At 40.9% G+C, this 260,174-nt stretch overlaps 16 protein-coding genes across 24 annotated transcripts; 4 read left to right on the top strand and 12 right to left on the bottom strand.

The window, feature by feature from the left end:
* Positions 1-2,782: 2,782 nt before the first annotated feature.
* abhd8b (abhydrolase domain containing 8b) lies at positions 2,783-6,530 on the bottom strand. The gene is made up of 4 exons (XM_070909393.1): positions 5,734-6,530; positions 4,526-4,696; positions 3,790-4,006; positions 2,783-3,067 (listed from the first exon to the last, which is right to left on the bottom strand). The coding sequence occupies exons 1-4, from the start codon at positions 6,528-6,530 to the stop codon at positions 2,783-2,785; spliced, it is 1,470 nt and encodes a 489-aa protein (XP_070765494.1).
* A 6,336-nt stretch (positions 6,531-12,866) lies between these two features.
* On the top strand, positions 12,867-16,481 carry dda1 (DET1 and DDB1 associated 1). The gene is made up of 5 exons (XM_070908887.1): positions 12,867-13,147; positions 13,795-13,875; positions 14,053-14,104; positions 14,221-14,282; positions 14,423-16,481. The coding sequence occupies exons 1-5, from the start codon at positions 13,139-13,141 to the stop codon at positions 14,525-14,527; spliced, it is 309 nt and encodes a 102-aa protein (XP_070764988.1). The 5' UTR covers positions 12,867-13,138; the 3' UTR covers positions 14,528-16,481.
* A 5,036-nt stretch (positions 16,482-21,517) lies between these two features.
* On the bottom strand, positions 21,518-58,620 carry ano8b (anoctamin 8b). The gene is made up of 20 exons (XM_070909218.1): positions 58,455-58,620; positions 36,538-36,648; positions 35,463-35,595; positions 31,341-31,479; positions 31,101-31,197; positions 30,732-30,848; positions 30,459-30,586; positions 30,185-30,346; positions 29,944-30,096; positions 29,502-29,628; positions 29,281-29,336; positions 29,084-29,158; positions 28,783-28,917; positions 26,221-26,465; positions 25,800-25,959; positions 25,287-25,673; positions 23,927-24,118; positions 23,481-23,612; positions 22,691-22,801; positions 21,518-22,258 (listed from the first exon to the last, which is right to left on the bottom strand). Exons 1-20 carry the CDS (start codon positions 58,618-58,620, stop codon positions 21,518-21,520), a joined length of 3,567 nt encoding a protein of 1,188 aa, XP_070765319.1.
* Positions 58,621-61,410: 2,790 nt separating this feature from the next.
* gtpbp3 (GTP binding protein 3, mitochondrial) lies at positions 61,411-76,114 on the top strand. Its single transcript, XM_070909174.1, has 11 exons — positions 61,411-61,469; positions 62,120-62,391; positions 63,089-63,175; positions 63,960-64,042; positions 65,118-65,237; positions 68,785-68,857; positions 69,784-69,927; positions 71,672-71,837; positions 73,413-73,543; positions 73,965-74,151; positions 74,495-76,114. Exons 1-11 carry the CDS (start codon positions 61,411-61,413, stop codon positions 74,724-74,726), a joined length of 1,554 nt encoding a protein of 517 aa, XP_070765275.1. The 3' UTR covers positions 74,727-76,114.
* A 2,767-nt stretch (positions 76,115-78,881) lies between these two features.
* Positions 78,882-85,032, bottom strand: plvapb (plasmalemma vesicle associated protein b). The gene is made up of 9 exons (XM_070909380.1): positions 84,844-85,032; positions 84,487-84,663; positions 83,715-83,808; positions 82,841-83,042; positions 82,541-82,760; positions 80,643-80,792; positions 80,297-80,425; positions 79,621-79,716; positions 78,882-79,259 (listed from the first exon to the last, which is right to left on the bottom strand). The coding sequence occupies exons 1-9, from the start codon at positions 85,030-85,032 to the stop codon at positions 79,251-79,253; spliced, it is 1,266 nt and encodes a 421-aa protein (XP_070765481.1). The 3' UTR covers positions 78,882-79,250.
* Positions 85,033-87,157: 2,125 nt separating this feature from the next.
* Positions 87,158-91,943, bottom strand: babam1 (BRISC and BRCA1 A complex member 1). 2 transcript variants are annotated; one of them, XM_070909039.1, is made up of 9 exons: positions 91,836-91,943; positions 90,748-91,199; positions 90,590-90,648; positions 90,388-90,508; positions 90,171-90,249; positions 90,027-90,051; positions 89,814-89,943; positions 89,568-89,654; positions 87,158-88,948 (listed from the first exon to the last, which is right to left on the bottom strand). In XM_070909039.1, the coding sequence occupies exons 2-9, from the start codon at positions 91,183-91,185 to the stop codon at positions 88,748-88,750; spliced, it is 1,140 nt and encodes a 379-aa protein (XP_070765140.1). In that variant the 5' UTR covers positions 91,186-91,199; positions 91,836-91,943; the 3' UTR covers positions 87,158-88,747. The 2 variants fall into 2 exon arrangements, with proteins under 2 accessions (XP_070765140.1, XP_070765141.1); XM_070909040.1 differs by lacking the exon at positions 90,027-90,051 and having other exon boundaries at positions 90,185-90,249.
* A 1,293-nt stretch (positions 91,944-93,236) lies between these two features.
* Positions 93,237-100,138, top strand: ushbp1 (Usher syndrome 1C binding protein 1). The gene is made up of 14 exons (XM_070908953.1): positions 93,237-93,242; positions 94,072-94,295; positions 94,436-94,572; positions 94,772-94,935; positions 95,203-95,391; positions 95,472-95,719; positions 96,175-96,315; positions 96,510-96,598; positions 96,737-96,872; positions 97,139-97,373; positions 98,276-98,434; positions 99,129-99,226; positions 99,687-99,809; positions 99,973-100,138. Exons 1-14 carry the CDS (start codon positions 93,237-93,239, stop codon positions 100,136-100,138), a joined length of 2,115 nt encoding a protein of 704 aa, XP_070765054.1.
* A 13,951-nt stretch (positions 100,139-114,089) lies between these two features.
* On the top strand, positions 114,090-123,049 carry nr2f6b (nuclear receptor subfamily 2, group F, member 6b). 2 transcript variants are annotated; one of them, XM_070908588.1, is made up of 6 exons: positions 114,090-114,244; positions 114,765-115,038; positions 115,982-116,076; positions 118,794-119,128; positions 119,682-119,928; positions 120,718-123,049. In XM_070908588.1, exons 2-6 carry the CDS (start codon positions 114,770-114,772, stop codon positions 120,990-120,992), a joined length of 1,221 nt encoding a protein of 406 aa, XP_070764689.1. In that variant the 5' UTR covers positions 114,090-114,244; positions 114,765-114,769; the 3' UTR covers positions 120,993-123,049. The 2 variants fall into 2 exon arrangements, with proteins under 2 accessions (XP_070764689.1, XP_070764690.1); XM_070908589.1 differs by having other exon boundaries at positions 114,215-115,038; positions 118,797-119,128.
* A 2,695-nt stretch (positions 123,050-125,744) lies between these two features.
* Positions 125,745-138,071, bottom strand: LOC139288010 (occludin). The gene is made up of 8 exons (XM_070909242.1): positions 137,484-138,071; positions 135,727-135,918; positions 134,762-134,929; positions 130,122-130,285; positions 127,852-128,070; positions 126,443-126,614; positions 126,042-126,083; positions 125,745-125,846 (listed from the first exon to the last, which is right to left on the bottom strand). Exons 1-8 carry the CDS (start codon positions 138,063-138,065, stop codon positions 125,745-125,747), a joined length of 1,641 nt encoding a protein of 546 aa, XP_070765343.1. The 5' UTR covers positions 138,066-138,071.
* Positions 138,072-144,204: 6,133 nt separating this feature from the next.
* mfsd12b (major facilitator superfamily domain containing 12b) lies at positions 144,205-149,740 on the bottom strand. Its single transcript, XM_070909326.1, has 9 exons — positions 149,470-149,740; positions 148,594-148,804; positions 148,022-148,154; positions 147,753-147,938; positions 146,913-147,005; positions 146,706-146,798; positions 146,388-146,561; positions 145,343-145,437; positions 144,205-144,340 (listed from the first exon to the last, which is right to left on the bottom strand). Exons 1-9 carry the CDS (start codon positions 149,738-149,740, stop codon positions 144,205-144,207), a joined length of 1,392 nt encoding a protein of 463 aa, XP_070765427.1.
* A 2,514-nt stretch (positions 149,741-152,254) lies between these two features.
* Positions 152,255-186,210, bottom strand: csnk1g2b (casein kinase 1, gamma 2b). 2 transcript variants are annotated; one of them, XM_070909511.1, is made up of 12 exons: positions 186,116-186,210; positions 182,163-182,947; positions 169,755-169,824; positions 161,025-161,173; positions 160,648-160,882; positions 159,891-159,976; positions 157,931-158,015; positions 157,682-157,830; positions 157,320-157,403; positions 155,883-155,984; positions 154,533-154,639; positions 152,255-153,402 (listed from the first exon to the last, which is right to left on the bottom strand). In XM_070909511.1, exons 2-12 carry the CDS (start codon positions 182,388-182,390, stop codon positions 153,348-153,350), a joined length of 1,350 nt encoding a protein of 449 aa, XP_070765612.1. In that variant the 5' UTR covers positions 182,391-182,947; positions 186,116-186,210; the 3' UTR covers positions 152,255-153,347. The 2 variants fall into 2 exon arrangements, with proteins under 2 accessions (XP_070765612.1, XP_070765613.1); XM_070909512.1 differs by lacking the exon at positions 155,883-155,984.
* Positions 186,211-188,158: 1,948 nt separating this feature from the next.
* Positions 188,159-190,373, bottom strand: dmbx2 (diencephalon/mesencephalon homeobox 2). The gene is made up of 3 exons (XM_070908954.1): positions 190,208-190,373; positions 189,249-189,424; positions 188,159-188,680 (listed from the first exon to the last, which is right to left on the bottom strand). The coding sequence occupies exons 1-3, from the start codon at positions 190,371-190,373 to the stop codon at positions 188,159-188,161; spliced, it is 864 nt and encodes a 287-aa protein (XP_070765055.1).
* An 8,791-nt stretch (positions 190,374-199,164) lies between these two features.
* rexo1 (REX1, RNA exonuclease 1 homolog) lies at positions 199,165-210,188 on the bottom strand. Its single transcript, XM_070909205.1, has 16 exons — positions 209,999-210,188; positions 206,750-208,647; positions 206,519-206,620; positions 205,554-205,764; positions 205,255-205,403; positions 204,951-205,088; positions 204,591-204,714; positions 204,322-204,447; positions 203,203-203,343; positions 202,993-203,106; positions 202,747-202,820; positions 201,900-202,010; positions 201,420-201,535; positions 201,160-201,298; positions 200,374-200,494; positions 199,165-199,253 (listed from the first exon to the last, which is right to left on the bottom strand). Exons 1-16 carry the CDS (start codon positions 210,186-210,188, stop codon positions 199,165-199,167), a joined length of 3,843 nt encoding a protein of 1,280 aa, XP_070765306.1.
* A 3,982-nt stretch (positions 210,189-214,170) lies between these two features.
* Positions 214,171-227,545, bottom strand: mknk2b (MAPK interacting serine/threonine kinase 2b). Of its 2 annotated transcripts, none has more exons than XM_070908744.1 (14): positions 227,449-227,545; positions 226,583-226,796; positions 225,969-226,059; positions 225,734-225,835; positions 225,504-225,601; positions 222,859-222,938; positions 222,586-222,659; positions 222,310-222,414; positions 221,969-222,024; positions 221,720-221,815; positions 217,914-218,108; positions 217,616-217,780; positions 217,478-217,512; positions 214,171-217,348 (listed from the first exon to the last, which is right to left on the bottom strand). In XM_070908744.1, exons 2-14 carry the CDS (start codon positions 226,631-226,633, stop codon positions 217,075-217,077), a joined length of 1,422 nt encoding a protein of 473 aa, XP_070764845.1. In that variant the 5' UTR covers positions 226,634-226,796; positions 227,449-227,545; the 3' UTR covers positions 214,171-217,074. The 2 variants fall into 2 exon arrangements, with proteins under 2 accessions (XP_070764845.1, XP_070764844.1); XM_070908743.1 differs by having other exon boundaries at positions 225,734-225,853.
* A 6,286-nt stretch (positions 227,546-233,831) lies between these two features.
* mob3a (MOB kinase activator 3A) lies at positions 233,832-238,837 on the bottom strand. Its single transcript, XM_070908710.1, has 4 exons — positions 238,658-238,837; positions 236,692-237,264; positions 235,050-235,252; positions 233,832-234,182 (listed from the first exon to the last, which is right to left on the bottom strand). The coding sequence occupies exons 2-4, from the start codon at positions 237,107-237,109 to the stop codon at positions 234,153-234,155; spliced, it is 651 nt and encodes a 216-aa protein (XP_070764811.1). The 5' UTR covers positions 237,110-237,264; positions 238,658-238,837; the 3' UTR covers positions 233,832-234,152.
* Positions 238,838-240,075: 1,238 nt separating this feature from the next.
* Positions 240,076-247,450, bottom strand: zap70 (zeta chain of T cell receptor associated protein kinase 70). 5 transcript variants are annotated; one of them, XM_070908596.1, is made up of 12 exons: positions 247,046-247,450; positions 244,969-245,129; positions 244,715-244,853; positions 244,537-244,618; positions 244,363-244,385; positions 244,242-244,281; positions 243,071-243,251; positions 242,753-242,959; positions 241,700-241,892; positions 240,930-241,070; positions 240,688-240,800; positions 240,076-240,585 (listed from the first exon to the last, which is right to left on the bottom strand). In XM_070908596.1, the coding sequence occupies exons 1-12, from the start codon at positions 247,448-247,450 to the stop codon at positions 240,468-240,470; spliced, it is 1,803 nt and encodes a 600-aa protein (XP_070764697.1). In that variant the 3' UTR covers positions 240,076-240,467. The 5 variants fall into 5 exon arrangements, with proteins under 5 accessions (XP_070764697.1, XP_070764696.1, XP_070764692.1 ...); XM_070908595.1 differs by having other exon boundaries at positions 243,071-243,266; XM_070908591.1 differs by having other exon boundaries at positions 243,071-243,275.
* Positions 247,451-260,174: the final 12,724 nt, after the last annotated feature.

Consider the following 260,174-nt stretch of genomic DNA (forward strand, 5'->3'; position numbering starts at 1 on the left):
CTCTGTTGGAATACACACATATTTCTGTTCACCAATCATAATTAAGCAATATTTAAATCAGAATCTGATGACAGCTGTGGGGCTTTTAGCCAAGCATTCCTCTCAACAAACACTGGTGCTCATCAAAAGATGTGACAGGTGGGGAAACAGTGCCCTAAAGTTCAAAAGGGAGGACTTTTGACCAAACGTTGCCAGTTTGATTGCACCAGTGGAGTGCTCTTGAGTAAGGCTCCCAGGTGTGTTTGTGTGTAACCGGGTGAATGTCAAGGAAGCTGTTTCTGAAAAAGAGGCTTCATGCCCACCAAACCCGTCCTAGCTAAAATAAAGGTTAAAACAAAAAGGCACAAAAGTCTCTGAAAAGGTACTTAAGTAAAGTTAAAAAACGAAATAATATAAGATAAAAGACAGAGGACTGACACAACTGTTGAAAAGTCACAGTCATTTACTTAAAATTAACAGTTTTAAATCAACAGTTTGTATAATTATTGTCAAAGGCAGTTACAGTTACAAAATTTAAGACACGCATATAAGCAAACCATCCATGTAATTTCTATGCCGCATGGAAATGATGAGCTTTTGTGAGCTCAAGTCTCAACACAAATCTGTCACATTTCTCTGATCAGAGATGCATCTGTAAGTGAATCAGTGAATTCTCTGCTACAGTTTCGGTTAAATCTCTAAATATCCATCACAAATAAAAGTACAATGTATAAAAACAATAATCTACATATAAAAACCATCAAATACTATTGAATCAGAGATAAAATCTGTGCTTCATTTACACGTTATACAAATCAAATTTCTGACCTTTCTATGTTAGAGGCTTAGAGAAGGTTTGTGAACGTTACAACGTGTCGACTAGTGTGAAGACATACACACATCATTGTAGACGTCAAAAAAGTGTCATAGAGGATTTAATAGCGTCTTAATGGCGGCTGTCTGTCCTGTGGAGTTACAGTACAGATGTTCACAATAAACACCTGTACTTAATAAACATTAAGAGTTAAATAGATGGAGCGTTAAGATACACTGATGCAGTCAATGTACTGCATGAGGACTTTAACTGTTGGCCTCTTATGTGTATACAGACTCAACAATACTTAGATACTTAGAGATGACTCAAAACACAGTTTTAGTACTAATATAATACTAATATATTAGCTTAACTTCTCCAGGAAAAAAACATTGCAGAATAGCATAGTTTTGGTGAGAAATAAATTCCTAAGCACAGACGGGCTGTTACCCTAAAAAATAAGAAATGGGTTTATGAAATAATTATAAAATGTTCAACAGCTGCACACGTTTTTTGTTTTTTTGCAGGAAATAGAGGAAGTATTAAAACAAATTCTTTCTAATACTGCACGGAAGTTGATAATACATTATGTCACCTGATTTTCAGTCACTTATTGGATTTCAGTTATCAAAGATGCTACAGTACCAGTACACGGCTACATTGCAAAAATGAATATTCTCAAATGGCTTAAAACATACTGTAGTGTGGTTCGGTTTGGGGTGAATTTCTGTTGACTATTAAATCTTAATCTTTCACACTTTGCTGATGTAGCTCAATACAAGCCTTCTTATTATTGATTAAACGTCTCATTATGTACATGTGATTTCTGCAAAATCTTTGGCTCATTCGGTCCACACAAGGTTATGATTAGTTGCTGAGCCTCGACTATTGCTAGATTAAGCAGGACACACTTGACTGAACACAAATGTACTTTCACTTCTTTTCTTATCAGTACTTCCTTCTTCACTAGTTCAGTTTCACAAGTCGCAACTCAATCACTCACAAAACACATTTTTTTCTGTTAAATACCAGACGCAGCTACTTAAAGTGAGTAAGGCTAGTTCTAAGCTTGTGAACCTCTAATACATTGTGCAAAAATAATATTCTGGCTCACCTCTTAGAGGTGCCGAAGAACAAAAACAAATGGCCAAAAAACTAAATGTACATCAAGAAGTGTGTGAGAAGTAAAAACTCTTACCTCTACAAGAGGTGAGGTTTGACATTTATCATTACGTGCAATGGAAAAATCTAGCTACAAAACATCCCACACACAGATAGCCGTTTCACAGCTGACTCAATGTGTTATGATTTGATACTAAACCTAAACACATCATAGGTTAACACATTAATTTACTAATTTACAGCTAGTTTCCATAAGGTTCAGGCTCTGCTGCTGCTTTACGTAGAGCAGCGTCACAGGTAGTCAACCAGTTTCATACAAACCATTTGTTTTGCTTTGCTTTTCCGTATTTTAGGAATGGCAAAAGTCAGACCAGGCAACCAAGTGTTACCCTTTCTAAAAATGTAGCTGTCAGTGTGGCAGGTGAAATTTTATCATTTTTGCCGCTTGACAGCTGTTCATTTTCACCCTCTCCCTCATGACTGTATGTTACTGTTTCGCCTCTCGCTCCGCCTACCCTGGCATCACCACCACCTTCCACTTCAAGGCACAGCTTTCTTTCCTGTTGTATACTGAGGATAGGAAGCTGTGAGCTGAAGAATGGACCTCCAGCATCCAGTAATGGAGCTCCTTTTACTTGGCCCTTCAGCTCAGCAGCTGACAGAACTGGAATCAAACTTGAATTCCCTGCATTGCGTCATACCTTCACTTGACCGACCTTTAGGTGGACCATTTCAGATAAACTGGCTCTTTTGGCTCAGCGTCAGGATCAACAGCTAAAACCAGCTCAGACTATCAGGACCCACAAAGTGCATGGCTAGCCATGATATAGTGTAACAACCACTGGAAGCTCCAGCTTTAATCTTCAGTCATTTCTTGGCCTTGCTGTCGGGCTTCTCGTCTGTGCCGCCGTTTGATGAGGTCTGCCTGGCAGTTGCAGGTCGGACCTTGGAAGGGTCAGATGTAGTCTTGGTGCTGTCAGATTGGGCTTTGGCTGTCTCTGGACGTGTTTTGGAGTCTTTCTTTGGCGGTGGAGGCGTTGCCGGCTCCCAGAGGAGGAACTCATGCAGAAGTGTGTTGACAGACTCAGGACACTCCATCATGACCATGTGACTGCCGTCCTCCAGGACCTTGAGAAAGGCCATTAGGAGGATCTGACGAAAAGTTAAAAGCAAAAAAAGAAGTTAGATTTTGGAATCATGAACAAAACACTGCCACTTTATATTTTGCATCAACTGCACAAACAAGCTGTAAACACAACACTGACATATCACCTTTTAAGTTGTTATATGGTGAACTTGTTAGAAAACATTTGCCTATCTCCACATCCAACAGACATCAGCATTTATTAAGAGTCGTGTTTCTGGCCACCTGGCGCCCAGTCGCTCTCCTTTTAACTCAGTTTGGTTTCCACCAATTCCTGAGGGAAATATCTGGCTCTTTAACAGCTGAATGCTCCACTATGTTCACCAGCTAGTTGCTAATTTTGGCTGTCTGCTGTTCGGTGCTGGAGCATACACTGGGTTTATCACAGCTTGTTTGCTGAAAACAGCTGCCTGCTGCATCTGAATACATTGATGAGAGTGATAAGAGGGATGTAAACAGGCCATGAAGACAAAAAAAACTGATCTAACAGACCCTCTGAGCTGAGGGGAACACAGTAGCACAGTAAGGTGATAATTGTCAATGAAGTTTCACGTTACACGTAGTCATGTGATCCAGTATTAATATAAAAATATTAATTATATCATAATTGATTTCCTTCCTACCAGAGAGCCGTTTTTCCATTCGTTTGATTATGGTACAAAAACTATGACACACTATGACAGCAGTGTCTTTGAATCCTGGGCTTTGGGGGTTGAAGAGGCCCACTCACCTCTGCCATGCGCTGGTCCTCTTCAACGGGGACAAACTTGTCATGCATGCCGTGAACCAGCAGGATGGGCACTGTGAGTTCAGCATGGTAGATCTCGTCCCCCTCAGGCCAGTACTGCCCACTCATCATGGCGCGCAGCACAAAGGACGACACGTTGAAGGCATTGTTGTCTTTCAGCAGCTGCTTCTCCTTGGCACCCTGCCGGGCAAAGCCTGCCCTGTAGGAGGCAGAGCAGAGGAGATTTACCTGAGTTACAAATGGCTTTAAAAACAAAAACAGGATTCTGATGACATTAAACTGTGGGTGAAATGAACATGCACAGTGCCACATGAATTAGCATAAATATCACACTTGACCGTAGCCAGCAACATAAATGTTTGTGTATCTCAGGTGGAACACTTCTTGTTCATTTGATTAAAGCTGCCAGGTAAATTTGGGAGGTTAAAGATCAGATCTTTGGACTGATGGACAGGACACAGTCATGCTGTCAGCCTCAGACCTCTCCTCGTTAGATGGGCGGTTAAATCTGGTATGTTTATCTTCTAGTATGCTCATTGTTTTTTGTTTCCACCAAATGTGACTATTTATTCTCATCAAACTAGTGAGTTATAAATTGAAAGCTTAATTTAATCTAACTGACCAGATCGTGCACATAAAACAACGTAGCAAATTGTGGACAAATCAACCAAAAACAACACTTTTGTCTCTGGTACTGTTGTGCTGCTGTGTGTCTTACTTGAGAAAGCTCCAGGCTAGCAGAGGGGAGAGGCAGTGAAGCACACAGGTGGGCAGGTTGAAGATGGAGCAGAGGCTGGGCTCCAGAGCTGTGGGACCACCCCCGTTGATCATCACCATCTTGTGAATCTGATCTGGATACTCGTGGGCCAGGAAGGTGCAGAACGACACACTAGGCAAGCGGAATAGAAGGCTGGTTACAGGACAGGCTGGAGGAATCAGGGTCACCATGCTGTTGTGGTAGTTGCCTTTTAGTTAGAATGTACACATCTGGAACGAGTGTTGGGATTGACGATTCTGGCATTTTAGCATGTAAGTATTTGGAGAGTTTAAAGCAAACACTTCAAGAAATCATTAAATCAAAGCACTGTAACACTATAATACTGAACAGCTGCAACAGTCTGTAACACATCTGTCAATTACTTTTATCACACACACACAAATTATCACATTAGTCAATAAAGTCTATACAATGACAGACAAATAGTGAATACCCATCACTATCTCCCAGAATTCCTTGTTTTGTCTGACCAACTGTCCAAAACCTAAAACAACACTATGTCACTTTTGTTAAATTAACCACTAAGACAATGGTAAATGCTAAAAACTAGTGTATCAGTAACACAGCAATGTCTGTCTAAAGTTTGCTAACACAAGCTAACATTAGCCACCATAAGGTACTGGCTATACCAGACCAAGTACAGTTGAATTTTATTGCTTATGAATTCAACTTTCCAGTTGTAAGGGGGACATTGCATAATTTCTTCTTTTAAACCTTAGTCTCACTTTAAGACAGTATATGTATCATCATATAAAACTGAAAAAAACAGCAAATGCAGAAACACTTGAGAAGCTGGAACCAGCAAATGTTTGTTATTTTTAGCTTATTAAATGAATGAAACAATTGTCAAAACTGCTGTCAGTCGACTAATTGACTAAAACAAGTAATTGTTTCAACATTGTATGTGAAACTGTACTTGATGTGTGTAATAATGTATGTAAATGAGAAACCCTGACATGCTCACATTGCATGTCGGGCTTCTCATACTTAAAATTATGGGCAACAAAACAGATACATATGCAGTTAAGTGTTTGCTTTCTCACTTGAATAGCGTGATATTTTAATGTCCTCCACATATCCTGAAGCCTTCTAAATCCTCTCATTCAATTCGATTGTGTGTTACATGCATATTGTGATCTTGAATTTACCCATAAGAATGTCCTATGAGAATATTCCTCTTGCGTGCATATCTCTTGAAGATAAGTCTCATATCCTCAGCCAGGGCATAGAAAGTGTATGCAGCAGCTATCTGTGGTGCTGAGCTGGCTCCGTGACCTGCCAGGTCTGCAGCGATCACCTCATAGCCCAGCCTGGAAAAGAAGTCCAACTGGCTTCCCCAGATGTCCAGTGAGCCTCCCACTCCGTGGATGAAGAACAGAGCCACGTCTGCGTGTGTTCCTTTACAGGCTGATATCTTTCTTTCACAGTCGATCACCACAGTGCGCTTGGGCTTCCGCCTGCGTTTCCTGGGTTGCTGCGACTGTTCAGTCTGTCCAGCAGCAGGTGCCTCTCCTCCTGCTCCTGTTTCAGATGGCCCGTCTTTTCCAGCTGTGATGGACTCAGACCTGGCCTCAGGGATGGTGACGGGCGGTGAGGAGTTACCACAGTCTGTGAGTTCAACCTCCACAATGCTGTTTGGTTCTGTCTCTCCGTTCTGGCAGTTTTTCAGCTCTGCACTCGCCCTGTCCCCCAAGTTCTCAATGAATAGCTGTCCATTACGATATACTGTGATCTTTCGTTTGCAGCTGACACTCCCACCCTGCCCAGTGGGTTCCTCTACCACCGGCCGGTCAGGGATGATATGTCGAACCCGCAGGACGCGGCCTGGTTTCACCTCCACAAACTCGTAGCCATCAGCTGGTTCTGAGGTTTCTACAGGAACCACAACGTTGGCCGACTTTGAGGTCAGGCAGCAGAGAAGACCCTCCATAAAGCTGGTCAGCATGGCTGCCAGTCTGCAGGGAATACATTCATTTAAAAACACACATAAATCAGCGCACACTTGCAAACAAGAATGAAACAAGGTTATAATTTATATGCCATAAATTATAAAAGGAACCATGTTTACAAGCAAGTACTCCAAGCTATATAGACTATAAGGATGGTAAAAACTACCAAATATCTTTAAGTGACGTCTAACACTCTATTAACTATATTAATCTACTCTATTTCTGGTTATTATTACTGTAACTTTGATTTGGGTTTGAATACATCAACACCCTCAACCCATTGACATCCTTCAGTGAGGAAGTGTATTTTTTGTCTGTTGGAGCCCCACTTAGATATATCTAAGGTATGTTACTATTGGACAATACTGGCTTATCACAAACATAAAAATATCGAGATGTAGTTATTTAATACTTGCGATGTTCGAATGGAATTATATCCAAAGAAATGTGTATATGTTACATGTATTTTAAACGTTAAAGCAAATTCAGATTAATGAGCGAAGACAACTAAGAGAACAATAAACATTTTAAACAAATGAACACTCTGTATACCATGAAGAGTTTGAGAAAGGTCGAGTTGAAAAAAACAGCAATATATATCATAATTCATATGTGTTTATTAATAGGCATAACTTTGTTGTAAGTCTTTGATAACACAACTGCTGAGATTTGTAACCTGGATCTCTACCTAAGTTGCACATTTATGTCTACAGTACTGTATGCACTTCTGGTAACGATATACTGAGTAATGTTCTTTTCAAAATAATGCTCTTACTCCAAAATATCAGTATAAGTATTTGCACAAAATCGTTCTTACATTCATTATCATTCTATCGCTGCATTATATCCTGCCATTTTTAACAAACATGTAATTATTTTTATTTATCTTTGGAACAACTTAAATCTCTACATCAAATGAACATCTGAGAACCTTAAATGCACCATTCAAAGAGGTAAACAAGTCATTGTACCTATACTATCTGGCATCTAATTACAACTCAAACCCTTGAGACTTTCTGACAGACGTAACTGAGCAGCATCTTCCCTCAGCGCAGACTTTGGGGGTATTAATAGACGGGGACAGTAATAGCTCCCTGGGTTAAAGCTGTCCGCCATGTGATCACTCTGCACCGGCACACACTGCCATACTGTCAGTCAGGTCCACAAAACAACCAGCGGTAAATAATGGTACTTTTTTTAGGCACAGTGAGTTTGCTTACTGGAGTTAGATTCTTGTTATTGAGCTCGTATAGAGAACAGACACACTTGAACACACATTGAAATGATCTGAGTCATGGCAGTCCGCACATGTTATGATGATGTGGAGAAATGGTAAATGTGCACATCAAAAGCGAAGAATTCAGTAATTACTCCATATTACTGTACAATCACCAACAACAATAAATTAGCTTTTAATGCTGATCATTTTGAAAAGGTGTGAACAATTTACTATGAGACAAGTATATATCCAAAGAATGGATGTGATTATGTATAATGCATATCTCAGTCTCATACACACTACAGGTACAGTACACAGTATGTTAGGTTGCCCGTTGATTATCAACCACGGTAACAGCATAGCAGCCAAACAGGGTCTGCAAGTCTCTCTGCTGGTGGCATTATCCTACCTTCCTGTTGCTCCCCTCCCTGCTAGAGGGGATTATACTCTCCTTAGACAGAGATATATCTCTGTGTAAGTCCACACAACACAATCTGTCCATCTCCTCGCTCGATGAAAACAGTGGCACTGTACGGCAACAGTTTTACCCTCTGTGTGATTTGTTTTCTATACTTGCAGCCCATCAGCTGCTGCTTTTCATCTGGGGATTATGTACACAATGTAATACAGCATTCCTGCTTTGCTGGCTTTTCTCATACCCTTTCTGCTTATACTTGCACATCCTTTATCCAAACAGCAGTGTTGTACAGTGCTGTGTGTGAACCGACTGGAGGAGGCTGAGCAGGCCATTTTTATATCACCAAGGGTGACACGTCCACTCTAATATTATTCTCACATCACAAAGCATCCATTCTCCAGACACAAGGTGTGACCTATGATATATGCAATTCTTTCTGCTCTGTAAACTCTTTTGTGACAGTCTGTTTCATAGTGTCCATTTACATTCAACACTGACACTAGAATACATGTATATTTTACATGTATATACCATGGACATACAAAAACCCTTTTCAACCCCTACAGACATAAACACCCCCATTGATCCACCATGCTCCCCTTTTAGATTACTCCCCCCATCCACCTAAGATATTAGAATCAACTTTAAACTGGACTGTTGTGGTGTTGTGTGGTACAGTTCTGTCCTGCCTCTTTTTCATTGCAGTCTTCTCATTGGAATCTAGTCTATATATTATTATTCAATGGCTACAGCATAGATGGTGTTAGCTAGGAAAAACTAGCGCCATCATAAGAAGTACTTGAGGGAAAACATCAGCGACTGGCGAATTACACTAAGACTCTTCAAAGTGCTAATAAAATCTGTCCAATTTGTCTCTTAATCGAGGCTGAAAGAATAGCTGGCATCGTGCATGATGCAAGTGCATGTTGATTCAATTCTCACTTGTACTGCATATCATACTTTATTCAGTTTGGTGAACACACAGATCATCTGTGATGGTAGTGATTAGGCCTCACCATTACAAAACAGACCACATTTGGTACAGCACTGGGCACTCCCTAGACAGAAGCCCACATGCTGTGGGCTTCTTTTAAGCAACACTTTGCAAAAAATTACACAAAATCACACCTGGGAGTATACCTGCCCAGTTCTAACACTGTCTCTTCTGTTGGCCACTGGAGCAGTCAGGTGTTAACTGTTTCATTATAGGGCAACTCTTGGCGGTAATGAGGGAAAGACAAAGGCTACTATTTCACTTTTACACCCCAATTATCAAGCTGGTCCAAGGATTGAACTGACCACCTCACAGTCACAATACTCCTTCCCTAACTGCTTGCTCAAAGCAAGCACTGTTTTCCCCAATAAAATCTTAGTGCTGCGTTTCATTATTATGAGTTTGCCACCCTTTGCTTGATGCCTTCCATTTGGACATTGTACTGTGTGATGAAGCACTGCAGTGAGTTTGATTCCTCTTGTAGTCAGTATTGTATGTGGCTTCTGTTGTCAGCGGCTGCAGGAGGCTGTTATATAATGATTCACGCAGGTCAGACACAATCACAGTGGGGACTGATGCCAAGAAAAGAGCAGTGACTGTCATGGGGATTAAAAACAACTACAGAAGGTTCACTGTTGATAGACACTGGCTTGTTAAATTATGTGCTAAATTCAGCGGACATTGAATCCTGATCATATTTCAGTTGCTTGTTGTTGTATGCTACAGTTTAAACAATGAATAGTGCTATTTCTCTGGGAGATGGACTTCTGCTTGGAAAGATAGTTTCAGCATGAAGTAACTGCATTATAGTACTGTGTATTACACACCTTAACACAAATATACCACCACTGTCGGCATGTTGCTTTGAATAAAGACAAATGGTCTAAACAGCTGATGAGAAACTCAATAACTTAAATGAAGTAAGTTTATTAATCAAAGAGCATTTACCCACAAGTTGATTAGAGCTCAACAATATGGAATTTATTCAAAAATAAACATGTTTTCAGTCATTTGTGCATTTTGTGCCAAATTCAGTTTTTCAAATTGGATGTAACGTGTTAGTGATATATTCAGCAAAAACGCCAAGCTTGCAGATTTATATAACAAGTCACAATTTGATACCATTTTGAGAAAAGAGACAAAACAACTGTTCACACAGGAAACAATATGAGCCCTTCATCGCATACGACGATAGCTTTGTTGTTGGTTTTGGTAGAATAAAACGTGTTTTGCTGGTGTTTTGGGTGAAGCTAATGGACCCCATCTATTCACTAATAACAATAAAGCGAAGTGAACAGGCTACTCGCTGCCGTCTGATGCAGCGAATGAGACAAGTGCCAGCATGTCTTTCCCCTTTAGTCTCCTCTACTGCTGAGTGGAATTTAATTTCATAATTTAATAACCCGTTTGTCTTCAACTGCGACGCAACTTGATATGCAGCGACCTATTTCGTGTCTGCTGCTAATAATCCACAGTGTAAAGTAGCTTTACAATAACAAAACAATATAAATAACAAAGTGAAAACTGAAAAATGTGGCAAGAAAGAAGCACGCTTACCTTTATATTTCCGATAACTCCGCGTGAAATATGATCAGATTGATGTGGCTTTCTTATGAAGCATCGAGGAGGTAGGAGAGCTATAATCTGTTGCAGCCAATCCAATAATCTAATTTATCTGGATTCTGTTGTCCTGTAGGTAGCCTCCACATGGCGGACAGTATCAGCACGTCTCTCTGTGGTTCTTCCATGCTGGGATATTGTGTGACGGCGCTTGGAGACGCACCGAAGATCAGCTGGGTGTCAGGGTGTGTTTAATCCATCATCTGTGGGTGCGATCGAACCACTGTAACCTCCTGGTTCAGTTTGTGGGTGTGAAGAGCTGCCCCCTGCTGCTATGTGACGCGCGACAATCACTGGATGTATTGTTGGGGGGGGGGGGGGGCTTCTGTGTTCAGTATAAAAAGTAAATAAATATATACAAGTTTTATTACCAATGGTGTAGTAAGAGTAGCCTAAGTGAATTTTAAATTAAATTATTTATAAAATACATATTTTATATATATATACTATATAAATCTAAGTGAACAGCAAATGTGAAAGCAACTTGTGCATGAACCTATAAATTACGACAGAAAGCTCTGGCTATCGTAACTGTTAACGTGAGATGGTGAATTAATCGATGCACTATTAAATCAATTATTCTATTGGCTTTCACAATGCAGTGGGTTGATGTGTAACACCTAATGAGCTGAGATGTGGCCGGAGTTTGTTGGGTGTAACACTTATAGTCGGTGCACAGAAAACTTCTCCATCAGGGCCACAACCAGCCTGAGGAGATCAAGTTAGCTACAATAAATCACTATCGTTGTTTTGTTAAATCTGTTAAGTCTGGTTAGATCTGGTATGTTGTGTGGTGTGTCCTCACTTTTATGCTTGAAAAAGTTCCTTTGACTGTTCGTTTACTAAGTTTGAAGCATTTTGCAAAGCTGGTTTTGAAAGGGTTATAACATGGGAAGGGTAATTAGTCATTATTTTGAATTCTAATATTCAAAATGTTGCCATATCTTTAAATAAAGCTCCTCAAGTTAACGTGGGAAAAACGTCCCGCAATAGCAAAGAATATTCCCTCCATCTTATCAGCATCCCATTCTCCGGCATCATGAGCTGGTACTGTGGCAGTTGCCAGGCTGTTGTTGCTAGGTAACTATTAGTGAGGAGTCCAGCAGGCAGGTGTCAGTGAGGTGAGAGAAGTCCACAGAAATCATGACCCATCAAACACACCCACTGAGCCAATTATAATGTAGGCTCCTACCAACTGTAACAAATTGAGGTTAATTCAAAGTTTGTCTTGACATACTAAGATGGTCATAAATCAGGATAGATTGATATTGATAATACTATTATATTGTGTTGTAGTGTGAGAGTGCTGAAAATAGATATACCTGGGTATCATTCATTCCAAAAAAGGGCAGAAGCATTGTTGTAGCTTTAAAACCATTTAAAGTAAAACCAAAAGCTTGAAACTGTAACAATACCTCTCAGTGACTGTCATGCCCCTCACAGGATGTCCATAGCCCATTTACAGATAAAGCATCTCTTGATGTAGTCAAAAAAACAGATGGCCTGCCAGCTAAGTGGTTAAAATACAGGTCAAAAGATACTCCAAATTGTATCCAACTCCAGTTTTGACATAATAGAGCAGAATGCATTCCATTGTTATGTTTGGTCTAATGTTTTTATACCTTTGGGTTTTATACCCTGGTCCTGAAAAAAATGATAGTTCATTCAGCTGTATTTTTTTGAGTTGGAATGACAAATACATAGAATAGAATAGAAGAAGCCTTGTTAACTTCTCCATGGGCTTCACTTTGTACAGATACAGATGAATACGTATAGAAAATATATGTACTTAGATTATGGATGTATTGAGGAGAACTAAATACTTTCCAAACTGTAGGGTCACTAGTTGGTGATGTCGCTTATAATGAAGCTCATCATATGGGAAAGCGAGACTGCCCAGTCAATGTTTTAGGGAGGGGCTAAAACATGTTTTGTTTAGTGATTGGCTCTCGGGTCAAGCTACTACCACGTGGGAGCAAGGGTGGGCCAATGGACGCCCTCGGGGGCGTGGCCAAGGAAGCGTCGCTACCATCCAGCCATCATGCTAGCTGAAGAACTTCTGTGTAACTAGCTTGGCTAACCCATGCAATGACAACTTGGGTTACTTTGTCTGAGTGTAGTATCGTTTTTTCGTGGACACTGTGATCTAGAATGGAAACAACAACGTGTAAGTGAAGGTCGTTGTTTTCTTTGCCAAGAGGACCCGAAAGGATAGCTGTCTCGGTTAACTAGCCAGTAAGCTAGCGCGGCTAACCGTCACATACTCACACTGCCTGCCATCACCACCAGCACAACAGACTCCAAGCCAAGTCGACAAGTCGGCGTTTAGACGTGTAAAATTTCTACCATTATCATGGAGAAGGTATGTATTCCACCTATGCTAGACTATTAATGTTAGCTTAAACTGCACTACTGTTCTCAGAGGGCAAATGGCAATACCGAGCGGGCTAACAGATAGCTGCTAGCCACACCTGCTTCTCCTGTTGGCATTCATTCACCAAGGCCAAGCCGGCATCGTTCAGTGCCCTGAGCTGCTCAGCTCTGACATGCTAATTTGAAACCACTTGCTGTACACTCTGCTGTACACTATCTGATATCATCACCTCCAGTTGGGAGGTTACTGGGGACGTTACAGGGACAGTAGCAGGCCCGTTAGCGTGCATGGGTTGTTAAGATGAGGGAACGCCCAGCACTGACTCAGTGACTGATATCCTGTGTCTTCAGTCGTTTGTCCTCATCTGTGTTTTTCGCTAACCTCCGCCTATCTAACATTTGTATTAGAGAACTCTTGACACCTACTCTGATGCCAACCAATAATTTGTACTGTTGTTATGAAATGCCACAGGTGAATCAGTCTGTTTGCCAAAAGTAGAATCTTTGTGGCGGGAAGGTAGACAGATGATTGAGGCTTTCAGTCTTCAGGGTCAGATAAAATCCAAGAAGAGAGAAAAGACATCCATTAAAGCCAGAGCTGCAGAGTATAATCATCACCTCACTCTCTTCCTACAGGCGGATTTCTTGAAAGGACTTCCTGTCTACAATAAGAGCAACTTCAGCAGGTTTCATGCAGACTCTGTTTGTAAAGCATCTGTAAGTCACTTCTGATAAATTAACAACATTAAATAACAATTGTCTCACATACAAGATACATCACATAGAATGTTTCAAACATGCTGCAATTGTTCGTCAAGTAAATTATACACAAAAAATGCATAAGTAGAATGCACAACTGTAATTTGTAATTTGTCTTTCTGTCCTATTTTACAGAATCGGAGGCCCTCTGTGTACCTTCCAACACGTGAATACCCCTCTGAACAGAGTAAGTACCAAACTCACAGCTAAGAGCTCAAGACTGTGGGAATCGCTTTGTGCAGACTGTGCTCTAAACGTTATACATAATTGGTCAGTAATATGCTGACTGTGTTTGCTCGACAGTTATTGTAACAGAGAAAACCAACATCCTCCTGCGTTACCTCCATCAGCAGTGGGACAAAAAGGTGAGCACGTGCAGTTGTGTGTATGTGCAACTCTGGCTCCACTCATTGGCAGTCATTTTTGAGTCTTTGGTAGCTGGATTAGTGTTAAAAAGAAATTGTGTGATTCTACTGACTGCTGTACAATCCTTTGTGTCACACAGAATGCAGCAAAGAAAAGGGAACAGGAACAAGGTGAGGGCGACAGCCCAGCACCCCCAAGGAAGATCGCCAGGACAGATAGCCAAGAGATGAATGAGGACTCATAAGTGTGTGTGTGTGTGTGTGTGTGTGTGTGTGTGTGTGTGTGTGTGAGTGTGAGAGAGAATGTGTGTGTGTTTGCATATACAGGGTATAGCCAATATAAACTAACAAAAACAAAAAGGTTAATCCCACCTGAATAAAGACTTCTGGCTATTATGCACTATGGCAGGATGCCTTTCTTGGCATGAAATTAGGGAAATTCTAGTCAACAAAGCAGCCATTTATGGTTTGAAGATTGTGTGCATGAAAATTATGTAACCATGAAAGATGTCAAAGTCACTGTTAGTCACAGACTTGTCAGGTAGGGAACTTTATTCTGGTATTTCTGTTATTTATGTTGGCTATTTCCTGTGTGGTTTAGTAAACGTGTATATGTTTGTATGCATGCTGAGCTGTGAGTGTGTATTGTGTGTTGTACTGTACTATATGTGTGAGGTGAATGAATAGTTGAAAAGGTGTCAAGAGTAGATTTAAGATCAGAGATGGACTTGACAGATAAAGTCAGACACTACCCTTAAAAACAGTCTCATAACTGGTACATGACTTGTGTAGCCTTCTGTCACCTTGAGAGACTGTCCTGATTTGTGCAAAGATAACATTTTGTTACTGTTTTAATTTTATTATAACTATTATTGTTTATGTATGGCGATGAGCTTCCTGCCAGCCACAGTGCCCACCCTCTCGGTTTCACTGCCCACTCTGCAACCACATGGGGGCATTGCGACATTTCTCCACACTGTTTGAATCAACAGAACCAAGAATGCACTGTGAAGAACAGCACAAAGTAGAAGCAACTCTTTCAGAATCCCCCTTGTGTTATGTGTGTTTATGGTGAATATGCATATCTCCATTCTATTCTGGGACTTGTGTTTGTAGGGTAAATGTTGTGTTGGTGTTTCTGAGAAAGATTTTTACATCTAGCACCACCTTCTGGCTAATTGAGGCTAGTGAAAATGGGAACTTCTCTGAGTTTTAGCTGTTATTTCATCAAAGGCTGTAAAAGAAAAAGAAGGAAAAGGTTGATCTTAAGTATGGAGTTGTAAATTGTAACATCGGATTTTCAGTTGCACAAGGCCAAAGCACAGATAGTGAAGAAAAATATGTATAGTGATGTCTGGAAAAGGGAAAAAGAATACATTATGATGCGTGTAAATAATTGCCAGTACCACAATTAGTTTATCCAATGGAGTATCTTTGTGTCTGCCTTTCTGTGAAATAATACATGCCCATGGATATGATACAAAATAATCCTTGTGAAAGCAAAGAGCCCCAGCGCCCAGTGGATGTTACTTTGCCTTGCATGTTGACAGCTGGGTATTATATTCCTGGAGCAGTTATGAAACGTAAGGGGTTTTGGGATTGTGGTGTTATCTTGTGTGACTGTGAAAGGTATTAGCCTATAGGCCTTACAACACGTCATCATGGTGCGGACCCTTTTGCTCCCCCAGCTCAGGGCCCGGGATAGCTGTACTGTTCGCCCTGTCTTTGTGACAGCCCTGGATGGTTTTGGTCTGAGAGCAGGCATAGATGAACACGGGGGTTTAAAGTGGTGTTATATTTTCAGCCATAGAGTGCACAATAAGCATGCACAGCAAAGTGCAGTCGCCATCCTGCCTTGTTCCTGAGATTCAGTTTGTATTGGTGTCATATACTGTACAACACTGAATAAAGCTTTTTTTTCTTTTTTAAGTATTCTTATCACTGCCCAGCAGTCACATCGAAGCCTCCTGTCCTTCCTGTCCTTCTTTCAGTTGATGCTGCAATGTGGGTTGACAGTGGTTTTGGTCAGTCATCTTCTTACCTACAGTGTAAATACCGTCTGTTTCTGAAGCGTAAGACCACATTATGCTTTTGCTCAGATAGACTGTTCTACAACACCCTAAGCCTTGCCCCATCTCATGTGTGTTAGTTCAGATATGTTCTTTTTAGCTTTGCTGAAATAAAACTGGATTGAAACTGGGTATTTGTCATGTGATACTTTTAATAGATGACTATAAGTTCAAGCTGTAACAATAACTGAGATATGACTATTAATAGCAATAACAGCTTTAATAATAACAGAAATATGACTAATAATAATTGTAGTGATGAGAGTCAAGCAAGCCCATGGTGGCAGCAGCCAGGCCTACCAGGACCACGATCCACAGGAACCTGCGAGACGAGGAAGATATAAAGATAGTAACATGCATTGGAGGGACAAGTTGGAGAGGGAGAGGAGGAAGGCTCAGTGCATCATGGGAAGTCCCCAAGCAGTCTAGGCTTATAGCAGCATAGGGCTGGTCCAGGCAGGCCTGAGCCAGCCCCTAACTGTAAGAGTTATCAAAAAGCAAAGTTTTAAGCCTACTCTTAAAAGTAGAGAGTGTGTCTGCCTCCCAGATCCAAACTGGGAGCCGATTCTGCAGGAGAGGAGCTTGATAGCTGAAGGCTCTGGCTCCCATTCTACTTTTGGAGACTCTAGGAACCACAAGCAACCCTGCATCCTGGGAGCGCAGTGCTCTAGTGGGGTAATAGCGTACTATGAGCTCTTTAAGATATGATGGTGCCTGACCAGAAAGAGCTTTGTAGGTGAGGAGAAGGATTTTAAACTCCATTCTGGATTTTACAGGGAGCCAGTGCAGGGAAGCTAATACAGGAGAAATATGATCTATTTTCCTGGTTCCTGTCAGCACACATGCCGCAGCATTCTGGATCAACTGGAGAGTCTTAAGGGACTTATTGGGACAGCCTGATAATAAGGAATTGCAATAATCCAGCCGAGACGTAACAAATGCATGGACTAGTAGCAATGTTACGTAGGTGAAAAAGGCAGTCCTTGACCATGGAGCTGACTTTCTTTGTTTTCTTCTTTTTTAGAGGGGCAATAGAACCGAGTGTGAGTCGCATTGAGCCTGCAGCAAAATCAACAAGATGATCAATTTGGGAGGGACTAAAGTTAGCATAGGAGTCCTCAGTTATATTGAGGCATTGAATTAAATGCCGATGGAATCACTTCCTTTTTCAGAACCAGGTCGAGGGTGTGATTAAAACAGTGAGTGGGTTTATGTACACTTGAATCCAATAATGAGACAAACGCAGTACCAAGACTATCATTATCAACGTCCACATGAATATCAAAATCACCTACAATAACTAATCTGGCTGTTTTAAGGACTAAAGCTAAAAACTGAGAATTCAGATAAGAATTCAGAGTACGGACCTGGAGCATGGTACACTATATTTCCAGGTTGGGAGTGAAAGACTAACAACAAGGCTTTCGAATGAGTTCTAATCCAGTTTAGGTCTAGAGTTGATCAACAGGCCTGAGTCAAAGATGGCTGCAACTCCACCTCCTCGGCCGGTGCCTCAAGGAATGTATTAATTATTAGTATTAGTATTAATATGACTGGGCAGAGTGGATTCATTCAGGCTAACATATTCTTCATGACACAGCCAGGTTTCTGTCAGAGTAAATCAATATGATTACCTGATATTAACTGTTTACTAATACAGCTTTAGATGACAGAGATCTGATGTTTACCAGTCCACACTTAATTTTCCTATTGTTTTGGACTATAGCAGTGGTGGTGTTTTTTTTTCATTTTTATTAGGTTTTTATTTATGACTCCTCTCTTGTTTACTTTTGATTGAATTAATTTAAGTGGTCGGGGGACAGACACAGTCTTTATGCTTTAAGGAGATTCTGATTCCCAATATTGAAATCAACATTTGTGAGTGAGGGGAAAAAGAATGTGGTCACAACACATGAAATGCATTTGAAATAGTTTTATTAACTATTTTTCAGGTCTTACAAAAATATGACAAAATAAATTAAAAGAAATAAATAATCCCATTTCCCAGTATTTCTCTTTAAAAGATTTCTTTTTTTTTGTACAGTGGTACATTGGAAGAGCATATGATGTTCAGTAAGTGAGGCTTCCATGAAGATGTCTTATCTTAGACTCTGAGGTTGGAGTCAGGTTTTAATGTAGCTGTGGTGAGAATCTCACCTGTTCACATCCACTCTTACGATCCAGAAGAAGACAGTACATTTACTAAACTCAGTCCTTTCCCACTGGTTTCACATTAGACTGATGGTGCTTGTAAAGTCTAGATAAGCCCCGAATCCTTTAAAGAACCGTTGTTGCTTTGATAGTGAATTACAGTCGGCTGCTGAGTCTCAGCTGTCTGAGCTGCTGTCGTTATGCGAGGGACGCCTGTGCCTGGCCCGAGAAAACAAGTGATGGTGCCTCTTGATGAAGCTTTCGATTGATACCCAAAACTGTTCGAGATCTGTTAATTTCCTTAAAGACCTTGTAATAACCACATGCAGAATTTGATGCTGTTGCCAAGAGTGCAAGAATGAAAGAAGTGATACGTTGGTTAATGCTATCCATTTCTATTCTATGAAGTTGTACTGTAAGTTTTCCCTGAATAAGGAGGAACTACATACGTGGAGACCCAAACTCCACTGTGACGCGCCATACCTTTGCCTTCTCGCTTTAGACACCTCTGCTTTGACACTGGCTTCTCATTTTCAATACAAACTTTCAAATGATGACAATGAACTCTATTGCATTATGGTGTCACTCATCCCTGAAATCCAAATGTCGCAAGAATAATGGTTTTGATGGGACTATGCTCAGCTACGCTACACCATCCTGACCTCTATCATAACAATGACCAGCCTGCGTGACTGATTTCTCTCAGCCTGGCACTTCTCATTTCACATTTATAAGGAACAATGACTTCCAAATATAAAAAAGAACATACTGTAGACTGACCGTAAAATTATTCTGTGACCACACAAACTGATGTCCTGTCTATTTCCTTATTGCATTTAATGTCAGTGAGATATTTTTGCCCGACTGCGGAAGTAGAGTTTTGTGTTTTCTTTAGGCATGTGACTGATAGGTGGACTATGAAGTTGTTACAGAGACATGAAAGCAGCCACAAAATATAAAAACCTGTTTGAAGCTCAATGTCATCATCACCCCTAGACTAGACAGATTCTGTAAACACAAAGCAGTAGATGAGATGAGATTATTGTTATCATTTTAATTGTGAGTAAGGGGGTGTCCCTCAGATTAAATATGAGACATAAATATGAGAGCTGACAGTGAAAATGGAGGGGACACAAAGAAAAGGTGCATAGAGCCTGGCTGTGGATAATGCAGCAGGATACGTGCTGCGGGTGGGGGCGTTAGTCTAGACTTGTAGTGATACAGGTCTGTCTCCTACAACTCAGTGTTATTGCCAAAATCCAAGGTGATGGTGTGGAAATGCATAGTAGTGTTTCTGTTTCCCAACCTACAGTGTGATGGCCTCTGAAACGTTTCTCAGTGTGTACCTTATCTAATGTCACCATTTTCCTTTCAGAGTGCTCTTACACGTCAGCCAGACACTTGAATTTCGCTGCCCCTGCTGTATACCGATGACTACACACTGACATTATGGGTAAATGGTCAATAGTGAATCAGAAGAAGCTGTTCAACAACACATTTTGTTATGCAAATACACTCTGGCACCACCCTCTGGAGACCCCACAGAAGTGAAATACCGTTTAATGGTAGATGATGGGCTTGCTTACTTGTGTTGATGTACATGAATTACAGAACATACAGCACATACATCTTGGGTTAACAGTATAATCCCCAAAAATACCGCTTTGGTTAAAAAAGGAAACTCCCATCATCAGCACTGCATTAAAGCACTGCAGCAAATGGTGCGTATAAAAAAAGACATGGAGCTCAACATAAATAAGAGCAACTACTGTTAAAAAAAAAAAAAAATGGAATATCTAGGATCTCCCGTGGTAGCTGAGAGCAGGGGCAGGTGGGAAGGTAGAATGTACTGTGTGAAAGGAGGAAATCAAAACAATCCAGCTTTTGCATAATGTCATGAGGCAGGCTGGTGTCAGTCCTCTCTCCTGCAGAGGGAGAGACCTTTCTATGCATGGCGTAGGGGTTTAGTGCAAATGTTACTTGTTTAACTCTACGCTCGTTTGCCAAGTCTGGTTAGAGTATGTGGAATGGAGCACCATCTGTGTTTACAAGGCGCTCTACAGGCTTGGATGGAGAACAGCACGCAACAGGCTTCCATGCTGCATTTTCTCAAAATTACCTTCGTCTATTTCTGCTTTTTTTCTTTTTTGCTTCTTCTTGTTTTTGTCTTCCACTTGCTCTCTTGGGGAAAAATACTTGTGTGTGACAGCTCGACTTACTAAGCTCCTGACTTCCTTTTCGAACAAATCTGCTACCGTCACAGGATGGGAAGAAGTGTACAAAGCTCAGACATCACCTCTGCTTTGAAAATAAAGCTGGTGATATATCAGGGATACTTATTAAGGGAAGGTTTGTGTGATGATTGATAAGAATATTTAAACACTGATTGATATTGCTTTTCCATTTTACCACTTCAATATAAAAGCGAAGGGCCCGAGAATTCCATAAAAATGAGACAATATCTAATGATCACTTGTGTGGCTAAAAACACTCTCAGTAGTCTTTGATGTACAATCTGTGATCCTTTCATACCACTGTATACTTTTTTTTTTTTTATCTGTTTCCTCCACAGCAGGCAGTTCTGTCTGAGTGGCCAACGAGATGCTTACAATTTATGACTAGAAGAAATCAAGAAACACAGCTCTCTGCTTTAAAGGCTTAAAAATATTAGAAACGCAGCTCATGCATTTCTTTATGTATTGCAGACAAGGAAGAATTTGTATGTTTGTGTGTGTAACGGAGTGTGTGTGTGTGTGTGTATCTGTGTGTTTTTATTCGTCATGATAGGAGGGCTTACATCTTTCTCATAAAGCCTGTTTTTTTGTCTCTCAGCAAAAAACCAAACCAAACCAAAAGTCGTCTCTCATCAGTTTCATCTTTTCCTCTCACTGCTTCGAGTACCTCTACACATAACCTGTGATAACACAGAAGGTAGGTCAGGCCTTTCCTCACAGTAAACACGTCACTTGTTCAGTTGAGATGCAACCAACGACAAGTTTGTTCTCTATGCAGCTACTAGACTTTAGAGCCGGCCGGGTCCAAGTCTGTTGAATGTCCGTTCTCCGACCCTTCCCCTCCAGGCGAGGGGATCTCGTCTGGAACGCCGTTCAAGTCAGACCTGGACGGCTGTCTTTCTGACGTCTGTGATGATGATCCTTCCCCGGATCTGGGCAGCTGAGCCCCGTTCACACACGTCCCCCCCTCAGATTTTCCAAAGTTAAACAGTTTCCCAGGGTTGAAGGCTTTGCTGGGTGACTGAGAACGCTCCTGAGAGCTGCTACCTGACGATGAAGATGATGATGATGTCGCCGTCGCTGTGGCGTTAGTGGCTGTGGTGGCAGCTGCAGAGGCCGCAGCACCTTCCTTCTTATTTTCAGGTGACTTGAGGAATTTGAAGCTCAGGAACCCGGGCAGCTTTGGCTCACTGCCAGTGGGCGACTGAGGGGAGCGGGCACCACTCGAGGAGAACTTACTCTGCAGTGGGATGATCTGCTTCAGCTTCATCACGTTATTGTTGGCCAACAGAGAGCTGGGCCTCTTGGGCTTGTCCGACCCGCTGCCCCCTCCTCCACCCCCGGTGCGTGATTTGCTGCTGTGACTTTTGTCGTGGTGGTGATCCCCAGAGGACTCGCCCTTGCTGTCGTCACGCTCCCTTTCCCTGCGGGCCATATGCTCCGCCTGCCTCTGCCTCTCCTCCTCCTCCCTCTTCCTCCTCTGCAGCTGCTGGTAATGCTGCTGCGCCTGCCGCTCATGCTTCTGCAGAGGAAGGGAAACATTCCCACAATGTATTTACTAGAATCAGCACTAACCCAGCTAACCATTAAAATACTGCAACGCTACCCATCTAACAAATCCCCTACTAAGAATCCTGCATTAGTGCTGCAGGGGCCACTACAACCTCATCTCTTTTCTATGTTCGACAAATTGTGTTTCTCCAAAGTATCATTGCTAAAATCCACCGGAAGTGATAAGCAACTCATCTCCAAAAAGAAAGCTGCAGTGCCGCAGTACAGCATGTTTGCAGCAGAAGGTTTGGCTCCTCTGATGGCTACTGGCTATGGATTTTTATTACATTACAGTACTCTGCACATAATGAAGTAGTCTTTGAAGGGCTTGTTCAAACTGCCTGAATAAGTCTTGAATGTGAACTTCATCCATGACAGATTTTTTTTGTTCTTATGCATTTACCTTAAAGGCCTCCCTGCGTTGATAATCCAGTTTAGCCATCTCCTCTCGGACCCATGTAGGAATGTCCGGGATGGCCACATGGATGACGTACTTCAGGAGGATGGCAAAGTGCTGCAGACAGACAAGCAGGTAGAAAGAGGTTTGGGTTGAAACAAAAAAATGTTTAAATGACAGATTCCTATCAGATATAGGGCATAATGCTTCAGAGTACTCTTCAAGGGTATGCTACTTGAACTAATCCTTGTACAACATCATTCGGGCCGTGAAATTCTCCTCCTGATGGGCCTGACTTCTTTATCAGGCCGAGACAGAGCTGCAGGCTGTTTACCTTTTTCCGAATATAGACAGGCACAGAGTGCAGAGCTAACATAACCAGTATCTAAAAATGTTACAAGTAAGAGGAGAAGCGTGAAGAGAGCTTCGGGAAGAGAGCTTCGATTCATCTGTTCTTGCTTTTCATAAAGACTGGCATGTTGGAACATCTCCTGGGTCACCAGATGATTGCAGCGTGTTCAAGTATCAGAGAATTAATTTGTGGCAAACATGTTTCTGTGTGTAAACATTTGTAGCATTTCATCAATCGATATATTCTGCCATACAGCCCTTCAAAGTCTCTGCATATAGAAACATTCACACAGCAGTAAACTTGTTTGCAGCCTAAATACCTGCCACATTTTCTGATTACCATACATTTTGTGCTGGGTCACAAAACGCTGGCGCCCTGAGAAAAAGTTTGACGAAGCACTGCTCTAAGCACTTCAGACAGACTAGCAGGAACGAGCTGTGGTACCTCGAGGATGACGATGGAGATGATGGCCATCTCAGGGCTGAGCCACGGGAAGAGACGCTGAAGCTGACCACACTGACCAATCAGGTAACAATTCACTATGATGGCAATCAGGCCCATGGCTTCCATCGCCCTCTGAGAAGGAGAGAAATAAAAAGGAAGGCTTAACTTTGCTGTTTCTTAACACTGACGTTGTGCTATACTTACATTTCAATTTAGCTCAGTTCAGTTATTCCAGCCAATTATTGAGAAATGATCAATTTAATGTGATTGCTATACAGTTACATTTACATGAACATCAATGTAGTTTACAACTTGAAAATGGATGTCAAGCCAGTGTTTGTTACATATGACAGTATTACTATAACTGTTTTAACTGTCCCTGTCTTTGGTGTGAATTCAGCACAGCAGAAAAACCTCGTGTTAACTTTCACAGAGCGTATTCTGACCTGCCACTGGCCGATGCTCTCCACTCTGATTCCAAAGGGCCTCTGCAGACCAGTGCAGAGCTTAAAGGCATCACTGCGGATCTCAATGATGTTGTTGATGAGAGCGCACATGGCAGCCAGAGGGAAGGCCGAGGAGAAGAGCACCACGTAGCCAAACTGGACAAACATCTCTTGGTAGTCCTGGAAGGTGTCCTGAGAGGGGCAAAGAGGACCATTAAACCACAGCCCTACCAAGTAAGTACAGGCTGAATGCTGCAGCTAGAAGATTTGGCAGCTAGAAGACAAGACTGCATTTCTGTAGACCAAATCAATGCGCAATGGTACCAAATAACATGGTATATGTTGTTAGCTTTGTTTAGCTGTCATATAGTAATTTATGACCTTTTAGAACATAAGCCAGTGTGGGGTGTCGCGTAACTGTGAAGGCTGAGGGCTTCATGTTGCAGTGCTACTCTATCACATGTATGAAACCTGACCTAAGTATGAGAAGAAGTGTTCCCCAGCTGGCAACATATATGAACAAGCAGTTTACCTACTATCATACAACATTATACAGTTATTTTCTATCTATTCTTAATAAAACTATTTCCACCTGTAAATGAGGAAAGGTTATGTTATGTGGGAGATTCTATGGAGGAACTCTTCACAATCTTAGTTTCATGGAAAACTTTAAAGAGAAATTTCAACCTGGGTGTTATTCTCATGTTTTTGTCCATTATGACTATTGGTTATGTTAAAAACTTCAGGTCATCCATTGTACAGATTTGGGAAACAAGGAGCATGAGTCACCTATAGTTTCTCAAATAACTTACATTTTACAGAAATCATGTCAAATACCTTTTTTGAATCTGACCATAATTAACCACAAAGTAGTCCTTGGTCCTGGAAATCCCCTTAGCTGTTGCCGTGAGCTTCCCAGAAAAGCGGATCTACTTCCTGGTCAACTTATCTACCGTATTCATACAGATTTTTTTGCTTTAAATTTAATTTGTGTGCATGCTAGAGAGGTAGTAGCTATTGTTTTTGAATTGCAAAAATAAAATGACATGATGGTACACATCGTCCAGTTTTTTTTACAATAAAAGGGTGCTCCAGTTGGATGATTGCTTTGCAAGCTCAAAGATGTGTGAGAGGATTTTGTTTAAGTTTTTTGGAACGCTGTGGAAACCTCCTTCCCCCAATCAACATCATCAACGTCTGAGTTTGTGCTTCCCAAACAGAAGTGATGAGTAAACTGTTACCTTAGCATGAGTTTATCTTTGAGGAATTTACCTTTAAATGTTTCAAACTATACAAATTGCCATCCTTTAAAACCCTGTTCAGAGTTTACAGAATACATTTAGTATACAGTCCTTCTTACAGCATAAGTCTGCATGCAGCTCTCCATCTCAGCCTGAGTGAGCGTGATGCTCTCTCTCTCTTCAGGGGGGTCAATCCATGATTCCCTTTTTGTCTTTGCCTCGGGTCTCTCTGCGCTCCTGCCTCTTCTTCTGTGTCGCAGCGATGTGCCGCTCTCAGACCCAGAGGGCAGCGTGGCGGCGCTGGCAGCAGCAGCGTTAATTCCCTCAGCCGCACCTGTCCCTCCTCCACCCGACTCCTTCACATCATGGATGCCATTATCATCGTCGTCGTCACACATTTCGAACACAGAGGCAGGGTCCATTCCTTTTTCCACCATAGTGGGGCTCCCCTCCTCCAGGAAACTGTTGTCCATGGGGGGGGCACTGCAGGCTGGCCTTCTGTCCACCTTAACAACAACAAAACAGATTAGCAACACCAAACTCTTACTACTAATAAAAGCTACTTAACTATATTTGCAAAACAACTTTCAACAACAACACCTCATAAATTGATGTTATATCACAGTTCATACCTTCTCTATGAAGCTGACTTTCCTCAGCTTCAAACCGCAGTCGATCAGACTTTCCTCCTCTGTCTCTCCTTCGCTGAACCTCCCGCTGTCAGCCTCGTCCCTCTCACCTCCCTCCTCTTCATCAGGCACCCCGCATCCGCCGTTCAAACACTTCTTTTCCCTGAGAGAAGTTGAAGGGACAGATAGACGTCAGACAAAATGTGTGTGTTAACCGCTCTGAGGTGTTCTGTCATTGTTCATCACACTGATCTTTTGAGAAAGTGTCAGTTTCTCTTAATGCATGAATGCAAATTCTTTCAGTTCAGGATTCATTTAAACTCTTTTTGACAACCCAATGTTAATGCTTGCAACCCTACATGTACATTTTAGTGTATGTTTACTGCATATATAATTGAATGAGAGTTCAAATAATGAGTTTGACCTTCTTTCTGCCCCCAACCCGGGCCTGGTACCCCTCAGTCCAGGTCCTGGCATGGCCTGGTCGGTCGGAGAGGCCTGGGCTTTTCCAGCTGCCAGCCGGGCGTATTTTAGCAGCACTGAGAGCAGCAGGTCCCACATAGCTCGCAGTGTGAGCTCGCCCAGTTTGTGGCGTTCGTACAGGTAAGGCTGCAGCACCTCCTTCACATTTTGAAGGAACTGGCGTATGATGAGCAGAGTGGCCAGCATCTGACAAGGACAGAGAGGAAAAGTCACAAAAAATTAGCTGCCACACTGAGTGAACATACTGTGAATATACAGTCCAACTAATCAGAGCACTTAAAGGTAACGCTTCTCTGGAAAAATGCAGCTTAGCACAGAAGAGAGAACATAATCACAGGTTGCGAAAGCAGTAGGATACACCCTCATGGGATAAATGCAGCAAATCAATCAAAACACAATTATGTATGCAGACTTTATCCACGAGGAAATCACATACAGCTGAACAGTTCCCTATACAGTACATTAAAACTGTAATCTGTCACTGATTAGGGTCCAGATGTGCAACAACTGGGAGCAGTGTAGCCGCAGTTTTCTGGACAATGTGATTCACTGTGGATGTGCCCTTTTAGACCACTGAAACAGCATTTCAAGGGCATATGATGCATTGAGGATAATGAGCGATGACCATGGACACTCAAGGCCTTTCAGTAATATTCATACCTTGCCGAACAAATGCAAATCACACACAGCAGGAAGTACAAATAAGCTTAACTTGAAGGATAATTCCGGTTTATTACAACTTGAGTCTATTTAGGTTTTGGGCTTACTATTTGTAAAAACAGTGTGTTCAACAAGATATGGGATCACAGCGACACCAAAAAAGAGCAGTCTGACAGTAACATAAGCAGTCAGTCACCTTCATCCAGGTTTTAAACAAACTCCCAGGATGGCAAAACTTAGTGTTTTTGGAAAAAAAAAAATTATTACCCAAACTGTAAACATCTGTCACAGTTTGCAGACTGACTTCTTACCTAGCATACTTACTTTTCCCAGCACAACGAGGGATTATTCCCACCCTCTCTGACTTTCAGTTTGACCTCCAAATAAAGTGGTTTAGTTAATTTGGTTAAACTGTCGATTGTCTGACTGCTCATGTCTCTTGCCCCATCGAGCTTTGTTGTAGTAATGTTGTAGCAATTACCTTGACAAGTAAAATATTGTCAAAACTATGAAACAGAGCCCATGTTGCAGTAAACCAGAATTATTCTGGTACATACACTCAAAACCGAGCAGTGAATATGTCTTCAGCCCTTCAATATACACCCGCAGGACAAACATACTAAGAACTGCAGCAAAGCTTACTATCCGTTATTGGCTTTAATCTAAAAGAAATCGTCAAATAATGCTGCTAGGTACGGCACAAAATGCAAACAATGAATTCCAGACGAGGACATGGACAGAATGTTATTTTCAGTCAATGATGGGAGACCTCGGAAATGGAGAAAAGGAGACACTGTTCCCACTGCTACCTACAGGAACGGTCAGCACAGATACGTCAGAGTCAGACACTGGCAGAATCAGGATGACAACACCAGATGGTTTTCATTTCAGACACTTGAAAGGACTAGACCAGTGTTTCTGCATGTTTAAGCCAGGTTTTCCCTACCTTTGGGACATGTGTTGGCTTCTATTTATATCACTACAGTATGAAAATTAACTGAGAAAAATCTCTATCTGCTTATATTTTTCAGTGTTATTTTACTGCGTTGTAATGCAGTTGCAAGTGGAATGATTGTTTTAGCAAAAAAGTCAATATACTGTGACAAATATTGGTAGACGCTGGGCTGTACTGGTTGGTGATCAAACATGGGAAAACTATAAAGTCAGGCGATGTTAACAGAGCTCTATGAGGTGGCACTCTGGCTGAGAGTGTAACAGAACAGAACAGAGTGAGAAATTGAGGTACGAGTGGTGAGAGTTGTATCGGAAAAACAATTCACACACAACTGCACGGAAGGAAAAGGCCAATAAAACTGACTCCACATCCCAATGCCAAAGAAAAAAAAAGGCAAAGTCACTTAACTATTGTAACTAGGCATGATGCTCATATATGCAGGTGAGGTGGCACAATGGAAGGAAGATGGATGGATGTGTTGTGAGGTTTCTATCAATCAGAAAATCATCATTAAAACAATCAAACATTATCTTCTGACCGCTACATTTTAGATACTCTACCACACTGAACAGCCCATCTATTGTGTCTGGTGAAAGCCACGTCTCCAAAATATGGAGTTTTTAAGACGCAAGCAAAACAGGATTATATTTGATGTGACGACATTTCAAAATTATGAATTGGGTTTCAAATCTTTAGGTTGTAGCAAGTAATGTGATGAATCAAAGAAAAGTTGCAAGGTTCTCACCAGACAAAAACAATCTTTTACAAAGCAGGTTGGTAGTTCAAGTTCATGTCGTGATCCGCACGGAGCATGCAAGGTTAAGACCGAGGTAGTCAAAAATGGACCTTTGACCTCTCGCCCAGACAGTGGATGTACAGGGATCATACTTTGGACCTGAGTAAAGCCCTGAAGAACCAGGGAACAGAGACCACAAGCATCTGGAACTTGAAGAAGAGGGAAGGCAGCACATTGACCCGGACCTGCCGCTGCAGACTCCTTAAGAGAGACAACACCAGCAGCATCTTCCACAGATGGACAAATGGATGGATGGTTATGGAAATCAATGCAGAGAGAGCAAAGTATTTAAGGATGAGGGCTTGCAACAACGACGCATGCTGGAGGCCAAATGAACTGAATTACTGATGCTAATGCGTGACAGAGAATTATTAGAGCTGGGATGTGGCTTACCTCTTTGAGCCGCTCCATGTCTTTGAGGTAGAATCCAATGTAAAAAAGGCTGAGATAAGAATTTACAAACTGAAACTGCAGGAGAAAAAAATGCCAAGTGTCATTAAGAAGAAAGTTGTGGGAAAAGGAATGTTTTTAAAAATAAGCTTCTAAATCACATAGGTAGTTTAAATATTACGTAATATGAAGCCACTCACAAGAACCATTTTGATGATGAGATTTTTCTCATAGGCACTCTGGAGTCTATAGTTTTCTGTGGGAGAATAACATAAATCATCTCTTATTGTACCGTCTGAAGCACTCATAAACATAATTATATCCGAATATAGAGATTACTAAAGATCCACCAAGAGCAATTTTATTGAGATTATCTTCTTTATAAGATTATTTTGGATACATCTGGAAACTTGACTCTCACCCATGTCATTGAGCCAGCAGGCAATTTTTCTGTACACCTCGTCACATGCAGTCACAGTGATAGCTAGCATGATTTTGGGGATGAAGCGAGCTAGTCGAGGCATTTCCTTGATCCCCATCACAAACTCCTGCAGAGACACAATCGTAGCTTTTTTACTCATCACCTCCAAGAAGAAAACATCCAGGGCGTGTATAAGCAGGTGTGTTCACTCTTGGACCAACATTTTGAAGGAGAAGGTATTTTCTCTTGCTTTATTCAAGTTCTACCCATATAACTTAGACCTTTAACAGGCCTTCTGCATCATCACATCAACCAATAAAAGAAACTTGTCTAGCTAAAGCTAAACCAGGACAGATGCAGGTCAGGAGATTTTTACCACTGAGACTATTATTACGTTTACACAAGCAGGACACATAAAAACGGATGCTGACAGCAAACTGACCTGCAGCTCGAAGCAGATGAGCATGACCAGGAAGACAAAGCAGAGACAGAGGATACAGATGGGCAGGCTGACCAGCCACCTGAACACACGCCTCCGCCACGGAGGATAGTAGAACTCCTCACATCCTGTTATGGGACTGCAGCGCTTGACTCCCTGCCGAGAGAGAGGGAAGAAGTATGAAAGGGCCTGAAAGAGAAGAGGAGAGGAAGATGAAAGGAGTCAGAGTTTTGGTTTCTCTCACCCGGAACTGAGGCCGTGGTTCCTCCAGGGACTCAGCAGGCGTGTCCAGTGTTCCCCACTTGTACGCCAGCTCAGCCCCCCTCCTCTTCCACCGCTCCAGAAACAGAGTGGCCCACACCACGTTGAACAGCGCAAACACCACACAGCAGATGTCACGGCTCGTCTGAAACATCACAAAACACAACGCGCAGATGTTTAAGGCTATGATCGGACAATGGTCATTGTTTTGGTTGCTGATTTAAGGTGTTTAAGGCTATGATAGCTTTACTCCTCACCTGATCTGACTCAGTGAGCATCCACAGCACAAATCCGATCACAGCAGGATATAACATAGAAGTGGTGTAAAATCCCAGCCAGGCAAAATACATGGCAATCTTCACCCCAAAGTAGTCACAGATATCGTCTGTAAAGACCAGTTAAAAATTACAAATTAGAGTAAAGTATGTGATTCACACTATGTCAAAAGTACTTTCTTATTCTTGTGGTTGTACTAGAGTGTTATTTATATGTTAGTGTGTCTCTGCGCATGAGTATTTTGTTCTACTGACCTAAGGGCTGTTTCTCACAAACAGCCTGGACCCAAGACTTCATCAGCTGACTGAGGATCCTCTGCTCATGGAGGGGAAATACTTGCTGGATCACACCCCGCGCACTCAGCTCCGGGACTGCAGAGAATAATAAAGCAAGATGAAATTACTGTACATTTCATTTCTTAGAGAGAGAAACATAGAAGAGTAGATATATAAAGACAAAACAAAATATACTACAGTACTATAAAATCCCTCACAATTGGCTTGTAATAATTTCAAACCCAAACCAACTGAGGGATTATTTCCACAGCCTGCCAAATAACTGCTTTCTGTTAAATTCAAATATCACATCATCAGTGTCTAGCAACACTGTACTGATAAACTTACTGATTGGCTGGCCCTCCAGGAAGTTGATATTATGAAGCACTTCCCCATGTTTGGCACGTAGATTGTCCAGCCAGTATTTAATGATGCTCTGCCTCTCCTGCAGCGAACAAGCGGAGGCGGGAGTAAATTCGGGTAATGCCTTGACAATATATTTACTGGCAACTGGGTGTGTATGTGTGTGTGTGTGTGTGTGTGTGTGTGTGTGTGTGTGTGTGCGTGTGTGTGTGCGCCGACACTGACCTGTGAAGTAAAGAAGCACAGCTCGCTCTCAATGTTCTCATAGATGTAGTCCTCCTCACAGGAGAAGCTTCTTGTTCCTCCGCCAAACTCAGGCTTCACTGATTTCCTCAGTCCCATCTCCTCAGCACCTCGCAACAAACTGCAGGACGACAAAGAGACACCTTGAACAAAAAGATCCAGCCTCTGAGAGTGTTACAGTTTTCATTGTGATGTTAGAGAGAGCAGTAGTGGTAGCAACAACACAGCAGCATCTGACTTATGGGTGATCTGATGATCTGAAAAACAACACTGGTTTTTCAGATCATCAGATCACCCATAAGTCAGATCGCCATGTTGCTGCTGTCAGTACAGAAGTTGGTATCTCTTCCTCTTCAACAATGGATTTTTCCCAATGCGACTGTTGAACACTGGTGCAAAATGGTCAACTTTTATTTTTGGCTCTGAGGGACTCGTACCTAAAACCTGACATTTGTTTTATGTTGACATTAATCAACAACATTTTAGATAATCGATTAATCTTTTAAGCCATTTAAAAAGCAAAAATGGCCAACATCCTCTAGTTCCAACTCCTCAAATGTGATGATTTGCTGCTTTTCTCTCTTTTATGACATTTTAATTGAAATCTTTTTAGCCGAACACATTTCTACAAAACGTTTCAGCAGCATAGAAAACATTTTACTATAAATTACCACAGTGCATATGACAGGTTTTCCATAGGCTTAACAAAACCAACAGCAAACAACAGAATTAGATGGACTGTCTTTCATAGTGTTAAAGCCATCTGAACTCTCCTCTAATGCCTTAACCTCATCACTCTCTCTCATCATCTCATTTCCCATCAGCCCCTCTCTTCCTCCCTCCTCCTCCTTTCTACAGCCACTCTGTCTCCTTTCTCTCTTCCCTCCTCTTCACCCTTTTATCTCCCAGAGTCCTTTCCTTTGTCTCTCCCTCCCCCTCTCCTCCTTTATCCCATCATCCCTTTCTCCTGTCCTTCTGCCCTTCCCAGAGGCTGTGTGCTACAATCGCAGTGATAATGCAGCACCACACCCTCTGTTCCCTCCTGGCGGACAGCTCACCTCTCTCTCTCTCACACGTACATGTATATAGTTTATACAGGAGCACAGCCTTGGTGGGCCCGTGACATCCATCTATCATGCAGCTCCGGGCACTTGGAGGAGCAGTACAGTGAAGTACGTTCAGCACTATGATGGATTACAGCAGAAATGTGAGGTGTAAGCTTCTGTATCACCGCTGAATGCTGCTTAGTGCGCAGCACCATCACAATAAAGGTCCTTGCCTGGGAAAAAGAAAGGCTGTATCTATTTAAGCCAACTGTTTAGTAATCTTAGCCAATAACTACAAGGCCTTTCAGAGGTGTGCGGCTCCTGCTGCTGCCAGGAATCTTAATGAGATCCCCCCCTTTCTTATTTAATCATAAACTTTATCGCCTTTTACACTCTCTCTCCCCAAATACAAGGATTCTCAATTTGGAGACACAGTCCAAGGGAATGTGTGGACAAAGCTAACATTCTAAAAGAGCAGAATACTGCTGAGTGAGAGCACTGCGCGTAAGGTTTATGCTAATTTAGCAAATATCCATCAGACGTAATGTAGAAACTCAGCAGAACAGGACGGCATACTGTAAATTGCCCCGTCAGAGCTGAGGAATGAGTAATGGATGGTATGTCAGCTAAGAAAAGAGGAGGAGGACATTTACTGTGTGTCACACTGCGTATGTTAATTTATAAAATTGTACCTTCTGCTATAGTTGATTTAAAAGCAATGCATGGAGCCTTTCGTAACACAAAATAACACACACACAACAGCACTGAACCTGTGACCCCAGCTGTTTTGAAGCTGATCTCATATCCAGAGTTTCTACACTGGCCACTTCTCTCTTTCAAAACAAACACATAAGAGACAGAGCAATTCCATTTAAGATGATGGGATAATATAAAGCAAGCCTAAATATGACAGCAAACACACCGGGAGCCCTCGCATAGCTAACAGAGGGGTAGAAAGGACAATTCTAGCCGGTTTAGTATGCAAAGGGATTGACTATTCAAGGTGAGTTCGAGAGGATGGAATACTTTCTGGGTTATCTTTTCTATCAAGTGAAATGTAGGTCAACCTATCTAGCAGCAGGTATGTATGTGTGTGCGTGGAGAGAGAGGAGAGTGTGCTTCGTGTCACACAGCAATCATTTTCCTTGAGCATTTCATCTAAAACCCACTGGCACACGTTCAGAAAGCACTCTCTCCATCCTCCTACCACATCACCCTTCCTCAGTCCTCCCCGTTTGTCTTTCTGCTTCGCTCCTTCTCTTTCTCTCTCGTTCTCTCTTTGCATCCGTCTCTATCTGTCTCTCTTTCTTCGTTCCTCTCGGCCATCTGTCTATTCCTGTTGCATTCATGGGTAAAAGGTTTGGTTGAGACTCTCAGGCCCGTTGCTGAATGCACAGTCAGCAGAGAGGACTCCACATTTGTCAAGAGGTGAAATGCAGTATGGAACAGCGAGTGCCACCCTCATCTCCTGGATTGTATTTCTCAGTATTTATACACCAAAGTCAATGCTGAGATTGAAATGACCCTGGGCTCATCCCCAGTTCCCCTGGGTATTTTTTCAAGAAGAGACTGTATCTGGGGGCAGTGTAATCAGAGCAAATATAATCCATACAGTTTAGCCTGACTCTAACATTCTGCAAAACTTTAAATAACCTGCAGCACAGCTTCTTTAATGATTCACCGTGTATGAGTTGAACTGCTGTGCCTACTATAGCTGCAGCTAAATATAATACCATAATAAAGCAGGGTACTATTTTACCCCAGCACAGAACAGCAGGGATATTTTAGTCTGTAACATCCCAACTCCAGTAGTAGCATTTAAAAATAACTAAACATCAAACTACTAGAGGAAGAAATTATTCATTTTCTGTCTCTGCTGAGAAAAGTTACTGCTGCAGCTTCTTGCCTGTATTCTGTCCAGGGTGACAGGGTGATTAATTCACACAGCTACGGTTAAAAACAGCAGTAACAGCACTACTGTACCTGTAACAGGTCCTGACAGCAAAGCAAAAATCACATAGTGGGTTGTTTTCAGATTTTATGTTTAGCAAGGTTAGTATATTGTTCAACTAAAGATAGAAGTGTTGAGTCATCAAAAGAAAGTATTGAAATTGTTTAATCAATTTGAAGGAATAGTTTGACCTTTTGGGAAATAACTTTATTTAATTTCTTGTCAAGAGTTAGATGAAAGGATTGATATACCACTCTCATATCTGTGCGCTAAATATGAAGGTACAGCCAGGAGAAGTTTAGCTTAGCTTAGCATAAAGCATATCATAAACTAGAAGCTAAACTGGAAGTTTTTGTATGGATTAAACAAACGAGATATAACATGTTATGTAGTGAGCCTTAGTTGCTGGTAGGCAGTTAGTTACATGCGGACAGAGCGAGGCTAGCCGTTTCCCTCTGTTTATAGTCTTTAAGCTAAGCTAAGCTAAGCGTCTACTGACTGTAGCTTCATGTTTCCCTTACGGACATGAGAGTGGTATCAATTTTCTCATCTAGCTCTCCGCAAGGCATACTGCCCAAACTGTTCCTTTATGAATATTAATGAATATATTAAATTCAAATAAGATTAAACACTTGAGAACAACTAATACATAACTTGGCTACCTAATGGTTACATTCTACATCACCATATCTTCAGAAAACTCTCTCAATTACAGTCCTATATAAAAAAAAAATTTCTGTTCCATACTCTCACATTTGTATTGCAAGTACATCCCTTGGTTGTCAAATAGAGGTGAAACGATTTATCGATTAATCGGTCGACAGGAAATTAACTGACACTAACACTTTTGATCTATTAATCACTGTTTTAAGTCATTTTGTTACTTGCTCTAGCTTCCCCAATGTAAGGATTTGTTGTTCACTGTTTTATGTCACTGTTAATTGAATATCTTTGGACTGTTGAATGGACAAAGCAGGACATCTGTTCTGGGACAATGATGAACATTTTCACTCTTTTATTAGTCAATTAATCGTGCTAGACAACATGTTAGACTAAATGCAAAACCCTTGCAAAAACGTGCTAACAATAGATGTAGAGAGTTCTTACTTTTCATATGTAGCGGTGACGAAGAATGCGTAGACTCGTGTGTGCTTGTGATGTCGTATTTGGATGATGAGCTCTGGGATTCCCAGCCGGATGTGGTTCAGTAGCCATAGCAACGTGTGGTCATCTGTAGTGTCTGTGGCAGGAAATGAAAAATAAAAATACATTTTCAATCATACCCACGCATCACTGTACACGAGAGTTGCCGAGCACTCCCACAGTCTTGTACTATTTATTCCTGAGCAACAGCTGGAGTGTGTCGTACTGACACACACTTGAGAATGACTCTTCTTCTCTGCTTTCTTAGCTGGTTAAGGCTATGGCTAAGAAAGTTAAGTGAGGTAGTATCATCAGCATTATAATAATGTTCCTCATCTTTATAATCAACAGTATATAACTGAGTCCTACTGCATCACATAATAGTTTACATTGTCTGCTGCTCAGTGGCCGGTTGGGATCCCTGTGCTCTTTAAGAGATACACAATCATCTAAAATTAATTTAAATGGGAGAAATCAAAGGAATAAAAGAGTATTGCTTTCTTTCTTGCCTGGAAAATGGGAAGGTAAATTTACAGTTTTACAAAACCCAAATTAGGAATGTATTTTATATTTTGTGAGGCTGCAGCATTAAAATAAAAAGGTGTTAAATTGCATAACACAAATGAGTGTGCTGTTTGAGGGTTAAAACTTGGTGTTATGGTTTAGTGGAGCTGACATGATTAGCCAATTAGACAGAACATTTTAAAAATGCCGAACATTTGCTGGTTCCAACTTCTCACATATGAGGATTTGCTGTTTCATGTCTCATATGATAGAAGACTGAATATCTTTAGGTTTTGAACTGTTGAATCTTCCAAGAGCCCATATTACTTTGGACTTTGTGTTTGGCCTTTTTTCAGCATTTTTCAATAATTGGCAGATTAATAGATAATCAAAATAACTGTTGGTTGCACATTGGTTTAGGTGACGTTAGGCATGTTGTTGGGATGGTTAAGGTTAATATTTGGGGTGCATTATGTCAAAGAGGGTGCTTACAAGTATAGAAATACAAACATGTGAGCCTGTGTGAGTGTCTGACCTGCAAATGTCATGAGGACATCACAGTTCTCTGTGGGCACCGTTTTCATCCAAGACTTATGAGACATGATGTGTCTCCCAGCCTGCAGCAGCCGCTTTCCAAACAACTTATCTGAGAGGGAGAGAGACAGACAGAGACAGACAGACAGAGAGTGAGACAGAGAGGGGGAGAGAGAGAGAGAGAGAGAGAGAGAGAGGGAGAGAGAGAGAGAGAGAGTCACCTTTTCAAAGTGAAACAGTGTAAGGAGCAATGACATTTCTAACATTTTTGGCAAAACCCTTACCCCTGCTGCCCCACCCCACACACACACACACACACACACAAACAGACAGACACAGACACACACACAGACACACACCGCCACGCACAAAGTCGTCCTTCTCAACGGGACAGATTTAAATGTCACGCCGCTTTGCCTCACAACATGAGATTGACAGAACTAATTCTGCCCTGCCAAGACCAGAGGCCACACATTGTCCACACTCTCTGAGTGTCTGTGTATGTATGTGACAATTCAATCAACTCAACACATGTGAGTGCAGCTATTTCTCAATGTTGTGGTATGTCCTGAGTCTCAGGGACAACCACATACAAGCCTTGAATAATAAAAATAAATAATAAAATGAATATACACACAGTACAGTGAATTTAGCTCCTGTGTAGAATTACTTTGTCTCTATTCCTGAAGTCAACAGCACAACAAAAATAGCTCTACTGTAGCCACACAGTAATGTCACATAACAAACACAGTCACCCTTAATGCAGCAGTCAGTAGGAAAATAATGCACTGCATATATTTCTTCTAGGGTGGATTCTGTTACGTCATGGAAAAATAGTTTTTGTGTCTGGGCCAAAATGAGCTTTATCTCCGCTCTGACACCTCATTCATCTGTCACTGATCCTGTAGAGTCTCAATACGTACTTCAGAAAGGCAGCAATGCCAATAGTTTAAACAGAACTAAGTGATTCTGTAACCAGTGTAACCTCTGACTGTGCTCAGCTGTCAGAGGACAGTTTGTGAAAATCATTTACGGGTCCTGAATAATAATGACAGCAGCCTGGAGAGAATGCCCGTCCCACAACAACCCAGTGATCGCTGAGGCATGGAGCGTCAGAGGAGCGCCTGGAAAGTAGGACACTTTCCAGAGATCACACACACAGGCACGTTTAGTATCATTCATCCAAGAATCAACTATTTGTTTATTTTTATGTAATTGAAAGCAGTAGAAAACTTTAGATCTCTACAAGTGGAAGCAAACAAGACCAAAATTTGAAAGCTACATATCATCTTACCATGAAGTTCATGTACATCCTGTAACTGGTTCACATATTGCTTACATGCTTACAAAAGAGAATGCACACACATGCACACTCACAAAAGGTCAAGGCCATGGCAGGCTGTAAATTTAACAATGACATCACCGCTACTAGCATGATGCTGTAAATCACACAGTATCTGTGTGTGGTCTGTGGATCCAATAAACACCTGTGCTGCTGAGTGTGTCCCTGTACTTCCTGGAACAGAGTGGTGACAGAGAGGGACACATAGCTTTGTTTTCCATGTTTACAGAACTGTACGTGCATAAGCACCAATATGCAACATAAAGCTGCTGCACAAACAAAGTCACTGTGCAATTTTCAACTAATCAATATACATAACCAAAGGAGCAAACGTGAAAAAGTGTAACTGAAAGAGGTCACTAGTCGTGACGAACCAACATATCGCCTAACTCTACAGTAGCCTTCAGCCCTGCGGAGCCTTTTAGTCTGTTTTGGATCAATGTTTTGGTTTTCTGGCCCGTGATCTTCAATCTCATTTCCAGCTACAGCAGGCAGCTGTTTTCAGCTGGACACTACCTGCTCAGCACCAAACAGAAGACAGACAAAGTTAGCGACTAGCTGGTGAACATAGTTGAGCATTTAGAATCTGAAGAGTGAGATTTTTTCCCTCAGGACTTTGTGGAGTACAAAAAACAGAGCTACAGTAAAAGGAGAGTGGATGTTGGCAAGAAACAAATTAATTCTTAAGGGCTGTGTCTGCTGAATGTGTAAATAGGCAACTATTTGCCAACACATTCACCAAAACAACTATTATGTGATGATATGTCAATGCTGTGTTTACAAAAAGTCAATTAAAGCAGCTTTAAATCTTGCCTTAAAATCCATTTTTGGAGATTTTTCTAATTGTTTTTTGTTGCTCAGGTGTTGCGTTCCTCCAGACTTAATAAAGACAATATTTTAGCATCTTCTTGTAGTCATTTTAATATATTGTATTATATATTATATTATATATTAATATTTGAACATTCCTCTATGTTCAAATATTGCAGTTTTGATCTCCTCATCTTGTTGCTCTTTTTGTTCTCTAACCCTAACCCTCTCTGGAAAGCATCATGGTTCTCACCTACAAAGTTCTAAATAAATAAAATAAAGCAAAAAAGAAATTAGAGCCATTGGAGACACAGACAGGATGACAACAAAATAAAAGTTTTACCCAGTAAATTTAAGGACTCGTCTACCTTTTCTTAAAATTCAACAACATACTTTGCTTAAGATGATATTTTCTGTCAAGATAAATCAAAACATGTTTGAGTTACAAACTTGTACCTGCAAACAGAACTTGACTTAGAGGTAGCATTACTACTTAAAGGATCCCTCTTCAGTACTTACAGAGAGGTTGTGACAACTTAATCTGGTTCCACACTGCTCTTCCCCTCTGAAGAACATTTTCAAACATCGCAACAGGCCGAACAGGAAACAGAGCGAGGTATTTCTGACTTTTTAATCTTGAGTGGTGCTCCTAGACACTGAAATCTGACTGGCCGCTCCACTGTGCTTTAGATGAGATGCTGCAGGCAGTGCTGCGACATGACAGCAATTCTAATGAGTCCTGTATTCATCACTGAGGGCAACACACACACACACACTTCAGGAACAGGCAGCAGATTGGTTTCAACACTTCCACAATGCCTCAATTTATGAGCTCCAATACTGAGCACATGTCCTGATGGTTCGCATGCATTTGTGTGTTTGTTACTTGGTTGAACATGAACAGTGATTGATCCGTTGCCCATCAAGGCTTCACTGCACAGATTAGGCCAGTCTGACAGGCTTGTGTCTGCATGTGTAAGAGTGTGTTTCTGCTCTACACAACACAAACCACTTCTCAGCCTCCCCGGGAAAGGTTGCTGTCACTTACAGTGAAGTAGTTTCCTCAAAGCAGCATACCTGAGACCAGCAGTTTTTGGCGGGGGGTGCCGAAAAAAAGTTCACTGCGGCGAAAAGATTGAACAAGTTGGGGTTGTGTTTCTTTCTGAATAGGAGTACGATATTCATTCTCTTTTAGCTCTGTTTTTGGTCTCCACCAATTCCTGAGGTACTTGCTAACTTTGTCTATCTGCCGTTTGGTTCCGGGCAAGCAGTTTTACAGAGCTTTCATGCTGAAAACAGCTTCCTGCTGCCGCTGAATGATGCTGATGAGAGAGAGAGACTGAACCAAAACAGTGACGTTGTGGGCCCGAAAACCAAAACAATGTGGAGCTGAGGGGAAGTGCAGTCAATACGAGCGACATCCATTGGCCACAGATATTTTGTAAATGCAGTGTAGGATGTATTTAATTGTGTTTAAATGGTTGGAGTTAAAGTTGAGTAGGAAGTTCAGAATGCTTAAAAATTGCACCCATATTTCTGAATATTGTAATTACAGCCCAGTTGGGTAATCTCTGTATATAATATACTGGCAATTACGATGAAAAGTGATCCCAAATGTCATTTATGTTGGCAGAAATTCTGATTTTGAAAGGCCCCTTTGGCCCTGTAAGAAAAACCAGGTCACTGTTGAGCAGGTTCGCCCAGGACTAGCAGTGACACAGATAAAGCCTGTATTACTCACGGCTGAGACGACTGTTCCAGGACTAACGCTTATCAGACAGCAGCCAGGCAGGCGCAACAAGCAGGGTGTCTTTCTGTGATCTGAGTTGCTCTCTGAAGCATTTCTGTGGGGTGTTTGTGTGTGTGTGTGTGTGTGTGTGTGTGTGTGTCTGCACAGGTATTTGTCTATGTGCATGTGTGTGAGCCTGAGATATAAAGTTCCTGATTAATAGGGTGTAAGTCAGTTATGAAACTCAGGCGAAGCAATAAAATGAAGGTCACAGACACTTGATGCAGTCTGACGCTGTCTTCGCCGGTTGTGTGAGTTTGTTTGATAGCTCTCTGGTCTTTCTGCCTGGCTGGAGCAGCTTTGGGTCAACTGGGCTCAATCTTTAAGCAGCTGGAGCAACAGGGGTTGAAAGAATACATATTTTAATTGGGAATGTTAATCAGGTCACTGTGTAAGCTGTGTATTTCAGGTTGAGGAGAGTAGACAGTCTGACTTGATATAACTGAAAACACGACCAGACCCACGGACCAACAAAGATGATTTATACATATTTTGTCAACTTATATGTAGGAATATGAAAGCATGTATGTCCAAAGCATCAGTTGTTTGAGGAATAACTTCAATATCAAAATTTAAAAAAGATCATTCCATTTGACTCTTCCATAAAGGAAAAATTATGATGCATTTACCTTGCTTTTCCTGTATTACACTCTATTATACAAAAACTAAACCACATCATATAAATATTTTGGGAAGGGGGAGAGGAGGAGGCCAAGGGGGAGCAGAATTATAGAAGACCTTAAAGAAAAGCGCAACTGTGACTAAATACAGCACTTTGTACTGCAAACCTACAGGACCTAAAACGTGATGTAGGATATTTGCAGACTACACATTTAGTGTATAATAGTATAAACTAGACTATTATCTATTTTCAAGCTCATAAATTCACATCACAGTCCTGAAGATACGGTATGGAGAAAGTCGACTGGTAACACAAGTAGCAGTATGGCGCTTAACAGAGAGAAAATCAGTTAAAGTGATAACCTGCAGCTTCATAATGTCAAACATCACTTTTCAACATTATAGAGGATTTCTTTTCCCAGGGAGGACCTTGAACAACACATAATATTAGCAGTAATAGGAAAATAACAGTAAGATATTAGAATGTATTATATGTATCTAGTTCTTTGTGAAATATTCTACATGAGAGAAACTCTGTTATGATACTGTTTGGATTCAGACTGGGCATAAAGTTATTTGTTCTACCAGGTATCCAATCATGAGACAGCTACATATTTGCTGAGTCACCACCAACGGTCTATAATTACAGGTGTAATCAGGTGATCACTTTACCTGATGAAAGCCTTTCTGAGTCACTGTACACACAGCATTAAAGTGAAACAAAAAAAAAAGCATTCACACTTTCACACAAAAGCAGTATGTGGGTAGAACAGCAAATGTGGAATTGATTTTTACTTCAACTTGGGTTCACGTCAGGTTAAAATAAACAAAATACTAAAACACTTTTCCATTGCTGCATGTCGTGGACCAGCTGTTAACAGTGGCACCTTAATGCCTACATGCAGTTGGCATCATTAGGAGACAAAATGTTCCCCTTTCCGGCCTGCAGTGCAGATTTACAGCACTGATATGATGCTGAGGATTTGCACTTTCAGATGCAACTCTAGAAGAAGATGCCTTTGCTAAATATGCCTGGCAAAAGTGTGTATTTGCTAGGGAGGCTGGAGAGTAGAGAATGAGTTATATCTTCTCAGCAGCGAGTCATTTTGAAGTTCGACTCCTACTTAGCAAATAGAGAGACAGATGGACAGACACAAACACACACATATAATATAATGCAGGCAGAGAGACTGACAGAACTCCCAACAGACATGGAGAGGGGATAGCAAGACAGGCAGAAAACATTTCCATTGTCACATCTACTGAGTGTGTGAATGAAACAAATGACCCTATTAGAACGATTACATCAGTAAGTGGGACAAAGAGCCTAATCAGGTTCAAACACCCAACAATTTCCTTAATTAGAATCATCTCCATCCCTGACTCTGTACGTCGCCATCCTGTACAGACAGCACAAGTCCACACCCAGCCACACTGGACCATAAGGCAACACTATTAACAAACAGTGCCCCTTCAAACCTGTTCCCAACTCCCCAAAGACACACAGACACACAGTAAAACACACACAGACATGCAGGCAGAAAAAAACATCACATATGCACACATATAGAGGTGCAACAACGACGTGCATACTGAGTCATCAAATCATGCAGCTGAAATGTCTGAAATAAATACCAAATCAGACCGTTCCACCTGTGAAGATTATGTGAATCAAGCCGTGGATTCTGCAACAGCAGCCTACATGTCTTGAGGGAAGAAAGCAAACCATAACCCACCTCTCCTCTTATCTGTCCCTTTCTCTTTCTCCCACCTCTCCCTCCCTCCTGCTTTCTCCAACTTCCAAACACTGACTCACTTTATTGCTTGTCGCAACGGCCGCCTCACTGCACCCTCCCAATGCAAGGTACACAGCCTGCATATATTTTGGCACCAAATCGACAAACACAAACACTCCCAATTCCACATTGCATCTTTCTCCTCCACTGGCAGCTGCACACACAGATGTGTTTTAGATGATATGAAAGCCCTCTCTTCCCGTTGCAGCAGAGCACCCCTCCTGTCCCTTTTTGCTTTCTTTCACCTCAGTCTGCTCCTCTCTTCCAAACCATGGACCTCTCAGTCTCTCTCTCTCTCTCTCCTCTCTATATCTTTTTGCAGCTACCATCACTGCCTCTTTCTCTCATCCAAATCCTCTTCTTCAGCCCCCCAGGGGCAGAATCTCTCAGTCCCTCCTTCTCTCCATGCTTTCTTTTTTATCTCTTTCTCCCTCAGCTCTCCTGCCTTTGCTCTCACTCAGGCTGTCTCAAGAGGTATTTGTCATCATCGTGTACATGGAGCTCTTATGGATGATGTCTTCAAACTAGGCAGAGGGAAAGGGGGGGGGGGCTTGACAGTGATACAAATAAACCTGGATTGACGAAGTGCAGATGCACTAACACAACAGTGTTTTTTGCTAAAGCTGAATTTCTGCCATCAGCAGTCGCTAATCACTCAGTTAATTAAAAGACTCATTCTGTAAGTTTCCTTTCTAGGACAACTAACAGCCAGTTAGGCTCAATATCAGCTGTGTTTTGCATTTTTGAAAAAGCATGTGATCAGAACTGGTTTCCTGTAGGTTTCAAAGCTGTATGGCCATCAACCTGCAATCAGGCCTGCTGCTAATTAACAAACTTCTCTCTCCAGCCATTAATAAATACTGCTGACATAGTCTTAGCATCACATGTATCCCAATTATAAACAGACACAGGGCAGCTCCAGTGTAGTAGTACAAAGGAAACTAAACTTTATTTTAAATTTAGAACAGTAAAAAAAAGAGAAACGAGACTAACAGCCACGTTAGCAGCTCTGTGAGGTTGTACTTATGGGATAGCAGTGCTTTGAGCAAAATGCTAACATGCTCACAATGACAAAGCTAACATGCTGATGTTTAGCAGGTATAATGTTTACCATGTTTATCATCTTAGTTTAAAGTGTTAGCATCCTACACATCTGCTAATTTATATCAGCACAACAGGAAGAACAGGAAAACCTTCCGATACTCTAACTTGAAGGCAATCACATATTATTCCAATGTGGCTACCCCCACTGCCAGCCACAAGTCATACCGGATGAATATCCTAAATGAACTTTTTTTTGTTGTGTTACATCTTTGTAGCGTTTCATGAACGAGTGCTCTTTTTAAATTAGCTGAATGAATTAGACTACAGAACCAGCGATGGTGGCTTTGCAGTCATGTTGTCAGTGGTTTGTTGACACTTGCACTAAAACACTAGTTCTAGTCGGCATATGGGCGACATCGTAGCTGTCAGAAAGTACTTATACTATATCTCTGACTCTGAATTACAAGTCGGAGGCTGGCATGAACGTTTTTTCCCGCTCAGATGCTCATAATTACGGTTTAATTAAGGTTATGAGGTGAACGAAGCATAAACACAAAGTACAGCTGAGGCTGATGGGAATGTCATTAGTTTTGCAGGTATTTGGTCATTAATGAAAGTACTACAGAAATCAAAAGTGTAATCTGTTTATGTCACGAGATGAAAAGCCAGGGGATCACCAATTTTTTTTTTTTTACAATTCATCAATTAGTCCTGAGGGGAACACAAATATCTGTACTAAATGTCATGGTAATCCATCCAATAGCAGTAGAGACATTTCACTAAAAAACAAAAATGTCAAACACATGGTGGCGAAAAGACGTCATCCTCTGGGGATCACGAATGGAAATCCACCTGTTGTTGAGATTATTTCAGTCTGGACCAAAGTGTGGGACCGAGCGACCAACATTGTCATACCTAAAGCCATGCTGCCAGAGTGGCTAAAAACATCTCTAGAGAGACCTGTTCTGAGATAAAAGAACATGTATATGATGTAGTTGAGATAAGTTTTTCTAAAGGAAGGAGATAAAAGATGTCTGTTCCACCTTTGTGACAAATGGTGGAAGTCAGGACTCTGGTTTCCTCATTAACAGGTGCAGGTAGGAAAATAGGGACTCGTCCTTGGCTTCAACATAACAATGACTACATGTGACACCGGAGCTGCCTGTGGCTGCGAGCCAAGAGAAGGACGAGGCAAGACCATGTCGCACGAAAAGAGCCACAGTGCTCACACAGCAGAGTAGTTGAAGTATCACTTTTCCTCATCCCATCGTCTTTCTCTCCTTTACATTTGCCCCTGCTCTCACTAAATCTGCATCCTTCATTTCCCACTGTCTCTCTCTCTTTCTGCCAAGTAGGCTAATCAGTGGTTCATTCTAGGTTAGCTGGTTAATTTGAATGAGCAACTTCAGTGAAGAAGCAAAGAAGCAGGATTTCAGCTGTCATATCTGTTATAAAGCTTGGGTTAAATGAGGAAACGGATGCAGTCTACTATTCAGTCAGGTAACAATCATGAACGAAAGCCAGTGTTGAATCCCTTTCATGCCCAGTCGATGCAGAGTACTCCTTCAGACAACCACAGACTGGTTATCTAACTGCCTGAATTGAGCATTGTCAAGGGGGGGATCACGAATTATGAATAAGCGAGTGGTGATGATGAATATAGTGGAGTGAATAGCAGCCTTTGTGGAGCAAACAGACCTCGTTGTTGAGTAGTGGGCAACTGCCAAAATGGAGGGAGGGTTTTCTTATTAACACACAGAACAAAAGGGACACGGCTTACACGCAACAACAATGCGAACACACGCAAGTGGTCATTTCTGTGTCATACGGAGCCGGTTAAGGGTCACTGCAGCACCATGGCATTTTTGGAACATAACGGGTTGGATGTTTGGATACAGCATGACCAAATACCTTGAAAAAATTTAAAGCAAGATGTAATTGATAAACATAGTCATATTCACAGAGAGTTGGATGTAAAGATCGATACCGCTCTCGTATCTGTCGGTTCAAAATGAAGCTGGTGCAGCTGGTCAGCTTAGCCTTGCTTAGCATAAAGACTAGAAACAGGGTGAAACAGCTAGTCTGGCTCCTTTTTCTTTGTACAGATTAAACAGACGAGATGAGACGAGATAAATTAGCTTTAGAGGTGTTGGTAGGTAGATTGAGAGCCATACTAGCCCTGTTACCAGTCTTTATACTAAGCTAAGCTGGATGTACAGTGCATCCGGAAAGTATTCACGGCGCTTCACTTTTTCCACATTTTGTTATGTTACACCCTTATTCCAAAATGGATTAAATTAATTTTTTTCCTCAAAATTCTACACACAACACCCCATAATTACAATGTGAAAAAAGTTTTTTTGAAATTTTTGCAAATTTATTAAAAATAAAAAACTAAGAAATCACATGTACATAAGTATTCACAGCCTTTGCAATGAAGCTCAAAATTGAGCTCAGGTGCATCCTGTTTCCACTGATCATCCTTGAGATGTTTCTGCCGCTTAATTGGAGTCCACCTGTGGTAAATTCAGTTGATTGGACATGATTTGGAAAGGCACACACCTGTCTATATAAGGTCCCACAGTTGACAGTGCATGTCAGAGCACAAACCAAGCATGAAGTCAAAGGAATTGTCTGTAGACCTCCGAGACAGGATTGTTTCGAGGCACAAATCTGGGGAAGGTTACAGAAAAATTTCTGCTGCTTTGAAGGTCCCAATGAGCACAGTGGCCTCCATCATCCGTAAGTGGAAGAAGTTCGGAACCACCAGGACTCTTCCTAGAGCTGGCCGGCCATCTAAACTGAGTAATCGGGGGAGAAGGGCCTTAGTCAGGGAGGTGACCAAGAACCCGATGGTCAGTCTGTCAGAGCTCCAGAGTTCCTCTGTGGAGAGAGGAGAACCTTCCAGAAGGACAACCATCTCTGCAGCAATCCACCAATCAGGCCTGTATGGTAGAGTGGCCAGACGGAAGCCACTCCTTAGTAAAAGGCACATAGCAGCCCGCCTGGAGTTTGCCAAAAGGCACCTGAAGGACTCTCAGACCATGAGAAACAAAATTCTCTGGTCTGATGAGACAAAGATTGAACTCTTTGGTGTGAATGCCAGGCGTCACGTTTGGAGGAAACCAGGCACCGCTCATCACCAGGCCAATACCATCCCTACAGTGAAGCATGGTGGTGGCAGCATCATGCTGTGGGGATGTTTTTCAGCGGCAGGAACTGGGAGACTAGTCAGGATAGAGGGAAAGATGAATGCAGCAAAGTACAGAGACATCCTGGATGAAAACCTGCTCCAGAGCGCTCTTGACCTCAGACTGGGGCGACGGTTTATCTTTCAGCAGGACAACGACCCTAAGCACACAGCCAAGATATCAAAGGAGTGGCTTCAGGACAACTCTGTGAATGTCCTTGAGTGGCCCAGCCAGAGCCCAGACTTGAATCCGATTGAACATCTCTGGAGAGATCTGAAAATGGCTGTGCACCGACGCTTCCCATCCAACCTGATGGAGCTTGAGAGGTGCTGCAAAGAGGAATGGGTGAAACTGCCCAAAGATAGGTGTGCCAAGCTTGTGGCATCATATTCAAAAAGACTTGAGGCTGTAATTGCTGCCAAAGGTGCATCAACAAAGTATTGAGCAAAGGCTGTGAATACTTATGTACATGTGATTTCTCAGGTTTTTTATTTTTAATAAATTTGCAAAAATCTCAAAAAAACGTTTTTCACGTTGTCATTATGGGGTGTTGTGTGTAGAATTTTGAGGAAAAAAATGAATTTAATCCATTTTGGTATAAGGCTGCAACATAACAAAATGTGGAAAAAGTGAAGCGCTGTGAATACTTTCCGGATGCACTGTACCTTCATTCTGAACACACAGGCATGAGGGTAGTATCGATCTTCTCATTTAACTCTCGGCAAGAGTAAAGTAAATACACAACATATTTCCCAAAATATGTTACTATTCCTTTAACTTGAAAGTTTTACCTAAAGCCAAGCAAAGCACTACAATGCAAATTTAATCACTATGACACAAACATTTTTCTTATTCAGAGCACACAAAGGGTCAAATGGAGGACCAAACAACTCAGGCATTCAGAGAAAACAGAGTCATACATTTTTAAGGAGCTTTAACAGAGGGCATTAGTGTCTAATGTGGGCCTGTTACTGTAAATCCGACCGACTGTACCAGACTCAACCTTTTGTCTTGGAAAGTTGAAGTCAGAACAATTTAGTGGAGGTTAATTGAATTATGGAAAGAAATATAGAAATGAGATTGCTTTGATAGAAAAAAAAAGGAGGGGATTCAGTTTGTGTCAGTGTCTCAGGAGGTCAATCATAATTATAATCTTCATAATCATTTGATAATCAGGCACTCCAATAAACATCAGGCAAACTGGGTATTTCTATTCAGAAATGATCCCGGGCACTATGGCAATAGAAGAAGAAAGGAGAATAGAAGAGTGAATTTAAGATACTGTAGCAGTGAGTCAGTCAGTCTAATGGCTGTGGACTAACCAATCTGTGATGGTAAAATATTCTATTCCTGGACAGGAAAGATGGGAGGGAGGCTCCGAGTCAGATCAATACCCAGAGGAACCTGTGATTATTGTACATTACTACACCATCCCTCCCATTTCCTTTCCCGCTCAATGACAAGTAGAAGAAGACATCTTTAATGACTTAGTCGGCTTTGATTTCTTGTGCCTTTCAAAAAAGGAGCTTGAGGAAGATCTGTGCCGCATTTTATCCTGATTTATTTAGCTGTGGAGTTTCTACATGTTAGGAAGGTCAGTAACACTATTATACATGTAACATCAAATCAAATGGGAATTAGATAGAAACAAATACATTTTTAAGCACACGTAGTACTGTATAAGCAGCATGGTTGTTTTATTAAAATGTATTAAAATGACTGGTTAATCTGAGTGCAGGATTGAGCAAATTCAACCCAACTGGAGAGACTAATTACTCTTCTCTTTGTGAATGGAGACAGTCAAACACAAAGAGCTTCACACAAACAACAGGCTGTTGACTCTAATGCTTCAATAAACACAAATCAGGAGCAAAGTGAAAAACTGGAGATTTTTCCCTCTCAAATCCAAATACGGATGTTATAGCAGTGGCAATGCAGTTTATTTTCCAAAGTCAGTTTCTTCAGACATCATCAGAAACACTGCACAATCGCAGCCTCCTCACAGCACTTTGCTAAGAGAAATGACAGGAGTAAAAGCTGCAGCAAGTGAGAATCATGATTCTCTGACCGTATGACAAAAAGATTTGCAGCCAACAGAACAGGCATGTTGCTGCAGATGACACATAGAGTATATGTTCTTTTATACGTGATGGTGTGGACTGCACAATAAACAAAAAGGCAAGGAGAAAAGAGAAAATAAAGGGGTAAAAGCAGAGGAAATACATGAGAAGGAAGCTCAATAGAAGCCCATACTTTACTGTTGTAGGCTTTCATCAGTCAACATTGACAATGTGCAAATACATGAGCTGGAACAGAATGTTCCCCTTTAGCCGTTGAAAGACTTTCACCACATTCAAATTCTTATTACAAGGTAGGGGTCCGAATCTGACTGGGCTTTTCAGACAAGGAACAAAAGATGCAAACCAAAACTAAACAAAAAGGAGAAGAGTGAGAACTACCTCAGTACATATTACACACTCCAACCTCTTCAACCCCACTGACCCCCACCCACCCTCAGTGGACGAGTCATGCTGAGCCGCCAAGCTTTGTTCAAACCAACAGAGCTTTATTTTAAATTCTAGTGGAGTTCCCAAAGCTCCCAAAAATACCACAGATGTCAGGCTGAATTATGGGAAATTGTATACAATGATGCACAAGACAACAAAAATATTTCCATTTGATGGAATGGTGCAGCTATAAAAACACTGAGTCTTGGGTCTAAATACTTAATTCAGTGTAAACATCAAGTGGCTTCAATGAAGAGCTGGAACAAGCTAACACAGAATATATATGAGATATTGTTAGTCAGTGTGGATTTAGGATTTTTTTTTCAACCTGAAAGCTACTTACGGGTAAATATAGAAGAAAAGTAAAAAGGAATTTAAAGGGGCTAATCAAAAGGTGTAACTTTAAGCTTTTAGCAGCATCACACAAAAATGTCTTTTTTTTTGTATTTTAAAGAAGCTATAATCAGTATTTTCATAATAACAATGTATGACGTGAAAACACTGTGACAATGTGAAAGGTGTCACTCACAGTGATGAAACAGCAGAGAATTATCACCTGAATCTGCTACTCCCCTCAGCTTTACAGAGCTTTATAGTGACTTTCAGCTCATTGTTTAGCTGTCCAGCCGCAACTTCACTGCTTTGGTAACCGTTTTCAGTGAAAGGGCTCTAAAAACTACCTGCTCAACACCAAACAGCAGAAGGACACAGTTAGCGACTAGCTGGTGAACATAGTGGGGCACTAAACAGCTAAAGAGGCAGATATTTCCCTCAAGAGATGGTAGAGACCAAAAACAAAGCTAAAAAACAGAACAGGGAATATTGGACATTTGCAAGGTGGCCAGAAACACGACTTCAAATGAATGATAATGTTGTCTGTAACTGCTGAATGTGCAGTTATTGCAGGTGTAGCCAGTTGTTGACACTGAATTTTCATAAACAAATCATAAACAAATAAGGCAGATCTCAAAAAAGCAGTATTAGTTTATTCAAGCAGTTTATTCAATTATAACTGAATAACTTTATACATTCTATATATTGTATTGGTTTTATGTGTCATTGATACTTGATGTTAAAGTTCAAACTATAGGATGCTTGGTCTGAGGCTCCACAGCTGTTTTTTTGAAGATAACAGGCAAAGTTAGACAAAGACAGTGCCTTGGTGACAGACGTTTCTTTTGGCAAGCATAAAAATGAACATTGTATGAAAAGTGATTCTCCTAAATGTGTCTTCAATGTCAACAAGGAGAACAGATTAAAAAGGAAGGCCAGAGAAGGGAAAATACTTAATTTTAAGAGAGATTTATTGAGGTGAAATCTCAGGGCAGAACCCTCTGCCAAGCTCTTATCTGTCATCTACAGCTGTGGGCTCTATGCTAATGTACAAGCAGAAAGTGTTGTTTTCCCCCTTTACAGAGTTACTCTCTCTAAACACTTCAATCGAAGATAAAGGGTTGAGGCTGATGAGCACTGATTCTGTTCCCCATCACTAAACAAGCTCCCTTCCTGCCCTACACCATTACCAAACAAGATAAAAACACAGAGCCATGCAGGGAAAGCTAAAAGAGAAAAGCGATGGAAGAGAGACTCCTGAGTTACGTAGTCATCACCAGAGGAAGGCCAAGTGCGTCGCCGCATTTCTGAGCATGCTTCAAACAGATTTTGCTGCTTTCTACGAAGGTTTAACTTTGACAATCTGCCTGCTAAAGAGGGTAATGAGTAGAAGACGAAATGCCAAACAAATGTAAAAGTACAGCGGCTAAACAAAACAAGTCACAGGAGGGTATTAAGAGGGAAACAAGACTGATAGAGAGGACGAAGACCTACATTACAGACTGAATGTGCTTTACAGTTCCCTTGCTTCTCATTGACTGGCTCTGTGCTAACACACGGATAATGTCTCTAGTTATTAGCTGGAGGAGAAAGAGCTTTTCTCCCCCATGTGTTGTACGTTACACTTTCATAGCCCTTTAGCCTTCTCTGGAGGCTGCAGATTGGCTAATGTGGAGCAATTCCCCCACAACCGAGGCTAAAAACAGCATTCTTCACCATGGTCGTTGTATTTCTCCTGGCTTTGCTTAGCAACTACCAAAAAAAAAAAAGAAGAAAGAAATCAAATCCAAAGAGGATAAAGGACAAGGTGACCGAATGCACTTCAGTCCTACTTTTTCCTTCAGGAATGTAATATCAGTTACACACAGGAGGAGGCTGGTTATTGACTCTGCTTTGATCACAGAGAATGGAGCCTAAACTCACTGATAAAGGTCTCTGCCACATACAAGGCAGGAGACAGGCAACACCAGCAGCACTCTCTCTGTGCTTGGAATGCATTAAGCTCTGCGAGTGTGCATTATCATTTTCTGCTTACAGTTTAATAATCTTCATGGCTATAAATGGAAAATTGTAAATTTCCAGAGAGCATGAATGGGGATTTAGAAGTTGGTTGGCTAGAGGCAAAGAGGCATTATGGGTGATATGATTAAGCCATTAAAAACTTGAGAATCTAGGGCAAGTGAATCACCACTGGCAAGACAGATGGTTTATCACAACTTGGACAAAACATACGCGCATCTAATGGCTCTGGATATAGGTATCTATACAGCAGTTACAGGGGGATGCCGTCCCCGGAAGGTGTTTGATGCAGGTGCAGGCAGTACATGTACGGGATCATCTCTACATTTGGAAACCCAGGCCAACAAGTAGGCAGGGTTAGGGGTGTGATCTGTCGCTAAGCGGATATAAATTCAATTGCGCGTGCTGCTCTCGGTTTGTTTAAGAAATATCTACTGTTTAAACACGTGATGGCTACTGTGAATCATATCAATCATCTCCAAGAATGTTCTTTCTCAAACATTTTCTGTCCCTCAAAATGGGCACAAATCTGGTAAATAAGGTAGCATCATCAGCCCTGTGCAACAAACAGACTTACCACACAGTGTGGAACTCATTGGACTCATTTTTATGTTAGGTAAAAACACACCAGGGATTGCTGTGACGCTAAAAACTGAGTCAATGGCCCACCGTGACTGATTGACTGTAACTGATAGCGGAAACACTGAATTTTGACATTGATGAAGAAACTGCATTTAATGTAGATCGGTCTCGTCATGGCCAATTCATGATCTGCTTAATAAGGTCATCATTACGATCGGTGCATCCCTAATCCTCACAGAAGATGAGGTGATGAATCTTTTGTTTCTTGCAACACAAAGATGAGTTTGGGAAGTTCACATGAGCAGATACAGCCACTATGCCTTTGAAATTGACCATGAAACGAGTACCAGCCATGCAAACTAACATCACCAACAGAAAATCTATTAAAATGACTACAGCATTAACAGTGTTTACATCATCTGACCAGCATCTACTTCACTGAAATGATCTAAATTTTAAGACAAGCTGCTCATAATAAATATGAAGCACATTCAAGAGCTGGCCACTTAATTTTTATAGTTAGCCTGATGGTCTGCTTAATTCTACCATGAAATGTCTTCACCCATCAAGAGCTGGTTCATCAAAGTGATCTGTCACTTGTGCGTTTGACCAGTCAGGTAAGGTTAATAAAGCTCCAACATTACTAGCAGCAAGGTCACCCCACACAGAGGCGACTTTCCTTGATCACTAACGCAGCTAATGTGCAGCTCAGCACTTACTCTAGAAATGGAGAGGAGAAGGAGAACAGGAAACATATCTCTGTGGAGGAATGAATAAGAATGAGACGGGCAAAGAGGCGCAGAGAGAGAGGCATTAAGTTCGGAGTCATTAGGCACAACACACTGCTGTCATTATATCATACTGCATTACATTCATCAGCCCCGTCATTTGTGAAGCTGTGGGAGGCCACAAAACCAGTGGCTCAGTCTGTCTGCTGCTGTGAAAACCAGTTCTCCTTTTTGGGAAGTTCACTGTGATGGTTTTTCCTCTCAACACTGCCCTGCCTTACACTGCTGTATTTAAAGCAACCTGTGTGACACTGAACCTGACTAAATCCGAGGTATTCCACTTGCTTAAGAGGAAGTGAGAGTGAGAGAGCAGAGCCCTGGCCAAGAGTCTATGGATAAGTGCAGATCCCTGCTTTATACATTTTTCTCATGCATTTTGCAGACTGTGAAGTGCATGTGTTAATGCCAAGCATCAAGGATGGAGCTAAGTTTACATAGGTGAAAATGGACCCCTCAGATCTCACCACTGCCTCAAAGAGTACCTTCACTATCAGATCAGGAACACAGGTGACAAAAGGGTTTTTGAGCTATCATTTTAGTCAAAGTCAAAGTCAAGCACATTTCGTACGATAGGCGTGCTTCAAAATAAACGGCAAAAATAGGCAAAGATCATACATGACAAAAACATATAAAGATAAGAAGGTATTACCCATATAAAAACATTATAAAATAAAAGTTTTATCCGTTAACCACACACTTCTAACTAACACAAAACTAAAAGCTTCCGAAAAGAGATGTTTTTAGTCTGCTTTTAAAAGAAGACAGTGTTGTAGCAGACATTAGTTCATGTGGTAGATAATTCCAGAGAGAAAGACCATAATGACTGAAGGCACCATAGGCTGATTTAGAATTGATTCTAGGTATAGTGAGGAGACCTGTACTTGATGATCTAAGGGATCCCTGGTGAGCATGTCAATGATGTAGGAAGAAGCTAAAACACTCATGGATTTAAAAACAATAAGAAGCATTTCAAAGTAATTTATTTGTTTTACTGGGATGATGTGTTCAAACCTTTTGGTTTTAGTTAATACTCTGGCTGCAGAATTCTGAATAAGCTGGAGTTTACATTACAGTAATCTAGTCGACTGGATATAAATGCATGAACCAGCTTTTCAGAATCTGACCGTGACACGAAGCATCTAACTTTACAAATATTTCTAAGATGATAAAAGGCAGTGTTGGAGATATTAGACGTGTGCTTCTGGAAGTTAAGATCAGCATCCAAAATCACACCCAAATTTTTGGCATGCTCACAAGGTTTTACCGACAGGGGAGTTAACAAAGAGTGAATCTGGTGCCTCAAAGCCTTGGGACCTACTAAAAGAATCTCTGTTTTGTCCTTATTTAGCTGTTTTCACTGGACTAAGGTAGTTGGCAAAACTGTGTGTTATCAGCAGCATGGGAGTGATATGAAATGTTGAATTGCTGAATGATGGACCTAAGTGGGAGCATCAGAGCAACAGCAGTGGACCAAGAATTGACCCTTAAGGGACTCCATATTGAATGTCGACTTCATCTGATTCAAAGGTACTGATAGAAACACAGAGAAAGATCTTCCAGTAAGATAAGAAGAAAGCCAGTTAAGAACTGTGCCTCTAAGGCCGAAACAGTGTTCAAGATACTGAAGAAGAATTATATATGTTGAAGGTCAACAAGCACCAGAATAGAAACTTTATGCTAATTTGAACATAATTAACACGTTTCTGTACTGTGGTTAATTCTAAAACCAGACTAGTAGACATCAAGCGAATTGTTATACGACAGATACATATCTAATTGTTGGTATGCAACCTTTTCAAGATTTTTTTCCCAGAAGTAGAAGGTTGGAGATTGGTCTGTAGTTGTAGTGTAACTTTTAGATCAATTTTCCTTGCTAAACCTGCTCACTTTGATATGTTTTATACAGTGAAACCTAATTCATATAGTGTAGCAGTTAAAAAACAGCAAAGATATAAAGTGTGATCATGATGCAGAATAATAATGTAATAGTGTGACAAACATTTGAATTCCTACATATTTTGAAATGGGCAATTAAGAAGTTGCTGGGAAGAATACCCATACATGTGGCTACAATACATTCCTTACTGAAGTATTTTGGACACTGTCCTGATGAAAGAAACGCAACAACACCATCAACACCATCTCATTAAGCCCCCAGTTTCAGCGAACAAGCACCACCTACTTCCTGAAGATAAAATACAAAATAAAAGTATAAAGGTCATTTGTAGTACAACAGAGTGCATTCAGCCTGCAACCCATTATCATCCCGTCTTTTTCCAAAGTGAGAATGAATCTCACTGTATATCCTAACAAATGTCCTACATCCTCAACCACTGAGGCTGATTGGGCAACCACAAATTACATGACCTGATTTCCATAACACAGGATCTTATCAACACTGGCCTCAGAGGGAACACAAACTAATTGGTGAGACTTTTACGTTGCTGTTTCTAATGATGGGCGCTTAATTAATCTTTGAAACGCGGGTTTGTGAGTTTCTAAGCTACAAAGGAAGATGGCTGAGAGGATCAAAGTCATTCCAGTCTACTGTGGAGGGATTAGGAAAAATGTGGTGGAAGCACGGAGACAATTGAGCATCCAAGCCTCCAGTGAGGAAAATCCTTCCAGGCTGCTTCCAAAATCTCAACCGGAGAAATCACCCTGACTTGCTGCTGGGCTAGCTGACTGACACTGACACGTGCGAGGGCGGTTATGTGATATCATGGTAATCCCACTGAAGTCCCCAAACCCAATCCTTCTCTCTCATGACCCGTGCGAGGAAATATACAGGCAAGAGAGGGCAGGAGGTTTCAAGAGGGCTAAACAGTCACTGCTCTCAACGTTTGTGATACACATCCCACCTTTGATACTTTTCAACAACAAGCTGTGATGTAGTATTGTTATTGTCTGAGATGCATGTGGTCTTGAGTTCAAGTTTAGACATTTTCATTCCCTAAAGCAGTAGTTCATGCATACACTGTAAGATGAAACATTTTCCAAAAAAACAAAAACAAGGAGGAGGCACTACTTGGATTTGACAGCAATTTAACACAAAGCAGGTGGTCCTGATGCTTTGGTCGACAAATTCTGTCCACAAAAAAGGGAATGGATCCATATTATCTTTTAAGTTCTTTTACTTGTATTAGATATGTACTGTTTCAAGAAAACCTGTATATGTCCATTGCTGTTATTTGTGACATTGTGTTCATTCATTGAATTATTACAGGTGTAACAAGGGAGCCAGATGTGGAAATGTGACAATTCTCACATGTGATTGAAGCTTGTACTTACATTATTCACTTGCCTGTGTGTAATTGTTTGACCCTGCAAGTCAATGTGCATTGGTCTTGTTTGTAATCATGTTGCCACTATAGTAAAGGCTTTTTAACTTTTGTACTTTACCAAAGCAGTGTGCCTTGATCTTTCGGGGGGGAATTCATTCCCTCTCCTGTGGACATAATATTCCCCAACTTAATGGTGGGCTAAAACACAGTTTCCCAAACCTATTCATGTCAAAGGAACCCAAGAAGAAACAATTATGTAGGGCTTGGTATAATCTGAGTTATCAGTACTGATACCAAAACAATGCCTTATCGATACCCTACTTTAATACTTTATACTTTACATTATTTTCTATAAAACATTGTCTTCCTTAAACAAATAAGTTTTAATGTCTAAACGCATGCAGCCATACAAGACCATTGCCCAAATAAAATTGGCAACTATTAACTACCAATTGGATCTATCTGATCAAAGAATACGGAAACAAGATTATGAATCTGACCAGGCATTCGATGCCAGCTTTCAGTATTTGGATGTTTACTATCTGCCTCTACCCTCACAGGTTTAGACTGCCACGTCCTTCTCTTTACCCCCAGCACTGCTTCTAGCTAATGAAGTAACTGTAAAATTGACAAAATCTTCACTCTTCTGACTCTCCAGTAACCCATTCAAGGACCCTCTCAAAAGGATGACATCAGGCTGCTCCTCCAGTCAGCAGCAACCTGCTCAGGTTACCTCGACCAAGTGTGGAAAGGAGTGCTCATCCGCTGACAGCCCACTGCTCCACTGCATCACTCTGCAGCAGTCCTCGCAGGAAAACAACCCTGGCTCGGCAGCTGAGGCTCTCTACCCAGGCTAATATTGTGGTCTGTTCCAAAAATAGCCTCACTTGCAATTCTCGCAACAAGACAACTATGATATGGCCTATTCAAATCCACTATCAGTGTCATGGAGTGTAAACAGAAAGCATGTTTGTTATGTGTGCTATGTTTCTAAAAACAAATGTAAATAATACTATAATTTTACACAGCACTGGGGTGTAAATCACACCACACATACAAAGGTAACACGTTATGGGAATATTATTGTAAGAAGGGCAGCCTTTATGGCTTAACTCTCATTAAAATGACAAAACATGCACCTGCCCTATCCAATAGCATGGCAACTGACACAGAAGCAATAATAAAGCAATATAAATAGACCGTAGCAGGCTGTAGTAGTCCAGTCAGGCTACAATAGTTTAGAAGTCCCTGGATGACATCATGAAGTTAATAAAGATTTGGTTACATGGAGGAAAGATGGGAAGATATCATAGATCTATTCAGAACTGAACTGAACCCCCTTTAATAAAAACAACTAGCAGCCAATCATAGCCCACTAAAGGTCTAGGGATGCTGTGGGGGGGGAAAAACTATAGCAGCAACTACAAGAACCCATAGGAATACTGTGGTCATAGGCTTGTCATGACAGGAGGTCGGCTGATACAGCCTACAATAACCGCCAATAAGGTCAAAACCAGACACTGCCAAAACGAAACCATTTGCATAAAGAGAGGATATAATACAATAGGCTAATTTTAAAAAGCCGCTGCAATAGGAACATGCAGTAGGCTACAAGTCAAAGCCAGTATTTATAGGCCTATAGTCTAATCAATTATTTTGGGACGCCCTCATGGAGACAAAAGAACGGTGCCGCGAGGTGTGCGATGGTGCGGTGCTCGTCTCGTTTCCCAACATCACGTTCACCTGTCCTCTCTTCCTCTAACCGCTGCCTAAACCGCATCGTCCGAAGCCAAAGAGCCACACTCGACTCACCCAGTACACCGGAGGAGGCTTGTGGCTGGGCAGCGCCCGGCTCCGGCCTCTCCGCGTCTCCCTGCTGCGCTCGGTGTCGGTGCCGGGAGCTCTCGGTGCCTTCGCCGGCGGTGGTCGCACCACTGGCGGCCGCCGCGACTGCAGCGCCTGTCCCCGCGTCGGGCATGCTCTCTATCAGCGAGGAGCGACGGATGATGAAGATATTCTCCAGGAAATTGTGCAATGGTATCGCATCTCAGGAGGAGGGCAAAGCATGGGTGTAGCGCGGCGGCCGGCGGGGGTCCGAGTGAAGGGTTAAATGAGTGTGAAAGTGAAGTGAAGGTTGTCGGTGTCGGTGCAGCGGCGGATCATCCTGGTGGTACTCTGAAGCAGGATGCGCGGCTAGATGGAGAGCGCTTCTCCGACGACTATAGAGGAGGGACAAAGAGAGGGAGGGAGGGGGGGGGGGGGGGGGGGCTGGGTGACACACACAAACACACCCACCCACCCACACACACACACGCACACACCTTACAACAATTCACTATAGTAGACTGGTGATTATTGTCCCAGACAAGTGGGCTAATTCCTTTATCAGAAATTAAAATGTGAGGTCACGTTTGGCAGCTATTACTACAAACTCACTTCATGCACAACCCTCTTTAGGACGTAAAAACCCTACAGAAATATTTTAAGAACATTGTAGCAGTATATTTTTCATACATGCATGTCCATGCAGTCTCGCCATCCTCCAGGAGACATTGATATTTATCGCCCTACAGTGACCTCTGCCAGCAGCCAAGCTTCAAATTGGTGCCAGAAAGAGAATCCGCTTGGCTACATTAAGGCAAAACCCAGACAAACAAAAAAAAGCATGGCATAGGCTACATTGATAACATTGCTCATGTGATCACCAAAATGCTGTACATTCCTGTGCTCTTTTAGAGATTTATGTGCCCACCCTTAATTTAAACACAATAATCATTTCAGCAGCGGGTCTCTCAGGCAGGTGGTCTCTGCAGTCCAGCAGGTAGACTGTTGCCCCTGTGCGAGTGTGAATGCACTACCCTGTCCTGGAAGATTAAATAGACTATGACTTATTTATAAATGCAAAAAATACCTTCATAGATTAAAATTTTAGTGACACTCAGGTCTAGGGACAAATAATGTCTCTTCACTTCAGTCCACCAGACACTCACATATACACACTGTGTATGCAGCAGCTGTATTATCTTCATTTTTATTGCTTAAACTGTTGCATTTCATCGTTATATCATCCAAATCAACAAACTATAATCATGAAGGCCTACTTACCAACCAAACCAAACTGTGTTGTCTTGTCTGCTCACAGTTGTCTTATGTCTTTTAAAATGTGCAAACAATAGTCGACCTATGCCAAAGCGAACCTACACCCAAACACATCCTTCAAAACAAACACTGATGGTGCAGGTGATCCTCTGCTGGTAAAATGTATGTTTCTGTCATAAGTGACCACAGTTATACAACCAGAGGAGGAGTGTGAGGTGTGTGCATGTGTGTAAGGAGGGTGGAGGTAATTTGTTCCTAACAAAGAGAATTTGATCATCTTTAGATCTATGGTCTGATTAACAGTCTTTTTGGTTAGAAGAGACAAAGATGTTTGTGTATTGATGGTGCTCAACAGCTGTGAGGTGGCAGCTGTCATGCTTTGTGCACACACAGAGCAGCCAATAAATTATTGAGATCCCAGATTAAAGATTGCTCCCCGGACCTCAGGCCATGCCTTTTCGGCATGTACATAATGTTTATGTGTAATATGTCTCCTTAGCCAGCCCTCCTGGATGCCGTGTTTCACTGTACAGCCATGCTGGCAGGCAGCTCTCCCGGTCGTATGGCTCGCAGCTCAGAAGCACCTCATCTTCGAGCAGAAATTCTGCTTACTCACCACCCTCTGGGCTGACAGCTTCAAGGAGCTGCAATGGGGCACACACAGACACAAGTGCACATAGCCTTTGCTCTGTGTTTATATTCTGTGATATGCATGATGTATGTAGCCCATGAAGGACTACAGACCACACCACAAACAATTTGTAGTATAAGACATAAAAGCTCATTTTACACCACACACAGCAAAACGATGAGTGATAAATTAACATGATGACCGAGTTATTAGAACATTTTTATATTATAGCATATCTGTTTTACCAGAGAGTCACTTGGCAGGATCTGTCATAGGGTTTTTCCCCGCCTGTCTAATTTGTTAACGATTTGATAATAAAATGAACAGATATACGACTGATGTTAAGGAAGAAACAGGCTGATTGCATTTTACAACCTGACTTATCTGCATCTCTCCATGAAATAACCACAAACAAATTAGACACTGACAGATATATAAACAAGCATACATGCATCCTTCAGCAGCTATGTACACGATGTATTATTGTGCAAATCAATCAGTTTTGTTTTTAGGTAAATCAATAAATAATTATAAAACATTTTTAATAATAAAAACTAAAATGTATATGTCACAATAATTATTAATAATTAGCGAACTATAATGAAGAGCCACTATAGCTACACGGACCGATTTTAATGGCGCACAGTGGGCGGGAATTACTGCAGATTGACAGGTCCTGAACAAACGGGACTCTATAACCTGCCGCTGTTGTGGAAAACGCGGACCAATCACAATCAACAGAGGGAGCCATCGTGGTAAATAAATGTAAACGGTGTAAAAGTGTTCCGGCATGAGTTTGTTAATGAAGCGTTCACAGAATATATGAACAGTTACTGTACGGATGGTGAACTGTCTCCGTTTACCAGCTAACGTTACATTCAGAGGTTACTCCGACATTAGCTTACAGTGGAATAAGGTAAACATCATGATTTTATCAAGGACACAGTATGCTAGGCAATGTCGGTCTCGAAAGTCAGCCACACGAGAAACAGCAAGTACATGAAACGTTTGGTATTAGCATAGCATCTTTCTATAATTATGCTGCCATCCATTTATCACGGGATATGGAGAGCTGCTGTCCACACGCTTAGGACAAGGTTTGTTACCAAACTTCAACTTCGGTTTGATACTGAAACTGTCCTCCTGAGTGAAATCTTGCTTTTTAAATTGTTTCCAAAATGATTTCATGTGGGCTGCTACAGTACACACTGTGGAGCCCCAAAACAGACAAAAGACAGTAAAAGATTATCAGATGAGTCAAACATATAGCTGATTACATCAATAAATAATACTGGTAGTTGAATAATTAAAATGGCGTAAAAAGAAATGTAACGTTTTTTAATTTCTTTTTACCACTAATCAGTTGATTAAATACATTAAAACATAATCTTTTTTTACTCTTTAATTTATAATTTAGTAGCTCATTTTACTTTTCAACTCCTTAGTTTTACACATTTCTTTGGTCTTGGCACACACTTAATAATTTATCTCTTCCCTATTTCCCCATGGAAGTATACATCTTTATATTTCTCTTTACACACTCATATTTGATTAAAAGTATTATTTGTTGACTTTTTCTGTTATATTTTTGACTTGTCTGATACTTTTATTACGTTTTGTCCGTTTTGAGGCTCCAGGATATACAGGTTTGTCTCTATATAATCCAGTGTATAGCATGCCTGTGTAAACAAACAGAAAAAAAACAACATGTTAGACTTAGTTACAGTGTTTATTTACTTATCTCCAGCAGAGGAACTCCACTTTGCAGATTCCTGTCCACCTGCGATGGAGTCCCAGTTGGACTGACAGATGCTGAGACCATCTTTGCATTATCGTCAGGTCATGGCAGGTGTGGGGTGGCGGTGGTACGAGCCAGTGGTCCAGCCTCAGCTACAGCTCTGAGGTGTATGGCCGGGCTCACACGCAGCCTGCCTCCTCCGCGCACTGCCCTGTTACGCAGCATCACAGACCCCCAATCCAAAGAAGTGCTGGACCGCGGACTTGTCTTCTGGTTCCCAGGTCTGTTCCCTTAGACCACACACACACACACACACACACACATTTTATTTCTTTCATTTCTCCTTCATGTGTCAGTGCCTCTATTGACCCAAAGGGGGCAGCAAGCTCATTTGCCATCTGTATCCTTTCAGGTCAATTACAATTTCCATTATTCCAATGTTTAGCCAACTTGATGTTCCATACAATTCTACATTTGGTAATGCCAACCCCCCCTAAATTTCTAGTTGTGTATAGTTTGCGTATGTTTATTCTGGGTTTCTTCCCATTCCACAGAAAGTCTCTAATTAACTTTTTAAACTGTTAAAAAAACCTGGAGGAATGTTGACTTGAACCATCATTGAAATAGAATTAAACTGAGGTGCAACTACCATTTTAATAATGCTTATCTTTCCCCATAAACCTAAATGTATTAGTTTCCGTCTGTCTCCATTTGTTTTAATCATATTGTATTAATGGTAACATATTCATTTGCATTATGCTGGTGAGATCTGTTTTCCCCCCAGATATAACACTCCTGTCTCTACCCATCTAAACTAGTAGTGAACTAATCGATACTACTCGATACTGGCAATAACAACCTGATATCTTTGAATATGTTTCAAATAAATCTAATGATTAATGAAGGTATTCCTGAGCATTTTGCTCTTTGTGCATATGTAAATGACTCAGACTGTGTTGTCGTCTCTCGTGTCATCAGCTCCGCACAGTTTCACAGGAGAGGACAGTGTGGAGTTCCACATCCATGGCGGTCCTGCTGTCATTACGGCTGTCTTACAGGCTCTAGGTAACATGCAGTCATTATGAATATGATACAGTGTTGTGCAGCTTGATATAATGCAGTGGACCCCCAAACATACAGTATGATATAGCATCACTGCAGGGTGTTTATGGTATGTGTGTCTTTGTAGTCTTCCCAAGCTGTAAGCCTCCATTAGAAAAGAAGAGTGAGTTATCGAGTCATGTGGCTGTCCATCACCATGACTTAAAAGGGGAAACTGGTGCATGCATTCCTATTTCTAAGATACTTATAAAATGCGTCTTGGCAAGCGTGGCAATCCTACTGTGACTGACAGGTATTATTTTTTACAGCAGTTCTCCCATTGGCCTTCCAGAGGGCAGTATTGTATAAATCAGAAGTGTTAATGAAAGCTTGTCACCAGTTAATGTAAAAATACTACTAATAGGAAAACATTGCAGTGCCCTACATGACATTGATGAATAATTCTTATTTTGTTAAACTAAATCGAAGGTAGTATTCATGTTGGCGAGATGATAACCAGCCAGTGCAATGTAAAACAGAATATTTTTCTCCAGTTAACAGATCACGACCTCCATTTGCCAAATGGTTTTGTTCTCACTGTTGTCTCCTCCTTTAACCTGCACCGCTGCCTGTCTGTTTTCATCCCAAGTGAACCCTGAGTGACACATTGACCCTGCGTTTGATCCTCCTCTGTTTGTGTGTGTGTTGTGTGCATGATGCATGCCCACCTCGTGCCTCACACATTTCTTCATGTTTGCATGCTGTGTGTGTGTGTGTGTGTGTGTGTGTGTTTGTGTGTGTTTTTCAGGAAGCGTGCCTGGCATGAGGCCTGCTGAAGCTGGGGAGTTCACGCGGAGAGCCTTTCAAGCAGGGAAACTGGGTTTAACGGAGGTAGGTCAAGAAGAGAGCGTGAAAAAACACACAGAGACAGATCTGTGCGGATTTGCATGCCAAGAGGGTAAATGTGGAATAAACAAGGTCAGAAATGAACAGGGATTTTAAGTTTATTTCCACTTTTACATATTTTACCCTTTGAACACTTCTTTCATTGGGTTGTCAAACATTTATGCATGAATGAAGCTACTGGGCTTCTCTAGATGGTGACGTTTATCACAATGTAACCAAGTATGCAGCCTCAAGCATTAACAAGGCACTGTTCTGGATATTCAGTTTAAGAGCTGCAACAATTAGTCGACTGAAAGAAAATGAATTACCAACTATTTTGATAATCAATTCATCCTTTCAGCAATGTTTCAAGCAACAATGTCAAACATAAGCTGGTTTCAGCTTCAGTAAGGATTGGCTGCTTTTCTTTGTCATTTATGACAGCAAATGAAGAGTCTTTGGGTTTTGGACTGTGGGTTGGACAAAAGAAGCAATTTGAAGATGTCACTTTGGGTTCTGGGAAATTGTGATGAGCATTTTTCACATTTTTTTAATCAGTTCATCCTGAAAATAATTTGCCAGTTGCAGCCCTATTTCCGTTTACAGTATATAAGGGTGAGTGTACCGTAAACTGAGTATTTATTTATCAATAGGCAATGCAAATGTGTTTTTATAATTCAATGAAGTGTGGAAATTTCCTCTTAAAGCTGTATCAAGGGAGCAAAAGTGCTTCCTTTGGTTAAAAAAAAAAGCTTATCCTAGTAGTGTGATAATGAGATAAGATATACTTTCATCCCCGCAAAGAATTTGTCTTGGACGTCAAAGCTGCAGCACCAAGAGCTTAAACGCGGTACAGCTGAAGCAGGGGACGGTGGCAGTACACTGTACATCTTACACACAGCATCCCATGATTATAAAACCATATCATTGATCATTGGTGTGTGTGTGTGGGGGGGGGGGGGGGGGGTTGAGTCATACAGTCAATCAGAATGAAAACTTTAGTGCAAGAAATAGAAATAGAAATGTAGATATTCTGATAAAGAAATGATGGCAACCATAACTTTTATAATGCTCCTTGAAGGTGGAGGGGCTCGGGGATCTGATCCACGCTGAGACCGAGGCTCAGAGGAGACAGGCTCTCAGGCAGATGTCAGGAGAGCTGGGACGCCTTTATCAGGACTGGAGCCACAAACTGAAACGGGTAGGTCGACCGGTAGTACAGACACTGGTGGTGTAGACAGCGGTTTCTCCCATAATAGGCAAGGTGACATACAAACAAATGTTTCCATCAGAACCGGAGCTGTGGTCTTAAAGGTGTAGGTTTAGTATGTGTGGCAAGACCTGAATGTGTATACGGTCTTTTATTACTTTTTGGATTCAGCTTTGTCTCCGATGCTACGAAAGTGAAGTTGACTTTTTCCTGCCTACCGTATATAATACAGAAATATACATTTCATTGATGTTTGATGTCATTTTTCCTCACTATTAACATTTAACTGGTATTGATCTGCGCTGTAGAAACCTGTGGGTGTAATGATCCTCAGTTTCTACACATTGATCAGTCAAGTCCAGCTGCTTTCTTTTTGGTCTTGACCTGAAGTGACATGTGAACAGGGGGCCTTTAGAAATTCCAAGTGAGAAACAATCTTCTATCTAATTCTGAGTTTGCTTGACAGCAGAAACAAACCAAATTCTCCCTGAAGAGACTTTGTCCATGTCCATGTCTGACATTTCTCCGAGAACAGTGTTTTGGAATGAACCTGTCCGTGCTGTGCTGTAGGTCAGGCCTCAGTGGTTTCACACCCAAACAATGCTTTCTGTTTCTTTTTTGGGTCTGTACAGCTGCTTTTCCAGCACACTGTTGATGGATTAACTTATGGGAATATGAGGCTTCCTGTTTTCATGTTGCTGTAGTACACGTAGTACATACTGAGAATCAAAATACTAATATCTGTAGGGCACATGTTTATCTCACATTGAAACCAGGATTGGGAAAAACAAAGAACAATGCAAATGAAATGGAATAAAATAACCTGTCTGTACTGTGCTGTAGGTGAGGCTTATTGGTTTTAGTTTTACTTCACGGAAGGGAAACCCACCCTGGAGTTAAGATAACATTAGTTAAGATAACCTTAACTTAGTTAAAGTTTTGCAGGTATATCGATTCATTACATTTGTATGTAGAAATATAATAAACCTAAAGATTAAGATATGATTTGGTGTGAAGTACATTACTCTGTTCAACCAATCTAACAATTAAACTCGATGGGGATGTAATTGATCTTATAATTAATAATATAATGTAATTGTAGAGCCCTTCCAGTAAACCTTAGAAATAGTATTTTTCCCAGCAGGTAAAAGCAAATCTTTCTACGACCATAATATCTGATTCACAGAACTACTGATCTACTGAAGCATCAAATTTCTTAATTTGTTAAGACGGTTCATATGTTGTCGTTGTTATTACTATTTATATGCGATGACTGAAGAGGCTGAAGGGATCAGGTTGGTGACCACAACATTTCCTCTCGTCCTCTCGAGACTGTTTAGAAAAGCTTTGTGAATACAAGTGTTCTGTGTGATCCTGCGCTGTTTTGGCACCAGAGCCGAGTCAGTGCTGCTGAGAGACATCTCTCTGAGCTGTTAATTTGGACTTTCCTGTGGAAAGCTGCTGGTGAGCATTCAATGGCACATCTCTGTTTTTCGTTTTTGATGTTGTAAGAACGTTTTTAAAAAGCACCTTTTGTACTTGTACTAAAATGTGCTGTTGTTCCGTCTTTACTCAAGTGACACCCATTTAATGTTTTTTTTCCATCTCACAACATCTGGCTTTGTGTTGTTTTGGATGGACTGTAGATGAATTATACCAAGCACAGCTGCTGTATGTCTGCCACTTAAGACAGGCACACAGTCAAGACATTGATATATTCTGTGCAGCAGTATTGTTTTTCTTATCTATACAGTATCCTGTACTGTAGACTGTATGTATAAATAAGGGTCAGAACGCTGAGTCAGTCTTGAAGTTGAGATAAATTAGAGTGGAGGAAGAATGGAACATACATTGCAAGATTTCTTTTGTGGCTCTTTTGCCTTCATTTGATAGCAGACAAGAAACAAGGGGAGAGAGAGGGGCATGACATGAAACAAAGGTTGCGGTTATGTGGTATGCACCTTAACCATTTGGCCATCAGGACGTTCCGTTCTGAAGTGCGTTTGAACGGTGATGCGACTGCTTATCTTAGGATTCATGATTTCCACCTCTACACATGGTTGTCCTGCACCACTTGATACATGAGCCAGCTGTCCAAAGAGTTTAAAAACCCAAATGCAATTGAACTTGAACTTTTCTGGGGGAGAAAATATACATCTGTATTTTGTGTTAACTTTCTGCACATCAGATGTTTTGGAAAGACTTTCAGATATTCAATACTTATTACCCTGATATGATGCCATATGTGTTCGTATGTCTGTCTTTTTTTACGTCTAATCCTGACAGAGGTGGGGTTTTCCTTTCACATCTTGTTGAGGCAGCTCAGAGCAGCAGGTCCCTGACCGCAGATGAACACTTCAACTTAATGGACGCAGGCCAAACCCTCCTCTACTGCGAAATGTTTTGGAGAATATAGACCAGCGAATTCAACACTTTGGCACGAGATCTGACCAAGCGGTCCAGGTGATCTCCCTTGAGAAACTCTGTTAAGCTGCTTGTCGGCAGCTTTCTTAGAGGGTTCCTAGAAGCAGTTCAAACGTGCCTTTATTTTGGACTCAGATTTCTGGGAATCCAGTTAATCAGAAGTATACCATCTGTATGATGCTAGGGGTCAAACGCTCGTTTGACACCCAAACAATGCAGTTTTTAAACCGTTGGCTTCCCACTTTTGTGAATGGATTAAAGTATGGGAATCTTGACACTTCCTGTTTTTGTGCAGCTATACTACTCGTGTTTATGTTCTGCAATGTCAATCAAGATACTGATCGGTGCTGTGGTGGAAACACTGAAGCTTTTCCCCCTCTGTATTCTAGATTCAGATGAATCTCTAAAATATGGCAATGACGTTAAGTAGCAATATGACTTTACTTTACTGCACCTGATTTAAGATCAGTCCTGGAAAAAAAAAAACTAGAGGACGCCATTTGAATTTTTAATGTTGATGTCAAATGTTCATATACATACACTGCATTTTGGACTATCGGTAGGAAAAAAACAGATGAGACTATTTTCTGACATTTTAAAGACTAAATAATTAAGCAAATAATCAACAGATAAAGAATGAAATAATTGTTAGTTGTAGCCTTAAATCAAAGTAGTTATACTACAACACCACACAAGAGAAACCTCCTATATGCCATGAGGAAAATACTGAAAACATTTTAAAACAAGTTTAAAAATGTGTGAGTGGTATTTACCTTTTTTTTTACTTGTTTGTTTAGTCATGTAAGAATTGTTGAGACACTTTTATTTTTTACTTTGGATAAATGCAGTAGACTGTACACAGCTATCACAGTAATATAACCATGTCAGCAGCTGCAGCACCAGCCAAGATGAACCGCTGGCTGTTCACTGTCACGCTCATTTTCTCACCTTTCTACATGAAAATAAACTTTACACTATGAATAGAAAATAATTAGCTTAAATGTTGAGACCCCCAACGATTGATTCTGATGTCTCAGGGGGTCTGAGGCCGCCTGTATTTCACACTGATTTCAGCCACTTCCCTTCTCTCCTCTCTGCTTTGTGTGTTGCACAGTGTCTGGCTCATGTTGAGGCCTTCATAGACTTCAGTGAGGATGAGCTAATTGAGGATGGAGTCTTAAACCAAGGTATGTATACACTTTGTCCTCTGTGCTGGAGAAAAATAACAGAACAGCCATCCCAGAGGGAGGTGAGGGGGGTCAGAGGGCTCTGTTTCTCTCTGAGGAGAGAGTAGTCCGGCTGGCTTTCCTGTTTGGATCTTCAACCGTAGTGTGAGTTTGCTGTACTGTAGGGAGAAGCCATAGACATCACACCGCTCAAAAGACAATTTCCTTTAGGAAGTGTGGAGAGACGGCCAGGGGGACAGTAGAGGCATTCGTCTTGGCTTCAAAGCCAATCTGCCATGTCGCTCACAGGAATAGTGCTGTCAGCACCACCGTACAGTCCAGCGGTTCTCTCTGTGCGCAGGTTTCCCATTCCCGCAGTGTATGTTAGGCTGAGTGTGTTTGTGTGTGTGTGTGTGTGCGTGCGCGAGGGATGTCCCCCCTGAGTCTGTCGCCTGCTGTCTGGCACTGGCAGAGCTCTTCAGAAGCCTTGGACACAATAAAGCCTGGGAACAATTGTTTGTTTTCTTTTGAGCACGGAATGTGGGCTCAGAGTGGCAAATAATAATCCACTCTTGTTTCCAAAAATAGAAAACCTGGCATAAAGACTTTCCATTGCCACCTGCAGACATACAGCAATGGCATGTTTTATGTTACATCTGAAGTTTTCTTATTAAGTCATGTTGAATGAATGAATGAATGAATGAATGTGATGAGTCAGGATTCTCAAGAAGTTTAAATTTGTCACTGTATTGTTGATGCATTGCATTGTCAGAAGCATTTTTCCGCTTTAGTCACATGCGGAAAGAGACCCATGACCCATTTTTCATCCAGACGACAGGTGTCAAACACTGGGAGACACATGTCGACCTTTTTCCTTCAAAGGAAATTCTTTTTGCAAGGCCACAAAACCTTCGTCACTTCCTGTTCCCTCCTCTGTCTTTATCCAGTGGACAGATCGGTGTGTCATCTACAGGCAGAGATGGAGCAACACCTAAAGGACGAGAGGCGGGGTGAGCGGCTACGCAGCGGAGTCCAGGTGGTCATCGCGGGGGCCACCAATGCAGGGAAAAGTAGCCTCCTAAACATGCTCTGTAAGAAAACTAAGCAAACCTGCACACACACACACACACACACACACACACGTCGTGAAGGGATTAAGATTAAAATATGACTAGCTATCTTCTAAATACAGACCTTACTGTTGAATCATACCGCTGTCAGCCATGGTTTGGGAGGGGAAGAAGGCAACATCTGTCATATAAACAGCGTGGACTCACAGTATTTTGTGAAATGTATATTATTCATTAAAATGCTAATTCTGCACTCAGTGCACAGGAAGTGTGAGGAAAATGTTTCCTTGACGAGACAGGATTTTATGAGGGAGACAAATCTAGAAACAAGCAGCAGTCTGACTTTGAAGTAAGGCAGTATGAAAGTAGATGATGTGGTTGGTGTTGTGAATTTCCATTTTTCTTTTATCTTGTATGAATGAAAATTCCAGCCAATAAGCTACTGATGGATCTTGCGGTGTGGTTGTTTGTTCAACTGCTATTTTATTGTCCCGTTATTGTCAGAGGAGCCAACTTTTTCATGTGAAAGGTCAAATAAATCTCTCCAATTTGTGTTACATATTATAATAATCTTTTCATAGTGGGGGATTGTAATCTAATAATCCCCACACCATCTGTGAATAGGAGATCCTGCTCTTGGCACACATGAATCACAATATTTTTCCTGATACAGACTTCATTGCCTCTGGTTGTGCTCGGGACGTCTCGTTCTGCAATAATTTGCAGAAATGTTGTTTATGGTTATAGTATGTTTGTTTAGGATATTGCATCCTTAAATGGTTTAGAATCCCTTTATATAAACGACCCGGAGAGGAGGCTTGGCAAGGTCTCCTCACAGCTTCCTATCAGAATAATAGGCGATCTATCAAACTTCAGATTAGATCCTGTTATCGTTTCCTCTTCTGATTAGTCTTCCCTGTGGCCTGGGCTCACACCATCAGCACAGATAAGTAATAATGAGCTGGCAGCAGTATTTGACGTGGCATACACAGGGATGGTCAGACCACGAAGTTCCTGAATAAAGAATAAAGAAAGGATGACTGTAAATATATATCCTCCATTGTGTTTGGACAGTGCAGAACTTTAGTAGGTATAGAATGAGACCGGTAAGTAAAGTGCAACTGATGTGTCAAAGTGTTGATATTATCGGCCAATAAACACAACATAATGGGGTAAAGAATAAACCAAATTACTTGTTTAAGATTAATGAGGATTAATTCTACAACTTAAAAGTCTGGTCACCATCAGCACCCCACAGCTAAAACCAAAGCCAACAAATTTATCCTTCGAACAAGTGTCTGTGTAGCCAAAGCCTGATATAGTTTGTTCTCTCTGCCATAGACCTCCCTTGTTGTTCAAATGCTGTTAAAAAAACACATTAAGCCACACTGTTCCTCTGGGTTACATATTCCTTCATTACGATGAGCCACTGTAGTATATTTTGAGTTGATCCCACATACACCGTCCTGCTGCTGTAAATACTCATTAGAGCACTAAATTTGTATTAATCCACAGCTGAAAATAGTCCCCAACCATTACACTATTTACTGCCCAGATGTATAAGGAAATGATTTATCCTTTTTTGGAAATGAAAGTATATATTCTATATACACATTTATTAAAATGTATGTCTTCAGTAGAAACAAATGGGCTTGGGGCCACAGACAGTGAAGGGAAGTTAGAAAGTTTTGGGGTCTTTTCATGTGATTTGTTGACAATAAGAAAAAATATAGAATATTGCATCCTTTAACCTTTTTGTATCCAGGCCAGAGACCTGCAGCCATTGTGTCTCCCATTGCTGGCACCACCAGGGACGTAGTAGAGACTGCACTGGACATCGGCGGATTCCCCATCCTCCTGAGTGACACAGCCGGCCTCAGGGACAGCCCAGACCTGGTGGAGAGAGAGGGGGTCCGCCGAGCTCGGGAAAGGTAGGGGAGGACGCCCTTTTATTTTATATTCAGTAATTTAGCTCTGTTTTTTCTGCTTTTAAAAAAAAATCTTTAGTAATCAACGCTGTTGTTTGTAACGTTTGGCTTCAGCTACTGGATATTAGTGCATGTCGAGTACACGTGTAGAAGTGCATTGCAGCAGATTGCTGCTTCAGCCGCTGTTCACGTGTGTATAATATAACACGGAACAAATTCACCAGGGGACCAATGGAATATGTCCTCGAAAACAAACAAGGGAAGAAATTAGTCATTGCTTTTCCCCTGTACATCATGCTATATTTTTGAAATGTCTACTGAACCTCCAGACTTAATATTACGGCTGAGCCATAGCTATAAATACATAGCACAAGCACTCTCAGGAGGTTGCATAAGTTGTATTTACCATTAAGACATTCTTCATTTGTGGTGTTGAGAATGGACGTACTGTATTTGGCCATTCACTAACAGCTGCTTCCACTGTTTACAACTGGGAAGAATAACAGTATTTGTAGCACTCGTCATCACTGCTTTATCATGTGCAAACAGGCAAACAAACAACCAGAAGAATGGACACATTGGCACATAATATTAAATCAGCTTTTATACACATGTTTTAAAAGAATGGGCCTAACAACACACCCCCACATTGTTTATGCATTGATTTATTGGAGATCATGAGATGATTATCAGTCTTTGTACTTTGTATTATAGTAGAAAAGGAGATACAGTAAATACAACAGCTCTAAAAGTAAAGCAATGCTTTTTATACATTTTTGTGTAAAACAAATACATTGTGTTGCTGACACATGTGACAGTTGACCTTCAGAAAATATTCTGTATAAAATATGACAATTTTCACACAAAAAAGACATGTTAATTGTTTCCCAGAGTACTTGTGTTCTTGGCAAAGCCTCAGACACAGCAATTATAGCAAGTATATTGAGGACATATATTTCATTAATATGTATGTATAAAATCAAGACTGTCTTAGGATTGTTTGGTGACAAATCTGATGAAAAACATCAATGAAACTCCAGATGAAGATGTGACTACAAAAATACAATCTTGACTGCAGACATTGTGTAATTCCTTTACTGTTTGTTTAAGTTATTTGGGCGACCTGGTGTCTCTGTAGGAAGGGTGGGCAGTTTGTGTTCAATAGGGAACTTTCTGTGCAGGGAGCAGGTCAGAGGCCCGTGACCTAGGTCACTACAGGAAGGACGTGGTAAGTACATGCATCCGCTGCTGCTGCTAACTCGCAGTGGGACCAAGTTGCAGGAGTGCACAGAGTATTAAAATCTGGTGGGAATGTAGTGCAGTTAGTTGGTTATAAACCAAGTTTTGGACAAATTAGATGAAAGGTCAGACAATTCATCCTGAGGGGGACATGAATGTCTGTACAAAATTAAATAGTAATCCATCCCAGCTCATAGCTGCAATATTGGCGTCCTCAGAGCCAGACCATTAGTGTGGCTAAAATCTGAATATTGCATATATTGTTCTTGACAAAATGCTGTTGTGATCATATGAATTATTCCAGGTCAAAAGTTGAGTCTGCACCTCTTTTTTTTTCAGAGTGGAGCAGGCAGATCTGACTCTGGTGGTTGTGGACTGTGCTCATCTCCCATCTGATGCACAGCAGGCAACAGCGTTCCTCCAGGGACACCTCAGGAGTGTCCTGCCCACCCAGGAGCAGCCTGACACAGGTATGATATCTAGGCCTCATCTGCACCTGCTTCACCTGGACTGTCAGTGACACACAGCTGTGTCAATTCACTTCAAGCTCAATAAGTATGCATTAGAGAACTTACTGTAAGTGGCAAAAATATGAGTCACATTCTTCCATCAAATAACTTTTTTAAGGGGAAATACATACGACTTGAAATTAAAATCTCAGTTATGTGTTTTTAGCTTGAGAATGCAGTTTATTGTGACACCAGTTACTGAGGAGTAATTCAAGTACTACTTACCCAAGGTAGAAATGAAGCAGTAATCGGAGTATACAGGCTAGAAAGAGAGTTTTAAGTCATAAAGATCAAATCAAATAGAAGTCTCTGTGCCTGAGGAAGTAATAGTTGAGTCATTGGTATTGATCAACATGTTTTCTTCCTTCCTTTCTTACCACAGTATTTCCTGCAGACAGGTTTCACCTGGTGCTGAATAAAACTGACCTGTTGCCTCAGGAGCAGAGGCAGATGCTGGACGGGGAGCTGAGACGGTTCCCGGGACTCCCTCCTGTTTGTCTGATCTCTTGCCACACTAATGAAGGACTGCAGGACTTCCTCACAGTGCTGCACAGCAGTGTCAAGACTCTGTGAGTTGTTTTGAATTTATATTGTTTTGTTGTGTCAGAGCTAAGACTACGCGTCTCATTTAAATGTTGTATCAGAAAGATAGATTTCTTCGGAGGAACCTGCGATGAATTTATACGAAACAAAACTTAGATCAGCATGTCACCAAAGTCAGAAACTTTCAAGTCCTACTCTAAGTGAAATGAAACCAAAATGCAGAATCTTTGTGCTGCAAAAAATTTTTTTCCCATATGTTAGCTTTTTGTGGTCTGCTTTTCACCCTCTCTAACCCAAAAATACAAAATAAAGCACAAAATAATGAGTTTGATAGCTGTAGTTTATTTTGTTCTCTAACTTCCTCTCTAGGTGTGGCGACCCTCTGTCTGGTGCCCCCACCCTGACCCAGGCCCGCCACAGGGCCCACCTGCAGCAGTGTTTTGCAGCCCTGGCTCAGTACCAGCGGTACCGCGACATCGACCTGGCCCTGGCAGCCGAGGGTGTCCGGTTGGCTCTCACCAGCCTGGGCCGGATCACTGGACGGGTCGGGGCAGAGGAGATCCTAGATATCATCTTCAAAGACTTCTGCATTGGAAAATAGTCGGATGAGTTGCAGCGAAAACATGAAATACATGTAATACAGGCCAGAGAGGAAGGCTGCGTTCTTGTTTGGTCCCAGAGTATCACTAAAGACGCGCCAAAAAGGGCACAGCCTCGGCATTGTTTAGGCTTCGAGGCACAGCAAAAAAAAAAAAATGAAATTCGTGTTCTTGGCTGCAGGATCTCTCTGCTCCCAAGACGCAGAAAGGTTTGTTTTCTCTTGAAGCTTTTTAATAGGCTGAAATAGTTTTAGCGTGATGACAGGTGCCTCAGAGGTCCCATATGCTGGACAAGTCTTTGGCCAGTCTTGAGTCGTAATTTAAAAATAGTTTTTGGAAGCCTTTGATGGGTGAATATTGGGCTCTTGGGTCGCCACATAACAGCCAAGATCATTTAGAATAAAGCCAGCCTCAGACCTCTGGCAGGTCATGGACAAGATCAAGTTTGGATGTTTACTTGTACCACAGGACAATGAAGATTTCTTTTTTTCTGGTGGGGTGAGCAGGTATCACTTCAGCTGAACCCCTTTGTGTGTGTGTGTGTGTGTGTGTGTGTGTGTGTGTGTGTGTGTGTGTGTGTGTGTGTGTGTGTGTGTGTGTGTGTGTGTGTGTGTGTGTGTGTTTCCACATGTTGTATATTCACACAGCAGCACCTGAAAGATAACTCAAAGTCCTTTCACGATTTTGATGAGAAATGTTATTACTCTAAATGTGTCATTTGTTGTAGAATACAGTAATGCAATGATGGGTCTTCTACGCATGCTTGTATGCATTAGATACAGGCAGGTTATTTCCTTGGCAAAAAATAACCTGTGATCAACTGTCCACATGACTATTTAAAATTTAGACAATTATTTCATTCACAATTAATACATGTCTTATGGGATGGGTGTGTAATAAATGGGATGATGTGTGTTTTGTAATTTATCTCATGAATCAAACAGAACAAATCTTAGAAATAGGGACAGATTGTCTTTAAACCTGATTAGTTTTATTTTACAACTAGGGGGCAGTGCATCAGGCTGTCAACAACACGTTAACATGTTAACATCTTATTGCGGTTATGACACATGGGTAAGTGTTAGCTGCCTGTTTACACATCCAACAGAGCAATATTAACATCGTGTTTCTGGCCACCGGACAAATGTAAATCCAATATTCTCTCTACTTTAGCTGCTTAATGTGCCACTACTGAATGTTCACCAGCTGGTCGCTACCTTCATCATCTGCTGTTGGTGCTGTGCAGGTAGCATAGAGAGAAATCAAGAAGCATAGAAAGTAAACCAAAACAGTAGAGTTGTGCGTCGTAAAGCCAAAACAATGAGCTGAAAGGCGATGAAATGCATTTCTCATATTACACATAGTCATTTGATCCTGCTGTTGATATTGATTAATGCAACTTTGAATTAAAAGATTTGTACATGTTATTACATGTTCAAAGATGCATCAGTTTGTTATTCTTAGCAGCATTTTTGTAAGACTTCAGTAAATGATTGCATGCACTTTCATGGTGTCACATACTACATTATGCACTTCACATTGAGTGCAAGTACTGCATGGGTTCTGACTAATTACATTGTAAATTCCATGTTTAGTTCAGCTACCAGCAACATAATAGACATACAGTATGTAAGGAAAGTCAGAGTGACCCAGCTCCCCTCTCTGCTCTGTGGGAAAGGGACGTTTTTCGAGGCGATGCTCTCTGTGGCCTTTGTTCCCCCGTCAATCTGGCCTCGATCAAATATTTATGTTTCCTTGTTGAACTCCTCACCCTTCTTCCCCAGTTGGTTTCTTCTCTCCCACTCTCTGACGACATTTGCCCTGCTGTACACCAGCATAACTCTGCCTTTCGCTCTGCCTTTTTGTCTCTCTCCACTCCGTCTCTGCTACCTGACCTTTCCTCTTTCCGCACTGTTCTGTCAGCCTTTTGGTCGTCTTTCATATTGTCCTTGATTAATTACAACACGGAGGGGCGTTAAGCTGGGACTTGCTGTCATACATATTAGAGACAGTACATTTTGGAGCCCGTTTCATCTTTGAAGTTGTGCCTGTGTGTGATAACCTTTGGATCATAATGTTTACCACAAATGTGTGATACAGTATTTGTCAATGTAATACCTGGGGGGGGGGGTTATATAACCAGAGCAATACACCACCACCATCACCAAAGTCTGTCTAGGTTTCATCCTCTAGAGAAGATGAATGTCTGCACAAGATAGAAATCTGTTGAATAGTTGTTGCGATATTTCAGTCTGGACCAAAGTGGTGAACAGACAGGCAGAGATTGTTGCTAGCGTGGTGAAAATAAGCTAAGTAAATATTACAGTGCAGTGAGAGATGTGAATAAATAGGATCAATTTTAACACAACTGGAAGCAGTGGCAAACAAAGGCATACAATATTAATGTTTTTTACCATAATAATCCTCAATTCATACCTTTAAGTGAATAAATTAATATATAAGATTAAATGAGACACAGATTAATGCTCATCACTCGTTCCATTCTTTTCTTCATTTTGGACTCGACTAACATTTGTGTTATGATCTGATTCACAGCTGATTAATGAGCGGTACTTTTAGCTTTCTGTCAGTCAGTTTCCTGTGGGATTGATTAATGGCTGTCCTGACATGCGAGGTTGACGTAGCCACAGTCAGTTCCACCCTGTACCCATTTGACTTAAAGTCAGGGTGTGTGTGAGCGTGTTCAGGTCTATACATGGGATTGAAAACACTTTATGTTAAACAAAGGATTTCCTGCGGACAGGAGGCAGACTCACTCACCTGTAACAATCACATCCATCAGAGCTGTGAGCCTGGGAGTTTATCTTCATGGGTTTTCTTATGCAACATGGAAGGAGTCTCAAATATATATTCTGTCTAAATGCCGGTGTGAAAATACAGCATCTTTCTGCTCTCAAAAAGAAAAGTTGTTGAAACATAACTGCTGCAAATGAATTGCTGCAGTCTTCATGAAAACGTTCAGTTATTTTTTGTTTTTTCTGTTATGATTCACCAAGGCACATTAAACATGAATACCTCTGAAGTATCCTCAAAATTCATACTAATCAAATCACAGTTTAAGAAGTTAAAACATTCAAATTAAACAAATTCAGGGTCACTATAAATTAATATGTGAATCAAAGACACTATGAGAAAATAAAGAAAATGAAAAACAACCTTAAGTATCGACACAGAGTTCCACTTATTGTGCTGGAATACATATTTTTGCTTTAATAGAAAGACAGAAACACTAGAAATGAGTGTAAGAAAGGCTTACATTTTGACTTGTGGGTAAAAAGTAATCATGAGTAGTAAGTAAATTTGCATTCATAAATATGTTCTATTAAGAAAAAAATGAGAAAAATATGGCCATTTTAATTAAAAAAAACCAGTTCCATTATTTAAATGTTGGAGAAGTCCAGATGACAGACATATTCATATTCTGACACGTCTTCTAAACCTTATGATCTGCACACTTTACCCTCAGATACTGTTACTAAATGCAATATTATAACTGGGCTTACAATGTTTTTAAATGATCTTCTATTGCTTTATAAAGTATACAGTATTTAAATAAGTAGTGTTGGCCGTCTTCCAGTCTGTGGCTAAAAGCATTTCTCAGACCACATACAGAAAATGACGAGTCATACACACTCTTGGATATAAAATGGCATTTCAATTTATTTTATTTTATTTCAGTCTCTCCTTCTGTACCAAACTGAATCCATAATAATCATAAAAAAGTTTCCAGCGGCAGTACTGTATATGCTCATTGCCTGGTGCTTATGAAAGGAAAAGGAAGTAGTAAAGCTTGAGAACAGTTCATATAACAGCCACTGTACTTGTAAAATGCTCCATAAAAATTAGTCTAATTCATGCCAAACTTCTTCCTTCTTATTCTGACATAAGGTGTTTAGGACTGCTGATGACTGCAGATGTGATGATGTGTTTATGACGCGGTCGTTGAATGTATTGACATCCGGGCTGCGGTGAAATTCAAACGTGTGAATCACTAGGAAACATAAATGTAGCTATTTTAAGAGTATTGTGTTTCTAGAAGTCAAGTGAGCAGCTGCTGCACAAAGTCCTGTCTGAGTTGGTTGTATTTTTAATACCAGAGAGACAAAAGAGACAGAGGACAACACAGTTAAGGAGCGAGTCCGTTTTTGGTCAATTTTATTTTAATTGCATGGTAAAGAAAAGCTTTCCCAGTGTTGGTTTTCCAAACTACACAAACCAAAGTGAGTGACACAATAGGAAATATTTACACCAGTGTCATGGAATATTTTTACATTGACCTGGGTAGATACCTAGGTTTTTCACAGCAAATGTTGAAACTCAAACACAAGCAAAACACACACTATTCCGTGTAGAGCTAAACAAAGCATGCACAGACCAACAGCGGTGAGTATGTCATTAATATGGGCTCAGAGTATTTACAGGTTGTGTTGTATCAGGAATATATACAGTACGTCCTCAGAAAAGGCTAAATGTTGATCACTGGAGCTTATTACTGCCAGTTCATTTCATCTCACCTGGAAGACAAAACATTGATAATTAGAACTTAATGTCAATGGAATTAAAGTTGATACAGTTTACAGAATGAAACATTTGTTTTTAGTGGTAATTAGCAAATGTTAGCGTGCCAAAATACTAACAGTGATCATGGTAAACATTATACCCCTGTCTAAGCACGGCCTCACAGAGCTGCTACATTAGCTGGAGACTGTAGACCTGTTTCACCACTGACCACCAAAGAACCATAATAAAAGATGAAAGTTCAGTGTTTTTTGCTCATTAATCCTAAATTGAATCTCTTGCTCCGTACACTCAACACATGACACTTACTGTAATTACACTTTGTATAAATAGTAATTTGATTAATATATAGATTACCGTTGGAGTTTTGCTGATGCCAGGTGCTCCAATAGAGGGAAACTGTTTGACCTGCTGGGGGGCCGCCTGTAGGCCGGCAGCTTTAGGGACACCGGCCTGGAAAACAAATGAGTTTATTTCAGTATTATTTCACATTACACACAGATACCACATTAGTGCAGCTTTTCTGACCGTGCACCCTCACCGTACATTAATAACTGCGGAGTTTGAAATGAGGCATTTTGTGAATTTATGACTCCATAAAAATGGTTTTCCTTTGTTATCTTGTCTGTCCATCCTTCCTGCTACTGCTGCCCTCAGATTCCTCTTTTCTGCTGAGTCCACACGCACCACCTTACCTCCGCACTGCTGTCCATATAATCAGGGGAGTAAATCTTGTTTAAAAGCACGGGGGTGGATGGTACTCTTGTGCATACCCTCAGAAAGCCAAATACAAGATATTTAGCCAGATGGTGTTTTTGAGAGCAGCACTGACCTGAAGGTTAAACAAGAGGAGTTTTTAACCAGTTGGTTGCCAGTTTGAATCCCCTCACTGACTTTGAGAATGTGGAGCAGCCTAGATTAATGCTTCTGTCCCGAGTGAATGAAGGCTTGAAACCATTTGTGGGCTCTGACTTCCTTAATTTTCTATCATATGTCTGTAGCGCAAATGGCTGGTCGTCTTCATTTATTTTACCTTAAAAGTGGGCTGAGCCGAGAGCCTTTGCTGGAGGGTCTGAAGCGCTCTCTCTCTCTGGGCCATGCTGTCTTCCTGCAGCTTCTTCTGATCTCTCAGCCGGTTCTGCTCAATCAGTAATTTCTCCATCTGAACAAAACATGCAAGTGTTATTTTAAATGGAAAACAATGTTAAAAATGTGCTACTGTATTTAGGTTCTTGTTAAAACAGATAAAACAGGAGTAGATTATCATAAACAGCACATTTGACGATCTGTTTTATCACCAGATACCGAGGAAATCAGCTTGTTCCATGGATCTCTCCCTCCCTCCCACACACATACATCTATGCACAAATATAATGTACCTGGTCGTCATGAGTCTTCTGCTTGAGCTGCAGCTGCTTGGCGGCTTCGGCGATCGTCTCACTGCGATTGCGTTCACACTGCTGCAGGTCAGAGGTCAAATGCGAGTTCTGCACCTCCATACGACTGGACAGGGCTTGGATCTCGGCCACCTGGAACAAGAAAATTATTATCATCATTATTATTATTATTATTATCATTATTACTATTAATGTACTATACTCCTCATTTGAAGCCATGTTTTTCCTTTTATATATATAACATTTGCTTTTCTAGACTTGTGTGTGTTGACAGAAAGGTAGACAGTCTCTCAGAGGTAATGGGCTGTGGTTGAAGAATGTGTCATACTCGACTGTACCAAATGTGTTTCCAGATCCTGTTTTTGTTGACCATGTGTCTATTTCCATCTGTCAGTGTAAGTGTTTGTTAATGTACATTTTCCTCAACGCCACAATGGAGTACATACTGTACAGCTGACGTAGGACTTAAATCTATACAGAATGTCTCCCTGAGGGACACAGTGCACAGGTTAATGTTGCTCTGAATCAACCGGTTTGGGCCTGTGACACTGATGAACGCTAATTATGTTTTACCAAATATGGCGCTGACTCAGTGGAATGTAGCCACAAGTTTGATGAATTTGACCGCAAGTTTTTAACACTCAACATTAAGAAAATAATGTTCAGTTTTGATTGACAGAGAGAAATTAAATTAACTACATGTTTATTATTGAGGTAGTTTGCAGTGGTGTTGAACAGTACTGCATTATATTGAGACGTGTTTTAATGTTTTGTCCCAAAGCTGTTGTACTGGGTTGCATTAGATTGTATAGGTGTACAAGGTAACGTGTATAGGTAATTTTATTGTATCACTGTTTGTGTTTATTATGTCTTTTTTGGAGTTCTGGAGTTCCGTGTATTTATACCAGTGAGTGTTGTATCTGAAAGAACAACTGCTTTAAAGAGTAAAGACAGATACTTGCTGAGGGCATAGTTTTGTTGTTCGGCACAGTGCTGCTGTATCAGCAGAGCCACACACTTCACCTCTGCTTTGACACTGAGTTCGCCTCAGAGGGCGTCTGTCTCTTTAGCTAGATTTATCGTGAATGATGCAGCAGATAGACTTCCTCCCTTGAGAAACTGGTTTCCCATCCAATTTGTTCTCTGGAATATTCCATCAGCTTTACAAATGCAGTCCATTACTCAATCACTGTACTTAAGTACAATGTTGAGGTACTTTATTTGAGTAATTTATGCTACTTTATACCTACTCCACTACATTTGAGAGGGAAATATTGTACTTTTTACTCCACTGTATTTATTTGACAGCTTCAGTTATTGGGTACTTTTCAGATTAAGACTATACATTAAAAAACATAAGCTTATAAAATACAATGTATTGATAAAGATTAAACCAGCATTTCCCAACCTTTTTGGCTTGTGGCTAGTTGGGTCCCCTTGTCACATTTCAGATGTCTATGAGATTTTCCCTCTAAACTGATCAGATCGCCTCATTTAAAGAACTTTTCCAGTCCTACAGAGGTAAAAGTATCCAATATTTAACAAAAAAAGATTTGAGAAAATTGAATACAAATTTGTGTGGAAGAACTTTTTTCTTCTCTCCTACATGATTAGATTCATCTTGTCATCCTTCGAAGGACCAGACCTTCGGTAGGACCAGTACTTTTTGATATTTTAAGTATATTTTTCTGATGATACTTCTTCCACCACTACATATAAGTCTTAAGTTCCTATTAATGCAAAAACAGAGTTTCACTGCTTAATCCCTCTCAAGACTGTGTATTTCACTGTGTGGAGTTAGGGAGAAGTTACGAGTCCATCCATCTGTCATTTTAAATACTAACATCAAATCGGAGAATCACAAAATATGCTGCACACACCTTGTTGCCCACTTTGTCTAAATACAGCTGGAACTTATTCTCCACGTCTCTGGACAGGTTCGTGCAGCTGTTTCTTATCTTCTCCATTTGCTCCTGCTGGCTGTCACAGGTGAGGTGAAAGGTCAGCTGGTGGGGAAACAGGTTGTTGATCTTGTTCAGGAAATCCCTGGTCACTGTTTGGATCCCGTCCAAAGAATGAGCAAAGTCCTCTTTGCACTTCCTGGATAAAAATCAAACAAAAGCTTTAATGTGTTTCATCTTAATATTTTCAGTTCCACACACGGAGCACACAGATGGTACCTGGTGTAGGTGGTGAGCTGCTCCTTCAGTAGGGTGTTCTCCCGGCGCTGTGTGATGGCGTCCTGGTGGTGTGTGTCTCGGTTTTTGAGGGCGTTGTCTCTCTCCTGACTCAGGTACTGAACCGTCTGGGTGAAGTTTGCCTCAATGAGATTTATCATAGCTTTCTGCTGGGCGTTGAGGCTCTGCAGAGTTTTGCATTCACCTGGAGAGTTCAGTGAAAACCTGTTTTATCACAGGAAAACTTCAACAGACAGTTACACTTTTATTAACATGGCCATTTTCCGTGTTTATCAACATTCTGGTACCACTTTCTAAGTAACTGCGCTGTTAATGTTTTGTATATAAATTAATAATGCTTTGTAGATCAGTTTTTATTAATAGACACTAATAAGAACAACTGTTAAAAGCTGTTCAGCTGGTGGATCACTGATAGTGAGCTCATGAGTGTATCACTTTCTAATAAGCCATCAAGTCCACTGTCATAAATGTTAGTAAGTCATTAATGAAGGGTAATAAACTATCAACTAAACCATCAATAAATACTAGAAAGAGAGATTTTTCATAACCCCCAACCTAAAAGTTGTTCTTATTAATGTCAACCATTAATAAAGCCATTAATCACAATTTATAAAATGTATAAAGGGTGCCAGATTAGGAAGTGGTACCAATATTCTTTTTACTTAACTGTATCCAAAACAATTTGCTTTACTTGCAACCATCTTGTCTTATCTTAACCACACAGAGTTTAATTTTACTGTACATAAATGTTATTAATTACATTTCTGATGCAGGGAATGTTCATGAACAGAGCCATTTTTCACAATGCCTAAACAGCATTAGAGCATTATTCTGTGTATGGTATCGGGGTACATACTGTTTGTAGTGACCACAACAGGGGGCTGGATCGGAGGGGTGGGACGCCGCGCTATCATGCTAAGTGTTGTCACACTCATTCTCTCACAGCTAGCCTATAAATGAAAAATATACATATTAATGGATTGAGGATGATTAATGATTTGTGGGTTGTATTTTATAACCATGGTGACCCATAGTGGTGGAATGTAACTAAGTACATTTACTCAGTACCCATACTTTATGCTACATTATACTTCTACTCCTCTACATTTTAAAAGGAAACATTAAACTTTTAATTACTAATTACTTATACTTATAACTATGATAGAGCTATGATGCTCTGATATAGATTAAAGTATTAGCAGTAGTTGATTAATTGTTGTAAAGCATTGTGAGGGTGTCACTTATTACAATATTTTAGTTTTACAAACCCAACAATCAATCAGTACATTCATTGAGAAAATAATCTGCAGATTAATCCATAAAGAATATAATCAATAGTTGCAGACTGATATAAGATAGTTAAAAATCAGCTCCAACTACAACAGTTAAGTCCTGCTTCCTGCTTCCTCCACCACTTATGACCAATAGGAAAATTACAACAATACGAAAGGAAATAATCATGTTGTATAATTTGCACATTGTAAAAACCTTAATGTGATTGATGTGTTCTTGATGTAAAGACAATTTTCAAAGATGATTAAGAGGCATTAAAAACTATTTGACAGCTGCACAAAATGACCTGCTTCTCAGTGCATCTCAGCAAAATATTAATCAAGTCATCTACTTACCAATTTAATTTTTAGCATTTGTTCTGTGTTGTTGGCATTAGTCTTCAGCTTTGCCAACTCTTTCTCCAGATCACCTTTCTCAGCAGCGCGAGCTCCCAGCTGAGCTCCAAGCTCGCCTTTCTCCTTTCTCAGCTGGATGTTGATCTCACTCAGCCTGTTGAAGTTCAGCTCCAGCTCCTTCACAGTAACAGATCACTCAGCATCATCATCACTGTGTTTTACAGCTCAGAACATGTTAACATAATGCCATTCTTAGGTATAACATGTTGTGTCAGAAACACAACATTCTGGTGATGATTGAGTATTTTTAAGTGCTTATTTTATCATACTAGAAGAAACATCACTGAAATCACTGACCTTCACCCTCTTTTCCTCTGCAGACTTCTCGGGCTGTCCATAGATGAGGAAGAGCACCAGGCTGACGATGATCAGAGACTGGATCAGAGAGGAAAAGAAAAAGACGATCCTCATGTAGTAGCCGCAGCTCTTCCCTTTGGGCTTGTGCAGGGGCTCCCTTGCCTCCAAGCCAAACCTGGAGCTGTACATGGCTTTTGGGGATGAAATGGTGGCAGGAATTATTTTTGCTAAAATCCACAAGGTTTCCCCGGCTGATGCGATCTTCTCTGCAAAACAGGTGCTGAGGCTTCAAGCTGAGCAATGTCAAGCAGGAATGGAAGAAAAAAAAAATAACGGTGAGATGTTTATTTCCCTGTCGTCTACAGCTCTGCCACACTGTCAGGGTGCAGGAACATATAGGCAGAAATAGCACGTATGGATGGATGTAAACAATGACCCTTAGGTGTGTAAAGGGGCCATGTTTATAAATGCTGCTGGAGGCACACTTCCAGTCCATCCTGGCCCAGCCCTCCCCTCTCTCCCTCCCCTCCCCTCCCTCATCGACCTCTGTCACAGTTACAGCCTCCAGATGCACCGCTGCCCAAATGATCACAAATTTTCCAAGAAGTTTGAACAAAAGGAGATTGCTGTGACAGAAAGATTAAATAAATCCCCTCCAGACATAAAAATACTTGCTTGGAATAATAATTTCTGTCTGATATGGTTTTTCTACTACTACAACTATCTACTCCAGACTCCTTGAATATGCAAATATTTATTTTAAGTTTAACTAATGGACAAAAGATGTCTCCTACTACACTGAAAAGTCCACCATCAGTGTATGTGCACTAAGGGTGGGAGGACCATTCCCCAAAATACCAATGTTACCGATATTAGTCTTGTTATGAGTTATCGATACTAGGATTGATACCAAAAAACAGATCCTTCTCAGGCTCATGAATATTCTTGCTGCAGTATTTGCTTCTCTGCTAATGCGCCTCCAGTGTAAGTGATGGGTGACAAAATCCACAGTCCTCTTCTGCATGAAAATGTATTCAAAACTTTATATTAAGTTACAATGGGGCTTCAGTTTTCTGGCTTAGTCAAATCAAGTGAATACCTTCCAAAGTTACAGTCCTTTTTGCATGAAATGTCCTCTTTGTGTTTCCACAGACAGTGAATAAATAGTATTACTGATACATTAACATGTAGGATTTCAGTGTTAGTCAAGATAGCGCTTCTTTTAACTACTTTGTACTAACATATTTTGGGCAAGGCGGGATTACCAAACAGCAAAGAGGATATCTGCCTCGGGCCCCAGACCCCCAGTGGCCCCCAGGTGCACTGTTTGTTAATTGGTTGTATGGCATTTGATTAATTTCAATCCTTTTTTAGGAATTTGCACCACTAACATACAGTTTAGAGATGGGCCCTGCATAAGTACCTAGTCTATATAGCCTCACATAGGGCCAGGTAGTACTCAAGCATACGAGTACTGGTTGGTCTCTGGGTCTTGGGCATACAATGAAGGACATGAGGGGCCCAAAAACTAGTTTTTGCCTGTGCCCCCTAACAGTAGTATTTTAACCAATAATAATGTGTAAAACCATGACCTGAAAAGTAATTAGTTACTATAGCAGTCAAATAATTGTAGTGGAGTAAAAAGTACAAATATTACAATCTGGAATGTAGCAGGGTAGCAGCAGTATAAAGTAGCATAAAATATAATACTCAGTACAAGTATCTCAAAACTGTACTTAAGTACAGTCTGAAAAAATTGTACTTTTCCACCACCGTCTGCACGTGATATATAAAAAACGAGGGAAAATCACCCATCAGTGCCACATTTAAATATAGCTACTACAGGTTGTCAGCGATCGTATTCCCCTGGTGGTGGATGAACAATGTAAACCATGTAAGGAGTAAACGCAGAAAATACCAACAGAAAACTAAAAAATTCCACCATATCCTGTTCCAACCAAGCACGGAAAGGAGTCATGGCAGTGGAGGAGTGAAATAATGAAAACAATAGGGACCTGTCATTCTTCAGGGATGAGGGAATAACAAACTCCCCCTGCAGTACAGACCCCCCCCCATGCTGTTATCTGCGGTGATGACGTGAGGAACAGCCGGCTCTTCTGGGGGAATGTGTTTGAAAGGGTAAAGGTCCTCTGAGCTGGGGGTTTTCCTGCTCACCATTGTCTCCCTGACAACCTGTCCTCACCAGAAAAAAAGCCTAATTTATGGAGGTACGTTAGAGTGACAGCAGATGAGTGACTATCAGGAGTCAGGACAGACATTAGATCAACTTCTGAACAAAAACAGGAAACCAAACTGTTGAAGACGGAGATAAAAACACCTTTTAAGATAACTGACCTTTAGTGTGAAAGGAAAATATATCTTTACAACTGAAGTAATATTCATGTCAAAAGAGGATAACAGATAAGGTTTTCAATGGAAGCTGCAATAACTACTTAATCAAGTGTCATATAGGCCTGTAGACTCTTTTAGAGCGACACTGATTATGAAGCTCAACAGTGAAGATGTCTGGAGATTTAAGCAGAAACGTTTAGCTAAACAGACACCAGATCAAAGCAGAAAAAATCATCAAAATTGACAGAACATAGTTTGCAGTACCTGTCAAAAACAATTGATTATTCTCTCACAGTCTCACAGTAGCTTTTCAAAGAGGCCTTTGAATTCAGTTATCTCTAGAGGGGATTTGCTGCCATCTCCTGACAAAAAATGTAGAAAGCACTTGAGCAATATGATTAAACATGCCTTTTTTTTAAGATCCAGAAATAGCTTTAAAAAGCTCATCTACAATATGTTTCAAGTGCAGCTAAACTGGCAGAACGAGGGGCCCTTTTCACAATCAGTCCATCAATGCCATAGAGAGGCCTCATCTACATTACTGTACATTCTTTCATTGTCTGTGTAACATACAAGAGTGTAAATTGAACAAATGACTGAAAAAAACCCTTATAAAATAGAACATATATTAAAAACAGGCAACAAAAGGTGGAAATTACCAACTAAACAGAAAGGCAGTGGACCTCATGCAAGAACAACTCATACGAACAGATTTGTGGCTCGTAAGAGCGATTTAAGAGAATTTATGGCATTCTCTAATTGTCTTAGAATTTCTTCGTAGGTTCAAATTAAATTTCATACGCGGTCCAATTCCTTAATCTAAATTTTTTAATTTGATATGCCAAAATGAACTAAAATAAACTATTCAATATATATAACTACATTGTGAAATTGGCACTGAAGTTTGTCCAAATAAGAGAGTTTTATGAAACAGTCGAGAGATTTAGGATAAGAATACAAAAACGTTCTTGCATGGGGCCATATGTTACAGAAGTTGTGACCTCCGTGATACAGTACATCACATTACAGTTCATTACTTCAAAGGCCAGCTATGGAAAACTGTCACAGGTTTGCACTGATTTCACCCTTTAAGACTTGGAGACAAATCAGTGTGTTCTAACATCTGAAAGAAAAAACAAAAGGTAAAGGAGTATGTTTAACAAAGCCTGATGCTTCAACTAGTGTGTCTTCCTTTTCTTTTTAATTCTTTCTTTATCTTTTCCTTCTACTTGTGCCCTGCTCCTGGACTCTCTGACATCCACTTCATCATCTCATCCCCAGCAGTTTTACAGCTAACAACCGGATCATTAATTACTTCCCCAGCTTTGAACAATCAGTGACTCATTCTTTCTTTTATGGAAACGCAATGACTGAGTTAATAGTAACCTGCTGAAACCCTCGCCTTTCTGTACAAGTATGCCTGGTTTTCCCAAAACTTCTTTATTGCTCTACAGCAGTTAATAAGGTGTACTTGGAAAACTCCTGCTCTTTTCTGATAATCTACAGTGTGTGAATTTCACAGAGAAACAGGGCTTTATGAGTGCGTGCCGTTTTAGACTGTAGCCTCAATGTCCTCGGGGTCTTCCCCCTCCAGCAGGCTGTATGACGCATGGCTCTGGAAAGGTCTTTGTAAAGGGTGAGCCAGAAGTTTGGCCATGCAGTTGTGCAGTTCGATGGCAGGTCCACTCAGGGCAACCTCGAAGCGATAGCACATGCCCTTTGTGTCCAGGTTGCAGAAAGAGGTGTAGTTGTCCTGGAGACAGAAACCATACCAAATCGTTGAAATGCAGCACCTCTGGAAATATCCAGATTATACCATCCTGTGAAAAGCTGTTATATCTAAGTAGGTTTTCACAACATCCCTCCACACTCTTCAGGGTTAGTATTTAATGAATTCACTGCAAATACAGAAAGGTACTTTCGCTTTCCCTCACATTACTTTTGCGAAACCTCACAATAAATTCTGTGTTTTTGCAATTCCCCCTGATCCATAGGAACAGTTAGTTTGTTGATCCAGTCTAGTCATAACACACAGGGAAATGCTGCTGCATTCTACATGAGCTGCAGAGGTCGGATAGCACATGCAGGTACACCAGCCAGGAGCAGGGTGGCAGTAGTGCATGTAGTTAGTGTTGCTCCCATTATAAACTAATGTGTCATAACAACCAAAGCACAGCCGCGGCTACAGCCACAATCACAGGTGCTCCGCTAGATATCTATGTAGCTGCAATGACAAGAAGATCTCTCAAACAGGCAAGACACAAGTTAGTCCTGAAATACATCACACTAAACTAATTTGAGGCACGCTGCAGCATACATCCTGGTACACAATCAAAATTGATCATTGTCCCTTCATCAGCTTATTCACTCACCCTCCAGCTGGTCTCGTCTCCCTGCTCCTCCACCCCGTTGTGTAGGTAGACCACATCAAAGAAAAAATATGGAGACTGCAGCATTTTCTGTGGCAGGACACAAGAACAAGAAAGACTTTCACTTCAGTGTAAGGTTCAAAGCAAGTCGACAATATAATAAGAGAAAAAAAAGAGGATCAGGAGGGAAATCACATTCACAAAGAGAATTCACTGGAAGAGGGATTTCTCAGCAGTGCTCATACTTACACTAACAGCCTCAGAAGGGTTGAACTGAAGCTGTCCAGCATGACGGCTGTAGATGAGCACAGTCCGCACCACATATGGAGGAGGGATGGTCTGAATATTCTCCATCAACGGCAGCTCGATCTTCTGACGACTACGAAGACAACAGAAGAAGAGATGACTTTCAGTTCATGTATCTCAAGAAACCAAAAAGGTTTATAGTCTGTCAGTACTTACATTACATTAAGAAGATCTTCCAGGTCTACAGAGGACAGTTAAGGCTAACACTTGTCAAGTAGAATGTTTTTATGTCCTATGTATCACTTTATAGTAGGAAATGTGTCTTCATTGTTTAGGAGTCAGTTTTGAATGAAAGGATACTGAAAGACTCGCACATATTGGTCTCAAGGTCATACAGACAGCTGCACAGCTCCCTGGGGTCAGAGGTGAAGCCTGACAACTGAAACACATACACAAACACATAAGAAGAGGAAAAAAGAAGACAATGTTCTAGAAAAATGGGAGACATGTTGCACAGATGCATCCCATCGGCACTGTATGTAACATCTGGAGCAGATTAAAACATTCCTGTACTCACCCACAGAGCGTCATCATTGACTACCACCAGGGCAAACTCATGCCGTTTGTCAATCTTGTGTTTCGTTCTGACAAACATCTCAATCATCTTCTGGCATATGTTCAGGGCATTCGTTTTAGTCCTAAGTGGAAAGTCACATTAGGCTGTGATGACAAATGAAATACTACCACTGGGGAATTTACTTTACTTTCCTGGAGCTTACCCATTAAAAGACTCCAACTTTGGCAAAGACATCTCTTCGGAAAGATCTAAGCAGATGATCTGGAGTGAGGAAGACAACACCAGATAGTAAAAGCCTATGGTGAAAGCAAGTCTTAATTTTCATGTGAAACATAAATCAGAACTCTAATGTGGACCTACCACTTTCTCAGCACAGTTGACTCTGGGAACTCTGAGCTGGTACTCTGCTGGAGGAGGGATGGAGGTTGTCAATGTGGGCTGCTGCTGTGTGGGCTTCGGCCTCTCTTTGGCTGCAACAGCAGCAGTGGACAGTGGCACTGTGGCACTGGCTGCTGCAGCCGCCGCTGATGCTACTGCAGCAGGGGCTACAGTCTGAGCTGCTGCTGCTGAGACGGTTGTGGTGGTGGAACTTGGAGGACTGTCGCTGGTTGAAGCCTCGCCCTCCCCCTCAACACGACTTCCCACAGCAGGCTGAGATATGTTGGGGCTACTGTTTCCTCCGAGGCTGCCCGTGCTGCTGCGACGGTCCTCAGCACCTTCAGGGTTGGAGCGTGTCCGAGGTCGCAGCTCCACCAGACGCTCCTCTCCATCTGCTGGGCCCGGCTCTGGCGTCTCCATGGATACACAGGTTGCTAAGGAAGTGGAGATGGTGAGTTTGGCTGTGCGGCAAGTTAGGTTAGCCATGAAAAGAAACTACTAATACATTTATAACCAGAATTTCCTTTCAATGTATCTTTGGTTGGCAGCCACCAATATCAAAATGTAAATAACATTAAAAGTCACCAAGTGTTCTTTCTACCTGCCTCTTAAAAAATACCAGCAACAACTGCAAGTACAAGACAACTGTCTATAAATCCTAAAAAATCTAAACAAAAGCTACTTTAAAAAGTCAACACAGATCCTACAAAGGGCACAAGAAGGCTGCATGAATCTCAGTATTACCGCACTGTCTACATACCAAATAAATGATGCCAGTACACAATAAATGTGCGGGTCTGTCTGTATGAACGCAGCGTGTAGCTAACTGGGACAACTAAACGGGGGTGTTTCAGCTCCACAGAATGGATGGTTTAGTTAGAAACGCATCACTCGTACAGAAAGCCAGACAGTGAGTCCATGTAGCGGACAGGCTGGTAGAGCCAGGTGATGTTTGGTGACAGTGCAGTAGCAATGAGAGCTGTTAGCATTAGCTTCAAGAGAAATTAGAGCAAAGCAGACGACTCGAGACGTATGAAATATGTTATGTTAAAAAAAGCAAGCAGACTTACGTGATAAGTGTCTGCGAAACCTCTAGGATTAAAATAAAGTGAAACTCATTGAAAGTTGCAAAATATTTCAACGACGAGCTACCATTTGTTTTGATCGGACGACTTCCTTACCGGAAATGATCAAACCCGGAACTGCGAAGAGCCATAGCATTATGGGTAATGACGTTTCTTGCCTTTCTTGTGTTTCTCGATTGTAACTTCATGCATTTTTCTATTTACATAACATCATAGTATATACTTCTATCATTTTTTGAGTAGATATAGTATGCAGTGGTGGGAAGTACATTTACTCATGTTCTGTACTTAAGTGCGAATTTGGGTACTTGTACTTCATGCCACTTTCTACTTCTTTCTTTCTACTACATTGAAATGTTGTACTTTTTACTTCACTACATTATACAAGTAGAGCTGAAACGATTAGTCGATTAATCAATTAGATGATTAATCAGAAAATGAATTAGCAATTGTTTTGATAATCGTTTCAGTCAGTTTTCATGCAAAAAACAATTAATGGTTCCAGCTTCTAAATTGTGAGAATTACTGCATTTCATTTTAACTATTTTAATCATTTCAATTTATCTTTAATAATCTGGAATCCTGTACTATTGGTTGGGCAAAACAAGGCATTGTGAAGGTGTCACTTTGGGCTCTGGGTAATTGTGACGAGCATTTATCACTATTTTCTGAATTTTTACAAACCGAACAATCAATCAATTAATTGAGACAATAATCAGCAGAATAATCCATAATGAAAATAATCATTAGTTGCAATCTGATACAAACTAGTTAAAAATGAGCTCCACCTCAATCAAATACATCATTAAAATCCAGCTTTTACATTAATACATGAATAATAATTATCTAATGATATAATATATAACAGTATAACAGTCACAGGGGACATTTTTCTTATTTGAGTACCATTAATACTTTTAAGTACATTTTCCTGATTATACATACTTTTACTTAAGTAACTTTATCAATGCAGGACTTTTACTTTAACAGAGTATTTTTACAGAGTGGTATTAATACTTTTACATAAGTAGAGGATCTGAATACTCTGAGTACTGACAGTACGTATCCAGAGTAGTCTACTAAAGCCAAAAAAAAGGCATGGAATCTAACTGTGGACAAAACAGGAAAGAACACAAGGTGACGGGGAATGGGTGGGGATGACTTTCTGAGTGTTTTCCACTTACTTCATTCATCATACTAAACACTGTTTGGCAGACATGCAGAGAGCAACCTGCAGTAGTGACTGACTAATTATTGGAAAATATGATAACACAAAGAAGCAGGACCGAAGAAAACATCCTCTCATTTTGTCAAATGTTAAATTGTAGGCAGTGAACGGACACAACAGGAACTAAATCACTGCCACAGACATCAGGATCAAGAAGTATGGAGGTAAGACCTGATTTGACCATTGTGAATCAAAAGCAGAATTTTTAATGAGTAATATTACTGACTGAGTACATATACAATATGTGAGGGATCTTTACTACGTTCAAATGCTAAATGAATTTGAAACTCTAAATTGCCAGAAATTGTAAATTTGAGTGTTTATCTGGTGACGTTATTACCTTATTGCCCAGTGCCTGCTTGGGTAGCCTTTCTGTGAGTCTGAATAGGAATAGGTGGGTATGTATTATGTATTACTGGCTGGATAAAGAATTTAAAGTATGTCACCAACTATCGCAACTATGTTAAAATTCACACGATCCAAAGATAGGCATTGCAAATTGTATCATTTTGGCATATTTATAGGCATCATATGCACTTTATAGCAGAAAAGAGACATTTTGTTCTAATTTGATGTTTTAGGCATTTAGCCGACATTCTTTGTGCACAACAAAACATGGTTTGGTCCAAAAATATTTGCTCAGCAGGAAGTTGGATCTCAGGATGTTTTAGTTTCCTTTTCCGCTGCTTGAAACAATAGCCGCTAAATAGTGCAGCAACAATGTCTGGTTCAAGAGCGTAGTAGATTTTTAATGTGGATATATATTCAGGGATATTTAGCTAAGTTTAATTATGAGGCACTGGAGGATTATTATTCAACAACAAGAACATACATATTGTGTTTATTATATTGGTACACCTATATGAGTAGATTTCAAGGGAAAAAGAAGAAATTTGCTTTAATATACAGTAAAAAGCTAATAATAATTATGACTCAAATAAGGCCCACCAAGTTATTTTCTAACAATCCGAATACAACTTCCTGTTTGTGCAGGATTCCAGCCTGGTCAGATGTGACAGCTTGGATGCTGGGTCAGGGTGTGACATGGAGGTGATGACACCCATTGACCATATGATCCTTGACTCTGATGGCTCTGACCCCACAGCAAACCTCGAGCCTTCACCAGCAGAACTGGCTCAGTGTGAGGCTGAAGTGGGCACACTCCTCAGCATCATTGCTGAACTGAGCAAGAAGATGGGGTCATTAAAGGCACCAAGGTAACGTTAGTGAAAAGAGCAATGACATGTTGATTTACATATTTTGCCATCAATAAATTGTTTGGTCTGCTTATGGCTTGGCTCAAAATAAACACAGTGGTACTTGCTAGCAAAATGTTAATGCTGCTTGTGTTCTGCAGTGAACCAGGGGACTTGAGACCACCAGGACCATCCAGGCCTCTGGTTCCAGACCTCCTGTCCCACAGGCTGGCCAGGTGCAGCCCAGAAAGGAACACTGCCTCTGCTGCCACATCTAAACCTCCACCGACTGGCCGAGGTTGGCACTGACACAGAATAACAGGCCATTTTACTTTAAATATTTACTCTGTAAAAGACAGCAAGTCATCTTGAGGAAAAGCAAGCAATATCCGTGTTTTTTCATTCATAGAGAGGAGCTTTTCTAGTCTAATAAAATATAAAACTGCCCCTCACTTCATCTAACATGATTAACTGCACCTCTGCTTGTCTTCCACAAGGGGGCAGTAGTGTAGTGTGGACTAAACTCCAGGAGGTTTTGTCATCAGTGGAGGACTCCATCAGCTGTAAAAGGTCCTGGGCCGCCCCCATGACAGCTTCTGACCAGGACAAGCACAAAGAGCATCTGATAGCAGCCCAGGAGAGCTGGCTTAAGGCCACTCAGGTGTTAAAACAGTTTCACATTCTCATAATTCTTTAATGTATTTGATTTTTTTTCATTACAACTGCAAAGTCAAATTTACTGACGACTTTCGCAAAACTAACTTAATGCAATGCAAAAATACTATAAATTCCAAAGATGTCACAGACATATCAAGTATTGCTGTGTCTCTGAGTTTTAATGGATCACTTTAGAGAAAAATATGTCATTGTTCAGGCTATCTTTAGACTCCCATCAGTCCCTGTAGTAATTTTGGCTAACTGGTTGCAGATATTGGAGGACATGGAAAGAGAGTTCGGGATTTCGTGCCCATCAGGACTGCCAAATGACCAGTATCAGGAGGACATCCTGGATCTGGAGAAGCGTGACTCTGCTCTCAGAAGCACCTTTCAGAGTCACCAGGAGGAGCTGGAGAGAGCACAAACCACCATCAGCCAGATGGAAGAGGAGAAGAACAAGGTGGGAGATGCTCCGCTATCAGATATGTTCATGAGGCGAAATTTAAAAATGGCAAAAACATGAATCAATCAATCTTTCAGCTGGTTGGTCTCCATAAGGCCTGGAGGTCAGGCAGTCGCTCTCCTTCCTACCGGCCCACTGCTGGGGCTCTCAGTCCAGACTGGGCGTCTCCTCCCTTCCCTGGTTCACCTTTACTCCACAGAAGAACAGCCAGAGCTGTAACGCCTTTGTCTGTGGGTGGGGATGGTTCTCCACTGGGCTCTGTAAACTCATGTAGTCCTTGTCCGAGCCCCAACAGCCTGGAGTCTGAGACAGAACGACTGAACAGGCGAGTCTGAGGAGCAGCTCAGGAAAGTAACAAAAAACAGCTACAGCACACTGTCGACACTTATATTACATTTATTGAATAGCTATGTTTTGGTCCAAGGTAACCTTTGTCAAGCATATTGGTATATTGCATTCATACAAAGACAAAGGTGCAAACAAGACACTCACACACATACTGTGCAAGTGAACAGGCTGAGTATATTTAATAGCTTCTTTGACCTTTGAAGAGCAGCAAGCTAGCTAATGTAGGTAAGTCGGCATGGCTACATCTAAATATAGCTAGAAACCAGTGACTATGATATTTTTTAGTGGATTATTTGATGGAGTGTTAACTCAACCAATACGGTAAAACTGTTTCTTGCATAGAAGCTTTACTATTTGTACAATTAAAACTCTTTATAAACAAAGGTGTTTTATAAAGATTTTTCTCTTGACCCCCTCATCTTCCCTCTGCAGGTGCATTGAGAGGCTGAGGGCCAGAAATGAACGGCTGACTGCAGCTCTGGAGCGAAGGAAGGGCGAGTCAGAACTGATCAGTATTACACTAAACAGACTTGAGGCTGACTGCTCGGCCCTGCAGACGGCTCTCAGATACTGGTACACACATAAAACACACTTGGCATACAAGTACAAAGGCCTGTCTGCACACATATGCATACTGTTTGTCCGTAACGTTCTCTGACATCTGTCAAAACAATGAATGTGCACAGGTCAGCAATCTAACAGTATTAATGTGGGTTCTTCTCATCTAGTGAGGTCGTGTGTTTTGTCTTTGTGCTTGTGATTGACAGTGAGGAGTGTGAAGAGGCCTATAGCGAGCTGCTGTCACTTTATGACGCCAAGAAGCAGCAAAGCATTCCTCTGCAGACAGACTCAGCAGGTGTTTGAATACCATGTTTTAATACTTCTTTCAACTCAGTGCACACATTCACTTACATATACAGTAGCTATGCTTGTCATTCACACACACACACACACACACACACACATTCAGGCTCACAGTTTTTTCTCTCATCAGAGGCAGTCGGTGACAGGCAGCAGCCCGACAGTCCATCAGCTCAGCTCAGGAAAATGGGAACTGAAGAGCTGTCCACCTCCTTCTCAACAGCAGGGGTCACAGAGGAGACGGAAACACAGAGTCGCACAGGGCAGAGGTGACGTTTCAAAGTACTCTTTGCACATTCAAGCACAGTAATAGGCAGGGGTGGAGAGGAAAATATGTGTCAATGATGAAAGGATGAAAGTTTACAAACACTGCATACATCATTCTGTCCCACCACCAAATATCTACATGCTATTGACTTTAAAAGCTGTCACTCAATGAAGTGTGAAAATAATAAAGAACTTGTGAATTAACTGAAAGATTGCCATCTCTTGAACCAAGTTCTTGTCAGGTCCCTCATTACCTGTAACCCCACAGGACACCTGAGCTGGTGGAGCGAGAGGCTGTTCTCCGTCAGCAAATTGAGCGCCTGAAGAAGGACCGGGCAGCCATTTGTCTACCTAAGCCAAGCCCAGGAGCTGAGCACAAAATGAACCACGAAACTGGTCATCCGGCTGGATCAAGAGGGGGACATGTGACTAAAGATAACGCCAAACCTCCTGATACCAAGAAAGAGAAGGCTTCCCTCTTCTATGAACTCATCACTGTCAGGGTAGGAGAAATCAAGAGGCTGCCACGAAATCAAGATCCTACCACATCACAGCCAAAACCTTCCATGCACGGAGACGATGAGATAAAAGCAGCTTTTGGCTTTTCCTAATGTCATAGTTCTCTTTATATTTAAATGTATGCTGTACTACATCACACTTGGCTCACAATGCCAAAACACAGTGTTTGGAGTGTAATATACAGAACATGTACGAGACACTGCCGGCAGATCTCATTCTCATATATCTCGTGAGGTCAGCGAGCACTGAGAGACCTGAAACTGGTAAAGCATTAATTAAAGGAATAGTTTAACATTTTGAACATGAAGACCAGAAACAGGGCGAAACAACTAGCCTGTCTAAAGGTAACAAAATCCACCTATCCAGCTGGGGACCTCTGTTACATGTCATACCCCTCTCTGTCTGTCTCTTCCCCCTTGTTTCCTGTCGGAGCTATACTGTCCCATCCAATAAAGGTGAAAATGCCACAAAAAGAAATCTTAAAAACTTTCCTATAGTCCTGTTGCCATCATTAGATTTCCAGTTAACCAGCAAGACTCCAGGAGTCTCACACATAACACCCTGTAAAAACAAACAAGCAAACAAACAAGATATAACTTGCTAATTAGGGAGCGTTACAGGTGCTATCTGTTTCCCCGTTTCCCAGCTAGAGAGATCAATATAGGTTTCAAAACATTTCTGACCATCATATAAAAATTCTACACATAGATGCTTTAATACATACCTCAAACAGTTGCCTCAAAAGTGGAGGTAAACCTCTACAAAACTGTCTACATCTCGTGTTTCTGGCACTGATGCGTAAAGTCTTCCACCAGCTTCACTTACTTACTTATCTGCGTTCAACTATTTATATATTATGATTCATGGTTTAACTGTTTATGTTCAGGAGGAGATGTCAGATCTGCGCTCTCTAATCCGCCTCAAGGAGAAAGAGCTGAGGTGTCTGGAGTGGAGTCTAATGGCCCAGAAGGCCCAGGAAGCAGCTGGAGCTTTCGTTCCAGAAAGCCTTAGAGAGGAGCTGGAGGATCGAAAGACCGAACAACAGGTAGGACACACTCCTACAGTAGCAACAGAGACTCTTTTTTTTTTTTTTTTTACATTTTCAAAAGTCAAGGTGAAACGAGCAAGAGGGAGCAGGACGTCGGCCTATTGTGGCAGACCCGATTCAAATCTGGGTGTCCCACATGGGAAATCACACATCTACCAAAGCAGAATCCCTCCAGGCCAAGAGAGATATTTTGGTTCTACAAGGTCTTCTGCTGGGCTGTCCTGTCGCGGCAGCACAGATTCATACCACACACCACTGTCATTTTCAAGTGAGAAAGAACAGCTACTTCAGGTTAACACAGCTGTCCGTCTGTTACTGTAGACACAGGGCATCAGAAACAATGGCAGCTGCACAGACTGCTGTGCCTCAAGGGTTAAAATGTCCCTCTAAAACTGGCTTCTTCTTCCTCAACATTTATTTTCAATGGTTTAAAAGAACAGGTTTTATATAGGTGCTCATGGTCCGACCAAGCATCCCTTGGTTTTGCAAGGTGATCAAGGAAAAAAAAAAATTGATTTTTTCTAACTTTTCTCTAATCTTTCAACACTGCTTCACTTCGGAAGGTCACAAGCTGAAAAGGATTGGGACCGCTGCTTTAGAAAATTGTGTATATCATGTTCATCAATGCAGAATTGAATGGGAAGGGGCTTTTGAGCTTTAAAGATAATCCTAATTTAATGTTATGTTTCAGAGGCACTGTGAAAATGCAGCTAAACTGGGTAGTGATGGGGACCTCGCTGGGTCTCGAACCAGACCCATTCTGAAAGAGCTGCAGGCCGTCCTGCAAAGGTGAGACATTGTCCTTTCTCTGTAGTCCAAAGTTTAAAGCAAGGAAACCTGATAAATTAATGTATGTAATGTCACCTGGAGAAATCAGAGTATTCACAGAGCGTACCTGACGAATGTAGTCAGTGTAGAAAATGAATCATTCAGACATCTGTTGTCTGGTTTTATCTGTTGCTTAGTAACACTATCAGCAGAAATGCAGGCTTTGGACATAAAGGGCTTCTAGTTCTTTTCATCAGGTGCTTCAGAGAGCATCCTTTTTTTCTCTTCTGACCTCGAGTAGTGAATACTTCTAAACAAACCACTGCCGTTCAGTCTTTACGTCACATTCACTCTAAAGTCAAGGGTACATCATAAAGACGTTGATGATTTCTTTACATAGATTTTATAAGGTTTCTCTTAATCACAATGACTGACATGTTGTTACCCCTTCTGTTTCCTCCGGTCTTACTTTTGTTCTCAGGGAGCAAGCCCTGAAGAAGAGACTGGCTTTAGTCCATGACTCACTAAACACAGCTCTGTCAGAGAGCACTTCCCACAGGAGGGACAACGAAGAGCAGATTGCTCGGCTCACTCAAGCTCACAGGTAAGTATCACAAGAAAGGTATAATAGACATGTTTCATTTTTGTCTTTGTTCGTCATCATCCTTCTGCATCTGCAACCGAAGCTAAGAAAGTCGTAGTTCTGTAGCGTCATTGTTAATGTTAATTAATGTTAATTGTATCTCTGTGGGTTTCTTCCGTTCCAGTAAAGCTTTGAGTTCGTACCGGCAGATTCGCAGGAAGTATCGGGAGCAGGTGTGGAGGCTGGAGCAGAAAGTGGCAGCCATGACGGAGAGTCACCACCACCAGAGTGGAGCACCGAAAGCTGCAGGGGAGGCCTTGGAGTGGAGGAGGGAAGAGACTGTTCTGTGATCATTCAGTCAGTTCCTAATAGTCACATTTAGCCACATCAACTACAGTGTACAGTCCTGCTGAGTTCAAGTCACTCATTTATATTTTGGTTGGTGAAGTTATTGCACATTACAGATAAAAGCCTCATCACTGCAGGATTGATTTCATGTCATGTTAGCAGCTTGGCTATATGGATAGCAATGCCGGCTCACCACTTTGGTTGACTGACACACCTCAACAACTGTTGAATGGATTGTTTAGTATTTTAGTAAATTTAGAAGAGATATCCATTGCGCCCAGAGGACGGATCCTTTGACTTTAGTGATCCCCTCACATGAGGCTGACATTTGTGGCTTTGAGTGAAATGTCCCAACAAATATTAGATGGATTGCCATGAACTTTGGTGCATACATTCATGTTCAACTCAGGATGAACTGTAATAACTTTGGTGATCCCCTGACTTTTCATCAAGTGGCACCATCGGGTCAAGCTTTCTGTTTGTCCAGTACTTTGGTTTATGACCTGCTAAACTAACAACATTTAGTGTTTAGTGCTACTTAACTAAGATGGTTAACGTTGTAAAGATTATACCTGCTTAACATCAGCGTTAGCATTGTCAATGTGAGCATGTTAGCATGCTGACATTAGCGTTTATTACAAAGCACCGCTGTGCCAAAACACAGCCTCACAGAGCTGCCACCATGGCTGACTGTTAGTCTCATATTTTGACTTACTTTGCTTACTTTCTATCCTTGTAAAGAGATACGTACCTATTCATCCATTTGTTTTTCAGCTTTTTGTCTGTCACCCCATCAATGACATCTGCAGCAGTCTGTTTAGGCAGTCATTGGCTCTTGAGGGGTAAATGTAGAGTATGTAGGGCAGCAGAACATGGAAAGCGCAGTCAGTTCTGCCTTTTCAACCCTTGTGAGAGTTACCAATATACTGAACATGATTCAAAGCTTAACATGTCTAACAGGAGTCACACATCACAAGACACATGCCTTATTTCAGAGAAACAGCTGTCATGCAGTCATGAATGTATAAGACTGACTGAAGGACTGAACCCACTGAGGACCTCGGGACTGACCTCTGCAGCACATGTCCTTTTTCCCGTACAAGCCGACTCTATAAAGCCACTCCTGGCCGGCCGTGCTGTTGTGACAAAGCTCAGAGAAGGGGGATGGGGGCCAGGACAATGGCACAAATGATGTGCACACAAAATGTACGGCCAGCCCATTTGTCTTCTTGTCACTTTCATGGGTCTCTCCATCTTGCTCTCTCTGCCTTTCACTATTTCCACTTCTTTTGAACGGTCAGTCTACCCAAACTAAACTAAAAACCCATTTTCATACTTATTTCCACTAGCCATGCAAATGGTCTTGATTTTTCGGAGATCCATCTCAGAGATTTCCGCCACCTCACCACTGACATGTTCCTTCATCGCGATGAACATGAGCACGTATTTTGAGTCAATCCCACATACGCTCTCCTGGTGCTGTAAATATTCACTCAAAAGGTGCTTTTATTTGAGTGTTAGAAACTACAGTCTAGTAAATAACTTTAAAAAAAAATGAATCTAACTATATATTTGTGACATTTTGCTTATAGCCAGCAAAAAAAGCTAAAGCAAGAAGTTGGTGTTAAGCTGATCTTCTAGGAAAAGAGCTATGGCTTGATATTTGTTTTTTTGAGAGTTAAAAGAGTTATCCGCTGATTAACCATTGGATTCCTATAACATAGACAGTTAAAAAATCTATGCAGCGGAACCAGAGATATCGTCTTTTTTTATTCCATGTTTTTTAGACAGATACAACTGAAAATAATTGAGAAAATGTGTATTTTGTAATTTGTATGAACTGTTTCAAACCCATCTTACTCTTCTCTGTTCATACCCATCCTTCGCTCCTTACATCTCACTCATACATCCATTTCCCTGCCTTTACTGTCCATTTCCTCTCTCTCCATCTTCTCTCTTCACTCATCTCTCAATCACCTCTTCCTCCTCTCCCCCCTCCAGCTGACCCCGATCCCTGACCTACCCGAGCCGGTCAGCTGCAGCTGTGACCGGTGGTCAGGAGGTTAAGGCAAAGGTTGAGTGTCACACCCACAGGGTCACAGTGATGCCTGGCTGTTGTGTTAGCTTGTGAATGGAGGGTTCAGAGTGCCAGACGAGGTGGCGAGCCCCTGACGCCCTGACTCTTGCCTGAGCTTGCCCTTTCCCGAGCAGAGGTCACCGCAGAGGTCCTGTCCTCGCCGCCCCCCTCCAAACCTCCAGGTCACGATCGCTATTGTTGTAATAGCTGCCATTAGAGCAGATGATACAATTATCTTTCCATTTTGTATTCGCTCTCTCTAAGATCTATGTTAAGCTTCTGAGTTCATCAAAGGTTTTTTAGACGACATGATTGTTGTAACCTCTGGGTGACTTTCATATCAAAGAGGCCACATTAAGCCAAAATGTCCCAAAAGAAAATAAAGAAAAAGGTGTTTTTATCATGCATGGCTCAATATATGCGCATCTATATATTAGTGGAAGAAGTATTCAGATCCTTTACTGAAGTAAAAGTATCAATACAACAATGTAAAATTACAGAAGTACTACCAATAAAATGTACTTATATTATCAAAGTAAAAGTACTCGTTCTGCAGAGAAATGGCCCTGGTTAGTGATTTATTATTATATGCGATATAAGATTGTTAATTAATACAAATGCATCAGTATTTTAGTAGCATTATACTGTTGTAGTTGGTTGAGATGGAGCTGATTTTTACCACATCATATATCGTTAAGTAGTTTACTCAGTGCAGAAAAATGAACCCTGTCCGTGTTATTATATATTATGTTATTGGTTTATTATTACTGATGCATTAATGTGTAAGTAGCATTTTGCTGTTGTAGCTAGTTAATTTAAGTTTCTTTTTTGTTTAAAGACATAAGATTTAATGTGTATGGTTTTGCCACATGACCTGCCTTTCAAACTAAACAGAAGCACTCCTAACCAAGGCTTAATAACATAAAAGTAACCTAATGACCACAGCAGCCATTATTATTATAATTTATATCCACACTATAATCAAATTAAATTGAAATTCTAATTTGATAGTTTAATCTGTAACAGTGCATCATATCTTTTTTTATCTTAACATGTAAAGTAACTATTAATAAAATAAAAAATTGAAATGTAGTGGAGTATAAGTCAAATGGAAATATTCAAGTAAAGTACCTAAAAATTGTACCTTGTTACAGTTTTATGAGTATATGTATTTGGTATCATCCCCCCACTGGAACTCATTGAACTGCAGGAGCTTTTAAATAAATGTTATTCATACATACTTTAATGTTTGTATGTTGAATGAATAAAACCTTGTCTTAACCTTGATCCAACATGAAAGGACTAATCTTATCTGGCTCGTGATAAAATGATTGTGGGTAATACATGTGTGAAATGAATAAATAAATGAAATATGCATTGAAATACAGTTTTGTAAAAGTGCACTAATGAACAAGTGAGATAAGGAAGTCAAACAAAGCACATGAGAACGGACTGACTTTGGTATTTAAACGGTCATGTTCTGGACGGTACAGAGACTGTAACACTCTCATCTGGGAACATTTAAGCTCCACATTTCTGGACATGTTTCTACCCCCACATGTAACAGCCAGGATTCGAGCCTGTGGATAGGGGAGTTTTTCAGTGCCTGGGAAAAATACTCAAGCCATTATTAAACGACGACAGAGGCTGTCAATCAGTGTGGGGGTGGACGCAATCACACACACACACATCCACAAGAAGGGGGGCAGTGACCTGGGGGTATTAGGTCAACTCATTTACTCTCTGCATCCGTTCCTGATTTTAATAAGTTGTCCCTCTTTAAGCTGTATAAAGAGATCACAGCCTGCGCCTTCTCAAAGCCATTAGCTCACCTGTCACAACCACTCCATATCCCCTCTCATCTCCTCCTCCTCTCTACATCTCTCTATTCTCCGCCCTGCGCTCGGGGATGTTGCTACACTGACCTGACACCTCTCTCCTGAGCTTTCGGACACCAGCCAGCCTGCAGAGAGGTCAGGAGGATGGGGTAGCATTGGCGTGGAGTAGTGTGAAAGAGATTTGACCTCAATCAAACGGCTGATCACTTCCGCTCTGTGCTCTCACCCACTCAGATAATGACAGCAAACAGCTCAGACCAGCAGGCCGCCTCACTGTCACTGGAATCGTGTTACTGGTGCAACTGAGTTCCATTATGGGGATTTTCCTGAGGATTGCATGACAGCTTCATCTAGAGGCTGAGAAAGTTGTTTGATGCCAGAAATGCATCCTGGATACTTGGATTTACTCAATGAGCATCAAGCTATAAGCTCATTTTGTTGTACTTAGACTTTGTGGCTCGATGACATAGAAAGACTTTGTTTTATTTTGTCCTTTATATCATGATGTAAGAAAGGAGTTATTCAGTTAAACTAAACAAGATTATTTTTGTTGGAAGACGCCAAAATAATGAAGACTATTTTCAGCACTATTACGAAACAAGACAAGTGACAATGGATGAGGTAACACTACCATAAGCCAGAACTAATGCGTATGTAGTTTTTAACAAGAATTATATGACAAACCAGTGCTGTAGCTTGTTTTTATCTTATTTTATTTATTACCTGTTTTATACGTAAGTACATGTATCATGTATGTGCATATGTAGTATACTTTGACTCATATTAAATTGTAATAGTATTTTCTTTCCTATGGATCCTGGGAAGAGTAGTAGTTGCGCTGGTAACAGCCAATGGGCATCCAAATAAATAAACAAATAAACTATGAAACGGACACTTTGTTAGTAGTTAATAGTGTGTGTCAGAGGTGTTTCTCTGTAAAAACATGTTTTACTTTCTGTTCTTTGGTTCAGGAACCATGTATAATGTGTGGTTTGCAGCAATGGTTTGCTTCTTTCTTTGGAACATGAATGTTAAGTATATGTGGTATTCTTGTGTATCATGTAATCCCATGTGGGATGGACCATTTTACATAATGGTGTGACACAAAACAAGTTCATTCATTCAAAAGAGTGGGCAACAAATTATAACAAATAAATCAGTGGAGATGCTTGCATACAGATACAAGAAAGCATGTGGAGGTGAATAACTGTGGCCTTCACAGTCACCAGATCTCAAACCACTTGTACACTTTGAGATGGAGCGACATGTTAGACCACCATCAACAAAACATCAAATGAGGGAATATCTTTTGGAGGAATGATGTTTCATCCTTCCAAAGGAATTCCAGATGCTTCTACAATCAAACCGTGACGTAGGACAAAAGAGCCAGAGTCCAAAAAGAGCAAAAAGAGTTTGAACACCCAAATCAACTTCATTGTTCCTTTTTATTCAGTTTTCAATCTCAAAATTTAGCACAGGGGAAACAATGCAGCTCTTTCGGCAGCCTTCTTCAGTGTGTTACAGTCCCTCAGTTTCAGGGTTGAGTCCTTTTAACTTTTCATTGTTTTAACAACAACAATGAGTGTCAACTTATTACCAACTGGTCAGAGGCGTCCTCAGATCTGCCTTGCTGAAAACCTCACAGGGCCACTTCCCTCACTGCTCCTCGGTGTGCAAACCCTTTTTAAACTTTTTAGAATCGGACTGTGGAAATAATCAATCACCCATCTGTACAGTGAGATAAATGTAAAACAGCCCTACCTGAAATAGATGTTACAGGACGCTTCACAGGTAGCTTTCTTCAAAGGACCATCCCACTCTTTACAGGTCTTCAGGGATACTTCACAATATTGTTCTCTTGCCTGTGTCACAGAGTTTGACAGTAGAGAGATGACAGGAAAGGAGGGGAGAGAGAGATGGGGAATGACATGCAACAACGGTCCCTGGCTGGACCTGAACTGAGGTTGTCGCGGTTCACGGTCAGTGCCTTAAAGGCCACCAGGGCACCCCCGACTTTTTAGAGGAATTCATGTTTTTCCATCTTACTTTTTTCTCCTTTCCATCGTTTGCAGTATGGAAGCAAACTTGCAGAGACTTGACGCTTGCTTGAGTTAAGCAATCTATTTTTAGATTTAGAACAGTTGCAAAGTTGTGATCTTATCGAATGGTTATGCAGTTACATGTGCAGATTGGTTTAAGGATCTGTACAGTTATGACAGAAACTGACTGAAGGTAAGCATGATGTTCACTGTGATGGATTAACTATAACAAATATGCTCAGTTTTCAGTTCATTAGGTACACCAAGCTAAAACTAATGCAGTCAAATTCAACAGTCCTGCAATAAATCCTACCTTCTTAAAGTTATAGTGTTCTGTTTTAGAGAGGTGATTGAACTGTACGATCATTTTGGAGGATGGTGCTTGTGGTGCTAACAGGCGTTTCTGTTATCTAGCCTACACTTGTTAACTTGTTGATATAAATGGTATGGACAAAAAAAAAAACCCTCATAAAAATAAAAAGTATGGCATGCCCTGGAAAAGTCTCACATTAATGAATGTAAAGTTAATTCAAGTTGTAGTAAATTAACTAAAACATGCACTGGTTTGCTGTACTGAGCTTGGAAGCCTGATTTCACGCCTGCATGAAGCTTTGTTGTGATGTCTTTTAGTTCGAGCTGAACCCACCACAGATCAGCGTCCAGACCAACAACAGAGGAGATGAGCTAAAGAGGTCAGTTAGCTCGTCATCTCGTGATTACAGCAAGAAGGTGTTTGGAGGGGAAAGATGGCAGTGGGAGTGGCCTCGTCCTGATCCCGTTAAAGCATTTGAGTCGTCTTCACTGAGTCGATTAGGTTAATTTTCTGTCATCCTAAGCACCTTAGTTGACCAACAGGCCAAGTCTGGTCAATGGCAGGGGCCACAATCAGGGAGCAACAGATTGGACACAGATTTACAAGAGATTGAAGTTAGCAATTGGGAACACGATCAAATTGTTGTGACTGCAGAGAGCGTTAGGTTAATACCCTGTCTGAAAGTTCATCTTTCAAATGGGCTATCTGCCAAAACCCTGTGAAAGGTAATGACTTTACATCTGAAGCAAAACATTTAGCTAAATAGTTTTTTAAATAATGCTACTTGGTACACGTCAGCCTCTTCAAACCCACAGATCCTTCAGTGGGCCCATCATTACAAAGTTATATAGTCTGCACAATCACACTTCAAAGCATCAGAGTTTTATTTTTAAATTAAAATCAAGTCCATTTCCAGAGGTACCATATGTCATGTTGAGTGTACTGAAAGCTATGAAGGTCGCGGGTGTAATTATTTTTGATGTTTTCTTCATGACATTCCACTATGACAAGAAAACAAAGCATAAACCATTGTGGCGTTCCATAAAAAAGAAAAGAAAATGTGTATAAATTATACACAAGTGACCTCAGATGTTTCGCTTGTACTCAAAGTGCGGCCATAAAAAAAATCTGTATTTGAATATTCAAAACTTCACCAGCTGAGTTGGACCAATGGCATCACAGTTGGCACAAGGTCTGTTGAACTCTCAATGACATTAGACAGCAAACAAGGACATGCTGCCTGTATTTCTATCTACTGTAGGAGTCCACGGCACTGGTGAAAAATTAAAGCTGCACAATTTCTATATTAACAATGGGTTCAGTGTCTTTCAGCTTGTTGTTTTGATTTTAAGGCCCGCAACTACACTGTTTCTCTCGTCGCTTGTCAGCCTTGTTTCCAGCTACAGCAGAAAGTTTTCAGCAGGAAAGTCCCTGATAAACTGACTGTACACAACCTGTCCAGCTCCAAGCAGCCGGCACAGGCAGTTAGAGACTAACAAATGAACATAGTTCAGCATTTAGCAGCTAAAGAGACAAAAATGTCTGTTCAGGTGAGTTGATGAAGGCCAAACCAAAGCTAATAGGAGACTGAATATTGGACATGCATTTTGCTAAAAACCTAAACTAAGGAAACAAAGTTACTACCATGTCTGTTGGTAAACAAGTGTGTGGCTGCTGGTGCGGGCCATCACAAAGGTGATAATATTTTGTTAATGCTGTTCTGCTGCTTTAAAAGTGAATGTTTTATTTTTAAAATCATCTCAGGGCGTCCACATGTGTCTCATGTTTAGATTTTTTGGTTTGATTCCAGCTAGGAACCTTTGCTGCATGTCAAGGTTAGCTTAGCATACAGACAGGAAAATGGGGAACACAGCAAGCCAGTTCAAAAACAGGCCTTCCAGCTCTGACAAAACACGTTGTGTCTAATTTGTTTACTGCATAAACAAGACACTGACGTGGAGAAAGTGACTAGAACTGTACCTGCCGGGCGCAGTGTCTTCTTGGAGTTTTTCTATGGATTATACAAACAAGATGCAACGTGTTCATTAGTTGTTTCCCCCCTGCTTCCAGTCTTAATGCTCCGTACTTGACACACAAACATGACAGTGGTTTCAGTCTTCTCTTCTAAGTCTTAGCAAGAAAGTGAATAATAATGTATCTTCATCTGGAAAAAACAGGAACAGAACTTTAACAACAACAAGTGATATTTCCAGAAAAGCATGGACGGATCCTTTCTGTAACTTTAAAGCTATTGAAGCTATTGAATATTGTTAACATCAGAGTTCAAGTGGTTTAGCCAGAGCATATACGGCTACATTCAATAATGTATCTTATCTTTACAGCGGACACACTAGGAAAAAGCTCCGCTGCCGTTACAGTAAACAGCTCTGTTGACTCCTCTACAAACAATGGGTTGATACCTTGTTCAAAGCGAACACAAGATAGCTGATTTGAATGACAACAAAGCAACACCAAATGGGAAGTTTCCCACCATCTCCAGCAGGTCCTGGGAGGGGAGGAGGGCAAATATTGATTGGACACCGTGTGTTGCTCCGGCGTCACCGCAGCAGATGTTTTTCTTTGGCAGGTTCCACTGCCCTGTGTATTTTAAATTGCTCCGTCATTCGCTGGAGGTCAAAAGCCCGAGGATGGAGAGAGCGCTGAGAGCAGGAGAGAGAGCGAGAGGGGGAGAGACGGGAAGATGATTTGCTCCTCTGGGCCAAAGGGCAGCGGGGCTAATGAGGAAGGAGCAGGGAGTCATGTGCTTCACCCAGAGTTACTCCTCAGAGTTAAAGTTTAACCCCAGTTCTCAAATTCCTCTGCACTTTAACTAATGCAGTTAACACACTCCCAGACTGATATGCAGGCCACCATTTGAAGAGAATTATCTTAAATGTGTCAAACTAGGGTCACACTTCGTTATGTACCAAAACAACAAGGCTGTGGAATACTACTCAGTTGTAGTGGTTGTAGTTTTCTGTCATGTAACACATTCTCTAAAAAAACGTGAGAAGTGAGTTATTGCAGGAGTTCTGATCTTCTGACACCCTGACACAAGCCTCCTCCTCCTCAGCAGCTCCTACAGCCTACAGGGATTCATCTGGTTAAACCTGTATGTACACATTATGAAAGTGCATGTGTGTGTGTGTGTGTGTGTGTGTGTGTGTGTGCAGTGTTCAGGTGAGTGGACTGAAAGTTACTTTGCTTCCCTCTGATGGCTCTGGACTCCTGACTGTGTTGAGAATGCACAGACTCCAACACAGTCGACTTCATGCTGAGAGCAGCTGCATTCCTGACCTGCAGTTCAAAGAGCAAAGAGCACACACACACACACACGCACACACACACACACACAGAAACACACCCACTAACTCCCAGACATGTAAGGTAAATGTACTCACGCACAAGGGCACGTGCACGCTCTGCCTCAAACATACAAAAAACACATTTCAACATATAGTGAAACTATGTAACTGCAATAACACACATGCTCATACTCCAACATACATAAATGCACTCTGTCTGTTTCCTCACACACAAACTCACCAGTTTTAACCTCACACACCAAAGCTGCAGAAGATCCAGGCGACAAAAACTCGTGAAGTCAGAAAGGTCAATGGTTCAACCTCCTGCATCCACACTGCACTTATCACTGTGGTCTGCTTCATTGTGACAAACTGATAATACCATATTATTTTGCCAATACACATAATCATTTGTCTTTGACTTTACTTACTTGTAAACTGTGTCAGAGTTTTTGTTTACTAAGTTCAAGGATTGAATGAACTTTGGAGCACATGTATAACAACACACAGCAAACAAAATCTGTGCTTATTTGTTAAAAAGCAGCATTTCCAAATGCAATCTAACTAGAAATGTATGTGAATATTTCTTGTTTGTTTATGCTTTAATATGTTGGCTTTAAATAAATCCATCAATCAGTCAACGTGTTTTTAACTCTAAAGGAGCCTCCTCTCCAATATTTAACTGGTCCAGTCTGGTTTAGTTTGCTGCACTTGGTCACATGGTTTCATGTTGTGACTGGTCATATGTGAATGCACTTAATTGTGTACAGAGCAGAAATGAAAATGTCACCAAATTACATTTTATATTACATTGTAATACAAAACAGGAGCAGCGCATGTTCCATTTCATTTTAGTCGGTAGCCTCACAGTGACGTCGACATCTAACAAAGTTGTATAGAGCATGTTGGTTAGGTGTCTGGATACTGGATATACTGGATATTTTATCATCCTCATTATCTTAGATTTTAAATATTTAAGTTGTACTCTTCAAGTATGTTCTACAACCAAGTCTTTACATATTCAAAGTCTTACAGGTTTCTATTTTATGAATAAATATCAAACACTATCCCACATGGTCTGACCTCTGCTAACACACATATACAGAGGCACTAATTCAACGTACAGCAGCTTAGCTTGGCCCCTGATAACCTCTTAAGCGAACAAAAGGCCTATCCATGCACAATGAGTCTCGCTGTGACGGATGTGGGTTAAAGTTACCTTATGCTCACATTCAAAAAGGCTGAATTAACCTCGCTGACTAAAATTGTGTAAGAGAAATCCTTCCCCTTCCTGCCAGCCTTTCTGTCAACTTTTACCTCTTTACTCCTTTGACATTCACTCATCTTCTGAGAGACAAAATGCTGTTGTGATCAGATCACAGGGACAAAACGTGTTGTCATTCTGGGGGAATTCCTGTAAAAACATGTGATGAACAAACACTTTTTGGTACATAGAGGTTCTTTTAACCAGGCATGCAGCAGTGAATACCTCCTCTGTGGGGGGTTTTTCTGAATTTGGAGGCTGTTATTGGAAACCTTGGTTGCAGGCTCTGATTGTTTATTTTGTTCTCCCTTTTTTTCGAGACCTTCACATGACAATGCTGTTGGTATGACAGACAAAGCAGGCCAGAAATTCCACAGGAACACTGCCAACTGCCAAGACGATGGATGAGTAACACAGCAAATTATATGTAGGTTTGTAAAACAGAAGCAAGCTTTTGTTTGTACCATGAATAATTTACAGTCTAACTTAAAGGGGCATTCCACCGATTTTACATATGAAGACCAGTTTACTCGGCGTGAGAAGATCCCAGTGTCTTAAAAAAATACATCTATGTACCACGAATCTGCAACAGCAAATACGTTTTGAAGGAAACATAACGCTGCGAAGATGACCATCAACATAATGAGGAAACGTTAATTAACACATCCAGCAAGGCGCTAAATGTTGATACTGAACGCATCAGTAAAATGTTTACAGACAATGTTTTTCATTGGTCTTCCCACAATATCCACTCCTAGTGACTAAAGCGTGATGCAACTTATATGTGGTTGCATTTAGGCAACTGAAAGCACTTAGGTAGCTTTGTACGCCCATCCTCCAACCCGAACACCTCCCTACGACTTGCGAAGTACCTCCTTTACAGGAAAAAAGTTGCCAAGAAACGTAATCCTGGCAGCAAATACTTTTTCCATCAAAATGTAAAAGGGAAAACAAATTAGTATTATATACCTCTCAGGGCCGGATCATGCTAGAAAACAACTATTTCGTATGATGTGTTACAACCTTGTCAGACATAAAAAGTGTGTTTCGCTGTTCCGAATGGCCACCCTGGAAGGTAAGGTGAATAGCCGGCCGCCATAGAGAAGGACGAGATGAGGATAACGTCGACATTTTCTCCTGGTCAGTCTCTCCTGGAAGACATTCAAAGTTCATAGTCTTGCACTTGGTCATTCACGTGAAAAGTAGATGTGTAAAGAATGAAAAAAGAGACATATAGAGATGTTCAAACCCTGCTTACTTTCTCACTTCCGCCCCGCTGGCCAATCACAGCGTGACGTGAGTGTAAATGTCAGATTGCCGGAAAAGTTACGTAAAATGATGATGTCATCGTGGTTATCTAAACTGGGACGCATGGCAACTGTACGGCATGGTTAAGGAAAGATTATATTTATGGAAAATAAAATGTGTTTTTTCTGTGACTAGGCAACTAAAACATTAGGTAGAGGTTGGGGAAAGATTGTGCTCACAGTTAATAAAAACAAAACTGTTGTGTTGATTGCCAGTCTGTGCATGGGGGGGTGGGGGGGGACTCGCCCACACACCCACACACTCTGACCTTCACACTTCCTGAGTGGGCATTGGACGTAAATGAAGAATCTTCCAGTATGGACGTACTGGGCTACTGGGAATATCCCAACTTTTCTTCATCAATTTTGACATTTCTTTTTTTTTTAAATCTCTGGCATCCTTCACATAGACCTGTGAGTGTGAGCAGCGTGAGCAGGTGTGAAAAGGAGCTGGTGGCGTATCACATAAGCTTTTGACAAGTTGTTCAACAACAACCGGCCCTCCCTGTTATTGTTGGGTCAACAAAGTCGGAGGAATTCTTTAGGATTAGAGTGGAGTGGAGAACATGAGTGTGAGTGCCATGTGCTCGCTGTGTCGACCCGAGGCCCCCTCTTTGTCTTACAGCAGTGTTGGGGTTAACTCCCCCTTGCTCCCAGGCTGGCTCGGGGTCAGGGGGGAAACAGGCAGCCAGTCAGGCAGCCAGGCATTCTTTCTATGTGTGTGTGTGTGTGTGTGTGTGTGTGTGTGTGTGGCTGCAGCCCACTCTGTGCTCTTTGACTCTGCTGGCCTTATAAGGCATCCAGTGCCATGGCAACGGCAGGGCTTGAATAGCAGTGTCAAATCCCTCAGCACACAGACACACGCTCACTCTCCCTAAAGGAGGGAGCGAGGCAGAGACACAGAGAGGGGATTGAGAGGAGCAGGAGAGGAGGCTATCTCTGGGCTGCTCTCCACTGCAGCGTCTGGCTTTCACTAAAAGGTCTATGACCGTGTTTTTCCTGCGCTTGTTTGCCTAATTTATTCCTGCCGGGGCCAGCAGAAAGAAAGGCGGAAAAGAAAAAAAAAAAAAGGACGGGCAGAATAGTAAAGAGTGCAACAGTACACCCTGACTTGCTGACAGGGAATGCAGAGAGGTTCTGGCCTCTGGTTGTTACTGCTGGATGGACAAGCACTGACAAAACAAGAGAAGGAAGACGAGAGGCAACACTTTGTGGAGCTTTGAGAGACAAGGCGCAACTGCGACTAAGGAGATTTCTCAACTCTGCTTTTGTTTTTGCTTGTTGTTGTTTCTGTGACATTTGAGCCTCTGACACCACAGACTCTGAGGAGTTGGAGGAGCCACAAGAAAACATCATTTCCCCACAGACACAGAAGAGGAGCACTTATTTGATGAACTTTGTTGCTGCAGAGACCACAGAGACATTATTCTCAAGTCAAAGGAGCGTATTGTCTTTCTCACCACTACTTATTTTATGTGTGGAATCAGCTGGATCTTTTTGGCTCAGAGGTGTTCCTAAGCCAAAATACTTATTGCATATAAAAGCTGAAGTGGCACTGTGGCCATCTCTTCTCAGAATACCAAAGAAAGAAAATCCAATTTACAAAACTCCACATAAGTCTTTTTTTCTTTTGGGATATGAAGGAGCATTTATTATCTTATTTTTCCTCTTCATCACTGTCACCTCTGCTTCTATAACAGCCTCGACAAGTCAAGAGTGAGTCTGGACTAGAACTGCCTCAGATCAGCAGATAACACCTCTGCACGGCAGGAACTGGTTGGACTAGTTTATAAGTTGGAGGAGAGGGCAGGGCAGTTTAACCCTGCCTGAAGGAGAGCTGTGTTTTCTTTTCCTCCCGCTTGCTTGTCCTTTTGGGAGAAAGTCGTGCGCTGAGAGAGGGGCAGAGCTTCTTTTTCATTTGGAGAGCGACTCTGTTTTGTCCCTCGTCACCATGCTTAGGGATAGGTGAGGTGTTTTGTTTTTACTTATTCCGGGGGGGGGGCAGAGAGAGAAAGTGAGAAAGAGAGAAGGAGTCTTAAGTGTAATTTATTGTTTCCTGTGAAAAGAGCAAGGCTGCGCCCTTTTCTCCTGCCTGAACTCTGAACCACTCAATGTGCGTCTGAAGTTTTCTCAGACCTCGCGAGCCATTGATCAGAGGTCAGCGCAGAGAACACAGGGGTGAAAGACAAGAACAGAGAGAGCAGAGGGATTAAAGAAGAGAGAGAGAGAGAGAGAGAAAACAGCACGGGGAGGGACCTCCAGGTCATTACAACCAGACGGCAAAGGGGAGAAAGGTCAACACGGGGGAGTCCGGGACGACTTTCTATCCAACTTTTAGATCTTTTTGGACAAAGCCTGCCTTTAATACAAACCTGGAGCCATTTGTTGTCTTGTCTGGAACCACTTTTTAGACTTCGAGGGTAGTTGTAAGCTGGGGGACAGGGCGGGTCTGTGTATGATCCACTCACAGGGCTGTGTGTCTCAGAGAATATGGCCATGGTGAGCGGGGGATGGGGCAACCCCAACGGGGACACTAATGGACTGGGGGAAAAGGCTTACCTGAGGAGGGAGGAAGAGGAAGGCTCGCCTCAGGCCGGAAGCAGCGATGTGGACGTCGGGGACGAGGACAAGGCCTGCGTGGTGGACTGTGTGGTGTGCGGGGACAAGTCCAGCGGGAAGCACTACGGTGTGTTCACCTGCGAGGGCTGCAAGAGCTTCTTTAAGAGGAGCATCAGGCGAAACCTCAACTACTCCTGCAGGTAAGGGCTGCTGGGAGATTCAGATTGATGTTTAGTTTGAACGGTAGATGTAGACTTAAAAACACACTCATTTCATTTATTTGGTTCACTCTTCTTGTTGGACTACAGTGTCTTTTTTTGCTAACATTTTACTTTAAATTTGACCTTACATTTAATAAATTGTTTATAACACACTGTAATGTAGTTGTAAGCTGATGTAAGTGGAGATTGGTCTGTAAGCAGATAATGGATGACAATATAGTAAAACAGAGTTGTAATAATATAAAATGAAGTACTGTACATGAATACACACGACACTACATTCTAGTGTGTTATAAAATGTTTACATAGTTCTTGTAAATGCAAAATGCGCGTGGCAGGGTTAATATAAAGTTACCATCTTTTTTTGTAAGCCATCTTATAGTCATTCACATTCATGAAGGCGAGAGCAGATTAGTCCATTTCTCACCATTTCTCACACACACACAGAATGATTTGTTCCAACCTTGAGTACGTCTCACAAACAGCCCCAGGAAGAAAAAAAAAGAAATGAAAGCCCTGAAGGTCAGTCATGTGAGGATGGATTGCCTCAGAAGGTCAACATTCCCATTATTCTTCACCACGGGAACACAATGTTGCAACTCAATTCTCTGCACTTACCAAGGCAACTCTACGCCTCTGAATATAGTTATTTCGTCCACATAATAATGCGCTAAGTCTGAATGGAAGGTGTCTTTTTGGTCAGTTTGGGGCTGAAAGGGACTCTCGGTGAAATGTCTGCCGATGATTTACAAAGGTCACAGCCTTGATAGCTTTTCAGCCACGGCAGCTCTCACAGTTCACTCATCACAGGGGTCAGCAAAAGAGAGAGGGAGAGGTAGGGGGGGCAAAGATGTAAAACTTCTCTTCCTTATTGGAAAAAAACTTCACATTAAGTGTTCTATCTTTTTTTTCATTTGTTCAGATCAAATCGAGAATGTCAAATCGACCAACATCACCGCAACCAGTGCCAATACTGTCGTCTGAAGAAATGTTTCCGCGTTGGGATGCGCAAAGAAGGTATCAAAGCTGTGTCACTCATGTGCACAGCAGGCTAAAGTGTTTTTTTTAGGATTAGAAGGCACAAGAATGAGTTTTTCACCGCTAGAAGACTGAACCACGTCATGTGAATCCCTGAGGTTATTGTTGTACTTTACAGTGGTGAAAGATCCTTTATTATAAGCAGCACTAATCGCTATTTCTATATTAACAGTGACTAAATGATTGTGTGTAATGTGAAGGTCGCTTGTGGTGACAAACCTACTGAGAATTATGACTCTGTAGTTCCCCTCAGCATCTTTCAGCTCATTGTTTTGGTTTTTACGGCCCTCAACTTTAATGTTTTGGATCTCTCTCATTAGCCATGTTTCCTGTTTTTTTCAGCTTTGATAAACCCACAATACACTGCTTGGCAAACTCTGAACCATTAGCGTCTAGCTGGTGAATATAGTGGAGCATTTAGCAGCTAAAAAGCCAGATATTTCCCTCAAGAGTTGGTGGAGACCAAAACTGAGCTAAAACAAAGAGTGAATATTGGGCTTACATTCATCAGGCAACCAGAAATTCGAACAACAAATGAATACTAATGTTGCACCGTAACTGCTGGATTTGCAAATAAGCAACTTCTTGCTAACACATTTGCCCTATCAACTTAAAAGGTGATAATGCTGTGTGCCAGTGTTATGTTTACAGCTTGTTGCACTGCCCCCAAGTGGCCAAAAAAATCAATGAATGCAGTAAAAAGTAGAAACAGTGTAAACATACTCCTTAAAAAGTAATGTATGTAAGTTATGCATTCAAAATACATAAGGGAAAGTACAGAAGTATGATCAGAAAATTGTATTAAACGTATTTATGTATATATATATATATATATATATATATATATATATATAACATGTGTTGGATAGTTTAATCTTAAATTTTACAATGTAATCAAATATATTTTTTATATGGATCTTTAAAGTAACCACAGCTTTCATACTAATGAAGTGGAGTGAAAAAAATAGAAAAGTACCACAGTCACCCTGAAATGTAGAAGTAGCATACAAATGGAAGTCAAGTAAAGTACAATTACCTCAAACTTGTACTTAAGTTCTGTACTTGAGTAAATGTACGTAGTGACTTTCCAGCACTGAGGTTTAAACCAATCATATGCTCTCCTTTACATACCAACAAACACCCTGATTCATGTACAAACACCCTTGAGCAACGCAAACCCGCACAATCGCAAATACCCAGAAACTCACATGCAAATACATAAATATCAGAACTGGGTCGTTTGCAGAGAAAGCGCCTACTTCGACAGAAACAGCCACTGACATTTGCCAGTGATCCAAGCACAATATTTATACTGTCAACCAAAGCGTGTTTTCACCCTGGTGCTCGACTCCCTGCAGCTGTTGAACTTCAGGGACGAGGTTGCAACAACGTTCGATTTGTACAACAGAAGAAAACAACATCAAGTTGACAAGTTCACTCCGCTTCATATTTACTCTGTCAACACACACTGAGATGTCTGAGTCCTTTAAACTTATGTGTATGTATATAAAATTATATGTATATTTAATTACAGTTATGATTTTCTCAATTTCTGCCAGGTTGATTAGTAGTAAGAAGAGTGTAATTGTGTAATTATTTTCATTTCAGCAATCTCACCCTCATTATCACATTTCAAACTATTTCAAACCCATTTGTAATCATACTCTACTTGCCTATAACTTTAACCGTACTTGTATTTCAGTCTCAGTGTCAGTGGATACCACGAGCTGTCCCATACATAATGTGCATGAGGTGACAGTGTGCCAGAGGATATATTGGGCCTGGTTATTAATGACCCATGCTGACCGTGGCCGTGACGCAGGTTGCACTGTTTCCACATTACCTGGAAATGTCTGTTTCACCTTTAACCCAGTCAGGGAAGCACATGCTCACTGCTTTAAGTGAGATTTTGACATTATAACTGTAAATACAGTGTATTAACTACAATTCAAAACAGGATGCAGGGAGGGCAGCAGTGCATTAACCTCAGACAGAGCACTCACATTAGGGCTGGCATTAGATTATAATCAGGAGGACTTCTCAGTATTAGACTGCCATCAGTAACTCCTGATTATATTGTTAAAAGGTTGGCGATGAAAGCAACTCCATTTCATACTATTACAAGGTATTACTAAGTTACAGTTAAAAGTTCACCCAGGGATCTATTTAAACATCTAAGTCTTGGATATAGTATGTCACATATCGTCACTGTCCAAACAAAAACTTTTTTTTTCTGAAAAACTGAAGGAGTAACTTCCTTTATGGGTTGAGAAAATGTTCATTTGTGTTCATTTAAAACCTGTTGGGCTATCTAAAAGACATATAGTGAGAAAGCTGAATACAAGGGTTATATACATGGTTTTCACAGAACAGCAACTATATGTTCTTTAAGAGCTTAAATGATGATGAGGAGAAAAAAACCTTCCAGTCGTGTTATTTCAGATATGAAAGTCCATCACGACCTTCAAATCACTATTCAAACTAAAACCTGTAATTTACTGCTTGCAAGTAGCTTTGCTGCAAAAGCATAGAAAAACCACAAAACACTTCAAAGAGACGAGGACTCAGAGAGCACATACCTCTACCAAGGCTACACAATCCAATGAAATATTTCTTTCAATAAAGGATTTTTTTATACATTCATTCATTCATTATTCATTCTGTTTGTCTGTCTCTCTTCACTCTCTTTCTTGCAGCAGTCCAGCGGGGTAGAATCCCTCCATCTCACCCAGGTATCAGTCCAAACTCCCTGGCAGGTGGGATTGGAGGTGCAGTGCCAGGTCACATCGGGGCGGACTACTTCAACGGGCAGCCGGTGTCGGAGCTCATCTCCCAACTCCTCCGGGCTGAGCCATACCCCAACAGCCGCTACGGGACCCCGTACAGTCAGGCACAGATGCAGGCATCTGCGAGCGGAGCCTCCGTCATGGGCATCGACAGCATCTGTGAGCTGGCCGCACGACTCCTCTTCAGCACCATCGAGTGGGCCAGAAACATCCCATACTTCCCAGAACTACCAGTCTCAGAGCAGGTCAGTCAAGACAGACCTGATGACAAACCTGTTTACAGTTACAGCAGAGTAGATTTTAATTTAAAATTAAACCAGTATTTTCAGCCTAAGCCATATTATAGACATATAATCTTATCTCATATAATATAATTGAGACCCCATAGATTTATCCATTTGTCCAAATTATAATACAAGAGTATCCATTGTTTCCAAGAAAAAATTCAAAAATGACATTTATTCTTCCTTGTCCCCTATAATCATCTTGTGATCCCTTAGATTTACTTTGGCAGTCCTGATCTACAGACGTCCTTTTTCACAGAGGACATTTTGACATGTTACAGAAGGAAAAGCACAAGTGTAAATAATAAAATGAATGAAGGCTGAATACCATTTAGCTGCTTCAGTTTCAGGGTCCTGATGTTGTGCATGCTCGCTCACTGTCACTGTTATAACTTATGTTATAAGTAAAACCTGAGCTTTTCCTACTATGACAAGTCAAAATATCTGCTGTGAAAAGGTTCTATTGGGACCCAAAACTCTAAGACTCTTTCTTCTTTTCCAATCGACCCTGCAGGTGGCGCTGCTGAGGCTGAGCTGGAGCGAGCTGTTTATCCTGAACGCTGCTCAGTCTGCTTTGCCTATACATATGGCTCCTCTGCTGGCTGCTGCCGGGTTTCACTCGTCGCCCATGTCTGCTGAGCGCGTGGTGTCGTTCATGGACCAGGTCAGGGTTTTCCAGGACCAGGTGGACAAGCTGAACAGGCTGCAAGTGGACACAGCTGAGTACAGCTGCCTCAAAGCCATTGCACTCTTTTCACCCGGTAAGTTTTTTACGAGGGTATCTGAGTGATGATATCTGCTGTAACTGGATGTCTTAACTGTAAACTGGCCTCAAGAGTTGTTTTAGAAAAACAAAACAAAACTGTCTGTGTGAGGATTTAGGCAGGGTTCAGGTTTCTGAACCAGTAAGATCCCTACCTGCTCCAGGGGTCTTTTGATTTGACTGAATGTGACCTCTGACCTCACTAAAGGGGGACAATCCTCCCATACAGTCAGGCACAGATGCAGGCATATGTTTGAAAGTTTGGGAGAAATATGCTTATTTACTTTCTTGCCAAAAATGAAATGAGAAAATTGATACCACTTTTATGTCTGTATTAAATATGAAAAACAGCTGGCCTGGCTCTGTACAAAGGTGAAATAATCCTCCTACCAGCACCTCTAAAGCTCACGAAGACTAATCGTTTAATCATTTGCATAAAAACTGCAGTGTAAGAATAACAAGTTGTGGTTTTACAGGGGTTATGTGTCTGACAATTTCTTGGTGCCAGGTGCAGTGACTTTTTTAGAGGTGCTAAACTAAGCTAACTTGCTGCTAGCTATAGCGTCACATTTATCATACAAATATGACAGCGGTATCGATCTTCTCATCTAACTCTCAACAAGAAAGTAAATAAGCATATTTCTCGCAAAATGTCAAACTATTCCTTAAAGGGACCAAAAATGTATATAAAGTTTGAATTTAAATTTACAAAGGGTAAAAAGAAAACATGCAAAAACAGAGCAATATATAGTGATGATTATGATTACTATTACTTTTTGCCTTACAGATGCATGTGGTCTGACAGACCCAGCCCATGTGGAGTCCCTGCAGGAGAAGGCCCAGGTCGCCCTGACAGAGTACGAGAGGTTGCAGTACCCCAACCAGCCTCAGCGCTTCGGCCGCTTACTGCTGCGCCTCCCTGCTCTGCGCGCCGTGCCGGCCAACCTCATCTCCCAGCTCTTCTTCATGCGGCTGGTGGGCAAGACACCCATCGAGACACTGATCCGAGACATGCAGCTATCAGGGAGCTCCATCAGCTGGCCCTACGCACCGGGACAGTGAACCCCGCTGACTGCAGAGTGAGAGGGACCGAGATCAGATTGGGAGGAATCAGAGCTCACAAAGATTACATACTAAATTCAAACTGAATGTTATGTATACAAACTGGGACCTCAGAAGTTGAAGGTCCTGTTTGGGAGTGTAGAGATCAGCTTTTCCCACTTTAGCTCTGTAAAGTTTGGTGGAAGTCACACCAAAGCTGCTTTCAGGGAAACAAAAATGTGTAGTTGTCCTTATATATATGTGTGTGTTTGCAGCACTTGTCAGTTTTGCTCTGACCTCCGTCTGATCTCTCTCTGTCTCATTCTAACATGAGGCCATGTGCCTGTACTACCTCCTCCCATATCACCCCTCATGTGACTCAGTTTGAACCCAGGCTCTGTGTGTTTGCCCTCTGCTTTGTTTTTTAAGTCAAAATGAAGCCATAGCAGTGCCACTTTTACAGGCGGAGCTGGCCCACAGCGGCAGATTCAGAGCTTTATATCGTCACAGCTGGGACATGTTGTGAAGATCGTATCTAAGTTGTGTCATGTTGTGTTATGTGGGATGAAATATCAGACTTTGTTACCAAATGTATTTTTGAAGACTGCATAGTATCACCTTGTACAGCATTAAAAACAAAGACGAGGCATGGGCATTGTATTGTATATTGTACTATATGAAGTACTGTATATACAAGAACTATTTTGTATGTTATAAGGAATACTTCTACATTTTGAGTAGTATGCTTATTCGCTTTCTTGCAGAGTTAGGTGAGAAGATCAATTCCACTTACACATCTGTACGGTAAATATGAAGCTACAGCCAGCAGCCGGTTAGCTTAGCTTAGCATAAAGTCTGGAAACAGGGGAAACAGCTAATCTTGATCTGTCCAAAGGTAACGAAAGCCACCTGCCAAAACCTCTAAAGCTCACTTATTAAAACGTTGCATCTCCTTTGTTTCATCTGTACAAAAAGTGTAAACCTTTGTTACCTTTGTACAGAGCCAGGCTAGCTGTTTCCCCCTGTTTCCAGTCTCTATGCTAAGCTAAGCTAAGCTAACCAGCTGCTGGTTCCAGCTACATATTTACTGTACTCTTGCAGCATTTCTCAAAATGTTGGGCTATTCCTTTAAAATAGTATACTATACAATAATGTTCTTGCAGTAGTAATCGACAGGAAGTGGAGGTGAATGTATGTAAACACACCCTGGCTCCTCAGACAGTCACATCCCTGTCAAACATTATTACCTCATATTTACACATTGAAGACAAAGATTGTTTATTCATGTGCTAAAGATAAATATAAAGGGATCAAGGTATCTTTATCACAGAAACAGTAATTTTCCCCTACAGACCTGCCTGTCCATCAGACTTTGGCCAAAATATATTTGAAATGTTTTGAAATGTTATGCTTGATGTAAGAGGACACAAAGTTTGAGGCATCATTTACAGAAGGCGACACTGAGCCGAGCAACCTTTGCTTTTCTGATTAATCTCTGCAAACTGGAGACTGTTTCCTTTGGTAGTTCATTTAGATTTTTTTTTTCACATTTGTGGTCCCCTTTTAAAAGGACAGAGGTCACTTTCAGATAAATATTATGCTTATGCAAGGTACTCCAAGTGTTGTAAGTGTTGTAAAGGTTATGGTGTGTGTTGGTACTGAGATAAAGGGTACAAAGAAGTCACATTCACGAGTGTTATTGCCATTAACTGCAAGCGCAAACGTTTTTCTTGCCAAATTAAGTGACTGAAAGAAAAAGACAATGGATAAAAATGTGTCTTTTGGTATGAATTTTTGTATTATCTGTTGTTATATCATAAAAAAGGCAACAATGGCCATGATCCCAGATGCTGTCAAACTACTTCATCAATAGCTCATCACGCTGTCCGTGAATCACTTTGTGTTATTTGATGGAATATAAACTACAGTGATTTGACTGTGTAGCTTTACCTTTAAAAGAAGGGTGTCTCTATGATCATGCCAAACCTAAAAATGCAAAAAGTTCATGTGGCTGACTGGTTATTTTTGCATTACTAGAAATAAAAGAATGCGCATTCCTTCTGTGGATGACTTGAGTATCTGAGACGTTAAGATGCTGCATACATCTGTAAACATCAGAAACACTTTAATGGCAAAGTTCCTGATTGGAGCTGAAGTAATTAATCATCAATTAATTAATTGATGATTAATTAATTTGTTTAATCAAGCAAAAATGTCAAATATTTGCTGGCTTCAGCTTCACAATGTGAGGATGTTCTGCTTTATCATTTTAAATTGTGTATGTTTGAGTTTTAGGCAGTTGGTCAGACAAAACAAGATGTCATCTCAGCCTCTCAGAACTTGTGCCTTGTTCACTCTGTGATATTTTATAGACTACATGAGTAACCGATTAATCGCAGAAACAAAGGTACAAAATTAGCTGATATTGAAAGTAATCATTAGTTGCAGCTTTATTCCTGATATTGAACGTACACATTTGCATTAAACAGAAGTTCACAGGCATTATTTCTGAATTCATTCATTTCTTTCAAATCGTCTTTCCAAATTGCCATAAAAACATCTGTAACATCATATTTAGTATCAACTACTGATACTGTGCTTGTTCTCCAAATACTGACACTCACACCATCACACTGCAATTGTTAGTTTCAACTTGAGAGTAGCTGAGGCAACTTTTATCAATCATTGAACAAATTCCTGTTTCCTAGAAATGCCTCTGTTGATAAACTGTCTCTGTCTGAAGTTATTAAGTCACTAATACTATAGCAAGAGTGCAGTATGTTGAGAGTGGTTAGTGAAATTTATGTTAGCTACAGGAGCTGGGCCCAAATTCCAAACTACATATTAATTATAATAAGGTTTTGAGGATGTAGTGTGTTATGTTCTGGTACGCATAAACATTTGTTGGTGTACACTATTGTCCCACAATGCAATGCACAACGAAAGCAGAGGCGCTACACAGAAAGAGTGACAGAAAGATGTACGACATATGACGCAAAGTATAAGTATTAAATCTTTTATTCTGCTTTCTCTTTGTGAAGTTTAATTGGTAGAGGCAATCCCAGGTTACACTGTGAATGATGTTTTGTATTGTTTCCTGCAAATATAAAATGATAAAAGTTTATAATTCTTTTTGGAAAGTAACTGAAAAAAACAGTATACAATGACAATTACAAGCACATACTGTACAGCAGATACTAGTAAACAGCTCTAGTAAAAGGTTTTCAAAGTGGTTTACCAAAAGAGGGCAGCAACAGCTCAACGGAGTTCCCTGACAGGAAGTCTTCCTGCTCTCCCTGCTGGACGCTCGCTGCAGATGCACAGAGCTGCAGAGATCTCCAAACCAGGAAATATATGTACAATATATAAATACAAATATAAGACATGGGCTTAATTCATTTTTAGAGAATTAGAAATGTTTATTACTTACTGAATTCAATACTTTTTAGACATCATACCTTATGGAAGTGTACAGTTACAAAAAATGGTCTTATAATAGCATAAAAGAAAACAAATTCATACAAAAATAAATGGCTCGCAAATGGTTTGTAAAATGACAACAATGCTCTTCATAAAAATACATATGCATGACCAATCAGAAGTGTGTCTAAACAATTTTATAACGTACACTAGATCGTAACACTTTGCACATTAGGTGGATTAATACAAATATTACCACACATGGAATCAGCAGAGGATCATTTTCATTGGCAAAGAAATGAAAAGATGAGTGTAGCTTATACAGCAACAGGAATAGTGTTTTCCAGTTTCTATTTCCAGAAACATAAACAGCCTGGATTTGCATAACCTAAGCACATTTTCAACGACCACTGATTAAAAAAACAAGCCACTATGGGTCTTTAGTATGTACAAATAACAGATAATAATGTCATCACAAATGCTAAGATATCTGCTGCATCTAATAGATACAAACTGTAAATTTGTTCTTGGTGCGTAGTATGAACAGGACTTATTAAAAGTATATACAATACAACACACATATCTCATTGGCCAGTTTGTCCCCTTTTTGGTCTCACTGCATCTATGACAATCAGTATCAAAATCTTAGTTCAGACAGAACGCCAGCACACGAAGAACACACATGGTCCCGGCAGAGAGCAGTTAACTCCACTGACGCTGAAGTTAGTTACAAACACTGATGCAGAAGACGAGAAAAGCACAACTACAGCTCGTTTGTGACAAAGATAACACAATGCCAAGGGTTAAAAGAAACTGCTTATTTGCTCGCAAAACAATCCCAGCAACCCTTCTCACCCATTACTACGTTCTCTACAATACTGTTCCCGCCTCTTATCTGTGGAGATTAAACAAAGAAAAGTTGCCAATCTGGAGAGCAAACAGGGCCACAGGAACTGAGCGCGGTGTTATCACAGGTCACCGAAGGTCGGGTGACTTTCAAACACACCCTCTGATCCTCACAAGTGGCTGATCACTGCAAACAACGAGCTGGACCTTTTAGAAAAAAATGGCAGTGTGGAAGTGGCTACAGCTGAGGGTCCTGCTTCCATTTTCTTCCTAAAAAAGTAGTTACTTAGACATAACTGATCAGAGTGAATGAAGGAAAACACAAGATCATTACTTTTAACATACAGTATGTTCCCTATGTGTGTGTGTGTGTGTGTTGGTTCTGTACAGGTAACTTTGGTCTCAGCACGTCACAGAGTCTCTGTAGTATTTTGGAGTGTGTCTTGGCCTGTGTCTGTGAGTGTTTGCTGCGTAGACCACAGAGCTGAGCGTCAGGACTCAGTGGATTCACGAGTGGTTCTTGTCGTAGTTCTTCACCATGCGCTTGATGTGGAACAGTTTGTGTCTCAGCCTGCGACACTGTTTCTTCTTAGACTGGTAGTCTGATGTCTACAGAGCAGAGAGCATAGATTAGTTATTTAATAATACTAGACAGTGAAAAAGAAAAGCGATGAAAGCTCTGATAGACTGTCTAGATGAGGTGACATTTTGTAGCTGGAAATCTGTAATACTTTCACAAATAACTGCAATATGTTTTTAATAAAGTTTAGTTTATAAAATGTATCATCAGATATGTCTCCTCACCTGCTTCAGATCCTTCAACTGATTATATTCCTCTGCCACAGCCTGTGGAAACGTGACGAAAAAGCATTTGTTATGATTGCGCGTCCATCACATACAAACTGAACATTGAAGGAATCTTGTCTTTTTCTGTTTTCTGTCTTTTTTTTGGTGCAATCGAGCCTCGATGATCAGCAGTGGAGTCTGTCTTTGTGTGTCTATCTGAGCCTTTGCAATGCAAACTTGCATCTATTAGCAGCCATTGAGAACTGTGGCAGGTAAGCAGGAGAAAGCGGACTGTGATACATTGGAACGGGATGCTCTTCCCTATTTCATATAGATTTGTAATTCAGCCTCATCGTGTTTGCTCATATATGCTCAGATATTCTCATGCGTTCAGGAGGTGAGTTTTGTGCATATCTGACCTGGTATTTGGCAGAGGTTTCATCCAATGTGTCCAGCTGCCGGCTGAGTTTGTTCAGCTGATCATTGATGTCGTCCATCTCAGCACAGAGCCGCTTGTATTCCCTGAGGTCGGCATCAAACTCTCTCTTATAGTCATGGCGCTCAACATCAGACGTTATCTCTGGGTACGTACTGGAGGAGGAGGAGGAGGAGGAGGAGGAGGGGCCAAAGATCAGCATCAGACACAAATCTGCGTCAGTCACTAGAAAGACTTAAAAACACTTCACAAGCTTCACTGAGGTTTACTACTGAACCACAGGAGCGCGGTGCACAGGTCAAGGAGGTATAGTAAGTGAGTAAGTGCTGGTTTCACTCATGGTTTGTTAGACTTCAAATGTCTCCCTCAGGGATATTCCTTGAAGTCTGGGTGGATCAAATCATAGCCAAGTATAACTACTTTCTCATAAACTACATTGACTCCCATGTTTTGTACCTTTGGCCCAATTCTCTCATTATGCCTGAGTACAACTCATGTGAAGTGGCATGCCTCAGAGGATTAACTACTTTCCTGGACAGAGTGAAGCATATACAGACTGTCGAGCCTTTTCCGTGCTTTGCTGTTCAAGCATCTGTTTATTCATTATTCTATACTTGTTTCTAATCCAAATGATATTTTAACCCTTTCACGCATAGTGGTCACTACAGTGAACAGCTATTCAAAAGCTGTTTTCTTGTATATGCATGGGTTTTAATGGTATAGTTGCACATCAACCACCACAGTGGACACTAGTGCGTCATCCCATACACTGCCACTCACTGGCCAGCCATTGTAAGCGCAACACAAATGTCTCAAAACCAAGATGGCCAGCCGAAGGCCAGAAATGCTGAGCAGCTCAGGAATAACTTGCCAATCCTTCTATAGTAGGAGACCCTTGCAGGTAAATAAAATTTGGTAACATCAAGTAACAACTAAGGAGTAATACAATTGTTAAAATTTCCATTTTATTCATTGGTGTGTTAAATACATATTTCTTCAGTTGAAAACTCAAACGCATGCTGTCCACCCGAGTGGACATGTGAAGAACTTTGAAAAATGAGCGTTTGAAAAAAATAAAGTTAAATTGTTTTTTTCATGCCTAAAGAGAAATAAAAACACTTAGGAAAAAAATCCTGACTGAGGCTGTCATAATTCATGCATGAAAGGGCTAGCTGCATTTTTCCTGTAAATCGTGTCACTCTCACATGAGCTTGATTTTCTGAGCTTACATTTATTCATTGAAAGAATTTAGGTCTGGTCCTGAGGGAGCGACAATATTTAACTGCAATCTACAGTCTGCGTTCTTAGATGACGACATTTCCGTCTTTAATCCAGACAGTGTCTGAGCTGCACGCAGATACAATAGCGCACTCGTGGAAGCTTAATTCTCACCTCTCCCACTCTTCTCCGTCGAGTTCATTGCCTGTTTCTCCTCCTGTGGTGTACTCTGTCTCATACTGAGACTCATCCAGCTCGGGGTTACGTCTGTGCCTCTTGCCCCTGTTGGCAGAGGGTTTGCGGCCCCCGCCGGTCTCCTCTGAAGGGCTGGAGCTGATTCGTCCACCGTGGGAGAAGGCTTCTGACGGTCTGCTGGTGGTCCTCTCTGAGTACCTGTAGGACAGCAACAAAAACATGAACACATACATACATTAATGCACTAACCCTACTTAAACTCACATTTAAGAGACCTGCTGTATTTGCATCATTACTACAAAGCTTCACCACCTTTTTTCCACCCCTTCGGTCATCCTCTCAGGCTGCTCACAGCCCCCAATACTAATATACGCAGCCTGTATGCAGCCTGAGAGTCAAGTCAATCCCCCTGTGCTGATAAAACTTATTGCTGAGAGTTCATCAATCTGTAACTCTAAATGTCCCCATCCCCAGTGGAAGTTATGCCCTTGACTATATCAAACAAATTAAGCAAAATGCGAAATTACATAAAGAACATCATGACCCAAATAACACCAGGAACTTAAAGAGTGGTCTAATGTGACACAGTGTCTAAAGAAAACACACACTTAGTGTTCTGGCCCAGACAGATACATATGTTGGAAGGTAAACACCTTGAACCACTAATGATTGTTGTTGCTCACACCCTACAGTTTGACTCTCACTGACCAGGAAGCACAGCTCTTTAATAACGTGAAGGAGGAAACATGCTCAATTTTGTAGGTTTGGAGGGATTTGTAGAGGAATCTGAATCCAGCGGTGCAGATATTACAAGTTCTTACAAAGAAGGCTGCATTATGTCGACAACAGAGCGCACCGCAGGTCTTCAGGCTAACGTTCTTCTGCTTATGAAAACGCCAGCTCTGTTTACTTTGTGAGAGGAGGAAATCATCAAAATAATAATATTCTGTGCTTTGAACCAAATCCAAATCCTTGCAGCTACGTAAAATGTTATTATTTTGTCCTATTTTCTGTGAACAGTGAAGTTCACACTATTCAGGTCATTTAGAGTATATGTTTGATAAGAGCTGGGATTGTTTTTTTTCCCAGAGGTACTGAGATGTTAGAAACTGTAAAGAGCAACAAACTGAGTCTTTTAGTCTCACACACGCTGCAGTCTTGACAACGTTAATGCAGACAAAAACAAGGTACCTGAGAAATCATTTCTAGCTTTGAAGAAAAGCAAATACATTCGTTCACAAATATCCTGCCTTTTCCCTTCCTCAGAGATTTCAATGAACATGAGAAAAAAAAACAAGGGGAAGTTAATCCAACGAGGGCTCAAAGGTCACACACAGAGCTCTTTTTGTGGGTAGGGCAATATGTTTTCATGGGCTTTAAAACAGAGCAGTGATTAGATATTGCTTGCCTGAGTCACATGTTTGGAGGTTCATTGTTTGTGTGGAATCTTTGCTTCACAGTGGACAGACTCAAATGCTGCAGCTACTGTACTAGAAATGTATTATTCACAAAATGACCTCATTCTGCTATTGGAAGTTTCCACACAGCTGAAATATTTCTTAAAGACACAGTAAAATAAAAAAACACATTTTATAAGTTCTAATTCTGCGTCCTTGTGTTGGTCAGTTATCTCTTGTTATAAGCCAAATGTATATCAAAGAATGTTTTTATATTAAAATGCTTCTCTCTTCTTTTCCTGTAAAACATTAAAAAAAATTAGATTTCTCATCTTGAACTTGGGGCCACATGTATCCAATCAAATGTGATTTGGGGCAACTGGCTAACACCACTCACCATATATAACCACACTAGCTGGTCCTAGTAGCTGATATCATGGGTCAGAGGTGTGTGTTTCAATGTCAGTTTCAAAAGAGCGTTGTTGAGGTCAAATTTCTTCGTTTGTCCCTCGTCCTCCTGATCTAACAACGTGGGTGAGGGAGTTTTGGGGCGAGACCAACAGTCCTCTACAGCTCCATATTGCAGTGTGTTTGCTAAACAACTCCCACTTTTGGGAGATCCAATCAATGGATCGGATTTAAATCCCTCTCATACCTAAACGCCGCCCACGTGTTTCGTTCCACCGGGAAATATGTCACATTACAGAAGAAAACGACGCTCTAACTTCCGTTTCACTGTGACTTCAAGAAAAGCGTTTAGAAACATTCAAATCAGCGATAACGTGCTTCATCTGATTCATATGTAGAATTTTAGACTCTTAAGAGCTGAAAAGACGAAACAGGGTCACCCACTCTTTGCTGTCGTATTCGTCCCCGTTATAGGAGCTGCTGTCCACCTTGGCTGGGGGGTAGGAGATGACACTGTTCGCTGAGGCGTTGAGCAGACCGGCTCCCTTCTCTGACACCAGCAGGGTTGGGGCGTCTTGAACACTGCGGCTTTCCTCCACATTGTTCACCTACAGCAGACAGGAAAAAACAGAAGGAACAGACTCAGCAAACACAAACAAACAACTGAAGCACTCACAAAGACCAGGCTCATTTTCTGACTGACATCCTGTTAAAGAAACTGTTCTCCTCTTTGCCTGAGGTCTTAACTTGAGGAGAAAAAAAAAAGCTATCACTACACTGGAGACAAACGTATGGTAATTAGTGCTTAAAGTTTGAAAGAGCAGTCAGGCATGTAATTGGACAGCACAGTTCAACTCCTCAGTGAAATGAGGGTTATCTGCTTGGTTCGCAGTGCTTGAAAAGGTCAAGAGAAGAAAAACAAAGGATGACTGAAGGCTAATTGTTAAATAAACCCAACACTAACCACAAATAAACCAAAACCTTAGAGACTGTAATGTAATACGGTTGATGGTCTCTTGTTTACAGTGTTTAATTAAGTTTTCCCGTATTTGAAGTCTGTTTCTGACTTATAACCTAAAAAGATTAGTCATAAGGATATGAAATTATACAAAAGATCTGACAATGCAGCTTTGCTTTCACTTCTTTCTATTGTCTGATGTCTTCATGGACACCTGGAACGGATGTGTGCCTCCTTTCTTTCTTCAAAAAAATGTCTGTCATGTAAATAACTTTGCCTTAATCTGTATTTCCAAGTCCTTCCTGTGAGGTCAGACAGTCACAATGAAGGCCTCAGGGGTGGTCACTGCTTCTTCCACTTCCACTGGTTCCAGTAAATCATTAGATGCCTTTTACACAACCTCCACACAAAGCAGTACTTACTGTTTCTCTTCTACCTGAAAGGCTACCTGGCTTTACGTTAACAGAAACCATTTGGTTGTTTTTAAAATGTAGCAACACAAAGAGGTCACTAAAAATACAACAAAAAGGAGACTAGACCTAAAATAATGAATTGTATTAGTAAGTAAGCATATACACATATATGTGTATATATATATATATATATATATATATGTATGCACATAAATGCCTTTTCTGACAAAACACATCTGACATCTACTGCACCTGCACAAGAAGGCATAAATATTTGCTGTATTTTAGCACCAGTCCTTGGGGCGCTGCTTACAGGTGAAAAGTTACTATTTCCCAACTATATAAAAGCCATACAAAACATCCATCCTGCTTTCTTGGGTGGTACATTACTGAGGAAATTCCTCACTGTGCAGGAGCACAGCCTAACATCAGCCAAGCCCCCAAAAAACAATAATCATGGTGGGTGGAGTGTCTGGGCGGGGGAGAGTTGCCCTTCTTGCAGCTGCAGGAGAATCCCATTTGAAGACTGCACCTCATGTAAGAATCCCAACAATGCCCTCTCAGTGTGCAAAGTCTGTAAGCACAGCAAGTCTGAGAGCCCTGGACCCGGTGAAGAAAAGCATGGAGGCAAAGATGGAGAGAGACAGAGAGTGGCAGGAAGACAAAGTGCAGGATGTTGATGAGTTGTTGATGAGAAGTATGACACTTCTTGTTATATTTTATTGAGCAGCAGTGATTGACATATTTAAAAGAGAAAATACAGTGAATGCTGCAATTTTCTAACACAAGGACCACATGCCAACCGTGGACTGCAACATCTGTAAGGACAAGTGTAGCCGCCAAATGAAGTCAGCAGTTTAACTCATTAAGTTTACCTATAAGTTGCCTTTTCACTAAATGATGAAAAAAACTAACCCAGGAGGTTTGTTAATGACGAGCAACATGTGATTTTTCAGAAATATTTTGTTTTTCTGTATATTTTTGTTTGTTTTAGAAATAATTTTTATTTAATACAATGTAGATAACCAATACACGCCTGAATTTATTTTGAAAAGAAAGTCACAATTTATCTATTAGACTAGTGATCAGACTAATTGCAATTAGATACTCTTCAGCCCCACTGTACACTATTCCTCCTTGAAGAGACGTCAGTCACACAACACAAACCATAAACCCCAACAGTCAGAACAGAGATACCACTGGAAGAAGAATTACAAAATCTTTGTCATCCAGGGTTCAGCAGCATTTCATTTCTTATTACAATATCATTCTACTTGTTTCATGTCTAATCTTGTGCTATATATAACAATGTCAAACCACATTTACTCTCTGTTTGGATGTTTTAATCCACGTCTATGAAACCTGCCGACATCTGTGCAGCACTTCAGTGTTTCCAGCGTGCAGACAGCCCTGCAGAAACCGACTCTGATGACCTCATGCAGCAGACACAATGCAGCCCCCCCTGGGCGAGCTGAATGAGGCCAGTGTGTGAGGTCATCAGAGTATGCCAGTCCACCCCGAGCTCAGCAACAGAGACGGGTCCAATCTCAAACCAACCACAGCCTTAGACTGTCACTGTCCTTGTGTTTAAAGGAGCCAAACAAGCCTGATGACTAATTTTGTGGCACAGATATGCAGGTAGGGAAGCAACGAAGGAAATAAATAACTGCAGAGTGGAACATTTGACATATGAAGACAATAAGGAAATAAGGACAGGCATTCTACCACACTAACAGCCCGTTTATTGGGGCTGTTACGGAGATAAAACATGTATATGTAAACATAATAGCACACTTTGGCTGACCTGCTTTTGAAGAGAATAAAGTCTTCAGGGAGCAAAGTCAAATATGGTCCAGAACCTACATACATGTTTTAATCTTTGAGACTGACTAGCTTGAATAAATAAGGATCTGACTACAATGACAGTCATCAAGTCTTCCAAGAACTCTTAACCCTTTTTCTCAGTCTTAATAATCCTTTTTCACAGCAATATTTACATCAACAATGTCAAGAATTGTGACATTTCTAAATGTAGTAGCAGTGTACACCCCATTCCTGTACCTACAATAAGTCAGATGACATCAGTGAGCATGGCTTCATTATCAGACACTAGCTCTAGTCATAGGATTTGCTCTGGGCTCGTCTACTCTGCTCTGCCTATACACCTCCATGTGCATGATGCCATGTTCTAGGCAATGACAGTCACTCTCTAAAACAAACAGCTCTATATAATCCAATATAACACTGTGTCTGTTTATGCTTCTTTTGGTATTTTTCAGTCAGTGCAAAAGTGTGACACACATCCTTCATTGACAAATCTGATCAAATGATAGAGCTAAGCTAGCACTTCTGAGTCCTTTAAGTGTACACACTGCCATATATGCACTCCCTTTCAATAAGTTTTGGATACAAGACTTATCACTGGCAGTTATCGTGGTAGAATAGATGGGTGGATGGGGTTTAAGGGGACAAAGTCAGCTGGCAATATTTAGTTTTGTTTTCTTGCATACTTCAAGGAAGTAGTTTTTATTTTTTCTATTTGTATTTCTTTCAGTTGCAATTGGCATGTATGCACTGAATGCCGTGTGTCTGCATGTATTGATTTGTGTTCCCCTGCACAATGTTTGAACACACATTGGACGTGGACATTATGTATTGAGGAGGATTCTGACTACAGTATGCACTGTAGCGGACAGAAAGGAAATGTTCTTCAGACCCACGTTTCATTTAGTTTTAAGATACAAAACAATAAAAAAAAAAAATGCTCACAAAAAACAAACCTAGTTTACCAAATGTGGAGCTACCCTATAATTCAACCTGAGCTTTTGATTCATTGTCATTCTCTGTATGAAACAGGCATCATTTGAAAAGTGGCAGGTCAAGTCAATAATCAACCCATATCTCAGGTAACAGTCCCATATGACTTGCGTGATGTTGACATTTAAAAACCCGAAGGCAGGCTCTCTAGAAACCACCTGCCTGCTTACTATCTCCTCAGGTGGTTAATGATTACTCAGAGTGAAACCAGGTAGTAGACCGTGAGCAAACAATCACTGACTGCTATCAGCCCTGACCCAGAACAAAGTGACTCAGTCAGAGGAAACACTGTTACAGTAGTGTGGCCGTTTCCCTGCTGGATCCTTTAAACCGATAACCGATATATGAAGCTCCTTTTGGACTTCCAACTCATAAAAGACGATCGATGAAAACATATGAGAGGTTTAAACTGGTGAACAACATTGCAAAGAGTAGCTGGTCATATTGTGCAGCTATGTCAAAAATAGAATAACAAGTGACCAAACTGGGAATGTGCACGTCTCAGCTTGGCTATTTACTGCATCTGCATCACCACAGTCACCTAACCTGTCTTTACAGCTGATGACTACCTCACTGATGACCTACCTACTTACCTACTTTACGTTGTAAACACGGCTGGAAACTTATTTGCCACATATCAGTTTTGGTGCCTGAACCTTCTATGTCGAAAAAACACCGTAGTTGATCATTTCATCATCTAATCAAATCTGTCGGTTAACATTGTGTCCCATCAACTTTCCTTAGGCTGGATTTAAACTCTCTGTGACCCTGTTTATTTGACTGCGAGCTTGCATGCACAACACAAGGTCAGTTAGGGTCGAAATATAATTTTTCTTTGTAAATCCCATGTAAACCCGGTCTTATTAAACTGTGACTACCAGCCTGTTGTCTCTTACCCATTCCTCTACGTCTCTGCCCTCTGAGGCCTTCCCGCCAACAAGAGGCTCATCCCAGTAGATGTTTGGTTTCCCGTAGCGCCAGATCTTCCCTCTTGTTTTGTGTGCAAAGAAAGCTGCAACACCCAGGGCGATGACAACCAGGAATCCACACACCATGGCAACTCCCTGGGAAAGCAAGAACATGAGAATAAAATCTGGAAAGTTGTCAAGGAGATAAGCTGTAAGATAAAGCTGGTTTATCCTGGTACAAGAAGTACACAAATACACATATGTGACGTCATTGGGAGAAATACATATCACAAGTTGTGGCTCCATGTACCCGAAAATGCAACAAATGCTTCATGATAACAGAAAACAGTACAGGACTGATTCAGACTCACTTTTCCCACATTTCTAACAGCTTTATACACAACTGTTTCACAAAAACAGATGGTGTATGACAGACAAGTAAACCCAAAGCATTTCAATTATATTCATTTTAGTGCTTATACAATGTGTAAATTAACTGATTAGTATATGAAAACAAAACTAATCATCATTTAATAACAAAAAGTGCCAAACATTCACTGGTCCCAGCTTATAAAATGTGAGGATTTGCTGCTTTTCTTTGTTTTATAATATTGTACATTGGATATATTTGAGCTTTGGGCTTTTGTTCAGACGAGATAAACAAAAGCAATTTAAAAACGTCACTTAAAGCTATTTTCTGCCAATTTATAGACTAAACAGTTCATGGATCCATTTTTAAAAAGGAGGTCAATTGGTGAGATTCTGACTTGCACCTTCCATAGAAACTATTAGTTACAACTGTAGCCCAATCATTTCAAAATCATGTAGTAAATATTCAAATTAGACTACATCTACTTGAAATTATCCTGAAGAGAGTCTGGGAGCAAACCCTGCGGTGTCACATCAAACACTGATTTGATATCTACAAAATATGTACAGGAAAAGCTACAAACCTCCTGTGGGTCCACAAAGCAGTAATGGTAGAGATACTGGTTGTACATGGGGAAGCCTCCCACTCCTCCCATCTGTGAGTAGCTGGTCTGGTAGAGGTTCTGGCACATCATAAGCATCGGGTTGTACATCATACTGGAGGAGCCCTGGGCCATGGGGTTCACCCCGACAATGTAGACAATGTTTATGATGCCCTGAAAAAAACATGAAGTTAGTACATTAACAGTCATGTTGATATCTACAATTATAAAATCTGTCAGTGTGGAAGACATAGAGGAGAGTCGTCTTCCTTAGTATTCAATTCAAATATGACTAATACAACACTGTCAGATCATGTCACATCATCAAGACCCACAGTCAGCAGCAATCATATCACTCCTGTCATTTGCTGAACATCCTGTAAAGTGTACAGTACAACGAGGAGTTGTATTTTGGACAAACACACCTTTGATGATTCTCTAGTGTTTTCTAGTCTGTCTGTAAAAATACTTTGTTGGAGCTTAATCAGCTGGAAATATCTAAAAACATGCACATTTTTATAGATGCTTGGTATGATAAATCTTCTGCCTGTATCTACACTGAACTTGATAATGTGCTGAGCACAAATAAACCGTTGCACTCCTACAGGTGTAAGAAATCATGTAAACTCTGCTTGAATCAATTTCAAATTCTCTGGGATAATTTCAGAAGTAAAAATAAAAAACACAAAGTTGAGGACTACATTAAGACAAAGTCCAGCCAACTTATATACATTTACTTTAACTGAAGACTCCATTCCAACATCTCGACACTCTAAAGCTCCAACAGGTTGGAATAAAATTAACAGATTGGATCTACAGTATTATAACAGTAGTATTACTACACTGTATATTAAGCAGCTTTAACATCTTGGTGTGATCTTGGCGTGTAGAACACTGGGATCTGGGCAGAGTTCAACTGTGTACACAGAGTCCTGTTCCAGATTATACTTCTGGTATTTTGGGTTTTGGAAAACATGCTCTTTTAAATACCGTTCATAACAGACCGAGGCTACAGCAGTTTACAGCAGTTAGTTGGGATGTGGGATGGTAACCAACAAATATTCCAGATATGTCATTTTAAACACCTTCAGTGTCAAACCATACATGAGGCAGCAGAACTAAACAGAGGTGCTTTGTGTGATTCAGGTAAGATGGAAGATTAATTCCAGTTTAAACTTTATTGTCCCTTACAAGAATGATTTAAGTATATTGTCCTCCATCTTAGTTTCTTTTAGCTGGATGATGATAAAAGACTTGACCTGTTTTAACAAGGGAGTGGGGTTTTTTTCTTTCGGGATAATTGCTATTGAGTTTATGGCAAATAAACATATATTTATATATAGAGTTTTCCCTCTGCATTGCAAATGTTCAGTATACAATATTTGGTATATTCTACGCCTCTGTGGGCTGGCAGTGTGTATGACGTGAAAATAAACAGAAAGGTACAGACTAATATACCAATATACAATATACAAGGAGCTGCAAACATATATACAAATATCATTGGATTAGGAAAAGCAGTAAAGCGAAACTATACTATCTATAACTGTACTCAAGAGTCAAGAATCAAGAGTCTGAATTTAAAGATGGTTATCTGTGTCCTTGTTCCTCTACACAGAAATCTTATGCTACTAATGAATGAATCACCCATCACCAGCGTCATATTTTACAGTTTCCTCCACACAAAGTGATTGGAGACAGAGAAGTGGAACAGCAGAAACAACAAGAATGAGTCTCACCTGCAGGACAGCCATGATGATGCTGGCTATCATGAGGGCCAGAAAGAACTTCCTACTGCGGACAGTGTTGGATTTCGAGAAGCTGGTGATGAAGAAGGCCAGCGCCCCAATGAAGTTAAGGGCTGCCATGGCAATCATGGTGGTTTTGGCTGAGTAAGGTGAGATGTAGGAGCCGTAGCTGTTGCCGTAGCCTCCATAACCTCCGTAACCTCCATAACCACCGTATCCTGAACCGTAGCTGCCGTATCCGCTGCCATATCCGCTGCCGTAGCCCATTCCCATTCCCATTCCCATTCCATACTGCATGTCCCACATGAGAGTGGAGGCCACGCAGGCAAATATCGCCACACACAACACGATGACCGTAGCCATCATGGCCTTGATGATCCCCGGAGGTGACAGCCATTTGTAGAAGTGCTGCGGTTTCTCCTCGATGTAGTAAGATCCCGGCGGAGGTGGGTATGCGTTGTAATCGCTCTGAGGGTCATGGAAGCTGCCTGGAGGGCCAAAGCCATTGTTGGATGGCGAGGTGAAAGGAGGACTGTAGACAGGTGGGCTCTCATAGCGCTGCTTGTCAAACATGGCTCAAAGATGCAAAGATGTCCTCGAACTGTAAACAAAAACAACAAAACAAAAAGAGTTTGTGGACAATACAGAGAGAGACTGCACAAAGCTAGGCAGAGTTGTCCAGCTCTGTTTTTCAGCAGCACTGATATGAGCAGTGCTACGTGGAGATATGGGAAAGTTAGGCGTGACTGTCTTTGGTACTGAGGCTTAGTAACAGAACAGTGTAAATGTTTTACCAATTTCCAAGGGAGTGTGATTTATGAGGGCACAAGTTAGGCTTGTTTACTGTCTCTTTCTGTCTGTGAGTAAAAGAGGTTTTACAGAGAGAAGAAACTTCATCACTTATCATATCACAAACTAGATCAGACCTGCTTTCCTACGTTGACAGAAAATAGATATATTAGAGGAATGACCTTAGCTTTGAGATCTCTGGACCAGCAAAGTCAGAATCAGTGTGGAGATGTCGGTACCAGGACAGGGAGCGCAGCCAAACAATACGTTCCTTTTTGCCTCTTCATAGGCTGTAAGAGTTTCTCTCCAGCCCCCACAAAGTCCATCCAGACTTTGAGCATTTCACATCCCACCCTCCAGCTCAAAATTCTGTTTTCTTTCTGCCACAAATCTTACAGAGAGACACCCAAGGCCACAGTGTATACGACTTAACAATGCCCATTCTTCTACATGGAGCCCTGTAGGGAGTGGGCTGCCTACATGTTTGTGTGAAATGGCATGTAAACAGCCGGGCAAAGTTACTATAGAGGGCAGAAAATGAGAACATTAATGCCTACTTTTTCCTTATTTGCCAACTCTAATCTCAGCCTGATACGAACACAATGTTGAGTGCAATGTGCTTGTAACAGACTTGTAACTGTTAATACGCCACAAAACAATAGGGCAAATAACTCATTAATCCACGGTATGCACATAACGATTATTTTGTTATTGATTCATCTATCATTTTTTTGATTAACTGATTGTTAAGTCTATAAAATAGTGTAAATTGCCCAGCACACATTGCCAGAGCCAAATGTCAAGTCCTAAAATTACTTGTTATGTCAAAAAGGAAAAGACATGGAGTTTTCAAGATATAAAACAGAGAAAAGTAGCAAATTCTCACTTTTGAGAAACTTCAAGGTGGAGAATATTTGGGATTTCAATTAAGTGATTAATTGTTGAGTCATTTTTTCAAACAAAAAGGCCAAATATTCTCTGGTTCCAGCTTTTCAAACATGGAGATTGGATGCTTTCTTTTGTCATGTGTGATAGTAAACTGAATATCTTTTAGTTTTCGACTGTTAGCTGAACAAACCAAGTTATTTGTGTCACCCAGAGCTCTGGGTAATTGTGATGGGTATTTTTGCACTATTTACTTTATATTTTATGTGCAAAATAATGACTGATAATGAAAATAATCGTTAGTTGCAACCCTTTATTAATTCTTTCAGCTCTAATTAATTCTCTATCAAGGGATATTTGCAGTTCTGAACTCAAGTGGAACCACAGCACTGATTTTAACAACTAAAACATTTCTGTCATCTCCACGTTTCTCCTGTTCAGGCATCTTGGTGGGATTGTGAGGGAGGTAAGACGCCCAGCCATTCAGAAACTTAGACACACAGGCGGACGGACAGAGACACTGTCCCTGGCACTGCCCACAGTCTACAGTCCCCGGTAATAACTCTCCTCTCTTTATGGGACTCTGGGACAAACGACAGAAGAGGTCTCGCCTCAGAGCCTCCATCCCAGACACCTTCCCATTATTCCCTCCCTCATTCCTCAATATCCTTCATCCCCCTCACAATTCCCCTGTCCCCCAACTTTCCTCCCCCCTTCTCCCCATCCCTCCATAACTTCTTGCCTTTGTTTTGGGAGCAGGAGGGGCAAAAGTCAAGGCTGTTCGTCACGGGAACAGTGTTGCCATGGAGTCGGGGGGGAAAAAAAAGAAAGAAAAGAAAATTGGGGCACTGTCCGGGGAAGATCAAACAAGGGCTCCTCTGTGCTGCTCCTGAGTGGAGCGATGCAGGAAAGGGAGGCAGAAAGAGGGGCGTACAGGTGGATGGGTATGTTGTGCACAGCGGTGTCAGGTGTCCTTTATTGTTGATCAACAGGCTGTCTCGTAAACCAGTGAGTCTTAGTTTATCTTCTACTGCAGTTATATCGATAACTGCTAGGAAATAATCTGAAGCTCAAGCCCTTTTTCCAAGCAATGAAATTACACTGAGAAAGACCAAACAACTGAGTTCAACCACCCAAAGGCCTCACAACACAGTGAAATAGTCCCTTTTCTACTTTATTACATTAGGAAAAGTACAACATTGTGAGTCCAAACTGGCTCTTTGTCAGGTACAGAGGAATCAAAGGCTTTAAAGTTGTCAAAATCTAAATCTTAAACTCCTCTAAACCTGCCAAAGATCCAGTTTGGGCTCAAAAGTACTTTTCCTACACTAAAAAAGTAGGGATTTCCTAAAGGGAGCGTTTACCAGTAGTGCAAATCTTTGGGATGCAGAAATCACAGGTACACAGGTGCATTTTGGACAAGTGATTATTGATGGTCAGAACATTTGATGGTTCCAGCTTCTCAAATGTAAGAATCTGCTGCTTGTTCTTTTGACATTATAGTAAAAACAATATCTTTGGGTTTTGGACTGTTTGACGGACAAAACAATGGGCATTTTCCACATTATTTAGCAATAGTAGAAGTAGTAGTAGCAGCAGTAGTAGTAGTGGTAGTACAGTGGTGTTTGTCTAAAACTGTCTCACAAATCTCATTTTCAAGCTGGGCAGAGAGTGCAGCGTTTGGACCACAGTCACAGGTCAGGTCAGACACCCACCAGCCGCAGCCTGAGCTCCACTACAACACAGAGACTCTATCATCTGCTGCTGATAATGGAATTCCAGTCATACAGTCACATGTCTCACATCTGTCAAAAACAATTAGGCCCCTGCCCAATGTAGGCTGGGACCCACTGGCATGTACACACAGCCTGCCCAAAAACACCCACCTGAAAAATCTCCTGGGCCATACAAAACCCAGTAAAACTTGCGGGATAAAAACATGTTGATATGCATTCAGTAGCAAATGTTTCAGGTACAACTATCTAAAGCGAATGCACACTAATACAAAAACTGTTGATTCAACTTGTCATTTTGGAGACTGCAGGGTTGTTGAAGCGTATTACATTATATTGAGGGGGGGTTTCTAATATTTTGTCCAATGAGGGAAGACTAAATGTTGTTTAATCAACACAAACTTGTTCCTTTGTGTTTTGTTTTGTTTTAAGTATTTTGTGCATATTTTTTTACTTCATACTATAATGGTGTTCAGTTAGCATATTAGTTATTGGACTCTATGTTGGATGTTCGTGTGCTTCCTTTATGTTTTTGTAAGACAATTTTCCACTCTGGGAGATAATAAAGTTGTATTCTAATCTTCATGAAGGTAGGTATTGGGCTGTATTAGTTTGAACTGGGTGTACCTAATAAACTAACACCTGCTTGTAATTAATAAGTCATTAGCTAGTCTACCACACAAAACACAAAAACCCTCCTCATTTTTCTACCCATATAAATGACAATACATCTTTGAGTTATACATATGGATGAAGCATGATGAAGCATTGTATGTGTGACTGCTTTACCTTGATTTTGAGTTTACTGTACAGGCAATTATGAAATAAACACACATTTAACATCACCATCATCAAAAAATCAAAGTGAAAAAACTGATTGTAGGTTGTGAACCTGCTGTGATTTTTGGCGGTGATGTTGTTTGTTATTGATCACGGTTTGGCTAATGTGTATAATTCAAGCCGCAATTGGCTTAAATAATACAGCCATAGATTTGATATGAGCTAATATATGCTAACGTTACCGTCATGGAGATAACGTTTTTCAGTGGTGTGGTTTTCTTTTGATGCGTCCCGGCAGATTTTTGGTATAAATCGTTGTAAACGGATTCCTTTATGATCAATAATAAAGCGTAGCTTATCTCAGTAACGTTGTTAGCTAACAAACGTTAAGTGCCCACCTGTCGTTAGTTACAAATCAACCGTTAACTTACACACCGTTAACGTTACAAATGCTGTTCACTCAGTACTTCAGGCTGTAACGGCAGCGACTTTGAACAACTAAACTGAGTTTAATGTGACAGAATAACTCTACAAACTGCTATTAAAATCACATTTACCCATCGTCATGTCGTCTTACCTGAGGGTCGCTAAAGGGGAGTAAAAACTTCAACACTTGCAGTCCCTGTTTCCTGTCAAAACTCTCCTTCTTCTCAAAGTTTGGAGCAGCTGAGAAGAAAAGATAATGTGTCGGTCAGAAAATGAACCTGTGTCTGAGAGTTAATGTTAAAGTGAACCCTCTTTTATTTGTAAAAAGTCGAGACGCCGCTTTAAAACTGCTGTCCCAGGCGGAGACAGTAACAACGGTTCCTTCACAGACCGCAGCCTCTGAACAAGTGCTTTGTCCCGCCTGTCCGCGGTGATGAGGCCCACCGCTACACCGCACAACACCGCTACACTGGCCGGTTTCGACCGCCAGAGGGCGGGCTTTCTGCGGTTCACAGCAACCATACAGGGGGGCAGAGAAACGGTCAGAAAGACATGTTTTAACCAATCAAGAGTGATGGAAAGTAACTAAGTACATCTCCTCAACTACTGTACTTAAGTACAAATTGAGCTATTTGAACTCATGCCTCTCTATACTTACATACTATATTAAATATTTTACTCCACTACAACTATTTGACAGCTTTAGTTACTTCACAAATTAAGATTGTCATTTTTCATGCAAAAACATTTCATAGTTTCAGCTTCACAAATGTGAGGATTTTAATTATTTTAATTATTTTAATCTATTTTTAATAATTTGGAGATTTGTACAATTGACAAAACTAATGTCAATTGAAATTGACAAAACTAATATCATATTAACTGACGTTCATAACAAATCAAATCAAAGCCTGAAATACAAAGTCTTGACTTAACTGCAGCAAACCAAAACCCCTTCAAGAGAAAACAGGACTCACAAATGATGGTTGAACCTGCTGGAATTTATTTTTAAAATGTGATTTTCAAAGCAATTTCCATTACAAGAAGAATTTAAATCACAGAAGTGTGCAGCTTGTTAAATGATTTTAAAAGAATGCAATTATAAAGGAATTAATAAAATGATCAAACAAAATGCAGTTTTGTTCCTGTGTAAATGTTGTGTTGAGTTTTCCCTTCAGTCAGAACAGATGCAGTATGTGTATATTTTCATTTTCAGATTTACTTTCTCTACCAACCAGTGTTTGGTTATTTTTCTCCTACAGTACATACCATAATAATGGTCAGGAAGGTAATACCTTGCGTGCTTACAGTCTCACACACACACGCACACGCACACGCACACACACACACACACACACACTCACTCACTCACACTCACACAAGAGGAGTCAAGTTCACCCAGTTCAGTTCCTTGGAACAGCGCCACAATCGCTGCCAGGTCAACGAAAACATTTGGCTTCATTCTCAGCAGAAGCAGAGGTTAGATCACATTATATCACAAGCACGCGTCTCATGTATGTCTATATGAAATGTCAGTGAAGATCCTGAGTCATCCAGGTCAAAACTAGGACTGCTGAGTCAAGAGCAACAGCTAGCATTTCTAGACATCTGAATCCAATAAAAGACATTTTTTCTGGTCCCAAATGTCACCTGTGATGTGGAGCTTTTACATGTAATATAATTCTCAAAAAGCCTCCAAGCCCCTGCAGAAAAGCTGTGTAGTTACAAGTTCATACACTAGGTGGTAGCATGGCTTTATCCTCTGCACCATTTCCCTTGTCCAACAACAAAGGCGGTCCTTTATAAACCTCAAAATGACAAAATATTTAGTTATTAAAGTGAATTATGTCCAAATGTTTTGAAGGATTAGTAAGTAAGGCAGGATCCTTGAGGAGCTTAAGTACGAGCTCTGTATCCAGCTGAGATAGTAACACTGAATGTAAACAGAAAAAAAAGCTAAATCTAAAGAGAAATCCTAAACACCCCTGCCTTTAATAATACTGTAGGTTACTAAATCTCTGACATGAGTGGCTGTTTTCTATGTGTGTGCGCAGGTATGAGACAATGACTCCCAATGATTACCATTGACTACCAATGGTCTAACTTTTCCGTATCCTGATTGGCCAGATTAGAATTGTGAACAGGCAAAGTGCTGCGGCCACGGCCACGCCCCCGGTGACTGTCGCCATGACGTTGCGATAAAACCAAACACAGTCTGGGCAGCAGGCGTCTGTGCTGTTGAAGAGGAAAGAAAGAGGGCTTTTGTTAAAATGGGGAAAAAAAGCAGAAAAAAGTTGTGGTCTTCGAGGAGTAAAACTGTTACCGAGCTGTTCTAGGAGTAATCTCCTAGAACTAGAACACTGTAGTGTTCTGCAAACATTATTTAAACAGGAGTAAATAGTGCATTTGTTGGGGATTATTTTCCGCCATGGATTCATACAAATGTGGTGCTCTAGTGAGCGTTTCAGGCAGCAGGACGTTGTATGTGGAATTGAAAATAAACTACAGAGCCCTTGTTCATCATAATGAAGGAACATGTCAGCCAGTGCAATGATGTGGAGGACTATGACAGAGAGGAATTAGCTTTATTAGGCTTTGGATACACAGACAATGCTTATTATGATCAATTCAGTGTTGGTTTTGGTCTTTTCATGGGATTTGATGACAATAAAAAATATATAAATATGATCAGCAGCTTTTTTCCTTAAAAGCTGTGGTTCCCAACCTGAGGGCCGTGACCCCCAACAGCTGTCCTGATGTGATCATCCAGGTCGTAAATAAGAAGAAAACTAAATTCTGCTACACAAAAACATGTTTATTTTTCAGATTTTTCTCCAATCATTTCCTCTTTTTTGTAATACTGTACAGTTTTGCCTCTTCAGGCCTCTAAAGAATATTTAAATGAAAGTCTGACAAGAGAAAATGAACTGTTCACAACTTATAGACATGCAACCTGTGACGGTCTCAAAGAGATATTGCTTCACAAGGAAAAAAGGTTGGGAACTACTGCTTTAAGGGACTAGGAGAAACATATACATATTAAAAAAAACAGCTGTCACCATGTCAGTTGTTTCCTTTATATTGTGGCCGGGCAGAAAAAAAGCTGAGAGAAGTGAAAACAGACTGTGGGAAATACCTGCGTCTTTTCTGACAGCTTTCTCCAAACTTTCATTTTAATGGCGTGTCGGTGAAAAGGACTGCTAAAGGCAGCGCAGTGTCAGTCACAGAGAGACTCACCTGCATGGCCGGATGCTCTGGATGAGGATGACCCCCACACCATTAGCCACCTTGTCTGTGAAGCTCATCGATCCATAAACAAAGGCTCCACTTTGCTGCCAAACGAGACAGAGATCAAAGATTATTAGAGCTGCTGCAGCAAAGCACAAAGGGATGAAATCTATCTGGAACGCCTCCGCAATTCTTCACAGCGTCTCTTCATCTCTTTTCAGACAGCGTGAGTGAAGAAAGTCAGACATGAGAAGAGATGTGACAGCAGCAAAATGTGCTGTGATACAAACACAAAACCTCCCCTTTAATTTCCCAAAGCAACTTCTAACATGACTGTGATCTAGTGGCACAAACTGACGGGTAATCTTACTATTACAACACATATTAGCACGCTTATCATACTGTAGATCTTCTGTTAACTCTCCTGTGATTGGACGGCTGATTCTGGTGACATTTAAAACAAAAAGGTTGCTGTTTGCTTCTGCCTTGTGATGAGGTTTCTCTTGCCCTCAAGTGTTTTGAAAAGTAACCACAAAGTGAAACTTATGTTTAAAAAATAAAGATAAAATCAGCATCTGCATGTTCTCCTGCACTTGCAAATGTCATTTTGAAGTGGCATGTGATGTTTGGAATTTGTTCCTCGATAGGTCGTATTTCTGCTTTTTAAAAGAGGGAAATTTTCAACCCAGCCTGTTGTGCAGACTGATTATCAATTCCTACAATTTACAAATTCAAAGGATAAGGCTGGCATTCTTCTACATTTGACCTTTTTTCTCTTTTTCATTTTTCATTGTCAACAAATCCCATGAAAAGACCAAAATCACCAATATCTTAGTCTGTCTTAGTCAGTCCCATTCATTCCTACTAAAGATAAATCTTTTAAAAACAGGACAGGGGAATAAGATATATCAGGCTTTGGCTATTGTTTTGTTCATGGAATTTGTTGATAACAAGAAAAATAAAGAATACGACCAGAGTTATCCTTTAAATTCCTCCATGCAACAACTCTCCTACAAAGCTGTGAACCGTTGTAGGTCAGTTCCCCTCCACCTACTGTCTGCTCCCCAATGAGTTTGGCAGTCATGGACAAAGACATGACCAGGATTGTAGCTGAACCGGCTCCCAGCAGCACGGCTGCTCCATAGATGCTCTCAGCTCCCATGTTCTTGTCCACAAACACCCAGGAGGCGAAGCCAAGCACCAACAACAAGCCGACCAAATAGGTAATCTGACAACGGACAAATGCATTTTGTCTTTCAAATCACAAATGTATTAATCAAGCAGCAGACATGAATTCATAACATAGAGGAGTGTTGTTGCCAATATGGTAACAGAGTTGATAAAAAAAATGCATTATCAGGTCGAGACTCACACTGATTCCTATAAGCTTGCTGACTGGTTTCATGGCCAGAGAGCAAACAAAGCCACTGACATACATCGACAGAGGTATGATGGCAATGAAGTTCTGAGGAGAGAGGACGGAAATTAGGATTTAAATTGCAACACAGACGTTTGAGAAACAGTGGCTACATACTGAGTTACACAAGTCACAATATGAAAACTCACTGCGTTGCCTTACCTTTGGTAGCATCAGTGAGTTGGTGAGGTAAACTGAGATGTAGGTCTGAGATAAGTTGACTATCATTCTGGTGCACATGTAGAGGAAAGCCACCTGGTACAAAATCAAACAAAAGAAACAAGATGTAAAGGACCGATTCAGTGTTTTTGCAGGTTTAAGCAAACAAATCTACAAATAATACAGTGTGTACTTTTTTTTGTTGTTGACCATTTTGAATGTATGCTATACAGTTTTTTGGATCTATTTCTTTCCAAGCACTCCGCCATTGGTTTCCACTTCTTTCTATGCAATATGAAAATCAATTGGCTCTTGAACTCTTGAAACTTGCTTGAGTTGTGTAAGGCATCACAGTTAGGACTGCATATCGTTTGAAATGTTTTGATGCCAGAGCCAAAACCAGACTTTCAGTACATATACCAAAATGATGCCTTTTTTTGATTAAACTAAACTAAGAATTAGAGCATTCAATGCTAACTTTTTGTACAGGAGTTGATCCTGTGACCACATTTCAGTCAGTACTAAAAACGCATCACATCAAGTTTGCATTAGTTTTGCTAATGATATATTTATTATAACGGGTGGTAATGCAGTTTAAATGTAGATTAACTTTGACAAAAAATAATGCAGACTTCCTATTCACTGTGGATTACACAACCCAATCAGGTTTCAACCCTGCAGAAATGGATTTTCACACCATATGGAAATGAATGGAAGCAAATGGTCACCGGGTACAACAGAAAAAAAAACCCTCAAATTTATAAAAGCAAAATGGTAAGCTTCGATGTACAGTACATGTGCAGCTTTCAGCAGAAAGTAACCCAGCACAGATTTAGGAGTCACCTGGTAGAAGGAGGGCTCCTTCAGCCAATGCTTCCACTGAAATACAGGACGAGCCAAAGCTTCCTGTGAGGGGGAAGGTGTTATCAGAAGATTCTCTCTCCCTGAGGCTGAAACACTCTCTTTTGTGCCAACGTGGAACACCAGGGAGAACAAAGCTCCAGTACCTAGCATAATGAGGGCCAGCGTCTATGAACAGAGAGCGAGAGAGAGAGGGTGAAAATAGGGATACTGCAGGGGCGTATAAATCTCTCTGGCATCTCTCTTCTTACTCTGAACAGAGGGATGTCCACCTGGCCCAGGTCATCTGTGATGGAGGGGTCCACATTGAGCTGAGCCTGGAAGTGAAAGAGCAGCCAGGCCACAGTGTACACTGTGATATTTGCCACCACAGTGAAGGCATACCTACACAAGGAGGAATATAATGGAAACAATCAAACAGTAACTTGGTTGTTACAGCTTGAAAGGAACTTTAACAGAAGACATCTTGTTCTTGCTTCAACATTCCCACATGTATAGCTTCCACATTGAAGCTGCTCTGAATAACATTTTCTTTTCACTGGAAATTTGGCTGCTATTTCTTTCTTATTGTTTTACTTCCACTGGCATTATAATTGCCTGCGACATGAATCTGATGTTGCAGCAAGCTGAGCACAGACAGTTTCGTACGTTCTGCTCTTACAGTTTGGACAATGGAAGAGGAAGAAGGAATTAGAGGAAGTCACGACAACTTTTTCAAGATGGGAATCAGACTAGGGTTGGGCGGAGGAAAAAGGAGACAGGGAAGGAGGCTGGGTGGACAAGGAGAAGTTGGAAGACCTGAGCCCATCATTCACCTCCTCACCTGTATGCCGTCAGCTCCACCTTGTCGCTCTCACTGGACACCAGCTCCGGGATGAGGGACAGGTGCGAGATCTGAGTGGCAGCCCAGCCGAACTGGAAGATGATGATGAAGGTGGAAAAGTAAACAACCTGAGCCCACTGGGGAGTGCTGTCGTTACAGGCCAGGCAGGGGTTGAAGATGAAGGGGAAAGACACGAGAACACAAACAGTTCCTGGAAAGCACAGAAGTCTTTTAATCTTTCTACAATATTATTAAACCTTATAGTGTTGTGAGCATTTTATGTTCTGATTATATAACAAAAAAAAAATATTGTTATGTTTCCAATTGCTACAATTTATGGTGGTCACTAAAACATTCCTGTAGGGACGTTTACTGTCATATTTCTATAATATCAGTGATCAGTTCACTTTTACTCAAATAGCTACTGTACTCGAGTATAAATGTGTGGTATTCTTCCATTTGATGCAACTTCATACTTCTTCTCCACTGCATTTCAGAGGAAGGCAGGTTACCTTTAACTCTGCTACATGTATTTTATAGCCACTTATATCATCAATCAATAAAATATGATGCATTGTCATAGATTAAACTATCGAACAGTACATAAAGTAGTAAAACGTCCGATAATCCAATAATATATAGCCCATTCCACTCTAATGGGGGCCATTCTGCATTATAGTTACTTCCACTTGTGTTAGTTTCAGTTTATTTTGCTGGAAATACTTCTGTACTTTTACTTGTAATGTAGTAAATATAGTAATGAATCTGAAAACCTCCACCAATAATATTAATATCTATCATGAGACTACCGTGAGCACGTTTTCTTTCCAAAAGCCCGGACTCTCTGGTGAGGAGCACACGCTGTGCGGTACTCACCCAACAGATGCCAGGTTTTTCTCTTGCCGTAGATGCCCGGTGTTCTGTCCGACTCATATCCAACCAGAGGCGTACAGACGCCGTCCGCTATTTGACCAATCAGCAGCATCACACCTGCGTAGGTGCTCTGGAAGCCGAGCACGGAGTGGAGGTAGACCAGCAGGTAGGTGAACCACATAGAGGCGCACAGGTCGTTTAGAAAATGTCCCGCTGCGTAACATACCCGCCTGCAGACTGACAGAGACCGATCAGCAGGCACAAAGTGCTCCATGACTGATTTGACTCTCGTGATAAAACTTCCTTTATTCACAATTAGAGATCTGTCGTTGTCATATTTACAAATACATATTGCAAATAGTTACACTAAAAGACGTTGAGCAAAAACACAGTTCAACCTTGGTCTGAGCATCTCCAAACAAAATCTCCCCAATTATAAATCATAAACGCAGTGTGGTGGATTATGCCAAGCTGGGTCCCCACGCAGGTCAGCTGAACCGGTTTAGCTTCCAGCGGAATAAATTAATGCGCCAACAAAAGCTTCTTCTTTTTTTATGAGCTAAGGGCGAATTGAGACGCACCGACGACTTCACGCGTAAAAGCGCGCGGGTGCACCCCGTGCCGTCCTTGGAGCAGCTGGAGATCGGTTTAAAGTTCTTATACAGCGATGCAATGTACACGCCTCCGGTGTGATCTGTATGAGATGAATGAGTGGTTATTATGACTGCCTCTGAAAACTCGTGAGTTACAATACTGTTAGTTAGTTCCTCTTTGTTCTTCACATGGCGAGTGATTCAAGCGCGGAGCCCCACGTTAGTCCTCTAAATCATGCTTACACATACAAACATTCACCTCTCCTCCAGAAGGTCAAATCAGTTAGGTTTGCAGACACTTGAGAAGCTAAAATATCAATTTCGTTAAAAAGCGGACCAGATAATATGTAAGCAAAGTGTCAGATGTCAGATTTCATATATATTGAGTTTTTCTCGATTGCAGTTGTGTTTGGCTTCTGAACGGACTTTTATTCTGACATTCAGCACCTCAACTGGTCTCCGATGTCAAGTATGTGTTTTCAATCCATTAGTATGGATTTATACCTCTGTAATATTGCCTTTTGTAAACTTCCAAGTGGAAAACATCTTAAACTTCCCTTTACCCTTTCATGACACATATGTCGTGGTGCTCATGGTCATCATCCACATCACACAGTGGTGACGAGCTGGTCAGTCTGTCTTGTGTAGCATAAAATCTAAAGTTAAACTACAATGAATCATAGTAATGAGGCTCAAGTGGGTCTTTAAAAAGGACACACATCAAGTTCAGTTCACCCATCTTCAGGAGTACTAGGGCTCTGGAGGGAGTCTGGGAAAAAAGATTAACCCTGATGACGTCACAGTGATGCCATCAGGGTTAACGTAGCATGGGCTTGAGACTTAAAAGTTTTAACAGAAAGCCTGTGTTATAAACTGGGCATGTGGGCTTTAAAAGGAGGGGGCATTTAGGAGGCAGGAAAGATCTAATGAAAGACACCATCCAGTTGCATCATGGGAAATATAGGATCCAGTGTTTTTGGAATTTGTCCCATACTGGTCAGGATATCTGTTGCTTCGATTTTGACCATTCATTTTAAAAAATCTGTCTCTTGTGAGTCCCCCAACTTCATGCTGGCACAACGTTAAAATCACTGGAGTCCTCCTTTAAATAACTCAAGGCCGTAAAACTCGCAATCTCTTGATGACTGAGAAACCTTAGGGGAGAATGAAACAATCCTGAACACAGACAGAGCACCAAGCCAGACATACATCTTATTTTGGCCAGGAAACAAAAAGAACACACATAAAATAAATGATCAAAAGACATACATGAAATGAATCAGCAACTATTGTGATAATCGATTAATCATTTGTTTAACATTTGATGGTTCCATGTTTTCAAATGTGAGAATTCACTTACATTATACTCCATTGAACGTTTTGGACTATAAGTCAGACAAGTTGATATTTGACATCACCGTGGGGCCTAGGATAATATAATGACCATTTTCCACTGTTCTGATGGTTTATGGTCCAAATGATTAATTGATTGATAAACAGTCAGCAGATTAATCGATAATGAAAATAGTCACTAGTTGCAGCCCTACATGAAACTACAGTCGTTAGCAGCAGCAAGGAACTCAAAAAAGGGCAATTGTTTTTTTTTCGGATCCAGTACACATTGAGTTTGGGGAGGTTCCTTTCTTTTCAGGCTCAGAGACAGCAGCCCATTCATTTCAGAGACATGATGTACCTTATAAACAAGTAGACCTCATTGAGCTGCATGTCTGTCTGTGACCTGCTGACCAAATGAAACCGTGGTTCAAACAGATTTGGGTTGTTGTCTGTTAGATCTCTGAGCTGGCACCATGCGCGTGCACATTCTCACACATTCACACTTATACTCTCTCTCTCTCTCTCTCATACGTCAAAACACAGTGACCTCTCTCCAAACCAAACAACGCCACTGTACAGATGTGTTGATTGTCACAGCAGAGGATGAAGGGAAGGGATGTATACTGCTTATGAGAGCAAGAGATGTGCACACAGTCATTAAACACATTCACATACAAAAACCTCAAAATTTGCAAGCATACACACACAGACAGACACACACACACACACAGACAGACAGACAGACAGACAGACACACAGACAGACACACAGTAATCCAGTGAGCATTTGGGACAGATTAGATAAAATGTCATTGCGGGACACTCACTTGAGCTTTAAACATTTTACTTAGAAAGGCACAAACTATGATTTCCTGGTAAATTATTTTGATGTAAGAAATAAAAATCGAAAGACATATCTTTTTCTTTTTTTTTTTTCATGTAAATCGACAACATTTTTCGGCCATAACTCAGATATAAGCGTTGTGAAGGACTCTTCCTAGATCAGTCTTTATTAAGTTGTTTTCTTAATTGTTAATTTCAAACCTAAAGTTTTCCACTGTAATTGTTTTCTTTTTTTCCAAAAGTGCAATAATAGCAATAATAATAAGAGAGCTTAATATCTGTTTCTCTCAATCTTCCACAGTACCTGAGGCCAGTGACTGTGCTACAAAGTCCACGTTGACAGACAAAAAGAAAGCCAGAGTGAGGAAAAGAATTGAACTCCAGAACACTACAACATAAAAATAAGTTTTCAATGCAGGGATTCAACTTTGAAAACTGAGGATTCAATTACAAAAAAAAGGAGAGAAAAAAAAAAAAAAAAAACATAAAAATCCTCCAAATTCTGCTTCATAGATGAAATGCTTCCTGTGTCTTTCAGATTTAACATCAGCATAGTTCACCTTTTCCTCTTTACCTTGATCCCAAAACACACACCAAAGGAAGAAAAGAAAGAAAAAAACAAAACAATTTCCTAATGAGCATTTCCTTTCACTCGAACCACTCGAATGGTTCCCCCTGATCAACAGCTGACTGTTGGAACAATAAGCGTCCTTTATGGAATCTAGAATACAACAACTGTTTCAAACAGTATCATTTTTCATATTCACGCCACAGTATTCGAGTTTCATTGTTACAGCTTTTTTACTTTTTCTCAAGCCCCCCGTTGTAATGCAGGTACGTTTATTTTTCGTCTGTAAAGGAATCGAGAGTCTGTTGTGGAGTCAGTAGGACTGCAACATTCCTTTAACTCGCCAGTAGCCAGGGAGCACTGAGAACGAGAAAGAGAGAGCGCGAGGAGGGGGGGTACAGAGTGACAGGGGAAATAAGGTGAGAGGGATAAAGAGGTGAGGGGGAAGCTGGAAAGAGATAAGGGACAGGGGGTCTGTGTAGTTGCTTCCATTTAAAACTTGACAGTGACCACAATGTTTCAAGTTCTCTCCGTTCTCTTCTTTCACTTGTGCCTCTGGAGGGCTTTCCTCTTTCTCCTTTTGAAGAAACAACAGCACCTGCGGGCAAACAAACAGATTCAGGAAAAAAGACATTTCGAGACAATCATCTATACAAATGAGATATTGGTAAATCACTACAGCGATTAACACGTTGCTTGTTAGGGCTGAGTTTCAATAGCTGGTTCAATTTTCAATTTTTTTAATTTTATCCAGATTCACTAAACTCCAATCAAACTTTTCTTCTTTATTAGCAAAGAGTGACATAGAAAACATTCAGTGAATTCACATCCACTTAAACGCGCGATCCACTTTCTCCAGTAAGCTGATTTCTTAAATGTCATGCAAACAAGAAACCTGGTTTCTGTAAATATATTTTATACATACCTTTAGCTCTAAATTATGCTACTTTCTACTCTTGAATGGGAGCACCAGTACTGTACAATTTCCCCCCGGGAATCAATTAGTATTTCTGATTCTGATTCTGATTCTGATTAGAGAAACCCCATTTCCCCAGTGAGATTTCTCCTGGACAAAGCAGATTTCTTTACCATTTACCAGTTAACCAGGTTTCTAATCTGCCTATGTACATGACAAAGACTACAAAGGAGAGATAATAGCGATGCGTTCCTGTATTTAAAACAATTAAAAAATTAAAAAATAATAAAAAGTCAGTCTAAAACGGAAACTAACAAAGTGGCCTCTTGCAGTCTTAATAGGTTGGTTTCCAACGCTGAACCACTGTTTGTAAAATTAAGATCAGGAAGCAACTCTTCTACCACTACTAAATTAAGTAAGTACTGCTTCTAACATAGGGAAGGGGAGGAAATTGTTTACTCATCTGCTGTATGTATACACACATTAACAGTACCCAGGTTACTACAATGCATTGAATGGTATTCTCTGATTATCTGCGTAACCTGGTTTCTCTGAGAAACCCGCTTTCTTAAATGCACGTAAACATACTGATTAAAGTCACAGGCGTCCCACTTTCAGCCGGCCTTGAATGTCACTTTCACTGGTTGAAATCACCTGAGTTGTACTTGCAAATAACAAAAGCTAAACCTTAAGAGACCCAGTAAGGAATGCAAAAGGATAATAACTGGATTTGGACTCAATTACATGCCATCAAACCCCAACCCTACTGCCAGCAGCACTGTCTTCTACGCATCTGGACAGTTGTTTCGTACTTTGTTTCGTCAGCCACTTCAACCTCGGTGGGAGCGGTGATGGGAGCGTTGGAGTGTCCGGCTGTGGGATCATCAGTGTTCAGCTCGCCATTCGTTGAGCTCATCACCTGCACAAGTACAAAAGGAAACCAGATTGCTCACACACACACACACACACATTCACTTTGAGCCACTGATTGCAGGGTGGAGATGAACATTCACATAAAAATATGTAACCTTGATTATTTCTATTTATCCGCCCTCTCAGATAAGGAGAGCCGTTCAGCATGTAACCTGGAATGCCCCAACTAAAGCAACTAGAAATTTAAAGGATAGCTTCACATTTTTTCATGTCTTATTTTGCTTGCTGCAATCAGTCCTGTTCTTACTGCCCATTAAGCGGTCCTTCTCTAATGAGCTTCCAATACTAGAGACTAGAGTCCTCGATCTGAGCAAATATATGCTCCAGAGTTAAACTAAAGCTAAAATGAGGTTTCAGCAGTTTGAGTTAAGTGAATAACTTTCAATACAGTATTTGTAGTACATTTCTTCTTTGTGTTACAATCCCTCCACTGCAGCTCAGCATGGAAACATGTGTTGACATGTCATACTAACAAGACTTTACACAGTTGATTCAAGTAACTCAGACCACTGAAGTTTCACATTTGCTTCAGATAAACTCATTTTTGCACAGATTGAAGACAATGTTGTCCCCCATCTCTTCCATTAGAAGCATATTAGAACAGGAGGAATGATTACAGTAAAACAAAACCAGTTTTGATGTACATTTGGGAATGTGAATACTGTTTTGAGATGGATTTGAAAAATGTGAACCTATCCTTTAAAAGCTGCAGTTCTATTAGCCAACACTAGGTGGTGTATCTGTGCCACATTTACTATGGAGGCCTGTGATTTCTAATGATATACAACTGGCCTTTTGACATAATAAGTTCATGGGGAAAAAGCAGAAAGGTTTTTATTCATAGTTTCCATTGCTCTGTCATATTTTTACTAATGAGGAAACTGAAAAACAAAAATGTGCTTCTCTGCTTTTGGCCTATTAGTTTGTGTTTCTCTAGCGATTCAAGAATCTTAATTTCATGAGGTTTGCATGACAGTTGCTGTTGGATGTCATCTTTGCATGGCCCTTCCTGTGGGCAGCCTTCAGCAGATGAGGCGAATGAAGCAGTGAGAGCAAACAGAGCAGGCAAAGCACTGACACACAGGGATTCAAACAGTCTGATGCAGACACACGGAGAGAGTCGAGACAGAGCACCTGACAGGCAGGCAGCGTGGGGTCAGACACATAAAAAACTACGTGGCTTCATGCATTAACCGTCAGGGCAGCAGCAGTAGCAGCAGCAGCAGTACCTGAACAGAGCCCCCCAGCCGCTCAGCTGTGAGGTGCGACCCCAGAGTCTCCTTATTGGTCACTGGAGTGGGCTGAGACTCACTTCCTTTGGGCTCAGGTGACTTGACGCAAAGAGCAAAAAGGGTTGAGGCAGGTGGTCGAGAAGTGGTGAGAAAAGAAGATTGTGGGGTGAGGGGTCGGGGGTTGAGGGTGAGGCAATGTGGTGGAGGGGCAGAGTTGTGGGGGAAGGGGGGGGGGGGGGGTGAATGAAAAAAAAGAAACAAAAACAAAAAAATTATAGAAGACATCTTCCAAGCAGAAGCAGGCTTGTTAAGACAAACTATGTTAATAGAGGAGTAGAGGGAAGCAAAAATTTATGCGAAGCACAGATCAACACACTAACAAAGTCATGCAGGAGAAAAAGAAAACAGCCTTGATCACCTGAGCTAGAACTGCATATTCAATACAACACAGACAGTTATCTATGTTACTGGGCATTTAGGCAACAGCATTATTTGAACTTGTTTTGGGGTTTTTTAACTTTGTGCTTTCATTCGCGGACCTAAACGTGTACTTTTTCCCACCAACAAATATAATCTCCAACTACAGAGGCAGATAGCAGATGTTTTCTGACTGTTTTAACCAGGATATTACAGGTTTTTACAGTCATGGGCATCGTGCATCGTACTGGAGGTGGTGCTTTGTGAGCTTCAAAGGGTGGCAAGTTGTTACCAAGCCAATCATGTCAAATGTAGAACAGTAAAAAGAGGCTAGAGTCCACTGTAATAAGTCTATCATAAAATCTAATGCACTCCCTGTATGGCTTTACGGGAAACAATGAGTCAGACTCATCAAGTACAACAACCATTCTTTGTGCCCATCAGAAGGATTTCATGGTTGTTTTCTACTAAAACTCTTGAATTATCACCTCTCTGCTAAATTAAACAAACAAAACAAGGCTCGGATAGCATGCCAATAAAGGGAATAAAAAAAATAAAAGTACACACTTTGTCACACACTAAGCATATAGCTTGTCATTACTGGTATGAACAATGCAATTTGCATTTTCAACTCATGCATGCAATGACTGCAGCTTAGAGTGGCACGGTGTGAAGAATAAATTGAAGCCAAAAAACGGTGCTTTTGTTTCACAGCTGGAGCAGGAGAGCCTGCCTCATGATGGTGCAGTTCATTTATTAATAAGGCGTCAAATATTGTCTGCCAAAGACTTGAGAGAAAGATGACGTCACTGCCAAGCAGTCAGACTGTGGACGGGAACAGGAATGAAGGAGAAGTGGAACTGAACGGCAGCCATTTTCTCCAGGAACTTGAATAAAGCTGGACACGACAAGAGTAGCCTGGTGGAGGAACTTGACTGACAGGGCTGGCTGATTGGCTGATCAGTTGATCAGTTGTTTGGTAGATTGGTGTTTGGTGTGTTTTAATGCTGATCTCACCTGGTTTTTGGTCTGCTGTTGTGCTTTGTCTCTGCTGCTGGGCTGCAGGGGCGTGTCACTGGGGATAGGGCCTATCGGTGTGGGCTGTGGAAAACACAAGGACAGTGTCAAAATGTAGACAATTTAAAGGAAATAAAGAGGAAAAACTATGGTGCTGAATTTAGTGAAAGGTAAAAACATTTAGCACCCACAATGTAAGCAATTTTACATTACAGGGTTTGCAAAAAGAATCGGTTATGACCTCGTGACAAATGATTACAGTGAGAGCAATACAGCAACTGCAGCCGTGAGACTCGATCCAATCAAAGGATTTCAGAGGGAAAGGAAGGGGAGGATGAGTGGATTCAGTAAGAGGCACTCACAAGTGATTTGCCGACCCAGTCATATTCATAGTCAAAGACATAGCCGTTCCTGTCGAACAGATCAGTGAAGAGCTTCCTCAAGTAGTCATAATCAGGCTTCTCAAAGAAGTCCAGCCTCCTCACGTAGCGCAGGTAGGTGGCCATCTCTTCTGTAGCAAAAGAGAGCATATCATTAAATTAGAAATCTGGGTGACTGAGGAAGAAGTTAAACAACACAGTAACCAAAGGGACCTGGTTGGTTCTACTGACCAGGGAAGCTTTCACAAAGCACTTCAATGGGTGTCGCCCGCTTGGTGTCCCCAATTTTCTGATACCTCTCCTTCAAAGTGTCCGCCTAGAAGGGAGACAGGAAAAACACATATTACATTCAAAGCTTGAGCAAATACGTAGCTGCAGGCAGTGTAAATGAATAGGTGTAATTTTCAAATACGTTATATACTGGGCACTTTAGTAGCAGACAGATGCAAATGCTCTGGTTAGTCATTCTGAATTCTTGAGTCACTACACAGATATGTACAGCACTGGGGTACTTCACACATGGCGAGCCCTGTTCAGTACACTTCTAGACCACTTTTGCCAAAAGCTATGGCAGTGACTCAAAAAGGGACCTGTAGCATTACGACTATGTAAACGACAGAACTTGAATGTTTCTCCAACCATCCCAGGATGATTCTTGTATTTGACAGGGAGCGCTGTCTTGAACATGTCTAAGTTCTCAAATTGTCTAGTGTTTTTCAGGCAACACACTCAATCTACCATCTAGAATTCGGGATTCATCAGACCAGTAAAACTTCTTCTACTCATCAGCAGTCTAGTGATGATAATTCAATAAGCCTGCAGGGTTGAATACTGTTATACTCCATACAGGCGTGAGTACAACTCATTGTGCGTTCCTTATCTGGTCATTATACTGGCTCATTGTATTTTGATGCTAACTGTCATGTTGTGTGTTGGTGAGAACTTGTTTTGGCCTGAGCCACCCGACATCCCCCACATGAATGCATCCCTCACATTCATCTACCACGAGCTTCCTCCCACATAACAAATGTTCAGATGAGGTGTCTTGTCTTCCAGTCTGTTCTATGTACACCTTTGATATCAACGCCTGTATAAATTTTTTTTTAAAAAAGCAACAGAGCAAGTGTGTTGTTGCATGTGACTGTTTGTGTAGCAACACAGGCAAAAACAAGGGAGGGCCCACATCTACAGGGAGTCTTTGTTTTTCTCGTCACTGATTATATAGATTTGATTGTGAGCACCTAACAAACATAAACACAAGTGGTGTGTGGCCACAATACACACAGAAATTGATGACAGATTACTTTATAAAAAAGGAAGACAATATTACCTTTCATTCATTATTCTGAGATTTCTTGATTCTGACTGGCTGACAGGTGACAAAGTTAGTCGATGCATAACTCTGCCGGAATAATAATGTTAACATTGTGCAGCATGTCATCTACCACTATTCTCTATTCTTGTATTCTGAGTGCATTTAATCAGTAAAATACCTTTACTGTAGATTTGTAATCAAGTTTTAAAGAGTTTAAAACTCAGGTCTGTGGTTTTGGAGAGATTGGAGGGACCAGCTGTACCCTTTGCTGCAATCAGCTGTTCTAACATAAGCAACAAGAACTCTAAGGTAGGAACTGTATTTCACGAACAAACAAGTGAGATCAAAAATGTGTTATATACTGCCAATAAATTGATTTGATGACATATTTGTTGTTTGTTGGCAAGTGGAATAACACAAACACTTTGTATCGCGTAGTTAACCAAAGATAAGATCCCTACATAAGCAAAAGAAAAAGTATAAAAAGTGTGACCATAATGAACAATGAAGAACCCCACGGTGTCCTGATAAAGAAAATAAGGGACTTGGCACTTGGAACACCACTTCTCTTCACGTTGCCTCCGCCCTGTCATTTCTATCTGAGCACCTCATCATTGTGCATCATCCCCACAGATTATATCAAGTTTGTATTAAGCAAACAGCAAATTAAACAACCATAAACAACCAGACGTCTCAATAGTTTCTCTGTCTGAGTGAGGGTGCTTCTTAGTCTTTCAGCTTCAACAAACAATACAGATGTATCAGTGGGGAGACCTTAAAATGTCACCAGTGTGACAGAATGGAGTTTGATAATAATATAATAAAAACAAAAATTAGTGTGTGCCAATATTTGGTTGATGTCAAATCATGCACTACCTTTAGGCCCTGCCAGGGGAGGCTACCTCGGAGGAAGTACATGAACATGTGACCCAGCGCCTCCAAATCATCCCTTCTGCTTTGCTCTGGAATAGAGAGAACAAGACAAAAATTAGGTTAGCTGTGAGAAACAAATTCATTTCATAACCAGCTGGCAAGGTTAACAGGCAACTGGGCGGTAGGAAATACAGCACGACAGCACAATTATCCAGGAGTCATAATTAACCATGTACAGAATAAAAGGCCATGATTAAGCCATGGGGTGGAGGGGGTGTCCTGTGCCATGGAGAGCCAACAGTCTGCAGGTTTTCATTCCAGCAAAACACTCCACCCAGTGATTAGCACTCTGACAAGCAGACGGGAAGAACTAATCAGTGAAATCACCTCCTGAGGTGATTGGTTGGACTTAAAATGTGCAGACTGTTGACTGTGCATGGCACATGGTTGGCCACCCCTGCCATAGAGGAAAAACAGCAGAGTGAATTAAGAGGAGAGGCTTCACAGAGAAATCTTAACAATTTATACGAGCTTAAACTGACACTGCTGATCTCAAGAGACACCTTAGGTACAGTAACTTTCAATGGTTAAACAAATAACTGTGTGTAAAATCAGCTTAAGAGGTATTTGTTTAAAATGCTGGGTGCATACTGATGTTGTATTTGTACATGATACTGTTAGGACATCTCCATTAAACTTAATATAAATGCGAATCTAAAGGGCAAATCAAACCACAGCCCTGTTCCTGAGACTTTCTTACCTTTTCCCAAGTGTGTGTTAATGCTCATGTAGCGTGCCGTCCCAGTCAGACTCTTGTGCTCCCGGTAGGGGATGTGTTTTTTGGTCTCGGGGTCTATGTACTCTTTGGCCAGACCAAAGTCAATGATGTGGATGGTGTGCTGCCTCTTGCTTCCTGGTCGCCCAACCAGGAAGTTTTCTGGCTTCACGTCTCTGTATATCAGACTCTTGGTGTGGACATACTCCATCCGTGTTATCTAGAAGCGCAGTAAAAGGATCAAGATTAGTATTTGAAATTTTAAATCACTCAACCACCCATCCATATTTCACAATATTTTCTGTAAAGCTAGCTTATCTAAATATAAATATCGCCTGCTGCTCTCCTCTCCCAGGCCTTACCAGCTGTATGGCTATCATGAGGACGGTCTTGAGGGAGAAGGTGCGGTCGCAGAGGTCAAACAGGTCCTCTAGACTGGGTCCGAGCAGCTCTAGCACCATGGCGTTGTATTTCCCGCAAGGACCAAAGTAGTACACCTGAGGGATTCCCTCTGTGAACAGACACACAGAAATAAAGTTAGTGGACTGTAGTAAAATATTGCCTTGTCAATTAAATGATCACAATACAATGGTTGATAACACTTTCTCTTTAATGGGTACTTTTATTCCACTTGCCTGACAATGAGTTGGGGTTACTTGATATGCAGAAAAGGGTGCAGGTTTATTAAACTGCATTACATTAAATATTTGTGATATATTCTGTACTTAAAAAACTGTTTTACTCTTATCTTGACATGGAAACATGAATAAGCTATTGAGAATATTAACACTTTGTATGGAATGAGGTCAGTGCACTGTTTCTCAACTTTTTGTTGCCCAAGTTCCTTTTTCTTCTGGGTCATCTTTGGGTCATAAAAACCAAAAGTTATGCAAAACATTATTTTACCGGTATCACCATTTAGTAAATGATTTAAAACCTCAATACTAGTGTAATAACTGAATTGAACTGAATAATCACCCTGGTTTGTTGATAAGAAAGTATGGGAGGAGACTCTTCACTGACAAACTAGAAACGGGCGTGGCTTACAGCTTCTTCCCCTCTCATGTACGATTGAAGGGAAAGGTGTCTAAAAGAAACACCAGTGACTGTAAATAGCCTTTGCTACTGGAAACCACCACACCCATTTTGTGGTAACGTGTATGACTTTTGAAGAATGTGGATGGATCAACCCGGCAGCATGTACTATCTTTATGTATATTGGTGGGAAAACTGGGGTGGGGCAAAACACAACAGTGTATCCTTCTGATGGAACAATAAGGCACATAACTAAGAGTAACGGTAAAGTATTTCTAATTTTGAAAAAAAAATCCTACATATCTTAAAATCATCAGGGCAATTTCCAATTTCTTAATAATCTGGTACCACATTTTCTACTTAAAACCACAAAAAAGAAGCATTCTCACACTGACCTAAAGCTGCTCTTTCCTAAAGTCTGCTGGCTACAGACTGAACAGCTTTGTCACAACGAAATTAACTGCTGAGGCCTGTGAGGAATCTGCATCATATTTCACAAACACTCTTGAATGACATGCAACAGCTCGCTGGAAAAAAAGATAAGTAATGCTACGTAGACACAAAAACCAGACTCATTTATCTGGCATTTTTGCCAGCCCACCCCCATTGAAATTTCAGTCATTTTATAACTCATTTTTGCCTGAGCATCCATTGAGTTCTGATCAACTGTCAGAAAAGTTGTAGCCTACCACTTCAACCCGAGCCTAACCCACGATCTAAACCACCAGTCTCCAGGTCTACCAGATTAGTCCTTGTCGTGTTGGTTCTATCACCAGTCAGCCATCCTGGGAACTTTGAACCATGCTGTGGTGCCAAAGGCCTAGTGTCTACTTACTCTACAGCTCCCTGAAAGCTCACTAACCATGGGACACCACATCAGTGCTGCTACAACAGCAGGCGTAACAGCACTGAGAGAGAAAGTCAGTGACACAGACAGATAAAGAGAGTCGGTGAGATTAAGACACATTAAAAAACAGGACAGAAATTGAGAGAATGGGCAAGCACATTTGTACTGTTCTTGTGTGTAATAAAAAAATAAATGTGTGATAGAGATAGTTGAGAATGGGCACAGCACTGTGTGCACAAGTAATCCGTTTCTATGTGCATGTGTATGTCAGCTGCCTGGGGCAGAGAGTTTACAGTCGGATTTACCTGATCACCCCTCAACATCAGACTAACAGGGCAACAAAACACACCGCGCATGCATGGATGTAAACTGACACACATACTCTCATGCATGCACGCTTGTACGTACGCACACACAAACACACGCACACACACATACACCTGTCTGCCCTTTAGTCTCTAGGATTTTCCTGGTAATGATGCCCATGACAGATGAGGCAGTGACAAGAGATCACTGTGAGGCTGACTCATCAAAGCTTGGCCCAAATCTAGAGGGCATTCAAAGCACACTCATCACAAGAGGAAAGCACACAGTGTTTTATAATCTTGTGTTGGTGGATGTGAGCAAAGACTGCTCTAGAAATGGTTGGTGGAAAAATCCCAGAGCACTTTTTTGGTGAGATATGTATTGTTATGGCTGACACTAACTCAACCATAACAAAAAAAACAAACTTGTTGGAAACGGCAAAATTCGATAAAAAGCAAAGAAGTTTTTATGCTCACTTGAGATGCTTTTTGTTGATAAAGACTTGATGCACTAAATGGGATATGGAAACACCCTTGCCGAATAAGTTCTGATGTGGCGAACATTTAACTCACATGACTGATCAGCTGTTTCCGCTGAACTATTCCACAGTAATTTGTCTTTGTCTCCGGACAGCACAAAACATGGCCAATACTAGCTGACATGAAAGAACAATTAAAACTTGCCCAATAGAAACAAATTTTCTCCCTTAGATGGGTTAGATCGCCAAGGCAACTTGTTTTGTTTCTGGTTTGTAACCTCTACTTCTTCTGTTTACTGGCGGATAACAGCCATATGTAAAACGTAGCCTATACCACCAACTTCTTATGAAACTACGCTTTGCAACGAGCCTAGTTTATTTGCTCCAAACCAGTTGATACGTGCCTAATTCGCATTTCTTTTTTGCAACGTTTCAAAGCTTTGCTTAAAATTGAATGGAAACACGGCTATTTTCTCTGCCACAGGAAACAGTGAGCATGACTGCATCTTGCAACAATTTTGTTCTCTTCAAAAGCTAAAAGCCAAGAAACCATTTCAACAGTTCAATGACACAATAAGAAAACTGAACTATGAACTATTATATAAAGTCATCTCAAAAAATACATCCAACTGTGTTCAGCATTATGGGATATGCTCTGGCTTTCACTACAAGCAAATGTCAGTGGTGGTCTGACCCCCGCTGTCTTGACAATTTGAGACAATCCAACCTATTGTTATCTGCAGGCAGGCCTTCCCAGGCAACACAGTAAGAGGGAAGGCTGCATCACAGCAGCTGAAGACAATGTTGCCCTACAATGAAATGTCAGAGTTAAGGGCCAAAGAGGAGAGGGCTGGAGAAGAGAAGAGATGGCCAGAGAGGGTAATGCATATTAAAGATTGAGATTATGTAGTGGAGTGCACTGAGAGAGGAAGAGGAGGAGGAGGAGGAGGAGGAGAAGAAAAGAAGTGACTTCCATTAGACTCAGTGCTCTGGAGATGTTCTCACAAGGATGAAATGTGATCACCTCATGGGCTTGCACACAGACGGAGCCTGGAGCTACAAATGCAGCATAGCTCATAAGCACAACAATCCCAGACGCCATAGGGCTGAACACTAGTGGAGGGAAAATAAAAAATTAATACTTGTGTTTTGTTTTGGGTTAATAATTAATTCTACCAGATATTTGCAGCTTTTTACCTCTGTAGATCTCAATGATTTGGCTGAATTTTACAACATCTAGGGCAGTTGTTCCATTTCTCTGACTCAACACAGCACTCTTAATTTATTGCACCCAAAACCAGTAATAAGTGGGACAAATTAAGTTATTCATCGGACTTGACAGTTTGTCTTTAAGCTTAGTCACAGGAAAGTTGTCCTTCTTTATCAAGCAGTGCAATGGTTTATATGATGTTCCACACCTAATTTGCTTTCTTACATTGCATTCTTTTGACTTATGACCACTGGACATACATACATAGAGTCATAGAAGCAGAAATGATTCATCATTAAGCCCTACTTAAAATGTATACAAGCCATCATTTTAAAAAGTATTACTATAAAATAATAATAATAATAATAATAATAATGTATCACAGTAAAATTGATCAATTTCAAAAAATGTATTATCGTGCCATTGTGAAGTGTTACAGCATGCTACTTTTATAAATCAAGGCAAAATATTTAATTAACTAAACTAGTAAATATTATAATAATATTTTTATGAATTGCTTCTTGATATTTTACTATGGTGCATCTATCTCTATGGTGTATCTATCTCTATGGTGTAGCCTCTGATGACACCTCAGTTTTGTTTGTTAAAATCATTTTATCAATCTGACCTAGGATAATCCTACAACAGCAATAAACACGAACAGATTTTTCTCCGTAGAATTATCCACATGGCATGGATAAGAGTCCATGATTTGAATGAAATAATATGATCAACATAGACCCTGTGTCACAGACACGGCATATCATGCCATCAAAAGCCTTGATGGGGCTCATGAATATTCACAGGCATGCTGATACCCATCACTGAATAATATACAAGTGGAAACCTCCTTATATATGACACTGATTACACTAACACCCATGCACATGAGTTAAGTCAGCCAGTTAAATACAGTTAAATGACAGTTGGTCAATAAAAACTGCATGAAGTCTGAAAGTCATTCCCCTGACAATAGTAGTAAAGTTACTGAAGATGAAGCCACAAACTCTTAGGTTGACTAGTGCAAGACTTGTGTCACTATAACCAGCACATTTTAACAACTATATGCCAATTAGTAGTACTGCTATTACTTCCCAGAGCAACTGCGATGTCAGATCTATTGTCAGTTGCTGGGAGGCAGGATTCCCAACAGCTGGGATCTGTTCAGGACAGAAGAGAATTAACAGTGTGCAGATAAGCTCCTCCTGGGCGTTAGGCGCTGAGAAGTCCACGCTGTGACATATTTGAGGCTCTTGGGTTGTGTAGGACTAACAGGGTCACATGTGCCCATTTAGCCAAGTTGACAACATAAGTAGATTTAAGATCTATCGCCTTGACTCCTCCCATGCTAGACAGTCAAGTGAGCCTTCCTGTCATATCATCATGGAGTAGCCAGTCATCAGCTGGAGACAGGACCACTCTGCTCAACTGTGTGGTGATATTGTAGCTACATTTTTAGATGATAGTTAATCTACTAGTGTCTCCGTCTCTGGCTCAGCAGACGGATAATGTCTAACCTTAACACAGGATAAATATATTACGAATCAGCATTTAGCCAAATCCATTGTCAACTGATTTTTGTTTCTTGACAATTTAAGTGCTTTATCTTGGCAACTAAATATTCTGACTCTGGTACAAACTATCATGTGAGCAGTGAAAGACTGACACATTGTGGGAGGGAATTTAACATCATCATCATTAATTGTGTCCTTGATTTCCACACACTCATGCCAGTCACACTTTGGCAACAACATGTGACACGTCACACCACCTGTTGAATCTGTTTGTGTTGCATCAATTTTTTGATAATGTCAAAAAGCAGAAAGATCTCACCAGCTGTTCTAGCCAAAATAAATGGGCCTCATCGCAGATCAAGTAAACGCAGTATATCTATGTGTGTTTCCATTTTTGAGAGATAAAAATATCATATGATAGACGGCGTAGGTCAAAGTGAAACCACTAGTACGGTATGAGAATAATGATGCGATACACGGCGTAATAGAGATAACAGAGATGGTGTGTATATACCTGTAAAAATGTCACAGGAGTAACATAGGGATTTACACATCATAATCACGTTATTCTGAATATAATATTTTTACCATGTGCAATGTGCCTACCCAGAAGACCAACAGTGATGATGTGTTTAATGCACCAGAGGAAACAACCAAAAGGCAGAGAGAGACAAGCCTGGACTAAAGGAATCCTCTGCTATATTCAGGGGCAATGACACAGGAGATGACAATTACAGTTACTGTTCAATTTATGTATGTGTGGACATGCATTGTGTAAGACATAAAGAAGAATAGGCCACACCCTGTTAGCAATGCATGCTAGAGAGTTCCCCTGAAATCTGCAGGCAACACACAGTTAATCAGGGAGGCAGAGGATCCTGTGGCTAGGGAAGCAATCCAAGTAGACACACCATAAAGGCCCAAATGCTTGTAGAGGGCCATCTATAAATAGTCAAGGACTGCCCTAATGCCCCACCTCCTTATCAACAGTGGAGGGCTTTTGCTCTGGCACAAGGAGCAAGGAAACTGGCACGTGTCACTAAATTAGACCACGACACACACACACTTGTCAGATGGGGGAGGATCACCGCAACAAGAGGACCGGGGCACTTGCAATAATCTTAGAATGACAAACACACATATACATTCAAGCATACTTATACAAATACAGTATATAACATGAGTTTTTAAATCAATATTGTTATACAGAGATCTCTATTAGGGTTGGGCGACGTGACATGGTATGGTATATGCCATGCGACAGCAGAAATGTGTCCACGGTAGGGATTTGGCAATACCGTTTCCAGCTATCCCTTAGTGTCTCTGCTATATATTCAGGGCAGGCTATGTAGCAAATCAGTGCTTCCTCGCAAGGTAACGTGTTTTGGGCAGCAGGACTGCTTACCATATTCTCACATGACGTGAGAGCAACAGTTGGTGGCGGTAATGCACCTCTAAGCTGATTTGTCAACCACCACAGAAGAAAGTGTCAAGAAAACATGGAGGTGGAGAGTGAAATTGTAAATACAGAGCATGAAGTGCGGTATGGTTATTTTAAACCATTTCTTAATTTCATTTACAGAACAATTACCGTATTGTAACATATACCATTACCGTGATATAAAATTACATATACCATGATAGAAGATTTTGGCCATATGACGATCCAAAAACAGGTCTCTTACACAGACCTTAAAGAGGAATTACACACTAAATTATTCTTTGCACTGTACAAACCAACACAAAGATTCTTGCTGGCATATAATGATATGATGTTAACAAAATTCCTACTGTGTGTAAAAACTGCTTTTTCTACTAAAATTTAACATGTATGTATTTGCTTGAGTTTGAAAGTTTGCCCAATTCTCTGGCCCTTCAGTCTCCCTCGTCTCCCCTGACCCTCCACATCAAACACTAAGTAGCCACAAGGCCACACCTCCTACCGTCTTTGCTCCCTCACTTCTCTGTTAGGGAGCAAGTGTTCTAGCAGAATTTGAGGGTTTAGTTACCCTTTAATAGACTAAGTAAGGCTACGTTAGGATAAATTATGTGATAAAATGTCAATTGGGACATGGTACCTACATTTACGCAATTATAAAAAGGACTTGGTCTGGGAGAAGGGACAAAAAAGAACAGATGGGACATGCAGGTGTGGGTGGTTGCAGTGCATAAAGCAGCAGGAGTTGCTTTGTACCTTTTGCTCTTGTCAGTTTGACTAAGTAGTGGTGACATGTTTGCGTACGGTTTCTGAATTAAAAACTGAGCAGACTGAGAGTTGTGAGCCAGCCAAATCAACACATGCATCTACACAAATGTACACAAACATGACAGATTAGCCTTTCAAAAAAAAAAGCTCGCCAGCCAGGCAGTGCTGTGAAACAAATCAAGTCCTGGTACCTCCCAACCATCTGACTGCCTTCTCTCTCACCCTCTGTAACTAGATGACCAGCCAGAACAGATCAAAGAGCTGCTGCCCTGGAGCCACAGCTATGGATCATAGCATATTAACATGTTCTAGGCAGTGCTGTAGGAGAGGAAAGACTCTGTGTACTGTAGAGTTGGGATTAGAAGAGGCTTTCATTGCATCCATTGGCTCCCACAGATGTGGAAAGATAAACAAACACAAACTGTGAAATTTAGCCTCAAGTAGAAAGTAAGCCGTTGGAGTTGCGTTTATGTGTACGTTTCCTTGATGTTACATGACCACACTAATGCAGAAACATTTGAAAATACTTCCTTTCCTCTCAATTTTTGCCTGCCATTCACACTACCCTGGCAATTTTCTCATACAAAAATTGTTTTTCCCTGAATAATGTAAATCTGAAAGCAGAGCTCACATTGCAGTGCAGAGAGGAAAACTAAGCTTTTCCTAAATGAACACAATGTTTGCTAATTGGATGACTACAGAGGAAGGTAAGTCATATTCGTACTAATTCAACATGGAAACCTGAACAACAGCTGCACAACTAAATTGCAGACCTGGCATATATGCAGAAGGTTAAACTTAGCATTCACTCAAGTCCATTTTTCCAAAATAAGAGACAGAATAGTAGGACATGATCACATTTGTTGCAATACAGTATATAATCCTTGATGTAAACAAACTGTCTCACACAAGCTTAATACCAGTGGCATGGCATAAAAAAAAATCCACTCAACCAAGTAAAATCAACATATTTAGTCAACTCCATATTAGAGTGTCAACATTTTTAGGGATTAAATCTTTGTCCTTCTCTGTCTCTCTCCCATTTGTGAACTTGCTCTCATAAAAAGGCATCCATTTCCATGCTGCCATTATTCCTGATTACCAACTCCGGTACTCTCGCAAGTGAACCTGTCACACACATGATACCAGACGAGACTACTGCAACCTGTCTTCTGTAAACTCTGCATTAGACTTAACATCAGCAAATTTAACCAAATAAAAACTACATTAAAATCATTGTGATAATAATTATTTCGCCTTCTTTAATATGTCAAACACAAAAGCAACCTAAAAACATGTGAGTGGAAGTCATTTTCAAATGTAAACAGTGTTATCACGTTTCCACCTTAGGGCGCACATGATTGTCTGTGTGTCTGTTTCTGAGTTTTCTCTTCCTGTGCAGCACAATCTAGTGTGAGAAGGCCATTTCACATTTAACTCATCATTATGGCACTGCCTATCAGAAACTAACAATCTACAGACTGCATCTCTCTTACCTGAATTTCCCAACTGTTTGTAAAATCTATATTCCAAATGGAGCTGTGGCGCCCTGGACTTTATGGGTTCCTGAAAGAGAAGAGAGAAAAATAAAGTGAAAAAAAAGTAAAATATGTCATAGCTCACAAATCAGAAAAAGCAAACTGTCAATATCTACCATGACATGTTGGTTGTTTGGCTCAGTTATCCCTGCGGGGGAAAATTATTCTCAATGGAGAAAACTGTGTAGCACATTTGACATCAAAGTCATTTTGAAACATCAATACGTCCATGGCTTTCATTACAATGAAGGGAAATTATAAAGTAACTACAACACCACAAAAGCAAAAATGACTGTTAAGAGCTTTACCCCAAGGGAAGAAAGTAGTTTGTGAGTGACAACTTTGCATATACATCAACATGATGACCTCAGCCTGCAATTAACTTAAATACCTATAGAGCAATGTTGTCCTTATTTTAATGCCTAGTAGAACTTAAATTAAGTCTCAGGTCAGACTTGTGGGATATGAGAGGATAAAGAGCAGTTCCAGCTGGTTAACAGCAGGCTTTTGTGATGACATGGCTGATAATCAACCCACTAGGACATATTGTTCATTATATCGCTAGCTCCAGCTTTACAACCTAAAATGTAATCTGATTAACCCCACTCTCATGATGACAAGGGCATTATAGACAAACGTGAGGAGGACAGAACAAACACACACCCAACTTAATGCCTTTCCTTAATCTTCAATAGCTGTACCACAGCCTATGCTAAAGCCCTTGACTACAATAGCAGTAAGCAGTCCCCTTTTCACACACTGCCAACCATCCAAAGATGTACATTATCCTGTTTGTCAAATGGATAAAATAAGCTCTGATATTCCTAAATTTAAGAAACAGGCAAACATAAGATTTACCTCTATCTATAAAACAGTGGGACAATTAGTTATGAATGAAGAGTGAAGCTTGGCTATTTATTTAGCCTTGCAACTTCTCAAGAGGTGCTTGAAGTGAGATTTAATCTTAAAAGTTGTTTCCCATGTGCATCTAATTCCAAAGCACTTCTATTTTAAATTATATAAACTGAAAGCCGAAAGCTGTTAAGCTCCCACATTCACTCCATTAGGCCTTTATCAAATCAGGAGCATTTTCTCTTCTGGTGCCCTGTTAGCACGTAGGAGTGCTCACATAAAGTATGAGCCGTGTTCAACACAATGAGGGACTTTTCATCCTTTTATGATGACCGTTCTCAGTCCTATGGGATGTGTTCTGTGGTTTCACTTCAAGGTTCAATCAAAAGATGGTTTAACAGAGATGGTTAAAAAAAAGAAAAGAGGGGGCTAGCAAGAGACATTAACTTATCATATTTTTTTAATTCTTGCAAAATCTAAACCCTCCGAGTGGTAGGCCCCTACTGAGAGGCCACTTGGGGAAGTGTTAACAGTATCAGCAAGGTTCAGTTATATTACATAAAAGTTGATTCAATTAAGTTTAACTAGATAACAACATTTTCAGCACTTTTTGTCAAGTATCCCTTGAAACACTTTTATAAAAGAGAAACAATGAATGATAAAAGAGAAAAGGTCAGAACAATGGAGTTTAAGGTTATATCTTATGAACAACAACAAACATCTGGCAAATGCTGCAGAAACTATGTAGTTTAACAGTTTAGCTTTGGTTTGCAATCAAAAAGAAGAAACAGCAGCCATATACAGGTGACAAGGTGCGTAAGCTTCTAATAATTTGAGCAAAAACCTCAAACATGTAATAAAGATGACTGTGACTAATACATGTTTTTCTACAATCAATGGGAGAAGAGATGCATTCTCCTGTTCCCATATGATGCCAACATGGAAAATATGGACCATAACATCCCCACAAAACCTATGGTCTATTATCTATGGAAAAAAAAGATTTCAGCATGCTGCTCCAACATCATGCCAACAAGGAAGAGTGCCAGAGAAGTAAGAAGCTACTGTGCATGCCAGGGGTTAGAAACTGAGAGTGGAAGACAGGAGGCAATACAGAGGAGTGGAAGCCTGTAGGAGGAAGACACGTGATTAGTCTGGGAGGCAGAGCGGGGACCTGCTGAAGCGTCATCCACCTCCCACATGAACATGGACAACGAGCACGTCTCGCACAAGTCAGGCCATGCCGGGGAGGACAGGGAAAGAAAATATTAAATATATAAATAATGAGTCAAAACAGATGGCACCAAACCACAGGACCCTTTAAAACAGCTTACAATAGGAAACAGAGGCTTATGGCAGCTTTACGTACTTAAGAGTCATCTCTATTCCCAGCAGATGGGATAAGCTATGGCTGTGTAAATGACCAGGGCCAAGCTGCAAATGTCTGATGTAACATCTTTGTATGTGACGATGATTTTTCACAGCTCCTGCCCGTATCAAATAAGTTGTTATCTGCTCCCTGTGCCGACATGCTCCTCTGACATAGCAAGAGATGCAGCGACAGAAGAAATTTTGTAAAAGGGAATGTATTGTATTCCTCCAAAGCATATATTCTAAAACGTAAGTCAGCCACATCCAACACATCATCCCCTTTGGTATTTATCAAAAAAAAACCTATGTTGCCTGATGGAACATTTGCAGGGACAAATAAAAGCAAAAACTGTTTTCTGATGATTTAACAATTCACCTTTAACTTCATCTTGTTTACAATACTTAACCAGAGTTTGGCTGCAACTAACGATTATTTTCATCATCGATTAATCTGCCAATTATTGTCACCATTAATCGCTTAGTCTAAAAAATATCAAAAAATTGTGAAAAATGCTCATTACAATTTCCCAGAGCCTAAAGAGACACCTTCAGATTGCTTCTTTTGTCCAAGCAAAAGGCCAAAACCCAAAGACTCTTCATTTACTAACATAAACGACACAGAAAAGCAGTAAATCCTCACATTTAAGAAGCTGGAAACAGCAAACGTTTTACATTTTTGCCTGAAAAATGACTGAAATTATTTATCGATTTTCAAAATAGTTGGCAACTAATTTTCTTTCAATCGAATAATCGATTAATTGAGTAGGTGTTGCGGCTCTAAACTGGTGTGGACGTTTTGGTTACCCCTTGTGGGGTCATGCAGAGAGCAGCTTTCTGCCAAGTGTGCTGGCCTGTGTCCAGGGCAGCTGACCCACAGGCCAGAAGAGCCCTTCCCTGTCTGACCTGCTGCTACAGTAACCTCTCCACCTCAGCTGTTCCACGCTGCAGCCGTGTGCGTTTCTGTGTATCTGCGTTCAATGCATCTGAAACCAACCTGCCCTTGTACAGTGGCTCTCTGCATGAGACCAGCGACAAGACAGGTTTTGAATCTAGGAGAATTTGAATTCCAGCTTCACGAGAACCTGTTTTCAAGACGACAATAACGTGCTCCAACAAAAATCATAGCTGCTGTGTTCTGGTGGAGTGAAACAAGCTTATTCGGCTTTGGGACTTAAATGAAACTTCAGGTAGTGCCACCATGACACTAGCCACTAGGGCTGGACCACACAGCTTCTGCATCTGTGCAATAGAGCAAAGCACACTAGTGTTTCCTTTAACCCCGCCTCCCAACCGCTCGGGCTCCCTCACATTCATTATGCCTAGGAAAATAACTCAATGGGCCAGAGTGCATCATGTGACGGACCCAAAAGTTGTAATTACACTATGTCAAAGTGGCTTCAAAGCCCGATGCACTTCTTGGGGGCTTGGTTTGTGCCTGTAAACAGACGTCACTTGCAACAACGTAGGACCAGCCTTCCCAAAACCACAACAGCCAATCAGATACCACCATTTCCACAGCCACCATCATTGGCTGGCTTCTCCCTTCACGACTGCAGGTGTGATGGACAAGACTGGCAAATAAATAGTGGATACTGACTTATATACTAGCTGCTGCTCACAGCTAAAAAGCTTACAGATTTGTCGATATTAGCGCTACCAGCAAATACTGCCCTAGCGGGATCAAATCCTGTAGCTACAACAGCCTGGGGGTGGGTGTGAGATGAAATGTTACATGTCATTTCAAGGATCCCTCTTAAAGTAAAATACTTCAAGCTTGTACAAATATATGATTATGTCATCACGGATTAGGCGGTGGTTTCTGTATTTTAACCTGTGGTAGCCTCCATAGACTTGTGTGGATGGAGCAAGCCATCAGCACCACACAAAGTCCTCTTCCTGGGATTAACCAACTCTGCACATGATGTCATCTGGGCTAAATCTGATCTCTGCTCCAACACAGCTGAGAAAGATCAGAGTTGACCTCAGTGACTGGATGGAGTAGTGACCACCAAATGAAGAGGAAAAAGAAAACTATAAATGAAATAATGAAATGAAATACGAAAATGAATAAAAATATGCCTTCAAAACAAAAACAAACATAGAAATGCTGACCAATGGGAAAAAAGCTTAGGCCAACACAACACCTACAATTTCAAGTCTAGCATATTCTCACATAGATAATTACATCATAATTATTCAACTTGTGACTCAAGAAAGAAATTTATTTTGCAGGAGTTTTCATTTTTGTATTTGGGATGTTGATCATTTTCAACTACAGTCAATGAGAGATAAAATAATTAGTCGATCACCAGAAAGTAAGAGTGCAGTGTTTTTGATAATAGATTAAAACCTTTCAGCAAAAATTGTCAACATTAACTGGTTCCAGCTTTGCAAATGAGAATATTTGGTTTTCCTTCACCATCTATAGAAAACTGAATGCCTTTAGGTTTTGGACTGCTGGTCGGACAAAACAAGCAATTTATGTCAATGTCAACTTGGACTCTGGGAACTTGTGATGGACATTTTTCACTATGTTCTGACATTTTATAGACCAAATGATTATCAACTGATACAGAAAAATGGTGGCAGATTAATCGATAACACAACTCACTGTTAGTTGCAGCCCTACAGTCAAAAGTGTAATAAATTGTTACTTTTTAACATTACCATTGGTAATTTGCAATATCCCAATAGTTTACCATTATTGCTTTCACACATTCAGTTGTGAGGTCTTACTAGACACATGATGCCATGTTGGTAAAATAGAAAGAGAGACTACCCTTTGACCGCATGAACAATATCTTGCATTTTAAAACAGCATGGTACAACAAAACAGACAGTTGGCATCATGTAATGCAAAAAAACAACTGTGTTGTTTATCATCTGGAAAGCCAGTGTGACACAACGGGTGCATATGTATGCCTATGTGTGCCATGTCCGGGGCAACAGACCCAGCATTATGTATAAGGCCCAGAATAGACCCTGACCTTTGCCTGACACCCAGTAAACCATTTCACAATATGCAACTGGCAATGTGACTCATCTCATCTTAGACAGAGCAACTCAAATGTCAACATAGTGCGTCTCTACTAAGCAGCCTTCATAGGGGTATTAATGATGCTAACTGCTAACTGCAAGGCTAAAACAACTGGAGAAGACTGAAGTGTGTTTCCCTGTTCAAGCAGTCTTTATGATCAGAGGTGTCTATGGTTGGGAGGTGGTGTTAAGGAGCGAGTGGAGTCAGAGAGCAACAGCTGGCCGGTGTCCAGCACTTCTCCTGTTTCAGCTCAGATTTAACACACCCAGATGGAGCCATCAGCTGCCTCCCAAAACCCAGTGTGATAATCCGGCACTGCTTGAAATCAACCAGAATTAGACATCAAATCAAGAATTTTGTAGATGATTGGAGTGGGGTAACTGTGGCCTTTGACCTAGGTTCACTTCATATGCCAATTCAGAATTATTGTCATGATTTAGACCAGATGATTCATTTTAATTGTGTTGTAATTTTTCTACTTCGGAGGGGCTGTGGGAGAGGTGTGGTACAGCTAAATGACTAGCATCGGGACAATTAATGGTGTATCAAGTTATCTCATTGTCAACACTAAAGATGGCTTCAATTGCAGTTCGAATACTATGTCTGGTATCATTATCAGGCCTTGGGTACATCTAGACAGCTGCCATGTACTTCTCAAAATGAATAAAACTGAGGTTCTTCAGGGTGTATTTTGTTGTTATATTGATTTAGGAAGTTGAAAAACCCTCTGTCAATGCAACATATCAGCTTTCAATACTGTTCCCCCCATTTGTTTCCATGACAACATAAAAAAAAAAATCTATAGCAGCCAACTTAAATGCGCCAGTGAAATTAGCAGGTTTCAAAACTTCTTTTAAAATTGTCCTGGCTCTTTAAAACCTGCTGAACTCAGCTGCTGCAGTCAGAGGAGGGCAAACACGCCACACAATGTTGCCAGTGATCTACACAGTCATGGGAAGTCCCACTCACATGAACCCAAGAGGCAAGTATCCTTTGTCATTTAATAGAGGAGCGAGGCGTGGTATCAGTACAATGTATTGCATTGTGCACTCCCTCATTTGTTTAACTTTGAGCCTGTACTCAATACAGCTGTTTCTATTGGTCCTGACATGGCTACGAGTAATAACACAGCACAGTCATTAAATAGTAGGACAGAGTTATTTCTGTTGTTCTGGATCTCTACTCCAATGTACAGTGTGAACAGAAAACATTATTTATTGGGTTTGAAATTGAACAATGACTGTGAATTTGCAGCATTAAGGGTGTTCACATTCAAATATAAAGAGCAATGTATCATTTGTAAGCCTTTTTCTTATATATAGTAGCCCAAATTCTGCAGCAGGACGATGATCCTAAACAAACAGCTAAAGGTGGAAGGATCCTGACTGGTTAAGTTGTTTACTGAGTATCAGTTTCACTTGGTGAAGATCAGACTGAAGGCAAAAAGCCCCTGAAAAAAGTAAGAATTAAAGATAGCTTGAGTACAGACCTGAGAGATCATCATCAGAGAAGACACCAAGTGCCTGCTGATATCTCCTGATCACAGACGTCAGAGAGTCATTAACTACATTTCCAACCACATTTTAATTCAAAACATGTTGCTCCCCTAAAATCAGGTTACTGTATGTAATAAGGGCTACACTTCCTACTGTTCTTCTGATGTGGATGTAACACCCTCAAATGAAAGCTGAATTTCAGTGTAGTCATGGGGGGGTTTTCACAGCACAATTTTGACACGTCACAGCAGGAAAAGCACTGGTGTAATTAACACCATTAACGATGGCTTTGTTCCTTTTAAGTGTGTCAGTAAGCCATGTCAGAGAGCCTGCATGCAATCGAACAGGTAAATGGATAGTAACCCTTATTAATATCATTAATTACATCTGTTGTTGTTGACTTCAAATCTTATATGCTAAACTAAAGAGTCAATACAACAAAAGAAATGTGTCACTGTCCTATTCCTTATGGTCTGCACTATATATCTTGTCAAACCCAGGCCATGCAGCAACATATTTTAATTTCTTACATGGTATGAAGCAGCTTTAATTCAAACCTTGCCATTTTGTCTTGGTACGCAATACTCTCAAAAATAGATCTGAGGTCAATTTGGCTTTAGCTCTTTTTAAATGACCATAATCTGATTCTGGTTTGGTTATTTTGGCTCTAGATTACCACTTCAATTATGATGCTATAAAGAAAGTTAAGAGAACAGTGCAGTGCTGCAGTAAATTCATGTCACCATAATCACAATCAGGAAAATGTGATTGCTTTACATGTGCATTGAGCATTACATGTCATTTAGTAAATACAAAAAAACTGTCAGTGTAACTCCTTAAAAAAATTGGGAAATGGAAATGCTTTACGATGAACCAGGATGTACACTGACAAGGTACAATTACACAGCACTCACTGCGCTACAGGCACACACCCTATACTATATTCAAACCCATTTTTTGTGCAGTCACAATTTCCACTTATGTATGCAATATATTTCTATATAAAACACTGACACTGTTCTTGCTGCTACTCTGAAGTCACCAACATTTAGACTCTCCTGTGTAAATTTAATGACTGCTACTAAATCATCCTCAAAGCAACAATGTGTGTCTGTGTGAGCGTACAGTGTTGCTGCTGGCTACCGATTCATTAGAGGATTAGCTAGTTGACTGAAGGTAGGCTTTTACATGCTGTTGACATCCAAAGATTTATTCATTTAGTCTGCCCAGCATGCTCTCTGGAGAGCCCGAGCAGGGTAGGGAAGAACTTAAATCGTCAAAATGTCACTTTAATTCTAGCCAAACATGCTGATAGAGCTTTTGTGCCTTCACAGTTCTTAGACAACTGCCTCATGAAGAGCTGGTGAAAGCTGCTGAGCTAGACTGCAACAAGAGCTGTTTATCATGCTTCAGTGGGAGGCAGACAGGAGAGTTCAGTACAACACCTCAGATTCCCCTCAGAGAATCACGACTGACCAGCACCGCGAGTGGCTTCACTCATATAAAGCACTTTACTCCTATGCCTCTGCATCAGTGACTCAGTCAGAGAAAACAAAAGGTCTGCCAGAGACATTCCACCCTTCTCCAAAGATACAGTACAATTACATGCCAAGCAGTACATGGGTGCTCTTTGGAAGCAATACACAACATTTTATGAAATACTTCTAGCATCATTAATCTTTTCTGGCCACTTGGGAGCAGAACTCACAACAAGCTGAACATCAACATGTTTGACCCATCGTTGTCGCAAAAAAGTTATGGCTAACCTGACGAACATACTGTGAGCCTAATATTCACTTTCCTTACAGGAAATCACTGAGAAATGCATCTGTGCTAACTTTGTCAGTGTGTTTTTCGGTGCTGGGCAGGTAGATCATTTCTGTCTAGATCATTTCCCTAAATAACAACACCCAACTCTTTTGAACAGCAAAAATACAGCCTAGTATCCTTTTGAAAACCAAAATGATAGTTGTGTTTCTTTATTTAGTGTAAATGGTGCCGACACCAACAGAGCACATTTACCAGTCAAATAGAAGCCAAGTGTTTCATTTTGTGGTTTGTCCAACTCTTGGAATTAACCTTAATTAGCTTCAGCTCACAAAGTCCAACACGTATCATTTCAGCTAAAGCAATGGAGGCCCCAGGCTAAAAATAAGAAGTTGGACTACCACTGCATTTTTGGGGGGCAAAGGGAAATTTCATTTTCAAATCTGAAATCCACCCATGCATTGACCAAGCACTGCCAACATAGATAAAACACTGCTCTGTATGTTCATGGCTGCCACACAATGTACAGCAGGTCTCTGTGTTTAGTGTGTTTGTCTCCCTTGATGATCACTCCAATATCAGCCCCTCTCCCTGAGCTATGGGAGGCACTGTGCTGTACAATACGTCCCAACACTATAACATTCACTTACTACTGTCCACCTATGTTGGGTAGATGTTATTACAACCACTTGTCATTGTCACAAGTGTTTGTCGCCACAAAGAGGCCTCCAATTGGTTTATTACTTATTACTGATAATACCAGCTTTGCAGGTCTCACAGGCACCTCCTATCTGTCAATGAATGACCAACTACATGAAAAAGGTGGCTACAGTGAAATACAAGCTGTAAAGTTTGTAAGTCCAACTCTTTGCAGAGTGGACTGGCGGAAATGTCAGTGAAAACCGATTCAATTGGATTTCTGAGGCCAAAGAATGGATTAGATGGGTGAGTGCATGTGTCCTGCACCCAAGGCTAACACAATGATAGGGTTAAGAGGGGGCTGATGACCTTGATAACACAGTACCCTGAAGATAGTAGCAGAAAATAAGAAGAGAGAGAGAAAAGCACTACACCAAGATAGCAAGACTGTTCAAATTAAAATAGTATGACACAGTGGTGTGCAAAATGTTCTGGGGGAAAAAAGAGGATTAGATGGTCATTTTCTCAGTGGACAGTTATGTCACCACTCCAGGGGAGTGTATTGACGGAGATGGTGGCATCCCTTTACCCTTTAGATGAGTCTGATGGGTGCTAGTTTATACAGGAAGCCTCGGCAGAAAGCAGACATTAAATGCTGCTGTTTCTTTAAGACATCGGGATCTCCCCTTGGGACTAAAGCCTGCAGTGTACTTACAGCAGTGGCTATATGGTCCTGCCTCCATCACACAGGCGTTTGTCAGTGTGAGAAAGCATCCAGCTGAACCAAAGACTGAACCACTGTGTGTCGACAAGGCCTGCTAACAAAGACAACCTTTCAGCACTCAGCAGTTTCCCCCTTCTCTCTTGCTTTTTGCAGCAACATTCACAGCAGTTCCAAATCCACTGACAGAGGATCTCTTGCACTGGCCTGCCATACATCTCTATCTCTGCTGTCACGTGGTGGAGCGGGGTGACACTAGCATTGACCTTTGTCCCAGGTGCAGGCAGGCACAACCCACATGCCCAACTCTGCAAGTTGGTACACGAGACACACATAAAGGCACCAGCTCAACACTGAGGAATCACAACATGCTGTCCTTCAGAGGCTGGCATTTACAATTCAGAGAGAAATTAAACTAGTTTTAACCAGCCAGATAACAAATTACACTTAGCAAAGCTGCCTTATTGGTTTCCTGGTAGATCAGCAACACTTCATCCAACCAAGTAATAATTTACACTTCCTTAGAGTTTCACAGAGACCAACGGTTGATCAGTTAAGAAATCATATTTGTCTACTTTATTTTAATGGACAGGGGAATGTTAGAAGGAATGTAGTCTATATCAAAGTCTGTATTAGAGCTGAAATGATTAGTTGTTCAATCGATTAGTCTGAAATGATTAATAGATTGTCATAATAATAATCCTGTATCATGTATCACGCAAAAATGCCAATTATTCTTTGGTTTCAGCTTCTCAAATGTAAGCATTTGCTGCTTTCCTCTCTTTCTTAAATAATAAAAAATTTAATTGTGTTTTTGACTGATTGGTCAGGCAAAAGCAAAATACATCATCTTGGATTCTGGGAAATTGTTTTTCACAATTTTGTGACATTTATAGACTAAACGAGTCAATCAGTAAAAAAAATAAACTACAGATTAATAGATGATCAAATATGATTAGTTGCAGTCCTAATATACTAATACTCCTGTCACAGAAAATAAGATTTCTACAGTTTAATGTGTATATATATGGATTCTGTCAAACTGTACAATAAACACAAAAAAAACAGCATTTTCCTTGTCCTATACTTTGTCAACGAGGGAGAAGCCCTCACCATGTCAGGCTTAACAACACCCATGTAGAAGAGTCCAATTTGTCTAGTTAATGTTGAAAACATAAGGCTAAAAGAGATCATTTTTTTCATCGCTGTAGCTTTTCTCCAAAAATACAATTAACAAAAAAACATGAATCACCATCTGAAATTAGTTCTCAAAATGAAATCTGAGTCCTCACAATCAGGCTCTACTGTTACGCGGGCCTTGTCGAGCTTTGTTAACACCATTAACACACTTCATCCTCTCAATATTATGCATTCAGATAAATGCTTGGGTCCAGTGGGCCATGAGATTCATGGAGCAGTGTCATGGCTCTAATGCCAGATCCAGATATAGCTGGACACCATGGGGATAAAAATACCCAAACAGATGGGAGGGTTCACAGGCAAGGGGGGAGAGGCAGCAAGCACAACTGAAGATTTCAGAGGAGAGCAGAACTGCAATTACAGCTGTTTGCAAACCTCTGCCTTCCATGTGGTTAGCAAAGCCTTCAGTGGATGCCCGTTCAGAGATAATGACCTCGCTGGGAGATACAAATGTAAGGATAATCATAATGGTTAAGACGAGTACCACATAACCACATCCACAGTTCGAATCCCGGCCGGGGGACCTTTGTTGCATGTTGTACCCCTCTCTCCCTCAATGTTTCTCTACTGGCTGTCAAATAAAAATAATCTTAAGAATAAAAAATTAAAAAGTAAAAAATCATACACAGACCAGTGTAGAAATCAGCTTCAGTAAAACTACTTAACTTGTAAGGCCTTGCTTACATTAAGGCATTGTCAGAGGAAAAAGAAAATATCAGCCAGTGATCAAAGCGCTACAAGTGGCAACACATTTATAGCAAAGAAATGATGTGCAGAGGAAATGGTTGAGCAGCCACTGGCTGGCACAGAATCTAAGAAAGCAAAGAGGCCATGACATTTCATGTGGTTTTTCACAGTCTGTTTAAATGCTACTAAACCAGTGGCTCTGAAAAAAATGTATTCATGCTGACACAAAACAAAAAGACACAGTAAATTATTGATTGCTCATATGGCCTGGTGTGAGCTTATTAGAGGAGAGCTTGCACAAGAATTGACATAAACTCCATGGGGGGGGGGGGGGGGGGGTGGCAGTTCCTATTTACTTCCTGTGTCTGTATCTCTTAGGTATGAGTTCACTGCACATTGAAATTTGTAAAAATTTGTAAAAATTAAAAACATTTTTAACTGCTAAAAACACATAATAAACATCAAGTAAGCAGGATTCTTCATATAGGACACAGATTGATACTGGAGATGTAGCAGATCAGTGGTGTGGTCGTGCATAAGTGGAGTTGTGAGTTCATATTTCTATGTTACTTCACCAACCATGATGATGCACTTACCAATTTGATGGCCACATATTCGTTAGTATAGAGATTTTTTCCCAACCGCAGCTCTCCAAAGTTCCCGCAGCCGATTTTTTTACCCACACGGAAGTTTGGGCCAACCATAAGAACTCCAGAATTGGTCCCTGAACTTCGGCCCCCATGTCCAGTCCTGCTGCCTGCTGTCTTAGACATCTTTTTCCCTTCCTCTGTCTCTCCCTTGCCCCCTCTCTTGTCAAAATCCATAAGCTTGTGATACCCTGGCCTCTCCACGGTTATTCTCCAGCCATGCAAACCATAGAAACTCCAATAACAACGACAGAGAAGGCTTTAGAGAGGGGGGGGGACAAATCTCACAGGACAGAGGAAAGGTGTTGCTGTTAAAATGTGCAATGGTTCAGAAGACACTTAAACGAGCTGAAACTACAGACAGCTCTTTTGCTGAGTGCTTCCCTTTTTTTCTTCGTTCCTTGTTTACCAGAGGGGCTCCTTCCTTGTATGTTTCTCCAGCTACAGTCTCAGAGCAGCATGTCCCTGCCTGAGGAATAGGCAGGTTGTGCTAGGATGTGCCCACAGACACACATACAATACTAGTCATAAAAAAGCCCTCCGAAACCCAGCTACTGCATCCACAAGGCCACTTGGGAACATCTCCTGGAGTGCCTCATTCCTTCCAGTCAGCCTTCAGTGACACAGTGGACACTCTCCATGTTGCAGGGCCACAGCAGACAAGGCAACCCAGATTTAGAGAAAACAGCGACAAGAAAGACAGGTAACGGATGGGTTTGATGTCAGCTGGAGATCTGCAGAGGCAAAAACAGACAGAAATCAGTTTGTTTTCTGTATAGCCTGGAACAAAAACACAAGAATTACTTATTCTTACAATATCTTTTGGCCTGTTTAAAGATTTGAAAAATGGATAAAACAGATATTCACTATGTTTACTAACTGCAGATGAGATACCCTCTCCAGTAGCCATCCCATTCTACAATTACAATTAAATGTACTGTCAAACACTATACAAGCATAATCTGTGAAGCGATCAATATAAGCCAAAATACTGGAAAACTTAACAAATCAATCATCAACTGTTCCCATAACACTCCCTGGCCACAAAGAGATTAAAATCTTAGAAAAAAATACTTAAAACCTTTTACTTGAAGATCAAATTATGTCTACTGTGGCTGTTCTTTACTACAGCTGAAATGAGATCTTGCTCCAGACAGGCAAAAGGCAAATTCAATAAAGCAATCGATATGAGCGGAAATATTCCACAGTGGACCTCAGATGTTTGAAAAATATATCTTTTACAATTAAACCACAATTTTTTGAAAGCCCAAAACACAGTGCATTACAGGGATTTGGTAAATCACAAAGTCGTATTCTTTTAAACATGACTGTATGTATCTTATGCACTGAAACACTGTTGAGCTACGTTTCAGGCTAAAATAGTGCACAGTGGTAATGTGGTAATGTGTATAAACACACAACCAAGAGGCCAAGATTAAAAAAAAAGTCAAAGTAAAAAGTGACAAGATATCAGACTATGGTATACACAACTATAGAAGCAATGCTAGGCACAAACAACATTGATAACAACCATAATTTCAGTTTTCATTGACAGTGTAACTTGGCCATCTCTGTACAGCTTTTTGTTAGCAATCCCATGCAGATGTCTCCAGAGCAGCTCTCCTAACTCCCCTACGTCCATGATCTAAGATGTTGGTGGTGCTGAAGAGAACAGGTAATGCAGGCACTAGCGATGGGCAGCTACTCTTTCCTTTGGAAAGGCACTTACGCAGATCAATGACTGCTGTAATGGTTCATCTCATCATAACATTTGCATCATTGGGAAGCATATTATTGGAAGGATTTGGATAGTCTAGTCTAGTCTAGCTAGCTCCACTGTATCTCACAGAGTAAGAACTAAAATAGCCATCACAGGACTGAATGAACAGTATTATCAGACATAAGTATGCTAATGATGAGTGAGTATTGTTTTGTGTAGGATATTTATTGAAATCCTTTACACATGATACCTTTCTGACTTATATCTTCTACACAAAGTTTATTCCACGAACAATTGGAGGGATTACATTTTCTTGAGGAGGTAAAGCTATATCGAAACTACACTAGCTAGTGAAGCCTGAAATGTTTTGAGGCGCAAGTGTGGGTAAATAAACAATATAAAAATCAACTGGAAATCGTGAGTATGTGTGTTTTATTTCACTACTGCAGTCAGCACGTAGTCAACACATTTGTAGGCCAGGTATGCAGTCAATCATTACACTGTCATGTCTTCCTTGTAGCATGACGCATGGCAACTCTTACTCTAGGAAATGAGACTAGTCTACCTGGTCACAAGATTGGAAATACAATAACCTAGCTGAGTAAAGCTACTATCAAACTATCACAACAACTGAAATGGTAAAATGCACTATGCCAAGCACTTCATTTGTCAAGGTGACCCAAAAAAACAATACTAATCCATACACTTAATACAAACGTATGTTAATAGATAGAGATAAGATAGAGATGTCCCTGCTAACAACAAAGATCTAAATAACTTACTGTTACGGGTAACTCTTAGGCAATCTTGGCCCATATGTCTAGACTGTCTCATTTCAGGAAGTTGTGTATTGTTTTTCATAACAGCTCTTTGGCATACCTACCAAGTTGTTTAAAAAACAGTGAGTTAGTAGTCATATATTTCAAGTTTTGAGGTGGCACTTAAAAATTCAAAGATAAATTCCTATGAATGATATCTCGCCATAACAAAATATTGGAGTAGACAGTGGCTCTAACGTCAGCTACTATTAACGTTGTAGTCAATACGGTTAGCTAGCTTGTAATAACACGACGCAAGACTATTTAAAACGTTATAATAAGGAATACAACTACCAACAGAGAACCTCAAACTGACAATAAACAGTAGTACCCGGACCAGACTGACAAGTTTTCCTGGCCGTGGTACAAAATATATGTCTTTTAGAGCTTAATGCTAGCTAACCGCTAACTGGCTACCGAATTGTGCTTGGCAGCTGTCATTTAACGTTAGTTTTGGGTGATTCAAAGTACCTTATTTCTGTCTTTGATTGCACTAAGTTTGTTTTCTGATACGAGATGAGAAAAAGAAAGTCTAATCGTACAAGCAAACCCCGACAAGTGTCTTCAGAAAACCTAGGGTTAACATTTGACTAGCTTGCTGGCTCGGCGGACAAGGCCAGATACTCTCAGGCTACCCTAGCAAGCTCAAGTTAGCTAGCTTGATATCGTTCAGTCGTAGCCAATTTGTTTCTGTTAAACCACTTTCCTGTGCTGTTTAAATACAGCATTAACGGTAAATTAATGTAGGGTAGACGTTTATCTTCACGTTGCAACTCAATCGAAATGTCACACAGCAGTATTAATCTAACCTAGCTAGCACCTACCAAAAACACCGTCCCTCTTGGCCCAACGCCTGATAAAAAACAGCTAACGATGTTAACAGCTAATCTGTTAAAAACACTGTGACACAAGAACACACGCCAGCTAACCGTTAGGGAACTGATGCAAATTGAACAAGTCGAGGCAGGACAGAGCATAAAATATTCATTGATTGACAATCCCTATGCTACATTAAACTGGTTAGTTAGTAAATACTTAATAACTGAGAAATAACAACGTCCCAAGCGACGTTGTAACTAGTTAATGTCATCGACATTGCGATAAAGGGGATCGTTGTTTCACCTGAGAGTAGCGTTTTGAGTTCAGATTCCAGATATAGCCATTACCCTGACCACTGCCGGGCAACTCCTTAATCCTAAACAACCGACTGCACACCAACGGCAGCCTGGGATCTCTTACCGCTTAGCTCACTAGCTAGCCATTTAGCAGGCTAGCTCACGAAACATTAGCAAGAACGTAAATGTGCTGCGAGACGGTGTCTTTAAAAAATAACAGTTACGGACATATTTCTGTCGCCATGTTACCTTTAACTTGCAGCTATCGAAACGCAGTCGAAGTCATGGTTCTCCGTTCGTGGGTATCTTTCTCATTTCGTTGCTCTTCCTTAAGTTGATTTTGCTGTTGTCTCTTTAAGCCTCCCTCGGCTACCGATACCCAGCTACAGCGTCACACAGGCTCGCAGCACTGTGCTACGCTGAAAAAGTAACGCAATTGGTTTGGGGAATAAGGAAAAACATCAGGCGTGCGTAGCTCATTGAGTCGCTGCTCCAAACTGGACATTTTGGTTGACAAATTATTGTCCTAAATATGACCCCCTCAAACATGAGTTATCCCACAGGTGTATCCAAAGTATGACCAGTACTTGAGTCAATACTTCTGTTACCTGCACTAATATATTGTATATCTCATCTTAAACAGCTCTCACTTTGTTATATTTTAACAGATTAAATTATTTTGAACAGTTGCGAATACTGTATGTTGATTCCCAGCTGAAATCCTGATGTGGAATTTAGACCAGATATATTGAAATTTGTTCATCTTTTCTATCAGTTCCACAACCGGAATATGTGCACACTGATGAGTTTACTCATACCATAGTAAAAATGTTGGTGAAACTAGATTGAGAGCTGAAATAATTTAACGATTAACCAGTTAGTCAATTGACAGAAAAATAATTTATTTTAAAAAAAATAATTTATTTAATTTATTTAAAAATAATTTTATTTGACGGGGACAGTGCATAGCTAATTTACATATGTAGTCCATGGGCAGGAAACAGAGAATAACATCTCTATTAAGAAATGTTTTCTCATGTTTTAAGCAAAAATGCTAATATGTCACTTGTTCCAGCATGTCAAATGTGAATATGTGCTGGTTTTCTTAGTCTTTTATGACCGATAAAAACTGAATATATCTTTGGGTTTTGGAGCAAAAATTTAAATATGTTGACTTGGGCTCTGGGAAATTTTGATGGGTAGTCTATACACTTTCGGTTTATAAACAATGAGTCAATAAATCAATAAAACAAGTGACAGACTAATTGACAATGAAAACCGTAACCTAATTCACATCCCAGGGAATGATATTGGAGAGGAGCTTTGATCATATGGTCCATCTCTGATTCAGGAGCTGAAAAATATGCCCGTTTAAAAATAAAATGTAAATCTAAAATGTGACTTCATAATCCTGTTTGCCTTCGTACAAACCTTCTAATATTTGGTCTCTGTCAAATGAAAGTTTGTCTCACTTGCTGTCCACATGATTTAAATACTTTTTTTGTGAAAAGTCAGACTCTTTTCTTTCTACAGGCAGCTGTCCTTATATCTTAAGGATAGTACCCCCAAGACACCAAATGTCATGTAAAATTGAACAACTTGTAGAAGTAGATAAACCATTTGTTGAAATTTATTCACCCCCTCAGCCTTATACCAAATAGGTTGCATCTTTTTCCTGAAAGAGACCACTGAATGAATACAAAAACTACACCTTACTCTTGTGTCTCAAAATAGTTTTTAAGTGAGTGAAACCCATCCTACTGGCTGCACTACTAAACCTCACAAAAACCAAAAGAAAAAAACAGAGAATTCAGGTACAAATAAATTTATTTCACATTTCTATGTAGCAGTGCCTAGTTACAATAAGGAACTTCTCTCAAATGCTTTTTCCACAATTATTACTGCGTAGTTACTTGGCAGTGTAGTCAGCTAAATGATGCTGCAGGAGACAATGGTATCTTTAAATGTGGTGTTTTCACTGCTTGTTGTCTGAAACCAAAATGTGCGAAAACTCAAGCAAACTAAAAACCAGCCTGTAGTAGATCCAAATTAGACTTTGTGTACTAAAAAAAACTCTGGAAGTACATGACTGTGCAGCTTTACATCCCTTTAGACAGGCAATAAAGCTCACTAAATAAAAATTCTGTGCTCTGTCTGTAGTCATGTTTACAGGAACAAGGCAGTAAGTGCTTCTCTACCTTGTTCCCTGTCTATTCCCACGCAGGGTTGCTTCAGGTACGCCTGAATCCACAAGGAGCAGAGATCCCGGGCTGTAGGTGTACAGGTCTACAGTTACAGCCCCAGGTGAGGGTGAGGCACAGCTTTATTGGAACAAGCAGTCTGAAGGGAGAGGCTACAGTTTTTAGTAACTGGCAGTGGAGGAACCCCAAGGGCGGACCTGTGCTGCTGTATGATGGGCCAGAAGACCGGGGGGAGGGCGAGCTCAGTGGACAGCACTCCCACAAGCGGCTGGTGCGGTGGGTGGCTGTAGCGCTCCCCTGTCATGAAGGGGAAAAGCGGAGGAGAGTGAAGTCGGAGGGGGCACCGTGAAACGTCAAAGTCTGAATGAGCGAGAGGTGGGCAAACATCCCTAGTTTTATCCATATGAAGAGGAGGAGGAGGAGGAGGAGGACAGCGATGAGGATGGATGTTGCTGTCAATGTGTGATGTGGCGATGTCCTGTTTGTCTTCGGCCCTGACTTCCTCCTGTCCCACCTTGCTGCGATGTGGTGCCTCCTCCAGACTGTGGTCTCTGGGGAGTGGGGAGCACCTCTGACCTTTACGAAACTTTGCCCTCCTGTTCTTGAACCACACCTGGATGAGTAAACAGCAAAGTTAAATTTATTTATATGGCACGATTCACACACAAGGCAGTTTCAAAGTGCTTTACGAGCATTTAAACTTTAAAAGGATCTGGAAACTTTAAAAGATTCCATAAAAAATGAGAACATACTGTATGTTGAAATTTAGAGGCAATCCTGATACGAATATGAGGGCAGCAGTACAGCGGCCAAATCACACATAAGAATCGCAAAACAAACACACAAGGACAAGAGGCAAAAACATAAATAACTAAAATCTTATCTAGAAACTGAGCTATAAGACTAAACATCATACACCAGTAACACCATACTTTATCTATATGTCAATAAAGCTATATATATATATATATATATATATGTGTACAAGTATGTATAGATTTGCTGTACTCCATAAAATAGTATTTGTGTTTTTAAGATCCATATCATCCACTTTCTTGTAAATGCAGCAGGGTTTTATTCATGCTTTGCTGCTAAATGTTCATCATAGATTAACAACTACAAACATGCAGTGTTGGTTTCAGCAGGTTCACAGTCAGGTGTCAGGCAGCGTGTGCTCTCACCTGTATGCGAGCCTCAGGCAGGTTGATGCAGACAGCCAGCCTCTCTCTCATGCCGACATCTGGGTACTGTGTCTGCTGGAAGGCTTTCTCCAGAGCCTGCAGCTGCGACACTGTGAACGCCGTTCGGCTGCGGCGCTGCTTCTGCTGGTTGCCATAGCGAGCCTCCAGAATAAGCTCTGACAGGACGGACGGAGAGAAACAAAGAGTCATCATCAAAATACACACTGAGTCAGCAGCAGTCTCTCCAACTTACTGTGATAAGGAGCACGACAGGGGAGTCATTTGACCCACTTAGACTCAGTTTGGACTGATTTTAGACTTAGAAAGTTACCTCCTTTCTTAGATACACATTAATATAGTAAAGTATAAATTCATAGCAGGCTTTGCATCAGTGGAAGTTGTATCATATGAATGCCAGATATCAACAGTGGTGGAAGAAGTGTAAAGATTATTCACTTAAGTCAAAGTAGCACTAACCCTAACCCATTACAAATCCTGCATTTATGCTTTCACTTAGTGGAAGTACAAGCAATTTTATCAACAAAATAATGTGTAAGTGGCATTGCAATGTTGGAGCTGGTTGAGATGGAGCTCTTTTTAACTCATTTATAGACTGCTGGGCAATTAAATCCCTTTTTAAAAAAAGCATATTTTCATATATAAAATCTTTGTTCTGGGTGGAAGAAGAACTGAGATCTTTTACTAAAGTAAAGGTAGCAGTACAACAGTGCAGATCAGGTAAAAGCACAAACGTATTAGCACCAGAATATACTTACAGAAGCCTACCAAAAGTGAGAAGTGCTCATTATGCAGAATGGCCTCTGGTGTTCAGAATGAGGCATTGTATTATATTATTAATTGTGTTATTATTATTGTTTTAAGCATTAATGTGTACGCATCACTTCTTGGACTGAAGCCTCTTGAAGTGTTCGGGTCTGTGCAGGACGACGGTGACCTACCTGCCAGCCTCTCGGCCACAGAGAGGGTGTGCACCGCGGGGCTGGCTGCGGAGTAAACGTGGTACTGCTCCGCCATCTGGTGGCGCAGGTCGAACAGCATGGAGTTAACGCCGTGGAGCGGGTACACGCCACCGCTGGACGCCCCGCAGAAATTCAAGGAGTTCATATTGAATCTAAGGAAACAGAGAGAGCTGTTTTACTGAGTGAAGGCCGTGTTTTTAACAGGTATGTGTACACTCAAACCCTGCAGGAAAAGTCTCTAAAATGTTCTATATACACTTGTTATGAGGCCAAAGATGTTATTATCTGTTAAATTAGAAAAAAATAGCCAACAAATACGCACACCTGCGACACACACATTATTTCTCAACGCTCCCTAAAGTACTATTATTACTGTCAAAGTAGTTCAGTTAATTCATATATATGTATGAATTGGTAAACATTCAATTCAAGATCAATTTGGACTAGTTTGAGTGCTCAAACCTAGAAACCCAGGTTTGCATCTTTCGCCACAAAAGCTGCAGCCCCCCCCCCCCCCCCCCAGCGGCTTTCTCAGTGGTGAAAACATCTTTAAAAGCTCTTCTGTCCGCGCAGCTCGTCCAGTATCCTTGGCTGTTTACCTGAGATCCGGACCCTGAGCAGCAGCGCCAGATCCAGGTGCGCTGTTTACGCACAGGAGTCGACCTCGGTGAGCTGCAGTCCAAGTATTTCCTAGTCCAGTTTGGGCCTTATATCCTCGCACACCAGCTCTCTTTGTCGTTGCACGGATCTAATTCTCCGAAACCATTCTCACCCACGACTATTTAAGAAGCATTTACCCAGGCTCCCCTCAGCCATTAGCCAATAGAAAGAAAGGTATTAGCCGGGATTAGGTGGGATGAGGGAAGAGAGGGGGGTTGCAAGGGGCTCAAGTTTTTGAAACTATTGAACTTGGGGAGATTTATGCCAAGGATCCCCCTATAACTGAGCGTTTCATTCCCTCCCGTTAATACAATTAAAACAATGTGGTCGGCTAATCTCCGAGGCAGGGCAGATTAAAATAACAGCCTTTGATTGTGCTCTCCCTCTCAGCCCCCTTTCTCCCATACCGCTGGCTTTGACAGTCTCCCCTCGGAGGGGGTTTGTTTTGCTAACAGGCACCATATTTTGCCTATAAACTGTCACCATGTGAAGTTAATCTGAATCCTGCGCAATGTGAACAAATTCAAAAAGATCCAGCTGAGCTAAATCACAAGTCTTCCCAGGAGCAGAGAGGGCCACTCAAGAAAAACACCAAATCACCACCAAGATGGAGTCCTCTAATGCTTTTTATAAACCAAAGTAACTGAGTACATTTACTCAAGTACTTGACTTCATTACAGTTACTCTCTAGAAGGCGTTACAAAACGCCTTCTAGATCAATTATAACACACTATGATGTAGTTGTCTGCAGCTATAAGGACATTTTAAGTATTTAGTAATGTACAGTATTTGTCAGCAATTATAACTTTATATTACTACCCACAGAATAAACACTGCGACACCGCAGCAATTTGTGTGTTATAAACAATTTATTAAACATTATGTTGTAATGTTATATACTGTTTATAAATGCTAAATAGGGTTAACGTAAAGTGTTACCTCTCACTCTTACTTTAGGTTGAGTATTTCAATTTTATGCCACTTTATACTTCTACTCCACCACATTTTAGAGGTAAAAAAAGTGTTTCACTACATTTATCTGACAGCTATAGTTAGTAATGACTTTGCGGATTCAGATTATTATAAAATACGATGTACTGTAATAGATTACACTGCCCAGCAGTATATAAAGTAGTTAAAAGTTGTCCTTAAAAACACAAACATGCTTGAGATTGACACTTTATTCATTAATTTAAGACCATGGAAACCTCCGAGTCCATTTAGTGCTGCAGCTGTTCTGGAGCTTTTGATTGTATCATGCGATCTTCCTCAGCAGATGAAGTCTGTCCAGTTGTCATAAAATTGTAGATGAAAAGTAACTAAGTATTAAGCATTTACTGAGCTTGAATTCAATTTTGAGGTACTTGTACTTTACTTCAGTATTTCCATTTTGTTGCTACTTTATACTTTTTATTCCACTACATTTTTTTGACAGCTTTAGTCACTTTGCAGTTTTATGAATTATGATGTACTATTTTAGATATAAGACTTTACATACATTATCACCTCCACCTTCACCAGCTGCAGCATTAAAGTGATGAATACATTCATGCATTCATAATGATAATAATCCAATAGTATAATATATATTATCCTGAAATGGACCATTCTGCTTACTGAGTACCTTTGGTACTTTAAGTATATGTTGAAGCCAATACTTCTGTACTTTTACTCAAGTAAAAGTTTGAATGCATGCCTTTCACTTGTAACAGAGTAGTTCTGATTTCCCATTAGGCCAAGTCGAGTCAGTGTTATTTCACACATCACTGTCTATCCTTAGATCCTCAACCTGGAGAAGAAAAAACTCCTCTGATGGACAGACATGCATTAGATGACTTATATACTGAGAAGAGCATTCAGGCCAATCATTGTTTCCCCCTTCAAACGGTTACAAACAACAACTCTAAAGTAGATGTGACCGAAGTCTCTGTTTTCAGAAATGAATATAATAGATACTGTATGAGACAATTAAAGCAGGCTGGAATATAAAAGGTAAACTTTCAAAAGTTGGTTTGAATACTGTAAAATCTGAGAATTTCAAAAAATCTAGGAAAAGGGTTGTAATCAGTTTCACGGTGTGTTTACTTGATATCTTCTTGTTAATTTTATTTAAAATGTGACTGTATTCATTTACAACACAAAACCTGTAAAGTTCTCTAAAATAATGCTTTGTAGTGAGTAGGACTTGTTGCATATCCTTTGTTTACATTTCACATTCTCATCTAACAAACCTGCAGGTACATTCCTCCACCCCGACCAACTGCACAGAAAGAAACCACTTAATATTTGACTAATATTCACAGATAAACACGTGAGATGTCTTGACTGCTGTGTGCACAAATAACCATGGTCCTTCTTCTTCCTCTCAAACTTCGCAGACAATCAACTGCTCAGACTTCCAAAATATGTGAAAATGTTTGTGCTCTTTTCTCCCCTGGCTTTTTTCCTCCTCCTTTCGCTGTTCTTGGCTGTCAAGCTATATTAGTGTCCGATAGAAATAAGTCATTTAGAAGAGGCTCTGTCGGCCAGCCCCTCAGCCCCACTAAAAGCTCCAGGATTAGGTCCCAGAGGCCTTTGTCTCCGCAGCCCGCAGGATTAGGGGAGATTTACTGCGAGGAGAGAAAAAAAGTAGTTATTTCATGGCACTTTCATGATGAAACCTGGCCAAAGCTGTGTTGGCTGGGGGGATTAGAGGCACACAAAGAGTGTGGTTGTGTGTGACCCTCCCCATCCCAGAGCCGCCACCACTGACTCACTCACGGCCGCCCCCTCCCCTGGAGCATTTCCCCTTCCGTGGGCCAGGCAGGGCTCGGCCGGGTTCACCTCCTACCCATCAAGACAAGCAGGGTTCAGTCTGAATGGCCTCTTCAATTAGCTCCTCAATTCCCTGTCATCCGCAACTGCTTCATCTTCAGATTCCCACAACAACCAGTGAGCTCTAAGCAACACTAGCACCAAACTCCATTAGTTAATCAGCAGTTTTGAGAATTCCAAGCAAGAAACAGGCCTTGGTGCAGCCGGTCTAATCATCAGGATGTGAGTATTTTGCATTAAAGACTTAGGTGCAGAGGTAAATGAGAAGTTACTGGATTTGAGTCCCTCCTGTAGTGTTTAAAACCGCTTAAAAGGAGTTATCCTGCTCTGAGAGGATCCACTTACACATGCATGGATTACAGTGAATAAAAGACAAAAGGCTGAGTCACATCACTGACAACAGTCTCACCACGCGGCAGGTGAGAACCCGCGCACTGTTGTCACACAGCAGAGGGAATTACAGGGACCTTCCTGCTCTGCTGCAAGTGAGAAAATGACGATGTGAATAGCCACAACATTCACTCTTTATCCTGCTTGATTTCAAATAACATGAAGTGATTAAAGTTTCGCTAATAAGCCCCATAACATGTTTGTACTGCTGCAAACATACACTGAATTTACTGCCAAACATTTGGTATGAAGACATGACAAAAATATAGTATTGACTGAAAATATTGAGAAAACGCTCCTCATTCTAAATAGATTTAGTTTATGAACACATAAAACAAAGAAAAGCAGCAAATCCTCACAATCAAGAACCTGGAACTAAGGATTATTTGGCACATTGGCTTTAAAACGATTAATTGATTATTAAAGTAGCTGCCACTTACTGATAATTTCAGCTCTATGCGCCTGTTGTTTCATTTAAAGTTTATTCATTAATGAAATATTAGAAAACTATTAGCCTTGGTGGAAACTGGGAGGCAGTGGAAGTAAGTGAGGGTGGAGGGGTAGTTCATTGTCTTCTTTCTTTGTCACTTAGAGGTTTTTGTTAATGTCTCCTGTTTAACAGATGTTTCAGAGAACACTCCCCTTATGTTCAGGCTTTCTATAATTACTTATCAATAGTGGAAATTTGTATTGACAAGGGCCTGTCAGGAGGGGACCTTTGTTGTTGTCAGTTATCTCAAAGGAAGGCCCCCCCTCGGACACCAACCGGATCGATCGGCATGCAAAACACAATTGAGAGGCCTTTAGGGGCCTTGATGATAGTCCGGGAGCATGTGGGGCGACGAGGGGAGAGCAGGCGGAGGAGCTAAAGACTTCTTCATCGGGGGGAATCGATAGGGCCGGCTGGCCTTTGACCTGAGGGAGACAGGGAGAGCGGGCGGCGGGTCAGTCGGTCTTCTTAAGCCCCTCTGAGTGCCAGGATCACGCTGTGAGGCCTGACACTGGCTATGACACACTCAGGGCTTAGAGTGACATTGACCCGGCTGCAAACACACCAAGTACACACACACACACACACACACACACACACACACACACACACACACACACACACACACACACACACACAAAATCTCAAACATACACAAACACAGAGATGGCTTTGGTTCAGAGAGCAGAATTTAAATGAGAGCATCACTTTAAATGAAAAAAACCCCATCCATTAGTCTGATTTTGTTGATCTAAAATGAAGAGCGGCAAAGTCTGAGAAATGCATTAGACTCTAATAATTCCTCTTTAATAAGACCGTGAGACTTATTACCTCCCAATTAGCTTGTTATGATCTCCTGTGCAGCCCTGGGGAGCACAGCAATAAGCAGCTACGCCAGTGGATCAATACGAGGAGACTGAGTAAAGATCAGTCTCTTAATTGGGCGGGAGTGCTATAGATTAAAGAGAGAGAGGGGGGCAGGCAGCTGTGGGTGTCCCGGGGGTCAAGGGCACCCACAGCGGGCTGGACTGGGGTGCAAAGGGTGAACTCAAGACCAACAGAGAGAGAAAACAAACCCCGGCCTTTTTAAGCCATCGTCTTTTCAGCACCATTTCTTAAGGCCCAGTGATAATACGAACTGTGTAAACAAAGATTTTTGGTCCACTTCCAAGTTTGAGTTTCATTCAAACTGAAGAGGAATGAAGTTATGCAGGAAAGAAAGAAGAGGAGCCAGAGTGCAGGAAAGTGAGAACATTTAAAAGGTTAAATATGTGCACAAATACAGACATTCAATGGCATCAAGCACCACGCTTCTGCACATATTTAGAATATTAATGGCCCCCCTTCCTCTTTTCTGTGTATTCCTGTTTGAGAAGACTTTTTCCACTGATTCTCTTGCATTCGTAATGAAGTTACACATGTATATAATGTCTTTTAAGTTCTCTGCCTGAAGAATTTTGATTCTTTAAATGCACTGTCAACCATCTTCTGCAGTTTATTCTGGCTGTTATGTGTAAACTAGGTCACCCTCTGCTCGACTTCGATCTTTCCAGCACTGCCGATGAGTTATTTAAGGATGCAACAGATCAGGACCCTTTTCCTAAATACCTTTAGATCTGAAATTATTCATCAAATAATTGATTATTAGATTGACAGAAAGTTAATTGGCAACTATTTTGATAATCGATTAATAGTTTTTGTCATTTTTAAAGCAAAGGTCCAGCTTCTTTGATTTGAGGATTTGCTGAATATCTTCGGGTTTATAGCCTTGTTTTGTCCGATTTGAAGTCCAAAACCCAAAGATATAATAGTTTATAATTATAGAAGACCAAGAAAACCAGCAAATAGTCACAGATGGAACCAGAACAGAAGCTGCACTTTTGCTTAATTAAAAGACTTTTACAGTTAATTGATTTTCAAAATAGTTTCAGATTAATTTCCTGCAGCTCGACTAATCAATTAATCAACTAATCGTTTCAGTCTATTCAGGGTGTCGGCAGTAAAGTGTGTCGTTGCTCTGGCTCTCGCAGAGATAATGCAGCTCTCCATCACTCAGCATGAGGTCAGTTTCGGAGCCCCGGCCTGCAGCTTCCCCCTCGTGACCCCCACTAGTCAAAGGTGATCAAGGGGGAGAGAGAAAGAGAGGCACTGATCGAATTTGATAATGAAGACGACCCCTCTAAGCTGCTTTGCTCCACATGTTCGAAATCTCTGCAACACTCAATAAACACTAGGAAGCCCCCCTCCCTGTCACTGGAACATTGTGTAGGTATTGATCCCAGCTAACTGGCTCTTTTAATACCTGGGGTCTGTGGCCCAGCCTGGGGAAATGCATACTGACATGTGACGGGAGGAGCTTAACAGGCAAACACACCGAAGAAAGGATGGGCCTCTCAGTTTAGCATTTCTCTCCCATTTTTTCCAATTTACACATCTGCTGAAGAAAGGAGAATTACGGCCGCTGCACCTGCTGTTAAAAAGGGACATATAGACTGCAAGAGGCCCGGCACTGTACTGAGGAGAAAGCTGTCACACTGTCAAAAACTATTTGTGCAGCAGAGGTGGAAGAAGTATTCAGATCTTTTACTGAAGCAAGGAGTAGCAACAAAACTGTGTAAAAATACTCCCATTACAAGTAAACATCATGAAGTGAATCTAAAGTATCAAAAGTAAAAGTTTTATTAATTCAATTTAAAACATCTAGTTTTTATTTTTAGACCACTTCAGTACTTACAAATAATGATGAGCTGAATTGATCTACTGCTGAGAGTTCACTTCACTCCTCAAATTAAGTTTCTAAACAAGCATGACTTCCCAGCATGCATTGTTTTGAGTTAAACCTCTACAGTCTTTTCGAGTTTGAAGAAAACATACGTGAAGGAAACTTGCTGTGTGTGTTTTAAGATAAGTCTTGGTTGTTTCTTTTCATAGTAGTAAAAACAATGCTAAGTTAAGGAAGTCCCTATACTCGTACAATTTAACAAAATCACTCAACATATCTGTGAACTCTGGTGCAAAGGGGCTCGAACTGACTCTTCCAAGTGAAGAAACATAAGCGAAAGCTAATCTGTCTGTAGTGTTTGTCAGTGCGACTGACAGTTGGCGATTCAACTTAATATTTTAAGTTTACTGAACTTGTTTTCTTAAGTTCAGCGAATTTAACTTAAAAGTTGTCTTACGAGTTGTGAAAAGTTCAGTTAACTCAAATTTTTAAGGCAGCAAGAGAGAGAACGTGCGTTTTTAAGTTACTGAGCCAAATAACCAGTAACTAAAGCTGAATATCAGATACATTACATGAATTCTGAAAAATAGTGGAGTACAAGTAAACATTAGCATTAAATGGAAGTCAAGTACAAATATCTCAACATTGTGCAGTACTTCGTTACATTCCACCACTTGCATTTGTTGGGACTGTTGAGAGGTAAAGACAGAGCAACATCTTCTTTTAACTAATACATTTTAATAGAAAAAGATAAACAACAAAAAATGAACAAATACAAAAGGAAACTGCTTACAGCGTATTTACAGCACTCGAGTATTTTTTCAGTCATTTTCAACATAAAACTGCACAAGTTAGCTGGTACTCACTAAATGATAATGGTTTGTAATTAATAACCCAGGCCTAATTCAACAATACTTAACCTAATGTTGTCGTTTATGGAGGAATAACATGTCATACCTGCTATCACAATGATTCCTGTTTTACTTCATGCAGTGCACATGACACAGAGACAGTGGTGGATATAGTCAGTATTTTGTCTGAACTATAAAATGCAGTGATATATTGCATCAACTATACCAAATAAGTAGGTAGCAGAGACTTTACATTTCTGCTGAGGGTCTTTTATATGATCAAGTATTAAAGGATTAGTCAGGTTTGAGAGGCCAACCAACAACTCAATAAGAGCCGCACCTTAAACAGAGCATCAGTGACAGGAAACGAGGTGCAATGTGAAAAACACAAGTGCATTTACATAGCAAGCTTCGACAGACTAAGACATAAATGCACTTAAGTGTAACTAAGAACAAGTAACGTGTTATTCATTAGAAGTGAATGCTTTATAACACAGATGAGGTACTCAGACTTGGGCCCTATACAACAAGAGCTTTTCTATAGTGCAATTTAGGCTGAAGATACAGCCTGGCATGAATATCATAGTTATCATCATTGTTCAGCGGACAATGCCCTGGCATTTTAAGTAGTTCTTCTATAGAAAGGTTTTATTCATAAATTGTTTGAGGCCTTAAAAGACACTGCTCAAATAAACAGGAATACACTTTAACTAACATTATTTAGAACTGAAATACCAATAAGCAAATGAAAACACTGTTAATTTGGGCTTCTATTGCTTTGAAGGGACTGGCAGTTCTCTTATTCAGCCCAGTAGGTAGCAACAACAGTAGGCGCCTTTTCTGCTGAAAACTTCCAACTGTGCCGAATCATCCCTCCCCCCCCCCCCCCCGACACTCTGACCTTAACTCTCTGAGAGCAGGTGCAGGCCTCCTGAACTTCCCTGCCTCCCTGCAGCCAACATGAAGGCAGGAAGTTGAACTGAGGAAAGTGGACTAGAGGGGTCAGAGGTCATCTTTTGACCTTTGCATCCTCCTTGATCTTCCAAAACATCAGCTCCATACAGGCAGATGCATCTTCGCTCGAGTCGTGGCCCTCCACTGGAAACGCACGAACAAATGACAGAAGTTACTTTTCTTTACCTGAATAATGCAGCGCTGAACATGTAAAAAGATTAGCATGACAGTTTCCATTAGATTAATACAGGTAACATTCTAGTAATCTGTACATAATATGAATGAATCAATTAAAAAAAAGGTTGTGTTGGTGTTGCTAAGGATGTTTAAAAATGATAACAAGGCTTGCTGTAAGGTTGAAGGATGTGGAGAGGAGGAGGTGAGAAAAGAACGGCAACGCTGTTAAGTTTCCCAAAGAGCCTCTGAAACTGACAGACCTTAATATTTCAGGAACACATCATCAGGTAGAGATGGAGAAACAAGGCTTTCTAAGGCTTTTAGGTGTTTCAGCAAACTGTACTAAAAATGGATTTAATGCTCAGACTTCAATGACTGACATCTGCTGGTGATATTAATGTAGTGCAGTCGAACAGGACTACATTAATATCACCAGCAGATATAAGATACAGGCGTCCTCTGGATATGATGTGATGCACCACGCATACATATTTAGGAGTTTGAATTTATAGCGATTCAGTCAAATTTCATGAGACTCACTGAACTGGACGCCTTCTTTGGCCTTAAAACATTGCGTATGCGATTATTCATGTTAACTTGGCAGGTCTGTAAATCTGCAGGCTGTGATCAACAAATAAAGATCGACTGATGCCGCCCGATAAATCAATCTTTAGTTGTTCGTTATTTACATGGAGGCATTGACAGGAGTCGGTTACAAATGGAGATTATGGGATTACGCTCTAGGTCATAAATGTGGTCTGTGTGCAAAGGAGAGGGTCTGTTTGTGTATTCAGGGCCATGTTAATGTGACAGGGGATTACGAGTGTGTAATGGGGATGAAATGCTTTAAAATGCCTCTGAGCTTCACTGTCACTAGTTAGAACAACATCTTCTTTAATTCCTGGATGCAAATAAATCTGTAAGAATTAATAACGTAATATTATTAAATAACACATATTAGATGTTTGCAGTACTATAATTTTTGGAAAACTGATGTCCCCACAAAATGGATAACAGTACATGTCTGTAACACCTCTTGCAAAAAGCAACAATTCAACTTGCTGCTACTTCTGTGAGACTCTCTCACCGTTGTCCTGGATGATGCGTTGGAGGTGGTCGGCCATCAGGTTCCTCAAGGCACGTTTGTAGGGCAAGCCGAGGCGGTGAGGGAACACGATGGCCGTGTCTACGACTGAACTGTGGATTAGCTGAAGGATAGAGACAGAGGGACAGAGACAGCGTTACATCAGGGGGTTTTCTTTTATTTCAGTCCAGACTCAACGTTATAAACTCAGTGTTTCAGCCTGGAAAGAAGGCAGACGAACAAACTGATTCTCCCTTTAAAGCAAGAATCCTCTTTGTCCTCCTTTCATGTTTTACCGCTTTGCTCTGCTTGACTTGCAACAAGTCATCACAACTCATATGTGCTGAGTTTTACTTTTTTTTTTACTTTTTGCAGTTAAAAAAAACAACTATGAAAACATTTATCTTCAAAATGTAACGTTGTTGTCAGTCAACTCTGTAAAGCACAACCACGTTTATCAATTAGGTACATTTGTAATATTTGTTGCGATACTGTATTTTGAATAATCATTTCCTCTGGGAAATGTTTTTTGGTCTAACAGTATATATTAATTGGACAATAATAAAAGCAAAAGAATAAATAAATAAAACCCTCCTCTGAGTCACAGCCACACACACAGAGAAGATAAAGGTGTGACAAACTGTGACAATTCTACCAAAGACAATTCTACGTGCTAGTAACGAGCAGCAGAGAGGGACGATAACGGCATTGTGGGAAAAGCTATCATAGTAAGAATCATTTAAAAGCATCAAATAAAAAGCCTTGAAGATTAATGGCGAGCCACGGTACCTTCAGAGCGAGCAGGTCGCTCTCCAGACTGTGTCCTATGAGGATGGACTCAGCACTGAACATACTGAGCAGCACGGCCTGAACATCTCTCAGACTGATGGTGACGCTCTCCAAGTCCTCCTCCGTCACACCTGAAAATCTGTGAGATAAATACAACACATATACTGCCTTTACACTACTGTGACTGTTGCAAAGACATAATTAAGACTGGGGTACAAGACACGACCCACATAGTGTCAAGTTGCAGGAGACAAACTCACCGCGTGTTGTAATCCACCACTTTGCTTTCAGGTTTGACAAATGTATCATAGATGACTTTCATCTCAGAGTCAATGACGGTCACCCTCGTCAGTTCCAGGCCCTGCCTTGTGTAACACTGATTCAGAGGAGAGAAAAACACATGTTCATAGGACTTTGAATACAAAATGCACAACTGTATAGTAAAAGTCACATTTTATCTTAATTTTACCCATGTTGTAACAAAAGAATGAGCACTGAGTGACTCTCCATGTCCCATTCCTATTAAACTGACCTATAGTAAATCAAATCTAAAATCAACACACACACACACACACACACACACACACACACACACACACACACACACACACACACACACACACACACACACACACACACACACACACACACACACACACACACACACACACACACATACCAGATGGCAGTTTAAGGCCAGTTGTGCGTATAGATTAGAGTTTTTCAAATGTCTGACTCACCATCTCACAGTCCAACGCAAACACCCCTCCATTGCCATCTGGTGGGAGAGCTTTACTGAACGTTGTGACGTAGCCATCAAAGGACTCTTTGCGCCCGTCCTGAACATGTTGCTGTCAGAATATGAAATGTTTTAAGTTTGTGGACGTTTATCAAACATGTTTCAAAAAGTGCAGAAAGTTACTATTAAGTAAGAGGGAAGTTTTATTGTAGTATTTGATGGACAGTTTGTGGTGTTTCACACCGAAGGCTCAGAGAAAGATATATATATATATATATATACACAAATACAATGGGCATTTAAGTATTCATTAGGAAGAATTATGTTATTTATGTATAAAGTAAACAGCAATGGACCGAGGATAGACCCCTGTGGAAACCCATTTCTGATGGTAAGATGGCTCGACCAAGCAACAACAGTCTGAGTTCTCTCTGTAAATTAAGAGTGGAACCAACTGAGCGTGGCTTCATCGAGACACACAGACTTTAGTCTGTGGGGTAGGATTTTATGAACGACGGTATCAAAAGCTTTTGAGAGGTCAATGAAGAGGGCAGCACGTTGTTGCAAGTTGTTTTTTATCCAGGGAGGAGACAATGTTATCAACGACTGAAACTGCAGCTGTCATTGTGCTGTGACCCGTGCCGTAGTATGCTTAGTGAGTCAAGGTATAAGTATATAAGTAAGTAAGCGTAAGGATTTTTGTTAAGACAGGAAGTTTTGATATTGGATGGTGATTTTCCACAAAGCTGGAACCCTGCATGTTAAAAAGGTTTGATTAAAAATATGTGCTAAATGTGGACAGATTAGGTGGGCACTTAGATGAAGAAGATATGGGTGAAGGATGATACCTTGGAAACTTGGCAACCTGGCGTTCCCACAGCTGCAGCACAGCAGCTGTAGTTGGTCTCCCAGCCTCCAGCGACTGATCGAGAAGACAGGACAGAACGAGTCGGGCAGAGACAGAGGTCAAAAAAAGTTTAGAAAAGGGGAGAGTGTTTTAGATTCGGCAGTATGATTTACAAGACACAAAATGTGCATTCATAATGTTGATTTCTGTTGAAGGATTTACACTAAATAAATGCAAACAAACTTACCTTTATGTCTCCGCAATCGCCCCCAGTGAAAGCTACATTCCTCTTTCCGCACGCAGTTGCCATTGACATTGATCTTATACTCGGCTCCACATCGACAGCATATCTTGTTGAACGCTGGAAACACATCACAGTGTCAGCTGAAAGTCAAATAATTTCTGGACCACATGTATCAATGTTAGCATTGGCCATTCGAGCTGTGGGGTCACTCACGGTCTGCAGTGGCCTTCTTCTCCGGGAGGTTGTATATGACGGCTTTGCCGAGAGACTCTGGGTTTGCTCTCGGGTACCCGTGCTCCTGGAGCTGCTCCTCCGTCATCAGGTACGCCTTCAGCTTCCTGTACAGTGTGGCTCCTACAGTGACACAGAGCGACAAGGAAAACAGATGGAAGATGGAAACACAGATTTTTACTGTTTGTTTATACTCAGACAATTTGATCACAAACACTTCTTCGTGTGGAGAGACATTCGTAGGTTGCAAGAAAGTTTCAACACAAGCTGCTTAAGAGGTACGAGGAGGACTTTTTCCTGGTATGCACTGACAACCAATTAAGAATAAGCAATACTCTAAAGCTGCAACTAATGTTTATATTCATTGTTTAATTAACCTATAAATTGCTTGTTGATTAATTAATCTAATAATAATCTATAATAATAATAAATAAATAATAATAATCTAATTAATTTGGTCTATAAAACATCAAGAATAGGTGACATCTTCAAACCTTTTTTGTCTGATCAACAGTTTATAACCAAAAAATGATTCCGTTTATGATCATGTAAGATCGCTCCAGAAATTACTTAATTATTTCAGCTTCAGTTTTCAATTAATAATGAAAAGCTGTTTAGTACTGTTTTACTTGATGAATGACTTACTTAAATGACATATAGGTTTATCAATTACTTTCCTGTTAATGGCACTAATCAACAGTTCTTTCAGCAGCACTACAGTCATGTAAACACATTCTCTCTGACTTGGGGGAGGTCATGGGGCAGGGGGAGTTTACTGTAAACAGGATCTGGAGGTTGTCACATGGGTGTTTGAACAGTTTCACTGTTACAGTAAACTGACTCCACACATCACAGAGTAAACGAAAGTCTCTCCTTGATACAAAGAGTCTTTCAGGAATGTGGTCAGGTGACTCAAGAAAAACAGAACGAGAGAAAATGGGAATGACATGATAAGAATTCTCAAGAAATGTGTTCAATAACAAGTCTAGAAGAGGAGGACCAAAAACTCTGAAAACGTGATACTTCTTGTCATCTTGACTGCGGCCCTCTGTGGGAGTTAGGTGAGCATAGAGTAAAAGAAAAATCTAACTTGTCCCTTACCAGTGAGTTTCTCCTCCTGTTGTTTACCCATCCTGTTGACAGTGAAGCTGGTTGTAGCAGCAAGGCGACCTCCCAGAACCTCCTCGTGGGACTGGGCCCTCCTGTTAGCAACTGACCCCGGGTCCTCTGCAGAAAAAACACACAAACACATCAATCATAATCACAATGTGTTTTTGTTTATGTAGGTAAACAAAAGCATTATGTATATATGTATATCAATTAAGAGTAAACACTGTATGTCATACTGCACAGGGACTGAGGCGACATACTGGTGACAGGCGACGGACAGGAGCTGCTCTTGCTGCGGAGCTTCTTCAGAGTGTTGACAGCGACGTTGAGGTAAATGTTCTTGCTGCTACTGCGCTCATACACGAGCTTCTCCTCGTCAAGGGCCTGAAACAGTAAAATCTCAGTCACTGACAAAACCACAGCTTGTTGAACTGAAGCACTCCACTGAATCTCCTCTACATTCAAGACCAGGGTGTGATTAGAGCCTGTAGCGTTCTCTTCATGAAGAACCATCTCACCTTGGTATTAGGTATGTTGGGACAGAAGAAATGTCTACTAAACAATTTTAAAAAAAACATCTAACTCTGGTGCAATTAGTGAAAACTGGGTGTTATTCGTACCATCTGGAAGGCAACGTCCTCTGAGGGGCAGAATTTGACACATTCATCTATGAAAGTGTTGAGGTAGCGCTGGCGGATGTTGGTGGGAACTTTGGCCCCAAACTCAGTGGGGATGACGGGGCGCTTCATTGAACCACTCTGAAAATCAAAACAGGAAGTGAACACTGACGGTAAATCACATCCTACAGATTAAACACCTCTGCCAGTAAATCGTCAAGGTTGTGCAGACACAAAAACACAAAACAAATATTCAGAAAAAACATCCGCAGCATGAAATGTTGTGGATTTTGTGGCCTTTGGATACCTTCATGGTGGGTGTGTGTGCCATCCTCTTCTGCATGACAGTGGACGTGGTCTTGGACAAGATGCCAGCGGTGGTTTGGGCCTTGACGGTCTGATGGGTCTGGCTGGGGGATAATACTCGACTGGCGGCTGGTTTAACATCTGCAGGACCTGGTCAGACACACACATAGTACATGAGACTTTCTACTTAAACAGTCAAAATAGTTCCCTCTCTACCCACCAGAGATGCGATGTGATTATGTAAAAATAAAACCAAAATCTGAATCCTGCTACAATACAGAGTAGTGGAGGCACTCCTACTTGTTTTGGAGGATGTTATCTGTGGGTTGGGACGGTGCGCTATTCTCTTCCTCTCTCCAGAAAAGCCGGGGCTGGAGCTCTGTGAGGCAGCTTTGACTGAAGCAGAAAGCTGAGCGGCTTGCTGTTGTGCCATCTGCATACGCTGGTAGCAGACCTCCTGGGCTGTGAGTCTCTTGTATGGCCGCACCGCAGACTTTGAAGGTGTGTCAGTCTGATAAAAACAGAAGCACAGTTTATCCAAAAGTGACCGCTTTGTTCTTAATGTGGAAAGTTATGATGCTGAAATAACAAGGATTAAGTCATAGGCTTCCTGCACTACAGACAGGGCCTGTAATGAAGCTGCTGTAGACAGCGTAGTCCAGAAAGGCCATGTTGTTAAAAGCCTCCTTATACCGTGAATATATCAGCTGACTGTTTAGGAAACACAGCCAGTTGACTGCTTCCTGTCAGAGCAGACGGTGTGTTAAAATGCTAAAACCTGTACGAGTGGAAATCCCCAACACCACCCCAGCTACGCCAAAAATGTTCATATTGTTCTTTCAGTGTCCACTTCCTTGTTTGTTCTAATGTAACCGTGTAGGCCTCCTAAAGTATCGCCAGCACCACCTGTGATGACAATGTCACAATGCTCTCGCTGCCTTTGGCTACCAGTGTGACACATAGAGTCAGCCAGTTGTACAAGTTTTCAATAGAGTGATGAAGTTTGACGAAGTGGTGATGACAAAACTGCTTCTTACCCAAATTGCTGAGTCTCCATGTCATAATATTCATTCCCCCTGTGATAAAGTTGTGTTGTCATGGTAACAGAATCTGTACTCCTTTTAAAAAATGACTGTTTTGTAAACACAATTTGTATAAAATGATGTTCTGAATTGCGGCATTCCTGGGATAACGTTTAACACAGGTAGAGATATTGTGTGGTGCCTCGTGACGGCGCTGTGGGATGGAGAAGGTGACAAACTTACATTTCCTTTGGCAACAAAATGGGAGACTCTCTTCTTTTGACCGGGAAAGAGAGTGGTTAAAGTGCTCTCTGTGCTTTTCTCGTCATCTGAATCCCTAGAGGGCTGAGAGGACACAACATAACATGTTAATTCAATCACACCAACTGGCATTTGAATAATATGACTCTAATAAAAAAAAAAACTGTATGTGGTAAATGAACCAACAGTATGGTGAGAAAGAAACAGCAATACCTGTTTAGCTTGCCTTCCCTTGTCTTCCCTCTTCACATCCTTGGATTCGTTGAAGATCCGCAAACACTCCTCCATGGGATCTGAGTCAAAGTCCAGATCGTCCTGGAAACCAGAGAAGTCGAATCCAACAGCGTCGACCTCGTCCTTACCTGCCATGCTGCCCTCCACGCCGCGGTCATCCTCATCGTCAGAGGAAGACGGAGTCAGCTCCGATGCTTTCCTCTTGTTCAGACGCCCCCTCTTCAAAGCATCAGCAGATTTTCTCACCAGCACTTCTTCGGGTTCATCGTCGTCATCGTCATCATCATCTTCATCATCATCATCCACCTCTATCGGTTTGGCCTCCTCTGGGCTCTCATCTCCAAACAGATCGGCGTGGCTGAGACTCAGACTTCTCCGTTTGTCCTCGCGTCTTTTCCCATTTGATGAGCTCATGTTTTGCTTCACCTTTTCTTTGCTGTTTGCAGAACTAACTTTACTGTTACTACTACTGCCCGCGCTACTAGAACTGCTTTTACTAATTTTCTTTACATCCTTTTCTCTTTTACTGCTATCAAGTTTACCATTTTTGTGTTGGCGGTCCTTATATTTGCTGAGTTCCTTTTCCTTGTCTGATAACTTGGGTTTCTTACTTTCCCTTGGACCATTTTCTGTATCTCGTTTGCTTGAGTCCGTTTTTACTTTTTCCACAGCTTTGATCTTACCATCTTTTCTCTTTTCGTCTCTGCCGTCCCTCTGAAGTTTATCAGATGTCTTAACCTTAACAGTGTTTTTCCTATCATCTCTTTTTCCATGACTCTTGTTCTCCTTCTTTGCAGAGTCCTGGTTTGAGTTCTTTATTGACCCTTTGTCTTTAGCGCTGCTGCTACAACTCTTACTACCAGTTGTTTTGTTTACTTCCTTTTCAAGTTTATGTAATTTCTGAGATTTGCCGCTTTTCTCATGACTAGTTCGACCAGCCACCTTCTTTTTCTCTAGGCCGTCCTTTCGTTTGACATCTTCCTGGACGTCTGAGTCGCCTGCCAGCTCCTCTTTGTTCCTCTGTGTCAGTGCATTTAGCAAACTTTCAGTTCTCTCTTTTCTCTCCTTCCCCACAGCGTCCCAAAGTGACCCACTGTTGCCTTTTCTCTGCTGGATATTACTAAGCGAGGTGGGTCGATACTCTGTTCCAGAGCTCTCCCCATCAGAGTCAGAGAAAGTGTACTTTTTTACATCTACACTCTGCGGCTGTGTTTTTTTCACAGCTACAACACACTCCTCATCTGATATATCTGATCCTGGTAGTTTGTATGTCTTCCTCCCCTCTGTCTTAACAGCTTGTGCACGCTTGTCCCTCTTGCGTTTCACTGTGATTCCTGCCGCGTAATTGGACAGCGGGTCATACTCCATATCTGTAGATGGTTTTGAATTGTCCAAAGTGTATTTACACTTAGAGGAGGATGTGCTGTTGGAGTACTTCGGACTGGGGGGAGGAGAGGGGAGTTGGTGTGTGTGTGTCCGAGGTGGAGGCTTTCTCACTGAAGTGGGAACATATTCCATGGAGTTAATATTGTTCCCCTGGTTGTCTGAATCCAACGTATACTTGCTGCAGCCAGGAGTGGGATTATAACCTCCAGATGTCATCTGATAACTCCCAGGGTCATAGGCCATGTGTGAAGGGGGTGCTTTACTTTTAACAGCATCAGATGAAGACAAATTGGTACTCTCGCTGGGATTGTAGGGTTCATCTTCAATCCGGGAGAGCTTCCTCTTCTCCCTCTCCACCTCGCTGCGGACCTCCTCGATGGCCTTGTTGACCAGCTCCAGAGCACCACTGAGGTCTCCAGAGGCAGCTGGCTTTCCATTCTGCTGCTCCTGGGGCCTCACAACTTCTGGGTTGAAGGGATCATAACCTTGATCTGAAGGGATGCAAGACAAATGAAATAATAAAAAGGTTCACTTTTAAGGAGCTTTCAAACAGGGATGCACCAATCCGGTCTGCCTCAATACTGACCTCATTAAGCATCAGCCGAGATGTGACCGATCCACATTACAACACTGTCTTTGTCACCGGAATGATAAAACTCAGTGTTTCTGCTTTAAGTTACATTCATTCAGTGACAGAAAGCCACTCACTCAAATTTAGTGCCACAGCAAACCCTGGAGCATAATGTACTGTATTGTCTTATTTATCCAAATGGTTCCATGCAGGGAGGTAGCTATTATACAGACTGGAAATTTGGGAAAATTAGAGAATTGCTATCTGCAGACTTCTTGAGTTTAGGTATCAGAATCAGGACCAGGAGAGAAAACGTTGGATTGGTGCATCCCTACTTTCCACCACATCTCAATGTCTTCCTTACGAGGATGTAGTTAAGCAGAAAGCGGTAAATATACAATGCAGTTAAGGTACGTAAGTTTTGGTAAAACATGAAGATCAAACTTTCACACTCAATTATAAAACAAATTTAAAAAAACATCAAAAAAACAGCTCAGATGGTCTATGGGTGGATTTTATAGAGTGGATTCTGTTGGGGTGTGAACATGATAAGAAGAGACAACTCTGGGTGCCAACAAAAACATCCAGTAGGACAAGTGGAGTGTTATTCTTCAAGGGGAATATACCCAGACGACCAAAACAACTACTGGACTATAAGTCTATCACATTACCAACTGTTCACCGTCTTTGTATTATGGGACGCACACTTTGGTTTCCTGCTACAAGTGCAATAACTGTATTTTATCTTGCAAACACTGCTACCTGCAGACACAGGACACTTTCCACCTGATTCCATTATCTCAAGTGCAATTTGTGTATTGATTTTTCCATTACAACTTCCTTGTCTGATTACTTTGTGACTATTTTGTCTCAATACACTTTGGTATAGGTGTATACAGTATAAGGTACCTTATTTTTGTTTTTTAGTGCTTCGTTTTGTATACACCAGATGTTTGGGGGTTTTTTTCAATTCCTTGAGCATCTCTTCTGTTGCTTTCACACATCAATTTCCCTGTGTGGTCTCAATACAGCTTATCTTGTACTTCCTAGCTATACCTCAATTTACAACAATCATGGAGGGGGGGTAGAAGTGGTTATTTGCACAGTGCAGCTAACGGTAACAGAAAGTGACTTTACACCGTTATTGGTTTCGTTAGCCCGTTTCGACACCTTTTCAAAACTGTGGTCCGGTCCACACACGACCTCGCTACCGAGTTAAGACGTTAACGTATCCAACTCAATTCTGGATTTAATTAAATAATACTCAGCACCTTTCTGTGCGGAGTGAAGGTCTCTTTGCTTTTTAACATCAGCTGGTGCTCCGTAGGACGACCGTCTCTGCTGGCTGTGCCTGAAGTGACAGTACGGTCTGTTGCACCCATTTCTGCTTCCTTTGCCCTCGCTGTACTCCGCGTAAAACGGACAGTCAATCCCTCGGAAGAAGCCGGTGGATCTTAGCATTATCTCCAAATGTTCCTCTCATGCCCGCATGAACAACCTCGGTCGTTTTTCTGCGTAGTTTTTTGTCGTACTGCAAAAGCTTGTAGGAGCGACGGAACAATAACAACGTCCCTACGGCGCCATGTTGGATTGGTCGGGTGGATGAAATCTCGCGTGAATTCACGTGTCGCGCTCCTTGACGTCACAGAGCGTAGTGAGCGGTTATCGTTGCATGTAAGAAGCTAACTTTAAAACCTTTAACCCAGTCTGCTCCCAAACCTCCGCAGTTTGTCAAAGAAAGCCTTTAGTGTGTTACTTTTAGACCACAAATTAGCTCGTCACGTGTGGTGGTATTTTTCAGGGTTAGGGTTAACGATATCCCGGAAAGTTAGTTTTATCCAGATATTTCCGTTGCTTTCCTTCTATTAGTATTAATGAACTGAAACACCTCGTTGTGCTCCTCATAGTGAGGTTATGGATTGAAGGAAAAAAAAAACAAAAAAAAACGTTGAGCCCGATTTGCAAAATAAGGGAGACAAGTGTTTCAACATTTTATTTCACAGGTATCCATTGATCGGTTGTCCAGTCGAAGTCATCGGCTCACATGGCCTGGAGAGGAAAGCAGGAATATGGTCCATACGTGCAATTTACTGACAACGACCATCATCAAGAGCCCTCTCACGTGGTGGCATGTGGAGCTAAAGACAGCTGCGAATAACCACTCCTTTAAATGTCCAACGGAACAATTCATTTGTGAAATCACGTTTTGCCCGAGCACATGCTAAAACTGAGACGTCTTGTGCATCTAGACATGAACACATCTAGTACTTTTAAATGCTAGAAATAAACAAGTCTTTCAACAAATCAACAAAAAATCTCACACATAGCCATTTTGTGTCTGCTGAAGAAAAACATTTAACTTTTTATTTATTTTATTTTACCGACCAGCAAGTTAATTTCTGTCAAAAATCCCAGATGTCCTGACAGGAAGTAAAATAAAAAAATATTTAAACTTCACAAATGGTCCCTAAAGTGCTCCATGATACCTACCTCCAGCTCGACTCTCAAACTTCAGACCAAACACGTGCTCAGGTTTTTTGTGCACTCCATACAGTCACGTGATCCAGCTGGAGCCAGTCCTAATCGCTCATGCTCAGGTGCGCTGCACAGGTAATCAGTGACGTAGTACGTGGCCCTCTTTCAGCTGTGAAATCTTGTTTGCGAAAGTGAGATCCACTCTTCAGCCTCAGAGGTGTTTTATTCTGGAGCAGGGCATCAGTCACGTGGATATATAGTTAAACGTTTCTCTTTTAATGGAGATATTATTTATAAACAAAGGAGGAGTACTGAAGGGTATGCCAAATATTACTCATTTCTGCTTTGTTAGATTGGTTAAACACAAGAAATGTCTAAAGTCATTGCACTCATGACTCTATCCTTTTATAAGCCTCTGATGTGTAAGTTTCTTTGCTTTATATGTTTTTACCTCCTGCTTTTTATCTCCGCAATTATTGCGTCAAAAACATTTTTTCTATACTTATTTTTACTTTTTATTCACACTTCATCATCATTACTTACACCTGCACTGGACTGCTGTATGTTTGTACATTTGTTCCGTTTCTACAATAGAAAATCAGTAAAATATAGTTTGTATATATTAATTGTTTTAAAATGTGCTCACTGATATCACAGTTTCATGGGCAGGAAGTAGCCTAGTATAAAAAAAAATACATGTCTTTAGATCATTTAGAAAGTATAAAGAGCATTCAAAAAGATTGAATACAAGTTTAGTTTCACAGTTTGAAGTCTTGGGCTCAAATGCAAAAGCAGTTACGAGTTTGGAGCGAATAATAAGAAAACGGAAAACCCTGGAAATCCATTCATTAAAACACAGTATGTGTTGAATCTTGCACTATTGACCTGTGACACAGTAGAAAAAGCACAGGTGTAAATAATCTGAAGTCCATTTAGCTGCTTCAGTCTCAGGCTCCTGGTGGTGTTCATGCTGGCTCACTGTCATGGTGCACTGGCACACTTGAATACAGCAGAGCCATCATCAATGTTATTAGGAACACCTGAGCTTTGTGTTGTGAGAAAGGCCTTTTGCAGTATTGATCTTGTGAAAACAAAATGGGAAAAGCCAGGTAACTGCATTGCTGCATTACTTCACACTGTTCTTGTCATTTATTTATGAATTAAGATGCAAACAAGATGGTAAGGCATTTAAAAGTGTAGAGTAATTTGCAAGTAAGAGGAAGACATTAAACCTTCGACTGATCTTGTCTGCAGACTTTTAGAGTCACAAGGAGGCAAAGAGACAATAAAACAGCTGCTGTACCTGAAGTCCCACAACCGAGACAAAAGTAAATAAAAAGTATAAAGAATGAATGTAATATTGAGCATGAATATAGTTTTCTCTTTTTTATAATGTCCTAACTTTATTGTTTATTTTTTAATATTTCCTGTTACTGGGATTGTATTTGTATCCCTATTTTATCAGGATCTAATATAATTATGAAACTTTATTTGTTTAGCACTTTTTATAAAATGCTTTACAGGGAAAAGAAGTGATAAAAGCAAATGGAGTTTAAACAATCATAACAAAACTTTGTGTAGAAATCACATGACACAAGTCGATTTGTTCCCCCTTTATTTATGTTTTATGTAATCAAATAAAATGTTCTTAACTATTGGTTAAGGATATAATCTACTGCATCTTCATAAAAGAGTTCTTCATAACTAACTACGAGGATACTCTTTCTGTTTAATATCGGCAGTGTGACTCTACATGTATCTGAGAGAGCTCTCCACTAGAGGGAGACAAATACCTGTTTAGTTCCTCATCGGTCACACGCTCTCTGGAGACTGTACAGAAAACACTGCTGTTGCATCATTTAATTTCCTCCTGCCTCATGACGTTTGAGCTGCTGACATAGAAGTTATGCAATATAGTTGTTTTTTTTATTTCTTGAGAACTTTTTATTTCTGTGTCAAATGACAAATGACACATAAAATGTTGTTTTGATCACTATGATAAATTAATACATTGATAGTAGAGCTGAAATGATTCCTTGTTAATCACTCAGTCAATCAACAGAAAATTGACAATTGTTTCCAGATATTTGCTGGTTCCAGCTGCACAATGTGAGGATTTGCTGCTTCTCTGTTTTTATATAATTTTTAAATTTAATATTTTTAGTTTAGGTCAGACAAAAGACCTCTGAAGACATCACTGTGGGCTCTCAGAACTTGTGATGGGCTTTTTAAAATTAATTTCATAAACAAAACAATGAATTGATTCATAAAATAAATAGACATTACCAGTAATGAAAATAGCAGTTACAGCCCCAACTGATGGGTCATCATGCACACACTGTTATCCGATTGTTTGATGATTATTATTAGTTATAATTAAGCTTCTCAGTGTTGAACTTTTGACCAAACCCAGCTCCTGTTTATCTACTTGAAGTAATATTTCTTCAGACAACTGATTTTTAACCACGGGATGATAAGTCCTGACTTGTAGCAGCATTCAAATGATACACTGGAATTGTGCGACTTCAGCAGAAGTCATTTTGTATTTCCAGGGAGATCATGAGGTGGCAAGCTGGAGCTGCAGCTCTTGCAGCAGGTTGCATCAGTCTTGTCAGATCAGGCCTGTGAAGAGCGCCCCCTCGGCAGTTCTCAGCATGACTAACGCAAGGTGAAACCACCGTCACATTTCAGTGTGTGTGAGAGGAGACAACTGAGCCCGTATTTACCAACAGCCAAGGACATATGCGACATAGTCAGCTCGGGTATCAGGGAGTGTTACTGATAGAGATTTACAGCACTGACTCAGATGAAACGGCTTCGACCTCGGCCAAAAGATAAGCCTGCTGGTTAATATGAAACTAGAGATACAGCAGAGAGCAGAAACCAGGGAAAGTACAGTTGTTTTCACTGTAGCCCTTCAGGCTTTAAGCAAAATACAATAACATTACAGTAACCAGACAGACAAGTGTGTAGTTCAAAGCATTTTATTGCATTTTTTTTTTTTTTTTTTTTAGAAAAACAATACAAAATTCTGAAGCAACTGTCATAAATGTTGCCTTGAGTGAACTGCAATCATTCACATGGTACAGTAAAGTGCTTATTTTAAATCAAAATATTGTTTTGTATTAAAGGATGTATTGATTTCAAATTCCTTCCCATGAACACAATGGGCTTGGGGTGATTCAGACAGTGTTAAAATCAGGTGTCAACTCTCAAAAGTAAAAGATTGAGGACTATCAACGTAGACAGAATAACCCCACACACCATGTCCATGAAATGAACTATTTATAAAACATTTGATCAATGTTGCTGGATTGTAAATGCTTTTGCCTGTGGCTACATTCAAATTGTGGGGAGGTTGATGATGGACTGTCCATTTGAATGAATGACTGAATTTTAACACTTCCTTACTTCAAAATGACTTACAATATAAAAATTGCGAGGCATAAGGATATCATTTTGTCCCCTTTCCCCCCAATAAAAGGCAGTCCAAAAAGCTACTGCCGCCTGACAAAAGTAGAAATGGTCATGACCAAGAAAAACTCTTATTATACCATTCAGGATATTACAGAGTATGGCCAAAGTCTGTGCATTTCAGAGTATCCAACCCTATCGAAAAAGTAGGGACTAAATCATCTGATGCTCAAAAGGGAGAAAAAGGCAGAATACTGAACTGTATTGGTATTTTCAAAACCCCAAGATTGCCTTGATCATCAGCTTTATGCTTTGAGATTACTGATAGCAAAGTAGTTTCCCAAATGGAGAAGAAACAGCTGCATACACAAATTCAAGTAAGTCTTATTATAAGACATAAAACCCCATAACTATGCATCTGTAGAAAGGTATTTTAGAACTATTACAGTGTCCTATTATCAGCATAATGGGTCCTTTGACACCAAGGGAGCCATTTCCAGAGTACCGTCGCTGCAGTGCTGTAACAGGACATGGACAATCAGAAGTCCCCACTTCTCACTGCTAGGTGCTGGATCACATGTTCAATGTCATGACTTGAACCCTCTTTGGTGAAATGGCTACAGTGTTGTGAGACCTCATCACCTGTCCATTACCTGTCGGTTTCAGAATGAGCTTAATGAACTTAATCTGAACAAAAAAAAAAAATTATTGCCAACTCTTACACATAAAAAAAAAAAAAAAAAAACTTAAACTCTCCTTCACTGGGCATGAACGCTCCAGGTCAACTAAACAAACTCTTTCCATCTCACCCCATACTTCACATACTCTGAACTTTTAAAAACACAAAACGTAAAAAAAAAAAAAAAAAAAAAAAACGTAAAAAGGAAAACATCCGGTGTTTCACCTGAACTGAACAGCACCTGCATGAAAATCAACATGTAGAAAATAAAAGCTTATTAACAGCCATGAAAAGGAAAAAAATAAAATCAGTGTGGCACATTGACATGGAGTTTTCAAACATGAAAAATAAAGTAAACTTAAAACAGCTACACGTTCGTGGAAGACTTTTTTTGTTGTTTCTTTTTGTGGAATGTTTTTCCTTTTTTTTTTTTTTAAACGTTTCTTTTTTGAAAAATCTCATCTGCCTCTTATTTTGTAATGAGAATTTCTGATGTCATTTTGAAAGGGGTGTCTCCTCAAAAAAACAAAAAAGTCCAAATAAAGGAATTCAACAAATGACACTGGGGTCACATTGGCCAACATGTGCTTTTCAAACCCCTGATAGGAGTTCTAATCTTTACTGCCAAAATATTCAAATATATTTCAACATATAATTCATAAACTGATTTGTAGAAAAAAAAAAAATACAAGTTCCGGTTGTGGCCAAGGGGACATGAATTCTTTACAATGAAAGTAACACTGACCCAGTTTCACTTACCTAGCCATTTAACATAATTAGCTATACCAACATACCAGATACACTTCAGAGCTAGCTCAGAAGACTCATTTTGGGGGTGGCCCTGCATCATAACCCAAGTACAATAGTTTAATTCAATACTATTAGACTTTCCTGATGGTCTCATATAAACACTGAAAGGTGTGGCCACTGATAATTTGGCATATGTTCATGTAATAAACTGAATGAATCGAACAGTAAGTCATGGCTGGGTACAGACAAACATTCTTTGCTCTAGGAGCATTAAGTGCATGGCCACCAAGCTAGATGAGTGCGCGTTTTATCTCAGACATTTACAGAAGAGGCTCAGCGTTGAGGAATTTCTTATATGGAGAATGGAAAAAAAATTCTTTGAAGTCCCCAGCCACATAATGGACCGCACCAGGCACGGACAGCATTGGCTTACAGCCCTTCCAACCCCTTATATACTGAATCCCTTTGAGACAGGAACAGCCTTCATCTTGGCATATTGCATAAGCTTGTACGTATGTGCAGATGGGCCATTCATGCATATACATACAGGCAAAGAGAACATTCCAGATAACTTAATTCACAGTGGATCCAGTTGTAACGTGGGAGCAGCACAACAGGTTGTCCTTTGGTGACTGAGCTTAGTTTCAAAGATAAGTGTTTGGATTTCTTCTGAACTGAGTTTTATGAAGAAAAAAAACAAAACATAACTTAGAAAATACTTCTCTCTCTCTCCCAAATCATTAACTGGCCCTCCTCCCAAACCCTGACATGCACATATGTGTGTGTTTGCTATATGCAGGCCCTGGGCTGATGTGCTTCAGAAGTGCTGCAGAAGGGCAGAAGGCATTTAGAGAAAGGGCTGCAAGCAGCATCTCCCTTTACAGCGAGGCAAGAAAGCCTGAATGGCAGAGGAACCAAGGCCAGCTAGAGTCAGGGAGAAGGGCCAGAATTAGAGAGGGAGAGTCTCAGGGCAGTCTTAGATCTGGACTTGAATCTTAACGGAAGGTCGGAGGTCAGGGTTGACAAACTTCAGGCACAGTCTCCCACAATAACGAGAGGGGCCAAGAGCTGACGAAGCTCTGCAGCAGAGACAGGCCCTCCCTTGGGCTGGCTGTTTCGCTGCCTGCGCTTGGCCAGCTTGGAGTTGGAAGGAGGAGAGAGCCGCATGGAAGAGCCAGTAGCGGTAACAACAAACGGGACTTCCTGCTGCTGCTGGTCTTCCATGCCATCCTGTTCAGCCAGCTGCCGGTTCACAGCCATGGCCTTGCCAGCAAAGAATGTCAGATCCCTGGCATTGCTGGTTCTAATGGACAAGATCAGTGACAGAAAACAGTCAGTCATTGTGAGCAAACTAAATACAAGTTGCATATATTTTAGGCTTGCCTGTCCAAAGAAATACAGTCTTCTGTAGCAGTAACCAACATTCTCTCACCTTTGATGCAAGATGGATGTTGGCAAAGATGCACCCTGAATAAAATAAAAAGACAAGCTCATTAGTTATAAACCTCAACACTTAAAAATAAAGAACATCTAAGACTTGCAGAAGAGGCTTGATGATATTAAGACTTACCCCCTGCACCCAGGGGTGCTGTAGCACCTGGCTGGCACTCAGGCGGTTTTTGGCATCCCGAACCAGAAGTTTGGATATTAGGTCTTTGGCACTTGAGGAGATGTGAGCCCAGTCTTTCTCTGGAAACTCGTATTTTCCTTCCTGGATACTCTCAAACAAAGTGTTCTAGAAATGAATATAAAAACATTTACCATCAGTTACCTTGACCAGGATGGAGAAGATATATTAAGTTTCACTAATGTCATGTACAAGATACAGAAAAGGGCTGCAGGGCTGAATGAATGTGTCAAATTCTTACCTGGCAGGTGTGGCAGGGTTCCCCTAGTTCCCAGCCGCAGTCACCGCCACAGCGGCCTACAAACGGTGGGTAGCCACTCAGCATGATGTACAGGATGACTCCAAGGCTCCACAGGTCACAGCGTTTGTCGTAAATTGTGGCCTCCTCACTGAAGGCCTCAACCACCTCAGGTGCCATGTACTCTGCTGAACCACACTGAGACAGAGGAAGGAAAAAAAAACAAGTTTGTTAGCACCAGGGATGATAGAAAGCAGTAACTATAGCCGACACAAGCCTCTCTTTGCTGCAGCCCACATTCCTTTGCTCAGCTGATACCTCGTGGTTGCTAGGGGCCCACTCTTGAGATGTGTGTGTGTGTGTGTGTGTGTGTGTGTGTGTGTGGGGGGGGGGGGGGGGTGCAGCCTATGTGACAGTCACATGCTTATTTGCAGTGATGGGTTCACTGAAAATGCACTATACAGCGTTTCTTACTGTTTTTTAGGGCACCTCAGTAGGAACATCGTGTACCATTACATATCAAGGGTAGAGGAAGGGAGGGTAGCTATAATGAAGCAGGTTAGTGTGGGTAGACAGCAGCAGTGAGTCACTGCTTTGACCATCCAGCTGTACACAAGCCAGGCAGGATGGGCTGAGGGCAATGATGGGCTCAGCTCCGACGGTGCCTCGTTATGTAGCTAAGAAAGAAATTAGGCCAAACACTGAGCAGGGAAAAGAGGATTGGGTTGTCCTGCAGAGCCAGAGACTGGGCTGAGCACTCCCCTGTTACATAACTTGGAAACACAAACACCAAATGCAGTTTTATTACTTAGAATAGAAAAGAGGAGCAGGTCGCTAGTTCAGCAGGACACGTAGATATTTGTGGATAAGACATTTCATTGTTCATACATTGCCTTATTCTATCAACTTTTAGTTGTCATGTGAATTAAAGATGTCTTTCATGTCATGAGTTTGGATTCTTTGAGATTTCTAGAGAGCCCCAAGTCTTAAATATAGACGACTACTGGTATAAATTCTGAGAACCTGCTCTGAGAATACCTGTTAATCCATCCTTTGACTGATCAGGCATTTTCAAAACTGTAGCCCACAGCCAAACACATTATTATTTATAAGCATTTGTTCCCAACAAGGCCTGCATCCTGGCAAGCCCCTCTGGCCTATATCCTTCCTTCAATCTGTGGGCAAGCATGTTTACATTGAGCAGGCATCTATTGTGTCCCAGTACCATATCCCAGCTGTCTCCCGACTCCTCCTCCACCCTGCTGCACCATTATGTAATGAAATTTGCTGCACAGGAATCTCGTCTCAGACAAAGCTGCTTCTGTCGGAGAGAAAACCCCAACCCCCACGTTTCCACAAACATCATCATGTCTGGGGTGACTGCCTCCACAGACAAGCCCCCAGGATTCAGGCCAAATGCAGCTGCCACAGAAACATAAACACAAAGGATATTTTTGCCTGCCAAGGTGCCCTAAAACTGAAGGGCAATGTGATAGCTGTGCTATCAAACAACAGCTATCAAGGCTAATCTAATTTCAAAGCCTCCCAAAGTGAAATGGGCAGTGAAATAACTAATCATGGCTCTTTGGTACCGCCTCAAATCTAAACTCGCATTTTGTCTCCCTGAGCTGCCATTTCAGAAAACCTTCTGAACTTGCAGCATTCACATCCTCCTCAAACCTTCCTGTAAGCTGCAGACATAGTTGGTAATCAGCTGCTGTTACCGCAGGCTTTGTTGGCATTGCAACCTGGGGCTTTCCTGAAACCATGTGACTAGTCAGACCATATTGACACCACTGATGACACACACCTCTGCGGTTTGTAAACTACAGGATTATTTGAAGAGGCTTACAGTAAGAAGACCTGTTCTGTCATCATGCAGCTGCACCTGTGACAAGAACAGTTCCTTAATTTTTTTTTTTTTCTTACCATCTAAGCTGCTTGTGTGGAGCGTCTTCATGTTGCAGTTACTCCCAGTTTGCAACTGCTGCACATGAGTGTTGACATTTGAACAGTCAGATTTATTTCATGCCGTGCAGGCAGCCACATGTTCAGATTTCTTAGTAAACTAAAATTAGCCTTTTCCTAGAAACGTCCCCTCCTCTTCCCTGTTTTTCTAGTTTGTACTAGAGAGCACACGAATACATCCACAGTAAACTTGTACATTCTCAAACAGCCCTTAGGATAAAGTTGATTTAAAACATTCAGTGGGATCAGGATCATAGGCAATAAAATGCAAAAGCACACTATATTGTGCAACTGCAGGAATGTGGGTGAAGTGGGGCCAGGGTGAGGGTGCCAATAGTGAGATGAAAATCAGATAACATTGTTCCTGTGATCAAGGCAAAGAAAACAAGCCAGAGCGCATGAGCAGACTGGGTGTTTGTCCCTCCCAGTTACCCTCCCCCTCCCACTGGTCTAGCCAATCACATCTCAGTTGCTAGGTATATGGGGGAAAGACTAAAATTTCTAGAACAAGCCTTATGCACAGCCTTTGTATAAAGAACATAAAGAAAGCGCAGACCAGCACAAGCGTGGCTGGGGCCACTGGGCGGAGACTAAGCAGAAAGAGGGTGGATGTTTTTCTCTCATACCACAGAGAGAGAAAAGGGAAATGAGAGTTGGTGTGTTTTGGTTTCATTGTAACTTCTTCATACCATAGGACATGGCCTTGCAAAAGTCACATTGTGTTCCCTGCTGACATATAACACTTCAACGCTATCACATTGTGTCTTGTCCTCAGGAATCAACTTTTCTTGCACTGAAATCTTTGCATTAGATCAAATCTTGCGGTTCTGTACAAACATTCCTAGCACAACAGAAGTTTGGGATAAAATGGTAAATAGCCAGGCCATATCAAATAATAAAAACAAGACCAGACAAATTAATAATAGGTGCATCCCACTGCACCAAACACACAAATACTATCATTCAGGCCCAACATCAAAGTCTGTAGGCAAAACACGAGGCACCTCCTGGCCCCCAAAAATCTCCCCTTCAAATAGTCCAGGGATGGGCTCTCTATTGTTGTGTTAAAGGAAGATGGAGTTGCCAGTGTAGAAAACTCCCCACCCACCACAACATTCCTGCAGGCTAAACTCCTATCCTCCACCTGTTCTGGTTCATCTATCCAGCCCCCCCGGACAACCAGCAGACAGAGTATGTGTTGACACAAGAAGAAAGCTTGCCGGTTCAACCATTCCTCTAAGGTTGCAAGGGTCCCACTTTTCTGGGCACAGTTCAGAGGATTTGCTTTGTGTTGTGACGATAGCAGGAGAGTTAAACAATCATAACCCCCAGACTCATGGGCCTAAATATTTGCGATTGATAACAGGACGTGGACGTTAAACTGAGGGATGTCTACCAAAGTTTTACTGATACTTCAACATGATAAGGAAATGTAAAAGCTGCCAGCCTGGGACATTCAGGAAGCAATCCACGTCATTTCAGAGAAACTGGCCAACTCTGAACTACCTTAAACCTAAAAACACAACATTTGTCTCTCCCAATCAGCAAGCTGTCCTGCAGGTAACACCACTGAGGATTGCCCAATAGGCAAGCAGCCAGATAAAGACATCGTTTTACAGCCTGAAAACAACCTGCTTATCCATAACAAGCACATAAACCACTGTATAGGAAAATGTGACCAACATCATGACTACGAAGATCAATCTCTTCCTCGCTCTCAATAGATATACCCATACATTGCTAACATACATTTCCCTTCAATAGCACGGTCCCACTCCCATTTAAAAAAGTGGTCAAACTGTTAGGTGAACAAGACAAGCACAATATGTAGGTGTACTTACAGGAGTGAGGAGCTCAGGGGTGGAGATGGGTGAGCTGTCGCTGTTCAGCTTGATCCCGCTGCCCAAGTCAAAGTCACAGATCTTGACCGGGGAAATCTGACAAAGATACAAGTTCAGAATCATAAAAATTCATGATTCATATCATTTCCACAGTTCATAGCACCACTTAAGAACAACGTATCACACTTTATCGCCACATTAGTTGCCCTTTGAACTAATTGGACCTAAACATGTGTGCAATAAACTCACCTTGTCTGCACTCTTACAGAGAATGTTTTCAGGCTTCAGGTCTCTATGTGCCATTCCTAGAAAAGATAATATGAAAGCAATCAGTCACTCTTTGTTAGTAAGATCTGGTTGGGATGGTGCCAGCTTAAGGACACGTTTTTCAAACAATTTCAAAACAACGAGCAAGCCAAAATATGGTGTCAATTCCTAAATACTGTACAGTACTTAAACCCATTTCATGGTACGGTTATAACCTTGGGGTTGTTGTGCCTTTTTGGTGATCATGGGGAATAATAAATTATAAAATAATCAAAAATGATCAAATAATAAAATTGGTCGCCATTTTGTACGAGTGGTTTTACCCTTGTTATGCAGGAAATCCAGAGCGCTGGCGATGTCCTGCACGACAACACTGGCTTCCTGCTCACTGAAGTGGCGTCTCTTGTGAATGTGTGCCAAGATTGACCCTAATAGGAGGGAAAATAAAGAGTATATCACCTCCATTTACACGTGCATAGAATGAATGCCTTCCCATACACAGACAGCTGGCTCCAGACTAGAGCATGCACATGCATTACAGGACATTAAAAAAACAAAACAAAGATGCAGCCGTCCTGCAGCAGCTATGATTCACTAACCTCCTCTAAGCTTTTCAAACACCAGGTAGAATTTGTCTTCCTCTTCAAAGAACTCCACCAGCTCCAGGATGTTGCTTCAGAAAAAAAAGAAAAAAGCACTATGAGGTAACAGTCATCTGGCACGCGTTAACTGAACATTTTATGTGATTTGTGCACTATGGACTAAGGGGCTTCAATCGCACAAATTGCGCCAAATTGCGCCAGTTTGCGGTACATTCTCCACACATTCATCAGGTGTCATTACTTTAGCTGGTCATGACAGAGGGACATTACCTGTGACCCTGGCACTGATAGAGCATCTCAACCTCACGGAAGACACGGCTGCGGCTGTGACCTGGTCTTTTCTCAATGATCTGGAACAAAACAGTATAGTTCAGTCACTAAAAATAGCCCGCTAAACAAAGAAGACTTTCATGTTTTCCACAGAGGTAGAATGGAGGACAATTCTGAAAGTACTTAAGAAAAGTGGCTTAAGAAAAACTGAGTCCAACTTTGAGTGAAGGCCATCCCCTCACGCTACACCACAAAACTCGTAGCCTATAGACCAGACCGTAAAGCACAGATAATATATTTCATATACAGCGGCCTATAACTGGTTTACTTCCAGACCTGCATTTTTCCTGCTTCCTACCTTTATCCCACCCTGTGACACAGTTGCAAAGATAGTTTAACCTTCTTTCAGTGCAGTCTGCCAAAACAGAGACTGAACAGAATGAGAATGAAACAAGTCACAGCAGCTCTATATTTAGCAATCATGTGTGACCCATATTTAAATCTTAAGTGCTCTTAAGGAGCCATAAGTCTTCCTTTAAACATCCCATGAGCTAATCCAAAACTGTTTACGACAACAACAAAAAAAATGCTCTCTAAATATAACTTTGTGCTGCCTGGAACTAAACCACCGTGGGGCCACCAGCTGCACGATGTCCTGCCAAGAGAGACAGAAAGATAGACTGCTGACACCAAAGCAATAGGCCTGAATTTTCCAGCCCTGGTCGGTTATTGTCTGCTTGGGAGGCTGTGCATGTTTCCCTTCCTGGTAGCTGGATTACAGCTGCTATTGAAGCCCAGTGGGGCCAGAGTTTCAGTGTGTGTCTAGGATTAAAGCACAGACAAGAGGCCTGTGAGCAAACCAAAGCCTCTGCACTGTTCCAGTCTGAGTCAGCAGCACAAACAGCCCCCATTCGGCTCACTTTCTCCTGATCACTACACAAACCTCCTACCCTGATAATGACGCGCACAGATAAAAAAAAACTGCAAAAACATAGCTAACAAATGCATTATCAACATTATAAATGGATGGTCCGTTATTTGAGAGATACTAAATGTATGGCTGTTTATCCAAATCACAGATCAGAATCACAACAGCCTGCTGCAAAAAAAGGCCCCACCACGTCACACTGCAGGTTCTAACATCGACCCAGGGTTGTGAAATAATATCTTTAAAGGAGGAGGAGGAGGATTTGTTAGGGACCCAGAGCTTCAGATAGGCATGTACTGCACAGCCCTCTGCTCGTCCTTGGTGCTCTGGCTTTTGTTGCAATTGCAACACAAGGAGCCCACACAACTCGCCTCAGTCTGTAGGGGGAGGGGAGAGACAGGACATCTGGCAGGAGCAGTCTGAGCCCCCTCCGACTCCTAAATGACCTCCAATAACTGCAGACCCTCATGCCTCCTCCCACAAAACGGCAAAGTCCCAAGGGATCATCCCGGGGTAAACAATACTAACAGATCACAGTCGCATAGCAGAATCTGTGCTCCGATTCCTCTGAAATATTTATTAGTATGATATGGACACTTGCTCTATGGGGAACCAGCCTTGAACTGTCAACACTTCATTTCAAACTAGCAGAATTAAACTGCAAACTGGAATTAAAAGTTAAAAAATAGGTTAGTGTTTATGTCCAGTGTCCCAATGGGACTAGTGGGTTAGGGGCCAAGAATTTTTAAAGAGAAAAACAAGCCCCTCTTCTAGTTTTCTACACTTCAGCAAAGAAACATATTTCACAATGTTTTGTTACTTAAAATGAGGAAATAAGCTAGCTCTATATATATATATATATATAGCCCAAAAAAGGAAGTCCCCCAGGAGTCAAGACATGTATTCACAAGTCCACACCCCACTTGGTGAAGAAAGGGAGAAAAAAAAATTACAACTGTACTGAGCGAGAAGGAGAACAAAGCAGTGTAAACACCCTGGGTCATAACTCTCACCCAGCACCCCTCCTTCCTCTCTGTGGGTTTTGTTTTGGCACAGTTACCAGTACACAGTGTTCTCCTAGGAGCGTCCTCTATAGGCAATAGGAGTAAAGAAAAGGGGTGGGTATATCCCTCCGAGCTCTCTGATAGGCTGGCAAAGTATAAAAACAGTGAGGGGAAGGGTTTGCGAACAGCAGCTAGTGTTGCACACTCAGAAAAAAGAAAAAAGAAAAAATGCACAGCAGTAGCACAACACAGATGAGAGCCTGCAGACATCCGCTATTGAGAGCTAAACTAAGAGAAAAAAAAAAGAAAGAAATATCCTGCCCTGGGATCAGAACTTCCCTCAACAAGATTTCTAAAGAATGACCAGTGAAAAGAAGGCAACATGGACACAATGTCACACATCCTGTAGCCTTGCTTTCTTCCACTTAGCTCTTGTATGTAATAGCACAGGGCTCCATCATGTACAAAGGAATCTCTGAAAGTTAATGACGGAGTAACCAAGCACGGTCCTAGAAATGTAACATCTGTATATTGATCACTATCCATGGTACCCCACACAAACAACAGGCGAGTGTTAAGTGGAAATGACGACATTCACAGACGTGTGAGAGAAGAGCACTTACTTGCAGGAATCAAGACCCCATGCATTATGCTAATGTTTTCAAATATATTACAGTCACTCATTAGGTGTGTGAGAATGTCTGCCTGCTTACCTTGACAGCATACTCTTTGTTGGTGATGAGGTTGATGCATGTTTGCACTCTGGCATAAGCGCCCTCTCCTAGTACCTCTTCCTGCAGTCTGTAGACATCTGTGGCACAGAGTTTGACATGTTAGGAAAAAAAAAAAAAAAAGGAGCAGAATCTCACTAGTTGCACCAGACACATTTTATAAAGAGTTTTCATAAAAGCAACATAATGACACTGGAAATCAAAGCGTTTACCCTCGAATCGCCCAGAGAAACTGTCCGTTGCCCGGCAACGCTTTTTCTTCTTGTTTCTCTTCTTGGCATCGGGGATGTCAATAGGCTGACTGGAAGGCATTTCTGTCAAAACAGGAGTGCCTACATTATGTGCCAGCAAGGAAATAACAAACTCAAAGAAAGCACTAAAAACTTTAAGGGGCAATCACAATATTTTTGTTGAGTGTAAACAGTGCACTTGAGTTCAAATACTCACCATGTCTTGGGGAGGAATCAAAATTAAATGACGAATCAATAAGATGGGATCCATTTTTAGTGAAGTCCTCAGATTCAAAGGGATTTTGGCCCTAGGGAGTAATAACAAAAATGTGATTGTTAAGGTATCTTACCAATGACCTGTTTAGCTGAGAGCATCAGTTGTTAGTCATGACTGATAAGAACCTTTGATATCTGCCATCCTGCAATCATAAACTAAAGGTAGACTCAAAACAATAAAAACAGCTGATGGGAAGAAACGTTTAAAAGCCCCATTAACACCAAGAACGGCAAAGTCATACAATAGTCCAATCTAACACAGTACAGCAACAATACAGACATAAATATTGCTAAATATGAATCCAACAGCCATATTTCTTCAACTCTCAGCTGTCACTGACTGGAGTCATACTTTCATTAGCTGGACATACACGTGACACGAGGCCACACAGCATATTTGTCAGCCATAAGATGTGGGAGCGCAACAGATGTGTTTATATATAGCAAGGTGAGGTCCTCTCATACATGCTGACAAATCTGCTCTGATTATAGAGACTTCCCAAAAGGCACGATGATAGCAGCCCTGCATTTACCCTCAACAAATATTAAACTCACCTTGAAAGAGCGGTGAAAGCCAGTGACTTCGGTGATCTTATTTTGCACCATTTCGCTTCGATTTGGGGTGATTTTTGGTGGATGTGCGGCGGCGGCAGTGGTTTTTGGGATATCAATTTGCACTTCTCCAAAACAGAAAATCGTTTCAGAGAGAGTCGCAAGTGATCACACTGCGCTGGATGGTCAGCTTGCTGCGGCGTTTTAAACGGGAGCCCTGTGAACAAAGCAAAACACACCGCAATGTTATGTTACGACCCACATTACCAGAACAAATCACCGAGATACCAACAAGCAATTGGTTTCGCCAAGTTTAAATGAAAGCTTAACCACATAAACCTTGACTATGGCAGATTGACGTTAGCTAATATCCGTCACATGTTCATGTGGTAATAAAAAACAGTGCAACAACAGCAACAGCAAACTCAACGCCACCCACGTTAATCTTAACTGTTAGGTAAACGTTAGTTACAGCTTTTAAATAAACCAAGTTAAGAGGATACACCATGGCGAAACCCAAGACAATGCTATAATTTGGGTACGATAAGCAAATATGTCGAAAAGCCAGACTGTTTTCAGTTTAACAGTAAAGGTAGCGGCCGCTACAACGGCAGCAGGGAAGCTAACATTCGTTTAGCTAACGTTAGCACGCTCCTGAGTCATAACGGTCAAAATGCGAGCACTGGTCGCGTGTTGACCGTTGTGACAGATTTAATTTTAACGTCATACAGCAAAAGGTCAGTTACCGTTAATACCCTAACGTTACTGTAGCTTAGCGTTGCCAGAAGAACGGATACAATCGCCCTTTGGGAGAAAAAAAAAAGAAACAGTAAACCTGCTATTCAAAGATACTACTTTTTTGTACTCACCCCGTTGTTAATTTTACAGCTCCAGTGTTAGCGTCGTTGTTTGACCCACTGCTTCAAACGCCGCAGAGGACGGTCGAGGGGGGATACGCCTGATAGAAGTGCGTGGAAGGTGGAAGACAACCGACAGCGTAGGTGGTTTTATAACCTCACTGGTGACTCCTCCTTGTCTCCTCCCTCCTCGGACTGCATCAACCGACTGGATGGATCATGTGTTTTCGAGAAGAGGATATAGTGGCTAGGTACCATTTTGTCTCGCTGCAGTAAGTTTACCACTTCTCAAGGTAAAAAGCATACATAGCTGCTCGACATGGAGCAGAAGACATAAGATAAGAGGTAACTTGATGAGATACGTCATGTGAGTAGTTTAAAATTGCATGAGGTTCAATTCTGGACACATTTCAGGAAAGAATCTCGGAAACAAAATTGGTAATACACACTAAATGGTACTCGGCCAATGAGCTCTGTTTTGTTTCGGAGGCCTCACGACAGGATGTATGGAGGAACGAAATGGCGAGTACGTGCACATCGGCACAATCAGCACCTACGGCTGTTTTGACGAAAGAGATGTGAGGATCTCAATGGAGGTGGAGAGAGCAACATGTAGACAAACCAGATCCACCGGTTTACTCAATGACGGCGTTGAAATGAGTATAACCTTTTTCTGATGCTGTCACTGGACGTCAAGGCCACATTATAAATAGGAGCTAGTACATGCAATACACATTTGTCAGCTTTGTGCTCTGTGAAATATATAAACAAGCAGACATGCACCACCCCTCTCTCCCTCTTTGTGTGTCTCTGAAATGGAAAAATTTACATTTATGATGCGTTAAACCTTATTGTTACACCCAGTGATGAATGCCCATGGCCAGATGGGTGTTCAAAGAAATCCCCTGTCTGAGTCATTGCATGCAGCTACTCAGACTGGGACAGTGGCATGACTTCAGATGTTGCGGGATTTCAGTATCACATACACAACCACTGTCAAACACACACACATACTCACATGCAATCTAGCAAAAGTAGCAAAGAAGAAATAATTCACTACAAGTAAAAGTCCCGTACTCAGAATTATACTTAAGTACAAGTAAAGAAGTATGAGAATCAAAAGGTACTTACAGTATCAAAAGTAAAAGTACTCATAATGCAGGCAGAATGACTCCTGTCAGTGTTGTATTATAATACTGGATTGTTATTGCTGATTACTGCAGCATTTTTGTAGTGGCTGGTTGAAGTAAAGCTAAATTTAACTATTTCATATACTGTTTGGTAGTTTAACCTCTAACAAAACATCATATTTTATAAGATCATCTGATTTGTATGTAAAACCCTGATCTTTAAAGTAACCAGTAACTACAGCTGTCAAATAAATGTAGTAAAGTAGCATAAAACGAAAGTGCCTCAAAACTGTAGTTAAGTACAGTATTTGAGTAAATGAACTTAGTTACTTTCCACAACTAGAAAATAATCTCTAAAATTTGGATTTTTAACAGACTAACTGATAGATTTAAAGTCTATTTGCTTTGGGGAAAACACACAAAAGTATTCGTACAACGCACAGCAATTATGTGGATTTTAGGTGTAGTAATTGACAGGGAAGGAGAGCACAATTTCCAGCTGCAGCCCCCACCTTCTGTGATGTGTGATGAGGCAGGCGCGGCTCGTTTTGGAGCCTGATGAGGAGGCTGTTCAGACGAGGGTGGAGACACTATCTCATGGTTGTGATAATGAAGGAAATCCAAGAACTCTGATGAAGTAGAAACGTGTGCTCTCTTAACCCATCCGCTAATTGTGAGATGCCAAAGCAATATCGCCACAGACATGACAAGTTCATACAGTATTTTCAGAGATTAAAGGCAATGGTATTTTGAGTCACAGTAGAGGGATGGCAACTTTGTTATCTCATATTAATATTGTTCTTTTACGTGCATCCCCTTAATTACGTCCAGATACTAATGATAGAAAATGATAACAACTTTTCACCATCTAACCGCATGTTGCATTATATGCCAAGAAGTGTAAATGCTTCATTGTACCAAGTGCTTTGTGAAACTGTATGTCCTCTGTTATTTGTTACCTGTTATTTACCATCGTATATAATCCCTAGTCCACGGCCCTATAGCATTCATTTATTGTTTATCAAAGGTGTTAAAGTTTAAACCATTTATTGTTTGTTTTCAGGAGTGAACTGTCTTGTGACCAGAGGCTTTCTGCCTCTCCTCCTTTCACCTTCTGCCCCTCAAACATAAGCCCGATGGTAGCAAACATTACGCAAGCTGTTGGCTGACTATCCCTTGCCAGGAGCACATGGTGTAGTTGAAGGTTTAGTAGGAAAACAAGATCACACGTCGAAGTGCAAGGGGTGGGTCTGTGTCACTATAGGTCAAAAGGAAGAGGGATAGGCCATCATAAATAACTTAAGGTGGCAACAACCACATTTCTGATGTTAATGGCACTCAATCAGGAGATACTCAGGAGGGGGTTCTCTTTTTAGGCAGAGGTTAGGTTCCAGTCTGAAATATGATATAACAGAGGTGTGTCTCTGTGTGGTTGTTGTTGTTGTTGTTGTTGTTGTTGTTGTTCATGACAACACTGCCGTTCAGGGCTAGTCGTCTACAATATCCTGATGCTAAAGCTGTAGATGCAGGTATTCAGGTAGGGTAGGTAGGGTTGTTCAGCCAGTTGTGTTGTTGCCATCTGTCTCTGAGGATGTGTGCATCTGCAGTATTTCCATTGTGTTTAATAAATAACACACCATTCTCTAAAGTCTGAACCAGCAGTATTTGTTGCACAAACATTCCTATTCCAGTACAGTACTACACGCTTCATGCATCTGTGCATGTGCATAACTACTATATGCTCATGCCTGCGAATGTATTCATGAAATGCACATGTCAGGCACGTTCAAATAAAACTGTCAAAGGCAGAGAAGATAAGTGTGGTAGAAGTCTTACACAGTTACAATAAGTTGCATACTTTTCTCAAGTACGGAGGTCACAGTGCCCCAGGGTGCTGATTGTACCTTTTCTAAGAAACCTTCCCACAGCAAACTTCCCAGAAGGAAGTCGCCTCCAGTTAGGAAAAGACTCAAATATAACCTCTGGCAAAGTACAGTAAATGCTTTATACAGTAGAAAGACGGCCTACTGGACCACTGAAATGAATCCAACATCCAGCAAAGCTCCTTTAACACAGAAAGAGTTTCCAAGGATTTTGTTGTTCCAGTTGTGCTCTGGAAAACCTTTTGTCTTTTTTTCTTTTTTGCACTTTGCTCTTGTTACATAACCATGTATAGCAAAGCATTTTAGAATCTCCCTTTTGGGCTTGGCTGTAGTGTTTGTGTCACTATTTAACTTCCTTCTGAATAACTAGATGCACAGAGTTTTAGACTTTACATGTAATAAATCATGCCCTACTTTTAAGAAACTAATGGGAAGTGAGTAGGTGTAAGACGTGTGTAACAGACACAGTTTGCACTTTTTAATGACTGTAATCAGTCTTTGTTGTGCTATTGCGGAAACTTCACTAACATCACAATGCACAGAGGAACACTCGCATGTCCATAACAGAAAAGGTTGGTTAACGTAGACATGGAAATGTTACATGTTTTTATGTAGATTTCACAAAAGGTGATGTTAAACTCTTTACATACAGAGTGAGATAGCCTAAGTTGTGATTTTATTGTCGAATAGTGGAGCAATGTGACCATTAGGGCTGCAACTACAATTATTTTCATTGTTTATTAATCAGCTGATTATTTTCTCAATTACTCATTTGGCCTGTTAAACCTCAGAAAATAGGTGACACCTTTAATAGCTTGCTTTGTCCAAGACCAGTCCATGACCCACAGCTTTTAAATTTGGCTGTCATGTAAGACAAAGACAAGTAGCACATTATTAGAACAGATAAGCTGGCATAAGCAAATGTTTGGCATTTCTGCCTGAAAAGTGATTTGAATGGTTAATCAGTTATTGAAAGAGGGCATGGGCTTGGGTTAGACCAACTGAAATAACTTTCCCTTAAATAATTCATCTTCTTACTGGAACTTTTGTGGGTCCTCTTCAGCTGTGGGCTCATAAAATCACTTTTCATCCCCACTAGCTACAGCATTGCATGAGGCAGCTGACTCAGAAGCCACAAAACCGTTAAGGGTGTGTGCTCATTCCAACATTTGCTGAGTCACATTATCTCCCAAACCCTTTTCTCTACTTGTAAATAATCACGCTGTACCATCAAAACAACAGGCAGACACTGCTGTGTAAACCCTGACACGAGTTGGACAAGCTTCAGTCTGACTGGTTGCAGCCTGAAACTCTTCCCCTTGTTCTTGGCCTCTCTCCAGTACTTTCCTTCACATCTTGCAACTGCAGAGCCCGTCGGGGCTATCTGGTACATTCCAAAAGAGAAAAACACACCACAGGGAGGGAAGAGTGAGAGGCGGACACTGTTCGGCTCTCACGTAACAGACGTAACGCATGCTGCCAGAGTACAGTGGATTGTTTGGAGGAAATGACTCCGCTGAGAGGAGGGACAATCCTGTAAGAGGATCAGGTTGCACCAGCCAATGAGGTCATTTCAGTGGTTGATGTTATTGGGGCAGATCTTTGCATCATGTTAGTTTATTAAGATGTATATTAACATGTCAGAATATTTGGTTGTTCCAGCTTTAATGGAGGGAAACTGGAAACAATATTTATGCTGATAGACATGCAGCTGAGCTGACTGACAGATTATCAGTGGTGGAAAGTAACCAAGTACATTTACATACATACTTTACTTTATACTTTACTTTCTATTTTATGTTACTTAATACTTTTAAATTTCAGAGGGATATTGGATATATTAAATATATACCGCTCTGAAATCTGAAATACTTTAAGCAAATTTGGCTGATAAGACTTCAGTACTTTTACTTCAGTAAACATTGTAATGCAGGACTATTATTATCATTTTTCTTATTATTGGCATCTCAATACTTCTTACACCACTGTAGCACCCGCAGCCTGTCCTCCTGCAGGGGTAATAAAGGAAAATGTCCCGTTGTATAACCAAGTTATATGTTATATTAACGTATTATATTACGTTATATTAACGTGTTATATTAACGTACATCACCCCTGTCCCCCCTGCGTTACATTAACGCACGCATCACCTACCGGACACTTATCTGGACACTTTACTTATTTTGGTCACTGGTTTGTTATTTATCTTATCTTATTTTTATTTTTATTCCTTATTTTACCTTTTATATTCTACATATTTGTTGTCAAAACAATAGCACCTTCAGACCACGGCAAATTCCTTGTAATGTATGTTACTTGGCAATAAACAGTTTCTGATTCTGATTCTGTAAAATGTACTACTTAACTCCTTATGATTGTCACATGTTGTAGTGAGGTGTGTTTCCTGTGTTCAAGATTGCTGCTCATTATTAACATAATACAAACAATTGTGACTGATAACTGCCTCTAAATCTGACCAACAATGTTGTCCTCAAGCATATTCATGACTGTTGTTGACCCAATCATGCAAAGCCAGGCTCATTCAAAACAAAAACTCTCTGTTTTCATCACAGTACAGTCTGGCCTGTTTCTTATATAACCAGCTTAGTCGAATCATTAACCCGAATCAGGTCTAGAAAGGGTTCACATCCCCTCTTCATGACTATAACTGGGACATTGGGCAGATTAGGATTTCAGTATTTCCTCATCACAGACAGGGTTTGGTGTCTGACGCCACCCAGTGGACAGTTTTACATACTGTCTCGTGAACATGTGCTGCCACCCTGAGTTAAGTCATGTGAGGTTCGAGTCTCGTGTGACCTTCAGCTGCCAAGAGTATCTCCAAGAAACACCTGCAGGTTTGACATCTGAGAACCTGCCTGGTGGCCCACGGCCCAAAGTGTGCACAGACATATATGATAATCAGTCACCAGCAGGCCACTACTGTATTTAGCTCATGTCCAAATGTGTATATGACTTTTAAATGAATGGTGCAGAGCCACAATTCTATTATCTAACGCCTGAAATGATCTTCAAATCATAAAAGTTACTCTCAGAAACGTATTTATCTCATTGCGATTTTAACATTTGTACATGATACTTTCTCTCCCTGAAAAACACACTAAATAACCGCACTGAATGTTCAGATGTGAGTGGTAAAACCGACTAAACTGTTTTTACTGTTTGACAGTTTTACAGACAAACCTGGGACAAAACAAATCAATAAATTAAGTTAGCCCAGTGCTATTAGCTCCAGAAAGAAAGAAAAGTCAGCGTTAATTTAAATACTGATTACCAAATCCAAATTATAACAGAGTAAAGAATCATTTTAATGTAACAACATAGTCATTTTATAGACATACAGTAAGAAATCGTACTAATTTTAGATCATTTAGATGGACAGAAAGAGAGAAGCATCCTGGAATGATTGAGATTCAAATAAAATAGAAAAACATCAACACAAACATACACCTCTTAATACTGTGATAAAATGTTTGAAAACTTTTTTAAAAGGAACAAAACGCCTCATAAGACAAGGTTCTTGGTTAAAACCTACATTATGTGGCTAAAATAGATTACAGTACTTAAATATAAAAATAGACTCTTTTTGAATTTGTCTGTTCTTTTAGTTTTTCTCCGCTGCAGTCTTCTAGATGGACGGATGAGTTTGTCCGGCGTGTGTCGACAGGTCACTTGTGCTCCCTCAGTGACACATCCGAGAGGTCATCTCTTTCTGCAGACACAATGCACACAGCACGGTGAGTTAGAGCAGTTAAGGAAAAACCTGTGCTTCTCGAAATGTTACCACACTGTAGGATACAGTAAGCAGATTCTTTAAATGTATTTGAAAGCTCATGTAGAAAAATATAATATTGACTGAAGAGAAACAGATATGGCTTTGCAAATAAAACCTGAAGCGCCAAGTAGACCACAACAAACACTTTTTATCTAGTGTTGTTGGGGCTGTGTTTACAAAGACTAGAAGGTGCTAGATGCAAAAAAAAAAGCAAATAAAAAAAGTCTAAACATCCGCAGATTAATCTCCATTGTAAAAATCCACTTTATTGTCTAAGCTTTTGGTCACACAGGCCTTTGTTACAGCATGAGACATGCCAAACACACACAGAACAGTCTCTCACAAAAGGGTAGAGGGGCTATTAACAACCAACTATCAATTAACAAATAAATTGGGCTGTGCAGTTATTCAGCATGACTGATTAATGTCTTTAAATAGAATTGTACCCTTGTAAAATCATGATTTCTAGCCATCCTGAAAACAATGAGCAGAACCTGAATTACACCTCTAATGAAATGAAATCTCATATTCGTTTGGGAAACAAACATAAATGTGTCTTTGTATAAAATAACACTATAATCATATATGCAACAAAGGTGCCGTGTCAGGGTCCCCTTACACATAAGAGATTTTTGCCGGTGCTGCTTACATTCAGATTGCAAATGGCGGCAGCATCCTGTTTCACAAATGATTATCACTCGCAGTCCTACAGGGCTCAACAACCTTTATTCACATATTTTAAACATAATCTAATGTATTTTTGTATTCAGCTCCATATTAGATCCTATCATCTCTTTGACTCACCAGGGGCTCCAGCTCTTTGTGGTCCGTGAGGTTGAACTCAGTGACAAAGTAATAGAAATGCTTGTAGCAGGTATTGACGTGAGCCTCAGCCCCCATCTGGCTCACACGGTCAAAGTGGTGAATGTAGACGTGAACAAACACCCGGAACAGACGAGACAAAATCTTCTTAGCCACCTGCATGAAGGTCTTAGGGAAGGGAGTACCTGGGAGTCAAACAGATGGAGACAGGAGAACACCACGGTCAATCCAGGATGACCTTTTGCTATTTGCTTCACAGAAAGGAACACATTTGAAATGTTAATGTGTTTAATGCAGTGGTTATAGAATATTTTAGCCAACAACACTCAATGTGTTTCTTAACCTTATTTGTCCTCTGGAGGCCCTCAGGTTGGATACCAGCATGCTATCAATTCATACGTGAATGGAAAACCAACATGACTTGGTCTGGGGGACAAGCCTCTAAGCAAGTGATTAATTTAGTATGTCTTTTTGCTTTGACTAATTCAATAATATTTCTGGAATCTGTTCCAGAGGACAGGCGCGTCAGAGGTCGTTTCTATTCATAGCCAACTGTACATTGTGTGACCCATTTTTAAATCCATTGCTTGGATGTTTCTGTAGTTAGTCAGATGCCGAGCCACAGCACAGGGCATGCACACAGCGACAGACTGAGATAATAGAAAGCCGAGAATGCCACAGAAGATTAGCTGATAGCGTTTGCTATGTGCAACATTGTAGGTATTTTAATAAATGTGGCCTCGCAGATTGAATCTAAAACATCTTTTGGTTATCTGTCTTTTGAAAACAGATGCCTTCACCCTGCAATTTTATCTGTATCTCATTTTAATTTTCCTTTGTATTCATCACATGGCAATCATTAAAGCGGCTTTTTCTGGTCTTTTATGTGACAAGTGCTGAAATGGTTATCCATTGAAAGACAGATTAATTGTTTTAAGAAATTTAAGACGTAAAAATGCAGCAGTGGTTCCCAACCTTTTTGGCATGTGACCCCTTAAAACAAAAAAATCTTAACTTGTAACCCTTTGTCATCTGTCCCTGTGTTACTGGAATCATTTTGAGTCCCCCAAAATCCAAACAATTCAGTGCTTTACAAAACAAGGATTCATTAGAGGGAAATCTACGTCTGCTTTCCTCTTTTGTTAATCATCTTGCGATCCCTCGAGTTTATCTTGTGACAGGTTGGAAACCACTGGGTTACAGCATCTCAACTGTGAGAAATGGCTGCTTCTGTCTGTTTTATACCATTAATTGAACACCACTGGGGGTTTGTTCAGACAAAATCATAAGACAGCTCTTGAGCTTTTGTGATTTTGGATGGGCACTGATCATTACTTGGTGACGTTTTATGGAGCCGATAATGAATTGAAATAGCTTAATTGACAAAGTAATGGCTGGTGCCTGCCCTACTTGTGACGCCTACACCTATGAATGGGTGGTGACTTGGTTAGCACACAGGCAGAGTTCACTACCTGACCTGACCCTTTACTGTAGGACTTCTTGAATGTTAACATGTTAACCCAGCTAAGATAAAGTTTCTTATACTGGAAACACTCTTTTAGAAAACACAAAAAAAACAAAATGTCTGAGAGATTAAGGATCTATATCTAATCTCAACACTTACCGACGTTGGTGGGAAAGATGTTCTCATTGTTGATCTGTACCTCAATCCAATCCATGAGCAGGCTCATGTATTTGGGGGCAGACAGCGCCGTTGGCCTCTTGTACTTGTGCTCGTCCTGCCATCGGTATTCGTACTTAGGCCCACCGGACATGACGGGGCAGGTTTGATCGGTGCAGGAGTCGCTGATGGTGCCGTAGATGAGGTTGATGCGGTTGAAGAAGTCGACCACGTGGACGGCCACCCAGTCGTTGAGGTCCTCACCGTGGGGCAGCTGCACGGCCTGCTTCAGGTCCAGCCCTGCGTTCAGAGACGCCTGGGCCTTCTTGTGCAGATCGAAGCGCTGCGTCCCGGGCTCAAACTTGCGCTTGGGCCGGAATGTCCTGTCTTTGTTGAAGACTTGTTTCAGCGCCATGGACATGGTTGCATGGGGTGCTGGCGGGCGATTTGTTTGAATGCTTCTGGTGAATTATTTACTGTTGAAGTGGAAGCAGTCAAAAGGTTGTGTCAACAACCAGTGCAGAGTTTTTGTTATGGACTGGTCTTTTGGTACTTGTTTCGACTCAGCCTGTGATCCTGCATATGATAAAAGGAGAGAAAGAAAGACAAGGAGTTTGATTAATAGATGTACATTTTCACTGAAATGCATACACTTTGTCAATGTATTCCTTATATTTGACGAAATATTAAAAACTATGGCTGCAACCAAAAACCCATTTACAAATGACTCTCCTGTCTCTTCTGATTCTGATTTGATCAATTACTCTTCTGACTATCTTATCAGTTAATCATTTAATTGTTTGGTTTACCAGTCTGTCAGCAAATAAAGGCAAAAGTCCATCACAATTCTCCAGAGTCCAAGACCTTAATAGAGTCAACCTAATATCACAAAAGCAGAAATCTTCACAATTAAGAAGCCTGAACTGGGTCATGTTTGTTTGTTTTAAGCTTTAAAAATGACTTAAATGATTAATTAATTATAGAAATAGGTCTGCTGATCTACTAATCAATTAATTAATCTTTTCAGCTCTATTACAATCTCCCACGCTTATTAAACATGTAATACACCAGAGTTGACTGGGAAATTACATAACAACAGCGTCTGTGTCCCAGTTTTTGCATTGTCTTGGGCCTAAAGTTGCATGCAGAGATGTGGCAAAGGATAAGCCCCTCACCCACCTTCTTAAGCAAATATAAATCTTAAATTCATACTGTTAATCTTGAGAAGTGGCATTAAAAAAAAAGATGGAGGTCATGTCAAGATGAAGCCATAAATGTATGGTACAAAAACATAAATAAATGTGAAACTATGTTTGAATCAAAAGGTTTATGTCTAACGATTAGCAACAAATACAGGACATTTTACTTTGTAATTTACTTTTATTATTTAATCTACCACTAAATGGTGAGCAAAGTGAGGAGGCCTGAATTCACCCTTTGCCTTAAATCATCTCAGGTAAACGACAAGTCTGAACAGTGACAGCAGACTTGCATTAAAGATGAAACATCGTCTTAAAGTGAACATGAGTCATTTCCTCTTTCAGGCACTAATTCCGCCGTGAACCCAGGAATCTGCGGAATGACAATAAAACGAAGTCAAGCCGCCTGTTACTAATATAACAGGGCATTAGTGGGTTTATTTAGACCTCCATCTAAACATCTGCACCATCATCTTCATAATAATGCGGGCTTTAAATCGTTTTAAGCACACTTTAAAAGATAAAAGCCAGAGATTAAACAGCAGGGCACATGACGACTGTACGAAGTTTATTCGTGACGTGACTAGCTAACTCGGTCGGACTTGTTGCTTTCAGCTAAAAAAGCCCGAACGTGACAGGACGAACACACGTTATTCATAGTTAATTCACATCCCTACTGGAATAAAAGCGTCTTAAAACATTCATTATATCAGACGGATGATCAAACGGTGACGAAATCGCACAGTTGAAAGCCACTTTCACGAACTTACTTGTTCCGCCTTCCAGTTCCGTCAGTTTCCTTCGATCTTTTATCGAATATTACCTGGTTACCGATCGATAGCTTTACGTCAACAACATGCACGGACTACATTATGGATACATGTTGCGAGAATGTTGTAGAATTCATGTTAATTCAATAAACATGTCAATATAGAAACTAACGTCTGACTCCTCCCTACGAAACGAAAAGTATACCAGAGTCAGGTTAGAGTCGCTGATGGCAACTTCCGGTCAGAACCTTCAAAGTGCTGTTTTGACCGATGTAATGTAACGTGACCAAACTGAAGACACATGGTCAAGCATGGTTTCACTATTTTAAATAGTTTCATATACTGCGGGGTAACTTGTGAATTTGCCCCCAGGGGTCAATAAAGTCTTATCTTAACCTATAATAATACTTCAGGGTGTATCTTTATGATAATATTTTGTAATATCAATCTGAATCTGCAAAGGAACTTGTAACTCAAGTTATCAAATACATGTAGTGGAGTAAAAAGTACAAAGTTTCCCTCCGAAATGTAGTGAAGTTTAAAGTAGTAGAAAATGGGAATACTCAAGTTAAATACAAGTACCTCAAATTTGTACGTAAGTACAGTTACAGTAATTGAATAAATGTACTTAGTTACTTTGGATTTTTAGTCATTTTATTGTATCATTTTGTCAAATGTCAGGGATTTTAGTTATGATTTAACACTGTATCTGTATGTTTCACTTCAAATTAATTACTTGAGTACATTTTACTTCTAATACTTTTACTTAAGTAAAACACGAAACACGAAAGCAGGACTTTAACTTCCACTACAATTAAGATTTCATTCCACCACTGCCCATGAATGCAAAATGCCATTGCGTAAGCCTCGTTTTTTTTCTTCGAAAACTTTACGCCATTATTTTGAAGACTAATTCCTCAACTTCCGGTCTCGTGTGCCCTTCAGTGTTGCCTGGCAGCTCAGAGGTACTTCCTTTGACACAGTTTGTCAGTAAATGGCTGGGGGCTGCCTGACTAACCGCATATATTTTATAACACAGTCATAATAAACCATAATACATCATGTTTTAATTATTGACAGGAAAACCAAAGGAAATATCTGCATTAAAGCTGTCTAAGTGATTCAAGATTTTAGACCTTAAACTATTCACAGCCCTTTGCCATAATATGTATCACAACATATATTGCCCCTTTAAACTACTGGTTATTTACACTGATTATTTTTTTACTTAGTATTGTACAGAAACATCATAAAGGGCTATATTTCTTTCCAAAATGTAGAAAACTCTGCTAATCTTTTATTTTGGGAGAATATTTTAGGTAAGACTGCATAAAATCATCAATTTGTATCATTACTAAACTGTAAACTTTGTGTGGAAGTAAACCAAAATATTATCTTATGTACAAATAACATTTAAGTGACATCTTTGAACTTATAGTTTATTTGGCATAAAAAAATCGACAAACTCCTCTTAGGTGGTGGGAGATACAGTGAAAAAAACAACTGGTGCATATACCACGTACACCCATCATACTCCAAATACCAGAATATAAAATGAGTTTGTTCATCAGTGTAAAGACGTCAACACTTAACATTCAAACCACGACAGACAGACAGTCCTCCTTACATGGCTGACACACTGAAGTCCAATTTACAAATGCACATTTATTGTCACTGAGGCCTGTTTAGCTGTCTGTACTGTTCTGGTCAGTGTGCACCGTTCATAAAAAGCTCTTTGTTTTGGTTGTTTAATGGCCAGTTGAAAGGATGCTTTGTGCAGCACTGGGACAGAATGAGCCTTGTTTCCTATCTACTCGACAGGCTCAGCAGCAGCTGCAGCTCCCTCGGGCTTGGCCTTGTTCGATATGGAGTAATGGTAAGACCTCATGTACTCCTCAACCTTCTTGAAGTCGGGACGGTCCTCATGCCTGGAGAGAGAGGAGGGCTCAAAACCTCAGAACAAAGATTTCATCCCAATGAGACTCCATGTTTAGATAAAGCTTGACAAACTAAATAACACAGTTTCTTACTTGTACGTCCAGCATTCGTTCATCACTGTATACATTCGCTCTGGACACACTGCTGGACACTCCATGCGGTTCCCACTTTCAATGAAACGCATCACATCTGGTCCTTTCATTTTCTAGACAAAATTGGGACAGAAAAAAGCTGTAATTCAATTTGACGTTCGAGTGGTGTGAATTTCTGTGATCGAGTTAATATGTACAACTGATAGATGACTTTGACGGTGCTCTGCGGAAACACTTGGTACCTTGTAAGGTTTCCCTCCGTAGGAAAAGGCCTCCCACATGGTGATACCAAAACTCCACACGTCACTTTTACTGGAGAATTTGTGGAAGTTTATACATTCAGGAGCGTACCACTTCAGCGGCCATTTACCTGCAGTACGAGCCTGTACAACACAAAATGTATGGCAACATGCAGAATGTCAATGATTCACCAAAGGCAGTGTTAATAATTAGAGGCAACATGCTGTATGATTTGGAGAAGTGGTTCCCAAAGTGGGTGGCCCTGGGGTGCTTTAAGAATAAGCCAAGTGTGCTGCAAGGTTTTATAATTTCCATTTTTTAAATGGAACTTTTCACCTCATTAAAAAAATCTGTGACATTTACTTTAGCTAAATATTTAAATAAATATTTCTCAATAAAAATTTTGTTGAATCACACAGTATGGTCTGGTCTGATCTGTAAATGTCCACTTGTATATCATTTCCTTGGAGTCACTGGAGTCCTTGGACTTTCTGATACCCACATTCCCTCCAGGTGTAGGTCAGTACATCAGTAAATAGGAAATCAATGAGTGTTTACTTTAGTTTGGACGGAGCATGTGACACCTTTGGGTTAGTATTAACATGCGCGGAGGTCACTAACTCCCAGAAAAACAATCCATTGAAGATACTTTATCTATTTGTGTTAGCTGCAACGCTGATAATCTGTACTCCCTGATCCTTTAGTGGTTCTACATTTCAGTCACTTTGTCTTGCAGTGCAACAACTTCATAAAAATCTGCCGATGTGTGTACCTTGTAGTAGTTGTCATCTGCTCCCAGGGCCTTGGAGAGCCCAAAGTCACTGATTTTGGCGAACTGTTGGTTCACCAGCAGGACGTTACGAGCTGCTAAGTCTCTGTGCACAAAGTTCTTCTCCTCCAGATACTTCATTCCCATCGACACCTGGTGCATCAGGTTGACAATGTTCTCCACAGTTACAGTATCCCTGTGGAGGCAAAAATACTCACAAAAATCAGAGGCTTCTTTTCTTATAGAAATGTCATTTTTTTCTAACCCATATCTAGGGTCTGAGGATAGATGGTGTTGTATGTTGCTGATTCCCAACCTTGGGGCCTTACATAAATCTGAGGAGTCACAAGATGATTACAATGATAAGAAAGAAAAAAACGTATTTTTGCCACACAAATCAATCAACAATGTGCACAGGAAGAAAAACACTCTTTGGTTCAGCTGCTCAACATACAGTAATGTTGAGACTATACCCATGGCCAGCGTTAAGGGGTCTTAAATAAACGCTGCTACATTTTAGTTAGGAATCGCTGTCTTATGTTGTACAAGTTGGAAACACCCTCTGAGACTGAGCATTGTTTGAGGATATATAAACAAAAATTGACTTGAATTATAGGGAAGCAACTGTACCTAAATCTATACAGATAATGACTATCTCGAAATTATAATCAATCATAACCTGAAGAAGAACACATAACCAGAAGAAGTAAAATGATATCTGACCCATCTCCCCCTGCTGATGGGTCCTGCACATATGAAAAAGTGGGCTGGTCCTCACTAGCAACAAGATACTACTGTTCATCAGACCAGATCCCAGGTAAGGCAAACTCTTGCAAGTAAATACTGAACTTGGGAAGACTGCCTTTCAGTATTTTGCACCATATAAATGAATAAATTATGAAGGACTTTTAAAGTCTTATCTCATTGGATGAATTTGAACCTTTAATTTTAGACCTTTTTAAAGATGTCTGTAATTGTTTGTGATGCTATTTGCGTTTCGTTTTGTATCTTATCGCTCACAAATATCAACTATTATTCACTCTCAACTGAACTTACTTATTGGTGGAGAGGAATTTGTTGAGAGGTCCGGCAGAGGCCATCTCCATGACCAGCATCAGGTTCTCGGCGTTGCACAGACCCAGCATGCGAACGATGAAGGGGTTGCTCAGCTGGTGCATGATCTCCGCCTCTCTCATCATCTCCTCCTTCACCAGCTTCTCATTGTCGCTCTTTAGCACTTTGATGGCCACGTCGATCTGGCCCCTGAGCGAAAACAAACAAAGCATCTGACCTTTTAAAGATGGCACATATGTGCTTGCAAACCCAGGTGGCATCTGGAGGACACTGGATGTTTGTTTTATAATGTTTCCTCACGATTCAGCCTTGAGGACTCCTTTCTTGACGCAGCCAAAGTTCCCAGAGCCGAGCTCCACTTCATCGATCAGCAGCTGATCCCTCTTGATGTTAAACCTCCTCACTTCATTCGGGTTGTGGTACGGGTTGAATCCGGTGCAGTCCATCGGCAGAACCTCGCGGTCTGCAGGCACAGTGGTGGCTGGCTGCGAGACCGCTGCAACAGCTGGAAAACGAAGGTGCAAACCACATGTGGTTCAGTTCAGTATGTATTGATATTAATCTGTTGACAGGTTTTTATGTGTGCCATGCATGCTGTTAGACAGCTGGTGGGATTTTCAGTAGGATCTTTAAAGACAATCTTTTAAGCTTCTTTATTTATTAACTTTATTAATCTTAATTATTATTAAAGAGAGTTTGTTTTATTTTCTTGGAAACACTTATTTCAAATGCTTGTGTGAGTTTGGAAATGGTGCTGCAGTAACTGTGAAAGGATTGGTGGTGGAAGGTATTTAAACACAGTTTTATGGTACTTACCTTGAGTATTTCCATTTCATATTACTTCTTTAACACTACATTTCAGAGGGGCATAGTGTACTTTTTACTCTGCTACATTTATCTGACAGCTAATGTTTTTATCAGATTAAGATTTTACAGTATATAAAATATGATGCACTGTTACAAATTAAACTACCCAACAATACATAGAGTAGTTAAAATCCTCTTCCCCTCCACCAGCTACAACATTAAAATGCAACTCATACATAAATGAAACCATAATAATAATTTCACTCACAGAAGCCATTTGTCTGCATAATGAGTACTTTTACTTTTGATAGTTTAAGTACATTTTGCTGCTAATACTTCTGTACTTTTACTTGAGTAATATTTTGAATACAACACTTCATGGAGTGTTTTTACATTGTTGTATTGCTTTTATTTGAGTAAAAGATCTGAATACTTCTTCCACTACATTAATTGTGTTTTGTGCTGTTTTGTTTGAACTGTCTTGTTCAGTTTTGAGTAGTTTTAAAGGCCCGTCTGGGGACAGGCACTACAAACTAGCCAAGACTATAAATTATGTGGTATGTGATGTTGAATCATTCTTGTCCCAATAAAAGTGCATAATTATATGTGTTTGGAAATGGTGTTGCAGTATAACTGTAACCTGGTTGTGCTTCCAGTGACTGACCTCGAGGTGGCGGTGTGTATCCATTTGCGCCGGTCCGCCTCTGAAAGAGTTACACTGAAATGAATCTTCGAGGAAGAAAAATATGCTGATTTAAACAATGCAGGATGTAGTCAATACTCACTGTTGCAGGAAGATTGGGTGTCTCTGAAAGATTGTAAAACAGATTAGAGTACGCAGTAGATGTAATGACAATGACAGGGTTGAATGTTACAAAATGACAAACATGAACTGGACATTTTTGCAGCAATCACATAATGTAGATATGACTGAGAAAAGGAAATAAGATGTTCAGTACTGTCAACAGCTTTGCCGTTAACACATGCCTCCCTGAGGACAGTCACCAGGCCATCAGGTTTCATCTTCAGGTACTCAACCAGCTGGGGAGAGTAAGAAAACGTGAATCAGAAAAGGCCATCAGCTGCAACATGATTACTGGATAACGAAAGATGAGAAAAGTATGACGGAGAGCCGACCTGCCAGATTGTGTCAAACTTTGTTCCCTCTGGCATGGAGTATTTCCCTGACTTGTCCTGGAGGACCTGATAGTGGTAAACGGTTTTCCCGTACATCATGGAGAGAGCAAAAGTACCCGACTCCTCTCTGTCTCTCACTCTGAGAAACAAAAAACAGCGTTACTTAAAAAACAGCACAGAGACCTTTGACACTAAATCTTCAGAGGCTGGTTGACAAACGGGCACAAAAGATGCAAACACCTCGAGCAACTTACAGAAACTTGCCATCTGGTTGAGCTCCAGAGTAAAGCCGCCTCTCACCTTCCAGACGGGAGACTTTACCGTGATACCAAGGCATCTTCTCGTGGGCCGTCGTGGCAATCAGTTTCTCCAGCTGAGGAGCTTGACTGATGATGGCCTGCTCCATGGCTTCTCCCTGAGCAGACAGACATGCAGAATACACACATTTAGGAGATAGGAGAGAAGATTTTACCCCATATATACAAATTCATTCAGCAAGGTCTGTAGAATGTTGGACTCTGGACGCCTGATATCTTATGTTTTAATATAGTAATCTGAAAGAGGTGTACATCACATTTTGCAAGCAAAAGTAAAGAAGTATTACCAGCAAAATGTACTTAAAATAAGTATATGCAGAAAAACGGCCCCTGTGACTGATATATTATGGTAAACAACATTATTAGATCGCTAATACTGATGCATCAACGCTTAAATAGCAGTTTACAGTTGGTGGTCAAGATGTTGCTGGTTTGAACTACTTTATATGCTGTTAGGTAGTTTAGTCCTGTGGCTCCCAATCTAGTGGGTCACAAAATAAATCTGAGGGGTCATGAGATGATTAAGAAAGTAGGAAAGAAGAATCTGCGACACAAATTTGTATTTGTTTTTGTATTTGTTTTTGTTTTTTGTTTTTTCATCTTTGCCTCTTTTTTGTGAAATATTAGATAATTTAACCTCTTTGGCCATAGCCACAGCTACACGTGGCTTTTATTGTGTGTCACAAGCCAAAAAGGTTTGCAGTACATTGTATTTAATATGTTTTTCATTTTTTTTATATGTAAAATTTTAACCTGCAATGTAATGTGTACCCATATCTGTCAAATTAATGTAGTGGAGTAAAAAGTCAAATATTTCCCTTTGAAATTAAAGTACCTCAAAATTGTACAAAAGTATGGAACTTGAGTAAATGTACTTAGTTACATTCCATCACTGCTGAGAGGAGCTCTTGCAGAGAAACAGGGCTATGATTTTTCTGGCTCCTTTCGGTCCCTGCTGGGACTCCACAAACATCTGGAGCTGGTTTGTCTGTTTAGATGAAGCCCACCAGTGATAAAAGGCTACTGGTCTCAGTGTGTGACGGTCTGCAGCAGGAGACAAATCATAAAACTGCAGGATTTTGGACTGAAGTGGCACTTCAGAAGGCCAGACCTCAAACTGAGTAAAAAAAGTTTGTTTTGTTCTTTTGGGCGACTGCTGAGACACCAAACAAATGAAACGGTGCGATTTCCAAAATCTCCTGGAGATTCAGCTTATTTGTTGTGTGAGTATCTTCGGGATTTTATAATGAACACAGACTCTGAAGTGAGGCAAGGATCTTTGATGATGACACATTCAGAGCTAAACTTTGGGAAATTTGTCTTTTATCTTCAAGTGTGTGAGATTCCAGCTGCTCATATGATCACATAAACATGTACAAAGGCTGAGTCCTTACCGCAGCAGCCTGGGCCCTTTGCTGCATGTCATCCCCTCTCTATCTGAAAGGCCACATACCACTTGAGGTGAGTGACTAAATGTGTTTCTGTAATTTGGGTGAACTGACCAGTGATGTAAGAAGTATTCAGTATTAAGTAAAATGACCACTGCCACAATGTAAAAATACTCCATTACAAGTAAAACCCTGCGTTTAAAATCCTACTTAAGTAAAAGTATCAACAGACTCTCTAATCTTAGTTTTTGTTTGTGTGTGAAATATTACATAATTTTACCTCTTTGGGCCTCAAACAATTATTTAAATAAAACAATAGACATCTGAAATGTGACAAGGAGCCCAAACTGCTCTTTTGTAAGGGGTCACAAGTCAAATGATTGGAAACAACTGTTTAATCTTTATCAGTGTGTTGTATTTTATAAGCTTATTATATGTGTTTTATATAAAATCTTAATCTGTAAGGTAACTAGTAACTGTCAACTGACCCTTCAATTATTAAATGCATCTCTCTTGTATTTACATATTTGATTTTAGTACAACTTGTTCAACTCCGTTTCTTTTAGAGACTGAAACAGTTGACGGTGACGGTCCCACAGCACCCAACCGTCTCGGCAAAGCCTCACCTCCAGGTTCCAGGTATGCTTCACGTACTCCCTCAGCATGTTTTCTCTCAGGTTGTCGAACACGCCGGGCCGTATCGGTGTATCCGGGGAGCGCAGGCAGGGTTTCCTCAGGTTGCACACCAGCCCGTCAGGGTCTTTGCTATAAAACTCACAGAGCTCTGCGGGCCCACAGTGAGGCTTCCCTCCTGTGATGCAGTAAGTCCCATTCAGCTGCTTGTCTATGGTGTAATGGTGAAACTCCAGGTTCCACACAACAGACAGGACGTAGCCTCCCAGGCTGCGGAGACACTGTCGCAGCAAGAAGAGCCCGTCGACCATCCCGGCCAGCTTCAGATTCTGCTCAGCATCTGAGCGACTGATGCTGCCGTAGAAAAAAGGCAGCTCAGCCGCCGGGTCGATGGACATGGTGAGACCTGGGAGAGAGGAACTGGACTTTGGCTTGGAGTCCTGGATGTAGATGGTGGAAAAGAACTAGAGAGACAAGAAAGGGAAAGCATTTGTAAAAGGCTGAACGTTTTTAGGAATATGCTGATTCAGTAGCCTAATGTGTGACCTGAACACTCAGATTTAAATCCAGTGTGTGACCTCTGACCTTTCAGCCTTTTTGCCCCCACCTCCCCTCCACTGTCTGCTCAACCAATCTTAACTTCTCATCTATTAAATTACGAAACAGCTGAGAAAATACAGTTTGAGAACCTCACCTCACCTCCTCTTCTCCTCGTCCTCGTTACACCGAGGGAAAGTATATAGTTTACAATGTTTGTTCAGCACTGTCAGCTCTACACAGGCGAGCTGTGAGGTGTCATATGTCTGGATGAGATATTTAGCAAGAAGCACCCACACTTTGAGACTGCGTCAAGCTTGCAGATTAACACACTGGTGACAAAAGCCACAACAGGAAGTTACAGTCCGCCCTCATAGCCTCCTTTCTCCAGCATCTCGCTCTTCCGTTGAACAGGTGCTTTTTTCGGTTCTAGATCATTCCCTCTGCTTTAGAAACTCAAGTTTGTAAGTTTTCCTCTACGGGAGGAAAACTTTTTGGGGAGAGTTTACCTCAGCACATCGTTAAAACAACTACTGTTTGCACAACCAGTAATGTGACGCGTCTGTTGGGAGTCTGATGAAGTGAAGACATGAAGATAAGATTACAATCAGGTTTTGACTGCAGTGTGGAACGGTTTTGTGTTGGCAGGTGGAAAATGCCTGTTGGAGAAACTAGACAGAGATCATAATACGTCAGCACACATCAGCTCACAATACGCACAATATGCAGACATACTCGTAATAAGGCTTGAGATTTATAATAATCACATGAAACTACAAAGAAATAAGAGGAAAAAATAAAATGTCAGAGATTAGCCAGATTGACAATCAAGTTTAAGCTAAAACCACTTCTACCACCGTGTGTATCAGCCATTTATGCCAATCTTGACTTTGTCTTCCTGTTAGATTTTACAATCTCCATCAGTTTCCAGCCTTACTGTGAATGGAAAAGCTCAGAAAACTGCACTCACATTTATTCTATGGAACCTGAACAGTTTTTTAAATAAGTATACTTATAACAATTTTACACTTCACGTTGTGAATTCATAGAGAGAGAAAGAGTGTGAAAACCTCAGCTTCCTGGCTACATACCTACGTTGTCGCCCACATCCACAGTGGACAACTGAGCAGAAACATATAGTTGCCACAAGACATAAGACTCCACTGTGGCTTGACCCCCCCTCTCACCACAACAAAGGCCTCCAGGCCCTACAGCGTGGACAGAGGGACACCCCACACGTCTAGATACGTGATACAATATCACAACAATGCATGAGTGCTTCATAAACTACACCCAAACCTATCTGTATGGTGTTTCTAAAGGATATTTTAATCAGTACAGTTCGGTTTAGGCAAATGTACTTTGTTTGGGTTCTTCTCAGCATCTTATGTTAAGGTCAAATTGTGGCTTAAGGCAACTTTTTGACTTTATTTAAATTCCCAGCAAACACTGAGCAACATACAGTAGATAACACCGTGAAAAATGTTTCCATCAGTTTGAAATTCATCACCAACTACTGTGATATTACTTGAACAGACTGAAAGAGAAAGTGAATTTAATTACATACCAACGAACCCTCCTAACACACCATGACAAGAATATTGGCCACACTGCTGTAATTTATGATACAACTAAACTAACCAAAATATTGACTGTTTTCTAACAAGACATAAAACCTTCCAACAACAATAGCGGCCAAGTCGTTTCTTAGCTCATGTTATTTTTAAAATGTGATTTTTTTTTTGCTATGGCTTTTCTACTTTACTTGTATATTATGAACCACAAAAGCAAAGAGTAGAGAGAGATGAGGTGACACATGACACAGTTCCTCAGCCAGCTTTGAACCCACAGTGTTGCGTGGTATCTTTCATACCGAGGCTGGGGCAGTTTTCATCAAACGATACTTTATAGGACAGAAACTAGCTGAATGCAATGTATAAACCTAAAAACATACTTTTGTAAATGAGGTATTGCAGAGTAAGCAGATAGTGACCCAGTGAGCAGTGGAAAAAGTCATATGAGTCACCCTGTTTTCAACAATGGGAGGAGTACATAAGTGACTAAACGCAAATGCTGCTCAGTGTTTTCCACAGAGAAGAAGAGGGGGTGACTTTTTTTCCGGCATGGTTTAGGTCCCCTGAGACCCCAAAGTAAATGTAAATAAATACAAAGCAAAAAAACCTGATCAAGTTTGTCATCTGGTTAAACTTTTCAATTCTGGAGAGAAGTGACTGTTCCAGGTCAATCAATTTTGATGTCAAGCATGAAGAACTGAGTGAAACCAAACACAAGAGCGAATACAGTATAACAAAGTATAACAAGAACTAACATATCACAATACTAACATGCAGATGTTCACCATCTCGGTGTAGTGTGTTAGTATGCAAACATTTGCTAATTAGCATGAAGCACAAGCTTAGGCTGATGGGAATGACATTGGTTTTGATCATAAACAATAAAGTTAGAAGTCAAATGTTTACCTGCTGATGGAGCAAGAGGAAAAATCAGGGGATTCCCAAAGTCAACAGGATTCATCCTCTGGGGACCATGAATGTCTGTACACAATTTCATGGCAATCCGTCCAATAATTGTTGAGATATTTTAGTCTGGACGAAAGTGGTGGACTGGCTGACTCACAGACGCCTAGAGCCGCTAGCATGGCTAAAAATGTCCGAAACAACACATCTATGTAGAATTACACAAATATTGCATCATTAACCACCAAATTAAAAATATTACATAGAATATGACATTCATGTCTCTGCCTATGCACTACAACATCCAAACATCTCAACATTTTCAACCCCAGACCTCAGTAACATGCTAACATTAACGTCAGGCTGGCAGGATCAAGTAGGGGTCATGTAAATACTGACATGTCTGCTTGAAAAGAGTAAAAACACAAAAAGCAAAGCCCCCCAACAGCACAAAGACTCAGCAACTCATTCGAGCAGAGACATTTAAGCTCTTTTACTCTTCTGAATCATACATGTAAACCATGAGGTCAGTGATTTAACTAAAAAAAGCTATGTTTTCTGTAGATTACGAGACTCAAATTATGTCAAGAACATTCCACTGATAACTATTCATTAAAGTTATTTTAGGTCATGATTATTTTGGTTGTGCTATCAGGAAGTCAGCTCAGGGGTTATGTAACTCAAAGCATTCCTCCGTATGTACATCAACATTTGAGACAGTGTTGGCATCCACCAACAGATACTGTGTCTGTTTACGCTCATACGTGAAATGATTTTCTCCCAAACTGGCCTTTGTTTCAGTGACAATTTAAATCTACGCGCAACAAAAAAAAAACCAAGCTAAGTGCCATTTTCATTAGCATTTTAATGTCTACATACACAAGCAGTACAGCCTCAACAGCTGTGTCATTTTTGTTGATTAAAAAAAAACACCTGCAGCAAACTGTCTTGTGGCTTAATCTGAAACTAAATGTAATGTACAAATTGTCTGTAAACACTGAACATTACACTTACACACAATTAAAAACACATTTTGTACATAAAGTCCTCTCTCTGCTGTCCAGGACAATATTGTCTGACTGTGGCTGGAACATTTCGCAGATATGCTTCAGTCCAGGACCAAAAATACATCCAGTAATTTCAAGAAAAGTTACAAGCGATAAAAGACGCACACACTTACGTACCTCTTCGGTGTGTTAAAACTTGGTTTTCTATTCTGAGGCACAATGAAAGCAGCTATTTATATTTTGCACATGTAATCTCTACTTTTGTAAGCCAGAGCAACAATGCCTCAGCCCGACTGTGGTGCACACACTCTTTTATTCTTTTTTTTACAGCTCAGACACAGCTGTGGAAACACAAAAACACCCCTTTTAACTGGATCAGTAAGAATATAAATATCACAGATTATTGTAGGTTCACAGACTCAATCTGGATTAAATTAAAAACTCTCCTAAAGCGCTACTGGAGCTCCAGTGTTGCTGTTGGGGCTGTGGGTTACTGAAATAACGTTGGTTAGTCAACTGCTGCTATCAAACTTTTGTATACTGAACTATGCATTTAAGAGAGAAAATAGATGATCAACAAATTAGATTTCAATCCGTACTGCAGGTTTTTGTTGATATACTGTATTATTTCAATACAACTTTTCCTCAGGCCCGGTCTTAACCTAATCATATTGTCACCCACTGTATTATTTTTTTGTTTTTAACACAGGAAACATGTGTAATCCACCAGTACAAAGCATGTCTGCTGTTCAATCAGATATAACAACAAAACCTACTTACGTTTCACTGCTTCACTGCCACGTAGAACGAAGTTGAGGCTTCAGCGACAAAGATGTATCTGTTGATCTGACAGCAGTGTAAGGTGCTGTGAGCAAGTGGGGGTTAGAGACAATGACACACACACACACACACACACACACACACACACACATTCACAAAGTAGCTTCCTATATAAAGGAATGGTTCGACATTTTGGGAGACGTGTTTATTTGCTTTCTTGCTGAGAGCTAGATGAAAAGATCGATACCACACTGAGTTAAACATGAAGAGGAGGAGGGCATGGATAGTTTAGCTTAGCACAAAGACTGGAAAAGTCTAGCTAGCGTGGCTCCGTGTGAAGGTAATAAAATCTGTCTACCAGAAGCTTTAAAGGTCAGTAATTAATACACAATATCTCATTTGTTTAATCCATACAAAAACATCCATACAAAAAGTGTGGTTGTGGCCTCATGGGGATGTGCTGGACTATTTCTTGGATGTGATGGTAGACGGATTTTATTTTACCTTTGGACAGAGCTAGGCTAGCTGTGTGAAGCTAAGCTAACCAGCTGCTGACTGTAGCTACCTATTTGAAGGAATTGTTCAACATTTTGGGAATTACACTTATTCGCTTTCTTACTGAGAGTTAGATGAGAAGATCAATATCACTCTCGTATATATGTCCTTTAAATATGACGTTACAGCTAGCAGCATGTTAGCTCAGCTTAGCATAAAGACAGAGGCAAAGAGCTCGCCTTGGCTCTATCCAAAAGCTCTGCTTCCATTTCTCATGCTAAGCTAACCGCGGCTGCTGGCTGTACCCTTATTTCACAGACAGATATGAGAGTGGTATAACTTTATTCTAACTCTCCGCCAGAAAGCGAGTAAGTGGATTTCACAAAATGTCAAACTATTCCTTTAAATATGAAGCTGCAGCCGGGTGTTTCTTAGCTTAGCTTAGCACACTGACTGGAAATGGGGAAACAGCTAGCCTGGCTCTGTCTAAAGGTAACAAAATACACTTTTTTACACTTTTATACACATTTTACACGTATTTTCTTGCCTTCATACAGAGTCAGGCTAGCAGTCTCTCCCTGTTTCCAGTCTTTATGCTAAGCAAAGCTAACCCCTGTTATATTTCGTATTAATTTAACTTGTTGAGGGCTTGTGATACACAGTGACCTTTTTATTAAAGGTCCAACACCTGTGCAAAACCCACAGTAATGATACTATGAGTAACCCCCCCTGTACCCCACAACCCACACACACACACACACACACGCACACACGCACGCACACAACCATACACACAAACCCCCCACCTCACCAGCTGCAGCTGCTTCCTTGGAGCCGCAGATCAGGAGCCAATCAGCAGGATCCCGCTGAATCAAGTCAGACAAAAACAGACAGAACAAAACCGGAGAGGAAGGTGCGAGCCTTCAAAGTTAAAGCAGCAATGTGAACTTAAACTTCAGTGGTGAGTTTTCTCTCAAAGGCCCAGACCTTAGTGATCTTGATTGGGTCACATGTACAGACAGATTTGTTAGAATTCAGACTGAAGTTAGAGAAAAGTTAAGACTTAAAGATAAGTGTGGGGAACCACCATGTATATGTTTGAACAAAAATAGTCAAATAGTCAAGTGCGATTGCACTTGGATTGTATGTGTCTTGCTTTTGCTTTAACTTTGAATCATCACAGCAGAGAATTTAGAAAAGATGGTTACCTGGAAAAAAGTTGGGCATCCATAATGGATGTTTCACTTTAATTTCACCACTGACAGAAGACACCCTTCCAGGTTGTCTGATACATGACTTTATTGATCGCATATTAAATGAATTTATCGCTAAATTTGGTCCCCGGCTCCAAAAAAGTTTGAAATAATATAATTGAATGATGACAAACCTCTTACCTCTTACCCCTACCTCTTTTCTGATTCAGTCAATCTTAGTATTAAGATAATATTGTGAAACTTAACATTGATAAAGTATTGCAATCACTCAATACATTGTGGTCAGTATAGCAGATACAGGAGAACATTAAACATGGTGATCCATCTGATTGAAACCCTTCTATATAGCTTCAGTATATTCTGTATCTTCATTGTCTGTGGTTGGATCCACCATCTAAGGGTTCAGACTCCGGGGGGGGGGCAGCATGGGTTTGGGCCTTTTGCATGTGCAACGAGAAAATAAAAATGATCCAAACTAAATTGGGTGGTGCAGCTGTTGAAATAAATAAATAAATGAATAAATAACATGAAAAAAAACTTGAGAACTGCAGTTTGCTGGTCAAGGTCAGTGTCTTCTGCTCTCTGCATCAGTGAAACACATGGAGGTTGTAAAGAGACAACAGGAATGGAGTAAATACATTTAGTATTTGTAGCCTAATACAAATTGTTACAGGTAGGAGTGCTTTTAAGATGAAACATCCATGGAGGTCTTAAAGAAGTCATATCACTAATCCCGACCCTCAATTCAGCTCATTTTACCCCAAACTCTCGCAGATACGACTTTTATTTTGCAGGTTGTAACCGGAAGTGTAATCATGTAAGTGTGGGTGACTTGACGTCAAACTGTGGCTCTCTGCTTCTGGAAGTGGAAGAAGTTGAGTCTCCTCAGTCACCCGCCGGCGCCGCCTCCTCTCCGCTCCGCTGCGGAGGACAGAGGACAGAGGACAGACTCACAGCGGAAACTCCTGCAAGGGGACACGGGAAGGTAGGTCAGCGAGCCCGGCCACACTCTCTCTCTCTCTTTTTTCATGCACAAGTCTGGAGGAAAGCGGTCATGACATGATGCTGGCAGGAGGCTGTTCTCTAACTCTAATGCGCTCATTTCTCCAGAAATATTTCTGCAGGCTTTGAAGGTCGCTCTCAGTAGTCTGTCAGGTTTTTTCATTGTTGTCGGTAGCCTGCCTGTCACAGGGTCAGGATATGCACCCCCATGTGCTTAATGCTGTCTTGTGGTATTTGTGTAGTATTCCTCCTGAAATCTATCTTTGGATTGGCTCTTCTCCTCAAGAGCTCCTAGCCATGGCTGGGATCTCCTCATTGGCTGATGTCAAGGAAGTGTGTGTGTGTGTGTGTGTGTGTGTGTGTGTGTGTGTGTGTGCGTGCGTGTGTGTTGTGTGTGTGTTGTGTGTGTGTGTGTTGTGTGTGTGTGTTGTGTGTGTGTGTGTGTGTGTGTGTGTGTGTGTACAGGGATGATGTGGCCGACAGCACACGTCAGGTACACAAATGAAGGGTGGCATTGTGCCGTCCAGCGGCCCGTGCAACCTGCAGCTTCTCATTGATAGACAAAGCTACATGACATCCTATAGGGATTGTAGCTCCAGAATGTTAAAGCTCACATTCAGATTCACAGATGTAACACAGATGATGTAATTAGCTGTAGGACTTGTATGCACATGCATGCCTGTCTGTGGTACAGCAGAAATTATGGATGAGTCATTTGATCAGCTGACTTTGCAGAAATCTGCAGGTTTATGTTGTCATAAGCCGCTGCATTCATGATCTTTGAGCACTTTTAGTTTTATTCCATAAAAATGCATCATTTCATTATTGTATTTGGCCAAGCTGTATGGAGATACTAGATGCTATGACAAGAATTAACATATCCTCTTATACCAGATACTATAATTTGTGTTGTGTAGTTGTAGTTTGCATATGCTGGTGGCAGACATGTGATGAGTTTAGTTTCTCAGGTTTTTGGATTTTCAGCATCAGCCAAACCACACAAACACACATACATGCACTAGAGATGCACGATCCAACTTTTTCTCTACCGATACTTCAACTACCATGTGCGTTTAAAAAATTAGAATCTATAAACTTCTGCGTGGAACTCATCGGGATCATTTTTACGTACGGCAACATGAGGCCAGGCGTTTCTGTGGCCCAAAACACTGAGTTGTTAGCCCACCATGAGTTAAAGCATACGGATAACTACTAGCGGAAATTTCATTTTAACATTAACAAAGAAATCGGTCACGTCATGGCTGCTTCCATGAAGCAGTAACACTGTGTTTGATGTTTTATTTTATTTTATTTATTGTTTTATTGATGGTGATATTGTTTTAATTCTTCTTATGATTAACACTTTCAAGATTCCTGTTGTTTGTTGTTTTTACTCTGTAAAGCACCTTGTAAACCTTGTTTTGGAAAGGTGCTATGTAGATAAAGTTTATTATTATTATTATTATTTAATAAGGTAATTAATGGCACCAATAGCCATATTGGATCATTGCACACCTTTTTACCAAAACACACACACACACACACACTTACAGGCCTTCCTTTGCACAACATCAATGCTATGTGAAATATTATTTGCATCCTAAGGTGGGTTACAATCCAGCCTCTAAAACCTTGAGGGGATAGATAAAGAAGATAAGAACTGAAACAATTAGTTGATCAATCTATTAGTCGATTGAAAAGCCAAAAATGCCGAACATTTTTTCTCAACTACTTTTTTTGTCTTATGTGACTAGTATATTTTTGGTGCTTTGGACTGCCAGCATTCCTAAAGAGGATAAAAACTTTGCAGAAAGGAATATGATAAAAGACAAAAGAGAAAAACCTTCCACTACCATCTGTGCTCTGTTCCCAGTGCTGCTGGCTGACTCACTTCGTGTCGAGTCAGCTCTCTCTCTCACTAAATATTGTTTCAGACTCGAGAGGCACATTTTCAGAGCGAGGGGAGCACATCCGAGGTTCTCCGGCCTGTTTATGTTCCCACTTTTCATCTGCACGCTGTTTATTTGGGGAAATTGAGAAAGGAATGCCTGCCTCTTTCTCTTTCTGTCTTTGTAGCAGACAGAGAGAATTAAGAGTTTAGTCTGAGAAATATCCCCCCAGTTCTTTGTGTTATTTCTATCACCTGTTCAGAGTTTGGTGGAGATCTGTGTGAATCTAGACTGCTATTTTTTTTTTCCAAGGAGGGAGTAATTGCTGCTGAGGCACGTCTGAAACGCTACATCTGACTTGTGACATTCGTCTTATGGGCTATTTGATCCCACAGCCTCATGGTCTTATTAGAAAAGAAAAGCCGCACCGCCGGTTTAGTGAAATAATAAACTGAACCTAAAGCTGATTCATGAGCTACTCCCTGATCAAAGTGGAAACAGTGTGTGTGTGTGTGTGTGTGTGAGAGAGAGAGAGAGAGTGGGGGAGTGCTAGACTTTAAGCTAAGCTGAGGGACACTTAGCATCTGTTCGCTCCACACAGACTTTACTTTGAGCCGGTCATATGGCTTTGATTAGTGTGCTAGTTTTCGGATAGCTGCGCTCTCCCTGGCAACAGTTAAAGACAAGGACAGCATAGTTAGCTCTAGTCTTAAAAAGAGAAAAAAAACTCACTGTACATCCCTTACACCACATGAAAAGCACCAGTCACTGCTCACTAGTGGATGACAAGATGAAAAAATGACGTGTCAAAAGGCTGCTGGGTCCACTGGCTTGATTACATTGCAAATTTGGCCCACCCTTAAATTCCCACCTAATTATCCTGAGCGATCCAACTTTTCTCTCTCTTATTAACAACGGTCCCTTTCTTCTCCCCTCCTTCTTTTCTCTTTTGCAAATTGTGATTGCATTGGAAATTGTGTGGCCTGTCTGCAGTTCAGACCACTTTCTCTCTTGGCTGTGATTGCAGCTATATGCTCAATATTCGTATCTAATCCAAGCAAAACAGCGAGTGGAGAGTCGGCGTATGCGCTCGCTTGGCCTTCTGACAAACATAAGTTTTTTATTTCGCTAAAAGTGATACAGCCCAGAGGGAAAGTTTTTGCACAACAGACCGCGGAAGATGTACGACACCGTCACCTCAGCGAGACAGCTTACCCTTAATTTGGCTGCATTTCTGCACGGTTTATGATGGAGTAATAATTTACCGAGAAGGCAGTGCATGCATGTTGTTGTGAGGATCTTTTGAAGGCTGTCCACAAATCTTTCTAAGCAGCGTTACTTAAAAAGTACCAAGGGACAGCACCGGGGGGTCCAGTTTCTCCCTCTTTCTCTTGTTTAAATAAACAAGAGGAGAGTTAGTGGTAATGAAAAGCACTTGATATCAAGCTGCAAGTTTAATAACCCCACAATAAATCGAGAGCGGGAGCAGAAGAAGTAATGAAAATGGAGTTTGGCTTGTGCAGGAAATGACTGGGAGAAAGCCTGAGGGAGGGGAAGAGAGAAAGACTTTCAGTTGTTCCACGTATGAGGGAAGCTGCAACAGTACAAAGACCCCTCAGTGTTTTTCAAGTAAGTTCTCCTCCTTATACTGTACCTTCCCATTGCTGTTTGAAATTAAATAAAAGGCACATTAGGGCTCTTTTCAACTCATTCCTCCACACTCAGTTCAGGGTATTAACACTCAACTATGGCTCTCCCAGCTGGCTCGAACAGCTTACACTCCGCTGTCTCTCTTTCATTCCCCTTGGGCTTTGCGCTCGTTTTTTTTCCTCCTCTTTTCAGGAGGCAACTTGTTCCCCCTGCTCTCGTCACCAAAAGGTTTCCCATCTGCTTCCGATTACCTTTGGCTGCAGTTGGTTAGCCGCCAGCCATCTGGGCCAGTGTGGCGTCTCCGCTCGCTCTTCTCTCCCCAGACGGTACTGAGGGAGGGATGGAGGGGAGGGAGGCAGCGGAGGCTGGGACAAGAGTGAACTGGGTGGGCAGACTTTACGGGGTAACAGTAAGGGTTGGGTTTTAGCTGACACTGCAATCCATAGCCAGGAAACTCAAGTCAAAGAGAAGGGCACCCATGAAAATGTGACTCCTGATCCTGGCTCTGGTCTATTTTTGTAAATGGGTACTGTGGATCTGAGGAAGTCATTTTCCATTGTTATTATAAAGCGGACGTGCTCTATGTTGGTCTATAAGTACAAAACAAACGCAATAGTGCTCAATTAAAAGGGAACTAGGGGTTTATGTATAGCATGGGACAGTTAAATTAGTAGTGTGGAAAATGAACAAGAGGCCCAAGATTTGAATCTATGATGTCTGGCTGGATGAACTGTTACCTCCAAAAGATCATCGAGAGCTGTCATACAAACTTCACTTTCTATTCAGTTAAAATAGGAAGGAACAATCTTTTCCATGTTGTTTCTGGCAATGGGAAGCAGTAATTAATGTTTGCTGATGGAGAAAACCCTTGAAGTTCACAGGCATTGTAAAGGTCTATGCAGATGATACGCAACTCTATGTTGGGACAAATCCAGGTCCCTCCGATGTGTCCTGTGTTATGTCTTGCCTTGCTGAAATTAAGAATAAATGGCTTCTATCTGTGATCTGCTTGAGATCCTCTGGCAGGCGTTATCTTCCTTTAAATCCCTTTTTAAAATGTTTTCATCTCATGGCTTTCTCTTCATTTATTATAATTGTTTTTAATTGTCATTTTATCTCATTTCATCTTTGACCTCTTTATTGCTATCGTTTTACTGTAAAGCACATTTCCAACTGTAAATATCTTCCTCAATATGTGTCTTGGCCACATTAAAATAAACAAAACAAATCTAAGGTATCCGCATCAAGATTGCTGTTTATTGTATGTGTTTATGTTAAAAAAATCACTATAAGCTGATATATCCGACAAAAAAATATCGATATCAGTATTGGTTCAAAAATCTAGTATCAGTCTGGCTGTAATTATTACAGTACCCTACCCTTTGTCTCTGATGTAAACAAGCTTCATATAGGCACTCATACCATCCGTCTGCTAGCCAGGACGCCAGCCAATTAGTAAGCTGTACAGTCAGGCAGCCAGCCAGCAAGTCACTCAGCCATACAACCAACCACCACAGTCAGCCAGCGTAGCAGTGATGGCAACCTGCTGCTCCTCTCAAATTGGCTCATTTTACCCCCAGAGCCTCTGACATAATACCCACTTCAAGCCCTGTTTGGGCATTAAGCGCAGCTTTTTACAAGATCAATGGCTTCCTTTGTGTTTGAACTCTTTCCGGTGGGCAGGCAGCTTAAAGAGCGGGGCCTCAGGGGCCCCAGGTTGGGACCTGCTGTTGTCTCTGGTCATCAGAGTGAAAGACAGGGTGTTTGCCCTTCGCCAAAGCTAAGATTGATTAGCTGAAGGAACAATGCAGGACTGGGCAGTCCTTCACTGGACGCTGGGTAGATTTGTCTTAATAGACTGGGAACTGCATGGGTCAATGGGATCTTATGCTCTCTCTCTCTCTCTCTCTCTCTCTCTCTCTCTCTCTCTCTCTCTCTCTCTCTTAGTCTGTGTTTCACTGTGTCTCCCTTGTTCCTCCCACCTTTTTGAGCCTTAATCTGTCTCTCTCTCCTCCCTTTTCACTCCCTTTCCTGGCCATCCTCTTCCTCACTGAACAATTTCTCCTCTACA

The sequence above is a fragment of the Enoplosus armatus genome, chromosome 7 (genome assembly GCF_043641665.1).
Source record: "Enoplosus armatus isolate fEnoArm2 chromosome 7, fEnoArm2.hap1, whole genome shotgun sequence".
NCBI classification, from domain to species: Eukaryota; Metazoa; Chordata; class Actinopteri; order Centrarchiformes; family Enoplosidae; genus Enoplosus; species Enoplosus armatus.

Bases quoted from the DNA above. Each gene is read 5' to 3' on its own strand.
- rexo1 (XM_070909205.1), bottom strand. From the start codon at position 210,188: ATGCTAAGATCCACCGGCTTCTTCCGAGGGATTGACTGTCCGTTTTAC. The intron at 204,448-204,590 runs GTATGTCGCCTC...TTTTTTCTGCAG, and splicing joins CTGTCCGTCGCCTGTCACCA to AGGACCCGGGGTCAGTTGCT. The intron at 201,299-201,419 runs GTGAGTTTGTCT...TTTATCTCACAG, and splicing joins GTGGTGGATTACAACACGCG to ATTTTCAGGTGTGACGGAGG.
- plvapb (XM_070909380.1), bottom strand. From the start codon at position 85,032: ATGTACAGCTCCAGGTTTGGCTTGGAGGCAAGGGAGCCCCTGCACAAG. The intron at 82,761-82,840 runs GTACCATCTGTG...ATTTTTATCCAG, and splicing joins CAGCTCACCACCTACACCAG to GAAGTGCAAAGAGGACTTTG. The intron at 80,793-82,540 runs GTGTGTGCAGCA...TTCTTGTTCCAG, and splicing joins TAGACAAAGTGGGCAACAAG to GTGGCCGAGATCCAAGCCCT.
- LOC139288010 (XM_070909242.1), bottom strand. From the start codon at position 138,065: ATGTTTGACAAGCAGCGCTATGAGAGCCCACCTGTCTACAGTCCTCCT. The intron at 128,071-130,121 runs GTGGGTGACCCT...GCTGTCCTACAG, and splicing joins GACGAATACGACAGCAAAGA to GTACTCAGAGAGGACCACCA. The intron at 125,847-126,041 runs GTGAGGAGACAT...TCTGCTCTGTAG, and splicing joins AGTTGAAGGATCTGAAGCAG to ACATCAGACTACCAGTCTAA.
- ushbp1 (XM_070908953.1), top strand. The intron at 94,573-94,771 runs GTTGGCACTGAC...GTCTTCCACAAG, and splicing joins ACCTCCACCGACTGGCCGAG to GGGGCAGTAGTGTAGTGTGG. The intron at 97,374-98,275 runs GTAGGAGAAATC...GTTTATGTTCAG, and splicing joins ATGAACTCATCACTGTCAGG to GAGGAGATGTCAGATCTGCG.
- dda1 (XM_070908887.1), top strand. The intron at 13,876-14,052 runs GTAAGTCACTTC...CCTATTTTACAG, and splicing joins ACTCTGTTTGTAAAGCATCT to AATCGGAGGCCCTCTGTGTA. The intron at 14,283-14,422 runs GTGAGCACGTGC...TGTGTCACACAG, and splicing joins ATCAGCAGTGGGACAAAAAG to AATGCAGCAAAGAAAAGGGA.
- mknk2b (XM_070908743.1), bottom strand. From the start codon at position 226,633: ATGGTGCAAAATAAGATCACCGAAGTCACTGGCTTTCACCGCTCTTTC. The intron at 225,602-225,733 runs GTAAACGCTTTG...TCTGTGCCACAG, and splicing joins TTTCTCTGGGCGATTCGAGG to ATGTCTACAGACTGCAGGAA. The intron at 222,025-222,309 runs GTAAAACCACTC...TATCTTTTCTAG, and splicing joins GGATTTCCTGCATAACAAGG to GAATGGCACATAGAGACCTG.
- csnk1g2b (XM_070909511.1), bottom strand. From the start codon at position 182,390: ATGGATTTTGACAAGAGAGGGGGCAAGGGAGAGACAGAGGAAGGGAAA. The intron at 158,016-159,890 runs GTAGTGCATGAT...TCTCCCTTCTAG, and splicing joins TCCCCTGGCAGGGCCTAAAG to GCGGACACTTTGAAGGAGAG. The intron at 155,985-157,319 runs GTGAGATCAGCA...CTTTGCGTCAAG, and splicing joins AACAGCAGACCAAAAACCAG to TCACCTGAGCCCAAAGGAAG.
- mob3a (XM_070908710.1), bottom strand. From the start codon at position 237,109: ATGTCCATGGCGCTGAAACAAGTCTTCAACAAAGACAGGACATTCCGG. The intron at 235,253-236,691 runs GTAAGTGTTGAG...TTTGACTCCCAG, and splicing joins CATCTTTCCCACCAACGTCG to GTACTCCCTTCCCTAAGACC. The intron at 234,183-235,049 runs GTGAGTCAAAGA...TTGTGTCTGCAG, and splicing joins ACAAAGAGCTGGAGCCCCTG to AAAGAGATGACCTCTCGGAT.
- dmbx2 (XM_070908954.1), bottom strand. From the start codon at position 190,373: ATGAACTCCTTGAATTTCTGCGGGGCGTCCAGCGGTGGCGTGTACCCG. The intron at 189,425-190,207 runs GTAGGTCACCGT...CCGTCCTGTCAG, and splicing joins TGTGGCCGAGAGGCTGGCAG to AGCTTATTCTGGAGGCTCGC. The intron at 188,681-189,248 runs GTGAGAGCACAC...TTACTCATCCAG, and splicing joins TGCCTGAGGCTCGCATACAG to GTGTGGTTCAAGAACAGGAG.
- zap70 (XM_070908592.1), bottom strand. From the start codon at position 247,450: ATGTCCATCGACCCGGCGGCTGAGCTGCCTTTTTTCTACGGCAGCATC. The intron at 242,960-243,070 runs GTGAGGAAACAT...GTTTTCGCTCAG, and splicing joins GGAGTCCTCAAGGCTGAATC to GGGCCAGATCGACGTGGCCA. The intron at 241,893-242,752 runs GTAAGTTCAGTT...TTGCCTCCACAG, and splicing joins AAATTCCTCTCCACCAATAA to GGATACTGTAACTGTGGAGA.
- nr2f6b (XM_070908588.1), top strand. From the start codon at position 114,770: ATGGCCATGGTGAGCGGGGGATGGGGCAACCCCAACGGGGACACTAAT. The intron at 115,039-115,981 runs GTAAGGGCTGCT...TCATTTGTTCAG, and splicing joins AACCTCAACTACTCCTGCAG to ATCAAATCGAGAATGTCAAA. The intron at 116,077-118,793 runs GTATCAAAGCTG...TCTTTCTTGCAG, and splicing joins CGTTGGGATGCGCAAAGAAG to CAGTCCAGCGGGGTAGAATC.
- abhd8b (XM_070909393.1), bottom strand. From the start codon at position 6,530: ATGCTGACCAGCTTTATGGAGGGTCTTCTCTGCTGCCTGACCTCAAAG. The intron at 4,697-5,733 runs GTAAATTCAAGA...CCGCTTGCCTAG, and splicing joins CTCATAGGACATTCTTATGG to TGTGTCGTTCTGCACCTTCC. The intron at 4,007-4,525 runs GTAAGACACACA...TGCCTCCTACAG, and splicing joins CTAGCCTGGAGCTTTCTCAA to GGCAGGCTTTGCCCGGCAGG.
- mfsd12b (XM_070909326.1), bottom strand. From the start codon at position 149,740: ATGGAGCACTTTGTGCCTGCTGATCGGTCTCTGTCAGTCTGCAGGCGG. The intron at 147,939-148,021 runs GTAAGAAGAGAG...CTCTGTTCATAG, and splicing joins TGGACATCCCTCTGTTCAGA to ACGCTGGCCCTCATTATGCT. The intron at 147,006-147,752 runs GTGACTCCTAAA...ATTTTGTACCAG, and splicing joins AGGAGCCCTCCTTCTACCAG to GTGGCTTTCCTCTACATGTG.
- babam1 (XM_070909039.1), bottom strand. From the start codon at position 91,185: ATGGAGACGCCAGAGCCGGGCCCAGCAGATGGAGAGGAGCGTCTGGTG. The intron at 90,649-90,747 runs GTAGGTCCACAT...TCCTCACTCCAG, and splicing joins TCAACTGTGCTGAGAAAGTG to ATCATCTGCTTAGATCTTTC. The intron at 90,250-90,387 runs GTGAGTACAGGA...TATGTGTTTCAG, and splicing joins TCAATGATGACGCTCTGTGG to TTGTCAGGCTTCACCTCTGA.
- gtpbp3 (XM_070909174.1), top strand. From the start codon at position 61,411: ATGCTGCCATCCATTTATCACGGGATATGGAGAGCTGCTGTCCACACG. The intron at 62,392-63,088 runs GTCTGTTCCCTT...TCGTGTCATCAG, and splicing joins ACTTGTCTTCTGGTTCCCAG to CTCCGCACAGTTTCACAGGA. The intron at 63,176-63,959 runs GTAACATGCAGT...TGTGTTTTTCAG, and splicing joins GGCTGTCTTACAGGCTCTAG to GAAGCGTGCCTGGCATGAGG.
- ano8b (XM_070909218.1), bottom strand. From the start codon at position 58,620: ATGCCCGACGCGGGGACAGGCGCTGCAGTCGCGGCGGCCGCCAGTGGT. The intron at 36,649-58,454 runs GTGAGTCGAGTG...TCTCCCTCTCAG, and splicing joins AGCCTCCTCCGGTGTACTGG to ATAAGTTGTTTGGAAAGCGG. The intron at 25,674-25,799 runs GTATGAACTGTG...GTTGTTGTTAAG, and splicing joins AAGTCAGCTTCATAGAGAAG to GTGGACAGAAGGCCAGCCTG.